The sequence below is a fragment of the Pseudonaja textilis genome, chromosome 1 (assembly GCF_049901715.1).
Source record: "Pseudonaja textilis isolate UNSWEBS1 chromosome 1, rPseTex1.2, whole genome shotgun sequence".
In the NCBI taxonomy this organism is placed as follows: Eukaryota; Metazoa; Chordata; class Lepidosauria; order Squamata; family Elapidae; genus Pseudonaja; species Pseudonaja textilis.
The window spans coordinates 52,194,327-52,427,469 of record NC_141990.1 but is presented as its reverse complement, the minus strand read 5'-3'; the positions used below and the strand labels follow the sequence as shown (position 1 = coordinate 52,427,469).

Genomic DNA, 233,143 nt, shown 5'->3' with positions numbered 1-233,143 from the left:
AAAGATTTCTGCCTTCAGAATTCAGATTAATTAGGCAGTATTTCCAGTGTTAAATTGAAGGTTGATACGAACATTCCATCAACTTCCTCATGTGAATCTAATCGAGCCAGTTTGTAAACCAAGAACAAATTGTGATGCAAGAAGGTACGAAAATAATTCCAGACAACTAGGCAATTGAACCAAGCCACCAAAACTTGAATAACATGGGATATACTTTAATAATTTTCATGTCACCTACCATTCTCATTCTAGTTGCAGAGTTTAACTCAGCCTGCAACAAATGAGATGTACAGGGAACCAATAATCTAAATCTGTTCTTTTCTTTGAAATCAGACCACTTAACAATGGGGCCGCCATGGCTCAGGTGGTAAGACACTGGGCAATGCACACTCAGGTCGGCAGCTCAATTCCGTGAGCGAACAAACCACGTAGGGACAAGAAAGGAGCCTCTTCCTAACACCTACTGGCATTCAGGCATCCCACGGCTAAAGATAACACTATCCGAAAAAAATCCTTTCACACAGGCAGCCAGCCACCTCGGTGATCCCTGGCTAATGTGCCATACGCTAAAAAAAAAAAAACACTTAACAGGAGCTAGGAATGTAAATGCATTGCTGCACGTCCCCAATAAGTTGTGTTTAATCATACTTGTAGTCTCGGGTACCAAAGGTACTTCACACATTTCAATGAATATATGTAAAAAGAATTTTTCTGGCCAAATTTCTTCTTATCTAAAATACAGGAGTCTTTCTAGTAAATGTGATAGCTAATATCTGGGGAGATTCTCTATCATTCAAGCCATGGTTGTCCCTAAGGTACTTTTTTTCAAAAGGCAACTGGACTATATTTTTTCCTGCGGAAGAAATGCTTTTAAGATGACATTTTGCTTGTCATCCAAGAAGCTTCATCAATTCTGACTGGAGCATTTCTTCCCCAAGGAAAAAACATAATCCAGTTGCCTTTTGGGGAAAAAAGCACCTTTGAGATGATACTATTTAATCCCCTGTGTAATTTTCAAGCAGGACTGAAATATAATTGATTATATCTTGTACTGAGAACCAGTTTGGTGTAGTGGTTAAAGCACTAGGTAGAAACTGGGAGACTGAGTACTAGTACCACTTTGCACATGAAATGAGGCCCACTCTTATCTTTAGGTATAAAGCTATAAAATGGGGCAAAATTCACTTAACTATCTATCTTAGCAACAAAAATTTTGAGCTCAATTGTGATCCTAAGTTGACTACCTAGATTCTGGTGAAAAATAGTATTAAAACTAGAATAAGCCTTTTGATTTAAAAAAATCAGGGTATTGACATATGTTAAATCCTGCCTCCCTGATTTAATTCACAGAAACCAAGTCCATCACAAAAGAATACCGAAAATACTTCACACACAATTGGTATGCCAAGGTGCAACCTCTGCTTTGCAAGGTGTTTTGGTAAACCAGGTTATTTGAGGGACCTCTCTTCCTTGATTTCTGCCTGGCTAGTATATGCCAGCACATTTGGTGTACTCCTAAGTTCCTTTGATCAAAATGTGTCAGAACCCACATGCCTTCTCTGTTGCTGTTCCTACCCTCTAGACCAGGGGTCCCCAAACTTGGCAACTTTAAGACTTGTGGACTTCAACTCAGAAGTCCACAAATCTTAAAGTTGCCAAGCTTAGAGACCTCTGCTCTAGAATGACAGCCCTCTTGAAATGTGGGTGGCTCCTACCCTGCTGGGGTCTCATAAGGCCTTGTGTTAAAATACAGGAACCCCTTCTTTGGATGTGTTTTGTCTGTGTGTTTTTGTGTAGAGCAACCAACTGCCATCTTATTTTGTACTGAATTGTGTTTTTATAGTTTATTATATTGAACTACATAGAGTCAGTTCGGAGTCGGGCAGTGCCTAAATCAAAATAAATAACCATTTCATTCAATTTTATCAGCTCTCCTAGATGTCCTCTTCATTCATTCATTCTGGTATTTCATTTTGTTTAATATATTTTTAGTTTACTTTCGTTTACACCCTGTAGATCTATGCCATCTAAAAGATAACACACACAAAAGGAAATGGAAATGGAAAAAACTTAATTCGGAAACTAATTCTTAAAGTTTCTGTTACTTAAAAGTGAAATCGAGGACAGCTTTATACATTGCCCATGGTTTCTTAACCGTCATTTTATTGAACAATCATCTAATACAGACTTCTTTCTATTATTCCCAGTAGCCCCAGCCAGCACAGTCAATAGTAATGGATGCTTTGAATTGTAGTTCAATCACGTCTTTAAAATCAAAATCAGAATACAGCTGGAAGGGACCATGGGGGTCTTCTAGTCCAGCCCCTGCTCAAGCGGGAGATCCTATACCATTTCAGACAAGTGACTGTCCAATCTTGTCTTAAAAACCTTCAGTGATGAAGCACCCACAATGTCTGAAGGCAAGCTGTCCTCACTGTTAGGAAGTTTCTGCTTAATTCCAGGTTGCTTCTTTAAGGTAATGGGATCCCTTTCCCTGCACTATATAAAAGTTGCTAGCTTTAGATAGCTACACTGGAATAAATACACAGAAATAATATTCTTAGATATTCTACTAGGCATGTTATTAAAAGCAATTAAGGTAAAATACATGGATTATCTTTAGCCAGAAGTAGTTCTCTTCAACTTCTGTGGATGTATCAATGTTACAACTCAGAAGGATTGGTTTTTCGCTTCAACCAGTTCATTGTGAAACGCTATCATCTGTTAGTAAAAATAAATGTTAAACACGTGTAGCTTCTCTGGGCTGCCAAGAGATTGAGTCCTGTTTTTCTTGGCTCTCAGAACTTAAGTATTGTACATATTGGAGCCTGCACACAATGCTATCCTGCAGTTAATCCAGACTCTCAATTATCCTCCGCTTCATTTCTCTTTTGTGCATATTTAAAACCTCCAGTGAAAAAGAACTCTCTCCTCATCACCCTTAGGAAGACTGCCTCTATGATTGACCTACAGTTGAAAACTAAAATGAGATTTTGTTGGCAGCCTATTATTAGAACTGAATTAGTTATTTCAAGCCCTGGCTGAATAGTATCCAGATGGTTAATAACCTCGTGTTATTTATTGGTAGACTTTGAATAAATTATGCTTTTTAGAACCAATTCATTTTTGGTTGATTTAACAATTTTGTATCTTTCATAACAGTCTCCCTCCCCTCCCCCCCAAATGGAAGAAACCTTTGCTGTTGGTGTTTTAGGGTAAGAAAGAAGTGTTGCATAGCTAAATTCAAAATACTTTGAACATCCTGGGGAATAGAAAGGCAGTAGTGTGTAGTGTGGTATGGCAGTCCTGAACAATACATTTTGTCAGGTCTGTGAATGATCTGGTAAACAAATTCCTTCCAAATATTCTGGATTACAATTCTCACATTTTCCACTTAGTGAGAGTTTACCACTAGCTTGCTTGCAAAATCCTCTCCTAGCTTTTCTTCTCTCAAGACCTTATCCCCTGTTTCTGGAGTGGCAGACTAAGGAACTTGCTGCTTTTGTCATTATGACAATATTGTATTGCAAACTCTGCCCCTTTTAGGGAGGGCTGTGCAATGTCACAAGGCAGGTAGAAAAGGGGAGAGGGGTTTGTATTGCAATACCACAGTGATGCTGTCAGTCTGATTCCCCAGTTTCCTTTCCCTGGTGGCTACTGCTACCATAGTAAATTCTTATCTCTAATTAATTTATTTTACAACTTAAAATTAAGATAGCTTTCTTTGTGTTTTGTAATATGAAAATCCATCCTATATGGCTCTCCAAATATAACAGAACTAAAGCCACAGTGGGAAAGTGTTAAAAGATTTGTAGTTCAGCAGCATCTCGAATACTACACAACAATTTCCATGATACATAATTAGAACCCTATCTCCAGGGACCTGTAAGATTTCCTGCAGCTCTTAGAGACATCTCCTCCATCAATTAACTGAAAAAACAAAATAAAACTGTCGGAAGAAAAAGCCGGGAGAAAGGTGCTGGAGATAAAATGGAGGCTGACTGGCTGCAAGGAAAGAAGGTTTATTTGGTTTCCAGAAACTTCAATGACAACAGCAATGTTTCTGGGCTGGCTAACCCCTTGGCTGGGTGACTGGATGGATTTTTATAGGGTTCTGGGATTTTGGGATTGAGCTGGTAGCAAGCCTGTTACACTGGAGGCCCACGGGCCAGATACGTCGCACGCAGGCCACACCCACCCTGGCTCCACAAAGGCAAAAAAACGTCATGATACATCACAATCTGACCCGTGACATGATCGAGTTTGACACCCGTGCTCTAGGGGGTTGTGCAATGTAGTGAACCTTCTGTCTTTTGCAAATTCTAATGGTAGTGAGTTAATCCTATTATGTCATAAAGGTCATGTCCTGTCTTTAGAATTTGGGTAGGGGATGTAAATTCTTAATCCCATCAGCTGTGGGGGTTGAAGGTGTTTTGTTTAAGAATAGATTGTCCCAGTCTTTCTAAATAGGTACAAATATCCATCTTTTAATAACTTGAGGCTATTAAGAAAAAATGGGCTGCTTTTTGCCTTTGTTAAGTTTTTTTTCTATTTCTAATGGAAATAATATTCTGCCTCTTTTTAATATTAAGAATAAAGAATATTTTAATCTGGGGAGAGGGGCTTCCTACAAAACAATGTTATGTCTTCCCATCCTTGTGAGGTTGGTAACTTGGAAAATGTTATATCTTACTTTGGTTCATCAAGATCAAAACATTAAAAAATCTAAAAACATCTCCACGAACCAGGTTGAAAATAAAACAAAATATCTTTTGCCTACTCTGAAAAAGATAAAATATAGTATCTTCTATTCTTGCTGAATCACATGATGATAGCAATATCAATATCTCTTAGACTCATATACTGCTTCATAGTACTTTACAGCACTCTCTGAATGATTTACAATATCAACATATTGCCCCCAACAATCTGAGTCCTCATTTTACCGACTTTGGAAGGATTTAGGGCTGAGTCAACTTTGAGGATCGAAATCCAGGCTGTGGGTAGAAGTTGTTTGCAATATTGCTTTCTAACCACTGTGCCACCAGGGCTCCATTATATTAACTAGTTGGGTAATACAACATCTGCAAGCAAACAACCAAGCTCATTCACCTCTAAGGATTCCCCAGTTCAACCCTGAGCTACATACTGGAATTTGAAATATTTTGATCTGAAGGAACATGGCCTAAGGGAGTATGATTTAATATATGAAATCTTCCTGAACATTATTTATTAGTCTCATATTTAATCAGAAATATCTTCCAATATTAATATACCCAACAAAAGGTCCCCACCATCGGTGTACAATGTTGATTAAAAAGAGTATTTATATGTGTTTTTAATGAATACATTTGGAGCAGTCTCTGCTTAGTTGGAATATACACTGAACCACATGGCACTGTCTTAGTATTGGAGAGATGTATGATATCTTGGTTTTGCGGTGGCACATGATGCTCTCTCACATTTTAAAAAATAACTAGACAAGCCTGTGACCTGTTGGGTCATCCTTTTAGAGAAAGATAGTGCAGTCTGATGTGACCAGAATGAACATTAATTTTAGGCTGACTATATTTTTTTAACCCCAGTGCTGGACAATCCTCCGATCATCTAAGAAGAATACATATCACAATTAGAAAAAAACAATTGTAAATGGCAAGTGAACTTCAACCAGTCAGTGTTTACTTGTCCAAACAGAAAAACAGAATGAAGGGTCCTTGGTGCTCTTTGAGCTTTTTTGGTTTCTTGCAGATATTTCGTTACCCAACCTAGATATCATCATCGGTGTTAGTGTTAGTTAATTAGCACTAGCCTTGATGATGTTACCTAGTTTGGGTAATGAAATGGCTGCAAAAAACCCAACAACAACCAAACTCAGAAAGCACCAACGATCCTTCATTGCAGCCCTGAGCTACAAATATTCTCCTTGAAAACACAAGGACCACAGGCAGGCAAAAAATTAGTGGGAGTGGGAGCAACTTCCAGCTTCCTGCCAGCTTCCTCATTGTTTTTGCTGGTGGGAAGCAAATAGGGGATGTTGGAAATGACAACCACGTGACTGCAGGACTCCACAATGGCCACAACTTTGTGAAGAACACTGGTCTGAACATTATAAAAATTTCAATTCTTCAAAGGTAATGGTCCTAGATTTTTATGCATTCTTTAAATTAGCAAATTTTACCTTGATTTGAAGATATTGCCATGCTTGTTTCCATCTCATAGCATGACTGTTTTGCTTCCATCAAGGGGCACTTGGTATTGTTGGACTGTGCTTAGGGTATTAATTGGTCTTAGTCAGCCTTACAAATAGGAAAATGAAGAAGAACAAAATGAAACCCATGTGTTCCAAGAACTTCTAAGTTTAATTGAAATCTGAACTGGGAAAACTGGAGCAGTTCTCAAACACATCATCAACCATGGTACACAGTTGATAGATTCTTTGTAGTTTTGTGGTCACAAGCAGTGAATGCCTGCATCTATGTGATGACCTGTTCTATATCAAATCACAATAGATACTTTGCTGGGCCAAGAGGGTTTTTTTGGGCAAAAATAGCAATTAGAACCTCTACTGTTCTTCCTTCCCTTCTATTTGAGTTTACAGCTGTTAAACTAGTGACATCTGGTGGACACTTCACATAATTTTTGTGAGGAGGAATTTAGACTTTTATTATTTTGAAAAGCCCATGATACTGAAGAAAGTTAATTAGCACAAGATGAATAGACTTAATCACTATGAATTAACTAAGCCAAGTTAGGTGATATTGTGGCAGTGCTGGTCAAGAGTCTGGAGGCTATAGGGGTTTGGATGGGAAAGAACTGGCTTCAATTCAATACTGGCAAAATGGAGTGATTATGAATTTTTGGCTCCCCCTGGCCCAGTAGATATTCCATCTTTCATTCTGGATAAGGTGGTACTTCCCTGGACTGAGCACAATTTGGGAGTCCACTTGGACTTATGGTCCTGCTTGAGGAGCAGGTGGCAGCCAATGTTAGGGGAATCAAAGAAATATTGAAGAAATGGTGGGATTGAATAATTAAAGAAAGAATTCTAAAGGAGGGACAAAATGAAATGTGAATGCCAAAAATTAAAATAATGTCAAAGAAACAGTGGCAGATAAGAGTATAGTTATCTTGCATTGAAATATCTTGCATTGAATTGTCCTGCAGTGAGTTGGCCATGATTGGGGCAAGTTGGCCATGGTGAGTCATCTGTGGCAAGTTTCCTAGACCTGTTTGTTTAACTACTGTGAAGAATATGACTTTGGCCTTAAGTGCCAAATTGAAAGGGTCTTCTTATAATTCTCTTGGCTTGATATAAGCATAATTTGATGGTCTTCAACATTTTTATTATATTTAAGTATGCCTATGTTGCATATTACATGCTTTTGAATATCCTCATAGTAGTGAATGTTGCCAGATTTGTGTGCATGCACATTAATTGTTGCTTAAAGCCACATTCCATATTCTATTTAAAAGCTTAAAGTTTCTAAAGGAAAACTATACAGAAGAAAAACAAGAGTTTTGCTCTATCATCTCAGAGGACACGATTAAAAGGGGCTGATTCCAGATACATATCAGATAAACTTTGAAATAGTATTCAGAACAATGGAACCGATTACCATACTCCAAGAGATGGTGAGTTCCTCTTCATTGGATGTGTTCCAGCACCTGGAATAGATAGCTAGACATCTGCCTGGGACTGCTTTGGATTCCTCTACTTGACAAGGAGTTGAACTCAACCCTTTTCAGATAACAGAAACATGGAGTTTCTTTCAGGGAAAATAATTGCTTCACTCTACTCTGCCTGGGTCAGGCCCATTTACAGTATTGTGTTCAGTTTCAGGCATCACAATTAAAAAAAAGGTCAGAGGAGGACTAACAAGGTGAGTTCTAGAAACTAAGTCCTATGGTAATTAAAGATCTAAGTATATTCAGCCTACAGAAGATCCTGATTCTGGGCCTGGCCTTCATATTAGAAGGAATTTCTTGGCTGTAAAAGATATCAGTGAGTGGAATAGGCTGCTACACAATTGGTGAGTCCTCTTTTGCTGCAGATCTTCATTTATAGGCTGAATGGTAATCTGTCAGAGAAATCAAAGGGTTGAATGAGATAACCTCTAAGTTAACGCTCCCCCTTTCAACTTTACAATATTGTTTCATGATTCTATTAAATTGATGGTCCTTTGTTTTGTTATTGTCAAGGTTTTTTTTATTTTGATAATTTTTGAGACATTAGAATAGTTCAAATTTCAAAAAAATTCCATCAATGTGTAAATTTACTGATGTTCTTGCAACTTACACTTATTGAATGTTGAGGAAAATGATCATTATTCCATTCAAAGGAATAAAACATTCTCAAAGGCAGCTAGATAAATATATATTTTACCTTGCATTTATAATGTAACTCTAAAGCTACTTTCAAACACTACTTTAAAATGTGACCAAAAAAAATTACAAAGAGAGGGACAGGGGCTATCTAGCTGGCTTCCATTTTGGAGCTCTCCATTTTTGAAGCTCTCCTTGCAAATCTGTAGGGATTGGCACAAAACCTTGATGAGCAATTGAAAATATGTTCAGAGGAGTGTCTTTAAAATCACCCTCCAGACTTTTATACTCAATATGGAAATTAAAGATGAAGAAGGCAATGCCAATGGTAATGGGCAATAGAGATTGCATGCTTGACCTACACACTATTTCCACATATATTAACAAATTTACAGAGTTGGAATGGACCTTGTACTGTAATTCATCTAGTCCAAACTACCCACCCAAGCAGGAAATCCTACACCATTTCTGACAAATGGCAGTCCAATCTCTTCTTGAAAGCCTCCAGTGATGAATCTCCCACAACTTCTGAAGGCAAGCTGTTCCATTGGTTGATTGTTCTCGCTGTCAGAAAATTTCTCCTTATTTCTAGGTAGAATCACTCCTTGATCAGCTTCAAGCCGTTATTCCTTGTCTGGCCTTCGGGTGCCTTGGAAAATAGCTTGACCCCTTCCTCTCTGTGGCAGCCCCTTCAAATATTGGAACACTGCTACCATGTCTCCCCTGGTCCTTCTCTTCACTATACTAGCCATGCCCAGTTCCTGCAACCATTCTTCATATGTTTTAGTCTCCAGTCCCCTAATCATCCTGGTTGCTCTTCTCTGCACTTTTTCTAGAGTATTAAGTATTAAAGTAACAACATAATAAGGCGTTACATATTTACTCTGTCTGCAAAACTGATTGCTAACTCACATTCCATATCAATTATTTCCTTTTGTTTTCTGCACTAATTCATATGAAATGTTAATCTATTGGTGCTACTGAAAGCAAATATTTCAATCACAAATTGCCCAGAATATAATGTGTAAATCTATCAGTTTCTCAAACAGTAAAATTGTGGTCAGAAAGAAATTGATATGCTTAATGAGGATATTAGATGGTAACCTGCTGTCATTTTCCATATCTGATACTCAGTAAGACTTCAAATACTTTTTAAAAATAGTTTCTCATTATTTTTTATACTTTATTCCAAAATCACAAATTCTAATATTTTTATACTGGTATAAAGTCTGATACAATAGTTGAGGCACTTGGGCTAGAAATTGGGAGACTATGAGGGCGACCTTGGGCCAATCATTTTCTTTCAGCCCTAGGAAGAAGACAATGGCAAGTCATTCCTGAAAACCTTCCCAAGAAAACTGCAGGCACTTATCCTGGTAATTGCCAGTAATCAACTTTGTCTTAAAGGCACCAATCATCCCCAAAACTGTGTATTCACTCTAAGGAGCTATTTATTGTCCTAATCAAGTAAAAATGGTATACATGTAGACAACAATTGTTTGTTCCTCATTGAACTAGCTGCAAATATCTTCTCATTCATAGTAGAATACACATCTCCATTAGAAACCCTCAGTTATTGCACATGTCAGGAGCCTGCTATTAACATAAGACTGAAACCCATGTCACTAAGAACATCCGCATTATTGTTCCAAAAGAAGGGAGGAAGGAGAGCTCCCCATTCACTGTGTTCTCTGGTATCTGCAGCAGAGGTGGTATTCAGCAGGTTCTGACTGGAAATTTTACAGTATCCTACCCGTGCCATGCCCACCAAGCCACGCCCACAGAACCAGTAGTAAAAAAAATTGAATCCCACCACTGATCTGCAGGAGTTACATCTTTCAGTGCTCTTCACGTAACTTGTCCTGTCACTACCAGCAGTGATTGTTGAACCAGAGTCAGTGGTGGTATTCGACCGATTCGGCCCGGTTCTACTGAGCTGGTAGCAACAATGAGCAGTGGAGACCAAACCGGTTCTCTCCACCACTCTGCTGTTGGGCCCACCCGCCCGCCTGGGCTCCCATACTCTCCTTTATCCTCTGAATTTGAAGCGCAGCTGCTTTGCGTGGCATAGAAGAGTACCGCACGGCAGCTGCTGAAGTGACCGGGATCGTGCAGGCTTGCAGGAAGTGAGTTAGAATGCCTCTACGCCTGCGCAAATGCCTCTGTGCCTGCGCAAAGTGTGTGTTTGGTGTGCATGTGCACACAAAGTATGTGCACATATGCAAAGCACGCCCACCGAACTGGTGGTAAAACACCACTGACCAGAGTGAATGTCAAAACAACTAGAGAGAAGAAAAGTATTGGTATTTCTAATTTATTATTGCTGACTTTGCAGATTTCTTCATCATATTACAAATACAACCTGTTAGAAGCTACTGCTGTTTCTCTTTATTTAGCTTTTCATGTGAGAAGCATGATTTCTTTAGTGGGACTATGAAACTAGCCAAGGATGATTGATTGTCTGATTATTAAGGGCAGTTCTGTCAACATTTAAAAGTGTTCTTTACATTTTATGTGGCATTCGTTTGTTCAGTGGGGGGCTGCTACTGGTTCTCCCTGGTTCGGGCAAACCGGTTGTTAATTTTATGGCCAGCTCAGCAAATCGGCAAATCCCACCTCTGGCTGGCCCAGCCCACCCTGCCCCTCCCAGGTGTCCCCACACAAGCCATTTTGGATCGCAGGTTAGTGCAGGGCCTGTGCAGAGACTCAGGGACAGCAAAAAATGGGCCTCCTGGAAATTCTGGAAGGCTGGAAGTGAGCCCATTTCCAGCCTCCAGAGATCCTCCAGAGCCCAGGAAGGGTGCAAACAGCCCCCCCCCCCGCGGGCCATTTTCACAACCAGGGTAATGCAGGAGGCCAACTAGGCCATGACCACCATGGCTATGCCCACCCAGCAACCGGGCAGAGAACTGGTTGTTAAACTATTTTAAGCCCACCCCTGCATTTATCTTAGTGTTAACTTGCCTAGAGCCATTCTGAATTTGATGGAAAGAATTGCCATGAATCTGAAAAGGAATACTATGTAGGTATTTGGTTTGAATTTCTCCATCGCAGTGTAAGAACACAACCTTTTATGACACATGAATTTGATAACTCACTGCATTTTATGACTAGGATTGGTAGCCTTTACCATTGCCATCTAGTCTCCTGTAGGGCATTTAGATCTATGCAGTGCCACCCATGCACCACCCACATTCATTTTCGGTTCTCCGTTGCTCTGCCGTGCAAACCACTTGTGATTCTACATAAGTGAATTATCCGGGAGGTGGTGACAAAAGGCAGAAGAATGGATGGGTCAGGCAGCACTTATGACCAGAGGATTTTACTTCTGACTTTTTGAGATTTGAGCCGCTATAGAGACTTTCTTCCCATCTTTTAAATCGTAAGAGTAGACCAGAGCTCTGAGATGACCCTATCATTAAGCAAACTGAGCCAATTGTCTCTTGTGGAGGACATCAATGACAACCTGTTATGTCTCCTCTTGGAAATTCAAACGAACAAACATAAAGCAGCCGTTTCACAATTAAATCAAACGGAAAGAAGTCTTACAAGATAACGGCTGGCAGAAACCACAGCATAAATCTTTACTCTGTCCGGCAAACCAGTCCTGGCAATAAATCCTCAACCTCAGAGCTCTTTGCTGAAACGTCCTCACTCAAATAGTCATTTTGTTTCTGGCGAAAGGCACCAGCTCAGCTGTGTCCTTTTATACCCATTAAGGCAACGTGCTAATTAACTGGCTTGCCCTTCAGATTAACGTTTCCTGGTTCTGACGTCAATCCACGATCTAACAGTCATCAGAGTCAAAACTCCCAACAGGACCGATCCTTCCAATCACAACACTATCCCCCACCGCAGGGCCCTTCCCCCGAGTCTGATGATTAACTTGATGATGTTTCGTTGACAACCCCACTCTGTCTCCCACAGCCAATGGAGGCGTCGCTCGTTCCAATTGTCTCAGGTGGTCTACACATTGGAGACTTGGAAAAGAAATACCGTTCTGCGACCAGGCCACCAACGGATTGTGCAAACGCAACCAGGACATTCCGAGCACCAAAGGGAGATGAAGGTTCGAGGTGATATAAAAACTTATCGCCTCCTCATGATCCCCAATGATCATACGCACTGGCTGGGTGGCGAAACGAATGGGCCCAGACTTGAGCTCACGCCCATCCACGGTTTCCACCTTAATGGGTGGATGTACAGCAACCAATGGGATCCCATAGTGCATAGCAAAAGCTCGGTCCATAAAGCTGGTTGTAGCCCCTGAGTCCACCAACGCAACAGCGGGAATTCCCTCCTTCTGTGACTGTAGAAAAATTCGAGTGTCCAAAAGTAAATGCCGAAGAGGGCCAGGATTTACTTCAGCAATTTGAGGTGGGGATGTGAAATGTGTCCGACCTAGGGTTTCCTTGAGGTCAGGTCTACCCTGTTTTCCTGACGAGCCAAGAGTGGTTTCAGGTACGGGTCTGCGGGTCCCTCTCCGTTTGCAGGAATTAACAAAATGTCCCAGACCCCCGCAATAAAGGCACAAGCCTTCCTGGAACCTTCTCGAACGTTCTCGCACCGTTAAGCGAGGGCGGAGTGCACCTAACTCCATCGGCTCCTCAACATTAACCATGGGTTGGAAAACTCTCGGTGGCGTGGGTTGTACACGAGAAAACAAAGATGGTTCCATACCGAGCCGTTTGCGTCCACGTTGCTGTAAACGAGCTTCAATTCGTAAGCACTGAACTATCAATCCATCCAAAGTTAAAGCCCTCTCTGCATGGACCAGCTCATCTTTGATGGCATCAGACAAGCCTTCCTGGAATGCAGCCATATGAGCCGGTTCGTTCCAGTTAGAGTCCAAACACAGCAAACGAAATTCTGCAACGTATTCCTGCAGGGAACGTTTCCCCTGATTAATGTCCCATAACCGTCTGTCCACAGTTTGTATCTTAATTGGGTTCTCAAACCTCATTCTCATTTGTTGAAGAAAACCCTGGAAATCATTCAACAACGGGCTATCTTGAACCAACAAGGGAGTAGCCCAATTAGCAGCCTGCCCAGATAAAAGGCTAAGAATAAATCCTACTTTAGACTGGTCGGTTGTGAAGTCTTCAGGCCTCAGAGAGATAAACAATTGGCATTGACCCATAAATGCCGGGAACCTGTCCATTTGCCCAGAAAATTTCTCCGGCATGGATACTGGGCTTTTCCTCACAGGAGGGGCAGGGGGAACAGCAGCAGGGCTTGGTAAGCTGGAAACATAATTCAGCAATTGTGTTACCTGATTCTGAAGCGTCACATTCCTTTGCAGTAGCTGATTAATTTGTTGTTGTTGCTGCTCTACCAAACGCTGCAGTTGATTTGAATCCATCTTGCTTTAAAGATGGTTTGTTTGGGCCAGAAACAATAATGTTATGTCTCCTCTTGGAAATTCAAACGAACAAACATAAAGCAGCCGTTTCACAATTAAATCAAACGGAAAGAAGTCTTACAAGATAACGGCTGGCAGAAACCACAGCATAAATCTTTACTCTGTCCGGCAAACCAGTCCTGGCAATAAATCCTCAACCTCAGAGCTCTTTGCTGAAACGTCCTCACTCAAATAGTCATTTTGTTTCTGGCGAAAGGCACCAGCTCAGCTGTGTCCTTTTATACCCATTAAGGCAACGTGCTAATTAACTGGCTTGCCCTTCAGATTAACGTTTCCTGGTTCTGACGTCAATCCACGATCTAACAGTCATCAGAGTCAAAACTCCCAACAGGACCGATCCTTCCAATCACAACAACAACCATTGTGAATAATCTGGCTGTTCCCCATTACAGGGAGCCCTTGACCTACAACAGTTCATTTAGTGACCGCTCAAAGTTACAACGGCATTGAAAAATGTGATTTATGATCGTTTTTTGTTTTACAACAGATGCAACATCCCCATGGGCATTTGGTCAACATTCAGAAGCTTGGCAACTGACTCATATTTATGACAGTCACAGGGTCCCGGGATCATTTGATTACCTTTTATAACCCAGTAAGCAAAGGCAATGGGGAAGCCAGATTCACTTAACAGCTTGCTAATTTAACAACCTCAGCTGAGGCAAGAAAGGTGGCAAATGGGGCAAAACTTACTTAAAACAACAGAAATTTTGGGCTCAGTCATGGCCATAAGTCAAGGATTACCTTTCGTACAGAAAGAGAGACTTAGCTTTGCCGTATGACTTGTCCTCAGTTTCCCTCACTACTTCAACAACTATTGTGGAGGTTTATTCCACTGCTAGTATAGAAGAAAAATTCAGGCTCCCTGTATGAAGTGAAACACAGAAGAAATTATATCTTGTTCTTTGTCTCCAAGAGGCAAAGAGGAATGAGTATGACTATCAATAATGAATATTTATATACAATATTTTACCACCATGAAATGGGATCATTTTAAACTCTAATCTCTGCCACCAAAATATATTATATTAGATTTTAGCATCAATAATTATATATGTACGCTAATATGTCCTGTGTGTAATGGAATATTATACTATTTTTCCTTAATTTCACTGAACATAGGGGTGGGAAGTACTAAATACTGTGGTATTTTTCAATAAGAATAAATATCTACATAATTTTGCATTCATTCCTAATACTTAAATCCCTTCTTAACACTGATTGCATGTCAAACAAGGCTCTGTTGTGGTTCGACGGCAGTAGGTACGGATGGCTGAGGTCTCAGAGAGCGATGACTCAGATGAGGGGCCTGCGTGTGATGCAGGGATGGGGCCAGGACTATCAGAGAGTGGAGTACTGCCTTCAGAGCTTGTGGAGGATGGCAGCAGTGATGCAGAGGACCCCGAGGAGCCTGTGCCTAGAGTGCATGCATGTAGGGCTGCTCGAAGGAAAGAGCAGCTGCAGCAGCACGGGCAACTCGGGAGTAAGGCTGCAACATGATGGCCCCTCCCTTAAGGGATAAAAGCCAGCCCTCAGAGATGGGATTATTTGCAGGAAGCAAAGAAGTTCTTGCAATTCAAGTCTTGTGGAAGTTCGGACCATCCTGGTTTGTGTTTGGAGACTTTTGGTTTTGATTATTTCTTTGCAATTTAATCTAGTGTTCTTGGAAGCCTTGCACAACCTTGGCAAGGTTTGTTCTTATCCGGGACAATTAGTTTTTAATAGTGTTTTACTGTGATTGAACAGAATCCACAGAGAAGCATTAAAAAGGTTTTGCTTTTATGTCTGTTTGGTGTTTGCTTGCTTTGAATAAGGCTTGGGTCAGAACAGTTTCATATCTGAAAGGAGCAATATCACAGGTGAAGGTATCTAACTCTGAACCCTCTGGAAGATAGAATATATAGAAGTTCAACCTGCTGTCACCATCTCCTTTGCATTTTAAATTTATTTTTTTGGCTCCATGTAGAAATGAATCCACCAATGTCATAACTGTGACATGCTGCGAACTCTGTAGATCCTCAGTTCCATGCAGCTGTGAAGAAGTTATTTTTTGCTAGTGGTATGCCATTGTGTTCACTACTGTGTTGTTGACTGAAGTGGGGAGGAATCTATTGTCAGATTTCTGGATTAGAGCTTTTCTTAAAAATTGTGGATTTATTTGTAGCACATTTAAAAGCTCTTTTTCTCTGGCTCTTCACAATCATGTTTTATACAGACCAGCATTACTTCTTGTGCATGACTTTTCCATCAGCCACACAAGCTATTGTTGCTGCAGTTTAAAGCATTTTAAGATAGTTATGCCTTTCTATCCCATTTCAAAACCAGTTTTCTTTTCATAGCCTGAAATAATTCAAATTAAACAAAATTGCACTTGCTAAATAGAACTTGGCTGAAATGCTAGGGATCCAAGAATAGGTTTTTAACTCTTCTCACTGATTTTCTTCTCAATTCTTGCTCAAAATCATCAGGGGGTTACAACTTCACTTTTATAAATGGGATTAAAATATATTTTCCATTGAATGTTCTTTCCCCTTGGAATTTCATGAATGCTGCCTTTTTATATAAATTCATTCTTTATGAGGGTATCAAGCCAATGTTGGGTACAACAGAAAAAAATCTGCTAAAATTTGCTGGGATACTCAGCTCAATTGCAAGTATATGTTATTCAAAGATTTATTTATTCTCTTTATTGAGAAGTTCCATAAAATGTGTTCCCAAATAAATCCTCAGCATTTACATGATCTAGCTAATTTAGTGAAGCTAAGCAAATCTAAATATAGTCCAACTTCTCCTAATGTGATGTTTTTTTAATAATGGTGTCTATAACATTCCCATAACGCCATACAGTAGCAATCAAACTATATTTAAAAGGCAGCAGTTATTGGAAGCTGACTGAGTTATTGAGAGGATAGGAAACCACTGAGAATTTTATGCATGTATCCAAGGAGCCCCATGATGGAAGAATAATATAATAATAAAGTGTGCATTGAATTACAATTTTTATTATTACTTTTTTAAAATGATAGTAACTTCAGAACCAGCTTGGTGTAGTTGTTAAGATGATGGGGGCCTAGAAATCAAGAAACTGAGTTCTAGTCCCACCATTTTTTATCCCACTTCTATATATTTTTTTATAAATAACTCAAAGCAGTGAACATACCTAACACTCCTTCCTCCTCCCGTTTTCTCCATAAAAATAAGCCTGTGGAGTAAGTTGGGCTGAGGGAAAGTAACTGGCCCAAAGCTACTCAATGGTTTTTCATGTCTAAGGTGGGACTAGAACTCAAGTTTCCCGATTTCTAGGCCCCCATCATCTTCACAACCACGCGAAGCTGGTTCTGAAGGTAATATCATTTAAAACTTGATAACAATCATGTGAGCGGTGTTATTTTATTTGCAACAGATGTTTCAAACTTTGCAACCAATTTCTTTTCATCATGAAAACTTTGCGCATTTTGGTAATGCACCAAAATGTAAATTGATAGAGCCGTGTTTTTCAAACTCTGCAGCTGCAAATGTATGGACTTCAACTCCCAGAATTTCTTTAGCATGTATAATTTTTTTTAATGTCCATAGAACTAGGCAAAGAATCTATGGTAGCAGTACTACACCAAATACACTCAGATGTAAGTAAGTTTGAGAATCATGGATCTCATCAACTTCTGCTTTGTTATAGCTACATTCAGTTTGATAGACAAATACACCAATAAATCTGAATAACAGCTAGGGGATCATCACTCTCAGGATTCTTTTTTATATATATAATAAAGTTTTATTGAGTTTTAACAAAACAAATAAAACAGCTTATTTGAGTACAGCATGGTTCCAGGTTATCACATTTCCATACAGACACAATTTCATATGCATATTCATCTTATATATTCAACTTCATATCTTATTACTCTTTTTCCAACTTCTCACTATTCCTCCCTTTACTTCTCTTAATTTTCTTTTATGGTTAGCTCATTTTCTTCTTATTCAATTTTATTTCTTTTAGCTAAGTTTCTATATCTTTTTATTCATTGTACTTATACTTTTGTCTGCCTTGTTTACAATTTCATATTTTCTCTTCCAACATTCTTAAGAAGCAAAATTCCTCCTATGATTGCCAATCGAAGTGCAACACCTTTAAATCTTATTGTTATTATCGTATGAAATCTCATTAAACATTGAATTTGCGCATTCTAAAATTATAACATTCAAATTTCTAATATCTATTTTATATCATGTAAATCTCATCATTCAGACTCTGCTTGGTACTTCCCCTTGAAAATGTAAAAAGAAAAATTCTAAAAACATAGCAAAAACAATATATATATATATATATAAACAATAGTAAACAAAATACTTATTTAAAATCATTCTAGTACTGTTATGAACCTTGTAAATCTTTCACGTTTCTTTTCAATATCTATCAATCTTTGAGAACAATTGAAATGTTTCCCTCCCTTCTTCATACTTAACTGTTAATAAGCATACCACTGGATAGTCATAGAGTTTTATCTTATAAATTATTTACTATTAATAAGCAAAATAATTATTCAAATTCATTCTAATAACTGGTATAAATTTCCTTATAAATCTTTCACATTTCTTTTCAATATTTTATCAATCTTTAGAAACAATTGCAATGTTTCTTTCTCTTCTTTATTATTGAATTAATTATAAATAAACATACCATTGCATAACAATACAGTTTTATCTCATAGATTATTTACTTATTTCATTTCTAACTCATTACAGTATTCTACTGTCACAACATTATCTTTTGTATCTTTTCAGAATCCTCACTTTTAACTTAATTTAACCACTCTCAGGATTCTTAGCAGAGACCAAAATATAATGTCTATGAACTGTAACAGTCCCACAAATACAGCCAAAAAGTATGGGTTGGTATGTAAATGACACTGTCATCATAATATAACAGGAACAACTGGAGAGGACATATGAAATCATCAGCATCTTCAAAGGAACAAAATTCACAAGGGAAGACGAGAATAACAATATACTACCCTTCCTTGATATCCTCATTAGCAGAGGGAATGGCAACAAATTTGAAACACAACCATTTAAAAACAACCTTACACTAGCCAAGTGCTTCATTACCAAAGTTACAATCCAACCTCCCACAAGAGAAGTGTAGGAAAATTATTTCAATGAGCATAAACTTACTGCAGCAACCCAGAACATCAGAAAAAAGGAAACAGACCACTTATGCAACATCTTCAAACAAAATGGATACCCACACAACTTTATCAAAAAATATTGGACTACTCAACCTACTATACCACAACTAACCCAAGCTATGAAAAGAATAACACTGCCATACATCAAGAACACCTCAGAAAATATTTTATAGAACTTCTCAATAAATCTTTGAATAACATATACTTACAATTGCGCTGAGTATCCAGGCAACTTTTAGCAGATTTTTTTTCTGCTGTATCTAACAATTGGCTTGATATCCTCATAAAGAATGAATTTGTACAATAAAGAAAGCACAAGCTATGAAAAGAGTTACACTGCCATACATCAAGAACTTCTTAGAAATAATCAGATTATTATAGCCATATAGTATGTCCAAACCTACTAAAGTTGTCCAAAATATCTTAAGTAAATTTAAAAATCCAGTAACTCAAGAAGAAAAAAATAGGACTTTTCTACAACATTCAGTGTAAGAATGATTAACAGTCTCTATGTAGAACAGACAGGCAGAAGACTTAGCAGAGCACTTCTAGGAACACCAGCTGGCAGTCAGAAGATGAATAGAAAATTTCTTAATTTAACAACACATGGTTTGTTAACAACTGGGAAGTTGCAAACATCCTAGACCTAGATCAAAAACGTTAAAGAGAATTTCTGCAAGCTTATCATTTAGACAAATCAGCCATCAGTTGACCCATAGAAATAAACCACACCATTCAAAAGACAATTAAATAAAAAACTAAGAAAGAAACTGTTGGAAGTTAAAACTCACCCCTCTCCTAGGAAAATGAAATATTTTAGGATATGCCAAAAAGGTAGAATATTTCCCCTAAAAAGAGAAATTCAGAAGCAGAAACTCACCTCAGAAGCAGAAGCTCACCCTACCTTTGTTAATGGGCAGGCCATTAAGGTGTGGGCCAGGGTATTCTACATAACAAAGCCCTCTACCCATCTCACCACATGGCCTGAGAAGATTCCATCAGCCAGCAGTCAGGTGAAGCCGTTTGGTCCAGACAAAGCCTACAAAGTTAGCCCCTGGGAGTTTGACAGCTAATGGGATACATTTCTTACACAGGAACAGGAAACACTAAGGTGTGGCCCAACAGAGGGTATCTAAGCATCTCAGCCCTTCTTTTCTCCTTCACCCAACATCTTGAAGCATGTGATTGTCCTTTTCACTCTGGAGCTCCAAGCCATGTGGTCCTGTCCACGATTAAACCATCTTTCCAAACAGCCTCCATGTTTCCAGTGTCCTTTTCCCTACTTGGAACTGAACCTAGAAGGATAATTCTTTTAACAAAACAAAATGATCAGAACAATCCTCTCCAGCATCCAGCACTCAGATTAGGAGGGATTAATACCAGGCAAACAATCAACCATAAAACAATACCCTAATTAAAGAACTACTAAAAATACCATACCCCCAACCAGAATTGGTGATATGAGCTACTATATATAAATAGGGAACAAGCCCCACACTCACTACCACTGATGATGTTATTTAGTTGGGTAATAAAAGAGTACCAAAAACTTCACATTTAGCCCTCAGCTACATATATTTACTTCTGTCGAAAAGAAAATAGTTAATGGTGCGACAGATGCACTTTTTTCTCTTTTCCTTTCTCATGTTTCTTAAGGTAACAGTATTGTGAGGCTTCACATAATAAAGCACTGGGAATCTCTTCTTGATTCAGTGTGGGCTTGTTTGTATGTGTGTGCATGCCTCAAGCAACAACTATCAATTTCTTGATGCTTTAAAAATGACATTTTTATTATATTTTGAACTAAGGTAATTAATTGAGCATAGTAAACTCTTCAGAAGCAAATGTGTTGTGGAAATATTGTGCAACTAGCAACCTGTGGTTTTTTTGTTTTGCCCAATAATTTCCAGCCCTCCCGCAAGGCCTCTTTTTCTGTTGTTTCCCCATCTGTTGGGCCCTTCCTCACCTCTTATTTCCTATTTTAGAAACCAAACAATGCTATTGTAATTGGGGGAAATCACTTCTGAAGCACTGTTCATCTCTTCTTTTTCTCAATATCTAAATCCCTTTAATTGCCTTCTGGAATGTTCTCCCTGGTTCCTACCAAAAGTGCTTGTGTCCACAAGTAAGTATAAGCCTTAGTGAATTAGTTAAACAAGCCATTATGATTTCATTCACTCAAATTGTTAAACCTAATAGAATTCACATAAACCAAACATAAATCTGATTATGCTTTAGATTAATGTATGATACTGTGCAAATAAAAGTGTCCTTAAGTTGTCTTCATTTTCATTTCTTTCTGTGCTTTCTATAGACAATGGCTCCATTAGAAGTACCACAATGTCAGTCAAGAAGCATTTTCATTTAATTTTCTTAAAGAGTTTGTTCCTTGCATAACCAAATCTGGTTTGGAATAATCTCATTGTTATCATTTAGTGCACATATCCTCCGGTCTGCATTTCTCCAACTGTGCTAACAATTAAATTATTGGCTTACAATGTAAAGGGTAAGGGCTAAATCTTTGTCCTCTTCCATGCTGCACTATATGATGTGGCAGGAAGGTTTGTATAACAGACGATTAATTTGGTGGATAGCAAATTAAATTTAATTGGCTCTGCCTATAGAAGTACAAAAATTTACACCAAAGGAGAGATGCATTCCCTCAAATCTTGAGATCAGCCTTCAGAAATTGCTGAACTATAACATAATTGCCATTTTTAAATGGAAAAGAAGGGAACATTATGAAATGGGTAACTGGAGGACAGGGCAGGATATAAATCTATCAACCTCACTGAACGTGAATTAAAATTAAAAGTTTATGACATCACATCAAAATTAATTTGTTCTAATTCCTTTCCATTCTTAAAAGCATGCAACTCAGTGGTGGGATTCAAATTTTTTTACTACTGGTTCTGTGGGCGTGGCAGCGGAAGGATACTGTACAAACTCCAGTCAGAGGTGGGATTTGACGCTTCTCCAAACTACTCAAAATTTCTGGTACCAGTTCTCCAGAACTGGTCAGAATCTGCTGAATACCACCTCTGATACAACTTAATATTTGGATGTAGCCCTCAGCTTAAAAACAATGGTGCACTTTTAACCCACAGTCCCTTTTTGGTTCTGTTTATCGTCTTTACTCACTCCATTATCCAACGTGGATCAGTTCCTTCCCCAAGGAAAAGCTCTTAAAATTAGAACTGTGAAGTGGATAGGTGGCTTTACTCTCTTGTGCCTTAGTGAGAGCACTTCAATGCCTTCACTCATAGCTACTAGACATTGTAATCTAGGCTGTTACTCACTGTCAGACATTACAGCTGAGCAGATCTTCAAAGAGATGATCCGCTCCAATGGAAGTTCATGTAAAAAAATTTAAAGTGAGATCACAAAGGGATGTTGCCCTCCACTTTTAAATAGCAAAGCAAAGCAGCTACATCACTTTGGAAAGGAAATGTTTTTTAATATTATTTGCTTTTGTTTAAAATGTTACCGTGAAGATTAACTGTGTTTGTGTGTTTGTGTGTGTGTGAAAATAAGCCAAAAGCATTCAAGTAGTCCCACCATTTCTACCTGTTCTACTAGATGTGGAAGGATGGTCATGATCCAGATCCTAAGTTTTAAATCACGCCCATCATGTGAAATTCATTTGGCCTCAAACCTGCTGGCATTTTGAAAGACTTTGAAGACCAGGATATCCCCCCAGGCATGGGATCTGTGTGATTTGTCTTAATATGACTTTGCTGATTGGTTCAGCTTGTCCTCAGGTGCCATTTTATAGTACTGTTATTGCATTGTTATCTCTACAACTTTGGCTGTTTTGTTGCTTTTGAGAGTTTTAATCCCAGATTTACCACTCAGAGATACAACTGTGATATGTGCAGCTATATAACTTAATAAAGACCAGAAAAATGACAATAATCATGTCCTTCTACAAAGCTATATTGACAGATTCTACTTACCAAGGTGGGTGTGGAATATTGAAAGTACAGCAAACAACTGAAGAAAAAAGGGCATTGGAAGAATATCTGAAGGACAGTGAAGATTCACTGAAAACCATGAAGACTTGTTGAGCACTGGAGAGAGCAAAAACTGTTTTACAAAAAAGATCAAATGAAGAATAGAAAAAGGGTGGTGTGTCAAAGCTACACTCCAGCAAATGGGCACAACTGGATCAAAGAAAAGGGAAGGAAGTCTGAGCCAAAATAAAAGTGGATTTAAGTAAAGGAAATGAATTCAGAATAGCCCATATGGATGTTCCCCATGTAGCAAATATATTTGGTGACAAGGTATCCACAGGGAGGAGTCAAAAAAGACAGCAGCAATAGTGGTTGTTTCCTAAATGGTTTAGGGCAGGCATGTACAAGCCACAGCCCATGGACTGCATGTGGCCTTCAACAGTTAATAATGCAGCTCCATGACAAGAATAAAAAATAGCAAGGAGCTTGCTATTTATATACATTAACTATATATTTTATACACAGCCCAAGATAATTACTCTTCATTCAATGCAATCCAAAAAGTTGGACAACCAGGGTTTTAGGGCTTGGAGTTTGATGGGTTGCCTGATTCCCGGGAACCTGCTTTACACTAAGTTCATCCACAGAGGGCCTTCAGACTCCTAATCATCTGAAGAAGTGTGACAATTTTCAGTTGACTGCATTTTTGTTTTTCCTCAGGCACCAGTTTCATAACGTTCATAGTCTGCTTTACTCACTAGTCCATGCTTTATTTGTTGTGCTGCTCTGAAGGTGTACTTGGGTGGTTACAACTTGTAAACTTAGGAATTTTGTTTTGCTGTTGAAGAGTGATATATAAATTCCAATATGTAGTTTCTAGATCTCATGGTGTTAGAAGCCTCCAAAATTTTCTGTAGTTTTCAGATTTGATTTTATTCTATTTTTCATGTAGTTATTAACTCCCACACACACCACACACCCCATATTCAGATACCATCCATCTAACAGATGAATGTTAATAGTGTTTTGGTTTTCTGGCAGGAGGGATTGAAAAATGGAATCTTAATCCATAAGGATAGTTTGCTTTTCATTTTAGCACAATGCTTACCTAAGTAGCAACTGTTAATTTGATAAAATATTGGACCATTAAATCACAACCTCCTACAGAATTTTTTTTTTTCCCCACTGCCCAGTCCAATACTTTCAACTCAGCCTTACATTTCAATCTCTCTGCAGCAAGAAGAGTTCCCCTTGTTTTGATTTTGACAAGCATGGCATGTATGTCTCTTTCACTGCATGCCTCACTGCTCCCTCATGTGCCAAGGTACAGCTGAATCTGCTTCCTCATGTCCCTGAATAGAAAGGTGGGATATAAATCAAACAAATAGTAGTACATCTCCAACTACTCAAAGTTTCACATCTTCACAGTATTATCACACCGAAAGACATCCACGGCAGCACTAGCTAGAATGCTCACTTTGAATTGTGGCATTGTTTCCAGATTAAAAGCAATATTCTACAGTGTCAGACATAGAGATAAGAAAATATGTGTTGCTTCTGTCACCTTTTCATTAAAATTAATGAAAATTTTGTTTTCTTACAACCAAAAAATCATATCTTAAGTTTTCAAATCAGGAATGTAGTTTTTCCTATATGTCCAATTTTGTTACAAATCAATAGTTACAAATCAATAGGCTAAAACACAATACTGCTTCTGTATATACTTAAAATTGTATTTTTGTATCTAGTTAGTTTTTCCTTGTAAAATGGGAGTCCTGTATCTTAAGCAGGACAATGCAAGTTCCTTATTTGTACTGGCCAGGCGGCTAGCAATCAATAATAGAAATGTCTCAAAATAATATGGCCCATTTTGAACTTATTCTCTGATGTCATTAGCAGTACTAAACATGGACAGGGAATAAATAAGCATGGAACTTTATTAAGGCAATTAAATCATATCCGTTTTAATAGAACTCCAAGGATAAGAGTCAATTCAGGAAGGAACAGAATCAAGAAAAAAAAACCCTTAAAAATTCAATTGTACTCCTTCAAACAAATGCATTTCTATAAATTCAAATTGTTGGAAGTCTTGATAATCATTTTGGTAACTATGTATTTTCTGTATAAAAAGTGGGTTCCCGTCTATGTACTGAAAACTTTAATGTAATTGGAGCAATTCCAGACAGAAACATCAGAGTATGGCATGTTCTGAAAAAATAGATTCTTGAGAAACTAAAACTTACCTTGCCCTCAATAATGAATTAGGGGCAAAGGGTTAAAGAAGCCTGTCATAATTGTTGCGCGTATAATTTTCAACTAGTGTCTGTACTTTAAAGGTACAACATTTATATCATGCTTTTTGGTGCACACCTATTTGAGAAATAAAAAACTGAAAGCACAGCAAATCTGTGGAATTTACCTGATCATGTTTTATAGATACAGCTGCGTTTCAGCTCAACAAAACTGAATCTCTGTTGGAATCTCTATGAATATTTGTGTTTACTTCTAAGACACAAGATATCCTCAAATATTTTAATGGGTTCATAAATTCTATATTTAAGCTACAATATACATTTTTAATTTTTTCATATAAATGCAGCACATTAAATACATTTTAAATAGATATCCATTGCTACTGAATTATAGGTAATAAAGAAAATACTTAAAAATTAAGACAAAAACAAATATTATTTCGTGTATTTTAATAGCAAACTTACAGGTACAGCACAGAAGACAGACAACATTAAAAACATGAACTTGCATGTAGGACAACTTAGAAAAGTATGAGTGGATGGATCTATTGTATGATACAGACTTAATATAGTTGCCATCAATAAGAAATTTACCTTTAAAAAAAAAACCCAAATGCTGGCATTGTCCAGAAAAGTTTGACTGGCATATTTATAATTGTTATAAAGTTGAACTGCTGAAATTTGTTCAATGAAATGGGTTTTTTTAAGAGCAATAATGCTTTATATGTCCCCACATTTATATTAAAAATCCACACACAAATGAAAATGAAAAATAACTTGCCAATACCCGATTCTGTCCTCTATTTTTCCATCTGCAACCATAGACTTAGGTACCTTTTAACCCCATGGGAAAAAAAATCTAACGTTCATTACTACCAATAACAGGAAGAAGAGATTTTATTTGTTTTGAGAATGACAAATCCATCTTAATAGAATTTAAGCACGCTCTCCACGTATGCGGCGTGCTAGCTGGATATCTTTTGGCATGATTGTGACACGTTTGGCGTGGATAGCACAAAGGTTGGTGTCTTCAAACAGGCCAACCAGGTAGGCCTCACTTGCCTCCTATTGAGAAAAGAAAATGGTTTAAATGTTTAAAAAAAAAAACCCAAATCCTCACAAAATACGCAGGTAAGTTTATTTTCAAGATAAGCAAAAGAAAATGAAAAAATATTCTTTTCTGTATCTTAACTCCTAATTTTAATCTTGTATCTAAAACTCTCTTATTGGTTCCACACATGGATTTTCTTGGCTCTTTTATTTATATTGTATTTTCCAAGCCCCATTAACATTCTTTAATTGTAACTTTCAAAATAAAACACAGCTCCATATTGGATCCAATCCACCAATGGGAACAACTAAGGCAATTCATAATTATTTCTGAAAATGCTGTTCTCACTAAAAGAATAGACCCAATCTCTAGTTCAATAGAAATAGAAATGAATGCCATGCTTTGAGTTGGTAGATATTTTAGTTTTAACAGACATCTCTTTTTTCTCCTTCCTTCAAACCATAACTAAGGTAGTCCTCAACTTATGTCAACTGTGACAAGAATTTCCATTGCTAAACAAGACAGTTGCTAAGTAATACCCAATTTTACAACCTTTTTGCAATGGTTGTTAAGCAGGGATGGGATTCAACCGGCATTACTACAGTTCGGTATCTGTGGTTTGCGCGCGCATGTATTACACCATTAGCTGAGCCACCGGGACAGCACGGGTGTGCAGTGTTTCAAAAAGCACTTTTTTTTACTGCTTTTTCAACCTCAGCTGTGCCGCGCAAAGTAGCTGAGGTTGAAAAAGCAGGAAATAAAGGACAGGTAGGAGCCCGGGCGGGTGGGTAGGCCAAACAGCAGCAGACACAGAACAGGTTCTGTGTCTGCTGCTCATTGGAGCTACTGGTTCTACAGAGCCGGGCAGAACTGATAGCATCCCGCCCGTTGTTAAGCAAATCACTACTGTTACTAAATGAATCATGCAGTCATTAAACGAATCTGGTCTCCCCCATGGACTTTGCTTATTGGAAGCTGGTCATGTGAGCCTGAGACACGGCAACTATTATAAATACATACCAGATGCCAAGTAGCTGAATTTTGATCATGTGACCATGGGGATGTTATGATGGCTTTTAAATGTGAGGACTGCTCGTAAATTTTTCCCAATACCACAATACTATTGAACAATTGCTAAACAACTGGCTGTATGTTGAGGACTACAGGTAGTCCTTGACTTATGACCACAATTGAGGTCAAAATTTATGTTGCTAAATGAGAAATTTGTTAAGTGAATTTTGTCCCATGTTATGACTTTTCTTGTCACATTTGTTAAGTGAATCACTGCAGTTGTTAAATTAGTAACTTAGTTGTTAACTGAACCTGGCTTCCCCACTGACTTTGCTAGTCAGAAGTTTATCAAAGGGGATTGTATGATCCCAGGGCATTGCAATCGACATAAATGTGAGTTAGTTGTCAAGCATCCAAATGTATATCACATGACCATGGGGATGCTGCAATGGTCATGTGAAAAATGGTCATAAGTAACTTTTTTCACTTGTAATTTTGAACGGTCACTAAGCAAACTTTTGTAAGTAAAGGACTACCTGTACCTATACAATATTGATTTGCTATTTTACACAATGTTGCATGTTGAGTATGGAGGAACTAAGGAGGAACCTGCAATAGAAGTAGACTGGATTTGGGTACCTTCCAAGTATCTTATCTCAAGAGCTTTCACAATTCATTATCAAAGGATATATGTTCATATGTAAAATGCATAAAGAAAAAATAGTAGTATTTTTAAAGATAAATCCAAGTTAATTTTCAGTTAAACTGTTACACTGTCTGGTGTTAAACCATGGAATAGTTGACTATAGCCATAAATGTTGGATTCTTGAGCTCACAATGATTTTGCCTTATTTAGAGAATCATGCAATGACAAGCAGATAATCAGAAATCTCATTTTCAAAGTAATTCAAATTTCTAAAATGTGAAAACAGCACTTTTAACTTTATATTTTAAGACATAACTTATTCATAACTGCAAGACAAAATCTTGCATTTTACCTGTAATGTACATTTATCTAGCTAAGATTTGACAAGGTCCACCCAGATGAGAATTTCTCTCGAATGGTTTCTATTAGTATAAAGTTTATAATCACACAACATACAGTAAGAGTGTACTTTCCACTCTTTTGCAGCTTAAAAGAAACTGGTAGTTTCTCTCCATTAATACTTACATAAAAAAGAATGGTCCCTTTCTCATGTAGCATAATACGATTCATATTCGCAAAACATTTGCTAATCTAAAATTATTGGCATCATCACATTTCTTTAGAATACTTACATTGTCATAATGTTATTGTTAGAATATATTTTGAACTCCAACAATCCCTGTTTTAGCTTTTGAGATTCTGCTGAGGAAGCAGATTACTTTTTAAAAAAACAGTGGCAGTTATCAGCTCACCTACAATTACATAGATTCTTATTTCTGAAGCCCACCAATCATATTAAATTTTGACTGACCATAGAAACAGCTCAACCAATAAGGTGACTGTATGGAAGCAACCAATCACATGCATTCTCACATACTAAAAGCACAGTATTATCAATGGCTGCACTCATAGAAAAGAACTTGGGTATAATTTCTGTTGGCAAATCTACATCCACCCACGTAATATAACTAAATAGATTTATTTAGAGCAAAATGCAATGCTGTAATTTCTCAAAACAAGGTTAAAAAACATATAGAAAAAGATGTGTATTTTTCTTGAATATAAAAAAGATTAGTAGAGGAAATTGTAATATCTACTATAGCAAAAACACAATTAGTCATTAGTCACAACCAAAGGATGTGTGTGTTTTAGAAGGATAACTTAAAATAACAATTTTTTACCTGCAAAGCACCAATAGCTGCGCTCTGGAAACGCAGATCTGTTTTGAAGTCCTGGGCAATTTCACGCACCAGGCGCTGAAATGGAAGTTTGCGGATCAGAAGTTCAGTTGATTTCTGATAACGTCTGATTTCACGAAGAGCTACAGTACCTGGCCTTTGAATAAAAACAAAGCAAAAATAATTAAGCATTTCCCTACCAATTTTAAAAAGAAAGATACAAAACTCAATGTATATTCACAGAAACACATGCTGTACAAAACCAATTTACATGAATGAAATAAGCTTGCAGAAAAAACGTAAGTAGACTTAAATTAAAAACAGAACTTTGTATAAGACTCCAATTGCAATAATTCAATTGTATTCTGTTTTCTCAAACTCCTATGAAAGTTGTTAAGAAATTAAATCACTTTTTACCATGGAGGTTTCTGATAAAATTAGTGGCTTCTAAGATACCAACAAGTTATGTCAGTTGCTATTTCTTTTGTTTAATTTTTTTTAAAATAAAATCTGTAGTATTTACTTCTTATTCTGGATCAGATACTGCCCTCTAGTGGTACACTGTACAAAACCTACCATTTGTACAGTTACGGTTGAAGAATTAAACTACTGTAATGTTAACGCTGTAAATGAAAAATATATTTGAAAAAAAATAAACCAAATATTAGATAACCACTATATTTATCAAGCCTTATGATGGCATCCTACAAGACAGCAAACTCTTAGGTTAATATTAAAGCTGCATTTTTCCCGATTCTATTTTAAATTTGATTTAATTAATAAAATAGGCCCATTATTATTATTATTATTATTGGTCATTCCACTGGTTTACAGACATATTTCGTTCCAAATATTTTACCCGTCAGGTCTAAATTTTTTGCATTCAAAAAAATAACGACCTTGCTTAAATAATCTTGACTCGATCCAAGAAACTGATGTTTACCCTCCTCGAGCAAAAAAACGGCGTTCCGATAAATATTTCGACGTCGTTTATGGGCCGATCACATCGCAAGACTTTTCTTCCGCTCATTTTTTATACCTGTAGCGATGAGGTTTCTTGACCCCGCCGGTAGAGGGCGCACTCTTGCGAGCGGCTTTTGTCGCGAGTTGCTTCCTGGGCGCCTTCCCCCCAGTGGATTTGCGGGCAGTTTGCTTGGTACGAGCCATGTTCCCGCGAACTTCTCTTCCTTATACCTATCGGCAAGAAGTCACCCACGCGATCACCACATTAGAACAAGGCAGCCGCTCGAAAAACATCCGCCGAAAATGCCCTTTATTTTTGTTTTTGTTTTTCCCACGCACAAAAATGGATCACGCCTCGGATGTAAAAGAATCCCCAGAAACCTTTAAAACAATTAAAACCGCGCAGATCCACACCTTCGATGCCAATCCGACTAGCAGACTTCTGCAGCCTGCCTGACACTCGGCTTATCGGCTTGCAACGTGTTTTTGTGTGTTGTTTTTTTAAAAAAGCCTTCCCTACAAGTCCTAAATTGGATGATAAAATGTCGGTGGGAGTTCGCGCTCTAATTGCATTTAAGCGGCAAATCTATCCGCCTAAGATTTCAGCAGAGCCTAAAGCCCTTTGCCCAGCGCTCCAAATTGGAGAGCGATGCAGCGAAGGTGTCTCCAACCTAATAGCAACACCTCGATCCCTTCCCTTCCTCCCCTTGGCGGGGACGAAAAAAGTGTCCCCGATTGCAGAAGACATCGGGGGGACGTGCAACCGACGGATAGCTTGAACGGAGTAAAAGAAGGGCAAACGTCCGCATGAAAGCAGGGGCAAACCAGAAGGGGGAAAGCCCGGGCTGACAGCTTGCTGCTGCTGCTGCTGCAAAGAAGCCATCGCTCCTTTCGGGCGGGCGAAGGGAATCAAATGGAAGGCGCCCGCGAGGCCAGAGTTCTGCCACAAAAGGAAAAGCCAAGTCAGAGGTTAGGAGCCAGAAAGCAACGAGCGAACTTTTTTTGCGGGGGGCTGCCGCCTCTGCCTATGTAAGTGCCAGTCCTACGGCTGCCTCGCTCCCAAGCGCCTCTCGCTGGCAAACTCAGCCCCAACAAAATGGAAACAATCGCCAAACGCAGCCCTACTACTACTCCCTTTTGCAGGGAGAGAAAGAGACGGGAGGGGGGGGCATAAAATAAAACAGCAGCCTCACAATACCTTCTTCCAAAGCCCGCAAACGCTTCAAACTAGGTGAGATCCGGCAGGCTAAGGGGAGAGAGGAAAAGTTTGGACAAACCCCCCACCACCCCCACCAAATCTCCCCGGGTGCGAAGGCTTTCCAAGGCACATTTCTCCCCCTCCGAATGGTTTTTTAGGCAAGAGGGGGGGGGAATATGGTCGGTGACCAGAGAAAAGAGACAAGATGGTGAAGCTGAGCAACAACTGTAGGGAAGAGGGGAAGGCAGGCAAGGAGACTTTCCCGGGGTTGGCAACGAGGCTTCCCTTTGCAGCCGTTTCCCGGCTCCCATCTAGGGCGGCGATGGGGCGAGGGAGTCGGCGAGGGAGCGGGGAGAAGGATAGTGAAGGTTTGGGGGAGGGCGAGGGCCAAAGAAAGGGGCAACGGCCAAGCAAAGTGGGGCCGGGGGGGGCGTCTAAAGGGAAGGAGCAGCCCGAGCTTCTCCGCCGTATTCGGGAAGGCGGAGAGATAAAGGGACTCTCCGGTTCCCCAACAGCGGTTCTCGCTCCCAGAAGTTTGCCAGGGAAGCCAGGGGACGGCTCGGAGGGGTCCACCGCCGAGCGGGGATCTGCGGGGGGGGTCCTGTAAAGGAGGCTGAAGACTTACCCCCGTCCGCTTACGCTGAGCGCGGCTGCCGAGCAGGCAAGGAAAGAGGAGGAGGTGCTGAAGCTGCTGCGGGCGACGGCGGATGAGAGCACAATTGAAAGATGGCTGACTCGCGAAGGCCGACTCTGCTGCTTAGCTACGCCCCTCGACCGCCCAGGCAACGCCTCCTCCCCCAGAGGCCGCCAATGGCGCACAATGGAGGGAAGGCGAGGCCACGCCCACCCGCTCTCCTCCCCACCCACTCTCCGTTTCCCGCGGCCGCCTCCGTGTGTACAAACACAAAAGACACGCTGCGCGCGCCCCAGGCACAGGGTGAGTAAGTGAGAGAGGAAGAGAGGGATTCCCCTGGCCGCCCTCTCCCTCCGCTTAGCGAGAGCCGGTACAGATGTCGGGAGATCACGCGGCCCGATTCGATGGCCAACAGCCAAACCGCGAGCAGCCCCAACTGTCAGGCCAACGGTCACTTATTACTACCGTTAGTACCTGACCGGGGAGGAGTTCTCTCCGACACCATCCTCTCGTGTTCCCCGCTGCTGAATCCCTTTCAGCACTCTACGTGTGGTCCCATTTTAAGAGACCCCCCCCCCCCTTGTATCCCAGTGTACAAGTTTGTGAGGGGGCGGTCACGAGTATAAACCCAAGTGAATGAGCCGTTAAAGATCAAAGACTAATGATAAAACGATCGTTCATCAATGGAGGGGGCATTAAAAAGGTGGTGATAGACGTGTTAGATAAATGTGTCAGGCTATTTTTGTTTCTGAAAAGTCTTTGAAATATAGAACAGAATTAAAAGAGGAACATTTTAGCTCATCACCTACTGTCATGATATATTTATATGCAGTCTATTGACTAGATACTTTGTTTCGCTAGTAATTCTTTAATTTTACCAATTCCCTCTGCTGTCCATTTGTTTTTGCTATTCACATATTTTCAGTATTACTGAGTTGTTAACTGATTCTCTATGCTCAGTTGCCATTTGTACATCACATAGGCTTGACTTTCCTAAACTATGATGGCCACATGGATTGTTGGGCTCAGTTCAGTAACTAATAAGGAAGGCAAGGCAATTGATCTGCTTGTTTTCTAAAGGCCGCCATATTGAGATTTGTAAAATTGGAGTCAAGACTAGCTTTAGGTTCTAGTGGTGTGAATGGTTCTGCCTTTTTATTACTCTTGCACATATTGCCATGCAGCAGCTGGGAAATAGTACTTAAGAGGATAAAGTTTGGTGAAGAAGCAGTTAAAAAAAGACAAATCCCCATAATATTAACAGTTTGAAACACTTCCACTTCTTGGTTTAGGTCTAATAGTTTCATTTTCTGATTTCCATAATGGTATGTATATTCCATGAGATGATATTTATGAAGAACCATGTGTTTCAGATGTGCTATAGTGGCATACTTATGTCACTGAATCCTAAAACAATCTCTGATATTTGACTCTTAATTGATCAGCCGCTGCAAGAAGTGGAATTAATGAAATATTTCTCACCATTAATATAACTGAAATCTCTCCTTTTGCAAAGCCATGTCACAAAATAACCTAGCTGATCAATTGGTAATTTGGAGAAGCAAGATGCTCCCTTTTATCTCATGTGCCCTTCCTATGTACTACAAATGTGTCAGCCAGGCTATGTTTGGACATGGGTATACTACTCTTCCAGAAGAGCTCTGTATTCAAAATTAGGCTAACTGATGTCCCAGTCACAGAATACTGTTGGGCTCCAACTGGTCATTCAGGCTGAAGGGAAATAAGTCCTGTCTATTCTGCCTTGGGTCTTTTCACTTGGGCTCTTTTGTGCATTTCAACTGTAAAGGTTCTGCAAAGAATCAGTGAGAAGAGTATTACAAAGAAGTGATAGATCAGATGGGATGGATTGAGATTTCAATTACAAGAGGACAGCAGAAATTGATATATGACACACAAAACTCCAGATTGAGAAGTAATGCAAGAATATGTACGTACTGGCAATGAGTGACTGTGACCAGCAGGACCCAGAAGGAACCCAAAGAATATGCAAGGTGGCCCAAGATTATGGAAAATGGCTACATACAATCCCACAAAGTAATATAAACAGGAAAAAGTATGCCACACAAAATATCTCTCCCTCCCTCCCTCTCCCTCTCCCCCCCTCCCCCCCTCTCTTTTGCAGAATGAGCACAAAATAAAATGCATTTATTTCGGACAGAACCAGCAATGAACGTCTGGTGTAATCTGACTATATTTCCCAAACTCTCTGAAAGGCAGGATTAGAGCTTTTATCAGAGCATGTTAGCCTTGTTTTTTTTTAACCCCACATCTACCATTCTTTCAAAAATGTGCTAAACTCATATTCAAAAACAGGTATACCTATCCCCATTTATCTAATGAACTCATGTTAACACCTGACTGATCCTTTCCAATGCACTGGTCAAATATTATACAGATATTTCTTCAGAAGCCAAGGGTTTTTTTTCTTTTGTAGCTGAAAATGAATTGGTCACAGAAGGAAGATCCCAGTGATCTGAGGCGAGGCAGTATTCCCACAAAGTCTCAAATGACTGATGGTTGGTGATAGATCCTATCATCCTCAGCATGGTCATAAAATGTAGGTTGTGTCCATGGCAAAAATGGTACTGAGAGAAAAGGGATTTCAGAATTTCTTTATTGATTTTTTTGATAAATTTATATATTGTCCAACTCCTAGTGACCCTGCACAGTTGTTTTTCATAAAAAGCATGCTCAAATAAATGGTCAGAAAACTATTGGGATAAATGCAGCACAGTCTTTAAAGTTCTATTGTAGTATAAATTGGATTCCTACCAAGCCTTCCATAGATATTGACTTGTAACACCTTTATGAATAAGATTGTGTAGAATAAAACATGCTCCTGCGTTCATCCTTATTTATATCTATTTGTCCAATTAATTGCAAAGTTCCATATTCCACTTATAGGGAGTTATTATCACCTGGGAAATATGGAATATATGCATTATTTTATACTGATTGAAGAAACGTGGTAGTAAAAGTAATCTTGACTGGGGTAATAAATTAATGTGCCATTTAAAAATATATAATAAAAAAATAAACTTTGACTTAAGAATACAATATCACAATTTTTATAAGTTACAAGTTGTTATTATATCTCAGTTTGAAACTAAACTGAATACGAATAACCTTTCTTGCAACTCCCCAAATGAGTTAATACATGGTATACGGTTCTGCTTGCCCAAAACAATGTTGGCTACAACACCCTTTATTGTATGCATTTATTGAGAGCAAATTCAAACTTTCAAATAAGTTTTAAAAAATCATCTAGATCATTTAAACTTTAGGAGTTACACTTAGGAAAGGATTAAAACTGCTACTGGGACAGATGTCCAAGACTCCAAAACAGCAGAATGAATAATAATGTTTCCAGATACATGAAATAACACATATTAATATGTTATAGGTCTATAATAAAATTCAGAGTCTAAAATTGAACAACTTGGTCCAAAATGAAAGAACAGGTGAAAGAATTAAAAACAACTATTTTAATACTCTCATCTGGTAGACCTTCAGTATATTCATAGTATTATCACATTCCCATTTCTTCTATGGCTTAGATCTGTGGTCTCCGACCAGTAGGCCAGGGACCACTGGTTGTTCGCAAGAAAATTTTGGTGGTCCACAGATATGTCCCCCCATATCTCCCACCAAAGAACTCCCACCAAAGCATTTAATCCAGGCTGCATGGGAACACAAGGCTGTGCTGCCCACATGGCCTGCCCACCCACTGGCCCCCACTCTTTGGCTGAGCGTAAACTTCACCTTGAGTAGAGCCACACAAGCTGGAACTGGAAGGTAAGACCAATGGCAGGGGAGGGAAATCTGCCCTGGGGTGGCTTGCTGATGTTGGTAGGAAAGTCGGTCCCATATTCCAGAGCTGCAGTAGTCACAAGACTGGCCCTTTGGTCATCCTGGAGCAGCTCCTCCAGTCCATGGCAGGCCAGTGCATCCGGGTGGAGGAGCAGCTGCTCCGGGATGACCAAAGGGCCAGTCCTGTGACTACTGCAGTTCTGGAATATGGGACCGACTTTCCCACCAACGTCAGCAAACCACCGTCATAAAAAAATGTAGGTTGGGTCCATGGCAAAAATGGTACTGAGAGAAAAGGGATTTCATAATTTTTTTATTGATTTTTTTGATAAATTTATATATTGTCCAACTCCTAGTGACCCTGGACAGTTGTTTTTCATAAAAAGGTATGCTCAAAGAAATGGTCAGAAAACTATTGGGATAAATGCAGCACAAAGTTCTATTGTAGTATAAATTGGATTCCTACTAAGCCTTCCATAGATATAGTAAAAATTCATATTAGTGGTCCGTGGGATTAAAAATTATGGTCCCTGAGATCCAAAAGGTTGGTGACCCCTGGCTCAGATCATTATGATTAACATGACAGTTTCTATTTCCAGAGATGGGCTAAAAACTATATTGAAAAAGTTTTTAAAAACAGAATTTTATCTAAGAAAACATGCAATTGATTTTTTTCATCTTTAACTTAAATAACTTGGTTAAGAAAATTAGATCTAAATAAAGCAAGTTATTAACCTAAGATGTGTCAAGAGACACTTAGAAACTTTCTTACTATCAGTAATTTATTATCTTTATAGTCCAGATTTTCCATCTAACTCAGGGGTGTCGAACTCGCAGCCTGCCGTATGCGTCACACACTTTCCATGCCCATCCCCGGTTTAGTGAAGGGAGGAAAAGTTGTGATACAGCATGTGACGACAACGTGTCATCGCGAGTTTGATACCCATGATCTCACTTAACCAGCTAGGATACATAAAAAGCAAGAAGGCATATGCAACAAATTGCCTCTCAAAGTACCCTGCTCATATCTGCATCTTGCACTAACTCCAAAACATCTAACACAACCTGGCAAGATGGAAGCCAAGTGACAAACTGGTACTGATTCTGACCTGAATTCTGGTGCAATACCCCCTCAAGCAATTTTATCTATAAAACAACCAAAATTCATTGTCAGCAGGTGTCCAAGGGACTTATCTTGTCATTCTTCTGACCAGATTGGTTAAGCCTCTGTATATAGGAAAAAAAGATCTGCTAGAGGACACTGAATTAATCATAGTGGCAAGGAAGAAATAAAATTCCTTTGCCACTGTCACCATTAGTAATAGTGTTCTTCCTCCTGAAAGAATTTATACACCACATTTTCAGCCCCATGTTGTATAATAAAAATAAAATACTGTAAAGCAATAGAAGGAATTTAAAAAACACAAATTCCAACAGCATGCAAATGTTAATTGCCTGAGAAAATAAAGCATATCTCATCCAGGTGTTATAAGAATAAAATGTAACTTTTCTAAAAAAAAAAATCCCAAAGGTGATCCTACTTCAAAGAGGGTTCCATCTTTAGTCATTGGCTATGTAAATAAACACATGGGATTGATCCTTTGTAAATTAATTTCCCCCCTTTATTAGTTTATATTACCTTGGAAGGGACATATGCAGGGAGATTCTTTGTAAATTACCTTTTCTTTCTTTGGTATTAGGTTGGATTTAAGCCAAATTTCCATTTTTTTTTCAATTTAGCCACAATTTCATGCTTTTATTGTCCCCAGCTCTTCAGCAAACTGAGCAGATGGACTGATGCCATAACAGCTTCTCTTCCATAACAAGGAAAAGCTTTTTGGGGATTGGGGGTGGGGGTGAGGGTGGAAGGGGGGGGTGAAGCTTCATCAGGACTGTACTACTATATTAAAAGAGCTAAACTTCTATCTTCCACAAATCCCAATCCCAATCTGGTTTAGTCCTTTTATCCTAAACCACACATTTCATATAACACCTACCGGTAGATATAGTAAAAGTTATAATACAACATATAGCCTAGCTCTTCAATTACTTCAGCCAGGTTTTAGCTAAAAAGTCTCCTAGAATATGAATTACAAATGGTCTACAATTTGAACATTGTTTTCTAAAGTTGCATGGTAATACAAATGAAAGCAGGAATTGTTGAAATACTAAATTAAATTTAACAACTTTATGGCTCTTAATCTCTGAAAATTTGGGGAAAAAATTCTGAAATCAGAATTGGCCATCTGATCAACATTCACATCTTTAAAATGGAAAATAATTCAAATAATTGACATAATAATTTCTAAAAAAAATAGCTACTCTTGCTTGTTGGACTCTAGATGCACCCTGGTGCATTCAAGAGGTACTGTACTTAGAGACTGAGGAGCAGAGGTTGATGAAACAGATTTATGACTGAATATTTACAATTATTGCTTGCTGCTAAAGTTTCCATCTCTATTGGTTGGGTTCTCACATTGTATTAAGGTATGATTTAGTTAGTCATGATTTGCTGAAAAAGGCACAATTGAATTGAGGTTACACAACACAAGCCAAAAACCAAGCAATCCCATGATTGCTCACGCTATGAAATACATCCATCCCATTATACTTAACTACCATGATATTCCCAAATGAAGCTCGATTTTGTTACTAAGTCATTCTTTGTTTTTCAGACTGGGGATAACAAATAATGGCTGTATTTTATTTAATGCAATTTTTAAAAAAATCTCAAATCAATTTTGACTTTTGGTGACTGCCTGGATTAGTCCCTGTAGTTTTCTTGGCAGTTTTTTGGGTGGGTGGGTGGGCAATGGCTTGCCTTTGCTTTCTTATTAAAGCTGAGAGAGAGGGAGTGGTCCAAAGTCACCTAGCTGGCTTTGTGTCCAAGGTGGGACTACAAGTCATGGTGTCCTGGTTTCTAGTCTAGTGTCTCAAGTAACCAAACTGTCTCTCTAATGCAATTACTGATTTGAAAATGAAAGCCTCTCAATGACAGTTGTTTTTGAGGTGGTATATTAGCCTAGGAAAAAATAGTAATAAAATAAACCAAAGACAGCATCTAGGAACACTCTTCCAAGCCCAACCTGGAAAAGCAGGGGAAAAAAATCAAATGACCAGTGATACGGGATGCTGCTAAGGAACTATATAGGATCCCAAAGAGAGAAATGCTTCATGTTTAGGCCTCAGCTTAATTCACTGATCAGAGCAACGAAGATTATTTCAATTCTAGAATCATATTTGAAACAGCTTTGAAATGGATATTCATCCCACAGTCACACAGGACTACTGTAATTCCCATTATTTGCTTGTGGACTAAGGAAAAAAAAAAGGGGGGGGGACATGTTTTTACTATATATTTTTAATTACTAACAAATACCATTCTCAAATAAGAGCTTCTAAGTGTAAGGCTAGTTTCTTCCTAATGAACAAACTAAAAGGGAGTGACCACAATAAGTAAAGCACAATCTTCAGATTCCTAGACTCAGTAATTAACCTTGATTCCAAGTCAGAATGAATAAAAGGAAGTTAATTTGCAAGTCTGAAATGGTGTCAGGGCAGATTTAGCACTCCTGCTTTTCTTCATCATAAAATTTCAAACAGAACGGGGGATTCCCTGTATAACTTCAAACATACAAGGGGGTTACCTAGTTGATTAGTCAAGACCTACTATGTTGCTTATTCAGGGCAAAATTGTTGTCCCTCCTTTCTGATGCTGTTATCTACAAGGCTGCCAGCACACAGCATACAAATTCTGCGCTGCAGAAGGATACTGAATGGGGCTACCAGTTCCAGAATAAAACAATATTCAAAAATTGCATAGCATGGTTACCACCTGGCATAGTTATATAGAAAGGGACATTCAAAAAGGCAGAAATGCTGTGTTTGAATGTTTGCATATCTATATATTAGCAGCCGCCCTGTATTTCTACTCGGTGGTTCTCTGCTATAGCATCTGACTTAGAATCTGTTCAGCTCAGTTTAAACATTTTCATGCATATAGATTTATAGTTATTTTTCCATAAATTTCTTCATTATTATTATTATTTTTTACTTGGAAGATATTGAAGTAGGAAGAGAGCCAGATAAAGGTGAAGTCCCAAACCTGTAGAATTGGGCAATAATTCTCTATTCATGTTTTCGAGTTTCAACTGATAGATGTTTTCTCATTGGCTGGAGACACCCTGAAGGGAAACAGTAGCAAAGCCAGGGAAGAAAACCAATCAATGTGCTTATAACGAACGTACTTGTAAATTTGGACAACATGGGCTGGATGGTGCTTTAATTCAGTAGCAGGGAAGTGTCCTGTTCTTTTTTCTCCATCAGATGCTGGAGATCGCAAACATTCAAAATTGGTGCTTGAAGACTGGGATGGCTATTAGTAGGTTAAGAAACTGAAGCTTACAACTGATGAAACATAAGTGATTTTTAGCTACTAGGTAAGCCAATCTAGACATGGGTGATTAACTTGTTTGGAAGCACTTCTTAAAGATCTTTTTAGGTTTAACCCTGCTCTTAGAAGGATAACTTGCAGCTGTGGCCCAGAATGAATTTGTGCGGCTGACCTATTACCGTATAACCCAGGAACTCTGCATTTAAGTCTATTTATTTGTATGCATTAAAAAGGAATGAATACAAATCTAAAAGCATGATTGATATGATGATGAAATATAAGAAAATTTGTAAAGACTATGAGAGGTTCTGAATATGGGACAGACAATATATAGGCAGTTTCAATAGTGAAGCTGGAAGAAAAAATACAGTAAAGAAACAAGAATGAATATAAAGTGACTGTAGAAAGACAACTAAAAGTCCTGCATGAATAAGTATTAGAAAGCAGAATGCTGTACCAGCAGAATGAGAGAAAAGTAGGTGTGCTGTCCAGACAGTTTAGAGTTAATGGGATTTGGGATAGTTAATTAGGAATTGAGAGCTGTCCCCTTAAGGGAATGCATCATGGTAAATGTAGTTAAGGTATCCTGGGAAATGTAGTACATGTCATGTGGCCACATCTGTAACCCTGATTGGTCACTGAATTGACCCTAGGTGGGTTGGGGGAGGTTTCTTCTCCCTTGCCTGAACACAGCCTCATGGTAGCAGCTCTACCCACTGCCTCTACGATATGGGATGAAAGAGATAACCATCTTTCTACACCACAATTCAGATATGCAAAGGATTAGACATTAAGAAGAACCTCATCATAAATGTGAGTTGATAGGATGCCTGATGAACCAGTAAAAAGACTTTGTATGGATGCTTTGTGGAATTACTCTGTCTACTTTATGCCATCCAGACATTAATAAGCAGAACAGTAGAAAGATAGATTTATCTTGATTCCTGGAGGAAGTAGAGTGAAGCAAAAGTAATTTGAATTTTGTGATAAAGACAAAGATATTTTGAACTCAGGAGTAAATGTGCATGCCTATTCCTTTGTGCCTCTGCCTCAAACCTCATCGTGGATGCAAGAAGGGGCAAATCCCCCTCTGTCTCAGGTTACATCTCTGCTAACTTAAAAGGAACTAATTGTACAAAGGGAGGAGCCAGGTATGACCCATGTACCCATGTCTTCCCTCAGTTACTACCTACAAACTTTTTTCAAATGCAGATGAAGAGTCAAAAGTATCTTCTTGTGTTCTAAAAGAAAAGCTAAATCTGCTCTGCTCATTCTAACTGAAAAGCTTAGCATTTCTTAAGCTCTATGCTCCAGCACAGAGGCAATAAGAGAATCTATTTTTACAACCACCCTGGCCATTTTATTGGGGGTCATAATTCATTAGTTGAAGGACCGTCTTCAAAACAAAGGAACCCATTCCCCCCCCCCCCCAAGACTGCAAAGCTAATTCAAGCAGCTATCAACAAAGGAGCAATTTCTTTTTTTGTTTAAAAAAAACCTAGACATTATCCATCTTTACTAAAACATTTAATAGTATAACTTTGCATGCAACCTTTGGAGTGTTGTACCTTTGGAGTGTTGTATTCCTTTGATGAATTTCTCTTCCAGTGAGGAAGCAATAAATTCCTCTGGGGCTCACCCCTCACCCCCACCCCAGACTTAAGCAAAGCAGCCCACAGCACCATCTGGTGGTCTAGGAGAAATATCCCAGAGAATTCAAAGACTTGTCTGCCAATTTTTATTAGAACTTGTTTACATTTTTTTTTATAAAAACTATAGGGAGGTTCCCAAATTTAACCAATGTTTCACCAATGAAAATTCCTTTTTTTAATTATTGTGGCAACATTAAGCAACCTAATGCAAGGTTCCAGCATGGCAACTTCTTCAGCCATGACAGATGTCCCTGAAGTACCAGAGGATTCAAACCCTCCACCTACCATAGATGTAAACGTGGAGCCCGGTTCCCAAAACCCAGAGGCAGCTGGACCTCACGAAGCCTACGACCTCAGAAAGAATAAGAAGCTTACCGAAGAACACTTGAGGGATGATTGGGAGAGGCAATATCACTGCTACACAGACTCATGGTTGGAGCTAGAGGAAATCTGTGATGCCCCAAAACACAAGCTGCTCCCCAAGAGAATCCACACATTGCTAGATGACCTGGATGCCCTTCTCACATGGTGGAGAAACAGTGAAGTTAAACTCAAGTCCATCCAGTCAAGACTGGGTGACCCAAAACTCCAAGCACATGTCCAATGCTTTGAGGAGTTTCACAAAGAACGCGAAGACTGCATTGAGGAAAGCAAAAAAGCCCTCCAGGCAGCACTCCTCGATGTGCTTCAAAAGGAACAAGGAGCAAGGGAGAGGGCCACATCTGAAATAGGTCTTCAATCACAAGCAGCCTCCTTCCACCATTCTAAGAAAGCCTCCTTCCTCCATCCCAAACCAGCTAGATTGCAAGAAGGTTCCAGTGTCTCGCACCAGTTCTCTGCTGCTGGTTTTCACCATCCTTCCAGAGCATCCTCCCATCGTAGCAGCGCATCTAAGGCCTCCAAAGCAGCAAATTATGCTGACCGGGCTGCAGAAACTGAAGTAAAAGCTGCAGTAGCAGATGCAGATGTACACGCAACAGAGGAGGTGACACGGTAGAAGGCAGAAATAGCGGCTCAACAGGCAGAAATGGCCAAAGCTCAGGCCACAGCACAGGCCAAATTGGAGTTGGCTGAATGGCAAAGAGACTCGGCAACAAAGACGGCACGGGCTGCAGCATGGCGGAAGGTGATTAATGTCTGGATGGCATAAAGTAGACAGAGTAATTCCACAAAGCATCCATACAAAGTCTTTTTACTGGTTCATCAGGCATCCTATCAACTCACATTTATGATGAGGTTCTTCTTAATGTCTAATCCTTTGCATATCTGAATTGTGGTGTAGAAAGATGGTTATCTCTTTCATCCCATATCGTAGAGGCAGAGGGTAGAGCTGCTACCATGAGGCTGTGTTCAGGCAAGGGAGAAGAAACCTCCCCCAACCCACCTAGGGTCAATTCAGTGACCAATCAGGGTTACAGATGTGGCCACATGACATGTACTACATTTCCCAGGATACCTTAACTACATTTACCATGATGCATTCCCTTAAGGGGACAGCCCTCAATTCCTAATTAACTATCCCAAATCCCATTAACTCTAAACTGTCTGGACAGCACAGTAGGTATAAGAGAAAAGGATGCAGAATTGCTTGGAAAAGAAGGGGGAATTATGTTGGAGTGAGCCACAACTGTATATGATAGTGTTGATATTCTATCAACATTTCTGCTGATAGAAATATGAAAAAGAATGCTTGATGGATGAAGACATGACAGACGCTATAGAAGAAAAAGTGTCACAAGAGAAAACAGGGATGAGAATAATCTATGTGTAAGAGGTATAGAGAAGAAAGGATAGAGGCAAAGAATGTTTTAAAAAAAGAACATGGAATAGTTAAGATAAAATGAGGCTGATAAAATGCAGATGGAATTTTGATGGAAATAAAAAATTGTTTTGGATGTGGATGAAGACAACTAAGCAAGGAACTTCTAAAGTTTGGAGTAGATGCAGCCCTGAGGATGTTACTTAGTTCAGTAATGAAATGTTTGAGCTTGGTTGTCACAAACAACCAAGCTCAAAAGAGCACCAAGGACCCCACAGTTCAAATATTGCATTCTGATGAAGTTTCCAAAGTGATCAGCATTAAAATAAAAGCGAAGAAATAATATGGGATAAAACCAAAGGGAGACCGTGATGGAAGGAGAATTTTAGAGACTGATATAGAAACAATGTTGGAGTGGAACCGAAATGAATGGTATAAATGTTAAAAGTCCCTCCCCACCTCCACCATCTCAAAAGAAGAAAGGAAGTGATAAGTGCTATACTAGCAAGATTACAAGTTAATGAGAGATGACATAAGCAGAGAAATGTTAAAATAGGATGTGGTTTGCTTCTGGAGTGATTGTGCCACTCATTTAACAAAGGTGTAAAGACCATATCCATACCTGACAATGGGAAGCATGCTGTTACTGTTTCCTAACACAAATGGAAAAATAGTAGAAACAAAAGACCAAATCTTCAGGAGTACTATCCCAAAGGTGGTTTGTCAAGAGGCAACTGGACTTTCTGGTTTTTCTTTGAAGAGGTTTTGCTTCTTATCCAAGAAGCTTCTTCAGCTTCTTCTTGGATGACAGGTGAAACGTCTTCAAAGAAGAACAAAACAGTCTTGAAAGAAGCATCATTGGGACAACCATTACCTGGATGACTGGAGAATCTCCATAGACATTCAGGAGGACTAGCTTATTAAGCATGCTTGGGAAGGTGTTTGGCAAAATTCTGATTAAATGATCAAAACTTGGGAACTGCTGTGTGGCCTTCTATCAGGCAGGGGCTGTGCCAACCAGATTTTTGCTCTTTAACAAGTCACTAAGATGAATGTAAGAAAGTTAATTCATTCTATCTGCTGATTTAGAGAAAGTATATGATCAAGTGAATTGGCTTGTATTGTGGAATGTTATTTATGTATGAAGATTGGTTGCTGAATGTGATAAGAACCATTTATGATATATGCATACAATAAGGTTGGGTGATACCCATTTAATTGTTTATGGATAAATTATAAGGATTATGGATAAGGAACATTTGTGGTATCTTGAAATGTGTGTGTTCTTTTGTATACAGATGTTGCTATGTTGTTGGCTGAGAATCCAAATGATTTTTCAGCAAATATTAGGTAGATTGTTTGATGTGATGAGGAGAATGAATCTCAAAATTCATATATCAAAAAGCACTCTTTTGCTCTTTGAAAGAAAAAAATGGAACAAGTATTTGCATGTTATAAATGCTGAGAAACTAGAACAAACAGAAGAATCTATATACTGTACCTTCAAAGAAAATGTACTAGGGCTGGAAAACGGATGGAGAAATCTTAAGGCACCACAGATACTTTAAGGTAGTGAGTAAAATGTCTTTTGCAAGGAATGGATATTTGTCAAGCAAAGATGGCTATGCATCAGAACATATTTTTGTGCAATTTATCATATAGAAGTGAGTCTTGGGAAACAAAAATTGAATGTAGTGGAAATTAGGTGCTTACAGAATATATGCAGTAAAAGAAGGGGAACAGGAATAAAATGGTTGCTAAATGAATGTGAGTTGAATAGAAATTGTGTGACTATAGAAAAGAAATACTTTCTGATAGTTTGATCATACAAGATAAAATTGTAAAATACTAAATATATGAAAGAAGGTTGGGATTTAGGAAAAGATCTTGAAATGAAGAGATCCTGGGAAAACTAAGATCAAAAAATACCATTATAGATATTTTTTTTTTGTTTTATGAACAGCTCCATAACAGCCACCACCATCTCAAAAACTCTCATATACATATTTAAAATCTTCTAATTCCACATCTCCCTCTCCTAAAAGGTAGCTTATGTGAACAATGTGTAGGGTAGACAGGGCCTCCTGAACCAACATGATTTGAGGTGATTGATGATATTACACATCTGGGAGGACTATATGGAATGGCATATGGATATGGTGGAAGCAATGGATAATTTGTAAGGTTTGCAAGGTATGATAGTAAAAAGGAATGTCTAGATACATTTCCTTTTCTTTTCCTTTCTCAGGCCTTTCGCTTCTTTGGTGCAGAACTCTTTCTCTGTAATGTGCACTACTTGCTTAACCCAAAAGGGAATAGTGTGATGGTTTTGTTTTTGTGCATCTATGCAGATTTACGTAGCAACAATTATGCTCATGAAAACTTGTTACTTTGGAATTGGACAAGAAGAATTTAATCTTTAGCCACCCTTTATGTGCAGAAATCTTATATTTTTGTGCTTATCTGCTAAAACCAGTTAAGGAAAATAAACAGCATCAAGCTATATTAGTTCTTGGTGGATTCATAACTGCAATTTACATGTGTTTACCATTTATAGTAAAATTTCTTATCACCTGATAATAAAGACAAAATTCTTCAATAGTATGGTACATGATAATGTTAGCATGTCAATAGTATTGCAAGATACCTAGAGCAGTTAAGATATTCAATAAGATACAAAACAAAAACCTGCAACATTAACATTTTCATTCCTGCTTTTCAGCTGACTAAAGAACCATTGTAATAGAATCTGTGTACAGAATATCTGACCCTTAAAGAAAGAAAAATCTAATGGATCACAGCCTTGACTGATTTAAAAAACAAAGAAACCCTAAGCAGGTCTTGCCCCAACTATAATTTTGATGGGATTGAAATGTGGAAATTTTACTTACATATAATTTAAATAAATACATTCATAGCAGTGACATTATTAATACACTGTGCCAATCCCTAGGCCATGACAATAACATTTTGTACACATTCCAACTATTCCCTAATAGTTGTTTTTAAGTGGCAAAAAGAGTCACGATGTGGTTCATCTACACTCCCCGTACAAACCATATATTTATTTTAATCTCACATGAAACAAGAACTCCTATTTCTGACTTCTAATGAAACTATTTTGATCTCTTGCCCTGCTGACCAAATACAGAGAGCAAAGGTGTGTAAAAGACAGGTTATGTAAAAGTCAGGTTTTATTGTCCCATCCTTTCCCTGTATTTCCTTTGAAGGTACAATATGGAGTCACAGAAAATGGTTCCATTTGCTGGCTTTGTTTAGATTCTTCCTGTTGTACTAGCTCTACTTAGGTGTGTATACACTACAATTATCATATTTTAGCTACGCCACAATCTTGTGAGGTGTGTTAGGCTGAAAGAATTAATTTGCTTATAATAAGTTTCTAAAAGATACAATTTTTAAACCTTCCAATAATTAACCAATATTCCTGACCAACAGTTATTAGCTATGTGCCAAAGACCCGTTTTTTAAAAAAACAATGTCCTTACAGGTTTTTCCTTCTAGATGCAAATAGATACTGGATATAGTAGGCTACCTCAGATGGAAGTTTCCAGTCTTACAGGTTTTTCATCTCAATACATTCTTCTCATTTATTACTGCCCATGTTATGTACATAAATATTCCTGGTGAGCCAATCCTAAATGAATGGGGGTGGAGTTTCAGGACTTGGAAATTAGAACTTCTGTATTACAAAGAAGGAGTTTATAACGCACCTTTCATTACATTTACAAAACTAGGAAACCCATCTGTTTTGTTTTTCTTCAGGCTCTCCAGATGATTATCTCAGTCACCACATCATTAATTCTGCTTTGCAATTTCAAATGATTACAAATGGTGTCAAAATCTGTTTCAGGAGGCATTTTATAAAGCTATGTGATGTTTGCCCTCTCTTTTCCTATGCATTTTGAGATTCAGAGAGTGGTCTGCAGATAAGAGAAATGCCCTACAGGTATTTAGCAGCCTTTATGTTCAGTTTTGGGTTGAGAACTTGATAATGTTGGCAAGGTTATCAAATGCTTAGTTACTAAATGAGGTGAATTAGAATCCAGTCCTTCCTTAGAGACATAGTAATTCAGTACAGCCTATTGAATCTAAAATCACACCCAGAGAACTGAACTCTGCAGAAATGAAAGGAGTTGGAGACCTAGTTTGGCTATTGTTTTCTCTCTTTTTAGGTTTATTGTATATATATTGAGCTTGCCCAATTTTCCTACTCTGTGCCAAAGCAATCCAAATAAATAAAAAAGTCCACCTACCAGAGAAGAAAATTCTTGAATGAGGCACCGCTGGTTAAGCAATGTAGATTTAAAAAAAGAATTAATTTTCCAATCTAATTTTATTTGTTACAAGATGAACAATTGTTACAATTATAATGGTCTTAAGTACAGGATCACAGGGCACTACCACACCACTACTATTTTCACCCAAACTTCTTCAGGCAGTACTTGTGTCATTCTATAAGTGGCTCTTGCTTGATGTCATCATGAACATCATAAATCTTGGAGCTTTTCCCTCTGCTGAGTTAAAGTGCTATGTACCTTCCGTAAGTCAGCAGAACACATTTTGGTGATAAATCTGCAGCTTCTATTGCGAGTCCCTATCTTGCCTCTACTCATTCTTTTCTGACTCTCTGCCAAATGGTGCTGTCTGATTTTGTGTATGAAGCATGTGATCAGAAAGCAATTGGTTGTACTCTAGCAGCTTACCTTTGATATTGTGAGGTTCTGCTAGACCACCAGCAGTCACCATTACAACCAGCCCTTTGGGGAGAAAACAGAGAAAGCTGAGGGAGCATGCACAGCCTGAAATAAGCAAGAAACATTTGTCTGATACCATCCACTTCAGCCCTCCTCATTTTGCCTCTGATGGAATGCTAGGAAGTGTAACTGTTTTACATATGCTGTACAGTTGTGGGAAGCTAAGATTTTACGTATGGTATAACTGTCATGTATTAGCTTATAGGCAAAGTTGTATTATTATATTGGTTTATCTGAAAAGGGCAAAAGCCCATTGCCTTTAGGGACTGGGGCTGAGATGAAGGCAGGATACATGGGAGAAAAAGATGTTACCAGGGCATATGCTGTCATTGTACCATTCTTATGTACAAATGGGAAAAGCCCATAATCTCTGTTGGAAAACAGAACATATTAAAATCCAGCTCCATTAAGATGTGAAATAAATATGTAAATCTAAAGGCAGTCTTGCAATTGAAGCTTATAGTTTCTTATACATTGGAACACCTTCCTCATCCCACTTCCAGGTTTTGGTCTCACCATTATTCCATATCTGCAAGTCACCAGTTTTCCATTCCCTTTTCAAATTGATCAGAAAGACTGGTTTTAGCTTATTCTCACAATGACTGCACAGGTTTTCCTTAGCAAAACCTTTAACAACAACAAAAAAAAAACCCCATTGGATAAAGGGCTTTAAAAGTGATTACCAACATCTTAAATAGCAACTGGGAGCCAGTATGTCCTACAGAACAGTGGTGTTACAAAGATGTACCTTTATCTGGCTGTGATGCTATATTGAGGACCATTTGCAGTTCCCATGTGCCCTTCAAGGACAGTCCTATGCAGAGTGCATCACAATAATTTATTTGGGAGGTGACCAATCCATGAGTGACTGAAAGTGGTGCCTCTCTGTACAGGAAAGGGCTTAATTGGCACACAAGATGAATTTATGAAAATTCATGATCCTGGTTACTCTCTGCTCTTTGAATAGGAACTGCAAGCCCGAGAAAACCCTCACATTTCATACTAATTCTCTCTGGATCATTGCAATCCAGCTGACAACTAAGGACAGAAAATCCCTGGATCCAGAGGCAAGTTCATCCCCATCCATACCCCCATAACGTCCTGGCACTTAGAGCTTCTCTCTTGAATGGCTTGGGATAAATGTGTATAATTGAATATCATCAGTGTACTGATGATGCTTAACTCTGTGTTGGCAGATGATCTTATAGGCTTCGTATAGATATTAAACAGGAACAGGAATAGAAAAAAGCCCTGAGGAAAGAGAGAAGAGATCTTGGGCCAGATTTATCCACACCTACTGTATCAATATGAATGGAACTGTCCCTGGGGTAAGGACTAGAACGCTGTGTGTCCTAATTCCCTGAGTTGGCCCAGTATTTCAATCAACAGTATTCAAAACCACACTGAGACCAAGGAGAGCTAGTATGGACACATCACACACATCCCATGTTTGCTAGAGATTATCTACATGTGTAATCAATGCCGTTTTGATCTTTCAATTTGCCAAAGAGATCTTTGTGCAGCCATGCTGGTTTCTTCTTGGATTTCTTGTTTTTCTTTCTCAGTGGTATTGTGTTGGTCTGGGCTTCTATAATCTTACTTTTCAGAGTTTCCCAAGATTCTTGAATTGTTTAACCTGAAAATAAGGAGAAAGTTTCTGACAGTGAGAACAATCAACCAATGGAACAGCTTGCCCTCGGACGTTGTGGGGGTGCCATCACTTGTGACCTTCAAGAAGAGATTGGACTGCCATTTGTCAGAAATGGTGTAGGGTCTCCCGCTTGGGCGGGGGGTTGGACTAATTGACCTATAAGATCCCTTCCAACTCTGATTATCTGTTATCTGATCTAATTCCCAGACCTGAGATTCCAATTGGAAGGGTCTAGATTATCCATGTTCTCTAGGGCTTTCTGAAGTTGCAATATAACCTTCTTCTCATAATCTTCTCTAAGAAAGGGGATTGAGACACAACATTTATTCGACATCATGAGGACCAGAGATGACTTCTTAAGGAGAGGATAGACCACCTTGTCTCAAGGATAAATACACCACAGCAAAGGCTCACTAAAGCCTCATTAGCCAACAAACAAACAGTATGCTACTACTCTTTACCCTTAATATTTTCAGGTATTAGAGATTATTATTATAGTGCATTAGTAACACTAACATATAAATCTGTGTATTTGGAAACCCAGATGAAGGGAAATGATAGCCCTCCCAATAAACACCCAGAGACTTAAGAATATTTGAAAGAAGAGAACTGAGCTCAGGCTTCATTAATAAGCAGACAAGAGAGAGCATTCACCTATGGGAGGATGCTCATTAATTGAAACAAAAGAAAACAAATTGTTTCAAAGCTAAATCCAGTAGGAATTCTGCCAGGAAGGATAAAATAATCAAATCCTGTTAAGTCCATGTAAATTGAGGTGCAAAATCATACAGACCTACTTTAAAGGATCTTCCAACTTTTTTCCAATACAGGAAATACAGCATCACTATGAAATGCAGATAGGACTAAAGAGTTTATGAGAAGATGATTCTGATAAAAAGTAAGAAAACCCATTACCCCAAGTGGTTCTTTCTTCTTCCATTTTTGTTCAGTTTCTACAAAGCATGGCTTTGTACAAAGCTTGTCTTTCTTCAAAACAAGCCAGAGTCTCTCTTTTGTCTGCTCAAGCATTGTGCCTGGACCTAGTGATGAAAGGTCCTGTTGAGACTTGTATCATCTCTTTTCTACACAGATTCAGGAGATGTATTATTTTCATCTCCTTTATCTTCCAATTGTCTCTGTTTAAGCAGAGATTAGGTAGACATTTAGTTATATATTTCTGTCCCTTTTTAAGTCCCTCTGAACCCTATTTTCCATGTCTAAGCATTATGGCTGCAAGTTTTTGAAATGTTTAACTCTGATTGCCAATTCAATGCCACTTGAGTAAGGTTCTTCCACTTCATGAATGCCTCGATCAATTGTAGATATTGTCTCAGCCTCCTTTTGCTTCATTTTGTTTTCTTTTGCTCCTTTTTGCTTGCCCAGCCTACATCATCAAGTTGCCTTAAAAAGTGGTTTTCCCATTTTGGCAATGAGATGGAGCATGGCCTGTTTACAAAATAAAGCATATACAATTCATAAATATCCACATGAAATCAAACTTCCCCTAATTTTGAAGCAACATAGTTTCATAACATAAAGTTTAGTTTATATTTCTGACTTCATGTTTTATATCAATTCGAAAACAAAACTACCGAAAATGCCATTTCAGTTTTTAGATTTTGAGCACAGTATCTTTTATGACTGTGTGTGTGTGTTCTGTATGTCTGTGTGTTCATATATATACACACACGCATGTACACCCCACTGATGGAAATATTGCAGTATATGAAAGTAGAACAGTGGTCCCCAACCTTTATCAATCATTAGATATGTTTTTAATTTAATTTTATTTATTTTTTTGAAAATTTTATTTGGGTTTTCACAAAGAAAAAAACAATACAAATAAAATCTTTTTTTGAAAATAGCATGGTCCCAGGTTATCACTTTTTCATACAGACACAAACTCAATTTCATGCTAATTTTTGTGTTCTATTCCATATCTTATTCCTGTTTTACATTTTGTACATAGTTTTTCCCCTCTTTTAATTTTCTCAACTTTATTTTGATTATCTCATCTCAATTCAAATTATTATATTATACTTTTGTCTGTCCTGTTTCAATTTCATATTATCTTTTCTCATTAAACAAATTTTCCCCTGTAGTTACTAACTGGAGTATGACACCTTTATATCTTTTAATTTTATCCATTCAACTCTTATTTAAGCTTCAATGTATACCTTTAAGATTATAAAATTCAATATAATACATAACTTCCAATCGAATTCTGCTTGGTACATTCTTAAAATACACACTATATTCTTAAAAAAAGGTTATATATATGTAAATAAAGCACTCATTCCAATCCAATTCTATCATTTATATTCATTAAAATCTTAACATCTTCATTAATAATAGTTAAAATGTTCCCATCCTTTCCTAATTTAATTCTCTCATTCACTTTATTTCATTTATTAACTAACATTCCGCTAGATTATGATAAATATTTTATCCATCATTTTAATAATATTTTCTAAAATTATTTCTATTTGTAATATAACAATACTATCTTATGTACCCTTGCAGAATCCCTTTTACAATTAAGTTTTCATCCATTGTCTCTAAACAGGTTTATACTTTCAATTCTTATACCTTTTCTCTGTTTCTCTATATCTTGTTTCTGTTCTTTATAACTTCCTTTCCTTTCCTTCTTCCCCCTTTTCTTCTCCCTTCCCTTTTTATCTCCTTGTCTCTCTACTTCTAATTCTCTCTTCTGTAATCCCCTCTTCTGTTGCTTTCTAATATTATACTTATTTTTCAAACTATTCTTCTTTTTTTTCAAATCTTAAACTTTTCATTCTCTTTCCCCCCTTTCCTTTCCCCCCACATACAATTACTTGATCATTAAAGATGGCTTCTTCCTTGTCCCAATCTTCTTGTTCTGCAAGCATTTCTTGTTGTTTCTCATAGTTCCAGATCTCCATTTCTAAGAGTTGAAATACAAAGCCAAAAGAACCTCTCCCTTCTTATGCATCTTCTTTGTACTTTTTAAGTTCCATTTTCAGTTCTTCTAAAAGTGGTGCCATTTTAAACACTTTTAAACAACCACTCAATTGATTTTAGTCATTTAAATGCAATAACCAAAAATCCAAAGATCACCAAGTAATCCAAGTAATAAAAGAATGTTTCTTCTTGCTTCTTTTTTCCACTTTCTCTTCCTGGGATTCTATTATTTTGTTGCCAGGTTTCAGTTCAAATGTATCTTTTAGGAATCTTGTTGAGGTTTTAATTCCAGGCAGTCTCCTCCATTTTTCCAGAACCTGCCCTTTTATTCTTTTTCTCTCCTTTCCTCCTTTTAAAAGCTTTTAAGCACCCAGAAATCTTTATTATCCCTTTGACATTTTATTTTCAGCTTAAATGTCTATTGATGTCAAAGTGGATTTTTTTTCAATTTCTTGCTTACGTCTCTTAGCTGTCAGTATAAGGAAGGAAAGGAAAAAAAGTCCTTTCCCTTTCCTCTCTCCTTCGCTGCTTCAAAATCTTATTTGGGAACAAAACTTTCTCTTCTTATCTTCCTCCTGCACATTCTTTTCCGGTCAAGTTCTTCTTTGAGGTGGCCATTTCTGACCACCGCTGCAACCGCCTTCGGGAAAGGGAGTAATGGCCAGCTGAGGAGGAGAGATGTGGCTCTCCTCAACCCTGCTGGCAATCTCCCCCCTCTTCACCACCTCTAGGGGGTGGCTTAGCCCCAAAACTAGCTGGCTCAGGGTGCTCCAGCGGCGAGCATGGATCAAAACTGCGCATGATCACGGTTTTGGTCTGTCAGTGAAGAGACTCAAACCGGAGGCCCTGGATATGTTTTTAATTTTTGAGAGCATATTATAGGCATTGTCAAAAAATGGACTGGATGATGTGCTTCTTCAATTATCCTTTTTTTCTAACTGGTAAGTTTGTTCCTTACAGTTCCTTCCATCCTCCCAAGATGCTACTCATAAACTCAGCTTACCTTTGACTTTTGTTTTCTAGGCAAGGAGGATACTTCCAGACAAAATGGCTGGCTGCGGCAAACCACCATTTTAATTTTTAAAACTATTTCTAGGTTAAATGTAAGATCCAAAGGTATTCTGGTACATAGATATGAATCTTAAGAACAGTGCTTTAATTGAATCAGGTCAACTCTTCATTTATTTAGTTTTTAATAAAATATTATAAAATAAAAACAAAAATAAAAAATGTGTCTCATGCCAAGGGATATAATGACATTCTTGAATTATATGAATCCAGAAATCCAAAGTTTTCCCAACCCTTTTTCATATTTCTTCTTTAATACAATAATGTTTCACAGAAAGCAAGCTGGAGATAGTCAAGGAATCATGCAGGCAAAACATTTCTAAGTACAAGCACATACATACAAAACAAAATGTCTTTAAAAATCCTTCTTCCGACTTCCGGTTCGCGGTGCTTCGGTGCAGGCAGGAATCCCCGACTGTGCGCGGTCCCTGCCTGTGTTCACTGCCTGAGTGCCCGAGCCATTTGGCTTCGGGGCTAAGCCACCTTTGCAGAAGGTGGTGAAGACTGGGGGGGCCCTGGCAGGGACGAGAGACGTCTCATCTCTCTTCCCTAGCCGGCTAAATCTCCCTCTCCGAAGGCACCTGTGGCGGTCTGTAATGGCCGCCACATAGAAGAGCTCAGCCGGAAAAAGAAAGTGCTGGAGGAGCTGTGAAGAAGTGAAAGTGATCTTTGCTGACCGGGACAAAGTAACAGTGAAAGTATCCTGATATTTAATACTTTTTAAAGATACATCGTTCCCAGACTGAGTAAGCAGCGAATGGATATTAAAGGGAAAACTTTTTTTCTTTTCACTCTCCTTCCAAACGGAACAGCTTTGAGAGAAATCGGAAAACCTGCATTGGAAGTATGCTAAATGCTAAAGACTATGCTAATGCCAAAGGGATATGGATTTCTAAATACTTAAAGAAAAATTTTTCTTTTGCTGTGAGTGGGAAGGGAGAGGAAAAAAAAATGAAGTAGAATTTGAAAATAAGGAGCAGACTGCCTAGAATTTTAAAGAGCCACTTGAACATTAATAAGACTTCAAAAAACATATTTCAATTGGAACTTTGTGATTTAATAGTAACCCCAGAAAAAGAAACGGAAGAAAGGAAAAAGTGCTAAAAGAAATAGTTTATCTGGATTGTTTGGTGACTTTGGATCTTTTGGGAAATCTTTTTTTTTCTTTGCTTAAAAACATTTGGGTGGTTGTTTTGGGAAAAACTTTTCCTCTTTATAATGGCATTATCCTTGGATGAATCCAAAACTGAATATCAAAAATACAAAAAGGAAGAACAAGACTGGAAAGATACTTTGGGCATTCTTTTTCAATCTCTAGAAATGGCGGTACGTTCTTATGGAGAATCGATTGCGCAGCAGGATAATTGGGACAAAGAAGAAACCATCTTTGATGAACATGTGATCCTATCTGGGGAGGAGAAGAAAGAGGAAAAGAAAAAAGGGATTTTAAGACCTAAAAAACCAACCAAAAAAGATAAAAATGAGTTGAAAGGTGGATATAAGGTTAGAAAACAACAGAAAGGGGGAAAGCAGAAGAAAAGGGAGGTGGAGAGACAAAGGGGTAAAAAGGTTAAGGAGAAGAACAAGCAAGGGAGAAAGGAAGGGGTGAGAAGTCTCAATGATGGGAAGCAAGATTTAAAGAAACAAAATTTATTTAGAGACAATGGGTAAAGCTAATTGAAAAAGGGATTCTGTAAGGTACATAAGATTGTGTTATTATAGGCGTTTTTAGAATAAAATGTTTAAGATATAAATGAGTATTAATATGTATGATTAAAATAGTATTGACAGGGGTACTAGCCACATTATATATCTATAAATTTGTCCTTTTGATGTTGCTGTTCTTTCTTTTTTTTCCTTTTTTTTCTCTATCTAATACATTGTGTAATTTTAGGATGTGCTAAACAGAATCCCAATACAAGTTATGTGTGATATTAAGTATTATTAGGTTAGGGGAAAGAGTTAAAGGCGTCATACTCCAATCAGTGTACAGGAGAAGTTTTGTTTAAAGATAAAAGATGAATGGATAGTTGAGAACAGGCAAAGAATGACAAGTATTATGATTTGAAATGAGATGAGATAAGTAGAATAAAACTAAGAGTTAAAAGAAGGAAGAAGCTATATAGAAAATGGAAAACGGTAATAAGATATGGAATGGTATATAAAAGGAACATGATTTTTGAAGTTGTGTCTGTACGATGAGTTTTAACCCGGGATCAAGCAACTTTCAGAAAAGATGTTTTATGTTTCTGTTTTATGTTTTGTCTGTTTGTGTATTGGAAGAGAACAATGAAATTGTATAAGACAGATGGATATAAAAAATATATACAATCTAAAGTTAAAGAGTTATAATTCGAATAAGTAGAAGGAAAGGGAGTAATAAAGAGAAGTTGGGATAAGATATGAAGTTGAATAGATAAGGTAAATATACCAAATTGTGTTTATATGGAAATGTGATAATTTGGAATAATTTTGTCTTTAAATAAGATGTTGCATTGGTTTTTTTAGAAAAATATTTCTTACGTTATTATATTTTATGTTTTATTTGTTTGTATATTGTTTTGTAAAATTAATAAAATTTGCTTGGGAAAAAAAAACCCTTCTTCCTTGCGCCAACCATACCCCCCCTCTACAAAACCCAGACCAAAAACTGCACAATGTAACAAAAAAGTCAGTTTATGTCAAATGTGCCCCTCCAGGATAGAGCATTTGAAGTGTTGAGATCTGACCATTTGATATTGCCATTGTACTTTATATCACTTCCTGTTTGTTCTGTTTTAATCCTTAATTTTGCTATACTCAGAACTGTTTGAAGTAGACTAGTGCTAGTAATAAAAGTAACATAAATGTGGTGTTTCTTGCTACCCTATTTTAAAATTCTCAAGATGTTCTGTCATGTCAGATATTTCTTTTTTCCTTTTCCAGGGGAGCTGGGGTCACTTGAAAAAAGCCTTGGACTGCAGTCTCCCAACAATGTGATTTTTGAAGAATACATACAGAGTAGATATGTAGGTTATCATAATATCAATATTTAATGTCAAGACAGTAGCTAACATGATGTGTAGTTTGAATGAGTAAAACTTATTTCAGGTATTGTACCTCTTAATTGTACCCTTGGGAAAATTAAATTTTTCTGATGATCAGTCTATCATTAAGGGAGTATTGTAAAGATAAATCAAGTGAGCATTACAAAGCCTGTGCTACAAAAATATCTTATGAAATATTCCATATTTTATTTACCTTAGTAATACAGCATTTAAAATATTCAAAGATATGGATTAAGTTGTGTGGGGAAAAGGATTTATAAATGCATCCATTCATGTAACAAATATGTTTGAGGTTTGCAAGTAGTGTATGGCAATATGATTGGTCTTCCAACTCAGGAGGATAGCAGGTCTTATCAAGGTCAAGAGGTTGGAGGCAATAACAGTACAAGTTTAATGCTGGGGAGTAATCTTACTTTTGTCTTTCACTGTGTTCCTACTTCAGAGATGTTCTGTTTATTCTTTACTAAAAACTATCAAAATATTATAGCATCTATTTCTTTTTAAAAAAAATCAAAGTTACTTAGAAAGATAACACCTTGACTATCCTATTACAACAAAAACATGATGGTGTTTGCAAGACAGCTTTACTCAATGTTAATAAATCCACTTTTCTGGATTTGAAACACACTGACTCATACACTAATTACATACAGTCTGGGTTCATACAAGAAGGCAGGCTAATATGTACTTGGCTAATTTGTAGCTCAGTATACTATAGAGCAGGGCTGTCAAACTCCGGGCCCATGGGCCAGATCCGTCACACACTGGCCACGCCCAGTTTAGCAAGGGAGAAGTCCAATATATCATGACGCCACCGTAATGACCTGAGTTTCACACCCATGCTGTAGCCTTAAAACTCTTATAATACATTAAAGACTTACAGCACAATCCTCCACAAATCTACTCAAAAATAATTCTACTGAATCCAGTGTATTATTCCCAAGTAAAGGATTATGATCCTAAATATACCAGGAAGCAAATCCTACAAATTATAAAGGCACTTATTACTCAATATAGTTGTGACTCCACTTTAGCCTACAACATAAGCTTTCTGCAGCTGATGTAGATGTTGATCTATGAAAGCACTTAACACTAAACTAATATTTATTGTTTCTGGATTCTTGACAAATATACTATCTTTTTCTTCTTTCCATGTATTTATTGGTGGAAAAGAGGTGGATGCAAATCAATGTTGGTAAAAATAGGAGTATGAAGCTAATCATAATTTAAATCTATCAAAATAAAATAGAATGTCTTTTAAAAAATAAATCCTGAGCCCTTTGCATTTAATATTTCTCTTGGTGATGGAAAGAATCCAGTTGATAAACCAGTGCCTTTTAATCTCCTGGTCTCCTTAGATATCCTCTTGCTTTTAAAGACTTTGTTTAAGCTGGGGCAACTGTAGCCTTAAATGCATCAAGCCAGCCTTCCTAGCTGGCTTGATGCAGTCATAGTAAAGCGTAGTAAGAAGTGAGATTTAAAAATAGAAGAATTCCTGTGGGAAGATATCCCACTACAGCTCAATCTGCCAGCTTCCTCCTATTGTCAGGGAATGTGAATTTCCCCCCTTTTACAGCCTTCGCCGGGGTGCCTCTATTCGAGATTCCCGCAGCCACATCTCTTCAATTTGCAGGCCCCTCATTTCCTCCCCTTGGTTGACCTCTGCAACGAAAGCTGTCCAAAGCTCCTGGAACAGTCTTTCCCAACTGCCAGGCAGAGACAGTCATTCAGCAGAAAAACCTGCCCCACATTAAGAGCACAGCGAGCCCATGACGTCACTCGAGGGAGGGGCTACTGCCCTGGGCGGAGCTTTTCATTCCGTAAATTGCTCCAGCGTTCGGCAGCAGTTTGGCGCAGGCGCTTGGAAGCCTCTGCGGCGCACGTTTATGTCTGCCTCAACAGAGGGGAAAAAAGCGGTCTCTGACAGGCTCAGAGGAAGTAATACAGGCTCCGTTTATCCTTGAATTCCTGTTGAAAAACCGTGGCGCACACGCTGAATGCAATCGTTACTTTTCCGACATTCCGGGTTTGCCGGAGATGGAAAAGAACTGAAATATTTTAGCAGTAATTCTAATCAAAGTATGATTAAAAACAAATAAGCTCCCTTTCTAACTCAGATGTCTGAAGTTCCACTTCACAGAAAGGGAATGTCTCCATATTGCTGTTGGAAGCTTCTTCTGTCTCATTCCTTGAATTATGAATCACTGAGGGGAAAAAGACTTGTCTGTTTCTGACCTATATCAGAGGTGTCAGCCATTCTAGCTCAGCTCTGCCAGAAACGGGAACGGCTGCTGATTCTAGATGCACAGAGCTGGTTGTAAGGGAAGGTATTTAGTACTGCAGGGAAAATAATCCCACGTGATGCTGGAATAAACATGAAAGGAAAGAAGAAAAATACCCCACACCGAGCATGAATGTAAAAGCTGAACACAGAAAGGATAGTTGCAATCTGGTCTTGCACAAACTCAATTCAAACAGCTTATTTTCATCTAAGGATGTATAGGTAGAGTTAATGTGGTATAGTGATAGGAAGATAATTAACGCTAACCATTTTAAGCGTGTGTAATCTCACAAGGGATCTGCACTTGAACTCCTTCTGAAAATTAGGTATAGTACATTTATTCCTGTGAAGAGAAGGTTAAGGGGGAATGTGACTGGTTCTCAGCTACTGAAAGAATTTCAGACAGACACTATTCAGTATCATCCAAGAGCAGGATTCTAAATTTTGGGGTTATAGAAAGGCACATTCTGTTTGAATGATGGGGAAAAGGAGATTGATGCTTTAATCTGCACTCCTGCGTTGAATAGTAACTTGGACTGTGTGGCCTAAATGATCTCTTCCTGTCCTATGATTCTGTGATAGAGGTGCTTCATCCATACTATCAAAATATAAGTAGACTCATCCAAAAACTTTCAGACATACACAGCTGAGAAGAACACCTGTAACACTAGAATGAGTTCTAGAAAATGCAACTGCACGCTCAGAAAACGTAGATTTAAATGTTGAGTTCAGAAACTCAAGGCGAAGGAAGATTGAACTGTAAGTTGTATCAATGAACCCATGGTTCAGGTACCATACAGATGATGTGAAGTTAAGAAACACTGGAAAAGATTGGAAAAATGGAAAGCCATAAAAAAAGAGATCAACAAAATAACAAGATGACCCTTGCTATCCAGGGGTGGGCTTCAATTTTTTTAGCAAGGGGGGTCTCTGTCCTAATGACTGGGTAGGCGTGGGTGGGTGTGGCTGGGTGGGTGGGGCCAACTCAATATCACTCACATCAAGGCACGCATCTCCTCGCCTGGCCTCTCGTGACTGTGGGGATGCTGCAACAGTTGTGTGAAAAATAGACATAAGTCACTTTTTTCAGTGTCATTTGTAACTTTGAATGGTCACTCCACACAAGCAAAGTACCAGCAGAGGAGGAAAAAAAAACTCCAGAGAAGTTCCAGAGACAGGAAATCTAGTCCTGCCAAGAATGTAATAAGGGTTAATGGAGAAGCAGTTTCTGTAAGCAGCACCAGAATGTTTCCAACCGGTTCTAGCAAATAGGTGCGAACTGGTAGAATCCCACCCCTGAAGATAGGATCATGTTCAGCTGTTTTATACTTCTATGAAGTTGGTATTCACCAAACTTTTTCACACATAATTCCATATATGGAAATTATTTGCACATTGAGAATTGTATAATGTCTCCAATTTCTGTGTAAAAAGTGCTATCTTGTAGTCCTTGCTTAATTACTGTTCAAAGTTACAATAGCTTTGGAAGGAGTGCTTTTTAATATATAAACACCTTAATAGACTTTTTTGCAGTCATTACAATGTTTGTTATGTTACAATATAATCTATTCTTATAGAATATATATTATACAGCATATGTAGTAGCATTTAAGCCAAAACTAGCTTATTATCAGAAAGTTAGGATCTACTTAAATTTTGGATGAGAAACCATTAGAAAATCATAGGTTTATAAGCTAGGGTTGAGAAATCAGAAAAAAAAAACTTCCTTGAAGAGGACAATAGTAAACCTCTTATACTGCTGCCAAGAACACTGAACATGACTTGGGAAACGTTTCAGTTATAATTTCATAAGTTTTAGTTGTGTTATTCTGCTGTTTATGACAAATTGTTGACAGAGGGCTTCCTAACAATCTATTTTCCTTTTCTTACTTGCAATACTGGCCAAGGACTACAATAATAAATCAAAAATTTCTAAGTTTGCATCATATAAGTGTATTCTGTATACACATGCACATTAGTCCCAATCAATCCATTGAAATTGAAGGTTATTAATACTAATATTTCTGTTTAATATTACCATTTTAAACTATAACTTTTTTCTAAAAATACTTTGTTAGCATTTTCATTTGTCAACTTGTTTTTATGCTGAAATGCATATGAAAGATTGATTGGTTATCATCTCATCTAGGCTAGTAGGAGTTTTGTAATTCTAGCGATCATGGGGAAATTCCACTTCAAAGGGTCCAGATACTGAAAGAGTAAAGGGAAATTAATTGACCTGTCCATCCAGGCTTGCTTGCTCATTCACTCATAAAACCCACTCCAGTCCCAAAGGACTATATACAACAACAACAGAAGCAAAATGTAAGAAGAGGGAAGGAGGCCTCCATGTTGCCTTTGTCCTTTTAGTCTTGTATTTTTCTGTCCTGTGAGGCTGGCAAAAAGCAAGAAAAAAAAACAGGGTTAAAAGCAGAGGTGGTATTCAGCAGGTTCTAACCAGTTCTGGAGAAGTAGTAGCAGAAATTTTGAATAGTTCAGAGAACCAGCAAATACCACTTCTGACTGGCCCCGCCCCCATCTATTTTCTGCCTCCCAAGTCTCAGCTGATTGGTTGGGTCTTCTTATGCACAGGAGAATGGAACTGGAAAGCAGGTTAGTGGGCTGGGCAGGGATTGGGGATTTTACATTATCCTTCCACTGCCACGTCCACCAATCCACACCCACCAATCCACACCACGCCCACAGAACCAGTAGTAAAAAAAATTTGAATCCCACCACTGGTTAAAAGTCATGAATTTGGGCAAAAACTGAGATGACTTACTGTGGTATTCATTCTATTTTTATTGATGTATTGAAATATGGGCCTGTAATCCTGTTTTGGCAAAGGGGGGGGGGGGAAGAAGTAAGGGCCAAGGAAACAATAATCCTTGAGCTAAAAGGGAAATTAATGTTATCAGATAGTAATTGATTTTTCCTTGTTTTATTTTCAAATTTCTTTTGAGTGTCTGACTGTATTATTTATAACTAAGATGTAAATTCTTAATGAACCAGTGGTGTTCATTCTGGGAAAGGGATCTAATCTGTAGCATGTACCTTCCTGCAGGATCAGGCTATTAAAAGAAAAGGGGGCACTTACCTTTTCCCTAGTAAATCCCTCATAAAGATTATTTATTTGAAGTAAAATGATTGGTAGAAGTTTATTTAGCCAGTTGTGCTCAGGAGTTGCAGGAAGGGAACAGCAGGATTGTAGGAAGATTTGGAGATAGGAAATGCAAAACTCCAGGTCATATCCAATCCATCTGCATACTCTGTTATAATAACATTATTAAAAAACGATTCTGTGTTTTAAAAAGTTATGTTGTATTCAGATATGCTCAATGCTGTATTCAGATATGCTCAACAACCATGTGGGCATGGCTTGGTATAATAATAATAGCAGCCAGGGGTGATTTTTTTATCAATTCAAATATCCCTACCACCTCTCCCGAGGTGGGCCAAGGTGGTTGAATTTCACCTAGGTCTGGGCCTTGAAATTCTGACCACTGCAGTATCTCCACAGTCACAATAGCAGTCCACGCCCTTCATAACTGGCTTTGTTTTCCAACTGTCATATCATATCATGGTCAGGAAATGATGAGTCAGAAGCAGGTAACAAATTATTGCTACCAACAAATACAAGTGAGCCTATTGTAAAGGTTTGGCTGTCTGGAAATGGATAATAGGCTGAAAGGAAGTCGGTGGCTGATGTGGGAAGGAAATCAAGTCCTCCCACCACATAGTCTTCCTGCCTCAAACAGGAGAAGATTAAAATCACAAATTAGAGTAAGTCTAGGCAAAGATTTAAAAATGCAGCAGGAAATACCAATGTAATCAGTTGAATATTCCTCTTTCTGATCTTAATCTGAGATTTCTTTGATCAAATAAGAAAAGAGGCTTTCCTCAAAGCAGTTACAGCTTTCAATTGACAAATGCTAAAAAAACCACAATTCAGCAGGGTGCCTGACTGCAGAGTGCCATCTCTGAGAATGCTGGCTAAGTGCACTCTTGTGGAATTCCCAGAGTGTGCTTTTACACACTTTTGAGGAATAAAGGCAAGTTGTCTATATACTATTCAAACTCTCATGTTTGTACAATCTTTAACTGGGCAAAATGGAGCAAAACATTTCCAACTAAGGTACTTCAAATGAGCAAACTTACAGAATGCTGAGACCCATTACAGCTGTGGGAATGAAATTCTGGAAAGTTCTTGCCATTTCAGTCTCAACAGTGTGCTGCCATGATCACATGATCCTCATTTACAACATTCCCTGATACCGTCCCACAAGTCAATGGGGAAACCTAGGAAGCTTGCAGGGAGAAAGTCAATGGGGATCACATGATTGTAGCTGATGGCAGGAGCTCAGTGGTGAGTTTGGAATGGGTTTGTTGGAAGAATTATCCTTCTGGGTTCAGTTCCAAGTGGGGAAAAAGACACTGGAAACATGGAGGCTGTTTGGAAAGGTGGTTTAATGATGGACAGGACTACATGGCTTGGAGCTCCACAGGAGGATGATCACATGCTTCAAGGTGAAAGAAAAGAGAAGGAAGGGCTGAGATGTTTAGAGTGCCTGGTTTTATACCCTCTGTTGAGATTTGAATTTGAGCTTGTATTCTGATTGCTTGTCAGATTCCCATGGAGTCATGCAGGGGCAACTCTGTAGGCTGTCCTGAGTTCCAGGCTTGGTTGAGTCTTGCTGGATGATGTAATGAAAGGGCTTTGTGTAATTGCTATAGCTTTACCTGGAGATCTTTGTTATGTAAAATATTCTGGCCCAGGCCTTAATGGCCCACCCATTAACAAAGGGGGGTGAGCTTCAACTTCTGAGGTGAGTTTCTGTTTCTGAGTTTCTACTCTTTTTAGGGGAAATATTCTGCCTTTTTAATATTTCCTAGGATATTTCAATTTTCTAGCAGAGGAGTGGGTTTATAGGTCATCATAGTCCTATATAAAGGGCTTATGGGAGACAATTCGTCACAGCCACCTCCAATAGCTAATTGTATATTACAGTCTCAAAATAAACTTCACCTCTGATTCAAGTAACTGCCTGCATTCTTTATTTCCAGCTTGAAAATGAACCCGGTAAGATTTCTTTCTAACATTGTGTCATGGCTATCTCAAGACTCAGAAGATGAAGAAGATCCTCAGCCTGAGGAGATTCAGCTGGAAAAGTTGCCTAGCAACCAGGAGAGGCAGCTATTGCTGGGCTCAGAAGACCAAGAGGCGGAGCTAATATTTCCCCCAATGCAAGGGCCCACTGAGAGGAGGGCTGAACAAAGGTGCTCAGCAAGACTATTGGCCAAAAAGAACTCTGTAAATCAGGGTCACATCTCCCCTATATAAGGGGAGCTGTATGCCTCACAGATCCATTGGTGACAATTCTCTGTTTATCTCACTATTGTATTTGTCAACTCCTTATCTGCCTTCTTGTTGGTTCAAACTTTGTGCCATTAGAGTTCTATTTGAAAGCCTTTGAAATAAAGATAAAAGACCTGTGTCTATGGTTTCTATGGACCGGGACAGGACAATCAGATTGTGCTAACATATAATTGTTGAAGCAGTTTATTGAATATATTATAATTTTAAAACCTTGTTTCAAGTTCAGAATTCAATCATCTTGAATTCAAGATGCTTCTGAAAGGATAGAAACTGCATCAGAATATTTTAGTAAGGTTAGGACAATTTATTTGATCTCCAAAGATCTATTTTGAGCAATTTATTTTGCACACCTCATAGTATACTAACCATAGTGATTTAGCTCATATAATATACTTGGCGCTTAGTAAACAATATGATAGAATCAAGGAGTTGCAAGAGGTCATTTTGGTTATCAAGTCTAATTCCACTTCAGGAATCTAAATTAGACCCTAACCCTAATCCCCATGCCAGTTTGGATAATCATTATTACTGTAGTATATCATATGAACCTGCCACCTGTTAAATTCAACATTCTTTCCAACTTCTGTACTACATTCATCTAAAAATAAACTTCTGAACTCTTATTTATGAATAACCTACTTTATTTAGGTATCAAATCTCTAAGGATGAATATAGTGCTATTAGATGCATGCCCAATTTCTCCCTTCATAAAAATGGCTCTTCTTCAATTTACAAGACAATGAAGAACACTTTTTAAAACTTTAACCCCCAACTTAGAAAATCTTTGATAGTCAAACAAGTCCAACTATGTTTAATGGGACTTACTCCCAGATAGGTAAACAATTTCAGGTAAACATTCCTTTTTCATAACTTGAATGTAGATGAGTTTTTACATCATACAGTCTTTGATTTTTTGGATTCTGAGTTACATTTCATTAGTAAATTATAAATTATGCTTAACAAATATACAATATTTTACAGAAGTTTCAAATTCAATCACATTTATCAATGTTCCACCTTTTGCAACTGTGCTGTGTAAATATTGGAATCATTAAGTATCGAACACCATGTCAAAAAACCTTGGTATTTGTCTCATTAATGATAAAATTTTGCATGCTAAGTAATTGTCTCTTTACCTGGTATATTGCTGTTTAATCTTTATAAAGATAATTCAAAAGCAAAGCAAGAAGGGAGAGATCTAAACCTTTCATTTGGTCTTGGTTATAGAGAATAATTGGGATTGGCAATTCCATTAAGTGCTGCAGTCACTAAGCAAAAAAAAAAATGACTGCATTATATTATTTTTTTCTGTTAAATGAATCACTGCAGTTGTTAATCAGAACATCACCTCAGAGGTGGTATTCAGCAGGTTCTGACCAGTTCTGGAGAACCGGTAGCGGAAATTTTGAGTAGTTCAGAATACCACCTCTGACTGATCCCGCCCCCATCTATTCTCTGCTTCCCAAGTCCAAGCTAATCAGCTGGGTCTTCTTTTGTTGCCCTGCACAGGCGAACAGAGCTGGAAAACAGGTTAGTGGGGTGGGAATGGGATTTTGCAGTAACCTTCCCCCAGGGGTAGGGAGGGAATGGAGATTTTGCAATATCCTGGAGTGTGGTGGGAATGGAGATTTTGCAGTATCCTTCCCCTGCCATGCCCACCAAGCCATGCCCACAGAACAAGTAGCAGGAGATGCGCACACGTGCAGAGACATGTGCGTGGGGAGGTCGCACGTACATGTGCAGGGGGCACGCACCACATTACCTTCTGGGTGCTGGCAGGTGAGCGTGCATGCAAGTGTGCACACAATTTTCAGCATGGGAGCCCAAAAAAGGTTAGCCACCACTGCTCTATATAATAGAAAAAGGTAAGGTAAAGGAGTCCCTGCAGATTTTACTCTGTTAGTAATTGCCAACTATAGGGGCAGTGCTTACCTCCATTTCAAGGCCACTGAGTCAGCGCTACCCAAAGACATTTCCATGGTCATGTTCCCAGTATGATGATACAGAACACTGTTACCTTCCCACCAAAGTGGTACCTATTTAACTACTTGCATTTGTATGCTTTCAATCAGCTAGGTTGGCAGGAACTGGGACAAGGATCCATCCTATTGCGTGGAGCTCAGGTCTTGAACCTGGTTGCCAGCCTTCCAGCTGGCAAGCCCAGCATTTTAACCACTGTTCAGTGCCCTATAATATATAAAGAATATATAAACAGGGGTGGGATTCTACCAGTTCGCGCCTATTCGCTAGAACCGGTTGTTAACATTCTAAGCATTCGGAGAACCGATTGTTAGAAGAAATTACTGGCCCAATCCTGTAAGGAAGGCAGGAAGGAAACATTCTGGTGTTGCTTACAGAAACTGCCTCTCTGTTAACCCTTATTACATTCTTGGTAGGACTAGACTTCCTGTCTCTGGAACTTCTCTGGAGTTTTTTTTTTCCTCCTTTGCTGGTACTTTGCTTGTGTGGAATGACCATTCAAAGTTACAATGGCACTGAAAAAAGTGACTTATGATTGTTTTTCACAATTATGACTGTTGCAACATCCCCACAGTCACAAGAGGCCAGGGGAAGAGATGCGTGCCTCGATGTGAGTGATGTTGAATTGGCCACACCCAGCCAGTAACAAGACCACCAAGCTGTGTCCACCCAGTCACATGCCCACCAACTAAGCCATGCCCACAGAACCGGTTATTAAAAAATTTGAATCCCACCCCAGGATATAATGAATGCACTTCGGTGGGCATGAGCTCTGCATGAGTGAGTGACACCCAACAAAGACCACAATCAATTGGATCACAACAGATGTCAGAGAAAAAAGAGGAAGGCCAAAGAAAATGTAGCATCAGACATTTCAGGAAGACTTGAAAAACATGAATATGTATGTATGTATGTATGTATGTATGTATATGTATATGTATGTGGATAGATATATATTTGTTTTCGTAGATTTTCACATGTAGTTATGCAGGTCTTGGCGTGTTCGGGTCTTTTCCTGTGTAAGATTGAGAGTATCTTGGCGATGTTTCAATGAGGTCCCACTCGCCATCTTCAGGCTGGTGCTTTTGGCTTCGTGCTTGTGCGAGCAGTGTGATCGGAGCTGCCGTCTCTCTATAAATACTGGTGGGGAGGTGTGGTGTGCTAGCTCTGTTGTAAGTGGGCTGGTTGGCTGTGTTATTTCTTGATAGGTTGATGGAGTTGATGTTTGCAGATTGGTTGGCTTTTTCGTAAGAACATGTTGGCTGAGGTATTGGCTGATATGCTTGGCAGCTAGCATGTATTTACAATGGTTGTAGAATCCCAGGGTTAGGTGATCACCATTTGTGATTTCCCAATCAGCCTCCAACAAGCAAAATCAATGAGAAGCTGAATTTGCTTAACAATATGATTTATCTAACTGTGGTAGCAATAATTCACTTAACAACTGTGGTAAAAAAAACAAAAAACTTAAAATCAGGTGTGATTCACTTAAATGCCTTGCTTAGCAACTGAAATTCTGGTTCCAATTGGCCCAGGACTGTACAATTAATTGACAACTGGAAGCTAGACATAAAATTGAATGGGACATTCTAAGGCAGGGCTGTCAAACTCTCAGCCCACGGGCCGGATGAGTCATATGCCTGCTTCGCCCACACCCAGTTTAGTGAAGGGGGAAAAAGTCCCTATATGTCATGTGATGCTGCCATGATGACATGAGTTTGACATCCATGTTCTAAGGCATGTTTCTCAGTTCTTTTAATTTTTTAAAAAATAATTGGCTGGTTACATGTGTTTTGAATTTATGTTGATTGCCCAGAGTTGCATTTTGTAATCCAGGCAACAATGTAAATAAATAAAATCATGGCTTGAATAATCTATACTTGTCTAGCTTACCTAGCTAAGGCATAAAATCATGTTTTTTATAAACCACAACTGAGTTTACACATTGTACTAAGTCAAAATCAAACCACTTTACAGTTTTGGATGTCAGCTAAAACTGATTCCTTTTAAGAATTCAAATTCAAGGCATATCTACTTAACTGTTTTCACTGGGCATGCAATAATTATTAAATATCATAAGCAACAGTAATATGAATAGCAGGTCGAGATTTTCAGTCGTTGTGTACACTCATAGCATTTATTTTATACATGTTTATTGTTTACTCTTGATTAGATTTGGAAGGATTAATTCTAAAATGATGTTTTCAGCATTAGAACTTCAATCTTTCCTATATTTGGCAACTAGACTGGCTGTTTTGAATAAGTGCATCATTGTTTCTTCCTACACAGTACTCAGCAATATAAGAAGTCTTCATTATGTTAAGATCAACTTTTAACTGCAGAGAGGGCACCCAGCCACACCTCGCTAAAAGTAATCATTAGCAAGTTAATCTTTTATCTGCATATTGTTCTACTGTCCTGTGAAACTGCACACTATCTGTGCCATGCTTGTTTTAAAACCCGAATGGCCAGGCTTTACATGCTCTGGATTTGCAAAGAGGAAAAATGACGGAATGAAGGAGCCTCATCTTGGCGAGCGCCGCTGTGTAATTCGAGTACACTTTCGTTACTTCTTCGTGCCTTGACGTTTAAACTGCCTCCAGGAAAGGCGGTTAGTTACCACATGCCGACAACTTCGAGTCAGCATACCATATGCATGGCCTCCAAGACGAATGCAATCATTCCTCCTGTCGCCGTTGCAACTGGCAGAGTGACACGAACAGCCTCATTCGTTATGCTACTACCGCCTGAAGAGCCCGAGAGAGGCTGCTCCCAAGCTGACATTGGCAGAAAATATGGCGTTTGCAAACCAACACAACACAATGAAGTATGTGGGCGCAAGGGCGGTGGGTAGGGAGGGACAGAGCTCTCCATTGCAGGTTTATAAATATCACAACTGTCCTAATTTTCTGCGCCTGAAACTAGGGGGGGGGGGGAATTACAAATGTCGCTACGCTGGATTGCATTTTCAATTCAGCCTCAGCTTGGTCACTTTTAAGAAGCAAAACGTCAATGACGATAACGCCACCGAGGGATTTTCCCGCCTTCTGGCTCATAAAGCAATTTCCCTGCGCTAGCAATGGAAGGGGCGACGGGAATGTAAACAGAGAAGGTTGATGAGCCGAATCTGCCAGGAAAAACCAGGCGGATAACAGCCTGTTCTGATCTCGGAAGGGCAATAACTTGAAGGGGAACGATGAAGCAAGAAAAGTGGTCGCAACCAGACGCTCTGCAGCGCCATTAACTCCCCTCACCCACGTTAGCATTCCCAACCCCCACCATCTTTATTACTCTCCTTAAGGCAGGGTCCACGGAAAGTCCCTACGCATGCGCACGTACCCCCAACGCGCTCTGTCACGTGGCGTGAGAACCTGCAAAGGAACTCTTCTGTTGGCAACATTCTAATACCCGACTTCCTGTTTACTTCGTTGACGTCACCGAGCTTTTTCCTTTCTTGCGTCTTGCCGAAAAGCAAGGACTTTGCTTGTGTCGTTACAGGAAATCAGAAAATGGTGGTGTTGGTGAGGAGTCCGTTGTCCTCGGAGCTGCAATGTCTGATGTTGCCGGCTGAAGACTGGTCGGTTGGGGATTTTCTCCGTTCCTGGTGCCAAGCGCAGGTAAATAATGAGTGTTCATATGAAAGAAGTGGATGGCGTGGGCTATACAAGAAGTGTGTGTGCCTGGGTTCTTATAATTGACATCTTTAGAATAAACAAGTTGGGAGGAGTTGTTTTGTTTTCTCTTTCGCAGGTGAAGCGGATACATAAATCACCTTTCCCGAGCCTAGTATTTATATATTTGTTTAGCAAATGAATATAGATATCCTCGATCCGTGGCGACAGTGATCCTTGCTGTTGGGACACTGGGTTTTATGGATTGTATGCTCAAACTCAAACGTTTTCTAGTGGGGTCGTTTGCCCATCTTTTTGTGATTTGTGAAGCATGGCTTTGTGAATAAATGCATTGTTCATGCTGTCCTAGGTTTTGTACGATAACCTTTCATTGTTTAGTGATTTGCCAATGTGCTGTTTAAATAACCTGTTCGAAATTAATGCAGTTTCTCTTTCCTATATAATTAAATAGGTCCTGGGATAAATATTCTAATATTTAGTATCTCTCTCCCTTTTAAAAAAAATAATTATTTTAGGGGCTTCCTCAAGATCACTTTTATGTAAAGTGTAATGGTCGATGTATTAATTCTGGAGGTGTACTACAAGATGGAGCTCTTTACAGCGTGGAACCAAGATTATGTGGTGGAAAAGGAGGTTGGTTCACTGCTAGTTTTGCATATTAAATAATTTATTGTGTTTATTTGTTTAGATGACTATCTCATGTTTCTTATAAATGACAGATAAAACAACTCATCAAATAATTGTGTGAAATAGGCTTGGCTGAAAGATAGTGCCTGACTCCAAATTATCCAGTGAAGTTCCATGATTGAGATTGAATTTGTTCATTTTAATTGTAATGCACTCGGCCCTGAAAAATATAGTAGTGGAGCCAGATTGTGGATCCACAATTAACGGCTACAGAATTGGAAACAATCCAGAACCACCAATGTATGATCTATTGTGATATATTGTACAATACATAAAGGGTGGAAGATAAACTGTATCAATGCAATGAGGGAAAAAGAAAAGTTAAAAGGGGGAGAGGGAAATATATTAACTGCCCATATTTTTATGATCTTAACAAAGAAACAGTAATTTGAGAGAATGTGACAAGAAGAAAACAAGGTGACAGTCCTGTACTGGCTATCTTGCCATTATAACTTCCCATTGTTGATTATTTTCTAGTAATTATGTACAGTTCTGAAATGTTTGGAATCATCTGAATTGGAGCTCTGGAATAGGATTAAAAGTTTTTTTTTTGTATCTTTGATTTTGTCTAAAGAAGGATTTTTGAATCTGGGTAAAACAGACTAACAACATAAAAAGGATTTATTATTGTGTTGCATCATGTTCTGATTCTTGGAGAGTCAATGTTTCTTACACTTAGATTCCTGTAACTGACCTATTTTAATTACTTCTCAGGTTTTGGATCTATGCTCCGAGCGCTTGGCGCTCAAATTGAGAAGACAACAAACCGAGAGGCTTGCAGAGATCTCAGTGGAAGGAGACTTCGAGATGTTAACCATGAAAAAGCGTGAGACATTTAACTAAGTAGAAACACATGTGTTTCGCTGTTACTATTGCATAGATTTATCAAAAATATTTTTATAATGTATCCATCCATAGATACACATCGTGCTATTGTTTGTTGGAGTAAGCAACATTATGCAGATATAAAAATGGAATAAAATACATTGAATCAAAGAAATTAAAGCACCGAGATAAGAAATGTAAATGAAATAACTCATTTACACCAATATTATTCACTAATCAGCTTCATAACTCTCTGTCCTTGCAGACTATAATTCCTTTCAACATATTGATACAACACTGTGCTTCATGCATTATATTTTGTTCTTTCAACCATGATACTGGATTTCTTTTTGAAAAACTCAGTTTACTTAATGTAATCACAGATTTTTCCTTTTCATGATTTTCCCTTTTCTTCAGCCCATTCACTTTTTCTTCCTATTCTTTTCAATTCTCATTTATTCTGTCTCTATGACCAAAGCAATTTAAAGCACTTTTGTATTCAATTCACATTTATTCGGCATCTATTCTGTCATGATCCTATCTTACCATATCATTCCCACTACATTCAACTTACTTTTGTGTCTCCTAACATAATCAAGCGTCCATATAACAAAATGGGCAGAAGCATATTTTTACATATTGGCATTTTTACTTTTTATGACAGATATTCATTGTTCACATACCAAGTGCTAGACTTTCTATTAGCACGTATTACAAAATCTTCACTTGAGTTTCCCTATTACTAAAGTATACATATTCATTTATTTGCTGTTCTTACTATTTATGTATAACTTTAAGAACCAGGTCATATCTCAGGTACATGAATTTTCATATCGGTTCTAGTTTTCAATTAGCAGCATGGAATTTACCATTTTCTATTTCTATATATTCTTGTCTATTTCAGGCTTAGCTATTCCTTTTTGTGATATTTTTTTACAATTATCTCTCTATGGTTGTTGTGTCATGAAGTTGGTGTTGACTTTTCACAGCCATTTAGATAAAATTTTCTGTGTACATTAAACAGTATGTGCCATTTTTGTAATAATCATTCTTCAAAAAAAATTTAACCTGCCTTTTTCTGGAAATATTACCATACATATGAGGCATAGGATTTAACTATGCCTCATACATACTTGTGTAGTTAAATAAGATAATACTATAAAGTAAAATAATTATTACAAATCAAATTAAAAATAACAGTGAAATGAATTAAAAAGCATTAATGTGCAGAGCAAGAGAACCCTGCATATTTCTTTTCAATACATAGATAAATAACCTGGCACCAAATTATATTCATATTGTCTCTTGTCAAGCTTCAGTAGCAAGGACTTTCCAAAGATAGATGATCTCACTCATTGTGCTGTACTGTTTGGGGTTCTTTGTTTTAGACTTTATAGTTGAATTCACCCATTGAAATAGAATTCAGTTTGATATGGCTCCTCCTTTCTTACAGGATGGCCGAATGGGTGAAACAACAAGCAGAACGGGAAGCAGACAAGGAACAAAGGCGTTTAGAAAGACTGAAGCGCAAATTGGTGGAACCGAAGCATTTTTTTACTAACCCGGATTACCAGCAGCAGTGCCATGAAATGGCAGAGAGACTTGAAGATTCTGTCTTGAAAGGTAGCGTCAAAGTAGTTTAGACTCTGTCCTGCATTGCACTTTGGGATAGTTGGGCCCTTAGATATTTTAATTAAATGCCCTATGAATAAGATATCCTAGACATTGAATATCTTATGTATTTTTCTCCTTTTGTTTTCAGGCTCTGACCTCTTGTTTTTTCTGCCTTTGATTACTTGCCTGTTTCAGTATCATCCTCTTGCATATTAAAGCAATTTGTCCAGTTTGGTATTCTCCATAGACACTGGATTTTAACTGACCTTTGCCATGAAAAGCAGTTATTAGAAAATTCAGCTTCCCTGAATAATATAATGGAAGACTGTGCACTCCCCATCCCTCAGTCATGTTTGCATTATGCAGTCAGCTGAGAGGACGATTAATAATAAATTAAGCAAACATTTGAGGAATGAAGCCAAAAAAAATCAAACATTCATATTTCCTTAAATTCCTGATTTTAATGATTTAACATCTGTGTGTCATTTAACATGCTGAAGGCTGGTTGCTTTTATTGTTTTTAGGTATGCAAGCTTCTTCCAGCACGGTGGTTTCCCCAGAAAGCAGTGAGAGTCGAAAAGGGGTGGCTGATTCTGGAACCGGACCACCATCAGAGAAGAAAAGATGTTTATGGTAAGCACCACATTTTAAAGAAGTATAACCATATGATAAAAATGGCAAGAAAAAAAAAGTTGCTTTCTTTAAAGTTGGTGGCTCTCATCTTAAAAATTATAAATGATGATCTAATGTGGAATGGGATTTTCTTGCTTCCTCTCCTTGCTAGCATATGTTATTGAAATTGAGGCAATAACTACTCTAAAGCTGTCTTCTATAGTTGTTTAGTACATTGAATTTTTCTGTTGATGTAATGTATTGCAATGAAACTAGAAGCTGGTTGTGTTCAGGAGTATTTTACTGATATATTCATTTTCAATATTGGAATTCTCAGAGATTCGATACTGGAATTATTGGAAAGAGTCTTTGGCATTCTTTTGGTGGGCAGAATGCTTTATCCTGATCATTTCAAAAAAAAATTTTTTAAATTTCATATAGTTTAAAAATTTACCACCATTGTACTTAGATGGATTTTTGGTGTTAGGATGTCTGCCCCATACATAATTATGGGGCAGATTTGTTCTTTTATATCACAGATTTTGTTTCATGCTGAAATTATATTCATGTTTTAAAATTGAATGTGACAGGTTAGGTATAGAAGGGGTGGACGATCCTAACAGTTCAGAGGATAGTAGCGATGAAGATGAATCTCCTGGGACGTCAGGAAGATGCTCCACGTCACCTGGCAGCCATATCAGTGTGACTGACAATTTAAATGAGTTTCCCAGGATTTCAGAGGACTCTGTAAATTGCAGTTCAGGCTCTGATGAGAAGTCAGAAGATCAAACAGAGAATGCTAAAAAAGATCTACTAGAAGATCCAACTTCCAGTAAAATTGTAGCCAATGAGAAACAGAAAACAGCACAGATTCTGAAAGAAGAAAAGCATACAAATGCCTCGTGTAGTGAAAAAGCTGCAAGTCAGCTTCAACATGCAGTAAGTATGGTTATTTTTTATTAAATATATAATTCTTTTTCTTCCTGAATCCATTAGATTTTTTAGAAATAGTGCATTTTGAAAACTTCATTCCATTCTGGCAATTCATTATCCATGTCATTTTACAATATTGTATCAAAGAAAGAGTAGCATTAAAGCCAAATCAAAGTACAAGTAATGTCGTTCAAAATTTAAACAATCCTATTTTCTCTTCTTCCCACAGTCTTCTCTTTTTCTTTAACAGTTTGACAATGTTTTGTAGCCATTGAGCATACATTCCTCACTGAAAGGGTTCGCCCCCCCCACCCCCAGTCTAAAATGGAGACATAAACTACTTTATCAGTATAAGAATTAACTTATTTATATTTGCTGTTTAGCCCCATATGCAAGAATATTCTAATTCACAAACTTTAAAAAAATAAGGCATATATAAGGCGTCAAAGCCATCTTGTTGCAGAAGTGGACATTGCAAAATCACTTAACATTTAATTTAGCTCTTGTTCTAAAGACCATTTTCCTCTTCTGAGATACATATTTAAAATGTATGTTTCTGATTCTTAGGATACTGCAAGAATCAATCTGATGGAATTCAATTCTGTTGCGGAACTGGAAGCCATAGGACTAGACAAACTAAAGTTTGAACTATTGGCCTTGGGACTAAAATGTGGAGGTACTTTACAGGAAAGAGCAGAACGACTTTTTTCAGTGAGAGGTTTGGCTAGAGATCAAATTGATCCTGCTTTGTTTGCTAAGCCTTCCAAAGGGAAGAAAAAATAAAAATGGCAGTATGGTTTGTTTTTATACACCAGGTTTTACAACATTTCCCTTTTTCTGCTGCTTTATAAAATATTATCTTTCAAAAGCCAATGAAATGTAGGTTTGTATATTCCTTAATGCTTTAAGAATAACTTTTGTGATAATGTGAAAGTTGGTGGACATCTATTTTTTTCAATTTGTTAGTGTTCAGTGAAAGACTAGTATATTTTATATTCATGTTTAAGTGACAAACGGAACAGTGTACATTCATTGAAAAAGTCAAAATATTTTATGAAGAACATTTTTGCAAGGCTTAAAAATTAATAAATTGTAATTGTGTTTGATAAAAATTAAATACAATATTTTAATACAGATAATCAGAATCAAACATGGACACTGTTGAATGTATTCCAATCAAGAATTAACTTTGTAACTGCTACAAGAATTCAGATGAACAGGAAAGAGTGATTGCTATCAGTCTGGTCAATTGCCCATCAGGCAGCTTCTATAGTAATAACATTCAGACCTTGAAAGTTCAGGCCTTTTTAAACTGTCAAAACTGGATTGTTCTTTTAATAAACTAAATTGGAATTATATATAAGCCCTTCTGTTTTTGTCAAATGTTAATTAGTTTGCTCATAACAAAGACTGGGCGCTTTTTGAATTATCCAAGGGTTGATTTGCTCATAACCATATAAATGTGGATTGAATTCAGATAAAAATATATAAACATCTCTCTTCTATTATCTGGTACCATATCTAAAAACCAAAACAATGCAATTAAAGGTCTTAAAATAAAACTAGGGATATCCAAGTTCATATCCCCCTTTGATGCTGACTTCAGACCAGTCGCTCACTATAAGCCCAAAGTATCTCACAGGATAATTGTTTGGAGAAAAGTGCAGGAGACCACATGTTTTATGTGGTCCATGAGCTTCTAGAAGACAGGAGGGACATAAATAAACAGGATTAAACTATATAGAACAGACAAGACAAAGTTTATTGATCTCCTCTTGCATCCTATTTTCTAATAAAGTCACATTGGTTTACAGGGGTTCTCAAATAGTTTTCCATCCAGGCATAGAACAGCTGCATCCTGATGAGGATTTTGTGCCCCAAGTCGTCAATTTGTAGTAGCCATATCAATAGGTTTTCTTCATGATAATATGTCCATAAGTGCCTTCTTGCTTTAGTTGGCCATCTGGGATGACCTTTATGCCTTGTGTAATCCCGTTGGGAACATTTTTGGCATATACTCCCTCATTTTTCCTCCTCCACCTCACAATAGTGAGGCAATATAGGGGGTGATGGAGGGGGGGATGCTCCATGTATTTATGTATGTACATATGCATGTATAGAATTCTGTTTTACATTTGCTTCTAATCAACAGTGATAAATGTTTACCATTAAGTTTATGTTTTGAGAATTGGCTGTGCAAACAACATGTGTTTCTGAAACTAATGGCTGGAAAGCTGCAGTCAGAAGGGGCCCATATGCATGTACCGTAGATAATAAACTTGCCAAGAAGAAACCAGCAATGCTTAAAATACACAAATAACCACTTGCTTTATAAGAGAAACATTAAATGCTGCTTTCTTTGAACAAAACTGATTTCCTCACAGGCTGCTAAACATGTGAATTGACCAAAATACTACTAGCAGTCTCACTCTAAAAAATGGTTTGGCACTGGAACAGTCCAGGTATGGCAATTTATAAAGGCTGTTTGGGAGCTTCTCTCCCTCATCAAAGGACAAGGTGAAGAGCTAGATCTCAGTGGCTCTCCTAAACAGCAACAGAACAGGGCCCATCCAGATCTTGGGTGGTAGGAAAGGAAATCTCATTCCAGACAGCAGGTGCTGCTACAGAGAAGGTATGCTTCCAGGGTTCGGAGAGTGGCGGTGTTTAATTAAAGGAACCCAGAGCATACCAACCATGTGGGATCATGTTGACTAGAGTGATGTTATGGGAGACAGGTGGATCTTCAAGTAACTGGGCCTTATGCTATATAAGTTATGCTTTATAGGTAACAGTTGGCACCTTGAAGTGCATCTAGAAGCAAATTGGCAACCAAGGCAGCTTGCGAAGCAGAGATGTTACATGGCATACCTCTTGATGAGAAAGGCAGAAAATAAGTTAAGTATATACATTCCTAATCATGATCATTCTAGGTCAGTTGAAACTACTGGGTGGTTTTCAAACGCAGCCCTAAGTAGAAAACATTGCAGTAGTCTAGGGTGTGAACAACTGTCTAAACATTTCCCCATTTTGGAAAGGGTCAATTGCCATACCAGATGGAGCTGTACAAAAAACTTCCTTGCCACAGCTAACACCTGCTTTTGAAGACAACCTCCACCCACCCAGATTGAAGAGGGACGTACAACTCAATCCTGGATAGAAAGATGGATAATCTCCTTATCTGAAACTTTCAAACACCCACAGCCACTCATTCTTGGTAAGATTGAGTTGGAAATTATTTCTCCCCATCCAAACCCATACAGCTTCCAGATAGAACTATTATACCACTTGTGATAAAGGTAGATCTAAAAACAATTAGAAACAGTGGAAAATATTCTTTTTCAGCAGCTTGTGCCTACTTATATATGCATTTTGATACTTCTACTTTGTATACATAAATTCAGTACACGCCTGTAGGCCCGGGAAAATCCACTCATAGGAAAAAGAGATTGGCAGTTGCTTTCCTGGAATGGAAGGTGGGAGTGCCCAGCTGTAGGAGAATCTACAGATAGTCCTTGACCTACAACAATTCATTTAATAGCCATTCAAGATTATGACAGCACTGGAAAAAATAACGACCAATTCTTATCCAACCATCACAGCATCCCTGCAGTTACATGAACAAAATCCAGGCACTTGGCAACTGACATACATTTTCCCAGGACACTTCTAACAAGCAAAGTCAATGAGAGAAGCTGGATTCACTTAATAACCATGGCAAAATGATTGTATAATTGAGCAATCAATCACATCACTTAGCAGAAGAAGTTCTGGTCTCAATTGTGATAAGTTGAGAATGATAAAGTGATTGGTGAAGGATAAAGAAAGGGAAGCTACAAGGCAAAGTAGCTGAAAGGAATAAAAACTGCAAATAAAGACTTAGGAATCACTGCATGAAAAACATAGAAGAAATAGAGTGACTGTGGTGACTCACATAGTAGTCAAGTATTAATGGAAGAAATTGTGATCTAAACACACCCAACTATGGACTGTGGCAAGGAAAAGACTATTCTCTTCCTCAGTATTTAGCTCATTTATTGTAGTATTATTGTAACCATTACAATTTTTCTTATATTCAGTCCAGATCTACCCTCCTTTGCTTTAACTGCATTAGATCAAGCTCTTTTTTTTAAATTTACCTGCCATGTGAAAGCCATTCTAACAATATTTGAAAATGTTACCATATTCCCATTCAATCTGACCTTGTCTTTCTTTAGGGGGGTTGTGAATCTATACATTTATTAGTTTGATTATGAAAATCTGGGTTTTTTTTTTTTGTTAAAAACAAATATTAACTCTGTCAATGATTCAGCTGATAATTTTTTATTTTCACCTGCATCCTAGTACTGTACACAGGTCTTAAATCTGATTTTTAAATGTGATAGCAGTTTTCTGCCATTAGAGGGCACTCAGCACCTACTGAAGCAATGAGCTGATATTTGGCTGACAACAGCTTAATCCTAACTTATTTTCAGGTATAGTTTGAAAGACTTTGTCACTTTTCCGTGACAGGAGCTGGCTATATTATGTATTTATTAACTTCCAAGTATCCCAGTGTTTTATGTGATTTACTTGCCAGTCAATCAAATAAAATAACTAAATAAATTAATTCAAACATCATCCTACTATTATTTACTCAGAGCTAAACATTTGAACTGCCTGATGAATATCATTTCCCCTTATAGAACTAAGTTTTATACAGTAAAGACCAGACAATTGCTGGTTAAGACCTATTTATTTATTTACTGCACATTTGTACTTTCATATTTCACAAATAAGCTTAGAGGCAAAGAAAAATATTCAAAGCAGAAAAATAACGTCAAACCAAAAAAAAAATTGACAACTGATAAATCTCATTTTTATCAGGTTAAATATGAGTCATTAAAAAGCAAACAAATTGATGCCCTAAAAACTAGACACATAATTTACAGAGTGTAAAGAGACATGAAATTCAACATTTCAGTCTAACCAGATCTGAAGATTAAAAGGATTTATCTTCCTCTTACAGTTTCTGTTCACTTAACAGCTCTTAAGAATGTTACAGCTGGACATGAAAAATCTAGTAACTGTAGTGGCATTTCAATTGCTAATTTTAACAGTGTGTTTATTGTTTATAATTTATTTTGAGTGTTTTAAGATTGATGTACCAATTCATCTGCTAAGACATTTAAATATCAGACCTACACAAAGAAGTAAGCCCATTCAGTAATAAATGTTATGTCTTCTACCTACTGCTAACTTCATATATACCTCAGAAACCCAGCAAGAATGTAGGAGGGATTGCTGGATTGGATGCTCCATGCAAGCACAATACAGTGGGAACAAGTGTCCTGCAATGCAAAGATTCACAAGGATTCCACATTTTTTTAGGTTTCCACTCTTTGCCTTTACCAGTTTTGAGACCACATCCTTCTTTTGAACCATTAGGTGAAGGAAGGACATTCTGTTTATTTGATATATTGGCCACCTCATGGTTGAGTTCCTACTTGGGCTGATGGTCTCAGATGTGGTGGAGTCCACAGAATTTCTTATCTTTAATAATAGAAATAGAACTTATATACCGCTTCACAATGTTTTACAACCCTCTTTAAGCAGTTTACAGAGTCAGCATATTGCCCCCAACAATCTGGGTCATTTTACCGACTTCAGAAAGATGGAAGGCTCAGTGAACTTTGAGCCTGGTGAGATTTGAACTACCAAATTGCAGGAAGCTGGCAGTCAGCAGAAGTAGTCTGCAAGACCTATTGGAAAAAGTTAAGGACAATATTCTGAAGGAGTTAGACAAAGTATATAGAGTGAGCACAAATTACGCAAGACGACATAAGCATCCAAAAGAGGTCCACATGAGATTTGCCAGAAGGAAAGTTCAAGATATTATATACAAAATTTCTAGAGAAGAAACCATTACATATAAAGGAAAAGAAATCTCGGTGCTTAAACAAATCCCAAGAAGAGTGAGAGAGCAGAGGTGAGATGATAAATTCTTGGCGAACCAATTAAACCAAAAAGGTATCATATTCAGATGGCTAATCCCAGAGGGAATGCTAATCACTTGGGAAGAAAAAAAAAGTAGACTCCCTGGAAAAAGAAAATTTCATCTTTGAAGAATTTCATCTTTCTCTGATACATGTGTGAATGACAGAATCCACCCATCAAGGATATGGCATGGATTGCTGAATTAACTATGTTGACTTTATTGGAACAAATCACATTATGACTTAATATGATATAGACATGTCAGAGCTATGTGCTTTTCTTTCTTGCTAGCGGAGAACATATTTATTTTCATTCATTCATTCATTCTATTTATATAGCTGCCCAACACAAACCAGTGATTCTGAACAGCAAACAACAATAAAAATCAATTAAAACATGATATAAAAAGAAATTAAATATAAATAGCAACCAAAAGGGATTTTGGTGTCAGCACAACCAGGAAATTGGGTCCTTCGCACATTCAAGGTCCCAGGTGAGGGCATATAGCTAGGTCTTCAAGGCCTTCCAAAAGGCCAGCAGGGTGAAATCCTAAACATAGGAGAAAGAAAGTTTCAGAGGGCAGACTCTTTAGGAGAAAAGGCAACCCTCCTGGTGTCCACCAGCTGACATTCCTTGGTTGAAAGGATCTACTAGTATATTAATTCCTAATTTGTTCTAGAGCTTAAACAACAGATATAGGGATCAAAATCTGATGAACTGTTGACCTTTATTTGGACTAGATTCTTTTTCAAAGCCTGGATTTGCAGATTCTTGCTAAAGTTTATATAAGCATAATTTATTAAATAAGCCATGTGTTCTTCTAACACAAAAAGCAATAAACTATGGTTGACCAGATATAACAATTGGCTTCATATAGTCTGCTAAACTGCAAACACTGGGATGATTCAGAGCCCAGAAAACTGAACAGAGGTCAGTTCAGGCATCTTGCTGGAGCAACAATTGTCTTCCCCTCTTTCAAGAATTTTACCACTTTCCCAGTGCTTGGAGGATTCTTGAAATCTTCCCATTTAACAGCATCATCATATGCAGGCTTTCTTGCAAATACACGTTACTATATTCAGTGGCACTCACTCACTGGTGAATGACTGCAGTCTTAATGTGTATGTGAAAACTGAAAGTGACAAATGTCAATAAAGAACCCTAAAGAGAAGGAAATGCTGTTTGATGTGCAAAGGCTCAATTAAAAAAGAAAATCGTTCTTTGCAATTCATGACATCCCAGTCAAATGGAAAAGAGATGTGTAGGAATTCTTACTAAACTCTAATAATCTTTTACTAATTGCTTTATTAGTCTATTCACTACGGCATTATACATCACTAGAACAATAATAGTTCTTCAAGCAAATCTCAATGTGCAACTGAAGGATAATAGGAATTGTAGCCCAAACAATCTGAAGGGCAAAGAATGGGTAAAACTATTAGCATACTTTTATGTATGCTAATAATGCATTTTTTTAAAAGTACTTATTGAAGAACTACAATATAAACCCCCTTTTTAACTGTTTGAAAGACAATAGTGTTTCAACTTGACAGCAAAAGATTTTCTAATCCTGAATTAAACTACATATAACATTTGCATATTTTAGTTAGAGGAACATCTTAGCTAGAACAACCATATCTTAGATGCAAAAAAATTGGGTAACTATTGAATAGGAACAAGTTATTTATTTTCAAATATCTTTGCTTCCATTTAATGGTTGCCTGAATTTTTGCAGCCCAGATTTTACAGCCCCATTTAGCAGAAATAGCAGACTGATTCTCTCAGTTATGTTAAGCCATGACTTTTGGCTTAACATACAGGAATCCAAATATTTGTTTGTAAAATATGGTTTAGCATGATTTCTAAATCATGATATTATACGTTATCCAACTAAAATAATTTTAAAAATTAATCCTGATTTAGTATATCAACTTGACCCATGAAAACAAAATAGATTAACAATGGATATTCAATTAGGAGTATTTCCAATGGGAGTCCTTAAATACCTGGAGGCAGCTGATAATTTGCTTTTTGAGGTCTTTATCTTCTGCTAACACCATAATATGTTACTCAACTAGAAAAAAAATTGAGCAGGAAAAATATAGTTTTCTCTGTGTTATTTTGTAATAGAAAATCATGTCTCCTTTGATCAAAGCAATACCAGCATACAAACCTTTCAGACATGTTCAGGTAGGAATTTTGTAATTATTTTTCTTCCATGAGGGTGTTCTAGCTACTTCTAAGATACATTTCAAGACGGTATTTTGAAAAATCTAATAACATTCCTTTAAAAATAAATGCACATCCTGAAGTGGGTCCAATTACACATCTTTTGTTTGCCCTGTTCTTTTGCCAGAACCCCAGCTGGTTTAAACAGAAGCCAAATGGAGCCACCCTGATTTCCATTTTTGTTGGGATGTGGATTCAGCATTTGTTTTGTGCTCAAACTACTTATTAGAGCCACTGCTGGAAAGCAGGGTGCCAGACGGGGCTGGAAGGCTTTGTCAAAGGAAGAGAAATGGGTTGGGACAACTTTGATAGGAAAAACCTGACATCCACCTCCTTAAAGAAAGATTAAGGCTTTTGGCAGAAGGGTGAGAACTTTGAAAAGGTAAATTAGCAATCCACCTCACAATTGGAGGTAACTCAAGGACAGTAATATGCTTCATACCCTTCATTCCCATTTCTTCATTATATTGAAGAAGAAAAAAGAATAAAGAATAATAAGTCAAAGGCCAGAAACAAATAGCTATGCCAGTCCTAAAGGGTGTTAAGCAGTTAAAAAATATATGTGGCTTTGTTGCTTGTATTGTTGTGTTAAGTTGTTATTTAGTATTGTAACAATGATGTGAAAAGAAACTCTTATTCCGTCCAACCCTGCTACTGTTTCCTAAAATGCTCACAGTGCTATAAATCATTGGGTGTATAAATGGAAAGACTGTTTTTTAAATACATATAGTTTTAGAAATAACATATAGAAAACTATATGGTTTGCTAACCTGCTATACTCTTAGACATAAAGAGTAACAACTCCATATATCTGATCATTAAAGGAGATGTAGGTCAGGCTAGCTGCCTGGTACCCTCTAAATGTGTATGGGCTACAATTCTGAGAATTACAAACTAGCAATATCTTTCTAGTTTAAGAATTGTAGTTTCGAAACTATAGGATATATTTATACACACTGATTACATTTACTAGTATCACCCTCAGTTCCCTGGAATGTTAATCCATATAGTCAAAATACTGTAGTTTCTTCTTTACATAGAAAGGAATAAATAGTAGGAAGGAGTAAGAATGGGATGGAATATTCTGAAAAGGAATATCTATTGGCTGTAGCAGTTCTGCAGTTCCCTGTGCCAGTTTTTGATATCAAACCCCAGAGTTTATTTCTAGAATGTTCCCTTTCCTTCAGAAATTCAGAACAGTATACAAGGTTTCTTTTGCACATTTCACTCTCACAGTCACCTTATTAAGAGAGTGTGACTGAATTCAAAACAACTGGTTGAGTGGGCAGTTGGTGACATTAGTTTCTGGAGATTTACTCCTGGATTTTAAACTGCTGCTATAGTGGCTGGAATGCCATGTTTTCTGAAGTTATAGAGGTAGTTTGCTAGATTTCAAGGCAGCTTTCTGATTAGGAGATCACAACTTAGGGCCTAGTGCATTATCTGAATGAAGACAATTGTGACTTATTCAAGAAACTATGGTTAACAAACTAAATTTGTCAGCCTGCCCAATGTGGATCAGATTTCTCCAGTTGTCTGCTCTCCAGTTGGTACTATGTTGTGAATTTTGGGAGTAGTAACTCTGGCACATTTCCATTACTCCTTCCTATGTATAGAAGGAATTATTCTGACCATATGGATTAACATTCAAGGGAACTGAGGCTGGAGAACATCAAATTGAGGTCAAGCATACTATGAATGTGGAAGCTTTATTATCTTGTTTATTATTTGTCATACTCAGCTGTATTCAGATAGTCATAGTAAAAAATATGGTAGGTTATGAATCAGTCCCAAACAGGAGTTTAATATTGTCCTTTTCAACCCCAATTTTTAAAGTTTTATAAACATTATATACTTTTCACTAAAAGGAAAACCCTCATAATTATCTTCAGTCATAAAATGAACAGCAGTTCAGCAAATGCTCAGTTCCATTTTCACTGTAACCAAATTTTGTAACTTAATATTTCAGATAGGTGAGGAGATATATTTCTAGTCCAGCTTTTTAAAAATATATTAATGTTGGAACTTCAGTTATACAGATTAATTTTTGAGGCAAACTGAAAATGCAGTTGAATTTTAGACATATAAATAAAGCAAGACAATCCCCAAATTTATCATGTCGCTTCACTTCTGATTGTGATAATTCATGTTGGCTTTAAAGGACAAGAGCACTCAATACTACTCATAGACTATTCAAATATCAACTACCTCTTTCCCCCACCTCTTCCCATTTCCTTCAAAGCTGTCTTGACTGATGAAAAGATTTTGAAATTCTATTTCTATTGTCATAATAAATGGATTATTTCAGTAAGGATCTTTTGTCTGATGATCAACATAGTTATATGTTTTCATAGTTTTCATAGTTTTGATTACTGATACTCTGGGTATGCTGCCCAGAGTTATATTTGAGTTGAATGGCCATATAAATACTTTAAATAAACATACAAAGCTGTTGTTCTTGAGACATTTTCATGTGACTCTGTTTACTTCCTGAGTTGCTTTTCTGCTAGAACTTGCTATAATGATCTACCATTGTAAAATTACTTTATTATTAAATAGTAATTCTTTAGATGCTTATGAAAGATAGAAATAAAAAGCCCCTTTGTGTTGATTTTATATTTTATTTATATCATCTCACATATGTACAAATTAAGAAAAAAATCATCAAACATAATTTGTATATTAAAATTAATACTACCATCAAAAACATGCTTAAGCAAATATTTTTTCACACAAGTCTCACTTATAGGATTTATGGTTCTGTGCTTAGTTATTAAGCATCTGGGCTGTGCAGTCCAACAATAATTCAGAAATACTCAAGACCTCAAGAGACCATAGCTCTGCTATTCATTAAAGTAGCATAACTGTTTCAACCTCCTGTGCAGGCCCTAAAAAAGGGACTGCTACTATAATGAGTTCTCTCTTACTATAATCTCTTAAAATCATCTGCACATTTATTTTCAGCCTCACAGAAAAAAGTTGGGCTGCTTTAATGAATAGCAGAGAGGCAGTGTGCTTTTGAAAAATTGGAGACATTTTTCTTTTTAAAGAAATGCTTTGCCAACATAACACATATTAGTTTCTGACACATACATGAATTCTGCATTATTTACCGATAAGTGCTTTTTATTATAGTTACTGATTGTGAATCAGATAGAAAATTCAGCTCTCTGTTCAACCATGATTTGTAGTTAATTATATCTCATACTGAGCATATCTTTGGCCTCACTTAGCCAACATTGAGTAGTGTTGTCTCATTGACTATATTCAGAAAAAGGTAATCAAAGATTTAACTCTTCCTATAAAATCAGTTGGACTTTAAATACTAGATGCTGTAACTACTGAAGTCTGTCCATGACATTTATTTAATTAAAGAAATGTATATGGATATACAATAAAAATATAAAACAAAGACTATTAAAATGAATAATAATAATAAAAATAAACTTCTATTTAAAGAGAGATGTTTCGTAATGAAGAAGACATTATGGGATGCTACCCAATGAAACTGAGTAGCCTGATGTAGGTAGTCTCTTACTGCAAGTCAGCTAGGTGTCGAAAGAACCTTAACTCAGTGCAACAGGAAGAAGGGAGGAAGAAATTGTCTAAAATAGCTTCAACAAGACATTTGTGTGTTTTGCGTATGTGTATGTGGAATCAAATATAGGAGATTAATGGAATCCAACAAATTTGGATTGTGGGTGGCTATTGTGTTTTGCCCAATGGGACTGGACTGAGCGAAGTTCTAGTAAAAAATGTGACAAGTAGTGAAGTGTGTTATTGTAAGAATCATGAAGCAAATAATAGCAACTGGACTACCCCAGAAGTTATGTATAGGGAATGTGAAAAATATGCCTATACTAGCCTCCCCACTAGGTGGTTTGGACCCGGTGTAACGAGATTCATAAAGCAACATAGGGGAATCTCTATGGAAGGAATGAATTCAGGCTTGGAAAGCAAAGAGCCCTTGAATCCCTAGATACCAGTGATGCCCCAATACTTGAAACTCTAAAAGGGCCTACACATAGGTGGAGGGTGGCACTCTGGGAGCTAATGGACATACAATTAAATTTGACTTCAAACTGTGGTAGAAACCCCCTTAAAAGAGGTGACTGCAGTCTTGGGAACCTAGCAAAAGAGAAGTGTGGAAAAAACATTGTGCAAAACAAGCTAGCCCTAATAAAAGTTTTGGAGCATAGCAAATTGGGTTGGTGAAGGGTTCAACAAAGTCTGCTGTATTAGGATTCTGGGTTGTAATGTTTCTCTCCTGTTTGATTCCCTTTATAAGAGATGTCGTACTATCAAAGTTTAAAAGAATCAAAAGTAATAAAAGGAATTAGGTATCTCCTTTTGAAATGATGTTTTAAAGACCCCCTGTCATAAGTACTATATTGAGAAATAATATAGGGGATTTAAGTCAATTGGGGGATTCATGGGTGAGTCTAATGAGTGGTACGTTTGAAGAAGCGCCCCCTATAACTGCCCTACCAGCAATGGGCAGGCAACATATGGGGCAGAAGAGGCCTTACTGGTGTCACTCTGGAAGCTGACCCTCTACGTATGGCTGAAAATAAGAACAAGTAAAACAGATGTTAATGTGTTAGGGATAGAGTGTGTGGTGGAAGGATATATTCTTTTGAATCCTTTTAAAGGATTTTATGTATCAAAAAGGGGGTTAGACTAGATGACCTAGAGGGGTCTCAAATTTTAAAAGCTGATATGTTTAAAGTGCTTATCTGAGTTGAAGAAACCACAACATGCTCTTTGCTCAGTTGCCTAGCTAAGAGTTTCCTGTTCAGTGTGGTCAAACTTCCCTGTCTCAATAGAATACCTAAACTGCAAATATGCTTCCAAGGGAAACAAACTATAAATTGTATTGTTTAAAGAAAGTTCGTTTTTCCAACTTCGACTCATCTGAGAAGGATTTGTAATTGCCTACTTTTGCAAAAGCATTAATCTTGTCGTGCCTAACATTATTATAGCAAGGACTAATCTAAGACATCATAAAAGTGAGACTTAATTGTTAAATAAAGTCTCAAAAGTGGGGAATAAGGCAGGACATGAAAATATATTAATTTTAGAGAAATAATGATACAAGTTTTATAGATAGTGAAATATGTGGTATTAGCAAGAAAAAGAACAAGGAACTGTGAAATGTCAAACCACAAGGATCATCTATCGGTCACAAAGTCATATTTGCCAAGATACCTTGTCTCGCTTGTAACAAAACCACAAGCTAGGGAGTTTAGCAAGATAGGTTTGTGACATCCAGCCATCCTAGCCTAGCAACAGGGGATGGGAAAAGCTGTGTTTAAAGTAACCAAGGAATGACAAGTTATATTTCTTTGTTTTGCCTCTTCTGAAGAAGCATGTAGGCATGTGCTGTTCAATAAGAAAGTTGTTCAGAAGTGACTCTCACTAAAATACTCTGAACCTGTTTGTGCATAAAAAACCAACTTATTTTTGGATTCCAAGGTCTGAGTCTCGTAATTTCCTGCAACTATATTAATGGGATAAAAATCATACTGTATATAGGACATTCTTGTAAAACAGGTAAATTTGTCTTCTGGTACTTAGGATCTGATCTTTTCTAACAAAGATCCTTTAGGAGATTAAAAAATTAGTCTGGTGGGGGAGTAGACACTTGCACTTGCTAATACAAATGCAAAAACTATAAAGTAAAAGATCCATCTGTCTTCTAATCTTGTCCCAACAGTTTTACGTTAGCATTAATAATCTGCTCTGCAACCGGCCAGCAGTTCTCCCTAGAAAACTGTAGCCTCTGTCAAAATTCAGTTAAAATTTACCTTCTTCTGAATACTGTTATTTGGTGGATTTAAACCAATCTGAAGTTGAACCAATTTTGATAGCAGCTGCAACTGTATTTACTGTACACCTTGTTTGCTTCTTTGTATCAGCCATCTAAGGAGCAATTCTGAAGGAGCCTAAAGATCAATAACTTAGGAAGAGCTCCGCTTGAATATTTCCATCTTTTACATTCCATTAAACTCTGATCAGGCAAAGCTTTTGTTTAATTTTCCTTCTCCCCAGTTCCATTCACTTTTTCTAGCATCTTGTCTCATGAAGAAATTTGAAGATCTTAGAAGGGTTTATATTTTTGAACTTGCCTAATCCAAGCGTTGCCCTGCCCCCCCAAAGATTTTGGAATTGTGCAATGAATGTGTCCACAAAATTAGCAGCTAGCTTCAATATGCCACACGTGGTTTGGATTCTGAGCAATACGTATTGTGGTTGCAGTTACTGTGCTGAAGCAGAAAAATATTTCCTTGTAATGGACCAGTTGTGAACATTTATTAGATCACCGCTATATTGTTCATTATACAGCCACATTTTTCTACAATCATATTAGGAAACTCTGCCACTTCAATTTCTGTGTAGTTTCCCTTTTTGACAAGATACATCATGGGAAGAGGAGAACTCTCCACTACAGCACAGGATCTCTCTCCATAGCCAAAATGATGCAGCAAATTCTTTGGCTGCCAGCAGCTGCCCATACAATGGTAAGCTTGATAGCCAGCTGGCTCAATAATCCAGTACTGAGTCCAAGTCAACTCACGGAAATTGATATAATGTTCTTCCCGGCAGCAGGTAGACCTCTCTATCATGCTTCCTTCTCCACAGTCCCCAGGTCCTCTGTTAAAAAAGCAGAATCAATATTCATCTAAGATGTAGGGTGAGAACTGGACCCACATGCTGAAAGTTTTCAGCAAGAAACAGACACATACAAAACTTTAGGCAAGAACAAAAATATGTCTTTGATTGTTTTAATGATGCTGTCTGTTTATTAATTACATGCTCAACTCTCTTGGCTTTTCTCTCACACACTACTTCAACATCTTCCATTTTTTTCCTTTAACAGTTGTCCGAAAGATGCTTTTTCAGGGGGCAATTGGACGTTCTTGTTTTTTTCTTTGAAGATGCTTTTTTCTTTGAATCCTTCAATTCCCCACTGTCCTGTGAGAGCTGAAGAAGCTTCTTGGATGAGAAATGAAATATCTTTTTAAAAAAACAACCAAGAAAGTCCAGTTGCCTCCTGAAAAAGCACCTTGGGATCTCAGTCATCCAAGTCATGACTGAGAGGACAGAAACCTCTCAGTCATGACTTGGATGACTGAGACTACAGACTTTCCTCTAACAGTTATGTCAGGTAGATTATAATGACTCATCTAACATTACCTGACTTACTTCTTGATGAGCAAGGATTTGTACTATAAGCCACTCTATATTCTGTATCACATTCATTTGTGTATGTGTGTGTGTATGTGTATACATAAATTTACTACATATCTGTAGCAATTATAAAGTATAGTCCTCTCTGATAAGGTGTTGTTTTAATTAATCAAAGGCAGACTAATTCCAGATTTTCCCCCCACTAGCAGAAGCACTCCCAGATATGGTCTGCTAAAGTATTACTGTTCATGTAAAGTGTTTTGTACTAGTTGTGAAATGAGAAATGATTTGTATGTCACTCTATGCATATTTATTCAGAAGTAAGCAAGGAAAAATTCAAGGCCTGCCAACTTTCTTGAGAGTCTTGTTGAACATGGAATTATTTGCAATTGAACAAGGTAAAGGACATACTAGGTAAAGGACATAGTAAACAGCCACTATCTTGAATAAACTAAGTCAAAATCCAGTTGACTTTAGCTTCAAGTAAACATCATTCAGTATAGGTTGGAAGCTGCCAAATTTTGCCTTGGATTTTTTTAAATCATGAAAGACAGAAATGAAACATTGTCATTATGCAGAAATATCATGATATTTACCCATATTCTTCCAAGTTAAGAGTGTAAAGGACCAACTCTGGTTTGCCTAGTGTCTTGTCTGAAGGATCCTGTGATGTAAAACGCACAACTTTGGCCATTTCAGAGGCATAGCTGCCCAATCTTTCTCCTTCAATCCAAATCTCCAGAAACATTGGTCCAGAGGCTTTTGTTTTCAGCCAGAAATGTACAGCCTGAGTAACATCAAAATTCCTCCAGCCAGACTCCATAATGGGAACTAATCTAAAGTTTAAAAAGCATGAAATACTTAGCTTAGCTGAGCTTAGATTTTTTTGGTTAATGCACGCTTACTATGAGTAGAAGGAGAAGATGAAAATACTAACAACAATAGCTTCTAACATAGGCTTTTACTCTAATTTCCTTTTTCTAGAAAATATAAAAAAATAACATTTGAACAGAATAAAAATATACTATATTCAAACAAATTATGGGCAAAATGCATAAATGGCACAGAAATAAACGAATGAAAAGTAGAAGAGTTATTAAATTAATGCTACAATACACAAAATAGTATAAAACAAAGAAGAATCTGGTTCTTATTGTTTCCTGCTACCAATTAAATACAACAGATAAATCCAAAATGTAAGATATATTGATTTAGACTGGGAATAAAATATTTCTGTGATCCTAAATTTTCATGTTTTTATAAATCATGTGAGACTATCTGAAAACCATTGAATATCTACATAGGCAAATACCTTATTTTATGGCTGTTATATCCAAACTGCAAAACCTGGATTACCCTTAGATGGCACCAAGGAGACACAGAAAATTTTAACTCTTTGCTACCACTGAGTAGTTATTTTGATCTCTGAAGTCCAGAAATAGTAGCTATGCCTTATTTAGAATCTATTTTGTGTGGCTACCCCAATATTGTGGGCTGATGCTCTTGAGTTTGAGACCCCAGCTTAATCTATGTTTCAATGTTTATCATCATTTCTCAGGAGAACAAGTGGCTGCATTCAAATATCAGATTGAATCATGGTATTATGACTTACACAACGTAGATGCATACATTGCTACAAACTGTAAACTATTATTTATTAACAACAGTGACAGAATTCACACATACTTAACATTAAGTCAAACACAGCATTTGAACAGGGTTATATATTATTAAGTTCTTAGAAAGTACTAAAAAAAATGAATTGCAGAAACATTGTTTAAGTTATATAATGTTGATTATACAATTTTAAACTGGCTACACTGGAGACAAAATAACCTTCCCATGCTGCAAAATACTATTTGAGACTGTGGACTCTCTTTCATACCTGGAATCAATTAAAGAGGTCCGATTAGTGCCATTATCTTGAGGTTGCACCCAGTACACTGTTACCCTTGCATTCATGACTGGTCTTTGTGCCTGCCTGCTGGGCAGATGTTTCTTCTCCAGGGGCTTTTTGAAAAGCTTCAGTTCAGCCATGGTGACTTCACTGTTTTCTGGAATCCTGCCTTCCATGTCAAAGATCAGGTTCTGACGGGTGGTATCTGAATAGAGAATGTCTCCTGAGATATCTTTGTGGGTGGAAACAAAAGGAACATTTTAAATCATTATTTCCAACTGCCATGTCCTACATACAAGAATTATACAGGACATACAAGACATTCCTTATTTCTCTGGAAGAGTGATGTTTCAATTATCTGGTAGAGATTGTACTGTATAATCCAGCATATCTGGAGGACATAAGATTATCAAAGGCTGTTTTAAATAATAACAACATGAAATGGAGAACTTATTGAAATCCTAGAAGACAGACATCCAATTCCTTCTATTTTTTATTACCAACTTGCACTTATCAAACCTTCCTTACATAAACACAGTATAACAATTTGAAATAATGATTAGTAAGGCATACCTTAACCACACATATTTAATTCAATGAAAAGCTTTATGGTATTTGCTCATGACAATGTTTTCTACTAGTAACATCTTACATAAACAACAAATAGAGGTCGCATACTGTTATCTGGTAGGCATATATTTAGAGAAGATAAATGTACTCATGAATTTCTTTCCGCAACCTGGTACCCTCCAGATATGTTGGGGAAAGACTTTCCAGACAGCATAATCGTTTTAAAAAATGCTTTAATGATCAATAGCTTTCCCCCCAAAATACATCATGTATTTTCAATGCTTTAAAAATAATACATGTATAACTTTCAGAGCAAATTTTAAATGTTTATCTCTTTTCCTTTATCAACATTTCTCATTGTTTGAGTCACCAAAAATTATTTATGTAGTGAGAGCCATAACATGGGACTTTCCTTCATTTGCTTTTAAATAACAATTACATAGTTTCTTATAATGTTTTTATATTCAACATGTTCTTAAAAGCAGCGATTAGTCTCATTTAGAGAAAATGTGCTAAAACAGCAAATATTTTTTCTCAGTAATCACATTTAAGATTGTGTTACAGTAAACAGAGGCAGTGTATTCAGTATTTGCAAGGAAAGTAACGTAACTTTATGAACAATACTACAGTATAGTATTTACGTTATCATCTTTACAACTGGCTAAACCCTACCTCATCTCTCCTTTATGAGAAATGAATTGGATTTCCTGAGAAATCCTGAACTTAAATTTAATTGTTGCAGATATTTTAGCTTAAAATATTTTAGAAATCCTGTCTTCCTGTGGTTTGGGTTAAATCTGTTAAGCAGTTGGCATTAATGAAGTTTCAGGTTTAAAAAGGGGATGGAGAATTTGCTTTTAGCTTCATGTAAATATGAAACCAAGTTTACCTGCGTTGCCTGGAACTCCTCTCAAGATTCCAGCTAAACTTGGCAATGCTCTTCGTTTCACTCTGTGCCGCTCCAGCATGGACATGTATTTATTCCTTATATTCTCTGGAATCACTAGATTTTCCAGGTCAGTCATCTGGAGAGCAGGGACATCTGGAAGTTTCAGTTTCTCCAGCAATATTTGCTTGAGTCCTTTCTCACTAAATCCAGCAGAGGTGGCAGCTAGGAACAGGGCAGAGGTTAAGGCCCAGCTAAGACTCACAGCCATCCTTTGTTAATCAATCAAACAGGGAAAGATTCTCTAAATCTCTCCTTTCTCAGCACAAGTTTTGCTTGGTAGAGAAGAGATTGTGCTCTGAAACTGCAGGCTGCCCGAATGGGAAGGATGCCTTTTATATAGTGAGTGAGATATCGCTGGCATAACAAATTCCACAAGCTGAAGTGAGGCAGAGGAAATGGAAGTGTTACATCCCCTTGGATACATCCAAGCCATGGTCACACTTCCCAAGTTTAAGCAATAAGATGAGAATATTGAGAAGCTTAGTGTTCTTACTTCATTTATATTTTCCTTCTTAGGTAGCCCCATTCCAGAAAATATATCTATACAATGGGAATTACGTTACTCGAAGAGCCTTTTGTTTTTGGAATAAACACATGGATTTGCAGGATGGCAGAGGAAGTATAATTTAGCCACCATTTAGAGGAGCAGCACACTAATTATATACCTCATATAATTTTGTCTATTATTAGATCCTATTCCATCAACTGCAGATTGTTGTGAAATCAAATGGAAATGCAAATTCCATATCTATTAAACTTTGGGCATAAACTATGGCACACGCACAACACACACACACACACACACACACACACATATATATGAGATATATATTAAAATAAAGTTTTCCAAAATAATCTCTTTGATACTAGGGTGTGACTATATATAGACTGTTATTTTGTTGTTAGGTGTATGAATTGTAAATAACATTGTACTTAATTGTGCCCTAGCATAATACTTTTTAATTTCTAAAGCCTAAAAATATATAGACCAAACCTTTTGAATGTGTATTTGTATTTTTTATTATGGTTTCCTCTAACTTTAAGTATATTATATATACTTAAAAGCATGTTTGTTCTATTTTGCAGTTGTAATTTGTTGTTCCATAAAACTCAAGCTTGTAAAATTGTATTATTGCAGTAAGGCCAAGCACTACAGAATTACAAAAACAAAAAGTAGAGGCCTCCCCTTTTCTACTTTTTCACTTTAGGAAAACTTACCTTTTTGTCTTTATATTGACATTTCTAGTTATTTGCTGTCTCCAACTTTAATGCATTGAAAAATAATAAGAACAATTTCACATGAAAAGCTACTATAACATTTTGTTCCTGCACATGTACTATAGATCAAAAGTCATCAAGCATGGCCTAGGGTAACTGTTACCTCTCCATATTTTTTTCCAATAACCAGAGATTACCTTAAGTACAACAAATTTCTCTACTCCTTTTTAAAAATCATCCAACTTTGTGACTATCTCATCTTGCATCTAATTGTGTAAAAAAGCATGGCCACTTTAAAGTTTCAGAAAATTATTACATTTGATATTTGATCCTTGGATAGACTACTGTAGATACAATGATTGTTGTGACTTATGATAGACCAGAAGCCATTGTGGACTTTCTGCAAGTGAAATACAATAAATAGATTGCTAACAAGGGGTTTAGAAGTTTAATTTACAGTAGCTGTTGGTTTTTAACCTGTTAACTATGTTTTCATAGACTAGACAGATGTCAGGCTAAGTGGCTTGGGTAAATAGCGTTATAGAAATTTACAAATTGTGTGCCTGCCTGTTTTAGTTTTTGGAGTTTGTATTTTAATGCTTTGAATAAAATAAAAAATCGTGTTTTTTTTTTAAAGAAAACAATTACATTTACTCTCATTCCAAAACAGCTGGATTGGGAAATATGCTGGATTGGCGTACTGTTCCACAATGGTCAGTCACATGCCTAAGAAAAGCTCTCATCCAGGACATGAGTACAATAGACAATCCCAATAGCTGGCATTCGGAGATAAGAATAATTGTAAATCCTAAAACAGCACAAGGCCATCATGCCTAATAGCTATTAATCCCCTATTAATTTATTTAATCTTTTCTTAATCCCTACATCTTTGCACAGAAAATTAAGTGATTAGCATGCTGAATCTTCCACCATTCAGTGGGTGGTCCAGGTTGTGCAGTTACAAGAAAGAAAATCTTCCAATAGAGTTTCTATAAAGAATGCAGTCTCCAAGTTGCATTCAACTCCTGGAGACATCACAAAGACATCAATGTAATTTTCCTGGTAATAAGAAGAGATTTGCTTCCTTGTAGAAGGGATTTGTTCCTGCTTTTTTTTTTCAAGAATGCTGGTTTGACTTCCTGGTCTAGTCTGCTATCCTGATATTCCTTGATGGTCTCTGGTCAATTTACTAACCAGACCCAACCCTGCTTAGGAGCCAAGTCCAGGTTGCCATTTGCTGAGATTGGTTTTACCTTTATTGTGCAGAATTCCAGAAACTGGTATTCATATCTTTCTATCAAAATAGGCCTAACTTGGCAGATGCTCCTTTTTTCCAGTTCTTTTTCTTCAACTCTGGTGTATCCTAGTACAGCAGTATCAATAAATTGTATGCTTTATTATCATCATCATTATTGTTGTTGTTCTTGTTGTTGTTATGTATTACTAAGGTACCATTACATTTTCTTCTAATTATCCTAGCATATGCTTTGTACAGAATCCAAGAATATCACAATCCGTATTTCAAAAGGTAAATTTCAGTTATCATTTCACTTGCATTTGAGAATTACTATAAGGTGATTTGAATCAATTATCCAACACTTTGAAACATAAGAGAAGCATTTAATACAAAATTGGTATCTATTCTGAGAAAAAAAACACAAGCATTTAAGAGAAAGAATACTACTTTATATCAATAAAAATTATAAACAAACCTATTTTATTACTGATAATTAAAAGGCAATTACAGCCATTCCAACTTCCCCTCCAGAACAGATTTTGTTAAGAAACACAGAAGTAACTGAAAAAAGAAGAAAGCAGAAAGACAATAATATCTGCATAATCTCTTGTAAAACATTGCATTTACTGAGGGACAATAGAAGCATTTTCAGCACAATAGAAGCATTTTCAGAAAATATACAAAACATAGACCATGTTGTACTATGAGCTGGGTTCAGCAGTTATTACTGAGAAAAGCTGGTATCTGCTTAAATTACTGTTACTAATATACTTCTTTCCTGGAGTGCAAATACAGTTCTAATTTATCTTTTTCCCCCATTGGCTTGAACAGTAAGTAAAATCAAACCTTTGAGGAATGATTTTTGCAGCTGCAGTCTCTAGATTAGAGATTGTTTTCTCCTCTGTGTGGTGTCCAGTCTAATAGACTGAAATCTCTTTAAGTTAAATGTGTATTGGAAGCAGGTTTATGACCACCACAGGTGAAATAAAATTATTAAACAGACAGCTGAACTCAATTAGAACAAATAAAATGTGGATTGAAGAGGATTTCACACAATGGTGATTATCTGCTCCAATTGCTGGATTTACTATTCCTTTTTTGTCATGCAAACAAGAAAAGGCAAGCATTATGTAGGTGAGCTTTCTGAGCAATGTGTATTGGAACCTACACGGTGGATTTAAAACGTCAGACAAGGGATTTAAAGTGTCTGCTTAGAATGAAATATGAGAGAGAAAATGAGAATCTCATTTTCAACCAAAAGTGCAGGTAAAGTTTGCATTGGTCATGCCTGTAAATAAAAGATTATTCTTTGACTGTATAACAGATACTTATAAAACTCATAAGTATTATCTGTTTGCTGCATAATTAACAACATGCTTCTTTATTAATAAACGTAGGTGTTAATAAGGAATTGTGATTGGTTTAAGTCTAATTGTAAAGATGTTGCAAGATAAGCATGGTGAATATTTTACATACATTTAAAATAATAAATTTTCAGATCCCATTCATAAAAGAATATCATATTGTGGGACGCAGGGAAGGGGGCTATTTGTCTTTTAGAACCAGTGTTTTAAAGGTCAGTTCTGACCTTGCTGGTTTTTGGTATGACTCTCAAGATGTGGATGTGTTCCCAGGCATAGCAGTCAGTGGAACCCATTAACTGATTAAATTTTGTTTGATTCCTTGACTTGTTTGTATTTCCTCTGATGTTATGGTATTATTTGTAAATGATGTGAACTGCCTAGTTTCTATTGTGAGATGGGCTTCTGTCAAAATTGAAGAAATTAAATAAACTGAATAATCGTGCAATTTTTTATTTATTGTGTATTTCAGTTTTAGTTTGCTTTTGCTGAAGATTGAGTTAACCCACTCTTTCTGTTTTTACAATTTTAAAATAGATTAGACTAAAAGAATTAGTTAACTCCACAAAATGTATTGTCAATTTTTTAAAAGTGATGATTCATTGAACAATGATCTGGATTGCGTATAAGGTTAAGCTTTAATGGGTGGAATCACACATCACACTAAGCTAAAAACACTCATGAAATTGAATCTTGGTTGAATTTTATGTGTGAATCAGATCATGCCACTTGATACCAAAGCTTTCAGTAATCCTCCCATCTGAGTAAGAATAAATGCCTCCTGCCCACACTTGACAATCCCTTGTACCTTAAAAATATATAAAAGCAACATGAAGTTTCTTAAATAAAAGGAGAACATTTTATTTCACATAGATTAGAGGTACCCCATTATTCATTTAATAAACAAAGAATTTACATTTTTTGTTATTCTCTTCTATCAACCCAAAAATGTTAGAGAACAGAGATAATTTCCATTAAGTGCCTTTTCATATTTATGCAGTACAGATATAATTCTATTTTAAGAGTTTTCAATATTGTAACAAAAAATAGCAAAGAATGTAAAAGTGACTTGGAATCATAGAATTAGAAGGAACCAATGAGACAATTTACTCTACCTATAGGAAGACAATCAAATAATTCATGATAAATTGTTTTCAGCCTTCTTGCTTCCTTCAGTCACTGTTGCTTCCATCTTTATATGGTCTGATAAATAACACTTTGCAAGGATTACATCTCAGCAACTTTATTTTTGTGGGGGGGATAGGGTTGAGAATTCATGGTTGTGAAACTATCTAGTCACTTTTTTTTCAGCCTCTTACATACATCCTTCTTTAGGCATTTAAAATTGCCCACATGGCTGCATTTTGTACCAGCTGAAGCTTCCGGATATTTTTCAAGACTAATCCTATGTAGAGTGCATTGCAATAGGCTGGAGATAACCAGGGCATGAATGTTTGGGTAGAAAGTCTATCCAGGAAAAGGAATTACTGTGTACAATACGAAGCTGAGCAAAGGCCCTCCTATGCTGCCACCTGCTTTTCCAACAAGAGCTGTTAAGTCCAGGAGGCGCCCCAGATTGTGGATTGGGTTTGTCTGGGGTAGTGCAATCCCATCCAAGACCAAAGGTGATAAACTCCTGGATACAGAGGCCACTCATAGCTGGAGTTCAGCTGAAGTCTGTTGTTCCCCATCCAAGCCTCCACAGCTTCCAAACACTGCAAAAATCTTATTATTAAGATTAAGCCATATTTAACTTTAAACAGAAAAAAAATCCTTTCTTTCTCATCACTTCATTCTATAGCATGTAGAGATTGGCTGTGCTTTGAAATAATATAACTGTCAAGATCTCTGTGAACACTAGAATCCTGGATGCCAAAGGAAGATTGGAAATCTAGTTCAATTCCTTAGAAACCAAATGTTTTTGACTTCCTTTGAATATTGTTTGGCTCATGTCAGGAGCCAGTTTGGTCTAGTCAGTGGTTAAGGCACCAGGCTAGAAAGTGGGAGGGTATGAATTCTGGTCCACTTTAGCCATGAAAATCAGCTGGGTGACCTTAGGCCAACCCAACTCACCTCATGCTGTCATGCGGAAAATAGGAGGAGGAAGGTTTGTTGGATATACAGTATTTGCTGCCTTGAGTTATTTGTATGAATAATAAAGGTGGGATATAGATAAATAAATAAATAAATAAATAAATATACACATACCAAACCTTGAATTTTATGACTTGGAAATTGTACTGCACAATTAAACTACATAGGAATATAGAGGGTAATATGCAAACTACAATGTAGAATCTTAACATATTATTAAAACAATAGTATGAGACAATATTAAAAGAGTTAAAATAATTAACATTAAACCAACGAAGAGGCTTGGGTAAATCCCCTCCTAAACTGTAGAAAGCTTTAGCTCCAATGGTGCTTTTCTCCATAGCATGGGGTCCTGTAAAATTAATGGCAGATATCAATGATTCTGAAGAAGAGATTCACAAAAGATGTCCACCAGTGATCTAATTATGTGGAGTGGCATACACAAGAGCAATCGGTCTTTCAATTTTTATTTATTTATTGAATTTATATCACCACCTATTCGCGCTTGGTGACTCAGGGCGGCTTACAGAATATAAAACCTCATTTAAAACAATTAAAAGTAATTAAAAAAGAATCAAATAAATTAATATAAAATCACCCCCTCCACCCCCCCCCCCGGAGACAGCAGATCACACAAGGCCCTTCTTCTGGGTCCCACCAGGTGTATCTCCCTAGGTGGTGGGACCCACACATTCTCTGCCTCCCTGCTCTGATGGGTCAGGTAAGAGATGGTCCCTCAGATAACCTGATCCCAAGCCATGAAGGGCTTTAAAGGTGACAACCAGCACCTTGAATTGCACCTGGAAGTAAATCAGCAGCCAATGCAGCTCCCGCAGAAGAGGTAATACATGTGCACACCAGGGTCTGCACAAAACTATGTGAGTCACTGCATTTTGCACCAAACGGAGCTTCTGGATGCTCTTCAAGGGCATCCCCATGTACAACGTATTGCAATAGTCAAGATGGGAAGTGACTAGGGCATGGGTGACTGTGAATAGGGATTGTTGACCCAGAAAAGAGTGTAACTGGCGCACAACCCGCTGTCGTGCAAAGGCCCTCCTGGCCACGACCGTCACCTGCTCTTCGAGGAGTCATGAATCCAGGCGAACCTCCAGATTACGCACAGTGTCTGTTTGGGGTAATGCCACCCCCTCCAAGACCAAAGGTGGCAATTCTCCTTGAGCCAATGAACCCCAAACTCAGAGCCATTTGGTCTTGCCAGAGTTTAGTTTCAACCTGTTGCACCCCATCCAGCCTCTAACAGCCTCCAGGCACTGCAAGAGGGAGGACATAGCAGTAGGAACCATGGTAACAGAAATATTTGTATCTCCTTTCATAGATCTGCCTCTTATCTATCACAGCAGGCTCTATCCCCCACAATAGGAACTGAGATGCCAACATGCACTTATGCTAATGTATTTTAGAATTTCTAGCTTAATCATAGATCTAATGAACTAGGGAAATTTTAAAACACAACAAAATAAAACACCAGTCAAGAGAAAGGCAAAATAGTTTTATTTAAATTCCACTACAATCTGGAGGTTTGTTATGCTTCTAATGATCTGTATTCCAATCTTTGATGGAAGCCAATAACTTTTTCTTCTATTGTACCAATTTGACTCTCTTAGTTTCTTATTGCATTTTGTAGTTTCAGTTTGCACAAGTAATTATGCAGTGTTCTGATAACAACAGCTTCGCCCTATAATTCCACCTTTGTTGACATTTTATTTCCCCACCAGTTTTTATTAATTTAACAATGGGACAGTAGGGTCTGCTATACTTTAAAGCTCTTGCAAATAGAACAGAAGTTTCTACGAGGTGTTACATAAATGCGTTAATGAAGAACTTTAAAGGAAATCGTTACAAGTGGCCTGCTAATAAAAGACAAGTAATTTGCAATCTCCAGAAGGTGTTTTCTCAGTCAACCTTGAGAAAAAGTTCATTCAGAAGAAGCATGGCAGAAAATGTTCCCTGCTAAAGATCTGTGAAGTATTATTGCAAAACCAGCTTAGCTTCCCCTTCAAAGTCTAAAATTAGAGAAGAGGTAATACTTGTAGTGATCTGGGTGAAAATCAATGGCAGAAGAACATCCACTGCAAAAATAACAGTAGTATTTATACTATGTTATTACAATTATCAGTAATATCTGTTTATATATGAAAAAAATATACTTACTGATCTATTCTAAGTTGCTGAAAGTAAATGGATTTTACTTTCCAATGGATGCAATGAACTAATTGTAAACTCCTACCCTATGACATGAAGACATGCAAACAACACAACTTATATAGGCGGCAGATATCACAGTGCAAATATTAAGCTGCATCCTTTGCACAGCAATGTAATGATGCACTAGTTATTATCTTGACACCATTGTGGTTGGTTACAAGGATCAATGTAGATACTCCACATATCAAGAATACTGGTATCAGATTTTTCTGTTTCTTAACAGCTACATTAGCCACTTAGATACTGACAGAGCGGGGAGGGAAGGACGAGAGGAGAAAGGAGGAAAATCTACATCAAATGTGTATATGTTTATTATTTGATATAATGAGTTCAAATGTTAAGATAATGCTAGTATTTAAAAGAAATACAACAGGAAAGATAATCAATTCATCTAATCACACTCATAAAATGGCTAAAAGAGCACTTTTCTCTATAATATGGGACACATGGCCATCTTATTTAGATTGGAGGCAGATTCTAGATGCAGGAACATCCATTCAATTAAACCATTTAAGTATACCCATTGCCTATGGATTCCACATTTTAAAAAATACATACAAAAAAACTCTGCACATGACCAGTGGCACTCAGTCCAGTGTGCCAGAATTTTTATAAATAAAACTTGGCCACAAAGGAAATGTTCAAAGTAGTGAATCTCTTAAACGATTTAAACAAAAAGGTTTTTATACCATAAAAAGTTACTGTTGTTAATTCATCTGAAAACAAATAGTTCAAAGATCTGAATATGTTGCTCATGTATTAAGGCATAAATTGTTGATTGCAAGATGTTTATTTTTCTTCTTCCCCTCTTTATGGCTGAAGTCTAAACACAGATGACCCAACACAACCAATCTATTTACCATGTTATGATTAAAGATATGAATAAATTCCAAGAATTAAGGGCTTGGAAACACCACAGCAAAAGGAAGAGAAAAACTAAGGAATTATTTGAAGAAGATGGAGGACGTAATAGCAAAAAAAGGGAACTTTTCTATACTTTATCAATATAATTCATGTATCAACTTTTGAACCACACAGATGAGTAAGGCTTCCTTATTTATTTCAAATCTCCTTTCTTTCCCTTCTTTTTTCACATGAAAATCTAGAATAAGATCCCAGTGATAATTTCTTTGAACCCTATATCTCAGGAGGTTTTGGGGGAGCAGAGACCGGGGGTGGGGGGAAGCAAGAGAACAAAACCCTTTTACACTATACTATAAAAGTATTTCCAATCCTGTGCACAAACAAAGCAATGTAGAGTTCTTGTGTGTGTGTGTATAGCTAGGCTTCCAAATATTGTATATCTGCTCAGCGTAGGATCAGACTTCTGCATGTTTAAAATGCACTACAAAGATGAGTTCCTATTAGGTGATCTGGGCAGTATAGATAATTAATATCTGTCTTACTTTGGAATATAAAAGGAATTCAGTAGATAAATTACAGTTTAAAATAGTATAACATGTTTGAAAAGAAAAATTAAAAATAGGAAAAAACATTTTCAAACCATAATTTTAAAAAATAGACCCTGTAAAAAATTGTACAGATTATTTAATTCTAAAAAGCATAACATGTGAAATAATTTTCAGAGGAGAAAGATTTAAAAGGCAGGCAGTTAGGAGAGTGAATTAATTGTAATAACTAGAATTTGAACAGAGGCATTTAACAGATAATCTAATCTATTTCACTTTTACCACTGGGGAGAAGAAAATCTGTAATGGAAATAATACACACACACAGAGATGCTATGGGACAACACCTCATACCACCCGCTGTGTAAAATCTAAGGATATGTGTGTTCCTCGGGGAAGATTATCCATAAAGGAAAATCCTGCTGAGAAGCATAATAAGAAGCTGAGTTTACTCTGAAGTAGGAGTGTACTGTGGATCATTATTTGAAGTCAGGTGGATAGAATCACACATGTAAATGTAAGCAATTGTACACAGGCCTTGTGGTGTTAAGATTACTCAGGTGATAAGTGGATTATCCAACATATAATGAAAGGTTTGAATATTTTATCAGTATAATTAGATTTTGCTTTTAGGTTTCCATTTATCTCTAGGACTGAAAAATAAATGTTTGTTAACCACTGAACCATTTATGTGGCACCACCAAGCTGACTTTGGCTAATTCTGGAAAGGTATACAGGGCCATATCTAATTATACTTAGATGGCAGACATAGATACTTTAGCTATTCTACACTTATAGTGTATACCAAGGGATTGAGGCAATGGGAATATATCAAACCATTTCCAAATCATGCTTAGAGGACTGCATGGACATGAACATGAAGTCACTAAGAACTGATTCAGACTGGAGAGAGATTTTAACTTTTCACTATGAACAGATACTGAATTTGCCGATAATATAACAAGCCATTCAGTTTAAACTCTAATTTGTAAGGTCAGGAATGGAGAAAGACAGATGTATTTGTAGAATTGCTTTAAAAGCACATTAATGGGAAAAATCCAAAACCAATCCTAACCGAAGGGTTACTTTCACCTTCATAAATAGCTAGTAAACTAATGCAACATTACAATAGCCAAGTAGATCTCTACAAGTTCTCTTAGAAGTACCATGGTAGACTTATATTTCTATGTGCTGTTAAGCTTTGAGATAATACATCAACTTATTCAGTGTTCACTATGGTTTTGAAGCCACAGTGGTACTTAAAATTTTATAAACCCTTCTTATACTAAATCGCAGGGCTATTTTAGAAGGCATTATATAAGGGAGTCTTTATGGTTGAATTGGGAGAAAATTAAGAGAAAATGTTATTTGAAAATCCCAGTCTGGTTATCAACTATTGAAGCCTTTTCTTATCCTATAATATATGAGAAGGAACAAACAGTTAGATATGGGGAAATATTGGATGAAAAGAGTGAACTTAAAACAATGCAAAAACTAGAAGAACAAGGCATAAAGATGAATTGGTTTTCATATGCGCAAATACATTCAAGGTATCTTATAGATTCTAAAGCGGAGGGATTTTATGATAAATTGACTGATTTAGACAGGATCTTGACAGGTACTGATGAAAAAATGATTAAAAAATTATACACTTATTTGTTGGAAATTTTATTAGAGGAGGAACAAGTTAAAGAAACGATGATTGTTTGGGGGAAGAATTTTGGATATGGGATTGATTTGGAGAAATGGGAAAAATTGTGGTCTCAAAATTATAAAATGACAATGTCAACAGCTTATAAAGAAAACTTGTATAAGATGTTTTACAGGTGGCATTTTCCCCCGACAAGAATTGCAAGAATGTTTAAGAACAAATCTGAAAAATGTTGGAAATGTCATCAGATACCTGGCTCATACTACCATATGTGGTGGACTTGTGAGGACGCTAGAAAATATTGGACTAAAATCCGCATATGGTTGGAAAAAATGACAAAGACACATATAGATTTGAAACCAGAGATTTTTTTTATTGGGAATCTTACCTGATATATATAATAAAAATTTGAAGTATTTGATTGTAAATATATTAACAGCGGCTAGGATTGTATTTGCTAAGAACTGGAAGAGTGAGAAAACTCCATCAGAAGAAGAAATTATTAAGAAAATATTGGATTGTGCTGAAATGAGTAAATTGACATTTGAAATCAGAGAACAAGAAGATAAACAATTTTATGAATTTGGGATCTTTTTTATCAATGGTTAGATAATAAAACATAATGATAGAATATTCAGATTTAGCATAATTTTTTTTTCTTGATATTATCTTTATAAAACATTATCAAGGTAGATTTGGTATGATCTTATGATTTATTGCAAAATAAATTAAGCAAATTATAGTTATCTCGTTAAAATATGAATTAACAAAATTATAAATGATTTTTTTTTAGTGATGATATTAGGTTATACAATTATTGATTGATAATATGAGCTATTATGTAATATAATTATACTAGTGACTAGGAAATGGATGCACAAAAAAAAGTGGTAAACCAATCGATGCACTGCATGTAAATTTATGAAGGATATTTTTATGTTTTTTGTGTTATGTTTATGTTTATTTTGTTATGTATGCTTATGCTTGTTATTAAAAAATAAAAAAAAAATTATTTAAAAAATTTTTTTTTATAAATCCTTCTGAATTTTCAAAGTTTCTGCATAAGCATGACCTAAACTGTGATCTATTTTCCACACAAGTGATAGAGAAGCCAATTAAAGAAATGAAAGAAGTATACTTGTTCATTAAAGAAAATATGTGGGAAAACAAATTAATTAGCATTACAATCAGAACATATCAAATGACCCACAATCCTAGTTTCCATCCCCACTTTAACATTCTGCAAATAAGTTACTCAGGTAATAGTAATAGGTAAAAAGATTATTACATTGCCTGTTAGTACCTTTTAAAATACCTTTAATAATACTTTTTAAAAACTGTAATGTAAAAAGATAAAGACCAGTTTCTGTAGAACCTTAATGTTGTGGCAAATACCAGTACTGTTAATATCTACACGATGAGGGCAGCAAATTGGAAGATGTCTCTAGGTATCACCAGTTTCTGACAAGTGATTTATAGCATCACTTTGCTATTCCTGGCTTAAAATAGGCTTTATGTTGCCACGGAAATGGCTGGATAACCCAATAAATCATCGTGAAGAGCTCAAAATGAGTGGGCAGATTAAAAATATTAAAAAGTTCTAATATGCAAATGCAATACACACACAAAAAATACCTTTTAGCTATTATTAAAGGTGGCCTCACAGGAAAAATCCAATGCTGTATGTTAATCTCTTAGCAAACTGGTGATAAATTGTTCATGTTATGGGGAGAAAATGTTTTTGAAAGAAACTAAATGCATCACATGAAGGTGTCTTTATAAAAACCTACATCAGAGAAAATGATTAATCTTTGGCATGGGACAAATTTCTTTAAATATTTGATTTGTTAAATTTGCATACTCACAATCTCTTTATCCCTCTAATCTCTCTCTCTAATCTATTGGTGCTGTCTCTGCTCATTTACAACTTTTAGGAAAAACACTATTACATGATTGTAACATCATAGCCTTTTAGCTTAAGCCTTATCACAAGGAGAGATTGTGGGAAGGAACCTCTCCAGTCTTTGCTTAACTGTGTTTCTCCAGCCGAGGTGCTTTTTCAAGAGGCAACTGGACTTTCTTGTTTTTCTTTGAAGACATTTATCATCCAACAAGCTGAAGAAGAAAGTCCAGTTGCCCCTTGAAACAGGACCTTTGGGACAACCATGATCTGGGCGACCGAGAATCTCCGTAAACAGGCGATTCTCAACTTCAGTCATTTTAAGCCTTATAGATTTCAACTCCCTCTCGCCTTCGACTGGGGACTTCTGGGGAGTTGATGTCCATGGGTCTTAAAGTAGCCAAGGTTGAGAAGCATTAAACAATTTTTAAATCTAACCAAAGATAGCCAAATAGGAAAGCTGGGAATTTAGAAAAAACCGTGTCCTCCACCTTTGCCCTAGTAAAATCGTCATCTTTCCACTGCCTTTCCCTCGTCCCTAACAGATCGCACCCCGCTGATCTGTGCCCTATTAAAAGAAGCTGTCTGTAACCGGGCTTCTCACGCCGTAACTGAACTCGAATGTCCTAAAATTTTGCTATCCCCTTTGGACGGTTCTAAATATTTTAGGATTCAAAGAGAGCTAACGCCTCCTCCTCTGAAGGCTGCATTCACCTTGAGAAGCATTAATTTTACGGATTAATCTTCCACGTACGTCGGGGGCAGGGAGGGAAGAGAGGAAGAGATTAACCCCCACGTGGCAAGCAGGCTGCACCACTATGGAAACGCCACCCCCCTCGCCTAATCTTAAAGGGAAGAAGGCAGTTCCATCTACTCGGTCCCCGGAACGGCGGCGCATGCGCGGCTTCCCGAGTCTCCTCCGGTTTTCTTTAAGCGCGAAGCGGCTGCGCTGTTCCTATTGGTTTTCCGTAGAACGGTAGGTAGCGGGGCTGGGCTGCTGGTGGGCGAGAAATACTCTCTCGTTCAGGCTCTGGTTGGCCGCTCTGGCCAACCTTGGGAAACGGGAGAGCCAAAGAGTACCCAACAATTAGGAGTACGGGAGGCAAAGCGGAAGCTGAACGTCTTTGAAAAAGCGGAGAGAGAACGTCGAGCAGCTGTTATCGCTTCCGCATCTCTCCGCCGACCAGCTGCTTCGGGAGAAAGGAGCGGACGGAGGGAGCGACTGGCTTCTTCGAGACCTCCCCGCCTCCTTAAGCGACTCCCGTAGTCTTCCCAACCTGCCACCTGTTGTCATTATTTTGTTCCGAAGGGATTTGTCGTGTACCAGTCGCCCTCCTGACTGTCATCTTGCCCTGGTCTAAGGGTTAAGAGCTTAATTGATAGAGTGCTCCCCGATCGGTGCTGCAAAATCCGGATGGCCATTAGATGGCAGCAAAAAAGAAAAGCCTGCCTCTTCTCTGTCGCCTTAATAGTCTGCCGGGTGTTTGCACCTTGCATCTGATAGGACCCTGCAGCTTCCCGTGCTGCTCCCTGTTCTCCAAGTTCAGTTTCCCTGTTCTCCAAGTTCAGTTTTGACAGTTGCTTGAAGTTCAGAAAGGAGAATTACTGATGCAGAAGATCACATCTCTTGAACTTCTGTTTTGTGAAAAATGATACTAAGGAAAGAGAAAGTGCAAAGCAAGGTTAGGCCTCTATTTTATATAGTAAGGGAGAATAACGTTCTATTCAATATTCAGATATTTTATGCAATGATCTTGACTTTTTTTAGTCTGTCCAAATGAGCACAGGCATTACGAAAACTTTAGAAAGTTATCTGTAAATACATACACAGATATACTCTAAGACTGGAAATATTTGCCAATGATTGATGGCAAATGAAAATGACTCCATTCTGCCATCTGCATGAATTTCTGAAATTTGTTTTTGAGAAACAATTTGAAATTTCAGAAAGAAGTATTAAGCTGTTTTATCTCTTATGGAATTGTGATGACTAAATTATTTTGCTTTATGGAGTCTGATTTCCTGATGGAGCAGTTGGAATCTTATGTTTTTATTACAGGAACTGCATTTTCTAATATCACTGAGCTATTTGCCTATCATTTATTTTGGGCAAATAGCCTTGTTCTAGCCTGATTTTATACGCTGTTTCAGAATTCAGTGCATAAATGTCTGGAAGAATAAATGACTGAATTGGAGGTAAATAAATTGTAATTGCACCTGTAAAATTTGGTTATAGGAATTATATTTTGTACAGCTTAGAAATCTTTATTAGTCTATTTTACTGGGCTTATAGACCAATATAATTATAGTGTACATCTGCAATGGTATACATCCCAGCTGGTCTAAAAACAATATACACAAAGCAAATAATATCTGTATTTCTCTATCTTCAACATAATAAAACCAAAAAGGGGAGGACAGGACATTGCACTATCAGAAGAAATAAAATTTTAGCCCCAAAGCCTCCTAAAATGACCATGCTTTAATGGTCCTGACATTCCGTAGGGAAGGTCCCATTTGCCTATCTGCAGGATGCTGTTTTACATGGCAGCAACACGAAGGTTCACTTCTAAGATCCCTGGAGATAATATTCTCTAAATGAAGGGTCACAGAGAGAGCACGCTTAGACAAATTGATAGGATTGTCAAGGGATTGACAAGCTATTGGGAATAAGTCCTCCAGTTATTCTGGTCCTGAACCATGAAAGACTTTAAATGTGACAAACAGGACCTTTCTAATATATCAAAGAGCAAATAGGAAATCAGTGTAGCATTCGAAGCAGTGTATTCTATAACAAAGCCTATCTTTCAAATCTCTGCATTCTGGACCAGATGTAGAGTCTGATTCTCTTCAAGGATAGTCTCACATAAATTATATTGTTGTAATCCAGTCAAATGATGTCAAAGACATAAATGACTGGAAGTAAACACTTCTGTCCCAAGTGGTGCCATACAAAATGGACTTGCATAAAGGGTCCCCTGGCACAGCTGCCCCTGCTTATGAAGCATAATTTTGAAAATTTTAAGTGAACTGCTCTTTTTCTGGAAGTGGTCTTTTATAGCTTTAAAGACAATTTAATACTTGTAGATGGCTGGAAATGAGCAAGTTTCTTCCATTCTTGAGAGACTATGAAAACTGACTACAAATAGGCTAAAGCTATTATGTCAAGATTTTTAGCCCTTCACTTAAATAGATTAGGTAATTACATCACCTAAGTGTCAGAAAATACACTGGATTAAAGGTGTAGGGCTGATTGTATAGCTAAAATAGAGAGAGTCACTTACCTAGTCTGTTTCATCATGAGTATTATATAACTTTGAAATTATTACAAGTAAAATAGATTCTGTACTTGCGCCTTCTTCCAGTCATAATTCATATTAACCCTTATGCAGGAATATTATTAAAATGTTGCCATGCTAAACGATGTTTATTTGAGTCTGCTATATATTTTTCGAAATACTTAATGAAAACTGATACTTTTAAGTATTGCTTAAAGTTAAATAGTTTTTGTTCAAGTTAATCTTGCTTTCCCTCCCTGAACTATATAATATAAGATTTGCTTCAAAATGAGGCAGGCGGCAAATAAATATAATAAAATAAATAAAGCAAAAATAAATAATCTGCAAAAGTGTATTTTTCCTCTATACAATTTCTTTTTCAAGTAGGACAACATGATTCCATTCCTGACTTTTGATGCTGGTCATTCACATCTGGTTCCCTTGTTAAGTAGAAGAAATGATACTGAATCTGCAAATGAGACCTACTGTTACAGTTCTGCACGAGGAACTACTGTACTTCAAGGAGTAACCTTCGGTGGGGTTCCTACTGTCCTGCTGCTTGATGTAATCTGCTTTTTGGTAGGCTTGATTCATTTTTTTGTTGCTAGCTAATATTTTTTTCTTCTACATTGTCAGCTCATGGCAATTTGAAGAGTGAATAAATAGTTTATTTTATTTTGCTGAAATATATATAGCTTTGAAAAGAAGGGCTGCAATATTCCCCTCTTCCTACTCTACTGGAGAACTGTGCTGGAAAGCAATTCCATGCTGATAGCAATTCTATTTCATAATCTTGAATCTGAAAACTTCTGTAGTGTCTGCCAAGCTAAAGATAGCAGCTGTTAGAATTTTTTCTAATGCAATTTAATACTATTATATTGCTATAATATAAATATAATCTATGCAACTATAATATTATGTAAAAAGAGCATTTTTTTAACCTTTAATGCATCTTTATTATCAAATATTAGATTACTTTGTATTGGTGTTCTACTTGATTTTGAAGCTTTTATATTGTCTAAACTAAAAGCAGAAACAAAGTGGAAGAAACGTATAATTCAACATCAATATTGAACCTTCAATTGATCCCCTTTTTATTTTCTAGATGTTGCTGTTGATATTTGTCTTTATTAGAAGAAGATTTTGGGATTATGGTCGCATTGCATTAGTATCAGAAAGGTAAAAAGAAGTTGGTGCTCTCTATCCTAGTGTGTTCTGTAGAACATGATAATACCATGCTTTTTGATTGTGTAGAAATCGATTAGATACCATATTTTGTTTTTAAATATTGAGAATATATCCATGTTTAGTATAACAAATTTATCCCTGCTGAAGTTGTTACTAAAGAATTAAGTTTGTGAGGGAGGAGAGTTTAATATACTCATAATTGGAATTTATTAAAAAATAAATAGGCATCCATATCATTGCATGAACCATGCAGCATTGCCTGCTACTTTAAAAATGTTAATCATTACTGTAGAACATATTTGGCAAGGTAAAGGGCTGAACAGGAAGGGAAGGTCTGCTACCTAGATCCCTTAAGTAACAGTAACAGGAATTTGAGAAATGACAAAGTTAAATAATTTCTGGTCAGGGGTGGGATTCAACCGGTGTTACTACTGTGTTTCTCACATAATAAGCCCGGGCCTTTTTTTTTTTTGACCCCCGAAAAAATGGCTAGGCTGTCTTTTCGGGGGTGACTTAATTCCCTCCCCCTTGCATCCTTGGGTGGGTGGGTGGGCGGCAACAACTTGGATGTTTGGGAGACCTTCGGGTTCGGGCCACTGTTGCTTTCCCTTCCCCAGCCACATGTGGCCAGTCAGGGGTGCTGGCGGGCGCTAACCTCGGTCGTTCTCCCCGCATCGGGCTAAGGGTGGCTGTTTCTGCTGCGAGCAGCTCGGACCCGCTGCGGCTGCTCTGTAGCCGCCCACCTGGCCTTTCTTTGAGGTGGAAGAGCTCGCTGGGCTGAAGGGACCGGCGCGTCAGAGGCGCGCAGTGTAGGGAGGTCGGGGAGGAACTGAAGAGGCCCTGGGAGATTCACCTCCCTACGTGGGGTTGGGCTGCCCTCTCGGGCAGGGGAGGCTTTGTTGTAGTAGGGTGTCGTTTTTAAAATAATTCGCTTTACCTTCGAAAGCAAAGGGAAGGCGGCGACGGGAGCGCCTGAAGCCAAGTGTCTCCTCAGGGCTCTGGTTGCAGGGAGGAGCCCTGACTGGCCGCACGTGGCTTTGCCAAACGCCGCGGCATTGCTCTAACACTGCGGCAGCAAGGGAGAAGGGAAAGCAACGGTGAAAGGTCTCCAGATATGAAGTGCCCCACCAACGCAGGCAGCACCATATCCGGGCATGCAACAAAAGTACTTCCTAATGGCAAGCCCCCCCGCCATTCCCCCCCATTTTGCATGTTTAATATGGGCCTTAATTTGTGGGGAGCGGCTTAATTTGATTTTATGCCAATAAAACATGGTGGGGCTTCCTATTGGTGGAGGCCGTATTGTTGGAGAAACACAGTACCAGTTCGGTGATTACATTTTGCGCAGGCATGCGCGCTTTGCACGTGTGTAAAATCCCTTAAGCTGTGCTGCCCGAGCAGCTGAAAAGCACTGCGTGGATGCGCAGCATTTGAAAAGCCACTTTTTCTCTGCTTTTTCAACCTCAGCTGTGCCGCGCAAAGCAGTTGAGGTTGAAAAAGCAGGAAATAAAGGACAGGTAAGAGCCCGGCCGGGCGGGTGGATGGGTGGGCAGGTGGGCCCAACAGCAGCAAACACAAAACCAGTTTGGTGTCTGCTGCTCTTCAGAGCTACCGGTTCTATAGAGCCATGCAGAACCGGTAGCATCCCACCCCTGTTTCTGGTCCTTTCAGGTACTGTAGTGTGTGTGTGTGTGCCTATTGCTTATTTTTATCCTTTTCTGAGCCTTAACATCTTTTATTATAAATATCTTTTTACTTAAGGTATTTTTATAATTAAATGCCTTTTAAAATAAATACTTGAGGTTTCAACAACTGTTAGTATAAAATTGCATATTGAAATCTGTTGTTTTGTTTTCTACTGAATCTAGGTATTATGAAGTACTTGAGTCCACTTCTGTTCTTGAAGATCCTCAACCTGAAGAGGTCAGTTGGCTATTGGAATTAGCATATGACATTTTGCTATTCATAAAATATTGCCAGTATTTTTAGAAATATTTTAAAATTTAGTATTTTATAGCTCCCATCTTATTCCAATACTTTACAGACTAGTTTGTGGAAATATGGAGACTTTCTTTAAACTTTAATATTTTACAGATAAAGGATCGATGTTGTAAAGAAATGTTACTGTGCAGTTATGTTATAATTTTAAACTAGGTAAATGTAGTACTCACTATTTTAGGAATGACATCCTCAGACTGTTCTGTTTGTTCTTATTGTATATCTTTGAGTGTCTGTTTATCTCCAGGACAAGTGTATACCCATTCCCAAAATGTGAGAGTCACATTTTGCAACAGGATTACTACTAGTAGTTATTTTTATTTTGTTTGTAAAATTTATTGACCACCCATCTTACCATGGAGTAACTCTGGGTAGCCTACAATATTAAAAAGGTAAAATTGAACTCTAACTAAAAGATGGGGAGGGAGAGAGTAGGATGAGAAGGGAGTGAAGTGGGATCTGTTATTAATATATCAGTCACTCCCAATGTGAAACCCCTCCACTGGAGCCTCAAGTTAACTGGCAGAACCAGATCCTTAAGCTTTTGCGGAAGGTCAGGAAGGTTAAAGTTGATCTCGCTCTGGGGGCCAAGATATTCCAAAGGGCAATAGTAATAGCAGAGAAGGCTCTTCTTCTGGACTCCACCAGAATATCCCGGCTAATGGAGCATGCAACATGCCTCCTCTGCTGGCATGGAGGGGGAAGGTAGGGCAATCTCAGTGGGGTGAGGCGATCCCTCAAGTAGCCTGGATGGATGCCATGAAGGGTTTTAAAGGTGATTACCATCACCTTGAATTACATCAAGAAACAAACCTGTAGCCAATGCAATTCACACTCTGTACCAGTTGTCTCTTCTGAATGCTCTTCAAGGATAGCCCCATGTAGGGTGCTTGCAATAGCCCAACTGTAAGAGGACTAGGGCTTGAATGATTGAGCACAGGGACTTGGTGCAGCACAGGCTGTCCTAGATGTGATTGCCACCTGCTCTTTGAGCAGGTCTCGCAAGTCCAGGAGAAGCCACAAGTTTCAAACAGGATCCATCTGAAGTAGCACTACCTTCTCCAGAATTAAAGATGACAAAGTCCCAGATCTTGGGATTCCGAATGCTCAGAGCCATTTAGTCTTACAAGGGTTCAGCGGAAGCCTGTTGTTCTCCCATCCAGGCCTGCACAACCTCCAAGCACTGTGAGAGGCAGCAACAGAATCAGTTGGTTCACCAGGGGTAGAAATATAGAGCTGGATATTGTTAACATACTGCAGATACCTCAACCCGTGGTGATGGGTGATCGCACCCAGAGGTTTCAAGAATAACAGTTCTGTAAATATTTATTTCTAGGGGTTTTGTTCTTGGATGGCTTCTGCCTTTCGCATGCAGTAAGTATGCACTAAAGTTGTGATCTGAATGTTTTGTTTAATATTGTTAAGAAAATAGAAAATTATTTGCATTTTTCTCAATTTCATTCTCCTGTTTGTTGACTATTTTATGCATTAGTGTTGTACATTCAGTAAATAAGAACTGTAATTGTTAAAGAAACCATATTGTCCTTCATACTATCAACCCATAGTTTTGATGTTAATTTTAAAACACTGTATTTTAGAATCAGGTTTTTCTTTTGAAATACGAATCTGCTATGATTCCTCTCAGGTTAGAACATTATAATAATTTTACAAGGGATGAATAATTAATGATCCAGTAATATGCATACACTAAATTACTTGATTAGTATAAAACCTATGTGCAACTTTGGATTTTGTAGCAAGAAGTGCTGTTTTATGGTTAAGTACTTTGGTTAATGTTGTTCTACAGAAATGCAATGTGTATTGAGACCCTTTTGTATTACTGTTCTTAATCAGCTGCAAATTATATGGAAAATTCTGTGATCGGTGTTGCTGCATTTTGCGTTAAGGAAAAACAACCATTAAAATGCTATATTCTAAAATTTGAGTGACATTTCGGTTTAAATAGCATCCAATCAGTTCTCTAAATTTACAGGATTAAGCCTAATTGTTCTATTAGGTAGTTCAGTTTTAAATTGGAATTTTATTTTAATTCAGTATGTAAGACTACTTTAACCTGGAATTAGGTAGTTCAGTTTTAAATTGGAATTTTATTTTAATTCAGTATGTAAGACTACTTTAACCTGGAATAGCATTTTAAGAAGACTTTCATTTACTATGGAATAATAATTGACAAGCTTAATTTAAAAAAAGCAGGAGCAGAATAGGCTCGATTTTTTTTATAGAGATGCACTTTTACTTAATTATTATTTTTTATGTTAATAATAGCATTACTTTGAGACTCTAAAAAGATTTATATTTACAGTGACAACCCTGAAATTTTAAACAAAGATCACTCAGCAATAAAAACCAAAATATTTAAAACTCATGATACATAGGAGAAAAGTCTATTAAAATAACATAGTACTTAGAGCAAAATTAATGGAGGCGGGATCTATTGCGTTCACAGGACAAACCATTCCATAAAATAAATACAGCTGTTGAGAATACTTTGTCTGTCAAACATGCTTCTAAGTAGCTGGGAAACAGAAGGCATGTAAAATAGAAGATTGTTAAAATAAGGGTGTAAGTCATAACTTCAGAAGCAATAATTTGAATAGTACCTAGTGATCATTTTTATGTTTCCATTGTTTTTATAGTATCATTTTATTAGCTATCACAAGATTTTTGGTTTATTCCTATGTAGTAATTTCCTTATGGTTAAGCAACTTGCACTGACTTGTCTTTATTTGCGGTGCAGTGATGATGAGATTTACGAGCAATGTGGGCATGATGCCATTACTTACCTCTCCTTTCAACGCCATCTCATCTGTCTCTTGATCGTGGTCAGCATGTTGTCTTTGTGTATTATACTTCCTGCAAACCTATCAGGTGACTTGCTTGGTAAGAAACCGTTTTTATAATTTGAATTGCACATGTGCAAAACAGAGCAATCTGACTTAACTGTAGCACTTGGAGTGTTCTGTATTGCCTAAAATGCCTTGAAGATTAGCACTATGATTCATATGAGACTAGTGAAATAGCTAATGATGTATGTTTTATCATCAAAATTCCCTAGTCTGTAATTTAATTTGCTAGATTTTAATCTCCTGAAATGATATACAGTTATTTAAGTACAAAGCATGCCTATAGTATATTCTTTATTGAATGATACATTTGTTTTGGTGACATGTTACTTTTCTTCCAAGTTGTGGTTAAAGGCAAGTGGACATGTACATTGACATTCAGTAACTGGAATGTTCTCCTGTATTTCAGAAGTTAGCTGCTTGAAATGCTCAGTTCACCATCATCTGGAAGAACAAAACCTAGACTGTAGGCTAACTATTGATAATTGAAAATAAGTGATTTCTGTCAATTTGTTCATTCCAAATACAGAAACTGTAGTAGACTTTTTATTTTAGAACAATGCTAAAATGGAAAACCTTTGAATTTAGAACAGTTTATATTTAGCTTTTTCAGTATATAGACAGGTATGGAATTAAGGGATGATATTTTCCTGAAATTATTATTCTTGCGATTTTCTAATAGTCCAGGAAACTAAAACTGCCAAAGTTAAAATATATGTTTTTCTTTTTCTGCAATGCATAAGGATTGTCAAGGTTGTAAGAAATCAGTAAGTATAACAGGATAGTATGTTATTAACAATAATATAATGTTTTAGATTGGGTTTTGTGAAATTGTTTTCCCCCCAGTATTTCTGCATACAGTTGCTGAGATAGCATCATAGGAATTGAAATATTTGCAGAATGTTATATTGTAATATGTCTAGGTGGATGGTCAATTTAATTCTTAATGAATAGAGAAAAAAGATTGTCTTTTTATCCACAGTTTCTGCTCCTCAAAGAAAGCTATAAAACTTTAGAGACCTTGTGTTCCATCTATTCCTGATACTTTGAGAACAGAGTGGCAGAATAATGTTGTTTCCAAGTTTCAAAAAGTATTATACAGTTCTTGCAAAATTGTTCAGCTTCAGAATAATTTTCACAATTGTTCAGTCGCCATAGAATTTTGCCGAAGTAAGAAGCACAACACTGACAAAGAGATCCAAATTTATTGCAATGACTGTTAGATACCTGCTTTACAAGAAAGATGGACCCTGAACAATGGAAAAGCAAAGTTTTTTTACTTGAAGTTGGGGGACCACAAAGCAGGAAATCCTAAGGTTTCTGCCAGTTTGGAGAAGCTAGACAGGTCTATGTCTCTGTAATTGGAGTTCTCTTGGTAGGCAAACTGGACCTTTCAGATGGAGAGCAGAGATGGGGAAGTTCATTGTAAGGAAATAGAATGTTGAGCCTGATAAGAAGATGGAAGGCTGGGATTTCTCTAAGTTGCAACAACTTATTTGTTGTTGGGCTATGCTGTGAGCGGATAGAGAGGCTCTTTGGTTTAGATGGGACTGCATGGGAGCTTTTTCTGGGACAGAGAGGGTCAATTTAGTCTGATAAAATTAGGCAAAAAGACATACTGGTTTTGACTTTGGTCATATCCAAAAGAAGGGTGGAGATGGGACAAGAAGGAGGGTAGTCACTATTTAATGTGCTGGGTTTATCTTTTCCGCTACAGCGATATGATTCTTTCCAGTGCCTATAGGGAAGAGCCAGCTGTGTACTCTTTCCAAAGAAAGAACACAGAAATGTAGGGCTAATGACATCTATAAATCTTAAGGGAAAAAAATGGTTAGCAAGAAACTCCCTTCTGTTTAATTCTGTGTTCCCTTCAGCATGAGCTTCCATGATAGTGCTGCTGTTGGAAGAATCCTTAAACTTTAAAGTGCACATATTAATTGCCAGAAGGACAATTTATATAGAGATGATCCACTATATTAGAATTTAGTTCCATTTTGTTTTTTAGATTTTTACTGGTTGTAGAACATTGGCTTAATTTCTGTATTTGTCACTAGCACTTTTCTACTGTTATGTATCAATAATTATGGTTAATAAGTTTCCTTTCCCATTGGGAAGCACTCTATTTGCCTCCTTGAGTCAGCAAAAACTATATTGGCATGACATTTCCTGTCTGCATTGTTTCCTCTATTCTGCCTAGATTGTCTCTATATAAAGTTACTGAATTCACCGATGTCTCTCCAAAATAATGGGTGTCAAAGTTTAGCATGTTTTCAATAACTTATGGCTGCCCTTGCACAGGAGAGAAATAAGGAGAAAATGCTAGTTTAAGGCTGATACTGCTAGGGATGACGTGACTCTGACTTGATCTTGGGCTGAAGATGAGATGAAAGTTAATGTAACAGTCATGTATCAGAAAAAAGTAGGTAGAAATGGATTAAAAAGAAATAACATGCAGAGGAACTAGTATTACTGAAGGAAAGCTGGCATGGATTCTGCGAAGGTTATCCTGCTTTATCAATTTTCTATTTTTTTTACAATGTCAACAGGTATTTGAATGGAAGTTACGCTGTCAGCACAGTATAATTTATTTTAATTTTCTTCAGCTGTTAACAAAATTTCCTTAGAAGTTGGACTAACCTAATGATCATAGGTTAATAGGACCTGTCCTTTTATGAATTACTTACTGGTTAGAGATCAGAAAGGGAAGAACAGCCAGTTTTCTCACTGGAGGGTAGAAAGAAATAGAGTACTTCAGTTATTTGTGCAAGGACCAGTTCTTGAGTCTGATCATAAATGGACATAAACAATGAGCTATCTGAGTGAGTGGATGATACCAAGCCATTCAAAGTATTTTGAACCAAAATAATTTTGAAAATCTTGTGAAATATCATTTTAAGTGGAGTGAAATATCATTTTAAGTAGGGTGTATGAACAGCCAAATAAATGGGAGGTTCAAATTGAGGCATACTGCAACAAAAAAGCCTAAACTTTGTATATATATTGATGGAACAGAATACAATTAGTCCTCAATTTATGATCACAGTTGAGCCCAAAATTCCTGTCGCTAAGCAAGACAGAAATGAGTTTTGCTGCATTTTCCAACATTCTTTGGCTCAGTTGTTAAGTGAATCACTACAGTTGTTAAGTTAGTAACATGGTTGCTAAGTAAGTCTGACCTCCCCATTGACTTTGCTTATCAGAAGGTAACAAAATGTGATCGAATGACCCTGGGACACTGCAATTGTCATAAATATTGTTGTCAAGCATCCAAATTTTGATCAGGTGACCATGGGGATGCTGCAACAGTTGTAAGTGTGAAAAATCCTCATACGCCACTTTTCAGTGCTGTTGTAACTTTGAATGGTCAAAATGAATAGGCAGATTTTGAAAGGCAAATTGCATCGTAAGGATCATTACAAAAGGAATTGAAGGTAGAACTGCTAACATTATAATTCCATTACAGAAATGTAATGAGCAATTGCGTCTGAAGATGATCTATAGTTCTCATCACTTTGTTTAAACAATGCTATAATAGAGCTGAAACAAAATGTAGAAAAGGCCAACCAGTATGCCTGAGAGTTTGAAAGCATTCTTTATGAGTAAAGGCTAGAATGTCTGAATACACTTTGCAGAAAAGGTGACAGGTGAGCATTTTGAGCTGCATAAAACTGAGATTCATTTTTGTCTCTCTCTTTAAAAACACTAGGACTAGGAATCATCTGATGAAGTTAATTGGAAATAGATTTAGAACAAGCTCATAAAAGACAGGTTTATCATGGGCTATTTGTCTCTGTATTGGAGGCCAGGGGGCAAGAGCGAAATAAGGGTCTGTATCCATTTTCTCCTTTTAGATGGGTCCTGTTAGCTACTGTACTGGACTAAGATGACCATTTATTTGATTCAGTGAAGCTATTTTATGTTACGTTTATCTTAAAAAGCAACAGTAATAGTCTAACCAACCTGCTGTATTTGTCTAATATTTAATTATCAGTAAATAAATGAATCAAACATACTTAAAATAATATTTTCTGCCTCTTAGATAAAGATCCATATAGCTTTGGAAGAACTACTATAGCAAACTTACGAATAGGGTAAGTAATCATAAGATGTTTACATCAAATATACACAGAATATTTTCCTTGAACATTCTTTACTTTTCAGTTTGGACAATATTTTTTAATCATATAGTAGAAGAGAATAAGATGTGCTAGACGTGCACTGAAGACAAAAATGTAATAACTACACAATTATCAGTGAATTACCTTTAAGTCCTAGAATGTAACTTAAGTATCATGAAACTTGGGAAATGTAATTCCCAAAGCCTAAGAGTAAAATGGAGACATATTTTCATTCCCTCCCAATAGCTGTTTCTATAGGCTATCTATATAGGAAGAGTGTAGCTAAGTGGGCTACCAGTGGAGGAATACTATTTGAATCTGAGCTGTAGCACTTTTGGAGTAAACTAATGAATCACATATATACAAATAGTTCTTGACTTATGACCATCTCTTATGACTCATCACTCCTTATCAAATCTTTTTACTACCAGTTCAGTGGGTGTGGCTTGGTGGGTGTGGTAGGAGAAGGATAGTGTAAAATCTCCAGTCAGAGGTGGTATTTGCCGGTTTTCTGAACTACTCAAAATTTCCACTACCGGTTCTCCAGAACTGGTCAGAACCTGCTGAATACCACTTCTGCTTATCACCCATCCCCTCCCACTTATGACTGTAACTTTGTCGCTTGTATCCTTACGATTTATATTGACTGTTTCCTAGTATGATTTGATTGCTTATTGTACCCTATGACTATTATTAAATGTTGTACCTTATGATTCTTGACTCTGACGACTGTATCTTTTCTTTCATGTATACTGAGAGCATTTGCACCAAGACAAATTCCTTGTGTGTCCAATTACACTTCGCCAATAAAGAATTCTACTCTACTACCATTCATTCGATTACTGTTCAAAATTGAAAACATGCTGAAAAAATATAGACTTCAACTCATGCCCAAAATTGCAACCATTAAAGCAGCCACACAACCACATGATCAAAATTTGGGTGCTTGGCAGCCTGCCTACACTTAGGAGCATAGGGGCACTGCAACTCAGCCTCCCATCTGCCCCAGTGGTGGGATTCGATTTTTTTTACTACCGGTTCTGTGGGCGTGGCTTGTTGGGCGTGGCAGGGGGAAGGATACTGTAAAATCTCCAGTCAGAGGTGGTATTTGCTGGTTTTCTGAACTACTCAAAATTTCCACTACCGGTTCTCCAGAACTGGTCAGAACCTGCTAAATACCACCTCTGAACCAGACCCACCAGCATGGCATAAAGCTGTCTTCTTCAAAGGCCTTGACTTCAGCCATAGCTCTTCCACCAAAAGTACAGTTGTATAGAGCAGAAAAATTGCATAAATGCGGGGGATGACATGGATGGGAAAAGTTGCGGTGCTCTTATCGTCGTAAGTTGTAGTGAATTGAATGAGCAGCTTAGGCTTCCCAAGTTGTAGCAACTTTGCACTATGCTGATGGGCTGGCTGGCTGGCTGAGTGGTAGTGACCCAGCAATGACCCTGGAGTCATATGTGCAGGTGGGCTGCCATGTGCCTGAATTTTGATTGTGAAGGCAGTGCAACAGCCATAACTTAGGCACTGGTTGTGAATCTATCTTTTCAACAGTGGCATAATTTCAATCAAGAACTACCTGTAGGAGCACTTGCTGAATGTGTCTCAGATGAACAAGGTGAACAACTGAAAAAGTCAGGCAGAGGCATCCTATAAGTAGAAACTCAGGCAAATAAGTGAGGCCATGACAAATGTAATCAATGCAAATATTTTGCTCCAATTATTTCTAATTTTCTGAAATATTCTACTTCACAGGAATGATCTTCTCTGGCTACATACTATTTTTGCTGTGATTTACTTGATTTTGACAGCTCTCTTTATGAAACATCATGTGGGTTCCATCAGATACAAAAAAGAAAGCATAGTAAGTTTCTATGAATTAAAAAAAGCTTAACATTTGGAAGGGTTAAATTAAAACCAGGAAGAGACTGCATTGTGAAAATTGCTTCTTGGCAGATTGTACTTACGTACCTGATTCTTCACTGAGAGTGTAATGGGAGAAGGGGGTTTCCAATATGGGACAAACTTAATTGCCTAATCCATGGTTCGGCTTTGTAGAGTCTTTCAGTAGTATTAATAGAAGGTCTATTCAAATTGAGAATAATGTTTCTTGCTCTCACTTTGATTTTTCCCTGTTAACAAGTTACCTACATTTTCTCTGAGACAACTGTTTCATAAAAATGTTATTTTTAAAACAAAATGTAATTGAAAGTTTGCAAAACTGTATATGTGTGGAGGACAAAGAGGTCACAATCCCCATCCCCATCCCCCTTTTTATTTTGTACTTTTGATGGGGGATTAATTTTAAAGTTACAACATAAACTTGTTGCTAGTTAACAAAACATAAAAATAACCATAATAAAAGTAAGTTTAGATTGAAGACAGTTTGTTGGATTTTATTTGCATATATGTTAGTATGGAATTTTAGAGTATTTATGTTTTTGTATTGAATTATGTAAAGACAAGTGAAAACAAGAGTTCAAGCTGATTCAAAAAAATCTGAATTTTCAAATATTCCAAATTATTCACTGTTATTGCAAATTTATACACAACAGATAGATAGATACATAGATAAGAAATATTTGTAATTTTTTTTTTGTTTAACATGAAGTTTAAAGCTCAGAAATAACTATCTAAAGGCTTAATCACTTGCTTTCAAGCTTTAAATTGTCAAAAAAAAAAAGAAATAAATTGAGTTTTTGTGTTGTTTTTGCTACTGGATATCAGTAATAATCAGTAATGTTATCTCTGTGTTCTCAAGGAACTGTAAAAGCGGGTTCAGAACTGTGGGAGGCTGAAGTGCTTCTGAAAAAGAAATTTTTTTTTTTGCATTCATAGTAGCTTATTATGTGTGTCCCTCCAAAGAACTTTGGGTAGAGTTAGATTCAGATCTGGTCTGCTTAGAAGGAATACTACTTTGAATTACTGATCTCTAGGATCCATATTAGCTTACATAGATATAACATGCAATGAAATCTAATAAATATCCCTGGTGGTAACAATTTAAAAACTAAAGCTAAATTTAATGTAAATTTATAAATGTGTCTAGGTTAGAAAGAGAACTGAATTGAAGTTGGTCACAGAATCATATAAAGAAGGGGTTTGGAGCAGGGGTGGGATTCAAATTTTTTAAGAACTGGTTCTGTGGGCGTGGCTTAGTTGGTGGGCGTGGCTTGGTGATTATGTTATTGGCTGGGTGTGGCCAACTCAACCTCACTCACATTGAGGCATGCATCTCCTCGCCTGGCCTCTCATGACTGTGGGGATGCTGCAACAGTCGGAAGTGTGAAAAATGGTCATAAGTCACTTTTTTCAGTGCCATTGTAACTTTGGTCACTCCACACAAGCAAAGTACCAGCAAAGGAGGGGAAAAAACTCCAGAGACATTCCTGAGACAGGAAGTCTAGTCCTGCCACGAATGTAATAAGGATTAATGGAGAGGCAATTTCTGTAAGCAACACCAGAATGTTTCCTTCCTGCCTTCCTTACAGGATTAGGCCAGTAATTTCTTCTAACAACCAGTTCTCCAAACTGATTAGAATGTTAACCGGTTCTAGAGAATAGGTGTGAACCTGTAGAATCCCACCCCTGGTTTGGACGGACTTTGGAGATGATCTAGCCCTTCAGTTTTCCTTTCAGTCTTTCTCTCTGGTCAGTTCATTGAGAAACCCTTGTTTTTTTTAATACGTAGGTAAAACGCACATTGTTCATAACCGGTCTCCCCCAAAATGCCAGTGCAACAACCATTGAAAATCACTTCAAGTAAGTTTTTTTTAAATAAAAACCTAAATTTCTCTTTTTATAAAAAGATTTGCAAATGTACGTTTTCTTAGTTGCAATAGTTCAGTCAGGTATATTGAGAAGTGAGTACTGTAATTCTTCTATTTTCCTTGAAGATATGCTAGTAACTGGATTAGTCCCCCTCTGTGGGCAACAGGCAGGTGCAATCCATGGGAAGGATCAGCTTACGTATCCCAGACAGGACCTCTGTGACATTGGTTCAGAAAATCAATACATAGCTCTGTGCAGCTGTGTGCTTACTTTAAAAGTAATGTCTGCTTTTAGTCAGAAATAGAGTTGTACACATGGAAATAGGGAGGTAATTATCTTTTTTAAACCCCCCTCTCACTCATGAGATTACTTACATTACTAAAAACTTTTAGTAGACTATATCACTGTATTCTGATCGGAACCCTGTGCCCTAAAATTCTCACAACTTATTTTCTATATTTCATATAGACAGAAGGTCCAGGGTGAAGTGGATTAATCTGGCTGAAAGGAAAGCATTTGATTTACTGATATATTAATTCTCAAAGGCATTTGGGAAGATGTTCACTATGCCAGCAATTAGTATTCTGGTTATAGTTCTCATTCCCATACTACACCTTCTCCAATATCAACAAAACATAAAATCCTACATTACTTGCCAAGAACAAGCCCATTCAACTCTTGGCAGTAAAATAATATCTCATTGACCATATCACATCATGATTCCATCCTCCTGAAGCACATACAGGAAACAGGCCCAATATAATCTCTGTTAGGAAGATCTTCCATGGAACACCTAGATGCAAAGAAGGCTTTGATATTGTACATTGAAAATGGATACATATAAGAAAAATAAAAAAACAATAGGACAGCAACGGTAGGCAGGTGGTTCGCTTATGCGCGCTCCCTACAGCCCTCTTAGGAAGGGGGTGAGGTCAATAGTAGACAGTCTAAGGTTAAAGTTTTGGGGGTTTGGGGAAGAAACCACAGTCAGGTAGAGTATTCCAGACATTGACCACTCTGTTGCTGAAGTCATATTTCCTGCAATCAAGTTTGGTGTGGTTTACCTTGAGTTTGTATCTATCGTGTGCTCTTGTATTGTTATGGTTGAAGCTGAAGTATTCATTGACAGGTAGGACATTGCAATGTATAATTTTATATACTATACTTAGATTGGATTCGTAGGCAGCATAGTTCTAGGTTTTCTAGGTCTAGAATTTCAAGTCTGGTGGCATAAGATATTCTGCAACAAGTGGAGGAGTGGAGAACTCTTCTTGTGAAATATTTCTGGACTTTCTCAACTGTGTTAATATCAGCTACATAAGGCGGGTTCCAGACTGATGAGCTGTATTCAAGTATTGGTCTAGCAAATGTTTTGTATGCTCTCGTTAGTAGTGTGATATTACCAGAGAAAAAACTACATAGGATTAGGTTAACAACTCTTAATGCCTTCTTGGCTATGTAGCTACAGTGGACTCTAGCACTTAGATCATTAGAGATGAGAACTTCAAGGTCCTTGACAGAGTTTGGATCATCAACAAGGTCTTGACTATTCAGCTTGTATTTTATTTTCTGATTTTTTTTGCCAATATGTAAGACAGAGCATTTATTTGTTGAGATTTGAAGTTGCCATTTGTTTGACCATTCTGATACATAGTCGAGGTCTTTTTGAAGGGTAAATACTCAGTATACATAAAAGAAAAGATACATTCGTCAAGAATCATAAGGTACAACACTTTATGATAATCATAGGGTACAATAAGCAATCAAATCATACTAGAAACAGTCAATATAAATCATAAGGATACAAGCGACAAAGTTACAAAGTTACTGGTATGATTTGAAATCTTGGAAAATGTAGTACAGTGCAGATGGAAGACATTGGTTTGGAAAATGCTGCCCTAGGAAATCAATCCTTAAATCTCACCCTTAGTAATATAATCCATAGCATAATTAGAGCCAAATACCATCATTGCAATTTCTGGAGTGCATTGTCCTCCCATTTACTATTTCTGCCAGCAAGTATGGTTTCACAGAGCTAGCAGTAGTAGCAGATGATAGTAAATTTATTCTGAAATATGTCAGATTCGATCCTATTCAGAATGGCCTTGAGGTTGAACTATTGATTATGTACTATAAACTTTTGACACTTTGCTTCTCCTCCTGTAACTAATCTGTGATAACTTAGCTGTTTTTTTCCTTTTGCAGAGAGGCATATCCAACTTGCATTGTGCAGGAGGTGCAGTTATGTTACGATGTAGCCAAACTCACATACCTGTCCGATGAAAGGTACCTGTAGTATGGAGAAAGCATCTTAGTTTTTGTATAAAATATGTTAACTACAATAAGCTTTCTGTGTTATTGTCATAAATAATGGTTGTCTGCCACCAGTCAACTCGTGAGGCATGAGCTGTAAAACTTATTAAATACTATACATGAGCAAGAATAGAGAACAGATTGGGAGAGTGTCATAGTAATACTCACAAAAGAGTGACTTCATTTGTTAAATGTCTGATTCTCTCAATGAAATAATTCATACATTTTCTGTTGAATCAATTTGACTCTTGTTCTGAAAAGTTCTAAGGAAGTGCACCTATTGGGGAAGCTGCATTGTGTGTACTGAATTTATTTAGATGCAGGATGGCCTGATCCGTTAAGGAGTTTTGTGAATAAAACTGGGTAATTTCTTTCTCATCTTAGCACATTTATTTGAAGGGTTTATATTCTGCTTGATGACTAAGGTGCAATACAATATGCTTCAAAAGTAACAAAAACAAGCAAATTATTTGAGAAAGTCAACATTTGTAGACTTCATCCCAAGTTTATGATGTCTACTGCTTTGCTTGCAGATCTCTGAGGAAATGGTGTAGCACTAGGCAGATGCTCCTCTTAGATATTTCAAAGGGCAGAATTTCCTCATCCAAGCTGCTAGGACTGATTCAAACGTGGCTCTGGGTGGCAGATGCAGTGGAAATGGGGATGAAAGAAAGATGTTTACAGTTTTCAGTTGCACCAAATGCCACTTTGGATTCTTGGAAGGCAATCACTTTGGTCTAGAAATGGCTGATGGAACAATTAGATTTTTCATTGAGATGCTGTTATTAACAGTATGTCTGAGACAATAATATAAAGAATGCCATAGGATGGAACCTTTTGTGAGGTCTAGAGCAAAATGTCAATTTCACACCCCATCTAAGTCACTAATTTTCTTCTCCATTTTTGGTCCATTAAATCCGGTGCTGCTGTAAACAAGAATCTAAGGTTGTATTTTAATTTATTGTTTGATTATTTTGAATCCTGAACTTTGAAGAGAGTTGCTTTCACTGGTGTCCCATAAAAGATGATGCTTAAGACCCCAAATGTTTAATCACACTTTATTATATTGAAGATGATCTATTCTTAATAATTTCTAATTCAATGAAAGTGTACATCCTTTCAAAAATTATTATTATAAGGACTTTGAAGGGTTTTCTTACCTAATTAGGATCCTCTAGTTAACAGAATTAACTGCAAAGCTTAAAAGTGAATCTTATATAAATAATATCTATATGATTAAGTCTGCATAATTAAGGAAGTAGAAATATTTGGAATACTTATGACATGTTTTATCCACTTAAGTATATTGTCTATCATGTGAATATTAATTTGTGAAAATGAGTACGTATTTTAGATATACATTTCATTTTAATAACAAATTCCTTGCCATGTCACATTTATGTATGTGTTTATACCAGAAAAAAGGCAGAGAAGAATATGGCTTATTATACCCAAGCTTTTGAACAGACTGGTAAAAGATATTGCATAAATACAAAGCCATGTGGTCAGTTCTTTTTCTGTAACATCAGAGGATGTGAAAGGGTAAGAAGCTGTTGTGTTTCTTAGTTAAAATGTTAAATCATTGCAGTGTTTAAAATTAGGTAAGGTTTGCCATAGTTGCTTTTTAGGAAAAGACTAATAAGAATTTAAAACAGAACTGCTTTCTTAAGTTCATTCTCCTCAGCAATTGGATCAGATGCAGTCAAGTGACTTATATTCCCTAATGCTTGTTAGGCTTTTCTTTTTTCTAAATACACTTAGATGGTAACTTTTTTTAGAAGTTTGATTTATTATTACTGAAATAACTGCATGTGAAACTACTAGTCACCTAGGGAAGGAAAAAAACACAAATGGAACATTGAAATGGGATTATATATAAATACTTGAATATTAAAATATAATAGCACTCTGCTTTTCAACAGGAAGATGCTATAGATTACTATACTGGAGTTGCCCAAAAACGTATGGAAGAATACTTGAAAGAAGAGGAGCTAATATATGATAAACCACTGGGAATGGCTTTTGTAACATTCCAGAGGATAATCATGGCCTCAATGTGAGTGTGTATTTTAAAAAAAATATTATTACTATTAATTATTTTAAGTGAAATGAAACATCAGTCTACCCCTATGATCACTTCCAACCCAAAGCAGCTCTATTAATTCCTATTCGAAGGCAATGCATAGAAATCCCAGTGGTGGTCTTGGTGACCAACCCAGATTGGATCCCTCAACATAGAAATCCTATTAAAAGGCATCTGTGTGCGTATATATCATTGGTTAGTAAAGTGGATCTCTTAATTGGGCTATATTGATTTGAATAGATCAATCATTACGTAGTATTACATTACATCATATAGTAATATTGTAAATGTTTTCTTATAATATGTTTTATTTGTGTGTCTTTGACTTACAACAAACTCAAGAAAAGTGATTTATGACCCCAAAAGCACTTCTCGTTGTCATAAAATGTCACACTGTCCCCTTCCCCCCATGGTCTTATGACCACATTTTGCATACTTGACAATTGGTTCACATTTATAATTGGTTACAGCATCTGCAATTACATCACCAAATTTACAATATTTTTTGCTGGCTTTCAGCAAAAAAACCCACCCATTTGGGGGAATGGATCTGGACTTCTGACCATATGATTCACTTAGTGTCTGCTGTAAAAACAGTCATAAAATTGAGGACAACTTTTTATGTGCAGTCTATAAAAATAATGAGTCTATGCTGAGTCAACCACAAAAACTAAAATGCTTAATTTTACTGTAGCATTCTTAAAGATTACAATGCCTGTAAATGTCAAGGCTTTAAGTGCAAAGGAGAACCTCAACCATCAAGCTATAGCAAAGAACTTCAGATTTCCAAATGGAATATTAAATATGCTACATATCCTCAGGATATTTGTTGGTAATGTATCTTATTTTTTTTCTTTTCATCTGTAAAAAATAAAATCTGATACCATTGTTTTTTCCAGAAGATGAATGAAATTTATCTTAGCTATTATCTATATTATTGTCAGATTATTATGTGAGCATAAATTCACGTCCAGAAAACACAGATATGACTGATTTAGCAGGATCATTAATTTCTTTATAAACATAATAACATGAAGTAAAAGTTTACAATACCAGTAGTTTCTTCCAACATAACATAACACAAACACAAACAGCAGGTCAGGAAACTCAGAACAGATTACTTGTTTCACTTTCAGAATTAAGAGCCCAGAGCTAAGCCACACCCAGACTCTCAGCTGCCAATTCAGCTTCCATTGGCTGACTTTGTTAACCATGTCTCTGCCAGTCCATGAATACTCTGACAAATTATGAGGCCAGAAATTGATAGAGCATCTTGAAAATACAATCTCAAAACAATTAAATTGATGTCCAGACTAAAAGTATAAATTAATTCAGTGCATAGTTTTATAAATGGTTTAAAGGTACAGTGTTGCTTAATATATTGAAAATTCAAAAGGTTCACAAACTTTTTAAACACCACTGTGTCTTGCAGGACTTCTATATTCTGCTTGAACAATACACGTCTTACAGTCAAGACTGAGCATTCAGATCCTTATTTTAAACTAATGTGAAAGAAATCTAGCCATTTTTTATTCATGAATCTAGATGAACTTAAGAATTTGTCTCTCATTTTGAACAAGCACTGTTCCAGAAATAGAGGAATTTTTATCAGAGCTCTATCACTTCTTGGTAAAAATTATTGCAGTGGGGACCCTGCTGAATTTTTCAGTAAAGGCAAACAAATGCTACATTGTGAAGAAATAATGGGGAGGTTGGGGTAGATGATTAGGTTGTACTCAGTGAGGAAGCAGGCCAAGGAAAGGCAGAAGCAGTTTCTTGTCCATTTAATCTCCACTTCAGGTTTACCTCTAACATTCCCATTTTTACATATTTTTATTTTAAACAAAACAGATCATATGCTTAATACCAGTTTGGAAAATAAGCACTGCTATTGCTTCTCTTCTCTATTTTTGCTTGACAGGGATAATCTCTCAATTCAAGGACGGACTTGGTGGGGTAGATGGCTTTTTATCAATTTACTCCTTTTTGTTGGTCTCTTTTTCTTGACAACCCCTTCCATCATTATTTCAACAATGGACAAGTTCTATGTAACCAAACCCATTGAATATCTTAATGTGAGTAATGCACTATATCTGATTTTAATCATCTCTGCTTCTTTATGCTTTGATAAAAGATTTAGCTTTGAGGTTAAACTTAACTAGCAATTCTAATTTATGTAAAGCATGGGTGTCACACTTGCCGTATCACATTGCTGTCACGTGATGTATTGCGACATTTTTTCCCCTTCGCGAAGCTGGAGTGGCCGTGGCCTGTGTGTGATGCATCCAGCCTGTGGGCCGCCAATTTGACACCCCTGATGTAACGCAAAGAAAATATAGATAAGATAAAATACAATCACATTTAATAAACACTGACATATATTTCTCAAATATAAGCAAGCAACCTTCATCCTTTAAATCCTATAGTTGTGTTCCCTGGTAAACTTTCAGTTTTACTGCCAGAATTCATTCTTCTGTCATGATGAGATGGGAAACACAAAATTATATCCTCAGTAAGGATAATTAACATCAATTAAAATTCTGCCTTCCCAAAAAGGAGACACTCCCAACCTCATTCACCTTGTATCATACTGATCTTAGTCCTTAGACATTTAAAGAATTAGTCATGTCATTTCCGTGCCATTAAAAATTATTCATCTTGTTTTAAAGGGTCTTGTTTGGAAATGGTAATTACCAAGGTTTTTTTTTAGTAAACTTTTGGATTAAACTGGTAGGAGATTTTAATCTCTTTCCAAATCCTATCTGCTATCATTATTCTTTTCATTGTTCTTTTCATAAGACAAATGATTTCAGTGGTTATTAAGCTGATACAATAAATATGTTTTAGCTTGGTTGCATTTGTGGTAAATCTGCAAAAGTGCTTATATTTCCCTCTATTCTTTCCTCAGAATCCTGTTATTAGTCAGTTCTTCCCAACAGTCCTTTTGTGGTCCTTTACAGCTTTGCTACCAACCATTGTCTATTATTCAACAGTGTTTGAATCACACTGGACAAAGTAAGAAGACTCTTTGTTTTGGCTCATCAAATTACATTGGAGGATTTAAAAGATAGGAAAGGCAAGGGAATTCAGAATTTGTAGTAATCTCTTACTTTTCCCACATTCTTTTCTTCACAGTTCTGATTTTAGCTTTACATAAACTACAAAATAATAGTTATATTAATTAATTATTGTTCTCTGTTTACAATAATGTAAAATCACAGCTGCTATTTCTTTAGCTTGTGTTGGCCTTCATATGTATTGAGTTCTTTCCCAAAACCTTGGATATCGTAGTATATGTCAGATCCAAGCAATGTAGTCTTTTGCAATTGATGGAATAATTATAATTATTTGTTTGTTTATGGTCCAACAACAAGTCATAATATTTAAAACACCCTTGAGTTATAACTGGTTGCTTAGAGATCAGTTTCAAATTTAGGGTACTCAATAACCAGCCCACATTTATATCTATTTGCAGCATCCTGCAGTCATATGACCATAATGTACAATGTTTTTGCTGGAAACCAGTTTTTACTTGTCTGGCCCGGTCATATGGTGCTCATTTTACAAGTAATTGTGGTCTCAATTATGGTCAAAACTTGAGGACTACCTGTATATACTTGCTCTAGGAGTAGAAAAACCCTGGTGGAATTGAAGCAGAGGATAGTCAGACTGAGCCAAGCTTTCTTATTTCTTACAGAATGTTGTTCACTCCCCAGTTATATATATTTGCTCAAACTTAGAGGTTGAGTCTGTTTCACACATCATTTTAAAAGCGCCCACTGTACTTGCACTGGTAATCAGAGCTAATATATCAACTCTTCAATTTGACTGTGAAAAGATTGCGATTTTCTTCTAAATGATCAGTATCCAGGTGTTTTGAAGGCAGTCTTTGTGCAGCTTAAATCGTGGCTCCACCAAGTGTTTATAACTGAGGTTTTCCCTGCTTAGTACTTGCCAATAATGAGGCCCTTGGCTTGCCTGAGGTTAGTATCTTGCCACTTGCTCATGTAGTACTTAAGTTCTACCCCTTATAATTATTGACAATGTATAAAGGCAGGCAGATAACACCACAAAGGCATCCATAGAAAGTCTCTTTATTGGTTCATTAGGCATTCTCAAATATAACTCACAGTTACGTCGAGATTCATCTCAATGTCCAATTTTCTGCATAGCTGACTTTCTGGTGTAAAAGGATGGTAATCTTTCATCCCATGCCGAAGGAGCGAGGAGGAAGGAGGTGAACCGCCAGCACGATGCTGGGTTCAGGCAAGAGTGAAGGAACCTCCCACAACCCAACCAAGGGTCAATTCAGTGACCAATCAGGATTACAGATGTGGCCACACGATATGGACTACATTTCCCAAGATACCTTAACTACATTTACCAAGATGCATTCTCTTAAGGGGACAGCTCCTAATTCCTAACTAACTATCCCAAATCCCAATTAACTATAAACTGTCTGGACAGCACAACTTACTTTGATGGAGTGCAGGATTCTCAGGATGGCAGAGGGTTTGTCCTGTTTCTTGGCATCCATTTTGACTAACGAAAGTTCAGTGCTGGCTGACAAGTGATCTGAGATATTTGATTCAGTGGATGTTAAATCAGGTACAGCACCTGCTCTGAAGCCATGGCAGATGTGACTCTGGGTGGCATACAATAAAGAATTTATAAAATAGTACTATAAAAAACAATTTTAAAACATTATTAAGACAGCAACATATATTAGCAATAGTGGATCAATCTCAACAGATCATTGCCTTGAATTTCTCAGGTCAGTTGACACATCCACGTTTTGAGGGACTTATGGAAAATTAACAGTTGGTGAGGGCGAACCTCACCTTGTAGAGAGGATGTTTCGCAAGGTGACACCACAGCAGAAAAGGCCCATGTTTCTCAGAAGACAGAACCTGCAACATACTTCTGCTGGACCTGATGAGATTGGCAGATGTAATCAAAAACAAATGGTCCCTCAGATAATTTGATAATGCCTTGAAAGTCTTGATGAAAGAGCTAAAGTCAAAATCAGTACCTTGAATTGGATCTGGAAGTATCCTGGGAACCAATGCAACTCACAGAACTGGTGTAACATGTTGTTCTAGGGATACACATAAGTGTCTGTGCCACTATATTTTGAACAGGCTGAGGCTTTCAGGCACTTCTCAAAGGTAGCCCCATGGAGAGTATACAATAGAATCCAAACAGGAGATGACCAGGGCATGAGTGATTGTGAGTGGAGCCTTCCTATCAAGGAGATGTGCTGTATTTTAAATTTTGTGACTTGGTGTTGGATCATAAATAAACAAATTATTTTTATATTTAACATATTGCCTTTTCATTGAAAGCAGTCAATTAAATGATTGAGCAAATAATATTTATTGTATAGCTTATTGGATCCGGTTGAGTATTTGAGTTATGGATGCTTGCACTAAAAGATTTTTTTTTAGATAGAGGTGACAGAAACCAATGTAAAAACAGTTAGTGTAACAAATAACGCCAACTCCAGAGAAATCCAAAATAACTTATTTACCAATTTTTAATTTTAAGCATTTCCATTTGTAACTACCACATCAGACATAATAATATTTGACATCATGCAACTATTGATCAATCATTTTCTTTTGTTAAATAGGTCTGATGAAAACAGAACAATGATGCACAAGATTTACACATTTTTGATCTTCATGGTACTAATATTACCTTCGCTTGGTTTGACTAGGTAAAGGCTACTGTAAAATTCTAGCTTTCTGAGTATGACAGGGTTTCTTTTCTTTTATTTATTTTTTAATTTTTGCAGCATTTAAATATCTGAAACAATCTCTGCCATGCCAAAGAAATAATTTCTTTTTCTTCCTAATTATTATTTCTTCATATTTTACTTCCTCTCTACATTACAAAATTTACATAAACCATGTAAAATAATCATCTCTTTACATTTAAGTGTTTGAGAGATAGAATTCTTTTCACTTGCTTACCTTATGCACATTTTGATCTATGTCTGTTGTTTACATATATATGTCTTCTTGCTGGCTAAAAATTCAGAATTGCCCCAGTGGCTTGCCTTTTTCTTCCACAGCTTTCCTATACCTTAGAAATATTCTGTGGGAGGAATATAGTGAGTTGAGAATTCATTCATAAGCATCTAGGCTTATTGATGGAACTATAACAACATAACTGTTAGATATTTACATAAGCACCTCTGATTGGTTGGTCCATGATGACAGGAATTTAAAGAGTCATCACTGGTTGTAGACACAAGCAGCTCTCAAGTAAAAGGAGCTGCTGCGGCTGCTGTTCTTTGTTCTGAACGATGCAATAAAGGAGTTAAGCATTTGGAGTTTCCCATGTATCTCTCGCCCACAGCTTAACACTGGCGACAAAGGTGGGATTCTGAGAGAAGCGGGACCACGCACATGTAGCTAACCAACCGGACAAAGAACTCAACATGGCTGGGAACAATATGCCACTTGCACCATTCAACCCAATGACTGAGGACTGGGAATCCTATGTTGATCGATTCCAGATGTTCCTGGAAAATAGTGACCTGATGAATATTATGGAACAGAGGAAACGAGCCATCTTCCTCACACATTGCGGCCCCGCTGTCTTCAAAATGGCTAAAGCTCTCGCAGCCTGTAGCGATGTAAAGATGATGGCCTGGCCAGATTTAGAGAGAATGGTAAAGCCCATTACACACCACCGGTATCCAGTCTGATCAAGAGACATGGGTTCTACTGGAGAGACCAGAAGGACGGAGACAGCATCAATGATTTCGTTGCAAGCCTGAGGGACCTTGCCAGGGCATGCGAATTCCTGAATGTGGATGAGGCAATGAGGGATCATGTAGTCCTCAGACTCAGGGACCTGACACTGCAGAGCCGTCTCCTAACCAAGCCTAAAATAATATTAAAGGAGGCTATCAAAGAAGCAGCAGAAGCATCCCAGAAGTCCGCTGCAGCCATGAGGAGAATGAATAAGACTCCCCAGCCCCCCCAAAGGATGCCACCGCCATTCACTATGAGGACCTTGGGTCCAGGTAGGGATTGACTGGCGATGAGGAAGTGAACCAACTACACACAGAAAGGCACCAGAAAAGCCAAGAAAAGAAGCAGAAGGAATTTTGGTGTGCGGGCTGCGAGGGAAATCATCTCAGATCGGAATGCCAATTCAGAGATGCAGTCTGCCAAAGATGCAAGCAGAGAGGGCACATCGTGAGGGCATGCCAAACATTCAAGCCAAACAGCAGAAGGCCGAGACAAGGAACACCTCCAAGGAACCGAGAAAATCAGCCTGAGACCCGCTGGAGCCAATTCAGCCGGAACCTCCAGAACACCGAGTCAACCACAACAAGGAGCAAAATGCATCAGATCGTGATAGTGGGCCACTCCAGCATGGCAAACGCCAGAAAGGTCCACATGCAAGTCATGATAGAAGGCAAACAATGTAGGATGGAACTGGATTACGGATCTCTTCTGTCAATGGTGTCGTGGGACACCATCAAAAGTCTAATTCCCAACCTGAAAAAGGAATGGCTGAGCAAACAAAGAATAATCCTAAGAGAGAAAAGGATTTCGTCACTGGCATAGGTGAATTCAGAGTGACCTTCCGGTACCACTCTGGAATCCTGCTATTAACCGTGGTCAACCAGGACCAGCCAAGCCTTTTGTGGCTCGAGTGGTTCCGACCGTTGGGGATCGATTTCACTGGAATCTGCAGCATCGCAGAAAGTGAACAGGATGACAATCTTATGGAGGAGTTCCAGGAGGTGTTCGATGGAAAATTGGGCAAGTACTTGGGATCCCCTATTTCGTTTAACCTAGACCCAAACATAGCCCCAATCAGACTAAAAGCAAGGCATGTTTCATTTGCGCTTAGACCAAATTACATGAACATTTAAGGGAAGACTTAAGCAGTTTTAAAGAGATGGGGCTTAAAGTAAAAAAGGAAAAATGCCAACTAGCAGCTGACAAAGTAGAATTCCTGGGCTGTTTAATAGACAGTGAAGGAATCCACCCCACAGACAATAAAATTAAAGCAATCAAAGAAGCCCCCAGGCCTACAAGCAAAACAGACTTGCAAGCCTTCCTTGGTCTCATTAACTTTTACCATAATTCTTACAACAGAAGGCAACTGTGGCGGAGCCATTCCACAGACTGCTTGACAAAAAAGCAGCCTGGGTTTGGGGGCGGAAAGAAGAAGCAGCGTTCCAAGAGATAAAGAAACTAATTACATCAGACCGCGTACTAATCCAGTACAACAAGACTTTACCATTAATATTAATTTGCGGCGCATCACCATTTGGGGTCGGCGTGATCATCAGCCACATCTTAACCAAACAGAAAAGAAGCCCCAATTGCCTTCTACTCAAAGATATTATCCAAACAGGAATGGAATTATAGCCAACTTGACAAAGAAGCATTAGCCACAATCACCGGAATCAAGCAATTCCATGAATACATATACGGAAGAAAGTTTACACTAGTCATAAATCGCAAGCCACTTTTGGGCATCATCGCGGGGGACAGAGCCACACCAAACTTCTTATCCCCCAGAATGACACGTTCAATAGAATTCCTGGCTGCCGATGATTACAAATTAATCTACAGGCCAGGAAGAGACATTGACCATGCAGACGCACTGAGACGATGCCCCCTATCCAGCCAGGACGAGGATCCACTATCAGCGACAACCACACTCCTGATTGAGATATTTGAACGAACACCGGTAATAGCAACCGATATTGCGAGAGAAACAGCTAGAGATGGAACTCTGGCACGTTTTTTGAACTGGGTAGGGAGAGGGTGGCCCAAGAGAGAGAAAACCAATGAAACTAAACCATTCTGGAACAAACAAACGGAACTATCAATAATAAAAGGGTGTGTTCTGGGGGGGGTAGGGTAATAATTCCCGAGAGTTTAAGAGACAATATAATGGAAATGTTACATGCAGGGCATTCAGGGATAGTGAGAATGAAATCCCTGGCAAGGAGCTTTGTATGGTGGCCAGGGATGGATAAGGAAATAGAGGCATGGGTATCTGCATGCAGGATTTGTCAGGAAAACAGGCCAGCACCACCCACGGAACCCAACCAGGAGTGGGAAACACCAAGGGGACCTTGGTCAAGGGTACATATTGATTTCGCAGGGCCAGTAAAGGGACACACATTTTTTATCATAGTGGATGCATATTCTAAATGGCTGGAAGTCAGCATCATGCAGTCCACAACAACAGAAGAAGTCATTAGAAACCTAAGGAAACTATTTGCCACACAGCCTGCCGGACATAATTGTTTCCGACAATGGGGCCCAGCTCACGGCCACTCAGTTTGAGAGTTTTCTAGCACAGAACGGGATACGGCACACCCTATCGGCACCTGGACATCCGTTGATGAATGAACAAGTGGAACTCATGGTCCGATACACGAAAGAGACCCTCCAGATACTGGGGTCAGGGGACATGCAAGCGAAAATAGATAAATTATTAAGTATACAGCACATAACACCCAGCATGACAACAAATAAAAGCCCTGCTGAACTCATGGGAAGCAAGCTGAGATTGCCCTTAGACAAATTACACCCCACATACGATCCAGGCAGACCCCTAGATTCATCCAGCAAATGCTGGACGTTTCAAACAGGCGATCCAGTTTACCGCTAAAAATCTAACGGGAGCCTCTATGGGTACTGGCGAAGGTGGCCCAAGTAATGGGGCCCCGATCTTACAGGGTCAACACAACAGGTGGCCCAAGCTGGAGAAGACACATAGATCAACTAAGAACATGAGGGACAAGGGGGAACACAGACATAACTAGAGAGGAAGGGGGAGACCCTTTCCACAGACGCAACACACTCAGAGAGGAAGGGGGTGACCCCACCCAAACAAGATATAACACAGAACAGGCCCTAACGGCTAACAAGTCACAATCTCAACAGCTAAGAATAGCACCGGAAACACTGAACGGAAATAGCAGACACTTACCGGACACATAAAGGTAAGGACAGGCCTGGAGAGATAGCAAAAGGGCAGCATCTAGTGGAGGTAAAATGTCCGCCCCACCTAAAAGATTCCAGGAGTTTCTATTGGAGCGAGCAGGAGAAGCAATAGGTCCAACCAAATAACTCAAAGACCAGCCGATGACTGAAATGCACAGGTCCAGTCGCACCTATAAGAGTCCCACCTATCTACATGATTATATGCGCTAGGCAGGACAGGATTGGATGGACTGGGCCAGGTGGGGAGGGGTGTTAGATGTTTACATAAGCACCACTGATTGGTTGGTCCACGATGGGAATTTAAAGAGCCGTCAGTGGTTGTAGCTGTGAGCAGCTCTCAAGTAAAAGGAGCTGCCACGGATGCTGTTCTTTGTTCTGAATGATGCAATAAAGGAGTTAAGCATTCGGAGTCTCCCACGTATCTCTCACCCACAACTTAATAACCATCTTACATTCTTACATCTAATGTCATGTGCTCATCACTTGCAACTGCTTGCTGGTTTCCCCAATAACTTTACTTGTCAAAAACCAACAAAGATTGCAAATGATGACCAAAGAATATTGTGTTGGCTGAAATTCTGAGGACTGGTAAGTACCACTCATTTAGTGCTATGAAAAGTTTGACTAGGGGTTGAATAAATATTTGTTAAACATGGACAATCTGTATCTTGGATTTTTTATATAACTTTTATACTTTCATAATATGTGTGGTGATAGACAGTGAAATTACATGCAAGTTATTTGAAACTATTACATTTGTTGTACTTAAATTTTTCTCTTTTATTTGATGTGATAGAAAATTGAAGAAATTAACACCAAATATTTCTTTCAGTCTGGATTTCTTCTTTCGCTGGGTATTTGATAAAGCATCTGAATCTAAAGTTAGATTAGAGTAAGTATCTAAAAAGAAGCTTTCGTCCTTTTGCTAACTGACTCAGAATATGCAAATGTGTCTTTAGTTGCTTATTTATTTATTAATCATAAATTGATACCAACCAGTGGGAAGAACTAAACCTGAAGATTCTTATGTGATAATTTTTTTTTTGTCTTAGGAAATGATTTTGAATAACTAGGAAACATTGCTGTTTGTGTCTTCAGAAGCCTGCTCCCCAAAAGTGTTATTCTATTGAAAAGGAAAGCATTGTGAAGTCAAGTAGCTGTACCAGCCCTGTATAGCTTTTATGCAACTTACAAGGACTGTTGATGGAGAAAGTTTAATATTTCTTTCTAAAAATTAAAATGTCTCTTAAACTTATCCTAAAACCCTGGAAAAACTGGAGCTATCCATACTTACAGGTTGTCTCTTCTACTTAGAACCATTGCTCCAGTCACTACAGCCTTCCTGTTTTAGTGCAGCCATTGGCCCCAAGTACATCATGCATAGTGATCTGTTAGAGATATTCAAAACTTAAGCCACTGATGTCTTCACAAGGATTTAAATCTGAGAAAAATCATGGTATGACTTTGGGCTGGTCATTCTGTCTCAACCTAATCTATCTCAGCTGTGGGGGGAAATTAGAGAAAGTGCTGCTATGTGGATGGGACATCAATGTAATTAAACAATAGATTTTATTTACTATGATGTTCACCCTTGACTGATATCTTCTAAAATATATTTCATAGCCCATGAGAACTACTGATTCCTCAGAAAGACTTGGGGCAACTTTTTCAGGCTGCGTGAGTGGTGAGGAGAAAAATACTTAGATTAAGCCTTACAAAAGCAAAACAGGTACCTTAAGCCTCTGCAAATCTCATTCACAGCAGAAAAGCATTGAAAAAAATACTTCATTTTTTCCAAGTTTGACTCAGAACTTCCTTTGCCCTCAGAAGAATTTGCTGTATTTTTAAAGTTCATTACTTTTTTGTATTTCAAAATTCTTCCACTTGTCTTAAAATAAAAGTATGTGGCAAAACCATGGGTGTGCAACTGTGCATGCAAATCATTGCTGGATTGATTTCATATATTGTGAGTGGACATTGAAGACAATACTTGTTCCTGTTTTCACTGCTTTCATTCAAGACAGATATGTAGGAGAGAAGGAAAGTGCTCACTGTTCATCATAGTCTCCAGATGGGTGAAAAGGAGATACAATTGCATGCCTATTTTTCATTGTAGGTGTGTCTTTTTGCCTGATCAGGGAGCTTTCTTTGTGAACTATGTAATTGCCTCAGCTTTTATTGGCAATGGAACACAACTGTTGCGTTTCCCTGGCCTTATGATGTACACCATTCGCATGATGATGGCCAAATCTTCTGCTGAGAGGAGAAATGTTAAGCAGGTATCAGATCTTTCATATAACACATTTTATATTTAATTCTTCCATTAGAGTGTTTTAGATATCTGTCCATTGGGTTTGCTGTCCTTCATTCTGACACTCTTTGACCTCTTACTAGTGCATGGAACATCACTACTTACCAAGAAAGTTTCTTACCTTTACTAGATAGATATCTTTTATTGAGGACTTTCCACATAAAAGAGAAGACAGAACTTTATACATATATTTATGGCAGGATGCATCAGCTCCTAGCTATGTCATTTAAAGATAGAAAGATGAACAACAGCAACAGTAACCTACTCAGAGAAAGAACATACAATGACATATCCTCCCCTGCCTTCCATACCATAAGCAATACTTAGCTCAAGGACAGCTGGATGCCAATCATCCACTGTAGAAAGAAAAATGTATGATAAATACTAACATTTAACTTTCCTACAGTAGTGGAGGGTACCCTTCACAGCAAGCAAACCAGAGTGGTCTCCATATTTACCATGGGAGAGGAACATGCTGAATGGACATGCAGCTAGAAGGAAGGAACCATCCTTTCAGGCATCTTCTCAAAATGTGGCCATTCTGAATATTATCTCCCAAGGACATAGTGCTGTCTTGACAGAATGCTCAGATTAGCCACCTCCTAGTAGAATGAGCAATTGCCATATCTTGAATAATAGCCAACTGAGATTCATATGCCAAAAATATGCAACTCCTATTCTACCTGGAAATAGAGAGTCTGTCTGAGCCTATCCATTGTTCTGTTGTCAAATTTTACAGTGAAGGATTCCAGATGCTATGTGCCATTCTGTGTGGACAATGAGTTTCTCAACTATTACCTCCAGAATGTTTAATTGGTTCTTCAAGATGGGGAAATCAGCCTTTGCCCATGAAATGGTATCTGTGCAAGCAATGTTTCGTCCCTGAAGTCTGGGGAATGCTGCAATGTGTACAAAATTTTCCCATCTAAGAATCTAACTTTTCATTACAAGTCTAGATTTTGTGTATAATTATATAAGTTGATTGTTTCTAGTGTGGATGTACATTTGCAAAAATCAGTTTCCTTAGAGATTTATGTGAATTATTTTCATGCTTAATGTATTTTGATTTCCTTGTAGCAACAAGCTTATGAGTTTGAATTTGGAGCAATGTATGCTGGGATGTTATGTGTATTCACGGTCATTATGGCATACAGTATTACATGTCCTATTATTGTCCCATTTGGTAAGTTGATAAATGAGTGAATGCATTACTTACTTAATACTTTTATCCTTTTGTTTTAGATGAAGTGGATATTTCATTGCAAAGATGCTTAAAAGGCTGTTTTGTCTAAGTTTGGTAGGAAGCCTTGCAAAAAAGAAAAAAGGAATCTAGAGCATCAAGTCTATATAAGAGAAATGGAATGAGTCACCTGCTTACCAAAATCCATGAATCTGAAGCCACATCTAGTAGTTCCATTGATGGAAAAAGAGTGTCAATTATCATTTTACATTAAACATTTATGTTTTAAATCAGTGGCCCCCAACCTTTTTTGTGCCATGGCCCGGTACCGGCATCACAAAATGATCCGCGGCCTGGTACCAGCATCAGCACGCATGGCAAGGCGAGCCGAGCGACCGGCCAGCCAGCCGTCCCCCGCTTCTCCCTGCCACCTTCAACTCCTCCTTTGTACCTTTGTCGATGGGCTTTGGGACGGCTTTGGGACGGTTGCTCGGCTTGCCTTGCCTTGGGTGCTGAAAGAATCCTCGTGCCTTAGTTTTGTTCGAAGCCACCCCCCCCTTCAATGAAACTAAGGCGCGAGAATTCCTTCAGGACCCAAACGCCGCTTTCCAACTGGAAAAGCTCACCGGAAGCACTTTCTCATCAAAACAAGATGGCGGCGCCGAGCAAACCGGTGGCCCGGTAGAAAATGTTCCGGTCCGGGGCCCGGTGGTTGGGGACCCCTGTTTTAAGTTATCCAAAAGAAGTTGGGGATTTTAAATATTCAACAATAGCATTTGGTGGTGCAGTGGTTAGAATTCAGTATTGCAGGCAAAAATCTGTCACAACCTGGAGTTTGATCTTGACAGGGATTGAGGATGAGTCGTCCTTCATCCTTCTGGGGTCTATAAAATGTGGACCCGGATTGTTGGGGACAATTTGCTGACATTGCAAACTACTCAGAGTGCTATAAAGCATTTTGGGGTGATATATAAGTCTAAGTGCTATTGCTGTTGCTATTGCTATATATCTAATCGTGCTCTCTTGCTGATTGTTTTTTTCTCCTTCATGCATGCCTCCATCTTCTGTAACATCTGAGCATATAAAAGTGTGAGGTAGAAATCTATTGAAGTAATATTCGGCATAGACTTAAAAAGCAATTCAGGTTTTTAAATAAAAAATCTAGATTGTGCATATTACATTTCTGAAAAAAATAAAATAAAAGAGCATTACAGCATATTACAGTGATGGTGAGCATGTCAAAAGTGGCACACCACAACTTTTTGAGTTACATCCCAGTGTTCACCAATGTCCACAACAGCTATTCTCAAAGTCATGCTCCATTCTTGTGTGATTTTTGAAGGCTGTAGAGATTGCTCAGTTTCCAGAGGCCACACAAGAGAACACCCAATTTTCACATGGCTTCTGCAGTCAATAAAAATTGATTTTCAGAGACTGCTGAGACCATGTGAGAATGGGATGTGTTCTTGCACACCCACAAAAAATCACGCAACCTCTAGAGCTTCTAAAATAGAGAACAGGGCGTGCTTTTGCACAATTTTCAGAAGCTGCAGAGGCCATACAAAAGTGAGCTGTGTTCTCATGTGACTTCTGAAAGTCACACAAGGAGTCTGTGCTCTTGCACAACTTCTGAAGCCTCCAAAAATTGCTTGAGAATTTGATGTGCTTCTGTGGAGTTTGGGAAGGCTACAGAGACCACAGAAGAATATTCTTCAAAGGCGCTTCAAGAACAAAAGCCTTGTGTGAGCCTGAGCTGCCTTGTGTAGGCCACAGGGGCCTGTCAATAGAAAGACAACACCGCCTGAATGCAAGTGGTGCACAGCAGATTCTAAGAATCACAAACATGATTGGACAGTATTTTTTAAAAAAATAATATATAAAGAATTGTTTCTCTTTTGTTCAAGGGTGGGGAAGTGACATGGCAGCAGAATCAACTTAGGCATTTTCTGAATTTTTCACATACTCAGCCCATACCACCACTGGCCTATTACAAGTTAGTGAAATAGCATGAAAGAGAAGAAATTGAAGATATCTGGTAGATTTTAGATAATATTTGTAATGTAATTACAGATGTCTCTTATGGCTACTGCTTATAATTAGAAAATAATTCCAGAAACCATGCTTTGTTTCTTTTTCCTGCCTTTCCCCCCCACCCCCTAAGAACACAGGCTTTAGGAGGCACAAATGCCCATTTTAAGAGCTAATAACAAAAAGTTGATTTTATCTTTCTATACCTTCTAGTGAATTATATCTAGCACTCATCTTTCATACTCATACTCAGAACATCTCAACAGCGTGCCATAGATAGTGGGAACTTATATTCAAAAGCTGTCTGTAATGCTTGTGTAGATAGTAAGGAAAGATACCCAAGGTGCCAGTTTTTCGCATTAGTTAAATTGCATTTCAACATTGTGCATTATTTATGTGCAACATTACATATTGAGTTTTAAATAATAATACGTGTTAAGAAAGCAACATGTTATAACTATTCATTATACCTTTCTGATCATTTTTTAGACTTATTTTATCACTAGGAGTGGAGGATGAGTTGAGGGAGTTTTTTGATATATTGACATACTGTATTTTCTATAAGACGCTTCAAAGGATAAGATTTACCTAGCTTTTGGGAAGGAAAACAAGAAAAAAAAATCTATCTCTGCCTCCCAGCAATTTACCTCCTTGCAGGAAACAGCAAACAGCCTGATTAGCACAAACAGCTGTTTGTCAGTTGGATCGGCCTCCCGACAATCAGCTGTTTCAGGTTGCAGGGATCACCATTGCCTATTGCCGCCTCTGGGCGCCCCATTTTTGGCCCATTCCAGGCGTCAGGGATCTGCAGAAAATGGGGCGCATAGAGTTTGAAAATGGGGCACATGGAGGCTGAAAATGTGATGCGGAGGCCAAAAATGGGGCACATGGAGGCGGCAATAGGTGGTGGCAATCCCTGGAGCCTGAAACAGCTGATCATCGGAACACTGATCCAACTGACAATCAGATGCTTGTGATAATCAGGTTGTGCTGAAGCTGACCAGGCTGTTTGCTGTTCGCTGCAAGGAGGCATATTGCTGGGAGGCAGAGACGGGTGGGTGGGGGTGGGGGCGCTTTGGCAACATTCACTGTATAAGACGCACAGACATTTCCACCCACCTTTTGGGAGGGGGAAGTGCGTCTCATACACCAAAAAATATGGTAAATTTTTGCTAAACTTTTTTTATAGTCCTTCTTAGTAATTCTGTCATATTTTTCTTACTTTCAGGGTTAATTTATCTATTGCTGAAACATACCATTGATCGCCACAACCTCTATTATGCATACCTTCCTACCAAACTAGAGAAGCAGATTCATATTGCAGCTGTGATTCAGGCATTAGCAGCTCCCATCCTCTGCCTCTTCTGGCTGTTTTTCTTCTCATTTTTAAGATTAGGTAAGTATCTGTGCTTTGAAAAAGAATGCAGACATTGCAGCAGATAAATACGTTACATTATGTATCATGGGTGTTCTGTTAATCTGTTGATATACATTCGGATAAGAGCAGAGGAGAACAATATCCTAAAATGTAAAGATGCAGGAATAACCAAAGGGATGGTTGGTTGTTGCTGTGGTCCTTGGAGTCAATGCAGGAGGAAGCCCATGTTTTTCTGGCCACATTTTTCAGAAATGGTTGCCACTACTTTCTGCATAAGGTGAAGTGCAAGATAGAGATGTGTGAACAGCTCTGAGTTTATGCTCTCCATTTTTATTCATTTAGTAGTTTTTTCCATTTCTAATTTTTTAAACTGTATTGCCTGAGAGGTCACCTATCTGCTGCTCCAGTCATAATTTAATAATTTTTAATCTGGGGTTTGAGAATGGGGAAAAGGAAGAAGAGACGTTATATCCACTTCAACACAGATTTCAACCAAGCCTCTGAAGCAGCAGAAAATGAATGAATATACAATAAATAAACGGATAACTTCAGTAAGTAACTTTGACTCTACTCCCTCACCAGATAGATTCATAACCCCTTGGAGTGGGATCTACAGGTGGAAATAGGAAACCAGCAGCTTATATAACTTTTGTCTTCCCTGATAGAGGATGCCTCCTCTCCCCTGACTCCAGTTGTCTATTCAGCAGCTGTCTTGCTTATGCAGGGATGAGGATGATCTGAACTTAAAAAGAGAGATTGGAACAGACTTCATATCCCGACAATATCTGCTTACAGTACAAAGAGTGACTTCAATCTTTGAATATTTAACATCAATTAAAAATGAAAACTAATTAGTCCTTTGCAAAGTACCGTATATACTCGAGTATAAGCCGATTTTTTCAGCACATTTTTTGTGCTGAAAAAAACCCCCTCGGCTTATACTCGAGTGAGATTCCCTCTGAAAAAAAAATGGTGTGGAGCTCTAGGCTGCGATCTCAGAAAACAACGCGAGCCAAGGTGGCTTCGTTTCCTCAGCCCCAGCTGCTTTCAGTCCACTCGGGAGGAGGGGGAGGAGGTGGCGGCGGCGGCGGGTCGCGTTTTCTGAGCTCTAGGCTCGCGATCTCAGAAAACAACGTGAGCCGCCGCCACCACCTCCTCCCCCTCCTCCTCCCGAGCAGACTGAAAGCAGCTGGGGCTGAGGAAATGAAGCCACCTTGGCTCATGTTGTTTTCTGAGATCGCGAGCCTAGAGCTCAGAAAATAACGCGAGCCGCCGCCGGCACCTCCTCCTCCTCCTCCTCCTCCCGAGCGGACTGAAAGCAGCTGGGGCTGAGGAAACAAAGCCACCTCGGCTCGCGTTGTTTTCTGAGCCTAGAGCCAGGGCGCTTTCATTGCACGGTGGAGCTTCTTGTTTCAGGAAACACCAGGCATTGTTGCTGCCCCCTGAGGGGAGGGCGATTCTGGGCTGCGCGATTGGGGGACTTTGTGGCTTTGGGTGGGTGGGTGGGAGCGAGGACGGCCGGAGTCCGTGAAGCAGGGCTTGCCTGCCCTTGCTGGCTGCCTCTGCTTCCTTAGGGGTGGGGAAGGGGGCTCATCTGGACCAAGGGTGAGTCTCCCCCTCAGTTTCCCCTGAAGGATCTTCCGTCGCTTTTGCCTTCTCTCTATGTCTTCCCTCTGTTAAAATCCCACACACACACACACACACTTATTTTCAGGCGGATAGATTTCGTGTCTGAGCATTCTCACATGACGGTGGGTCTTTTTCTCCCCCTAAAAACAGTTAAATAAAGAAAAAACAATATATCCTCATGCAAGAACTTTTCTGCTTCCGATTACCCCCATGCTTACAAGTTGCAAAGGAAACACAGAAGCAGGGAAGCGGCTGCCCAGCTCCGGAGCTCCACACCATTTTTTTTTTCCAGAGGGAATCTCACTCGAGTATAAGCCTAGGGGTTTTTTTTCAGCACAAAAAATGTGCTGAAAAACTCGGCTTATACTCGAGTCAATAAGTTTTCCCAGTTTTCTGTGGCAAAATTAGGTGCCTCGGCTTATATTCGGGTCGACTTATACTCGAGTATATACGGTAAGCTGAAAAACACTGTAACTGCAGAAGCCATAAAGACATCTGTTGCTCACACTGATAAACACTGTGAGACTGCCAGGGAATTCAGAGCTGTCCTCATCCCTGAATCTATTAGAAAAAGGAACAACTGTGGCGGGCTCAACTCTGCAGTAGGAAAAGGGCAGAGATGAGACGAGTATCTCATCTAGAAAGTCTACTGAGGACTCACTGGAAGGAAAGCTCATGGATTAATTTTCATTGCAATCAATCAGGCAAATGCATTGGCAATTATAGAGCAAGCAGACCTCATACACAAACTGGACAAATTAAGAGAAACATGCAGACAATAAAGATCCTGAAGGAACAGTCCAACCCATGCCTTTTCTGGACCTAGACATGCTTTCAACATTTGCTACAATGTGGTTCCCCAATTGCATCCCTTAGAAAATGCCTGCACAGTGGAACCTCGGGTCGCGAATGGGTGACAACCAGAATTTTCAGAAGTTTTCCTTCTGGTCGCGAACAAATCTTCAGGTGGTGACCAAATTCCTAGAATTTCCTGACGGTGATTGATAACTGTATCTCAAGCCAGGAATTCTATTTTGGCACCTAATAACTTTCTACCCATTTGATAAGCCCTTTTTACTCCCTTATTTATGCCTCTGTATGGAAAAAGCACTTCAGAGCTCTGTATTCCCCCGAAAAGTTTCTTCATTGCGATTTAGATCTCAGTGCCAACTTGCTCCCAAATTGGTCCCCAATTACTAATGCTGAAATAAAGACACATTAGTCAGCTAAGGCAACTATTTTATTATGCTTGAAATATTACAAAATAATCTGAAATGGTAGACTCCTTTTATTTCCCTGTTTACTTATACAGATTGCACTGCACAATACTAGAGGATTGAACTTAACCATTATTGTTCCCATTTGCAAAAAGGGCACCTGAGACCTGCCTGCTAATTGTAGGCTTATCACCGCTTAAGTACAATAAGTAAGCTCTGTGCTAGACATTTGTACAACAAACTAATCAATTGGATTGGCTTAGAGCATGTATTGACAAATGAGTAGGCGGATTTTAAGTGTGGATATTCTATTTACGGTAAAGGTAAAAGATTTCCCCTTTCCATCATGTCTGACTCTAGGGGCGGGGGTGCTTATTTCTGTTTCTTAGCCAAGGGAGCCAGTCTTGTCTGAAGGCATTTCTATGGTCATGTGGCCAGCATGAACTATACACCAAGGCGCATGAAACACTGTTATCTTCCCACCGAAGTGGTACCTATTTATCTATTTGCATTTGCATGCTTCCAAACGGTTAGGTGAGCAGGAGCTGGGGCAAGTAATGGGAACTCACCCTGTCACACGACGCTCAGGTCTTGAACCCTGGCTGTCAGCTTTCTAGCTGACAAGCTCAGTTTCATGCACCTTGGTGTATAGTTATAAAGGGCAGGGGTGCATTTTAGCTCCTCTGCTGTTTAATCTCTATATAAACTACTTGTGGCCCAATTAAATCAATTATAATATCACCCCTCCCCAAATTAGCTAATAGACATATTGCCTCTTTGTTGTATGCAGATGATATATATCACAAGGACTTATATGAGCCCTGAACACTCTGGCTAGCTATTGCTCCAAAGAAACTTTTGAAATTAATTATAGTAAAACTAAGATCATGAGCTTTGCAAAAAGATTTAAATTGCATGCCTGGAAAATAAATGGTCAGAACATTAAGCAAGTTACATCCTGTAAACATTTGGGCATGGTTTTCCATAGCTTTACTAAACGCAGTTCACATCAAGACTATGTTATGCAAAGTGCTCAAACAACAGATAGCAATTGAATCATTTCAATTCTCCAGAGGAGCACAGTATATTCTAGCAGCATTGAAGCTGTATTTAACTATGGCTCATGCACAATTACTCTTTGGTCTCAGCTGGAACCTTACTCTTATTTTACTTCTCTGGAAAGTGTGCAGTCCAAATTCCTAAGAGGTATATCTCGGGTGGCTCACTATGTCCCAAATGTAGTACTGAACAGGGAGGCAAGATTATCTTAAGTTGAAACAGGTGCATGGACTTGCAGTATAGTTGGTTGAAATTACTCTTTTTCCCCACAGGTTTGAGTTCTTTCTTTTTAGAGGACAATTATGAATCAGTATGGTTCAGGACCATCTCCCAAAAACTTCAGTATCTTGGCTTCTCCAAGGAAGTGCTCTTAATGTTGGGGGACGAGTGTGTACTTTAAACATAATAAAGACCTGCAAGCCCAACAAGAACTTTTGTTTTTTGAGCAAACTCCTCTTTTCAAAGTGAGATATTTACGTTGTATAACTGTCTCCAAACTCCAAAGAGCACTAACTTTAGCATGCTGCAATGTACCTCCTATAGCACTTTTGGAGTGCTAATATAAAAAATGCCATATAAGCTGAGACTATGCCCCTCCGGGCAAGTGGCTATCAAAACTACAGCGCATGTCTTACTATACTGTACCACCTATAAGGACTTATGGACCCATCTCATAACATCTCACCTGATAAATACCTGGGAGATACTGATCATTTTTATGTCCAATTGCTGTTATTGGATCAGTCCGATGTATTTTCTTTGAATGTAGCTTAATTTTGTTTGCAAAATTAGGCAGACTTTGACTGCCCACTGCTCACTAACAATTCACTGCTAATTGTATCATGTCTTTTTTTAATGCTTCTTGTTTATAATGTTGGTCAGTGACTATAATACAAAATATTATTACCTACTGCATAGTGAGCTTTTATGCCTTCAACAGTTGAAACTAAAGGCAAATACACAGCTGTTTGCATTACTGAGTTTCAAGTCTGATGTATTTATCTGTTAATTCATTCAAATAGTGGCTACTAGCATTTGCTATCTTCACTCCCCTATGTAACTGCTACAATTGTATCACTGCCTAGTCTATCATGCTTTTAAGTTTAAGTTGACAGATTTTCTCTCTCTTTCTCTCTCTTTTAGGATTTAATGCACCTACAACATTACTTACGTTCTTAGTTGTATGCATAACAATTGTTGTTTGCATAACATATACCTGCTTTAGCTTGTTCTGGTATCTGACCCCCATGCAATACAAGGTAAATGAATCAAAACTTCATTTAATTTTAAAATAGCTGTATTTTAGATAAATGTTCACATAAATGATCATTAAAATCAGTTTCTATATGTTGATAAATATAATCATTATTTGTAGAATTTTAAATATTTATATTGTGCACATATTTTGAAAATTATTTCAATTTTAACTTTCTTTCATTGATACTTATAGCAAGAAAAATATCTGTCCAGAGATAAAGAAAATAAAATGGATTTTGTCAAATCTTCTGTAAGTATCAAATAAATATTATTACATGGAAAAATAAATATTTTAAGAAAGGACTTGTGTCTGTTAAAGAATTCTGAAATTACAAAACATTTGCCTTAATTATTTCAGTATTAAGAAATACTGAAATTTTGTGTTCTGAATTCAGACCTGTTGACAAAACATTTTGTTGCAGATAAAATGTTGTGGGCAACTGAAATAGGTTAAGACAACTGTTTGCTACATAATAACATATGTGATGCTCAATTTTGATAATGTTTTACTTGGCCGTCATATCAATCCTTGATTTGTGTAATGTTAAAAATGCTGTTATATACAAGAACAATTAGCTAGGTAGATGCCATTGAATCAGATATAACCTCTAGTGACTATGCAGTGATAAACACTTACTATATGTGGTGATAATCCATAGTCTACAAGAAATTCCTTTGATTACTTCATAATCTTCCACTTTATCTGCTGCCTGTCTCTCAGTTTCCCTCAATATATAGAGTCTTTTTCTAATCTACCATCTGCTTTCATCAAGAATGTTAGTTTCTGCTTGCTGGTCACTGCCCTGAGACAGAAATCAGTCTTTATTTGCTACTTTCTGAAGTTCATGAGATTTTTTCTAGCTGACTACGGATTTGCAATTCAAAAGTGTCTGTCTTCTTTCTCTTGTTCTTCATGTCTTTTCTGTAGCCATACATTAGCACTTGAAATAATCACTTTTAACTTTTTATTATTTTTACTATTGTCTTTATACCATGCTTTTTCTAATAGTCCTGCTGTAATTAATAAATAAAAAGTAAATCTCAATGTTTTTCTTCTTTCCATTCTTCATTTTATTGTATCTATATGATCTCGTGTCCATCTACATGTGATGACCTGGGGTGAGGTACAAAGGCAACACAGTCACATAAGTAAGAAAAGTCCCTTTAATACCTCCAACTTTGCTCCCAGTGTCCAGTTACCTTCGGCTGGAGAAAAAACTCTCCCAAGAACAGTCTTTAAATGAAGGAAATTCAGTCAGAAAACATATAAACTGTAAATAAAAATCCACACAAACCACATTGCAGCGATTAGCTGGACAGGGCAGGATAAGGAATTGCAGACTTCAAAGGCCAACAAAACACATACAGTTGGGAAGATGCCAGGAACCCAGATAAGTCTCGACCATAAAAGATAACTCACGATTTGCTTCCCATGAGTTGCTGTATGCAGCCTCCCTTTTTAAACACTATGTTCCCAGCTGCAGCTAATGAAGGGAATCAGGCCCTTTCCTCCCTCATAAGCCACACAACTCATGTTGCTCCCTTCATTCCTTCCTGCGTGTCCTAGGATGAAGAGGGGATGGGCCTGGATCTTCCTCTGAATTCCCTCTGCCTTTGCTCTACCTCTCCCCTGCTCTGTCCAGCTAGACCAGTGGTTCCCAAACTTTTTAAGCCCACCACCCCCTTGGTGCTACAAACTCATCCTCGGTACCCCCACCCAGGGTAAGATTCAAATTTCTGTGGGTGTGGCCTAATTTGAGGGTGTGGCTTGCTGGTCACGTGACCTGGTAGGTGTGGCTTGCTGGGCATGTGACTGGGTGGGCATGGCCAGGTGACTGGCAAACCAAATACAAATGGTCCTCACTTAATGGCCGGTTGTTTAGCAAGTGTTCTAATTTATGACTGGCCTCCCCAGAGCTACTTGACCTGTTTTTGGAGTTTTGACAGCTTTAGATCAGGGGTCTAAATCCCACCTCTGCCTGTGTGCGTGAGAGAGAGGGGGAGAGAGAGGTTGGATCATATCTCTCTCTCTCTCTCCCACCAACGCCAGAAAGCCACCATCAGTCAAAAATTCATATTAGTGGTCTCCGGGATTTAAAATTATGAGTTTGGTGGTCCCTGAGGTCCAAAAGTTTGGTGACCCTAACCTAAAGGGGTGAGCCTGTTAGAGGGAAAGAGAGAGAGAAAAGAAAAAGAGAGAGAGGAAGAAAAGAAAGAGAAAAGGGAAAGAAAGAAAAAGGGACAGACAAAGAAGGGATGGAAGGAAGGGACAGAAAGAAAAAGAAATAAGGAGGGAGGGAGGAGAAAGATAATGAGCTATCTATTCTAGTCCAATCACCTGCTCCGGCAGGGTTAGAAGGGAGTGTGTGTGTGTGTGTTTTCTCGCAATTTACCAGTACATTTTGGTTTTGCCTTCTTCAGAATTAGCACTGTAATGCATTGGGGAAAAGTAATTTTTTAGGGTGGAGATCTGGTCCAATGGATCCTGTTTAAAGCCTCAACAAAATGTGAGAGCTTCCTGATAGTCTTGATCATGTTTCATCCACAAAACCTTTAATTGAAGCCAAAGAGGTTTCAATGTGCTGGCAAAGAGGTTTCAGTGTGGAAAAGGGCCTCAGTCTAAACTAGGCCTCATTCAATCTGATGCATCAGGACTCTCTCTCTTTCTCTCTCTCTCTCTCCCTCCCTCCCAGACTGGCTTTGCTCTGCTTTCCTGACGTGCCTGCAGGGCTGGTGCCTCGAACGCCCCCCTGATGCCTCTTAGCGTCCCCAAGGGGGCCGGCAGAGGGGCGCTAAGAGGCAGCAGGGGGGAGTTCGAGGCACCAGCCGGCCCTGCAGGTTCACCCATTGACTAGCACCGCTCCGGAGCCGGTGCCTCCAATGCAGACGCGGAGGCACAGTACGTGCCGCCGTGGTCGCGCTCGATGCGCCGCCCCCTGCCACCTCTTAGTGCCCCTCTGCTAGTCCCCTTGGGGACGCTAAGAGGCAGCAGGGGGCGTTCGAGGCGCCGGCCCTGCAGGTTCACCCATTAACTTAGCACCGCTCTGGAGCTGGCACCTCAATGGGTGAACCTGCAGGGCCGGCCGGCACTTCGAATGTCTCCCTGCCACCTCTTAGTGCCCCTCTGCCGGCCCCATTGGGGAAGCTAAGAGGTGGGGGGTTGTGTCGAATGTGGCTGCAGCAGCACATAATGTGCCACTGCTTCCGCATTGGAGGCACTGGCTCCAGAGCATTACTACAGTCAATGGGTGAACCTGCAGGGCCGGTGCCTTGAACAACCCCCTGCCGCCTCTTAGCATCCCCAAGGGGGCAGGCAGAGGGGTGCTAAGAGGCAGCAGGGGGGTGGCATGTTGAACATGGCCGCGGCGGCACATAATGTGCCACCGCTTCCGCATTGGAGGTGCCGGCTCCAGAGCGGTGCTACAGTCAATGAGTCAACCTGGAGGGCCGGCCAGTGCCTCGAATGCCCCCCTGCTGCCTCTTAGCGTCCCCCTGCCAGCCCCCTTGCCTCTTAGCGCCCCCCAAGGCATCCTACTTAGTGCCCCCCTAAGGCATCCCTACCGCCCACTTTGGGTACCACCAAGCTAGACTTTGCCCTTCCCCAATTTCTTCCACAGCCACCGGAGCCACACTCCCACTCCCTGTCAGCTGCTCAGCCTCCCACTCGGAATCCGATTCTGATAGGGGCATGACACTACATTTTCTGCAATAGTCCTATTCATTTGGCATTTTTCTCCATCTACAACTGCATCTATGAGTGCAAGATCAGAAGACTTTGCCTGCATGAAGAATTAAAAAGGCAATCATTTGAATATTCTCTTGCAGTTCTATCTCTTCTATCTCAGAACATAGTTAAATATAACTGACCCTCCCCCCAATCACTAGGCCACATATTTCTTCTTCAAGAAATATGAAGACTTCTTTGTATTTCTTGACATAGATTTGTTGTTACTTTAAAAGGCTTCTCTTGCAGCCAAAAACAGCTCAGTGAATATTTTAGTTGCACCTGCTGCTTTCCTATTTCACAACTGGCCCTTGTTGCATCTCAGTTTCTATTTCCACTGGTTCTTGAATATACTTTCTCTCTGCAAATGCTTTGTAATTCATAATTTCTTAAAGATTTAACTGTAGCCACGAGAACCAGTTTGATGTAGTGGTTAACTCATCAGAGTAGAAACTAGGAACAGTTTGATGTAGTGGGTTAAAGCATCAAAGTAGAAAGCAGGAGATCATGAGTTATTCAGGGCATAAGTCCATATGTAAAGATGGGGTGGTAGTAATCCTTGAGAAGCATGTAAATAAGTATATAGTTGGTTAGAACCTATTAACGTGTATATTTAACTGCATCCTTTTTGAGAATCACTACAATCCCATCTCTATATATGGACTTTGTCCTGAATAAATATATATATTTATCTAATTTGAAATGGCACATTTTGGTTCACTTCATTAATTCCTAAAATATTACTTTTAGTAGACTTCATTTCCAATCTGACAATTGTCACTTTTTCTTAGTTCATTATATGTGCTCTTGTAAAATGCAGACTTAATTTTGATATCATCAGTGATTAGGTTTGCAACTTTGATATGTCCGTAACAAGACTAGATTCAGCTTTTCTGTAGCAACTAGAAGGTCTCAGTGTTTGGCACTCGTGATTGTCTAAATGTTTCATCCATGTCAATACAATTTTGGGACATACAATTTTACAGAAGCAGTTTTTATATTACCTTATTCTGTGTTTGATTCTAGAGTTTCTTCTAGGTGAAATAACTTTCTTCATTTTTGCAGAATCTCACCCACTCTCATACTTGTTATAATCTTAGCTTCACTTCTCCCTTTTCAACTCTTCCAGTGAGCATGACCCTGTCATGCTTCTCTCCATAATCCCCTCAGGATCACTGAAGCTATGAGTTCCCCCACCATATCAAGTTGGTAATTTCATGAGATGGACAAGAATAGGAACCGGATTTAAATATGTTTGGCTTAAGACTTGTGAGACATAACTGTATATTTAGCCTGTAAAATTGGAATAATGAAATGTATGTGTTTGTTTTATTCCTGTAGAAAATGCTTGGAAGTAAAATATGGAGTGAGTGCTTTATTATTTAATTATGTGAAAACCTCTTAACATTCCAGATCTATGTTCCTCGTGTTCTTCACCATGTTTCTACCGAAAGGAGTGCTTTATCTTCTACAGCTCAAATATCCTATGGAGCTCTATCCGGAGTAGGCACATTGGGGGAAGATGTTATCTGTGTCTCTTATGCTGAGGAATCAAGTGTCGGAGAGATGTGAAAAATCTCAGTATCATGAACTAACACAAGATGGCACACTTAGCCCTGTCTCAAAGAGCAGATTTCACAAATGGATTTCTGTGTTGCACTGCAATCTCTTTAAGAAGTATGACCTCTTCATGTAGGGGACCAGAATTTATAAAACTACATTCAGGGATTTTCACAAAGATATTATCTTGGGTGTAGGTAATTTTTTATAGGTAATGACTTCTGTTGTGCTTTGCACACTGAATATGAATGCTCAGAAAACAAATTTGAGCATATTTACTTATTTGCCTTTATAGAAATATTTATGGGCAAGTGCCAGAGCACTGGTTGCTAAACACTTGAGGGTTTATGGTGAAGGAACATCTATTTTTATTAATGGTAGAAAAAAACAGATAAATATAAGCTGGGGAGTATTCTGATTTTCTTCTAGTAACCCCATAGCTTATCAAATCAGAAGTATTTTCTTCCTTGTAAAAGGATTTTTCTACAAAAAGTAGAGAAAATATGTGTCAAAACCTAAAGAATTTGAGGATGACAGACTATGTGGCCGAGAACTGTTATTTATGGGATTACTTAAATTAATTTCTAGTCACAGTTTTAAGGGCCTCACACAAAAGAAGCTACATGTCAAACAATAAAGGATGTAAACATTTTATTATTTTTAATCTCTAAGGTTTATTTTTTTAAGAATCTTTAAATCTGCTAAAGTATCACAAATACGTTACACTGTTTTGAATTATGAGGTAGATAAAATTTTTGAAAGAAGTAATGTTAAATTTAAATGTAATTAAGCAATCACTTTCAATAAAACACTGGATTCAAATGCACATTTACCACTGTTCTTATTGAATTTTGAAACTATCTGTTGTAAAATATTGCCAAAATGTACATTGTTGAGATTGATACCAAAGGTGTTCATGGACTTATCCCTTAATTTTCTTAGTAATGATATGGCAATTATGTATTGTTGCTTTCTTTTTGGATGTTGGAAATGGGGTATATTGGGGGTTTCTGTATTATGAATTTTTAACTTTGTAAGCTACCCGGAGTCACCATTTGTGAGTTGGGCAGTCACATAAATATATTTAATAAAAAATAAAATTTATACTGAACACAGAATTAACAGCATAATGCAATTTTTATAGTATTTATTTATATTTATTTGTTAATAAATAAATTTGTTATTTATGTGTGCTGCCCATCTCACCGTAAGTCTACTCTGGGTGGTTTACAACAATAAAATGGGGAAAAATTATAACAAGTGTAAACCTAACAACAAGCATAAAACAATCAAAGAATGGAAGTACAATCATAAGAAATTAAAAAGATAGGCAGAGGGAGAGCTGACAGCACAGGAGGTAGGTAAGGCCAGCTAATAAGTCCAGTAGCCATCTCCAGTGATGTACTCCCCTGACAACCAGCAGAGTCAGGTCTTTAGGCCCTTGCAGAAGGATAGGAGGATGGGGACAAACCTCAACCTGTGTGGCAGAATGTTTCAGAGGGTCAGAAGTACAGCAGAGAAAGCTTTTCTCCTGGACCTGTCATTTGGAGTTTCTTGACAGAAAAGGATTCTCAGCTGACCTCCTTTGCCAGCACAATTAGGGTGGGCTTGTCTTAGCAGAATGAGATGGCTTATCAAGTAACCTGGACCTATGCCATGGAGGGCTTTGCAGGTCATAACCAATGCCTTGAACTACACCTGAAAGCAAATGGGCAGCTAGCGTATCTTGCAAAGAAATGGTGTAACATAGGCCACTCTAGGGGCCCTAAAAACTGCCCGTACCACTGCACTCTGTGCCAGCTGTGTCTTCCAAACGTTTTTCAAGGGTAACCCATATGGAGCGCTTTTCATTTGTCCAAATATGAGATAACTTGGGGCTTGAGTGACTGAGTGCAGGGATTCCTGATCTAGGAAAGGCCACAGCTGGTGCACAAACCAAAACTCTATAGTGGCTCTCCTAGTCACGACCACTACCTGATCTTTGAGCAGCAGTTATGAGTCCAGGAGAACTCTGGAGTCCAAAAAACCCTGGAACTGGGTTTGAATGGATAGTATAACCCGATCTAGAACTGAAGATGTCAAAGACCTGGATCTTGAAACTCCATGTACCCAAAGTCACTCTGTCTTGCGAGGCTTCAATCATAGCTCATTGTCACTCATCCAGGCCCCTGCAGCATCCAGGCACTGATTATAGAGTATAGTATGCTCTATTTCTCTCTGGGAAACTGATTTTTATGAACATTTCCAATTCCCTTTTATGGTCATCTAAGTTCCTGACCATCCCAATATCTTGTGGTAATAAAAGTTCACAGCCTACCTATGTCCATGTGAACAAGGAGTTCTGTTGTTTCTAAATTTTCCAATTTGCTTGATTGAATGTCTCCTAGTCTGAGTATTAGAGCAAAGGAAACATTCTCCCTGTCCTCTCTTTCTACCAAGCTATATTTTATAACGCAGATAACAGTCTTCCCCTACCCTTTTTATTCCAAAAATAGGAATCTCAACATTTTAGATTTTTTTTGGTAGGGAAGGAGTTCAACCTCTTTGATTTACTATAGTTGTCATTTTTTGCATTTTATATCAATACCTTTCAAAGAGTTTAACAGTGATATCCATAGGAATTCAGTGGCAGCAGTACAACAGAAGCCCTGTCCATTGGTACACACATGAAACGCTGGTACACATAGAAAAGGGATGAGTCTTTGCTCACATTTTCTGCAGCCATGTCCTTGCTTGTTTTGGCATCCCCTCCCTCCCCCAAGGATAATTCTAGAGCTGCTTTCTACTTTCCTATGTTCATAAGCAGGGTCATCTTTTAATGCCCCAAATTGCACATATCCTTTAATTCTGTAAGCAAAGAGTAAATGTAAACTTTGTCTATTCAAATACATGCAATTACAGCTTTTATTGCCTCATGCTTATAAATATTCTTCAGTTTTCTAAACTCTGCATAATACACTTCTATCATCTTATTATTCCTTGAACTTTGAATTTATCTTGAACTTTGTCTGGAGACATTGACTTGAATTTCTGGAGAAAAAATGGTGAACTTAATCTAGCTGACAACCATGGTAGAGTAAAGAGTGAGTAGATTCATCTCCATACAATGAAAAAAATTGAGAATCCCACAAATGCTCCACAAATAGTGTAAGAGTTTTCTTGTCAGTTTTACCTGTCAAGAATCTCACTGGACTGAAAGTGGAATTAAAAAATAACAGGCTAAAAGAATGATGTGGAAAAGAGTGCCATGTTGGACGTACAAAACAAACTAGCGGATGTTTTAAAGGCATATACAAATAGCCAAGAGAATGGTCTGGATAATTTTCTTATGTTGAATTTACAATAGAGACTTGTTAAAACTCTGAAGAATTGTATAAGAATGAATAAAAAATGAAAAGAAATGAAGTTTTAGGACATTATTTGAAGGAACTAAATACCAAGATTGTTAAAAGTAAAAAGAAGGAGTATAAAATTGTTTTATTTGATCAAGGTTAAAATAGATATGCTGTTATCTCTGACGGACTTTTCTAATCAAAATTGATTCAACATGGCTTTAAGGCTTTGTTTATTCATGGGATATGGGAAGAAGGGATCATTTGTTGTCTTTTAAGAGAAGATAATTTATTAAAATTGCTTATATTTGTGATGAAGAGGGAATGAATTTCTTTATATTTTTCTTTATTTTTTTCTATTTTTCTCTCTTCAGCACTATTTTTCTTTTTATTCATTTTGTATTAGTTTATATCTTGGTAATTGTAGTTTCTAATACAATTGCTGTTAAAAATTTTTTTAAAGGAAATAGGTGGTTTCTAAAACTAAACTTTTAAATGGTCTCCTATTTCGTGTTAATTGTAAATGTTTTCATATATCTACATAATCATAATAAAATCTATCTTTCTCAAGGAATACAGATATGTGCCAAATTTAATATAATCTAATACATTCCAGCAAATATAAACTGCAATTTATCACTGGTAATTTCCATTCCAAATGTTGGGGAGTGTTGTAAAATTAATTTTTTTAAAAAATATTTGATAAATAAATTGGATTGCAAGACTTTTTTTAAAAAAGGAGTACACAATTGCTAGAAGGCATTTTTCATATTTTGTAACAGCTGCCCCCAACTGCTTTGAATAGTTTGGGCCAACTGCAAAGAAGTAAAACTGAGACAGCAAATAATCCAAAAGGCAACTGCCCTGAAAACTGTTTTCTAATTTTGATACATCAAAAGTATCCATCATTGTGTAATTATTCTACTTATTTCAGACATGTCAAGTAGCTGCTGCAGAGGACAATCTCAGATCAGTCTGTATTGGTTGCAATGCAAAGTTCTGCTTGCAAATACAGCCCTCCCAGTTTCTCTCACACAGGCCTAGCAATAGAGCTAGGCCTCATTTCTGTCCACTCTGTAAAGGGATCTCTTTGGAAGCATCTGAATGTAGACCAGTTGTCTTTCAACTGCCTATACAGAGGCATCCTTATGATGGAATGGTGATGTGAAGGGTATATGCAAGGGTGTATGAATATCTATAAATGAGCTGTCAATGTGTAAAAAAGACTCCTGTTTAGCTTTTCTCTGTTTCTAAGTTGTCTCAAATATGAATGGACTCATCTGTTCCATTAATAATGCCAACTAATTCAGTTGGATTTGGGTATTTTTTTTCACCTGATGACAAGGACTGCTATAGCACCGTTAAGCCCCTTTTAGTTCCAAGTGATCAGGGATATCTTCAGGGAGGGGATTAAAAAAAATCAAGATGGCAGCCACAACTATGTAAACAAAGCTATACCCTTCTTTTATCACACATCACAACGAATTAAAAAGAGATGAGGCTTTGATTGCACAGTGTCTGGCCTCTTGCCTATGTTTTTACTTCCCTATGGATATCTCTGCAAGTGATTCTGGAAAGTGCTATTTTTAAAGTGAAGCTAGGATTTCTGAAGAATACAATATGCATACAGCTGTTTTTCTAACAGAATTTTTGATACAATGTGTGGATCAAACTGTTTCTTCTTTCAGAAAAAAATATGTCTTCCAATTCACCAAGGAGTAGTAGAGAATCATATCCTCCTGTTTGATAATTTATATATTGAAGGACCAATTTGTTTGAATGCAAATCAGATAAAGTAGTTTTCCTCTTTATAGCGCTGAATCCACATGAAACCATTTTGCTCACCTGTTAAATAGTTCTAATTCTGGTCTGAAGGAAACTGAATTTCTGCTGTAACTGGAATTGGGAATTTCCAGAGACTCATGGTTACAATTGCCACGTCCATTACTATTGGATGTGGTGATCTTAAATATGAGAAGATACAGTTGAACAATTAACCAACTGTAGGTTCCTTCTCCCTACTGTAAAGGATCAGGTACATAGCTTGAGGATTTATTATTGGTAGAAACACAATTATTGCAAGTGGCAAAAAGAAGTTCCTATCTTTAGATCATGGCACTCCAAGTGGTCTTAAGAAGGGTAATCCCATCACAGTTGAAAGATTGGGTTGGCTGGATTAGCCCATCCCTGTTCAGTGTCATAAATGCTTAGGATGGTCTTTGCCAACCTTTCTCTCTATCCACTCCCATAGATTCCTAGTCAATAGAGCATTTGTACCCAGTGCACTCTGGAGGGCACTAAGAAGTTCTGCCTTAAAATCTTAAGGGCAAAGGGCAAACTTCTTTTGATTCAGATATCGCAGTAGTATTGAGTCAAGGTTAACTGACTTTCTCTTGACGGGTATTTAATTCCAACAACTACATAAAGGAAGATAATGCAAGACTCTCTGTATTGGAAGAATAACTTCAATTGTTTGTGATAGAATTTACCCACAATAGCCAATCATCATCAGCCAAAAACTTAATGAAATGAAGAACAAAATATGGGAGAAACCATCTTGAATTGATTTGTCAATTCTCTAAGGAGCAAGCAACCCAAGTTTAGATTTAGAAATCAGAGACAGACAACTTTCATGCAGACAAAGGCTGCAAGAATGAAGCAATTAGAATGATTTATTATGTCACAGAGATGTTTCCCACCCACCCGATTTTCTCCTACACTTAAAAAAAACTTATGTTAAATTATGGTAGCTTAAAACACAAATTTTATGTGGTTTGACAGGAATTGTAGTATTCTGCTGTTTATAATTTCTAAATGAAGGGCACTGAGAGATCAAAAACATTCAAGAACTTAACTGCAACCACATAACTGAAAGTGAAGCATCATTATAGATGCCTCGTGATAGATCAGGGCTGTCAAACTCCCAGTCCTTGGGCCGGATGCCTCATGCACTGGCCATGCCCATGCCTGATTTAGTGAAGAGAAACGTGATGCCATTGTGATGGTGTGAGTTTGACATCCCTGTGATAGATATAAAATGGGGCAGATCTTTAAACACATGGTCACAGCCACCATCCACTTCTTATATTTATGTCTTGCTTTTGGAAAAACATACAAATCTTTAGATACCTAAACCAAAGAAATAAAAATAAGACTGGCAAACATTTTAAAAAATAGCTCAACTCTATCTTATGGCAAATCTTATTTAGGAGATAGTGACCTTGAGCAGGACATTCTTGTTGTCTCCATCCCATATTCACAATACTCTTAGTAGCTTAGGTAGCATTTAAATGGAAAGTCAATATTCTAAAATAGAGCCTCTTTTTCTGGCCTCTTTTAGAGACAGAAGCGCTTTAAACCTTAATAGAATACTAAGGAGAGCCTGGCAGCAAACGTAAACATGTCTTCATACTAAATCACCTGATTCTGCAATGATCACATGTTGATCAAACTGATTAAATATGGTTAGGAGAAGCATTCCATGATTAATAGAAAAAGCATGATGTTTTAATGAGAAAGTCCCCCCTCCCCCATGTTTCAATTTGGATACTGTGAAGCATGTCCTTGAAAGGATCAGTGCAGAATTTACAAAAAATATGACTCCATTAAACATAGCTCCACATGCCCCATATTGCATTATCATTTTGACACCTTGGCCTCACACATAAAAAGGGACTCTGCCACTTCTTCCTTCCTATGGGACTTGCTAAAAGCAAAATTCATTACAGAGTGAATTACTCATTACAAACAGCCTGGGGTTTGGTTAATCTTGAAAAAACGAAGATGGTTTTGTCACTCATCTAGTCCTTCAGCCCCTTGCATTTTCACTTCTAAATTTTCAAAGGCTGAAATATGGTCCTGCCAGAGTTCCAGTTTGGTCTTAAAGTGTTAAACCGCTTTTGCAGAAAGCAATATAATAAAAGAGGAAGCCATTAGAAACAGGACTGAGCTGCTTGACCTTATAATGTGTTTCTTCAAATTGGTTGCGGGGATGGAGATTGTAGTTTAAAATATAGGGGAGAGCCTCAACTGGACAGTATGGCTCTAGCCAGTCATTGGCTCACTGTTTGAGCATTGCTTGACTCAAACCCGTTGACCAAAATTTTCTACATCTTTTCCTTGGTGTACCTGTATGTCACATAAGAGCTATGACTGAGTTTTAATGTTAGTGAAAAGGAAAAAGAGATTCTTCTGTATACAGCTTTAAGCAGCCACTCCATCTTTTTGCCACTTCTACCCCCAGTTATTTCAGGGTCAAAATTCCCAAATTCCTCAGAAAGTATGATAATAATATCAAAGATATCCACATTTCCAACCACAATTAAAACATTAATAATCATGTTAATTTTAGATACAGAAACTTTTACAATTATAATTACAAAGATACAATTATGTATTAAATACATAATTGCAATGACATGTCACTCTTATCCATATTTATGTTGAAGTTCTTTTATTATATCATTTGACGCACTACAGACCAGATGGATTTATTCTGTTCAAATAAAGTTTGTTCCCTTCTATGCTTATCTGGGATTGTAGATGTAGGATAGGGGTCCCTAACCCCCGGGCCTGTTAGGAACTGGGCCGCACATCTGGAAGTGAGCAGCAGATGACTGCACAAAGCTTCATCTGTATCTTTAGCCATTCTCTAATGCTAACATCGCTGCCTCAGCTCCATCTCAAATCATCAGGCATTAGATTCTCATAGGAGTGTGAACCCTACTGTAAACTGCACATGTAAGGGATCTAGGTTGCACATTCCTCCTCTCCTCTGATCCATGGAAAAATTGTCTTTCATGAAACCAGTCCCTGGTGCCAAAAAGGTTGGGGACCACTGTTATAGGAGATCTGTGTTAGCCTACAGAAGCAAAAATCTGCAGGAGTTTGGTAACCTCTTTTCAGAATAACCTCTTCATGGAGAGGCAAAAGCTTTGTTGAACTATAACTTGCTTAATCAAATGCAGGTATCTGATGAAGAGAGCTGTAGCTCACAAAAGTATATACCTTTCTGATTTTAGCACACTTTATTTCTGGCACCAGTCCAATAGTCCAATAACAGAAAATAGCAGATTTTCCAGGACTTAGAAATTATGAAAATTCTGTCAAAGAGAAAGATGCGGTATCTACCCAACCATATAATATTTGCCACAATTATTCTCAAGGGCATTTTAAAAGGAAAAATCATTTTAAACTTCTGACTGCACTCAGAATGGACCAAATATTTGAATCAATAAGATTTCTTTATCATGATTAATGCCTCATGAATTTCCATGAGTCTATATACCGTACTACCTTGTGGTAGTCAACAGAGACATGCCATCTTTTAATTACTACTGGACCATCCATCTCCCTGGTATGTTTCATTATGTATTTATTTATTTGATTCAATTTGTCAATCGCTTACAAAATAATAGGTATAAGTATAAACATGAGTAAGAATACAGACAATAGGTACAGTTAAATGGGGACAATAGGACAGAGATGGGAGGCACGACGCACACCCTTTAGAGACCTCTTAGGAATGGGGTGAAGTCAATAGTGGATAGTTAGAGGTCAAAGGAGTGAGGGTTTGAGGATGTAACTACAGTCAGGTAGTGCATTCCAGGCATTGACCACTCTGTTGCTGAAGTCGTACTTTCTGCAATCAAGTTTGGAGCGGTTAACATTGAGTTTGTATCTGTTGTGTGCTCTTGCATTGTTGCAGTTGAAGCTGAAGTAGTCATTGACTGGTAGGACATTGTAGCAGATAATTTTGTGTACTACACTTAAGTCCAACCATAGGCGGCATAGTTCAAGATTGTCCGAGCCCAAAATTTCAAGTCTGGTGATATAGGGTATTCTGTTGTGAGCAGAGGAGTGTAGTACTCTTCTCGTGAAATACTTCTGGACTTGCTCAATTGTATTAATGTCTGATATACAGTGCGGATTCCAGACAGATGAGCTATATTCGAGTATTGGTCTAGCAAAGGTTTTGTATGCCCTAGTTAGCAATTCAATATTTCCAGAGGAGAAGCTTCATAAGATTAGATGTACAATTCTTAATGCCTTTTTGACAATGATGTTACAATGAGCTCTGGCACTTAGGTCATTAGATATGAGTACTCCTAGGTCCTTGACTGAGTGAGGGTCATCAATGAGGTCATATCCGCCTAGTTGTATTTGGTGTACTGATTTTTTTTACCAATATGTAGGACGGAGCATTTGTTGGTTGAGATTTGGAGTTGCCAATTGTTTGACCATTCAGACACATAATCAAGGTCACTTTGAAGAGCAGTAGCATTGTCGGTGGTGTTGAATAGTTTTACATCATCTGCAAAGAGGACACAGTTGCTTATAAGGTGATCACAAAGGTCATTTATATAGAGTGTAAAGAGCGTGGGTCCTAGAACGCTGCCTTCAGGGGCACCACTGTTAACTGGAGCAGGGTTTGATATAGTGCTCCTTATTTTTACTATTTGTTGCCTGTTTGACAGGAATGCAGTAATCCACTTATGAAGGGATCCGTAAATGCCGTAAGAGTTTAGTTTTAACAATAGTTTGCCATGTACCACTGAATCAAAGGCTTTGCAGAAGTCTATGTAAATTGCATCTATTGCTTTACCCTGTCGAGTAGAGTAATCCATATGTTTTTGCAGTGTAGGAGTTGTGTAGGTTGCAGGACAATTTTTTCCTGAAACCAAATTGTTTTTTGGAGAGTAGGTTGTTTGACTCTAAGTGGAGGGTGATGAATTGGTTAATGATTAATTCCATGACTTTGCATTTGACAACAACACAGTGAGATTGGTCTGTAGTTTTCAACCAGGCTGGGTCACCATTTTTGAAGATAGGGATGACCGTAACTAAGGACATAGGTTCGGTAAGGAGCTGTTTCTGAATGATATACATAATGCTTAGGGGTTCTGCTATGGCAGAGGAAAGCTTTCTTAAGAAGTATGCACATAATCCACCAGGGCCAATAGATAGGGATGGTTTTAGATTACGTAATGCCTTTCCTACATTATCTTCTGTAAAGTCAATATGTAGTAGATCATTGCAGTTAGGTGTGCTACAACTAGGAAATGTTGTGCTCTTTGTCTCATTGTTTAGGCGGTTCTTCTTCTTCTTCTTCTTCTTCTTCTTCTTCTTCTTCTTCTTCTTCTTCTTCTTCTTCTTCTTCTTCTTCTTCTTCTTCTTCTTCTTCTTCTTCTTCTTCCTCCTCCTCCTCCTCCTCCTCCTCCTCCTCCTCCTCCTCCTCCTCCTCCTCCTCCTCCTCCTCTTTCCAAGAAAACATTCAATGAATGTGCATTGGATTCCCCCCTCTTCTGGGACTCCCTCACCTCTAAAAAGGTTGCTGCTGAACGCATAAGCTGAAAAGAAAGCCTCCCACACTTCATTGGAAAGCAAGTCTGGCAACCATCATTCAGTAAGCCTCCTTTCCACTTATTTTGTCTGTAACATGACAGATCTGTCTAGTAGGAAACATTAATTTGATTTATGCTGTGACTCTGCCACATAGCCTTAGCACATGTTGACGTATGTTTCAGGAAGGTGACCTCATGCCTGAAACAGGAGATCATGTATAGTAGATGGAGCCAAAGGAGGGCAAATTAAGGTTGTGGGAAAGTCAAGAACAGAAAACAAGACATAAATAGAAAAAACAATTTCAGATTATCAGAATCTATTGCTTTGTTAATGTGTTGTATCAGCTATTATGATAGAACTGTGGGAAGACTATAGAAGAAGTGACACATACAGGATGCTGTTTGATATTAAACATGTTCATTAATTCATTTAACTCAGTATTATCACCATTGGTGGCAGAGACTCAGGTATTTTTCCCAACCCTAACTACAAAAGTTTGGGACTGGAATAAAGTAATGAAATTACTTTACTTTCACCAAAATAATATACATTCCTTAAAGAAAATACTACTAAGAACTTAAAAGGTTTTATAACAGAACTATAGTGGGGTATTCAATCACAGATGCCATCTTGATGTTTCTAACCTCCCCACCAGCTTTCCTGAAAACGTTACCATTTTAAATATGTCTACTGCATTCTAGAGTTTACTCTCCTTTATTTTTAGGAATTACATTTATTGCCACGTGCATGTATTTGTTGTTCCTTTAAAAACAAACCAAAACCACCAGATTTTGAGTTGTCTCCCCTCCAATACACAGGAATAAGATTTATTTACACTTATTCACATATAAAACTCATTCATCAAAAGCACAACAACCACATTATTTTATGATCTAGGCTGATTATACTAAAATCATATATTTATAGTCATGATTGGAACAACAGAAATATTAAATAATATAATATAATTCTCGATTGAACACAGGTAAGAACTGCTACTAAGGCCTACCTTGTGGTGATTGGTGAGACGAAGTGTAAATACTTCTCCAAACTAATTGCTTCTGCAGATAATCACCCAGCGACCCGCTTTAAGATGAGTTGTCTCCTCCTAGGGAAGGAGGATATTGAGGTCCACCTGAAGGGGCACACTGAGGAATTTGCAGATTTTCTGGAAGACAAAATCACTCAACTTCATTCCCAGTTAGATGCTGGCATGGTTGCTGGTCCGGTGGAAGCTCCTGAGGCAGGTTCTTGCCCTGTTATCTGGGAATGGTTTGACCCTGTTGCTCCTGAGTAAGTGGACAGGATCCTAGGGAGTATGCACGCAAGCACCTGTATTTTAGACCCATGTCTCTCCTGGCTTGTGAAAGCTTCCAAGGAGGTGACAGGTGATTGGACTCTGGTGATAATTAATACTTCTCTACAGGAGGGGATGGTGCCTCAGTGCTTTAAGGAGGCTATGGTCCACCCTCTTCTTAAGAAACCATAGCTGGACTCCACCCAGTTGGATAATTTCCGACCTGTCTCCAATCTTCCCTTTTGGGGGAAGGTTGTTGAGAAGGTGGTCATGCAGTAGCTCCAGAGGTTTCTGGATAAAACAGATAATCTTGACCCCTACCAGTCAGGATTCAGGCCTGGATTTGGGACAGAAATGGTTGCACTTTTGGATGATCTCTGGTGGGAGTGGGATGTGGGTAGTGCATCCATCCTTGCTCTACTTGACCTCTCGGTGGCTTTTGATACCATTGACCATGGGATTTTCCTGGGGTGGCTTCGGGGGATGGGAGTGGGAGGCCTTGTGCTGTCTTGGTTCACTTCCTTCCTCTGCAACCGCTCTCAGTCAGTGTTGAGGGGAGAGATCCAGCCCTTGCCCACTGCTTTACGGGGTTCCTCAGGGCTCAGTACTCTCTCCGCTCCTGTTCAACATATATATGAAGCCACTGGGTGAGATCATCCATCACCATAGACTGAGGTATTACCAATATGCTGATGATACTTAGCTTTATGTCTCAGCCCGTGGCGAGTTAAGTGTTGCTGTGTCCTCCCTCTTGCAGTGCCTGGAGGCTGTTAGGGGCTGGATGGGGGGCAACGGGTGGAAACTAAACCCTTGCAATGCCCAGTGGCTCTGGGTTTGGGGTTTGTTGGCTCAGGGAGAATTACCACCTTTGGTCTTGGATGGGGTGGCACTACCCCAAACAGACCCTGTGCATAATCTAGGGGTTTTCCTGGACTCACGACTCCTGTTCGAAGAGCAGGTGGCAGTCGTGGCCAGGAGAGCCTTTGCACAATTGCAGGTTGTGCACCAGTTACGCCCTTTCCTGGACCAACGGTCCCTACTCACAGTCACTCATGCCCTGGTCACTTCCTGTCTTGATTATTGCAATGCCCTCTACATGGGGCTGCCCTTGAAGAGTATTCAGAAGCTCCAGTTCGTGCAAAATGCAGTGGCCCACATGGTATTTCGCAGACCCCAGTGTGCACGTGTCATCTTTCCTGCATGAGCTGCATTGGCTGCCGATTTGCTTCTGGGTGCAATTCAAGGTGCTGGTTGTCACCTTTAAAGCCCTTCATGGCTTGAGACCAGATTATCTGAGGAAACGTCTCTTGCCAGTCACATCTACCTGACCTATTAGAGTGGGGAGGCAGGGACAGTTGCAGGTCCCACCCCTGAGGGAGATACACCTGGTGGGATGCAGAAGAAGGGCCTTCACCATGGTGGCTCCCTCTCTCTGGAATATCATTCCCCCAGAGATCAGAATGGCCCCCTCATTAATACTATTCCGAAAGGCACTGAAGACCTGGTTTTGCCAGTGGGCCTGGGAGACCCAGAGAGGGATGGAGGCCATCAAATGGCTAGTGTGATCTGCTGTTGTTGGGGCGGGAGGTGGGAGTTGGGGGGTGAATTTTTATTTTTTTATTTTTTCCAAATTTTGTTCTGTTGTACTTTACTAATTTATTGATTCTTTTTGTTAGTTTTTATTGTTTTTTATTTTTTATTTTTTGTTTAAATATGGTTTTACATTGTGTAAGCCACCTTGAGTCGCCATGGGCGAATAGGCAGCAATACAAATTAAATAAATAAATAAAATAATTCAAAATAATGAAGATAATATAATTCAAAATCTTCCTTCTTTGGCTGTTTGGATGTGATAAGGTCCTATAACCAAGATCAGAAATATAAAACATTGAAGATGGGAAATAGAAACCTGACACTTTAACATCCCTGAGTCTGTAGGATAATCTTCAATACCACTTATCTATGGCACACCAGATGCTACTTCTTGAAATATTTCATCCTCACTCTTCTAGGATAAAAGGCCTTTGAATCGTGAGGAGGAGGAGGAGGTGGCAGGTGCAACAGAATGGGCTAACCCCGGGGAAGTTCCTCCTTTCTATTTTAACACCTGTCTTTTTGTTTAGTCTGCTTCATGAACGCATATGCAGATGCAATTGAAATGAAATGCACAACAGCACTAGCTAGCTAGCTAGGCTGTCAGAATTTTCCATTTCTTTAGGTCAACACCAGACTAGCTGTTATTTTTGCGTGTCATTTCTGGCATCATTACAGTTTACTTGAGCACCCCATTAAAAATTCTTAAATCTGCACGAATCTCTCTCTTTCTATCTCATCAGGATCTGTAGAAATTCACTTTGATCACTCTTGAGCTTCTGAATGGGAAGACTTCTCTGAATTTGGCTTGCATATGTTTTGAAGAAGCCATATCAGGCTTGAACACTGTAAACAATTACACACAATCATTTAAACCCTCTTTTCCCATTTTATCATCACAAACCTGTGGCACAAAATGGAATGAAAGAAATTTCATTTTTAGAAAACAAAATTCAAAATTTGGAAACCAAAGAATAAGAACACAAAGCTACAAACTAGGAAAACATAATAATTTGGAATAGATATACATAAATGTATATGTGGTCTTCAAAATACAAAGAACTCACTCATTACTTTTGTTAATTCAAAATAACATTTAAACATCCAGCATTAATCTTAAGGGAAAATCATTATTAATATCACAATAATATTTTGCTATATTTAACTTGCATTCAAAGATCATTATTTTATTGTGTTAATTTTTCTACCCACAGAAAACATGTTTTTGCTCACTTTGGAATATCACTTTAGTGATATTTAGTGAAAGATTAACTTTCTATTTCCAGTGTTTTCTATAACATCCAAACAGCTAACAGCAAGAACTGAATCAATTTCTTGTATTACATCAATTTATATGCATAGGGAATCTGAACATAGAATTTATTGGAAAAAATATTGCTGGGCAAGCTTTTAATTTCTTCAAAATCTTTCCACTTAAAACACTGCCCTCTGAGCTTTGCCACTAAAGTTGGTAATATGGACCAATTTGTTTATCCCTCCCACAAAGACAATCTAAAAAAAGACAGTCAATATAATTTAATTTTAACTGAATATGCCATCTATGAATTATAGTCCATAGTTAATCCTTGATGATTTATTAATATAGTTTTGAAAGAAATTAAATTACACAGAATGTTGTAATAAGATTCATGACGATCAAACCCACATCATCCTTCTCGAAATATTTGCAGGCGACCCTCTTGTTTTATAAAAATGTTTATGAGATTCATTTTCTATTTTTTAAAAAGTAGACATACACTATTTTCTGAACATTTCAATTTGATTTACTCAGTTAGCTACATATTTTATGAAGTAATGCAACTATTTGCAAAATTTACTCATTAGTCAAAAACTGGCATTTATTATTAAAGCATAACTGTATAAAATATTCTATCTTTAAATTCCATGATTTTTAGCAATTTATAAACCTGAAACGTTTACACTTTTAAACTGGCAAACAGTATAACTTTGGGGGCAAATATTGTCTTTGTTTTCCCCAATCTCTAGAGTGTATTTTAAATATGAATTTAAATGGCAGAAGTTTTCTTTTTTTACTGCCAGAAAGGAACAAATGCATTCAGGAAGCTAACAAACTTGGAGACTGACAGCTTCTTCTGCTGTTTCTTTATTTCATCTAGTACAGTAATGGCTAACCGTTTTGGCACTGAGTACCCAAAGTGTGCACACACATCCCCCAAATGCAATGCGCGCACATCCCTGTGCATGCTCCCATGCATTCACCCCGTTCCATGCAAACACATCTCCTGTGCACTCGTCCCCATGTGTGATGAGTCTCCCAGAGTCCCAGGGACAGGGCGCGATTGTCCGTTCATGGGTTGCCTGCAAAAGGCGGCAGGCAAGGTTTCTGGGTCCAACAAAGAGGCCATGGGCAGGACTTCCTCTCCTCTCTCTTTTGGGGGAAGGAAAGGGCCCGGCTGTGAACTTCAAGCAGCTGTGGGAGAGGTGAGCTGCAGGAAAGGCGAGCCAGTCCACCCTGGCTGGCTCACTTTTCCCTCTGTCACCAGGTGCGGGAGGAAGTCCCAGGTAGTCAAGAAAGCCCAAACTGCTGCCTAGCCCAGAGCTGCCCGTGGGATGGGCGAGGCAGCCTCTCAACTGCCTGCAAACTTACCTTCCTCCTATAGCTGGTGGCAGTGGGAAAGGTGAGCCAGCAGTGCATGCATAAGTGCACCAATGTGCCTACTGTCCCTGTCCTATTGTTTCTTTTTTATTTTTCTTATATGTATCCATTTCACATATCCATTACAATGTTTATACTTATACCTGTTCTCTTATAATGACTTGACAAAATAAATAAAATTAAATAAATAAATCTTGTCCCCTGCTCAGATTCTCTGCAGCTGGGGGTGGCCAACCAGAAAGCACAAGGCTTACGCCGCCCACATCGCCTCTCTGCCAGCCGCCCCTCCCTCAGACCGAGCATTTTAGCCAAGTGCAGGCCGCCACAATGCAAGCTCCACGGGCTGGAAGATACGCTCTTGCGAGGCTTGACTCACAACATTCTCACAAGGGTGGTCCGCATTCAGTCAAAGTGCGCAGGCCGGCAGGCAGCAGAGGGAAGGGGCGGCAGGCAAGGGGCAATGCGGGAGGCATAACATTGTGCTCCCTGGTTGGCTCCCCAACCCTGCCCCTAGCAGGCAAGGCCCAGCAGCTGTGGAGAATCCAGGTGGAACTCAAGCGGTGACAGGTCAGCCCTGGCTTACCTTCCTCTTGGCCACCAGCAAGCCAGGCAAATGGGAGTGGGGGGAAGCTTGCTAAGCCACAAGTGCCGCATGGAGCCGCGGCGCTGGTGGCTAAGCAAGCCAGGCAAGTGGGGTGAGCTAGGGAAACTAGGCCACACATGCTGCATGGAGCCATGGCACTGGTGGCTAAGCAAGCCAGGCAAGTGGGGGGGAAGCTTGCTAGGCCACGAGTGCCGAATGGAGCCACAGCGCTGGTGGCTAAGAAGCCAATCAAGTGGGGGGAGGGAAGCTTGCTAGGCCATGAGTGCCACATGGAGCTGTGGTGCTGGTGGCTAAGCAAGTCAGGCAAGTGGGGTGGGAAGCTTGCTAGGTCGCGAGTGTTGAGGGTGGCAGTGGCATGGCAGTGGCAGCCTAGGCCGGCCCTGGTGTCAGGACTCAACAGGGGCTTGTGGCAGCGGTGGCAGCAAGTGTTGAGGTAATTCCCCGTTAGGAGAATGAGCGCATACAGGGAGACGTATTTGAGAGTAGTGTTTGAATAATACACACATAGTACACAGATACACTGTACAGTAAATGTAGGTTTTTACTTCCAGACAGTTTAAGCAAAGTTCAAGATAAGCAGTCCAAAAGTCATTCACAGGTAAATCAGTTTTTCAATCCAGGGATAATCCAAATATCAAAGTCCAGTGTCAAAAACAGTTCAGTAATAGACTTACATTAAATCCAGTAATATCAGTCAGTTAGAAGAAATGGAGCAAAGGCAATACTTTCCAACAGAAGGAAACAGAGATACACTTACACTCTCTTCTGAGACTAAGACTAAGACAATCCAGGTTTCTGGCTCCATCTTATGGCTGTTTGAGAAACCACACCCAATTGCATGCTCTTGCATTCCCTTAAAGATATAGTACTAAAATGTTTGTCCTGGTTTATATATTTCTAACCCAAATACCTGTTAGGTGACTTATATTCCTAACAGGTGAGGGTGGCGTCAGTGGTGCAGTGGTGGTGGCCTAGGCCAGCCCAGGAGTCAGGACTCAACTGGGGTTGGAGTCAGCAGCGTCATTTAGGCAACCAGGGCTTGCAAAGCCTCACTCATCTAGGGAGATCAGATGGTGGAAGGCAGGCAGTGATGGCTGGCTGGCTGGCTGGCTGGCTGCTGCTGCTGAAAGTGATGGCGGTAGGTGTGAAAATGTGGGAAGCGAGCACACATGCGCTATAAGGAGTGGGCAGGGCAGGGGGGGAGAATGCCGTCAGCTATTATTGCACATGCACAAGATGTCGTGCATGCGCAATAATGACCGACTGAGCAGGGAATGGAGGAGGGGCAGAGAGGGGCGGGGCCAGCCAGGGGCCTGTTTTACTGGTTCTCTGAACTACCGGGAACGGGAACAATTGATTCTACCGAACTAGTGCAACCGGTAGAATCCCACTCCTGGTGCTAACTTTGTAGAGAAGAGAGGCAGAAGTTCTAGAAGATGTGGTTTGAAACTGAAAAATATTTTTAAAGCTTTGAGTATTATACAATTTCACTACTCCATCCTTACAACCACCCTTTTTGTTCCTCCATTCTGTACTAACCTAATTCTTCACTGCCACTTTGACTATTTTTTAAAAAAACAAATTCGACTTCTGATGACGTCAGGCTTCAATTACCTTGGTAACAGTGATAAAGTGGTTTGTCGTTGCCCTCTTCCATCATATAATTTTTAAAATAACCATTGAAAACCTTCTCTTTGTGGTCAGAATTGTTCCAAAGAGATGTAATTTATCCCCCAAAATCAGTAAACACAATTTACATTCATTTGTATAATTTATTCCAGGCCCAGAACTGAAACTGAAGACCATAAGATTGATTTCATATGCCTTCAAAAATGCACAAACTTGTCTAGAAGATTAATAGATTGATATAGAATACAATATAAAAATGTATAACCATTGGATGAATGTATAATATATATTTATAATAAAATCTAGAATATCTTGTATAAAATGATGGAACAATAGTTTAGTCAAATGAATGATTAATAATCGATAAATATATAAGTAAAAGTTAGATTGACAACATGAGAACCTATACAACCCATGAGTAAGGACTATGAAAGGATAGCACAAAAGAATTGTAACCAACTGACATACTGTATGTATATAACTGGAAGATGGTTTTATGTTTTTTATGTTTTGTCTATATATGTTTGTCTTAAAAAAAAAATTAAAAAAATGCACAAACTTGTCTTGTTGGCTTTCAGTTCGTATAATTTTTGACAAAGCACAATATCATTAAATCAAAGCTGAGGACATGAGAGTTATTCCATCAGTCTTTCATACCTTCATTAGCTGGGAGGCACTTTAAGTAACTGACAAAAGGATCAGACAATTGGTTTAACAACCTTAATAATTGTTCTTAGTGTTTTATGCAAAGCAAGGGTGTACATCATGCTTTAACAGGTCCAGCTAAATTATGATTTATTAATGTGACAAAACAGAAATTGTGCTATATTAGCATACTCCAAACCCTGACACCTGATTGGTCCACACGGACCGCGACCAGATTGGCTGAGCGGCCATGATTGGTGCGCTTAGAATCTACCGCGATTGGCTGAGCCGATCGTGGGAAATTCAAAGCACTGTCATTGGCTGCCGAGCCGCAGGCAAGCCCTTTAAAAAGGATTGCCACGGCTCCTATTCTTTGCACTGAAACAGATCTAAATAAAGAGCTGAACGTTTCCAAATGGTCTCGCGTCTCTTTGAGAACCGATCCACCCCGATCTAACAGAAATTATTAAGAATTACAGGAGAAATAATTATATTAACTGTGTTTTATTTATCTACATAAAATTTTAAGTTCAACAGCTTTACTCAGGCCCTGCCTACCTTTTTAGAGCACATTCCAGGCAGGCCATTAAGTGTGGCTTAGAGCAGGGGCATCCAAAAAGAGCTCAAAAAAGTCAAAATGGCAGGTGTGACTGCACAGTCAAAGACTCAACCTTTAACAAGCATCACACATGCATTTAAAAGCAATGGGATTTTGACATGCATGGTCATGCCTGCCATCTTGATATTTTTTGACACGCCTCGATACCCCTGCTCAGCCTGAAATAGATTATGTGCTCATTAAGGTATTTTAAGGTAGGCCAATGATATCATCCCACTGTTTCAAGAGTTTGAAATTAAGAGGGAAGAGTGACTAGGGAAGAACTATTCAGTGAGCTCATACAGGTGAGATTTCCTTTCACTTCTTCTGCTTTCTCCTTTTGTGTCTGTTTCTAGATTGCTAGCAAGGATTTGCTCTCTTATTGTTTAAGGAGCCCATCTAGATAGGTGATACTGAACAATCATGATACAAAAAATAGGGCCATGTCTTCATCTGCAGTTCAGTCATTCAGTCATAGCGCTTACTAGCTCATCATTCAGCTTGAATGGTGGATCTGATTTTCTAACTAACATAAGAAAAAGAACAATTGGTAATAGTTAAACCCAAATAAACTTTTCTCATATTTAATCTCAATAATCCTACACTGAAGGTAAAACCATTCCCATCACGCAACCTTTCTTCTTCTTCATTGGACAAAGGTGGCTTTTTCTACTTTATCTACAAACTGTAGGATGTCTGTGGCAAGGAGCGCTGGTTCCTCAAAAGCTGCAAAATGACCTCCTCGAGGCATGAAGTTGAATGAAACGATGTTAACATACTTCTTTTGAGCCCATGACCAAGGAAAATGCAAGACTTCATTGGGAAATGCGGCAATTCCTGTGGGAACTTCCACAGGGAACCTGCAAAGCAATGACATAATTGAACAATGAAAGGCATGATCTTCTCCTAACAATATTGCTTTCTTGAAGCACAAACAAAAGATAAAGAGGCACAAAATATAACCCTGTCATAAACCTTATAACACCAGGCTGAAACTTTGCCTACTAATAAAGATGGAAAAGAAAAAGAACTAAAACACGTCAAGGAAGCCCTCAGAATTCATGGCTATCCCAAATGGGCCTACATCAAATCCCCCCCAAAAAAGACCAAGCAGGAGCTACTGCATAACAGACAAAGAAGAGAATAACAGTTATTGAATTACACCTAGAGGCAGACTGACAGCCAATGCAGCTTATGGAACAAAAATATAACATGGACCATCCTAGAGATGCATATAGCAATCTTTGCAGCGGCATTTTGCACCAGTTGCAATTTCCAGATGCTCTTCAAGTTAAGCTGCATATAGAGGACATTACAGTAATCTATTCTCGGGATGACTAAGGCATGAGTAACTGTGAATAGAGCCATATGGTCCAAGGAGGAGCACAACTAGTACATAAGGAGCCTTGGTGGAGCAGTGGTTAGAGTGCAGTATTGCAAGCTACTCCTACTGCAATTTGGCAGATCGAATCCTACAGGCTCAAGGTTGACTCAGCCTTCCATCCTTCTGAGGTGGGTAAAATGAGGACCCAAATTGTTGGGGGCAATATGCTGACTCTGTAAACTGCCTTGAAAGGGCAGTAAAGCACTATAAAGTGGTATATAAGTCTAAGTGCTATTGCTATAACACAAAGTTTTGCAACAACCCTCCTCAACATGACTGCTATCTGTTCCTCGAGCAGGAGTTGTAAGTTTAGAAAGACCCCCAAACCGTGCAGTGGAACTGGGAATGCCAGACCCCATCCCATTACCAAAGATGATAAAGTCTGAGAAGGTCCCAAAACCCAGAGCCACTTAATCTTGCCAGTGTTCACCTGAAGCCTGTTGTTTCTCACATTGTTTCTGAGATACTCAGTGATTCCAACAAAGAGTTTTCTTAGGATAACTTCATACAGTCACATTTAATTGGCTCGCATGTATATGATAGAGGAATGGACTTCAGACATTATGCCTAGTATGCTGGCCAAATTAGGAATGCCTACTCTAGAACAAGAACCCCAAAAGAGAAATATGGCAATCACTTACGTCTCATGTTTTTCTATGCCAATACCCTTCCCGAAACATTCTTTGTAGAAGCGCATTGAAGAAACCACACAACCTGAAGCCCAATAGATCATTACATTTGTGAGCAGGTCATCCAGAGTGAACTTTCTGGAAAGAAAAACAATTGATGTATTGCAATTAATCTCTTTTCACAAGCTGTAGCTAGCGCAGCTCAAAGGAAATGTAGGTCAGTTGCCTTTTGTCTTTACCCTTTCTTTATTTTATTTATTTATTTTTGTCAATTGCTTACAAGATAATAGGTATAAGTAAGAACATAGTTATGAATACATGGATACATATAAGAAAAAAAAAAAGAACAATAGGACAGGGACAGTAGGCACGTTGGTGCGCTTATGCATGCCCCCTACAGACCTCTTAGGAAAAGGGTGAGGTCAATAGTAGACAGTCTAAGGTTAAAGTTTTTGGGGTTTGGGGAAGAAACCACAGAGTCAGGTACCAGACATTGACCACTCTGTTGCTGAAGTCGGATTTCCTGCAGTCAGGTTTGGTGCAGTTAACCTTGAGTTTATATCTATTGTGTGCTCTTGTGTTGTTATGGTTGAAGCTGAAGTATTCATTGACTGGTAGGACATTGCAATGTATAATTTTATATACTGTACTATACTTAGATCGGACTGAAGGCAGTGTAGTTCTAGGTTTTCTAGGTCTAGAATTTCGAGTCTGGTGGCATAAGGTATTCTGTAACGAGTAGAGGAGTGGAGAACTCTTCTTGTGAAATATTTCTGGACTTTCTCAACTGTGTTAATATCAGATACGTAATGTGGGTTCCAGACTGATGAGCTGTATTCGAGTATTGGTCTAGCAAATGTTTTGTATGCTCTAGTTAGTAGTGTGATATTACCAGAGAAAAAGCTACATACGATTAGGTTAACATCTCTTAATGCCTTTTTGGCTATGTAGTTACAGTGGGCTCTAGCATTTAGATCATTAGAAATGAGTACTCCAAGATCCTTGACAGAGTTTGGATCATCAGCAAGGTCTTGACTATTCAGCCTGTATTTTATTTTCTGATATTTTTTTTGCCAATATGTAGGACAGAGCATTTATTTGTTGAGATTTGAAGTTGCCATTCATTTGACCGTTCTGATACATAGTCAAGGTCTTTTTGAAGGGTAGCAGTATTGTCGGTGGTGTTGAATAGCTTTACATGACTCTATTATGAGTCCTATTGGGTTTTGCCAGCCCTTTCAGGCAGCACAATTGATATTGCTCTTCCCCTCCTGGCATCCAAAGCACCACTAGCCATTGCACTCTTCCTCAACTGCTGTATCAAAGAAAAAAATATGATTATTTTTGTTTCTACTTGGAAACGACTTCTGGATCTTGTGTTTGAGGTGGAAAAAATTGAAACTTTGATTTTGGGTTTAACTGATTAATAGGTTTGTTGTTATAGAAATGGCTAGTTTATATTATTATGTAAAAGTAAAAAGTTGAGGTTTGATGCTATTATCTTACTCTAGTGCACCAAAGGGAGTCAGAAATTAACACCTTTTCCTGCTTTTTCCCCTCTGCCCCACATTTTTCCCTTCTCCTTTCCCTCCCTTATTTTTCTGCTATTTTCTTTCAATTTTTTGTATTTTATGTTATAAACTAATAAACAAAATATGTCAACAGGAAAAGAGTTGTTAGATTTCAGCTCCCATAATTTCAGGCCAATATATTAATGGAGTTGAAATTGAAAATTACTGGAGCACCCCAAACTGGGAATGGCATTTCCAATATGAAAATGAAACATGCTGAGTAGTTCTATCCTAAGATTGCTTTTATGTCTCTGGAATCTATTTGAGGCTTGTTGCCTTTTAGATTCGTCTAGCAGCTGTGTACAATGGGGAAGCCTCCTTTAACTTCCCACCCTGGGTGTTACATTTAACTTGCTTGGAAATTTCATCATTTCATTCAACTTTAATCTTTAAAAATTATCTTCCTCAAGGGAGTAAAATTATTATATGGCTAAGCCCTTAGGTGGAATGCTTTCTCTCACCTAGTTATCCTCTGACAACTTAGAATTCCAATTTCCTACTTGATCTTACATACCAACAAAATATACCTTAATTTGGCTTCCTCTAGATGGGCAGGAATAGTTCACATCATCCTGTGAAAATATTTACAGACCCCTCACATTCTGGACATAAACTGTTTCAACTCCTTCCCTCAAAATGATGCACTGCACACCAGAACAGCTGCACACCAGAACAACTAGACACAAGAACAGTTTTTCCCAGAACGCCATCACTGCCAAACAAATAATTCCCTCAACACTGTCCAACTTTTTACAAAGTCTGCACTACTATTACTATTAATCTTCTCATCACTTCTTATCACCCATCCCCTCCCACTTGTGACTGTATGACTGTAACTTTGTCGCTTGTATCCTTATGATTTATATTGACTGTTTCCTAGTATGATTTGATTGCCTATTGTACCCTATGACTATTATTAAGTGTTGTACCTTATGATTCTTGACTCTTGATGAATGTATATTTTCTTTTATGTATATTGAGAGCATTTGAACCAAGACAAATTCCTTGTATGTCCAATCACACTTGGCCAATAAAAGAATTCTTCTATTCTATTCTTCTTCTACTACTACTTAAGACCACTAACTGGAAACTAACTATTGTAGTCCGACACATCTACAGAGCCCTGGAGTGGCTGCTATGCAAACCTATCTGGGAATAAATCCCAGTGATTTTATTTCAGATATAGATGTCCATAACATTTGGTATAAAGAAAATGAGAGAGGGCAGAGGTGTCATTTACAGTAACTTTGACAATCACATTACTCTTTTTGGCTGTAATTTGCAACATTATTTTAGTCACTGCTGTTTTCTCTCCAGAATGGTAAGAGCAAATGAATAGTTTGTGGTATTTATTATTCATGAACTGAATTTCATCATTAGCAATTAATAATATATTAAGTAAGAAGATGACAAAAACACAAGCAATTACTTCCTATTAATGCTGCATCTGTCATTCAGTGGAAGGAAAATGCATTCAAATATTTCCGAACTGTACTCAATTTTAATAAACACACTTATAAATCTCATCGCCCAGTATACCATTGCTTTCAAAGCAAGCTACAAGCTGCTAACGATTTTTTAAAATGAAGGTTTGAATGAAATAAAACTATTTGATTTCATTTCATTCAAATCAATTAATGTGAAAGGAAATCATAAGATTTTAAAAGCAGTCATAATCTCTCATGTGCTCCCGGTGGGTTCCAGCAACAATAATAACACGTTAATAAGAAGTTGTCAGATAAACTATTTGTTGTCATCCAAAATTAATTTGACTCTTTAGGGTCATGGAACATAACCTACATCCTAGGAGCAAACATGATTTTCTCATGATTTTTTGTATAGCTTTCAACCCTATCGTCAGCAGATCTCTTGACTTTAAATCAGGGATCCCCAACTCCAGGACGACAGCCCACTGGGTGATGGAAGTGGCAGGTGAGCACATACGCACATCCTCACTTGGGAGAGCAGTGGGTGAGCATGTGCACATGCTCTATTTGCCCTGTGCCCACCTCTCATGCAAATCAAGCTGCACGTATGCTTACACAGCACTCACATAGTACGATCTCCTCTTTCCTCCCCCGTCAGTCCGCAAAATCGGAAAGGTTGGGGAACTTTGCTTTAAATGAATAAAATTGAATCCTAATATTAGATATTGTAGAATGCAGGTCAGAGGGAACTAATGGACTCATTCCCTTTCTGTGAGCATGTATGGACCTATAAGTTGATATATCACAGATTGTAGTATCTCAATTACCTTATTTTGTTAAAATTATGTTTTAAAATGTTTTAAAATGATCATAGATCCTTCTCCTTTTCAAGAAGATTTTAGCAGAGAGATTCCATGAGGACTTTGTGCAATGTACATGTTCTATTGCTAAACCAAAGTTTTATCTTTCTCTCTTGCAATGCCATAATATATTAGCTCTGTAATTTGCAAGCAAGTGCACAATTTGTAAACAGCTTTATAGTAAGGATGAACAATCTATACTAGTCCCAAGACAATCAATATCTCTTATTGAATTTCATGGGGCATCAAGTTGGAAGTTGCTGAGGTAATGCTTCCTATTCATTCATTATTTGTAATTAACCATATTTTAAAAATTAAGCCAGGTAAAGCAGTGATAAAGTTACACAGATATTTTATAGATATCCCTGACTCCACAGCTTACCCCCAGGAAAGATCCCTCACAAATTAAAATTCAACTAAGAATTAAGTTAGAACACGGGAGAGCTAAGTATTACTGTTCTATAGAAGTTCTTTTCCCCCCCAGTTCAATAAAATTACAATCATCAGCAGAACTCATTGCTTGTTTAGTCCTCAGAGGAGCATTGCGGAGCACTGCTAAGCCATTGGTGTTTAAGCATATGAACACATAACAGAACAGCATAAAATAAATAGATACAATATAATTTGGGACAATTAAAGTCCGCTAAGATATGCTGGGGGTGGAGTGGTAAATAATACCTACTTTTCTAGTCCTCCATCTTCTAGTTTTTTAAAACTGGAATCAGTCCATGTAGAAAACTTCTCCAAGATGTATGCAGCCAATCCCACAGGAGAGTCATTCAAGCCACAGCCTAGGAAAAAAGAGAAAGTGGTGAATTTCAATTTAGATCAGGGGTTTCCAACCAGGGGTGGGATTCAGGCAGTTTGGACCAGTTCAAGGAAGCGGATGTTAACTTTACATCTGATTCACCGAACCAGTAGTTGAACTGACCGGCTGGCCCCGCCCACCCCTCCCCTCCCCAGAGTCTCCATGTGGCCCATTTTGGATGCAGGAAAGTGCAGGGTCTGCACGGAGGCTCTGGGAGGACGTAAAACGGCCCTTCTGGAAGTCCGGAAATGGGCCTGTTTTCGGATTCCAGAGGGGCTCTGGACCCCAGGGGAGACCATTCACCATCCCAGAGGCTTGAGGGAAGCCTCCGGACCCTGAGGAAGGCAAAAAATGGCCCTCCTGGAAATTCCAGTAGGCCACGCCCACCAAGCAACCAGGCAGTGAACCGGTTGCTGGGATTTTTGAATTCCACCCTGTCTCCAACCTTGGCAACTTTAAGACTTTTGGACTTTGCTTTCCTGAGGAGGCTTTGCTGGCTGAGGAATTCTGGGAATTGAAGTCCACAAGTCTTAAAGTTGCCAAGGTTGGAGACCCCTGATTTAGATAACTCTCAGAAGCTACTTTTGTAATGGAATGTTTTCTTTTGAAGGAGTGGGATTGTTGCCTAGGGAACTATTCGATAAAAGCGTGAGAAGCCCACAACTGTGTAAAAGGCAGAAAAAGAAACTTAGAAAGGATCTGCTCTACCTTATTATGTGGTTAAAAAAAGACAGCGAGAGATTTGTAGTTTCAGACTTGTAAGATTCTGTTAATGTAGCCTTACATTAACAGAATCTAACAAGTCTGAAAGTACACATCTCTCACTCTCTCTTTTTGCTACCTGATTCCATTACTAATTAAGCAGAATTAAAAGTAGAAACATCTTGTCATGTTTCCTGCTTCATCTACTTGGGAGCTGATGGATACATAATAAATTACTATCTTCAGATGCCATTTAATAAACAGATGCATGATGAGGAACATTCTGGGAGAAACAGCATATATCAAACACTTCAAAAGAATTAAGATACTACATACTGTTTACCAAAATTAGCAGTTCACCATTTAACCCAATGTTCTAATAAAGGGAAAACCAGAAGCTTAAGAATGTTCCTTGCAACCTTCTTTATCATATTAACTATGAGGCTAAATCAAGACTTGTCGCTGCTTTGTTGGCCTGCCAGCTTTCCCCTGAAGGCAGAACTACTACCATAAGGAAAAAAAGCTTGTTGTGCTGCTCATCTGTTTCAAAGAAGGCTTCAGTTGGATGGATGGCAGTGCTTTTACTCATATACATATACTAGTACAGGTTCCACAACTCAAGGATTACTAACTATTGGAAATCCCAATAGGTATCTCCAGAGCTCAGTGACTACTGGAGGTTCCCTAGCCGTTTTTTGAAAACCTGTCTCAGCATGTCAAAGCACAGAGCTTTGATTACACCATTGCAGACATTTTTGGGATCACTTCTAGCAATCATCCATGTGTCAGAACCCCCAAGACAGTGGTGCAATTCTCCAGTTAGTTATAAATGCCAAAATAGGGATAAGGTGTTTATTTTACTATTTTTAAGGCCTTAAAAATGGGAGAATGGATAGGTTAAGATCTTGAGAAATCTCGGGTATATATCGGGCAGATATAAGCACATAAACAAATATAATGTGCACAAGCCAAATCCTCTTTAGTTTTCTAAGGAATCACAGCCAAGAGCGAAAGAAAAACTGTAAAGTTTCCTCACAAAAAGAAATGATTTCTAGTAACTTATAATGAAAAGATGCTGAGATAACCAAGTATCATAGAAGAATATTAGCATGATATAGGATGAACTTCAGAGGCTTTACCGTAGAAACAAAGTAAGGAGTAGGAAAAATAGGTTAACTGAACCCACAGAAATTAATCTGACAATATTTAAAGATGGTAAGGGCTATCAATTGATATTTTTCATTTCATTCTATGAATGTGCCCATCATTGTCAGCTTCATGAGCAGCTAAGCAAAAGCACACTGTAGGTTGCATGCACTGTATTAAGATAGAAACACAGGCAACTCTAGAGGCAAAAATAGAAGAAACTGTAATTATCAAACTAGGCCAGCCATATTCTTTGCTAAGAAAAAACTTGTTTAATTGTTCAGACAATTATGAATTATCTGTCTTTATTATATCTCTTGATTGCCAGAGGTATGTGAGAGGCATTTGAGAACTGTGACTCCTCATCCTCTTTGCTATCAACACATGAATATGACCATATTTACACATGTCTGGACATGTCCTGACAATTTGGAGAGAAGCAAAGGCACCCAACGATGCACAGAAGAGTGCTGGTCCCTTTTGCTGTGGATCATATTTCTTTATTTCACTGATTTTGTGATCAGCCCCAATCTTCATACTCTGAGCAACAATCAACAGTGTGAAAATACAGAATACAGGCAATCCTTGACTTATGATCACAATTGAACCTCAAATTTCTGTTGCTAAGTGAAACAGTTGTTAAGTGAGTTTTGCCCTATTTTACTAGCTTTCTTGCCATAGCTCTTAAGTGAATCACTGCAGTTGTTAAGTCAGTGGCCCAGTTGTTAAGTCAATCTCGCTTCCCCATCGATAATAGAATAGAATAGAATAGAGTAGAGTAGAGTAGAGTAGAGTAGAGTAGAATAGAATAGAATAGAATAGAATAGAATAGGTGAGTTGGAAGGAACCTTGGAGGTCTTCTAGTCTGACCCCCCCTGCTTAGGCAGGAAACCCTATGCCATTTCAGAAAAATGGTTCAATCTCTTCTTAAATACTTCCAATGTTGGAGTATTCACAATTTCTGGAGGCAAGTTGTTCTACTGATTAATTGTTCTAACTTTGCTTGTCAGAAGGTTGCAAAAGGTGATCACATAACCCCGGGACACTCCAGCAATCTTAAATATGAGTCAGTTGCCAATCATCTGAATTTTGATCACATGACCATGGGGATGTTGCAGTAGTCATAACATAAGTGTGAAAAATAGTCATAAGTCACTCTTTCAGTGCTGTTGCAACTTTGAACGGTCACTAAATGAACTGCTGTAAGTTGAGAACTACCGGTACCTGTACAAGAAGGCAGACATTACAATGAATAGAAATCCTCTATTTGATTAAAAGCACAGTGAATCAGTGCTGCTTCCCATAAGGAAGGGACTGATCATATAGGGCCACACGGGATTTCTGCTTCTGATCAATGCTAACGTTGTGAGCCTTCATCTTCATTCACATATTTGCCACAAACTTTTAGGACTCCAGGGCTACTACTTCACTACAAGAAAACTAAGTTCAAGTAACAATTTCCTGAAGACTTCTTGCTGCTTAGGAAAACATATGGCAAGCAACACAGTAACATCAAGTCTCCTTTTGAATCAACTTTGACTTTTGGCAAATATACATAAATTATTTTCTGTTTTCTCCGTTGTTTTTTTTAACCTCTCAGTCTAAACTACACACCTGGGATTTCACCTCCCTTCTAACTAGCTTTGATCCTGTTTAGTTTTTTTGGTTCAGTCAAGATTGGCTAGATTGGATCCTACCACCTAACTGTAACTAAAGTAACAAAGGTGCATTTCCTGATTGTATAAAGACTTATCTGCAAAAACAAACACATGCAATGCTCAAAACAAAAGCTTCTCTTACCTACAGTGTCTGGCTTTGTAGCTTGAAGGTGGAGATAGCCACTCTCCAGAAAAATTATATGGAGCACCTTTCTTTTGAAAGGAAAGAGCCGTTGAATATCTTCTGCCTGGAAGCCAAATAGTCCCGGGAAATATTGTCCCAACAGAATGGAGAGTAGCTGCTTGAAGCTGAAAGTGCTCAGGTATACTAAATTTATGTGAATGCCTTTCACATGGCTAGAACAATTGTTAGAAAGAAGGCAGGCACTTTAACAATAACATTGTGATTTGTTCAAATTCATATATTTATGTCTTATTACTCAGAGTAAAAATGGCACATTTGCTTCTTTGGGATATTACAGATATAAAATAAATCTTCCGCAACTGAAGTTTTGGGGACATACTCGTGTGACTCTCAGACACCCTTCTCTAGACTGGTACCTCCAGATGTGATAAGTTACAATATCTATCAACCCTACATAGCATGTCCATTGTCTAAAGAAGATGGCCCCTGCAATTCAAAAGCTTAAAGTGATGACTTGGAAAGACTAGTTCAATTTAAGAAATCATCAATTTAAGATGTTCAGTTCATTGGCAGGACATTATTGTTCTTAACAATTATTTTTTCCCAGACTATGTCCATTGATAGGTCAATGCCTCTATGGACAACTCTTCCCTTTAATCGAAAATATATCCCAGAGAAAAGAGGCTTTCTAACTCTGCAGGGACCTCTTGAGCTGCCAGCTGTCTTCTAGAGTGTTAAGATGAGGATGAGGTAAGATGCGCCACAGATATTTTGGGTTCTATTCTCATTATTGGCCACATCCCTTGCAACATCTGACAAATTATGTCCTCGGTGTATTCTTGTCTTTATACAATCACTGACAGTCAAGGTTTTGGAAGTCAGCATTAACAAAATGCACTGAGCACCTTGTTAAAGGATATTAAAAATACAATGCCATTAGACATTCTCCATGGTCATAAAGGAAGAGAAGACAATAAAGGAGCTAATATTTCTTTGGTTCTTTTTTAACATACAGATAATCATTGACTTAAGACCAGTCACTTAGCATTGAATTGTGGTTGTTTTGAAAATGGCAGCCCAGGAATGAAGAGGCCTCCTCTGTTTCCCTAACATGAGCTCTGGAAAAATCCACAGTGGTTTTCAGAGTTCTGGAACTTCTTGGAGGCTCACTTTAAGGAAGCAGAGTAAGTCCCTTCATTCCTGGGATACATGGCATGATCCCAGAAGCAGCTGCTACTTTTGGAGTGCCCACAATTCAATGAAGCTGCCCTGAAAATGGCAGCCGCTTTTGGGATTACACCATCTGACCGAGGAACAGAGTGGCTTGCTCTCCTTTCCTAACCCAGCTTCCAGAGATCTTGAAAAGGTAAATGCACAATTGGTGATGCAGGGTGAGGAGGAAGGTGCAGTGCCCCCAGCGGTGGGATCCTACCTGTTCCACTACCGGTTTGGTGATTGTGCATGTGCGCACCTAACGCGCATGTGCAAGTTTCCATACACCAGCTGAGGCCTGAAGCATCAATCAGCTGAGAGGATAAAGAAGAGAAAAGCACAGGGGTGAGTGGGGGGGCCGATCCTGTGCTTTTCTCTTTTTTCTCCTCTTTTTGATCTCTCAGCTGATCGTTGGAGGCATTGGAGGCTCAATTTTTGCTATCAGTCTGGCCAAACTGGGCCAAACTGGTAGCATACCACACAGAGCCCCCCATGGGATGGGAAGAAGGCCCAAGGCCTGCGGGGACCCCAAGTGATGAGAAGGAGAGCACGGGCTATCTCAGAGAGTATGGGAGGTCTTTGGAGGCCTGAGGCAGAATCTGCACTAGGTCTCCCAGGAACTTCCCCCGAGTTCCTAGGGCTTAATGACCTGCTTGTTTAACAACCACATTGGGAAGAGCAAGGAAGGCGGGGTCATAAGTTGAGTTAATCATGTGGGTGCTTCACTTAATGACCCTCATGACTTTTGACTATAATAGTCAGGCTCCATTATGGTCAACAGTTGAGGACAAGCTTACAATGAATTGGGAGGGTTAGCTTTTTTTATTCTGAATTACCTTCGGGAGGCAGAAAATTAATTGCTTGTGAATGCGGCCTCTGAATATAACTGTTTATAGTGCAGCATGAGTATAGTACTGCAACATCAAATACCATTTAGATGGAAATAACTTAAATATAATATAAATATATACTAAAATATACTATAAGAAATAACATATTAAGAATAATTTTAAGAACAGCTATTAATGAGAAAAGAAAAGAGAACTTTCCACAAACTTATTCAGTAAGATACAGAGTGTAATTTGTGAAAGATTCCAATAATCAATCCAGTGCTACTTCTGTAGTAATAATCCAAGAAATGTGGCATTTTACATTTCATGATCCAAAATTTGATTTGGTAAGACCTTTTTTTTTCCATACTCGTTTTTAACAAGAAAAATAAGTTGAAATGTCTTGATGACTAATAATCTTGCCAGCAGGGCTCTGTAAAATGAATTTGTCTATAGTAGAAGGATACAGTCTAAAGCAGAATAAAGACACTTTGTGTTTATGCACTGCTTAGATAAATCTGATTTGAATGTAACTGTTAGGAAGACAAAATCTCACCACGGAGCAATCTGAGCCAGGTTTGTGCATATCACAGACCCATAGTCCCCTCCCTGAACGTAGAATTTTTGAAAGCCCAATTTGAGCATTAACTTATAGAAGACACGGGCAGCACACATAGGATTAAAGCCTAGGAAAAAAACAAGGAAAAAACAAGTAAGATATTTTTTTTTCTAAATTCAAATATAAGCAGTCCTTTCTTCTTTCATTCATATTTAAGATTGTTAACATTTGTCCCAGCAAATATTTTACCAAAATTATGAGATCACAATTACCAATATAGTATTTCAAATCACACTACAAGGCTGACTAGAATACAGGTAGTCCTTGACTTGAAGTTACATCACTGAAAAAAGTGACTTAGGACTGTTTTTCATGTTTACAACCATTACAGCATCCTCATAGTCATATGATCAAAATTCAGATGCTTGGCAAGTGACTCGTGACAACTGCAGTGTCGCAGGGTCATGCGATCACCGTTTGTGACCTTCTGACAAGAAAAGTCAATGGAGAAATCTAGATTCACTTAACAACTGTGTTATTAATAATTTAATTTAACAAGTCCAGTGATTCACTTAACTGTGGCAAGAAAGGTCGTAAAATGAGGCAAAACTCACATTTTGGGCTCAATTGTGGTCATAAGTTGAAGACTATCTGTACCTCGGACCTTTCATTTTTACCTTCTCCCCCCCCCCCGAACCAGATACCTTTTTTGTGAGGAGCCTCTGAGAAGCCAAAGCCGGGGATGGAAGGGCAAATCATCTCAAAAACATGGTCACCATTCAGGCCATGGTTTGCAGGGTCAGTCAAAAGAGGGATAATTTTGTACAGTTCATACACTGAGCCAGGCCATCCATGGATCATCAATAAAGGTTTAGCAGACTGCCCTTCAGACAAGTGCAGAGGTTTTATATGAAGAAAATGGACATCAATTCCTACAGGAGGAAAACATAGACACAAAATCTTCAGAAAATAGCTAAATAGGTAGGTCAACATAATATAATTTTCTGAGAGGCAATAGAGAGCTGGGTTGTGCCCTGTGGATTTCAAATTAGTATCTGTATTCTCAAAATGAAATTCACTGCAGCCTGAAGCAATGGCCTCTCACTCTCAAAGGTTGCTGGAGAGCAAAAAGATGGTTTGAGTTGCTTTTGCCTTATTTTTAAAAGTGATCTAAATTTTCTGACTCCAGCAAAAAGGGAGAGTTGGGGATATCCCTCTGAGTTGATGTTCAAAAACATTAAAATAAACATATCTCCCTTATATATGTTTATTGGGGATGTTCTGAAGAAGAGATTTTATCTGAACTTATGTGCAGGAAAAGAGCCATGTGGTTGGAAGTATCCCTTTGTGCAAGAGAAACAACACTGAAACTACCTGATAAGCATGGCGATGACTAGGCAGAAATACCTCCCACCACCACCATCTTAAACCAAGTTCTATTTAGTTCCCCTACCATCCAAAAAGGGATCATGTAAGAGTTGCCAGGAAGCTCAGAGAAAGAGTTCTCAACCCTCCCAATCTGCAAAGAGACAAACTGATTGGCTCCATTCATCACATACATCCAGGCCATTGTTTCAGATAGCCAGTTGGCCGCACTTAGTTCCATGATGAGCATAACAACATTCACAGGTGACTACGTCCTTTTTCAAGGACGTGTCGATATCCATGGCTATCCAGGTTACTCCATCTTGTTCTCTCCATGTCCTTGGCACAGAAAAAGGAAAGATAACAAAGAAGGGAATGTTGATAATTGAGAGAACAAGAGGAAGTATTGGGAAAAAGTATGAAATTTAATAAAGTTTTGTGTTAAGACTCCGTCTAACTGTTGTGTTCACTCATAACTAAAAGGAAGTACCAGAGTGCATTGACTGGCAAACAGGGTATGGCAAACTTCAGGCATGGATGCTAAGAAAACAAATGGCTTAAAACACTCAGATCAGATATACTATAGTAATTATTAGTGGCAAACCTTCAATCTTTGTTTTGAATTGTGGGAATTGATTGAGAATTTCCACTTGTTTCTTCCAGTTGAATTCATTTCTCCAATAAGAGACAATTTTTTTAAGGTAAGTTGCATTAAACCCATAATGAAAATAACTGTCCTCCAATGGGTCTGCAAATCTAGCTTTGTCAAGTCTTTGGTGTAGATCCTAGAACACCAACAAAGTATGTACAGGAAAAAGAAAATAAAATTAAAAAGCACACTTGGATATCATGTAATGTCCTGTTAATGATTGCAATAAAGTTAAGTAAATATATCATGTAAGCTATATATAAAACATGGAAAAGGAATACAGTGAAGTACAACAGAGATATTATGGTTGGGGAATTATTTTTTCTAATGGTATATTAAATGCTTTATACAATGTGTCTGAGAATGAAAAGAGCATCATGAAATCTGTTGATTAATATGCCATGTGGCAAGTAATATTTTTAGAAAAGAAAATCATTCCTTCTTTTGGCTCAGAAGGAATATCTTCTATAAATAGTTACAATGGGGGGCATTGCCTTCTTCATTGATGCCTCTCCATTACATGCTTCCTTTAACATTTCTTTCTCTTCCCATTCAGCAGAGCCTATGCGGTCTCCCATTTTCTATAGATTAAGAGCCATGGTGGCACAGCAGTTAAAATGCAGTATTGCAGGCTAATTTTGCTGACTGCCAGTTGCCAGCTGTTTCGCAGTTCGAATCTTACTGGCTCAAGGTTGACTCAGCCTTCCATCATTCCAAGGTCGGTAAAATGAGGACTCCGATTGTAAAATGAGGACCCAGATATGCTGACTCTGTAAATTGCTTAGAGAGGGCTGTATAGCACTGTGAAGCGGTATAGAAGTCCAAATGCTATTGCTATTAAACAGAGTCTTGCATAGTCTCATCTTTTTTTTCCGTGAGGACAGCAACTTTCTATGTTTCTTATATCATTTATTCAAATTAAAGTCAAAAGGTAATAGTGAGGTTAATCTGAAATACTTTACAAGTACTTTAATGTTTTGCCTGCAATTCTAACAAGAATTTGAGTAGAAGTGCTATTATTGCATTATCTCTCAGAAAGCATGGGCAGATCTGTACAACTAGCCCAGCATGTTCTGCTGTACTTCAATATGAGCTTCTCACCTGGATCTCCTCCTCTGAGGTGACCACTTTAAAAGGACGTATCATTGTATCTTCTTCAGAGTCAGGCTTCTCTCCTGCAGCCCACCATCCATCTCCTATAGGTAGAACTTTCTCCTTTGTCTTAGTTAGGAACAAGTAGATAATGGTCCCCAAAACAGCAGCCATTATCAGTTCAAGCAACATCATGACTACAAAGTCATAATCAGAAACAGTGGATTAAAAAACATTTTCATCGGAGAAAAGACTAACTTCCCCTCTGCCACCCCAAAAGGAGCAAATAACCTTTTTCCACTTTTAAGAACAAGGTTTATATAATTTTAATCTAAGCATGATGTTCAGTAATATTACAGGATTATTTGAAATGGGATTGAAACATATCCTATATGCAAGGAACAATCTACTAAGATTTTGGAGTATACTTTCAATTATCCACTGTCTATTAGTACATTATTTATTTATTTTATTTATATCCCACCTTTATTATTTTTATAAACAACTCAAAGAAGCAAATGTATCTAATATTCCTCCCTCCTCCTATTTCTCCCATAACAATGGCACTGTGAGATGAATTGGACTGAGAGACAGTGACTAGACCAAGGTCACCCAGATGGCTTTCATGACTAAAGCAGGATTAGAAGTCATGGTCTCCTAGCTTTTAGTACGGTGCCTTAGCAACTAGACCAAACTGGCTCTTGCCTCTTATACACACATGTATAGTACATGCCATGTAGCCATTTGAATTGCCGGTAAGGGCTAAGTAGGAGCACTCATAATTAACTAGGAATTATTTGTTTACCACAGTCTTTACCAATTTAACCTCATGTATACTGTGAATGATGAGATTTAATATTAATATTAACACAGATAACTCAGAATTCCTCAAGCAAGAACAAACCCTTTTTTGTAATTTCAGCACTATAGAATTTGTGCTGAAAACCTAATAACGCTTAAAGTACCAGTCTTGTGAATCAAGGAATCGTACAGATATTTGTATGAAAAAAATAATATTGTAATAATACGATTAAAATATTGCAAATAAAATATTAAAATGAAATGAAATAATCATATTTACCCTAGTGTTTAATTAAAATATGACATTGCACTTTTCTGTCATTGTTTGCCATTGTTTCTGGTCTTTTGGGTGTTTCATAAATAAATAAATTTCATAAATGAATGAATAAGACATAAAAGCTATTTTGCTCTCATGTAAGATGCTGCATATTATCAGTTGCTTTATTATTGTAACTTTATTTCTGTTAGATGTTTCAAAATTGTGAATAAAAACAAGTTGGAAATATAACAAATGAAATACAGAAAACAAATCCAAAAAAGGACTAAAATGAAATATACAAGTTATTGTCTAGCAGAAATCACATAACTACAAATCACATAATCCACACCACACAGACTCTTGATAGAGGAATTCACAGGGAATAGCCTAACCCATTTGCCTTCTGGGCAATATCTGTAATAATCACCACAGCATTTATACTATGTACAGGCCAAGGGAGAAACCATGACAAGAGTATGGCCAACAACACAAAGAGTAACCAGAGAAGGTTTATTCAATTTTTGGTATGTTAAAACAGACCACAGACTGCCTTAAGACCTGTACTGATTCCTGTTCAATGGGCACACAAATGTCTTTGTTCACAGATATTTGGAACAAACTGCAATGATGAAAAAAATGATAAAAATGCAGAGTTTGGCAAGGCACTTTAATAGAGATGCCAGGAGATGAAAACTTCAGGTGCTTGTACTGTACTTTAGAACAGTGTGAGAAATAAACAGTGTGGGAGGATTAAAAATGGAAAACAAATATGATGCAATAGCAATCACCAAAACTTGATGTGATTATATGATACTCACATTTGGTTCTCAGCACTGGAAAGCTATTGTATTCAGAAGAACCAGGAGAAAGAATGTTGTTATCCTCTTTCAGGATACTTGTTTTTTTAAATTGCAGGCTACTTCCCTCTAAAATAAGGAAAAGCAATACATAATTTGCAAAAACATCTCACTTATTAGGAATTTATCCTATCACATCCAGTAGATTCTGCCTGGCTTTCCCAATATAACTACAGTATCTCCTAGCCTTAATAACAGGTTGGAAATCTGAAGTACTTGTAGTTTGCTGTCTTTTCCTCTTGCAAATCAATAATCTTCTTCTTGTATGATTTAAATATTAGAACTGTGAAATGCTTCAAAGTTGAGTTCTGAAAAGCTATTTCAGATAGTCTTGTCTCTACCCCTCAATATGATTGTGGTGCTCCTCAACAAAATATCCATCACATTGTATCCGAACGTTCATCAAGAACTTACACCGACCCAATATCTGATTTTTTCAACATAGACCACCCTGTCCTTGAATGGCTGGGTGGACTGGACATTACCATTTGAACCACTTTAAGTCCATTTATTTGCCATATGCTAAATAAAAATAAAGAGCCTACAAGAATGTGATAGCAGTATCTGTTGGCCACGCATTAAAGCAGCCAGGTGATCCTGGAAACAGATGTAATTATTTTAATGAGTGGTCAATAGATACTGCATTCACACTCTCATACACTCTAAGGAAGCAATTGGAAGATTTTTAAAATACTATTGGATATATGAAATCTATTGTTAATAAAATGAATCCCAGCAACATTCAACTTTATTTCAATGCATATCAAAGAGAACATTGGAACATTGAGGTTGTGTAAAAACATTACATAATTGCCTTTAATATATGCACAAAGAATGGGTTTCCTTAACATTAATTGTTCTGAGATTTTTAAAATATAAGCAAAGTGAGGATTATATTTTAAAGAATTTTGTATCACCACTATCTTAGGAATTATGAATTATTACTATTTCAAATCTCAAATAAATATTCTTCAGGGAAGGCATTATTCAAAAGGTTTTTTTGCCTACAGACTCTCTTGAGTTCGCCTTACCAGAATTTTTTTCACAGAATAAACAAGGTGGTTTGATTTTGCACTGTTGGTAAATATGATGATCTCAAAAAAAATGAAAAACACAATACTGCATTTTTTTACTGTTTTAAAGAATACCAACTTTTTGTTTTTACTCTTTTTTTTGCACTCATGGTCAAAATATGACCATCTTGCACTTTAGACAGCTTAGGAAAAGTCAGTGCTAGCAAATTTGAGAACTCAAGCTGAAATGTTAATTAAAGAAGAACTTCAACTTGCTTTTGCTGTTCACTGCAGGAAATGTAATAGAGCTCCTCACACAACAGATTTGGTTCCAGATTAGAGCAACTATTATGAATAATACAGTACATCAATAAAAAAGGTAATTCCATGTTCCACATGGAAACCACCTAGTGTAGGCCTTTTTCCCACTTCTCTTCCAGAGAAATCTGGACTGCCCTTCCCTGTTTTTTGGGGAATTGGACTGACCCAAGGAGCTCTATGTAATTTTTTCTGCCCAGTTGCTGTTTTTTTTCCAATAAATGTGATGCCATGGAGTCTTCCACCTGGATGCAAAAGGTAGTTTGTTGGGTGTCTGCAGATTCTCAGCCATCCAGATCATAGTTGTCCCAAAAGTGCTTTTTCTTTGTTTTTTCCTTGAAGATATTTTACATCTCATCCAAGAAGCTTCTTCAGTTCTGACTGAATGGTGGAGAATGGGAGGCTTTATATTCCTTGCAGTCATCTAGTCATTAGCACTCTCTTTGAGAGTTGCTGAAGCCACTTGAAAGTTTATCTGTGCTCTGAGGGTCATCTAAATAGTGCAAATGGGTATGAAATCTTCTTGGAATTGATGAAAGGACTGTGTTGTAAACAGAAGATAAGTGATATCATGTTCCTTCCCCTCTGTTGAGACAGAGCTGTTCAATTTTTACGTAGATGGCCTCTTTGGCCCTTCTTTCATTCTAGAGGTCCTCTCTGTCCAGAATGTGAACTGTTTTCAAAAGTGACCTTTGTTTTTCAAATGCAGATAGATGGGCTGCAGAATCTTCTCCTGATGGATTTCTTCTCCTATGTTATGCCATGTGTTCATGAAGTGGCTGTTTTGTTTCTCCAATGTACAGGTCTGCACGTCTCACTGCACATATCACATTGGTTAGTTTGTGTCTCTGTGTTTTATCCTTCAGGTGGACAAATGACTGCCTTAGTATTTTGGGGTGGTTTAAAGTGGGCATGTATGTTATATTAGATGCTTGCTTATCCTGGTGTTGTGGATCATTTTCTTAAAACCTAACCCTGAAAACTTTATTAACTTTGATCATGGCATAACGTCCTCCTGAACTGTTCCATTCCCATTTTTTTTAAAGTGCTTCATTTTTTTTAAACCCACAGGAAATGATCCCTCTGTTCCCATCTCAATCCAAATAAAATCCCTTCTTTTTACATGTCTCTACAGTTAAACGCTGTTTTCTTGACCTCTTTTCTTTCTCCTCAAACATATCAAATTTGCCATTTTCAGCTCTGACTTTTCTTTTCTCAAAATATTATCTTTCTTCTTTTTGCTCTCAGGTCTCAACAGTCTGGTTATTAGAAGGCTGCCTGTCAATAGGAACTTCAGAAGCCTAACCAGCATTTCTCCTTGAGGAATTAAGAGTCTCTCTTAGGCCCCTTCCCTAGGTTGGATCTTATCTACAGCATTTTATTTGATAGATTGATTCCTCCCCGCTTTTTAAAATGCTGCTATTCAAGACATTCGTCCAATGTCTTCCCAAGAAAGGAGAGATATATGACTGATAGAAAAAAGAAAAGTAGTCCCACCTGGAAGTGAAAGGTAGAAAGTGGAAAACCAAAATTATTTCTTTCTTTTTAATGTCTTGTTTTCTTTATCAAAATGACCTTATGTAAGCTAGCACTGCACATACCATAGTAATCACATAAATGAACAATATATTCAGAAAACCAGAGAACAAAATAAGCTGAAGGTCAGACCTACCCAATGGGCTCTTTGACTTGTTTTCCTCTTCCTAGGACAACACATGCAAGATTGAAACTCTTTTTAAAGCCTCCTTGCTACGTGTCGTGGGAAGCAATGCTGGAAAATTTCAACACTCTTAGGAACCTGACAAACTACGTGTTTGATGTTGTTATGCAATATCATGTGCTAATGGTTACAGCAAAATGATGAGAAGAATTAACAGCGGCATGTAGGAGCCTGTTCACTGAAATAATTGGGTATGTCCAATAACATGTTGTGAGCTTTTTAAAAGCTAGCCTTTTTTGCTTAAATTGCTCCAGGATTTAATCAATCAAAAAATAAAAATAAAAAAGGAAGGAAGGAAGGAAGGAAGGAAATTTAAAACTCATGGATTTGGATGAAATTAGCTAAAGTTTCCATTTAATAGAATTAACAAATCCAGATTAGTTTTGCCCATTGATTTAAATGGGATTTCAACACTAGTAATTTAGCTGATGCAATCCATTACAAAGACTAGTTATTTTGCTCTTTGTCCAGAGTGAAGTATATAGTTATTCCATAATTTGTCCTCACTGAAGTGGATTAGATTGAAAAGAGATGGTAAAGACTAACTTCTTCCATTCCATACACAGCACTGTTCTTTGAACCAAGGACTTTTTGATCTTGGGTAAAGATGCCTGCATTTAATAGCTCATGGTTTTATTTTTTTTGTTATACTCCTTTATCTGCCACTCTTTGCTATAGAAGTATGAAATACACTGCTCAAAAAAATAAAGGGAACACAAAAATATGACATCCTAGATCTGAATGAAATATTCTTATTAAATACGTTGTTCATTACATAGTTGAATGTGCTGACAACAAAATCACACAAAAATTATCAATGGAAATCAAATTTAGCAACCCATGGAGGTCTGGATTTGGAGTTACACTCAAAATTGAAGTGGAAAAAAAAACATTATAGGCTGATCCAACTTTGATGTAATGTCCTTAAAACAAGTCAAAATGAGGCTCAGTAGTGTGTGTGGCCTCCACATGCCTGTATGACCTCCCTACAACACCTGGGCATGCTCCTGATGAGGTGGCGGATGGTCTCCTGAGGGATCTCCTCCCACACCTGGACTAAAGCATCCCCCAACTACTGGACAGTCTATGGTGCAACGTGGCATTGGTGGCTGGAGCGAGACATGATGTCCCAGATGTGCTTAATTGGATAAAGGTCTGGGGAACGGGAGGGCCAGTCCACAGCATTAATGCCTTCATCTTGCAGGAACTGCTGACACACTCCAGCCACATGAGGTCTAGCATTGTCTTGCATTAGGAGGAACCCAGGGCCAACCGCACTAGCATATGGTCTCACAAAAGGTCTGAGGATCTCACCTCGGTACCTAATGGCAGTCAGGCTACCTCTGGCGGGCACATGGAGGGCTGTGCAGCCCCCTAAAGAAATTCCACCCCATACCATTACTGACCCACTGCCAAACCAGTCATGCTGGAGGATGTTGCAGGCAGCAGAACATTCTCAACGGCGTCTCCAGACCCTGTCACGTCTGTCACATGTGCTCAGTGTGAACCTGCTTTCATCTGTGAAGAGCACAGGGCACCAGTGGTGAATTTGCCAATCTTATTGTTCTCTGGCAAATGCCAAAGGTCTTGCACGGTGTTGGGCTGTAAGCACAACCCCCATCTGTGGACGTCGGGCCCTCATACCACCCTCATGGAGTCTGTTTCTGACCATTTGAGCAGCCACATGCACATTTGTGGCCCGCTGGAGGTCATTTTGCAGGGCTCTGGCAGTGCTCCTCCTGTCCCACCTTGCACAAAGGTGGAGGTGGCGGTCCTGATGCTGGGTTGTTGCCCTCCTATGGCCTCCTCCACATCTCCTGATGTACTGGCCTGTCTCCTGGTAGTGCCTCCATGGTCTGGATACTACGCTGACAGACACAGCAAACCTTCTCGCCACAGCTCGCACTGATGTGCCATCCTGGATGAGCTGCACTACCTGAGCCACTTGTGTGGTTTGTAGACTCTGTCTCATGCTACCACTAGAGTGACAGCACCACCAGCATTCAAAAGTGACCAATCCATCAGCCAGAAAGCATAGGAACTGAGAAGTGGTCTGTGGTCACCACCTGCAGAACCACTCCTTTATTGGGGATGTCTTGCAAACTGCCTCTGCTTTCCACCTGTTGTCTATTCCATTTGCACAACAGCATGTGAAATTGATTGTCAATCAGTGTTGATCCCTAAGTGGACAGTTTGATTTCACAGATGTGTGATTGACTTGGAGTTACATTGTGTTGTTTCAGTGTTCCCTTTATTTTTTTGAGCAGTGTATATTCCTTCATGCCTAGCCTTTGCCAGTAAGATCTTGTTTTGTTTCCTTTGCTGGTTTCTCGTTAACATAGTTTGATCCTACTCTGTTCAGTTTTGAGAGAGTTGTTATGTTTATAGGCAGAATAGTGGGGATTTTTCATTTGTTTGTTTCCAGCATTCTATTAAGTAGAAAAGAATACCAAGTCACACGGGGAAAACATGAAAGCCATGGCTTCTGGAATTCTTTCCAGCACCTTTACCACTAGCCTTAGAAAATACCTATATTTTCCTACTTTGAATCAGTGGCCTCTATGTATGTGTGCAAAAAATAGCAAGGTTGCAGTCACAGTACATGATCAAAGTTCCTTCTGTATGTATAACACTGATAATGTAAACAGATATAGTAACCATTGGACAACAACAGATTGTGTTAGGAATTCTTTTCAATATTCAAGTGGGAAAAAAACTGAGGAGAAAAGGCATGATATTAAGAGTGAACACATCCTAAAACGCTCCTCTAAAAATTATTGCACACTTCCTTCCACACCCAGTGGAATAATTCCCTCTTTATAGATATGTTTGGCTCCAAACTTGCTTTCTGTGAGCCCAAATCTTCAGTGAAAATTCAGCCTGTTCATTTTGTTATTTTAGTTTCGTGGACACCTATGATGTTTTTTGCTGACTTGGATATGGAGCTTATATGGTTATTTTAATTTTGCATACTTAAAAATGTTGCTTGCTTTTTCTTTATTATATTCTACTCAGATTCCCTTAGAAATGGGATGTGCTAGAAATATTGTAAAATAAATTGAGAGTAATATTTCTGGTAAAGAAATTTTTAATCACAAGAAATACATCCCCTGCAGCAAAAAAAAATATGTATATACAAGTGTTGCAATCTATTCCACAAATCAAGTCAATCTATAAATTGATTGAAAACCTTATCATGCTATCAGAGCAAATACTCTATTATGCCTGCATCTAAATGTTATTATCATAATTACAGTAATTTAGGAATAAACAGCAGATAGAGGAGATGTTGAAGACCTGTCTCTCTGTCAATAGTAATATTCAGATTAAATTTTAACTGGAGTTCTACAGAAGAAAAAAAAGACAAAATGTAACACAATAATCGCAAGAGATACTGAGGAAGTATATATTATAAAGCTTCCTCAATTAGGCTACACAATTATTAAACCCTGAACCTTATTATCCACAAGTTAATAAAGCATATTGAGAAAGAAAAGAATGCAAGTAACAAAAGATGTCAATTTTTAAAAGTATTGATTTATGTGCTACGACCTGTAAAGAGACTCACATGCAAGTTGGTTTCTGTTAATCTGTATTCAAAGAAATGGAAGCGATGGTAACAGAAAACCTTCCCCACCTGACATTCGCAGGGATCTGAGTACAATAATCATTATCTGCAATGACTATGGAGATTGTTGGTCATCCAGGTCATGGTTGTTTCAAACGTGCTTTTTCAAACTGGATTTTCTTCATTTTTCCCTTGAAGACGTTTTGCTTCTCATCCAAGAAGCTACTTTAGAACTGTAGAAGCTTCTTGCATGAGAAGCAAAACATCTTCAAGGAAAAAACAAAGAACGTCCAGTTGCTTTTTGAAAAAGCACCTTTGGGATAATCTGCAATGGCAGCCAGTTTGTAATACTGAGATTTATGATCCAATCCATTCAGATACAGGTTGGTTGAGGAAAGTTGTGTCAGTGGAAATACATAAGCAAACAATAAATGTTCTAGCAGTTCTGAAATTGAAGAGCTGAAGAAAACACTGGAAACCACACTATATTAAAACAAGAGGTTTAAGAAGAAACAAAATGTAAACAGAAAAAATAACAAATTGCTCAAGGAACCCAGAACAAGAAGAAAACGTTTTTTTTCTTTTTAAACACATATACATACATGCACACATTCACACAGACACAAACCTGTACCAGTTTCCTTCTCCTTTCTGCAAATTAATACCAAGAGACAAGTTACAATCACTAATTTAGATATTCTATATATCTTCTTTTTAAGTCCTGGGTAGTACCCTTGTTATCTGTTTCTTGAGGAATGTTTCCTCAGTATGGTTTGTCTTTGGATAAGTACCTTCGTTTTTGAAATGTCAGGGATATTCAAGGAATGTCTTCTCAGTTGAAAGTTTAGGCTGAGGTATCAATGAAATCAAGTGGATCTTCTACTGTCCGTGCTCACAATACAACAGGGTGTGATCACTGTGTTGCAACTGGTTAGAGTGATTATATCCAAGATAAAAATTCACAGCACTCAAGTTTTCTTTGTTCTTTAAAACAATGGCCAAACTGTATGTACATTTATTTATTCAAAGTACAACACAGATGTTCATTAAAATTTCAGGGCAGTTTACAAGATTAGATTTTTAGTTGAATAAGTATTCAGATCCAGTTTAGTCTAGTGATTAATGTACCCGGCTAGAAACCAGGGGACAATGAGTTCTAGTCCTGCCTTGGGCATGAAAGCCAACTGGGTGACCTTGGGCCAGTCATTTTTCTCAGCCCAACTCACCCCAAAGGGTGGTTGTTGTGGGAAAAATAGGAACAAGTAGGAGTATTAGGTATGTTTATCACCTTGAATTATTTATAAAAATAATAAAGATAGGATAATTTTTTCAAAATTGCATTTTATATCTTGATAATTATTGAATTATTTTAATATTTGTATTGTGAAAGATGAGTAGCCAGTATTGCATATAATATGAATCATTTTTGCAACATGATAAATTATTCAATAACATATATAAGATCCCAAATAACAACCAAAAAATGATTTCAAATTATTTCCTTTCACTTTGTCTAAATGTCTTAGTTACAAAGGACTGTTGTCAGTTTCTATGGAAACTGAACACCTGCATCTTATTCCAGAGACAACTTGATTTAGATAATCAAAACCTGAGAACAGATAGTCTGGATTACAACTTTCATCAGACAGACATCATTATTTTCTGGGAACTGCTAAGCCTCTGTTGCCACCTGGACTCACACACTTTGATGATCCTTCTTGTTGTTGCTGCCTGATCTCTGCCCTCTCTGAACAACTAAAGCAGTAAGTGCACACTCCCCATTTCATTTTCCAAGCAACCTTACAAGGCAAATTAGGTTGAAAAGTAATGATCACCACAATTCCCCAATGAGTTCCATGGCCTATGAATCCCTCAGTCTTAAACTGACACTCTTAACTCCTATCCCACACAAGTCATCTTCAAACAGTACATTCAGAAATTCATGGAGAAGAACAGCTAGGTTGCCATCAGTTGAGTCCAAGAACAAAAAAGTACAAAAGCTCAGTCTAAAAGTCTGAGTGAAGTGAAAATACACAAAAACAAAAGTGCAAAAATTGAGATGCCATCAGCACCTTAGCAGGTTCCAGAAAATACAGATGTCTAATGAAGATTGTGGTCCAGACTGATCCATTCCATTCTGTGTTCTTAGGTTTCGATTATCTGAATGAAGTTGTCTTTGGAATAAGATGCTGTCATCCAAGTGTAGTTATATCAAGAAACATGGAAACATGGAAGTAATCTCAAAACTCATTTTCTTATTTGAGTCCAAGTAAGAAAAAAGAAAAAAGAAAAAGTTTTGCCAGCTGAAATCATGTGGTTATAAGCAGGGGTCTCTTTTTGAAGTTTTTTTCTGTTGTGGAATTGCTGTTTTGGGTGTGTGGCAGGGTTAAAACAGAACACGCAAAAGTAACAGCCTTAATAGGAACTGTAGTGACCCAATTAATAAAACAGAGGTTCGGGTTGATAGGTTTAGTTGACATTGGCTACTTACCTATTTCCAACTTGAGATCTTCAACTGACAATTTAAAGCTTTTTAAAATTGCCACTGAAACCCACATCTTTTTTGTTTGCTTTTTAAAAAGCATTCATCTCAGCACCCTGACATTTCTTAAGCAAATCTTAAATCTCAATGATCGTACAGGAGACTGCGACTTTTCAACCCCAAAGTTCTGCTGTCATTGCTTTACAAATTGCATACAATACAGTACTTGCTTGCACAAGCTGTGGGGCTCAAGAGCATAGACTTAAGTACAAAGTCGTGTACATCCAGGAACACGTATCGGGAGGAAAAGAACAATCTTTTCAGACCGGATCATGACACGACTCAGATACCTATGCCACGCTTCGTTTTCTCCCAATTATAATACTGCGTTAGGAAACGCTCGCTAGCGGGAATTGGGCTATCCCACCCATGTGTGCCCAAGTTTTTCCCCCAGCCCCCCTTGCCTGAGTAAGGTAGGAAGCTCATTTCCACGATCGAAAAAGATTCCCCCGCGGCTGTTTAAGCTGTCGGCGAGCGGTGTGAATGTTGTCAGTGAGGAGGGAATCAACACAGAAGAGAGAGAATGCACAATACATGGAAGACTTAAATTTTCACTACAAACTGAGAGCTCTGTAAAAACCCGCTTTCACGTCGGTCCCCCAACCTTCCAAAAACAGGTCGGAACCCTCCCATCCAGCACCTCCAACCCACGCCCGTCGCGGTCAAGGCGGGGAACGGAAGCTTAAAAATCTAAAGAAACCTGGGAAATGTAGTTCTTCAGAAACTCCTGCTTCGGTCCGCGTTTGAGGGCTGCCCAGGTCTTCCACTTGTACTCTCCTAATCTCTCCGAGGTTGAAGGCTTTTGGCCTGAAGCTCCTTATATTATTGCGCAGTACTGTCTGAACGACTGCCCAGTTCGCACCTGTCCATGAAGCAGAAAACTAGTACCATAAATTAGTACATTTTATCTTTCACCCGCAGGCAGCCAAATATCTCGGGGACGTTTTGATGAAAAGGTGGAAAAAAAGGATAAAAAAACAAGGACTGGGAAGAGGCAAAACAAGAGATCTAACATCGATCTTGCGTTTGCTTTATTAAATCTTATAAATCCTCATTCAGCATTGGGCCTCAAGTCATAACCTTGAAGGTATAAGAAAAGGTAAAGAAGGACATTTATATGTTTCCAATATTCCAAACTTGGCTTATAAATGACATTGGAAAACAATGAATATACTTTATATTATGCAAGATTGGGGGGGCGGAGGGGGGGGAAGAGGACAAAAAGACCTGAATGGGAGATTTGTTCCAGAAGTGTGTCTTAGCATTAAACTTCAGTAAGGAAGGAAATTAGATATATTAGCATTCATAAATCTATTTCTACAGCAGTGTCTCTGCTTTTTTGAATAGCTGGCAGATTTTCAAAATTGTATTTTGTTAGCAGAAGTAATCACGAAATGAATATTGATATATTCATCAACAAAATAAACTGACTTCATGGTGGTCTGGAGTATTCAGAAGACTACTCTCATCAGGTTCCTTCAAATTTGCTGCTGCTTTCTAGTGTAGGAAGTTAGCACCCACCCTTCTCCTAGAAAAATGAAATATACTGGGAAATACTAAAAAGGCAGAATATTTCCCCTAAAGAGAATAGAAACTCATAAGCAGAAACTCACCCCCCCCTTTGCTAATGGGCCATTAAAGCCTAGGCCAGAGTACATAATAAAGGCCTCTACCCATCTCATCACCTGGCCTGGGAAGATTGTATCAGCCAGCACTCAAGTGAAGCCATGTGGTCCAGACAAAGCCTACAAAGTTAGCTAAGACCCCCGCCCCTGGGAGCCTGACAGCCAATGGGATACATTTCTTGCACAGGAACAGGAAACACTAAGATGGGGTCCAACAGAGGGTATATAAGGGTCTTTCAGCATCTTGGCCTTCTCTTTTTTCTTTTTACCTTGAAGCATGTGATCCTAGTCTAGTAAAGAGAAGGACCAGGGGAGACATGATAGAGGTCTTCCAATATTTGAGAGGCTGCCGCAGGGAGGAAGGGGTCAAGCTATTTTCTAAAGCGCCTGTAGGCCAGACAAGGAATAATGGATGGAAACTGAACAAGGAGAGATTTAACCTGGAAATAAGGAGAAACTTTCTGACAGAACAATCAACCAATGGAACAGGTTGCCCTCGGAAATTTCAAGAAGAGATTGGACTGCCATTTGTCAGAAATGGTGTAGGGTTTCCCGCTTGGCCGGGGGTGGTGGACTAGATGACCTACAAGGTCCCTTCCAACTCTGATTATCTGTTAAGTCTGTTAAATCCTTTTCACTTTGGAGCTCCAGGCCATGTGGTCCTGTCCACCATTAAACCATCTTTCCAAACCGCCTCTGTTTCCAGTGTCTTTTTCCCCACTTGGAACTGAACCCGGAATGATAATTCTTCCAACACTAGATACATTGAATTTCAGCAAAAGTGCTTAAGTTTTGGTACCAAAATCCATAAAAAGGATCGAGGCTTGTCTATAGAATGTGTGTGCGTGTTGAAACCAATCCTGGAAATTCCCAGCTAGAAAGTAACTTTTCTTCTTGTTGAGGGGAATAGTCTAGAGCCGTTTCTCAACCTTAGCAACTTTAAGACAAGTACACTTCAACTCGCAGAATTCCCCAGTCAGCATTGGGAGTTGAAATCCACTTGTCTTAAAGTTGAGGAACATTGCTCTCCAGAATGCTCCAGGATTTTTTAAGCATGCTGAGTGCGCACAGAATGCCAACTGACAGGCAAGGGAGGAAATAAAGGTGAATGGAGTGTCCTGGGAGATAGCATGGGTGATACAGAATAGAAGCATTACATCTTGCAGGTTCCACTTATTGGAAATTTTTTAAATTAGTGCAGTATCTAAACACTAAAACAAACTAGTTAAGAAATACTTTTGATCACTATGAAGCTATGAATTTTTTTCGCCCAAACGGAAAAGGTAATTGAAACTAGTATCTTGCTGCTCATTTTCCAATTTGAATTTAGTCTCTAAAGGGCAGTTTATAAGTTCAAGTATGAAGAGTGCTTTTCTAGATTATATTTCTTTATAAGATTATAACAGCATGTTTTAGTTAAAGAAACCACAGGGGCTCACTTATTTACAAGTTCTGAAATTACAAAAACGATTTCACAGCCAACTAGTGCAAGCACAATGAGAAATAGTTTCTTATAACAATATAATCAACCTTTGCATAATAAACTAAGCCCTGCCCCATACAATGATGGTAAACCAATAGTATAAAGTTATGAGAAGCATTAGTTCTGAAATCTCTATATAACTTCCTACTGCATAGTCCAAGGAACAATTCAGAGAAATGGACCATGACAGCTGGATTGGGGTAATTCAAATTTTTAAAATTTCCATATTTTCTAAAACATTTCATCCCTGAAACAATAAGCTTTGCACATATCTGATCATTGTAATTCCCTAGAGAAGCTGGTAACTCTATAGTAAAACATTTGAGCATTATTTTCTTAGTGAATATTTCCTAGTTTCAGAATTAACAATCTAACATGACTTTTATTATTGGCAAGCTATGCCTACCATTTTATACTTTGTGTGATTGTGAAGCTTTGTTGTCATCAGCTGTATTTGATAATAAATGTGTAGACCACTACTTAATTTAGCATCTGAAAGTGAGAACTTCCTGTGAAAAGAAATTATAAGACACTCGAAGGCTGGTTTCTGTAACAGTTATTTAAAAGTTCTACACAATTTTATTCATATGCCCCAGGTGTTTCTACTAGTAAACATTTGGTTTCAAACCATTTTAACATGATATTTTGCAAAATGTCTCATTCAAGTGTGAAACAGGTTCAAGACCTAGAAGTTCAAGATCAAATGTTCTGCACATCTTTAATCCTTTCTATCATTCAAAATCAAAGCCAGTTTGAATTATTTATTCATCAAACTTGTATGCTGCCCATCTCACCAAAGGTGTCTTTGCCAGCAATCTTAAATACAGAACAGAAATAGCTGTGTTTAGCATTTGCCTATTAACAAACAGAACATGTTTTTCAGTTTATATGGTTATAAAGCAAGAGTCAGTTCTGAATCTTTAAGTCTAGACACAAGCATTGATTCACAAGCATCCTTGTTTTTCCAGTAGAACACTATCAGATGTTATTTGCCAACTAAATAATACATCAATATATAAAGATTATACATCACTAATTTAACAGAACATAAAATTTCACAACCCCCCCTTCTATATAACAGCATTCTTCAACCCATCAGAGAACCCCTTCCATTTTCAGGCAATATCCTAAAGATTTAAGAAAGGAAGTTATAAATCTGGCTGGGTATACTTTAACCTTTAAGAATTCCAGGAAAGAACATATATATTTCCTCACTCAAATTGAAAGAAAAATAAATAGAAGCTTTCAATGAAAGCATATAGTCTACCAGCCACTCTGAAGTGGAGCCCCCAAATCCTTACAAAACTCAATTTTAACAGTCCACTTGATGCCATTGTGTGTCCATTCCAAATATGCCCAAATCCAACAGATACATTCCTCCCATGATACAGTGACTGGAACATTCATTTTATTTCCAGATATTCAGTCTGTTTCCATGGCAACACTGCGGGATTCTTTGGCTACCATCAGTCGCATTAATTGACTATGAAATTTCTCAATTTTCTTTACATCTTGAGCCTGATCTGTCCTATAGAGTAGACACTGAAAGAAAAAAAAGCATAGGGAAAAGATCAGGATTTATCTGAACATAATTTTAAACACATACACACACAGTCCTACTATGCTGCTTCATTGTGACAGTGGGGGAATGTTTCTGGGAGGGATACACAAAGAATCCCAGGATTATATCAAGACTACATTTTCCCAACAGAGTCACCCATGGCATTAAGATCTTCCACTTGCGTTCCCCCCTCCGCCCCCAAAGAGGCACCTTTTTGGCCAACAGCAATGTAGGAAGATGCAGGAGGTATAAGAACAATTTAACAAAGGCACCATTTCAATACAATGCTGGAAAAAGCAATGATAAAAGCACTCCTGTATTTTGTCAAAAATAAAAACCACCTGGATAAACAATAAAAAGTGATTGATGACCTAGTGCTGTGTGATAAGCTCTCAGGTTCGACTGTATTCAACATGCCAGATGAATAAAGCCAACCACTTTCTATATTGTGGTCTTAAAATATACCCACAATTTTTAAGGAGAACATCAGGAATCATTTTAAAATACTGAACCTCAATGACTGACAACCAGAGGAACTGAGGAATTAAATCTTACTGTACACCACCCAGAGTCCTTCTGTGAGGGAAATGGGTCTTAAATGTGATAAACAAAATAAATATGTTAATGGGAAAAGAAATTGCCAAGAAGCAAGAAAGAGGAAATCAAAATGGGTATCACAACAGATTACAGAAATTGCCAAGAAGCGAAGTTAAAGCCAAGAATATCAAAGATCTCAAGAACATATTTAACAAATTCAGAGAACTATTGTGTCAAAAAACAAGAAACCATATTACAAGTGACATCTATAAAGATACTAAAGATTTAAACAATAATGGGATAAATAAGAAAAGTCTTCCAAAAGATCCTCAAACTCAGGAGATTCCAATCTCAAACTGATACGCTCAAGGATATCAACGGATGGGTAGTAACAGATTCAGAGAAGTCAGACATATACAGAAGAAATACAGGAAGTCCTTGGTTTACAACTGATCACTTAATGACCATTTGAAGTTCCAATGGACCTCCCACCCAAAAAGCTATTTATGACACATATTTCCAACATCATTTCCCCTTCCCACACGATCATTTTGAGCATTAAGGAAGCAGCCACATTTACAGATGTTTGCAATTCCCAATGGTCATATCATACGCTGCTCAAAAAAATAAAGGGAACACAAAAATAAGAAATCCTAGATCAGAATGAATGAAATATTCTTATTAAATACTTTGTTCATTACATAGTTGAATGTGCTGACAACAAAATCACACAAAAATTATCAATGGAAATCAAATTTAGCAATCCATGGAGGTCTGGATTTGGAGTTACACTCAAAATTAAAGTGGAAAAAAACACTACAGGCTGATCCAACTTTGATGTAATGTCCTTAAAACAAGTCAAAATGAGGCTCAGTAGTGTGTGTGGCCTCCACGTGCCTGTATGACCTCCCTACAACACCTGGGCATGCTCCTGATGAGGTGGCAGATGGTCTCCTGAGGGATCTCCTCCCACACCTGGACTAAAGCATCCCCTAACTCCTGGACAGTCTGTGGTGCAATGTGGCGTTGATGGATGGAGCAAGACGTGATGTCCCAGATGTGTTCAATTGGATTCAGGTCTGGGGAACGGGCGGGCCAGTCCATAGCATCAATGCCTTTGTCTTGCATTAGGAGGAACCCAGGGCCAACCACACCAGCATATGGTCTCACAAGGGGTCTGAGGATCTCATCTCGGTACCTAATGGCAGTCAGGCTACCTCTGGCGAGCACATGGAGGGCTGTGCAGCCCCCTTAAGAAATGCCACCCCACACCATTACTGACCCATTGCCAAACCAATCATGCTGGAGGATGTTGCAGGCAGCAGAACGTTCTCCATGGCATCTCCAGACCCTGTCATGTCTGTCACATGTGCTCAGTGTGAACCTGCTTTCATCTGTGAAGAGCACAGGGCGCCAGTGGCGAATTTGCCAATCTTGGTGTTGTTCTCTGGCAAATGCCAAACGTCTTGCACGGTGTTGGGCTGTAAGCACAACCTCCACCTGTGGACATCGGGCCCTCATACCACCCTCATGGAGTCTGTTTCTGACCATTTGAGCAGCCACATGCACATTTGTGGCCCGTTGGAGTTCATTTTGCAGGGCTGTGGCAGTGCTCCTCCTGTCCCTCCTTGCACAAAGGCGGAGGTAGCAATCCTGATGCTAGGTTGTTGCTCTCCTACATCCTCCTCCACATCTCCTGATGTACTGGCCTGTCTCCCGGTAGCGCCTCCATACTCTGGACACTACGCTGACAGACACAGCAAACCTTCTTGCCACAGCTTGCATTGATGTGCCAGCCTGGATGAGCTGCACTACCTGAGCCACTTGTGTGGGTTTTAGACTCTGTCTCATGCTACCACTAGAGTGAAAGCACCGCCAGCATTCAAAAGTGACCAAACCATCAGCCAGAAAGCATAGGAACTGAGAAGTGGTCTGTGGTCACCACCTACAGAACCACTCCTTTATTGGGGATGTCTTGCTAACTGCCTATGCTTTCCACCTGTTGCCTATTCCATTTGCACAACAGCATGTGAAATTGATTGTCAATCAGTGTTGCTCCCTAAGTGGACAGTTTGATTTCACTGATGTGTGATTGACTTGGAGTTACATTGTATTGTTTAAGTGTTCCCTTTATTTTTTTGAGCAGTGTATGATTACGATTTTCAAAGGTTTTGCTGGAAACCAGTATTTACTTCCTGTTTCCATCAAAAATTGCTCCATAGCAAACAATGAACAACTGCAGCATTTGCTTAATGACTGCACGGTTCCCATAACAGCCACCATGAAAAAGATTGTAGAATCAGTTCTGGTCATGTGGTGACTCACTTTCTGACCATCACAATTTATAACTCTTATTGTCAAGCTACATCTGTCAATTTGGGGACTACTGTATACAGTACTGAAATTCTGTACATATTTGAGACAACCAAGAATCTTAAGAAGATACTCCCTGTTCATATGAATTCTTAGTACAACCAAATGAAATTAAATGAGCACGCTGGTCATTACTAAGTGAGAAGGGTACAGGAATTAATGGAATACCTATAGAAATGTGACAAGCAACAGAAGACAAATCAGTTCTAACTCAGTTATACTAGCAAATATGGAGACTGACACAGCGGTAAACCCTGTTGGAGCTTTGTCTACATACCACAATCAAGAAGACTTATTAGAATGTGCAAATAATCATAAAGATCACAAGTTAGCAAACTAACTTTCTCTGCAGATTATAGCTATGGAACTATGGAATGATTAAGTTGGTTTTAGAAAAGAATAATAGACAGGAAGAATACACATCATCGCTGATGCATCCTGGTTAATTGAAAGAGCCAAACAACTCCAAAACTAAGTCAATACATGCTTTGCTGATTATAGAAAGGCCTTCAGTTATGTCAACCAAGTTATGGAATGTCCTTAGGAAAATGACAATCCCAAAACATCTCAACTTCTTCATACAAAGCCCATACTTTATATGACACAGGAAGGAAAGCTCAGACTATACAGAACATAATAAAAAACTTATTTTACAGTTGCAAAGAAATGAGACAAGGCTATATATTCTCTCCTTATTTTACATGTGGAAAATATATTGAACGAGGCTGGACTGGAAGAAGAAGCATTTAAAATTATAGAAATATCAATACCATGCACTAATGCTGATATCAGTCTGATAGAGTCAGGTATGAAACTCATGTCATCACAGCATTGTGCTAAATCAGGCATGGGCGTGGCCAGTGCATGACACATTCGGGCATGAGGTTGACACCCCTGATGTAAGTGATCTGGAAGTTCTAATAATGGAAGTCAATGAGCACAATGAAAAAAAATGGGCCTACAATTAAATATAAAGACCAAACGAATGATAACAGGGAGAGCAATCAGCCTTAGAATTGACAACAAAGACAGTGATATGGTGGATAGCTTCTGCCTTTCAGAATCAATGATCAACAATAAAAGGACAGCTGTCAACAGAGTAGAATTTGGTAAGGTGGCTATGAAAATCTTGGAAAAGATATTCAGATGCCATAATCATGGTTCTCACTCAAAACACAAATCACATTTGAACAAATGGGTCAAATAATCATATTTTGCATACATTGTGTAGACTGTGCTCTGTTCAGATGTCCATAACATTGGGAAAGAAAAAAAGAGGGGTGGTAAAGAAGATAACCAACAGCAAGGTGAGTGTGCTGTCCTGACAAAGTTAATGAGATTTGGGATAATTAGTTAGGACTTGTGAGCTGTCCCCTTAAGGGTAAATGATGGTAAATGTAGTTAAGGTATCCTGGGAAATGTAGTCCATGTCATGTGGCCACATCTGTAACCCTGATTGGTCACTGAATTGAGCCTTGGTGGGTTGGGGGAGGTTCCTTCACTCTTGCCTGAAGCCACCATACCATGCAGTTGCTTCAATCATCATGGGGTTGAGACTTCATTATCTTCCTACACTACAAGATAGATATGCAAAGGATTGGACATTAAGAAGAACTTTGTCACAAATGTGAGTTATGAGGATACCTGATGAACTAATAATAAAGATTTTGTATGAATGTTTTGTTGAGTTTATCTATCTACTTCTATAGATAAAGATTTTGAAGACAAAATCTACCACTGTACAGAATACAGAACAGTGAGTGCACTTGATTACTACAGCAATAGGTGTATTGTTGGGAGACCTGAAGGACCAGGCTGGAGTCCGATTAGAGGTCTATCCATGCGATCACTCAAATATAACATTGATTTGATGGCACATAATCAAAATGTTTTTTAAAAGTCTAAAACACATAATTTTGCTCTTTATCCTCATATCATGGGGACATAAAACAGCTGTTACAATCTAGTTTTACAGTACAAATTAAACTGTTGTAATAAAAAGACCTAACAAAGGAGCAGCAGTGATTATGAGGACAAAATATATAATAAGTAAAATTGCTCAGGTCCAGATTATTTTTTTATAATTGTGATCCCCCTTTGCGAACTTCTGACAAGCAAAATCACTGGGAAAGCCAAGTTCACTTAACAATTGTGTTACTAATTTAACTGCAGTGATTCACTTAACTACTGTGGTAAGAAAAGTCGTAAAATGGGGCAAAACTCAATGTTTCACTTAGCAACAGAAAAGTTGGACTCAATTGTGGTTGGACTGTCTGTAATTAAAAATGGTTCTGTAGTGCAAAGTTTAAGCAGAACCAGCTACTTCTAATCAGGATGTTTAAAAGACTAAAGTTCCCAGGAGTTTAAAAAGATATATGAAATATATACAAAGACTGCACTTCCCTAATAATAGAATTGGAAGGGACCTTAGCGGTCTTCTAATCCAACCCACTGCTCAAGCCAGAGATCCTATATTAGGGTTAGCAAACCTTTTCGGCACTGAGTGCCGAAACGGGAGTGCGCGTGCACCGGAAACCGGAAGAGCAGCTCCCCGGTGCACATGCTCTTCTGGTTTCTGGTGCTCCCCCGCGTGCGAGGACCAGCTGGAACCCAGAAGAGCAACGGGCAACAGCTGGCATGCCCAGAGAAATGGCTCTCCACTTCCGGCACATATGCCATAGGTTCACCATCACAGCCCTATATCATTTCAAACAACTGGATGTCCAATCTCTTCTTAAAAACCTGCAGCACCCATGGAGCACCCATTGCTTCTGAAGGTAAGTCATTCCATTGACTGATTGTTCCATCAGGAAGTTTTCCTTATTTCTAGGCTGGCTCTCTCTTTGATTAGTTTCCATCCACTGCTTCTTCTTCTTGTCTTCAGGTGCTTTGGATAACAAATTGACCCCCTCTTCTTTATGGCAGACCCTTAGATATTGGGGTACGGCTGTCATGTTACTCCTAGTCATTTTTATTAAACTAGACATACCCAATTCCTGCAACTGTTCTTCATGTTTTAGACGCCAATCTCCTAATCATCTTTGTTGCTCTTCTCTGGACTCTTTTCTAGAATCCCAACATCTTTTTTATGTTAGCCTTTTTGTTGGCTGACGTGCACTGCTGGTTCATATTTAAATTAATTGTCCACTAGGACTCCAAGATCCCCCTCAGGGTTACTATTGTTGAGCCAGTTACCACCTATTCGATACCAGGCATCTGGCTTGCCTAAGTGTAGAACCTTACTTTTCTCACCATTAAATTTCATTTTGTTAGATAGGGCCCAGTATTCAAGTCTGTCAAAATCCATCTAGCTTTTAAGACTATCTTCTGGCATGTTGGCTATTCCTGCCAGCTTGGTGTTGTCTGCAAATTTGATGAGTTTCCCTTCTATCTCATCTAAATTGTTTATGAAGCTATTGTCCTGTGCCTAACAGAGCCTTTGATTATGTGTGAAACAGAAGATAAATGCTTTTTTTATTGATTTAAAAATTTTGTATGTTCACCCACCATACATAACTCTGGGCATTAGGATTCTAAACATTCACAATTTATTCTGAGATACTGCTTTAAAATTTTAAAATGCCAGCGCACTAACGCTAAAAACATCACATCTTATAAATATGATTTGAATGCCTCTAGGTTTTCACAACTGCTTCTTTGAGAAGTATTCATTAAATCAGCTGATAGACCAACCAATTTTTATGCTAAAACAATATTGAAAATTTGATTAGGACTCTGAGAATTTAAAACTGTAAATCACATTATCTAAGTTTTACTTACAACAACATCATCTGTTACTTTAATACACAGATTTCCATCACAATGTCGGTACTTGAGTACGACTCGGACCTGAAATGACACAAAAACCATTTTATAAAAAAATTAAATAGCATCAATATAGATACATTTTCACAAGTTAAAAAAACATGGCTGTTTACAAACCTGCCTGAATACCAGTTACACACAGCATCTCAACCTTTAGCCCTTTTTCACCAAGGCACACTTTAAATGAACAAAACCAATAAATGGATGTCCTTTACACCAGTGGCCCCCAAACTTTTTTGTGCCACGGCCCGGTACTGGCATCACAAAATGATCCGCGGCCCGGTACCGGCATCAGCACGCATGACAAGGCAAGGCGAGGCGAGCCAAGCGACTGGCCAGCCAGCCGTCCCCCGCTTCTCCCCACCACCTTCAACTCCTCCTTTGTACCTTTGTCGATGGGCTTCACTTTGGGATGGCTTCGGGACGGTCGCTCGGCTTGCCTTGCCTTGGGTGCTGAAAGAATCCTCGTGCCTTAGTTTCATTCGAAGCTCCACCCTTCAATGAAACTAAGGCGCGAGGATTCCTTCAGGACCCAAATGCCGCTTTCCAACCGGAAAAGCTCACCCAGAAGCACTTCCTCGTCAAACAAGATGGTGGCGCTCAGCAAACCGGTGGCCCGTTAGGAAATGTTCCATGGACCGGGACCAGTCCGTGGCCCAGTGGTTGGGGACCCCTGCTTTACACGATACCACATAAGCATACAGGAGTGGATTGTCTAAGTTTTCTACAACTCACTGCAACAACCACTACCAAAGAGTTAATCCAATAGTGAAATATTGATATTCAACTACCCAAAATACTAGAACAGAGGTCTCCAAACTTGGCAACTTTAAGATCTGTGGACTTCAACTCCCAGAATTTTCCAGCCAGTATAGGGAGTTGAAGACCATTAAATCTTAAAGTTGCCAAGTTTGGGGATCCCTGCACTAGAAGTTTTCCTATCACTGAAACATATTTACTATAACGGTACCAGAAGAGTTACTTCCAAATTTACTCCAGCCAGGAAACATGATAAGAGATGAGCAAAATCTTGCAATGCATTCAACTGTCACAAATTCAATACACGGCAAAATAAATAAATAAAAATAAATCAAAACTTTTGATTAATAACTTCCCACTCTGAGCGAGATTAAAGCTTTTCTATAGTTGCCAACTACAGAAAAGCCGGCCATTATCGGCTATTTGGGCACCACCAGAGTTGGAAAACTGATCTAGTGGCTAACACTAAGATGGTAACAACCCACCCACCCACCCCAAAAAAACCCCATGCAACACCCACCAACCCCTCTTCCTTCTGCTCAATTTTTCCGCCGACGTCTCCTCCACCGACACTCTCCACGCTTCAGATCATCTCCACGCTCAAGTACCTTCATAGGGTCGGACAAGTAGAGTTTCTCCGCTGCACGAGTGAACTCTTCCCAGGTCTGATAAAGCGGCATAGTTGGGTCCCTCTTCGCTCGGACCGGGAAGGTACAGCTCAGCACTCTGAACAAGAAGTAAAATGGCGCTTTCAGACGGCCCACATTCAAGCAAGGGCTTCTCCTATTGGGTAACCTCAAGAATTACCACTAATAGGGAGGCTTGTTCTTCAAATCTCCGCCTCTTCCTGCCGTAACGAGCGGGAGAGAACAATTCTACAGTGTTACCGAGGCAAGAGTCTTCCGGAGCTTTGCGGTCGCGGAGCAGAAGCACAGCTCCCCCTCGTGGTGCACAGAGGGAGAAAAAAACCTCAATCGCTGCCGGAGATCTGGGTCTGAAGGGCCGATGTGACGGAGAAGTCAAGGCGATCGCGGGTGGCAGCTCTGGCCAATCAGAAGAAGGCAAATGTAAGAAAGCGAAGGTTTCCCTGCTTGCTTTTACCTTGTCAAGATTTCGCTGTGCAATATTTCGAGATGTATTTTCACGTTAGGTAGCTTCGCTGCTTTTAAACCATCATGCTTTTTTTTTTAAATTTCAAAGAAGGAAAAGGAAAACTGTAATTTAACAATATTGTTAAATATCGAAGACTGCTGTCGTATCTCTCTCTGCTCACTTTTCTTTTCTGCAGACTAAACGGAACCAGCTGCCTTACCAGCTTGGTAGACGTGCTCTAAATTGGCTCTAGGTTCCATATATATATACTCCACAATATATATATAAATTCAACAGACGAACACAATACAGAAGCCTGATGAGATTCTGCAGAAACGTTGCTACAACTTTAAAAGCACAACTACAATGACGTGGGAAAATACCCGAACAAAGCTGTATACCATACATGTAAGGATATCTCCACAACAAAACTCACAAGGCCATCACACAGCCCATTATACCAACATCAACTCCATCAACCAATCAAGAGGCAGAAGTGCAGCCAACCAGCCCAGCACCCCAACACCACCCCACCAGTATTTATAGAGAGACGGCAGCTCCGATCACACACTGCTTGAAGCTGAAAGCACCAGCCTGAGGATGGTGAGTGCGACCTCACCGAAACGTCACCAAGATAGTCTTAATCTTACAGTCTGGTGGAATCAGCATGAATAGAAGAGATGATTCCATCAGACTGTCAATTATTTGGAAGCCTGCACTCACAAACAAAAAAATCTCCACACCACAAGCCAGGCAAACACCTGGACACAAACAGATCCCCCCTGATACCTCCAGCTCAAACACACTCCAACCAGGCACCCAGATGAAACCTAGCTTCCTAATAAATGATAGCCATCCATTTATTCGGAGCCAAGCCGCACTAAAAGCCTCCAATACAGGAACACAATGTTGCCAGCCAATCAAGACAAAAAAAGCTACAAAACAGACAGAAGATATTAGAAACACCAATCAAGCAGAACACAGCAAACTCCAAGACCAATAAACACAACCAATCAGGATGAAGAAAAAACCATTCTGGCACAACAGTAGGCTAGCCCCAAATTTAAAACTAAAACGGCTGTGAAAGTCTCACTCACAGACAAACACAATACAGAAGCCTGATGATGGCAGATGAGATTCTGCCGAAACGGTGGTACAACTTTAAAAGCACAACTATAATGATGTGGAAAAATACCCGAACAAAACTGAATACCATACATGTAAGTACCCGCGAAAACTTAAGAAAACAAATATATATATATATACATATATATATATATATACATATACATATATGTAGATCTTTGGTTGTTCGGGTTTTCTCCCGCGTAAGATTTGAAGTATCTAGGCAACGTTTCGATGAAGTCTCATTCATCATCTTCAGGCTTCTGTCTCCAGCTCTGTGCTTCTCAGAGTAATGGAGATTGCAGCTGCTTCCTCCTTTTAACTGCCAGTGGGGTGGAACTTGATTGGGTGGGGGCTTGGCTGTGTTCTGATTGGGTGGGGGTGTGTTCTCATTGGTAGGGGGTTTGGCTGTGTTCTGATTGGTTGGGGGGTTAGCCATGTTCTGATTGGTTGGAGGCGTGTTCTGTTCAGGAGGGGGCTTGGTTGTGCTCAGGTTAGTTTTAGTTGCTGGGGGATTTGAGCTGGAGAGTTGTGATCTTGCTGTTTGGCTTCTAGTTCGTGGTCCTGCTGCATCTTCATAGTGGGTGTTGGTTTGCTTCATGTATGGCTCAGAGGGGTTTGAAGTGGGTAGTGATGCAGCTGCAGTGCAGCTTCTGGTCCATGGTCGTTTCTCATTTTCTGAATGGGTGGGAGTCTGTTTTCTACATGGAAGTGTGGTGGTGGCATCTTGTGTGGCTCTCATGGGTGTGGGTCCAGTGTCCTTCTTCATGTTAGGTACTCGTCTGTTCATGAGGGCGGGTTTCCAAATGGCTGGAAGGCGGGAGGTGTCATCTCGTTTGTTCATGCTGTGTGGGCGTTTTTCTATCTCTATGGCTTCTCTGATAATTCTGCTGTTGAAGTGTTCGGTTTTGGCGATAGTTCTGGTATTTTTAAAATCAATTTCATGTCCTGTGGCTTTGAGGTGTTGGACCAGGGAAGAGGTCGTTTCTTCTTTTTTGATTGAGTTCTTATGTTCTTCAATGCGTGCGCTTATTCTTCTGTTAGTTTGTCCAATGTATGTGTTAGGGCAGGCTGTGCAGGGGATTTCGTATACTCCTTGGTTTTCTAATTCGATTTTGTCTTTGGGGTTTCTTAGGATGGTGGATATTTTTTTGTTTGTGCAGAATGCTGTTTTGATGTTGTGTTTTTGGAGGATCTTGCTAATTTTGTCTGTAGTGCCTTTTATATATGGGAGGAGGGCTTTTCCGTTTTCTTGTTCTCTGTCTTGGATTTTGGTTGGGGCTTCTTTTTGGATTAGGTGGGTAATCTTCTTTCTTTGGAATCCATTGGCTGTAAGTACGTTGGTGAGAGTGTGTAGTTCGGTTTTTTGGTGTTGTTCATCGGCTAAGCATTTTGTTCTGGAGATGAGTGTCTTGGCTACGGAATTGATCTGTGCTGGGTGGTGGTGTGAGAGTGCATGTAGATAGCGGTTAGTATGTGTTTTCTTCTGGTAGATGGTGTGTCCTAGGGAGCCATCGGATCTTTTGTATACCAAGGCATCTAGGAAGGGAAGTTGATTGTTGGCTTCTGTTTCCATGGTGAATTGTATTTTGGGGTGTAGACTGTTGAGGTATGTGAGGAAGTTGTTCAGTTTTTCTTTCCCGTGTGGCCAGATTATGAAGGTGTCATCTACGTATCTGAGCCAGAGTTTGGGTTTGTGGTCGTATTTTTCTAGAGCTTGTGTTTCAAAGTGTTCCATGTAGAGGTTTGCGATGACAGGTGAGAGGGTGATCCCATAGGTGCTCCTTCTATTTGTTTGTATTTTTGTCCATTGTAGGTGAAGTAAGTATTGGATAGGCAGTGGTTGGTTAGATCTAGGATGTGCTTGGGGGTTGTATTTGTTTTGGATGGCTGTCAAGGCTTCTTTTATTGGCACTTGGGTGAAGAGGGATGTGACATCGAAGCTTACTAGTAGGTCGCTAGGTTGTAAGTTTTGTTTCTTTATGATCTCGATGAACTGGAATGAGTTTCTTACGTGTGAGTTGATGGATTCTGCATAGGGTTGTAGTTGTTTGGCAAGAAATTTGGCCAGGTTTTGTAGAGGTGAGCCTATGGAGCTGACTATTGGTCTGAGTGGGGTTCCTTCTTTGTGTATTTTGGGGAGACCATAAAGCTTGGGGCATCTGGATGATTTTTCTCTGGGTATGATTCCTTGCTGGATTTCTTCACTGATGGGGAGGCTTTTATTTTGGATTTGGTAGTTTTTTCTAGGTAGGTGGTGGGGTCTGTCTTTAGGGGTTTGTATGTGGGGTCTTGGAGTAGGTTGGTTAGCTTGGTTTGGTAGTCGGATGTGTTCATTACCACTGTCGCATTGCCCTTGTCTGCTGGTAGGATTATTATGCTGGTGTCTTCTTTCAGGTTAAGTAGTGCAGTTTGTTCTTCTTTGGATAAGTTGCTTTTGGGTGGTTTGCTAGTGCAGAGGATGTTGGTGATTTCGAGTCTGATTTTGTTAGCATCATCAGGGTTGGTTTTGGTCAGGCTGGTTTCAACTCCACATATGATGGTTTCTGTGGGGATGTGTTTGGGAGCGACAGCAAAGTTGAATCCTTTTGAGAGGATCTTGGTTTCAGCTTCAGTGAGGATCTTGTCTGAGATGTTGTGCACTGTTTGTTTCATGTGTGGCTGTGGGGGGAAGAGTTGGTTTCTGGCATTGTTGTAGTTTCCTGAGTTTGTTGGTCTGTGTGTCTGTCTTGAGGATGGTCTGTGTTTCGGCTCTCCAGACAGCGAGTTGTTTGGATTTGTCCCAAAGTAGAGGGTGAATCTTGTTGCTGAGTTTGAGGTGGAGTGTGAGGAGATCTTTGTTGATTTGGTCTAGGAGAAACCTTTTTGTGTGAAGTTCATTTCTAATTAGGGCCAGTTCTGTTCTTTTAAGGATGCGTTTGGTGGCTGCTCTGTTGGTGTGGAATTTCAATTGGAAGCTTGTGGGAATTAAATTTTGATCTCGGCAGTTGCATAGGAATGCAAGGTCACATAAAATGGAGGCTCTTTGGACTTCAAGTTTTTCATAAGTCCTGGTCAGATGGTGGGTTTCCTCCCCGTAGAGGTGCAATATTTGTTTTCTGAGGTTCTCGCGGGTATTTATATGTAGATCTTTGGTTGTTCGAGCTCAAATCCCCCAGCAACTAAAACTAACCTGAGCACAACCAAGCCCCCTCCTGAACAGAACACGCCTCCAACCAATCAGAACACGGCTAACCCCCCAACCAATCAGAACACAGCCAAACCCCCTACCAATGAGAACACACCCCCACCCAATCAGAACACAGCCAAGCCCCCACCCAATCAAGTTCCACCCCCACTGGCAGTTAAAAGGAGGAAGCAGCTGCAATCTCCATTACTCTGAGAAGCACAGAGCTGGAGACAGAAGCCTGAAGATGATGAATGAGACTTCATCGAAACGTTGCCTAGATACTTCAAATCTTACGCGGAGAAAACCCGAACAACCAAAGATCTACATATAAATACCCGAGAACCTCAGAAAACAAATATTGCACCTCTACGGGAGGAAACCCACCATCTGACCAGGACTTATGAAAAACTTGAAGTCCAAAGAGCCTCCATTTTATGTGACCTTGCATTCCTATGCAACTGCCGAGATCAAAATTTAATTCCCACAAGCTTCCAATTGAAATTCCACACCAACAGAGCAGCCACCAAACGCATCCTTAAAAGAACAGAACTGGCCCTAATTAGAAATGAACTTCACACAAAAAGGTTTCTCCTAGACCAAATCAACAAAGATCTCCTCACACTCCACCTCAAACTCAGCAACAAGATTCACCCTCTACTTTGGGACAAATCCAAACAACTCGCTGTCTGGAGAGCCGAAACACAGACCATCCTCAAGACAGACACACAGACCAACAAACTCAGGAAACTACAACAATGCCAGAAACCAACTCTTCCCCCACAGCCACACATGAAACAAACAGTGCACAACATCTCAGACAAGATCCTCACTGAAGCTGAAACCAAGATCCTCTCAAAAGGATTCAACTTTGCTGTCGCTCCCAAACACATCCCCACAGAAACCATCATATGTGGAGTTGAAACCAGCCTGACCAAAACCAACCCTGATGATGCTAACAGAATCAGACTCGAAATCACCAACATCCTCTGCACTAGCAAACCACCCAAAAGCAACTTATCCAAAGAAGAACAAACTGCACTACTTAACCTGAAAGAAGACACCAGCATAATAATCCTACCAGCAGACAAGGGCAATGCGACAGTGGTAATGAACACATCCGACTACCAAACCAAGCTAACCAACCTACTCCAAGACCCCACATACAAACCCCTAAAGACAGACCCCACCACCTACCTAGAAAAACTACCAAATCCAAAATAAAAGCCTCCCCATCAGTGAAGAAATCCAGCAAGGAATCATACCCAGAGAAAAATCATCCAGATGCCCCAAGCTTTATGGTCTCCCCAAAATACACAAAGAAGGAACCCCACTCAGACCAATAGTCAGCTCCATAGGCTCACCTCTACAAAACCTGGCCAAATTTCTTGCCAAACAACTACAACCCTATGCAGAATCCATCAACTCACACGTAAGAAACTCATTCCAGTTCATCGAGATCATAAAGAAACAAAACTTACAACCTAGCGACCTACTAGTAAGCTTCGATGTCACATCCCTCTTCACCCAAGTGCCAATAAAAGAAGCCTTGACAGCCATCCAAAACAAATACAACCCCCAAGCACATCCTAGATCTAACCAACCACTGCCTATCCAATACTTACTTCACCTACAATGGACAAAAATACAAACAAATAGAAGGAGCACCTTATGGGATCACCCCTCTCACCTGTCATCGCAAACCTCTACATGGAACACTTTGAAACACAAGCTCTAGAAAAATACGACCACAAACCCAAACTCTGGCTCAGATACGTAGATGACACCTTCATAATCTGGCCACACGGGAAAGAAAAACTGAACAACTTCCTCACATACCTCAACAGTCTACACCCCAAAATACAATTCACCATGGAAACAGAAGCCAACAATCAACTTCCCTTCCTAGATGTCTTGGTATACAAAAGATCCGATGGCTCCCTAGGACACACCATCTACCAGAAGAAAACACATACTAACCGCTATCTACATGCACTCTCACACCACCACCCAGCACAGATCAATTCCGTAGCCAAGACACTCATCTCCAGAACAAAATGCTTAGCCGATGAACAACACCAAAAACCGAACTACACACTCTCACCAACGTACTTACAGCCAATGGATTCCAAAGAAAGAAGATTACCCACCTAATCCAAAAAGAAGCCCCAACCAAAATCCAAGACAGAGAACAAGAAAACGGAAAAGCCCTCCTCCCATATATAAAAGGCACTACAGACAAAATTAGCAAGATCCTCCAAAAACACAACATCAAAACAGCATTCTGCACAAACAAAAAAAAATATCCACCATCCTAAGAAACCCCAAAGACAAAATCGAATTAGAAAACCAAGGAGTATACGAAATCCCCTGCACAGCCTGCCCTAACACATACATTGGACAAACTAACAGAAGAATAAGCGCACGCATTGAAGAACATAAGAACTCAATCAAAAAAGAAGAAACGACCTCTTCCCTGGTCCAACACCTCAAAGCCACAGGACATGAAATTGATTTTAAAAATACCAGAACTATCGCCAAAACCGAACACTTCAACAGCAGAATTATCAGAGAAGCCATAGAGATAGAAAAACGCCCACACAGCATGAACAAACGAGATGACACCTCCCGCCTTCCAGCCATTTGGAAACCCGCCCTCATGAACAGACGAGTACCTAACATGAAGAAGGACACTGGACCCACACCCATGAGAGCCACACAAGATGCCACCACCACACTTCCATGTAGAAAACAGACTCCCACCCATTCAGAAAATGAGAAACGACCATGGACCAGAAGCTGCACTGCAGCTGCATCACTACCCACTTCAAACCCCTCTGAGCCATACATGAAGCAAACCAACACCCACTATGAAGATGCAGCAGGACCACGAACTAGAAGCCAAACAGCAAGATCACAACTCTCCAGCTCAAATCCCCAGCAACTAAAACTAACCTGAGCACAACCAAGCCCCTCCTGAACAGAACACGCCTCCAACCAATCAGAACATGGCTAACCCCCAACCAATCAGAACACAGCCAAACCCCCTACCAATGAGAACACACCCCCACCCAATCAGAACACAGCCAAGCCCCCACCCAATCAAGTTCCACCCCACTGGCAGTTAAAAGGAGGAAGCAGCTGCAATCTCCATTACTCTGAGAAGCACAGAGCTGGAGACAGAAGCCTGAAGATGATGAATGAGACTTCATCGAAACGTTGCCTAGATACTTCAAATCTTACGCGGGAGAAAACCCGAACAACCAAAGATCTACATATAAATACCCCGAGAACCTCAGAAAACAAATATACATATATATATATATATATACATATACATATACATATATATATATGTGTGTGTGTGTGTGTGTGTGTGTGTGTGTGTGTGTCTGTATATATATATATATATATATATATATATATATATGTATATGTATATGTATATGTATATGTATATGTATATGTATATGTATATTGTGATGGTTAGAAGCGAATATGGTATTCCAAGTGGATTCTGACCAAGACAAAAAAAGAGTGGAATAATTACTTCCTACTTCCTCTCATTTCTTGTTAATACATCTCCAAATAACATTTGCCTGTTTAGAAGCTACATTGTTGGCTTATATTCAGTCTTTGATTGGTTGGAACATCCAGATCCTTTTCTCTTACGTGGGTAGTCCTTGCTTAGTGACCACTCATTCTCCAATCCTTGCACCTTTTATTTATCCCCACATGCAGCATTTACATTTCCTTCTTAGTTTTCATCCTGTTGTATCAGCCTGCAGTTGAAGCCTAGTTAGATCTTTTGGGATCTTCTCTTTGTCTTCCAACATGTAAGCCTCTCCTAGTTTGGTGTCATTTTCAGGTTTAATAGTCATCCTGTCAATCATTTCATCCAGGACATTAATAAAGGCACTGACAGAGTTCTCTGAAATGGCATTAATAATTTCCCTCTAAGCTGATTACACATACCTATATTACACATAATGTATTAACCTTGTATTTAGTGTAAAATTTTAAACATCTTAATGTATCAAAATATTCTTTTCAACAATTAATATATCCAACTGATTACCCTAAGCTGGCATTGCTGAGAAATATAAGATTTTCACATACAATGTCCTATCCTGTTGAAAGGTGTCAAAATGCCTTTCCTTTGAGGATTCGATTTTCCCGCTGGGAGAGCTCCGGCGGAAGGATACGGACAACTGCTTGAAAGCTGGATCTTTTTATTTTTCAGGAAGGCGGGGGACAGCGAGAAGTCTGCGTTCCTGGGCTAGCTAGCTTCTTATGGTAAGTCCCTGGTTTTTTATACCCTTTTCTCCCTTTGTAAGTTGATTTTGTGTGAATGTTTGTATTTATGCTTAATGTTTCAAATCCTGTTTGAGTTTGTCTTTATTCCCACCGGAGAGCAAACTCTGCGGGGTGTGGAAGGCAAACTCTGCGGGGTGGCTAGATTGTATTATTGGTTTTCTCTAATCTCTTTTAGCTCTAAGATAGTTTTTCATATTTGTTTTGTGGCAATCTCCTGTCTGTCCCTTTTGTAATTTATATTTTGTGTCTTTTGTCTGTTTGTTTTGCTTATTTGGTATGACCTGTGTTTGTAAGGGTTTTCTAAATTATCTTTTTGTTTCCTTTTCTTATTTGTCTAGTTTTCTTAATTACTTAGGCTTTTGTCTATAGGGATTCTTTAATACCTTTTTTATTTGATTCCTTTTCCTATGTAAATTTGTTTTCTGGCTGACCTGATGTTCCCCTTGGGCTTTTCCTGTTTTTGTGACACTACTGTCTTCGTGAAGTTCCCTTTCCACAATACTTTATTTATTTATTTTTTTAAGAGGGCAGTCTCTGATTGAGTGTCTGGGTATACTTGGTATTCGTTATCAATCTGGATCATCATCATGGCCGCCTGTCTCCCCTTCAATTTTCTCTTCTGAGAGGGGATACAGGCCTTTAGGCAGCTAAGGCAGGATGGTATGCATCGACAGAGGCAACACATGAGGGCTCCAAAGACACAAATAGTGACTATGGTTATTGTAAGGATTTTGAGCCAATGGAAATCTGGTATCCACGAGAAGAGCCATGAAAAGTCTATGAATGATTGCTCATGACCAATATTTTGAGCTAGCTCTTTCAGGTGGTGGATGTCCCTCTTTACAAGTCCTGAGGCTTCGTCTAGGTTGAAGCAACACATCCTGTGGAATGTTTCGTAGCCATAATTATGCTTCAAGAGGAGGAAGTCTATTGCTGCCCTATTCTCCAGGGTGGCTTCTCTGACCTCTCTCAGTTCTCTGTTAAGGGCATCCAGGGCATGGGAGGTCGAATTCAAGCCTTTTGCTAGGGTACATGCTAGGCTATTCGATTTTCTAGAATTTCGCACTGCCAATCCAGGTACCCCCACTAGGGATATTGCCAATGAGATGTATTCTGCTTTGGTGAGAAGGGAGACTTTGGAATCACAGTCTGAGTCTAGGGTTTGGAAGGCTCTCCTGTGCTGTCTCTGTAAGGATTGCATAAGCATGATTAACCTTCCCAAGGTGCAAGGGCCGTTGGTGGCATTTGCAGGAAGGTATGAGTAGGCTTTTAAGCCACAAAAGAAAAAAACACCCTGGTGGGAGCTTCAGGTAACTATATGAGAATGATATGGTCTCTGTGTAATTGCATTTTAGTTCTGTGTTGCTAAGGCTGGTGCATTCTGGACCCTAGGTATTCTGCACCCAGTGACATTAAAGCATCTCTCAGAGATGGTTACTGCAGCAACGTGTAGGGTGTACATGGTGTGGTCTTTGGTTTTTGTAGAATGGCCCCAGCTAAAAATGCTTTTGTAGGAGTCAGGAAGGTTTCTAAATGTGGTGTAGTTAATGATATTATGTGGTATGGTTGGCAACTAGACCACATAACATCATTAGGCATGTGGTTAAGATGTCCTTGACTGATTTCCCTCCTGCTAAGCAAAAGTTAGTGGTGTTGAATATTTCCCTTGCTAAATATTCCCATACGTTTCCTTTCTCTGGGATAAGCTTTGGTTCCAGGAACGCAGTTGCTTGTGTTACAAGTGTTACAATTGTTTACAGATAATAATACATAGTATATATTGCATTTCATGTTTCCCATTGCTAGATTCCTTTTCTCCCCCCCCCCTTTTTTTTTGTACAATGTAAAAAAAGGGTAACAATGTTAAAAAAAAGGTATAGGTCAAGTCTCAAAAATTACTAAAAGGTATGGCTAAAGTCTCTTCCTTGTTAAAAAAGGGAAAAAGAAGAAAAAAAATGGAGAAGGTGAGAGAAAATTTATTTTTAAAAATAGAATTTTATAACTCAATACCTGGGAGTCCAGTTTTGTGTAATTCAACGTTTGCACTTGGTTCCTCACAGTTGTGTGGTTCAGTGGTGTTGAAGAATGCTGTAAGCGTGCATTGATCTGTGTCCAGATTTTTCTTGAGTTTGATGGGTGGGATTGATTGTGGTGAAGTTTGGCTATGGTCTATGACTGCTGGCTTTGCTTGTGTCCAATGTATCCAAGAGTCTCGTTCTGCAACCTTTATGGCGGTGTGTGTAGTTAGTAAGACTTGGTAGGGTCCTTTCCACCTGGGTTGTAAAGGTGAGGTTCTGGTGAAGAACTTGATCCACACCAATCTCCTGGCTTATATGGATGCAGGGCTCCTTCCAGGGGTAAGGTCTGTGTCAGCGCACTCTGGGTCCAGAGGGTCTGTAGTCTCTTTTACAGGGCTGTAAGATAAGAAGAGAGAACCCTACCCCCCCGCCCCCATCAAAGCAAAGGGAATGAGAATCTAGGCCTTGTAGGGTATCGGGGGGCGGCCAATGTGACTCGTGCGCGTGTTAGACTCCTTGGTCCGTGTTTCACTTGGATAGTAACAGGTGTTGCTCCTTTAAGTAGTCCCACTTCTGATGCATCCCAGCCCCATAAGGAGGGTGGCAGGCTTTTTAAACTTCATGAAGCCCTGTGTTGCTAGTTATCAGCATGATTGTCTTGTGTGTGCCTTTTCCTGGGATCTCCAATTGCAGCCCCTGTTTGCCACATGTTATGGTAGCTCCCATTTTACATAGGAGATCCCTTCCTAGTAGGGATAGTGGGGACTGGGGGCAAACAGTGAAGGAATGGTGAAAGGAAAGGAATGGTGAAAGGTCCTTGTGGGTAAATTCTACAGGGGTTATTCCCCCCCCCCCCCCATTATGCTATCAGGAGCCCCTTCAGCCACTGAAGCTTTATATGGTGGTTCAGTAATTAATGAGGAGGTGGCTCCAGTGTCAACTAAGCAATTGTATTTTTTTTCCCCTCCTATAAGAATGGTGACAATGGGTTCCCCTTCAGGGCTGTGTTTTTTAAGGGAATAGCCAGCCCGTTAAAGGTAGCCATGAATTCAGTGTTTTCATTCTCATGTTCTAGTCAAGAAAGGGGCAGGTCATTTCCCCTTCTTTGCTCCCATTGAGGTCCATTGTTATGATTTATTTGAGGAAAAAGCCGCTCTCCCTGTTTTTGTGACACTACTGTCTTCGTGAAATTCCCTTTCCACACTGTGTACCATGCAAATACATCAATATTCTATCCCATACCAAATAATAATCTCCTTCCTACGGCAATCTTAGGTGCACATATTCAGAAAAGGGAAGGAACCTAAAGGAAGAAACTTCACTCCGAAAATGCACAAGAAGTGTTACAAATGTTTCAACTCAGTCTTGGGAAAGGGGAAGAGAAGAGAAAATCTTTAGAAAATTCATTTTGTGCTTGTTTGGCAGATTTTCAATTCTGTTCTTATATTTTACAAAATAAAGTAACTTTCCTCTAACCCTTGTGTTGTCTGTTTCCTGATCTGACCTATCTCAAAGGGCTGACACATTCATTTCTCTCTCCCCACAAAGGAGGAGGCAAAGGAAGGGCTGATCTTCCAAGTCACATGCTTCAACATTACAGTGCCAGGAGATGGTACAATAGAATATGTGTCCTTCTTATCATTTTTCCCCTTTTTATTTCCCAATAAAGCATACACGTTAGGAGAACTGTTGGGGTTGGTGAGAGAATGCCAGGATTCAGTCGTTGTTGTTTTAAGTATTTCATTTTTCATAATGTTATTGTATTTTAATGCTTTTACTATCAAAGGGAATGTAAACTATTTACATTCCAGTTGGATGGGTGTGGCATATAAGTCCCAGGAAAGTAATAAATAAGTTTGTCAATAAAAACAGATGTTACTTGAGGTGTTCACAAAGGCTATTTTATTTGTTTTTCCCAGAAATAAAAATCATAATCTCAGCAATTAATTTGATAAATGAACCATGAGGGAGTTTTAAAGCAGCTGTAGACCACCAGTGAATCTGTACAAGAGAGGGCAAAACTGGGGCAGGTCTGGGTGTGGATAGTTGGGGGCGGGGAATGAACTTCCCATCTTTTGTTCATTTTATGAGCCCTGATATGTTAGCTATGTTTTTTTTTAAAATCCTGCTAAAGTTTAAAATTCTTGTTTTTTTAGCAGAAACATTATCTTGGTTATCTAGATATGAGAAATATATTTTTTCTCTTAGCCTCTGATGATGATGATGTCATCTATTCACCCATGTTCGATTCTTGGTGATTCTATGGGCCCAGTCTACTTCTTCCAATCTTACTTCTTCCAATCTTCCAATCTACTTCTTTGAGTTGTTCTGTGCTCTGGCTGGTGTCAGCTTTGATGGTGTCTAGCCACTGTGTTCTTTGGTGGCCTGGTTTTCTTTCGCCACTAATTCTTCCTAACATAATTGCTTTCTCTAGTGGATTCCCCGCACAACATGGCCAAAATAAGTGAGACATAGTTTTGTGATTTTTCCTTCCAGTGACATGTCTGGGATTATGTACTTCAGCATTTGCTTGTTGGTCATCTTTGCTGTTCAAGGATTGTGCAGGTGCCTTGTCCAGTACCATGGCTCAAATGAGTTGATTTTCTTCCTGTCTTGCTTTTTTAAGGTCCAACTTTTACAACAGGTAACTATGGGGAGCATAATAGAACAGACTAACCTGCATTTGGTTGCCAGGCTGATGTTCGTCCTTTTCCATATTTGCCTCATCTTCATCATTGGGGTGTGACCTGGTGCAATCCCTCATTTTATTTCTGAGCTGTATTCACCACTTTGAGTGACCCGTGACCTAGGAAAGTGAATTTTCTATTTTGGTGTTTCCATTCCTTGCAGTGGTCATGTTTACTTATGACCTTTTTATAGTGGAGTTCTATGAATGGTTTGAACTTCCTTTCCCCAAATTACTTAACTGAATTTTATCAAAAGCTAGCTGGGGAAGTCCACATATCTTAAAGCTGACAAGCTTGAAAAATCCTACCATCCATCTTATCTTTGTCCTACTTTGAAATACTTCCTTTGTTTTCCCAAGCGCTGTAACTTCTGTCCCAAATTAGCACATTGTGTATTTGTCACTGTTTCTGCTGAGGAGTTTTATGTAGCTATATGTTTTACTATTTTTATTTTGGAGACAAGGGGGAGGCGTCGTTTCCTACCCAAATTCAGCTTGGGTTAAAAATGTTTGCATGTAGCACATATGCTGTAACAAATCAGGCTACAAAACTAAGTCAAATTATACTAGAAAATAAGCAGAGCAAAACAAGACAATATACAAACATAGGATTATGTTCAGCAAATTGATAACACGCTTTTCCACATTTTATCAAACCAAAAACTGGCCTTAAGTGCTGGCCCATCATGGACGACAGTTGGTCTTAACAGTTCACAATCTGCTGATACTGAACCAAATGATTTTAATTTTTGCATCAGTGTATGCAGTCTTACTAGAGTTCCATATTCAGTGCAATCATCCCCTGAACCATGAGTCTCTTTACCTTGAAGGAAGGAACTCTCCCAAACCAGCTAGCTAGGGATATTGGCTGGAGACATAGGTCCTTTTAATCTTCAGGACAGATTTAAATCCTTTTCATAAAATGAAAGGCTTAGGATTTTCTCGTTCCTGTTAACAGTTTTCTTCCTTTGTGAGGGTAAAGAGTGCTTTAAAAATGTGACAGACAGACAGACAGACAAACTCTTTCCAGAACTGTTTTATTCTTCTTGGTCCCAGTGTGGCTGGGTAGTTCTTGAACAGAAACATAGACAATGTTGTTGTTGTTGTTGTAAATTTTATGTTATTTGTATCCAGCAATCATGATTGCAGTATCAGATAAAATATTTTAAACTTAAAAAGGGTTTCCAAAGCTGGACTTTCCCAGCAACTAAATCCACTAATATGGGTTGCCCTAGGCAAGCTCAGTCTACCTTAATTAATATACATTGCCAATTTAAAATTCAGAACATGTACACTGAACACGTACTTTCTTTTTATATCCCAAAATTGAGGCTAGCTACAGATTATCTTTAATTATAATGAAGAGATGTATTTCCCTCCTGCAACAGCTATGGGGCATTAGGCATCCTGGGGCAGGAACCTGATTTGGCTTTAAATGATTTAGATTTTGCTAGCCTGTTTCATTTTCAAGAGGGCTATTGGGTAACCAAAGCCATCCCTAGCCACCATTGCCATTCCCTTAAGGGTCTATGGAGATTCTCAGTCATCCAGTGTGTGTGTGTGTGTGTGTGTGTGTGCATGCGGGGGGAGGCATTACCAGATGTGTTTGGAAAGCTCTATTTTTTTCTCAATCCATCTCTTCCTATTCTCCAACCATTTGTCCACCAAGCTTTTCTTCTGCAGGGTTGCCCATCATTTAGAACAGAGGTGTCAAACTCAAGGCCTGCGGGCCGGATCCAGCCTGCAGGGTGCTTAGATCTGGTTCATGGGGCCAGCCGGGAAACAGTGAAGGACCAGTGAAGGACCAGCTGGCGGTGTCTCTGCCAGCGAAAATGGAGCTCGGGGGGCTGCACACGGCCCCCTCGGGCTCCATTTTTGCTGACAGAGGGCTATCAAAACAAACTAACAAAACAAAAGGAGAAATGTTTCCTCTTTTGAATTTGAGCATGCAAGAAGGGACAGGAAAGGAGAAAGAGAAAAGAAAAAGAAGGGAAGATGGGAAGAGGGCAAGGAAGGAAAAATAAAGAAAGAGGGGAAGGAAGAAGAAAGGAGAAGGAAGGGGGAAGGAAAAAGAAGAAAAGGAAGGAAGGAAATTATAATGAGAGTGAGGATGGGTCTCACTCCTGCCTTAACACTTGGCCACCACAGGTGACCCCAACATGAGTGATGTCAAACTGGTCACACTCACCATTTCCATGCCCACCCCGGCCATGCATCTCCAGCAGGGGTGGGATTCAAATTTCTTAACAACTGGTTCTGTGGGTATGGCCTAATTTGTGGTGTGGCTTGGTGGTCATGTGACTGGGTGGTCAGGGCTTATATGCAAATATTATAAATATTGATGTAAATATTGATTTTTTTTAATATAAAAAATAGCAATTTTTACCCCAAAGCAAGCAAAGCCAGCAGGCAGATTGAGTTGCTCACAGAATCACAGATTCATTTAGAGATCTATCTATCTGCAATCAGCTATCTGAGTCTGTCACATAAAATTTGCTTGCAAGAAAACTCATAAAATTAACTCACAACACACCATGCATGTAAAGTTGATTTTTTTATATAAAAAAGAGCAACTTTTACCCCAAAGCAGGCAGGCAGATTGAGTTGCTCACAGAATCACAGGTTAACTAAGAAACCTATCTATTTGCAATCGACTACCTGAGTCTGCACTGAAAAGCTTCAGTCCTAAGGAAGGTTCGGCTCTGCTTTTGGATTAGCTAGAAAGCAAGAAATCCAAGGATTCCCTGCTTTCTAGCTAATCTAAATCTCCTGGCAGAACAGAACAGCTGATGGTCAGGGGGGAAAAAGGAAAAATATCAACTTACCAAAACCAGGCAAGTTGGATGGCTCACATGCCAGGTAAGGAGTGAGTGGGCGGGCCAGGCAGTGAAGTGATTTGCTGGTTCTCTGAACTGGGGACAATCATGTGTGCAGCGTTTGCAAGAAATCATCAGCTGTGCCACCTGGACAGCTGATAAGTACTGTGCTTGGGTGCCCAGCGTTTGAAAATCCTCTTGTTTCCTGCTTTTTCAACCTCAGCTATGCCATGCAAAGCAACTGAGGAGGGAAAAGCAGGGAATAAAAGACAGCCTAGACTTGGGCAGGTGGATGGGCCAAACACCGAACTGGTTCGGTGTCAGCTGCCCTTCGCAGCTACAGGTTCTATAGAACCAGGCCGAACCGGTAGCATCCCACCCCTGATTCCCAGCCCTCCAAGGTCAAACACAACTCTTATGTGGCCCTCAATGAAATCGAATTAGACAACCCTGGTTTAGAAGAATGATAGGCCTCTTTTTTTAAAAAAAATGTCCAAGTGAAAAGTTAGCAGTTAAGTGACTTATCATTGAAGCAACTTGAAAGCTTCCATCTTAGACAATCATCCACATTCACTGAAGATAAAGATAGCAGTTGGTAATTATTTTCTCCATAGGCAAGTTGTTGTTGTTTGGCTAACTCAAGAACGGGAGGAATATACATTAATGCATACACAAGGTCAAGTTCTTTGTCTGAATCTGACATGAAACCTGTTTGTATCACCATTGTAGATCAAACCATTGTAGTTATACTACATTTCCTAAATTCAGACATGAAATGAAAATATTTTTAAAGAAAAATCTAGATATTTGGTCCTATGATTGCAACTAAGATTCTCCTTCTTTTCTATGCAAATTTGTTTTTTTTAAATTATACAATTGTTATCATATAACTATCAAAAATATCCACTTCTATTATCTGCCTTGGAAGATGTACTGCCAACCCAGAAGTTCCTGATCTGAATCACAATGGAAGCTTCTGTTTCATATTAGCTGAAATGAACAAACCATATGGCTGTGTAAACAAGTAGCAAAGCAACCTACAGAATTGCTCTGCAAATGAGAAGTTGAATTATGCAGAGCAGCAGCTTTGGGCTCTAGCTAAGAAGCAAAATTTTTTTTTGCAAGTCACCATTTATTTGCCAGAAGTAATGGGAGAAGGAGAAAAGAAAATAATGGAGGAAGATACAGCTGGGCATAACAAATAATGTCATGTGCATCATAGTCATGATGGCA

At 38.5% G+C, this 233,143-nt stretch overlaps 6 protein-coding genes and 1 long non-coding RNA gene across 17 annotated transcripts; 3 read left to right on the top strand and 4 right to left on the bottom strand.

Moving 5' to 3' along the window:
• Nucleotides 1-25,568: 25,568 nt before the first annotated feature.
• On the bottom strand, nucleotides 25,569-31,951 carry H3-3A (H3.3 histone A). The gene is made up of 4 exons (XM_026695669.2): nucleotides 31,808-31,951; nucleotides 30,061-30,215; nucleotides 29,025-29,178; nucleotides 25,569-26,200 (listed from the first exon to the last, which is right to left on the bottom strand). Exons 2-4 carry the CDS (start codon nucleotides 30,186-30,188, stop codon nucleotides 26,072-26,074), a joined length of 411 nt encoding a protein of 136 aa, XP_026551454.1. The 5' UTR covers nucleotides 30,189-30,215; nucleotides 31,808-31,951; the 3' UTR covers nucleotides 25,569-26,071.
• A 36,948-nt stretch (nucleotides 31,952-68,899) lies between these two features.
• On the top strand, nucleotides 68,900-76,236 carry SDE2 (spliceosome associated SDE2). Its single transcript, XM_026695671.2, has 8 exons — nucleotides 68,900-69,397; nucleotides 70,069-70,187; nucleotides 70,718-70,835; nucleotides 71,604-71,715; nucleotides 73,168-73,337; nucleotides 73,853-73,961; nucleotides 74,531-74,879; nucleotides 75,441-76,236. The coding sequence occupies exons 2-8, from the start codon at nucleotides 70,080-70,082 to the stop codon at nucleotides 75,654-75,656; spliced, it is 1,182 nt and encodes a 393-aa protein (XP_026551456.1). The 5' UTR covers nucleotides 68,900-69,397; nucleotides 70,069-70,079; the 3' UTR covers nucleotides 75,657-76,236.
• A 13,107-nt stretch (nucleotides 76,237-89,343) lies between these two features.
• Nucleotides 89,344-94,023, bottom strand: LEFTY2 (left-right determination factor 2). The gene is made up of 4 exons (XM_026695367.2): nucleotides 93,623-94,023; nucleotides 92,152-92,395; nucleotides 90,863-91,102; nucleotides 89,344-89,729 (listed from the first exon to the last, which is right to left on the bottom strand). The coding sequence occupies exons 1-4, from the start codon at nucleotides 93,888-93,890 to the stop codon at nucleotides 89,390-89,392; spliced, it is 1,092 nt and encodes a 363-aa protein (XP_026551152.1). The 5' UTR covers nucleotides 93,891-94,023; the 3' UTR covers nucleotides 89,344-89,389.
• Nucleotides 94,024-107,568: 13,545 nt separating this feature from the next.
• Nucleotides 107,569-156,558, top strand: TMEM63A (transmembrane protein 63A). Of its 8 annotated transcripts, none has more exons than XM_087934260.1 (23): nucleotides 107,569-107,757; nucleotides 110,447-110,638; nucleotides 111,165-111,238; nucleotides 113,116-113,170; nucleotides 114,582-114,619; nucleotides 116,004-116,146; nucleotides 120,149-120,200; nucleotides 121,986-122,094; nucleotides 123,922-123,992; nucleotides 126,207-126,287; nucleotides 127,733-127,856; nucleotides 128,237-128,370; nucleotides 129,092-129,229; nucleotides 130,319-130,472; nucleotides 131,306-131,412; nucleotides 134,030-134,116; nucleotides 139,222-139,281; nucleotides 140,506-140,668; nucleotides 141,778-141,883; nucleotides 145,137-145,304; nucleotides 150,335-150,450; nucleotides 150,642-150,698; nucleotides 155,586-156,558. In XM_087934260.1, the coding sequence occupies exons 2-23, from the start codon at nucleotides 110,453-110,455 to the stop codon at nucleotides 155,742-155,744; spliced, it is 2,382 nt and encodes a 793-aa protein (XP_087790386.1). In that variant the 5' UTR covers nucleotides 107,569-107,757; nucleotides 110,447-110,452; the 3' UTR covers nucleotides 155,745-156,558. The 8 variants fall into 8 exon arrangements, with proteins under 8 accessions (XP_087790386.1, XP_087790405.1, XP_026551461.1 ...); XM_087934279.1 differs by having other exon boundaries at nucleotides 107,624-107,757; nucleotides 116,004-116,134; XM_026695676.2 differs by having other exon boundaries at nucleotides 107,663-107,757; nucleotides 110,444-110,638.
• A 16,500-nt stretch (nucleotides 156,559-173,058) lies between these two features.
• Nucleotides 173,059-203,220, bottom strand: EPHX1 (epoxide hydrolase 1). 3 transcript variants are annotated; one of them, XM_087934225.1, is made up of 10 exons: nucleotides 202,477-203,220; nucleotides 193,328-193,435; nucleotides 191,459-191,646; nucleotides 190,313-190,493; nucleotides 189,048-189,275; nucleotides 188,341-188,470; nucleotides 185,740-185,954; nucleotides 181,966-182,074; nucleotides 177,438-177,563; nucleotides 173,059-176,272 (listed from the first exon to the last, which is right to left on the bottom strand). In XM_087934225.1, the coding sequence occupies exons 1-10, from the start codon at nucleotides 202,568-202,570 to the stop codon at nucleotides 176,059-176,061; spliced, it is 1,593 nt and encodes a 530-aa protein (XP_087790351.1). In that variant the 5' UTR covers nucleotides 202,571-203,220; the 3' UTR covers nucleotides 173,059-176,058. The 3 variants fall into 3 exon arrangements, with proteins under 3 accessions (XP_087790351.1, XP_087790358.1, XP_026551153.2); XM_087934232.1 differs by lacking the exon at nucleotides 202,477-203,220 and adding an exon at nucleotides 196,370-197,518; XM_026695368.2 differs by lacking the exon at nucleotides 193,328-193,435.
• Nucleotides 203,221-206,179: 2,959 nt separating this feature from the next.
• Nucleotides 206,180-215,405, bottom strand: SRP9 (signal recognition particle 9). Its single transcript, XM_026695678.2, has 3 exons — nucleotides 215,299-215,405; nucleotides 213,887-213,955; nucleotides 206,180-207,177 (listed from the first exon to the last, which is right to left on the bottom strand). The coding sequence occupies exons 1-3, from the start codon at nucleotides 215,368-215,370 to the stop codon at nucleotides 207,058-207,060; spliced, it is 261 nt and encodes an 86-aa protein (XP_026551463.1). The 5' UTR covers nucleotides 215,371-215,405; the 3' UTR covers nucleotides 206,180-207,057.
• Nucleotides 215,406-215,563: 158 nt separating this feature from the next.
• On the top strand, nucleotides 215,564-228,135 carry LOC148127618 (uncharacterized). 2 transcript variants are annotated; one of them, XR_015743777.1, is made up of 3 exons: nucleotides 215,564-215,757; nucleotides 224,317-224,369; nucleotides 227,684-228,135. It is a non-coding gene; the product is annotated as an uncharacterized LOC148127618 (long non-coding RNA). The 2 variants fall into 2 exon arrangements; XR_015743779.1 differs by having other exon boundaries at nucleotides 224,214-224,369.
• The last annotated feature ends 5,008 nt before the right edge of the window (nucleotides 228,136-233,143 follow it).

Coding starts and splice junctions, on each gene's coding strand:
- H3-3A (XM_026695669.2), bottom strand. CDS start 30,188: ATGGCTCGTACCAAGCAAACTGCCCGCAAATCCACTGGGGGGAAGGCG. Junction 29,179..30,060: donor AAGAAACCTCATCGCTACAG/GTATAAAAAATG, acceptor TTTTATTCAAAG/GCCAGGTACTGTAGCTCTTC. Junction 26,201..29,024: donor CAGCTATTGGTGCTTTGCAG/GTAAAAAATTGT, acceptor TTTTCTCAATAG/GAGGCAAGTGAGGCCTACCT.
- SDE2 (XM_026695671.2), top strand. CDS start 70,080: ATGGTGGTGTTGGTGAGGAGTCCGTTGTCCTCGGAGCTGCAATGTCTG. Junction 70,836..71,603: donor ATTATGTGGTGGAAAAGGAG/GTTGGTTCACTG, acceptor ATTACTTCTCAG/GTTTTGGATCTATGCTCCGA. Junction 74,880..75,440: donor CAAGTCAGCTTCAACATGCA/GTAAGTATGGTT, acceptor TCTGATTCTTAG/GATACTGCAAGAATCAATCT.
- LEFTY2 (XM_026695367.2), bottom strand. CDS start 93,890: ATGGCTGTGAGTCTTAGCTGGGCCTTAACCTCTGCCCTGTTCCTAGCT. Junction 92,396..93,622: donor AGGAGTTCCAGGCAACGCAG/GTAAACTTGGTT, acceptor CCACCCACAAAG/ATATCTCAGGAGACATTCTC. Junction 89,730..90,862: donor CTTAACTTGGAAGAATATGG/GTAAATATCATG, acceptor CTTTTTTAACAG/AGGACCTGGGGACTGTGGAG.
- TMEM63A (XM_026695672.2), top strand. CDS start 108,431: ATGATACTAAGGAAAGAGAAAGTGCAAAGCAAG. Junction 127,857..128,236: donor ACATCAGAGGATGTGAAAGG/GTAAGAAGCTGT, acceptor GCTTTTCAACAG/GAAGATGCTATAGATTACTA. Junction 145,305..150,334: donor CTTCTCATTTTTAAGATTAG/GTAAGTATCTGT, acceptor TCTCTCTTTTAG/GATTTAATGCACCTACAACA.
- EPHX1 (XM_087934225.1), bottom strand. CDS start 202,570: ATGCTTTTTAAAAAGCAAACAAAAAAGATGTGGGTTTCAGTGGCAATT. Junction 177,564..181,965: donor GAAGATGGAGGACTAGAAAA/GTAGGTATTATT, acceptor TTTTCTTTCCAG/AAAGTTCACTCTGGATGACC. Junction 176,273..177,437: donor GGCATAGAAAAACATGAGAC/GTAAGTGATTGC, acceptor ATTGCTTTGCAG/GTTCCCTGTGGAAGTTCCCA.
- SRP9 (XM_026695678.2), bottom strand. CDS start 215,370: ATGCCGCTTTATCAGACCTGGGAAGAGTTCACTCGTGCAGCGGAGAAA. Junction 213,956..215,298: donor ACTTGTCCGACCCTATGAAG/GTACTTGAGCGT, acceptor GTGTCATTTCAG/GTCCGAGTCGTACTCAAGTA. Junction 207,178..213,886: donor AAGTAACAGATGATGTTGTT/GTAAGTAAAACT, acceptor TTTTTCTTTCAG/TGTCTACTCTATAGGACAGA.